General features: G+C 46.6%; 4 protein-coding genes and 1 long non-coding RNA gene across 6 annotated transcripts; 2 read left to right on the top strand and 3 right to left on the bottom strand.

Moving 5' to 3' along the window:
• Positions 1 to 55,879: 55,879 nt before the first annotated feature.
• LOC135394406 (ras-like GTP-binding protein Rho1) lies at positions 55,880 to 73,928 on the bottom strand. Its single transcript, XM_064625135.1, has 3 exons — positions 73,547 to 73,928; positions 64,797 to 65,027; positions 55,880 to 56,941 (listed from the first exon to the last, which is right to left on the bottom strand). Exons 1-3 carry the CDS (start codon positions 73,700 to 73,702, stop codon positions 56,750 to 56,752), a joined length of 579 nt encoding a protein of 192 aa, XP_064481205.1. The 5' UTR covers positions 73,703 to 73,928; the 3' UTR covers positions 55,880 to 56,749.
• Positions 73,929 to 74,127: 199 nt separating this feature from the next.
• Positions 74,128 to 153,893, top strand: LOC135394405 (histone PARylation factor 1-like). 2 transcript variants are annotated; one of them, XM_064625133.1, is made up of 7 exons: positions 74,128 to 74,535; positions 74,622 to 74,673; positions 74,725 to 74,913; positions 74,968 to 75,157; positions 75,213 to 75,311; positions 83,600 to 83,829; positions 153,522 to 153,893. In XM_064625133.1, the coding sequence occupies exons 1-7, from the start codon at positions 74,404 to 74,406 to the stop codon at positions 153,830 to 153,832; spliced, it is 1,203 nt and encodes a 400-aa protein (XP_064481203.1). In that variant the 5' UTR covers positions 74,128 to 74,403; the 3' UTR covers positions 153,833 to 153,893. The 2 variants fall into 2 exon arrangements, with proteins under 2 accessions (XP_064481203.1, XP_064481202.1); XM_064625132.1 differs by having other exon boundaries at positions 74,132 to 74,535; positions 74,722 to 74,913.
• Positions 153,894 to 167,688: 13,795 nt separating this feature from the next.
• On the bottom strand, positions 167,689 to 190,616 carry LOC135394404 (signal peptidase complex subunit 3-like). The gene is made up of 5 exons (XM_064625131.1): positions 190,382 to 190,616; positions 185,477 to 185,550; positions 181,411 to 181,487; positions 179,556 to 179,671; positions 167,689 to 167,887 (listed from the first exon to the last, which is right to left on the bottom strand). The coding sequence occupies exons 1-5, from the start codon at positions 190,522 to 190,524 to the stop codon at positions 167,758 to 167,760; spliced, it is 540 nt and encodes a 179-aa protein (XP_064481201.1). The 5' UTR covers positions 190,525 to 190,616; the 3' UTR covers positions 167,689 to 167,757.
• A 22,355-nt stretch (positions 190,617 to 212,971) lies between these two features.
• Positions 212,972 to 219,453, top strand: LOC135395776 (uncharacterized). The gene is made up of 3 exons (XM_064626867.1): positions 212,972 to 214,621; positions 214,735 to 214,882; positions 219,125 to 219,453. The coding sequence occupies exons 1-3, from the start codon at positions 212,972 to 212,974 to the stop codon at positions 219,451 to 219,453; spliced, it is 2,127 nt and encodes a 708-aa protein (XP_064482937.1).
• A 4,247-nt stretch (positions 219,454 to 223,700) lies between these two features.
• On the bottom strand, positions 223,701 to 224,478 carry LOC135395591 (uncharacterized). The gene is made up of 2 exons (XR_010423198.1): positions 224,402 to 224,478; positions 223,701 to 223,787 (listed from the first exon to the last, which is right to left on the bottom strand). It is a non-coding gene; the product is annotated as an uncharacterized LOC135395591 (long non-coding RNA).
• Between the last annotated feature and the right edge of the window lie 31,385 nt (positions 224,479 to 255,863).

Here is a 255,863-nt window from a genome sequence, read left to right as displayed (position 1 = left end):
TTCTCGACGTCGCCAATCGCTCTAAAAACGCTATTTAGCACTGTTTTCCCGATCTAAGACGTTTTAAACTTGATTTCTCCATTTCCGGCCCATGTTTGAATGTTCGAATTCTCGACGTCGCCAATCGCTCTAAAAACGCTATTTAGCACTGTTTTCCCGATCTAAGACGTTTTAAACTTGATTTCTCCATTTCCGGCCCATGTTTGAATGTTCGAATTCTCGACGTCGCCAATCGCTCTAAAAACGCTATTTAGCACTGTTTTCCCGATCTAAGACGTTTTAAACTTGATTTCTCCATTTCCGGCCCATGTTTGAATGTTCGAATTCTCGACGTCGCCAATCGCTCTAAAAACGCTATTTAGCACTGTTTTCCCGATCTAAGACGTTTTAAACTTGATTTCTCCATTTCCGGCCCATGTTTGAATGTTCGAATTCTCGACGTCGCCAATCGCTCTAAAAACGCTATTTAGCACTGTTTTCCCGATCTAAGACGTTTTAAACTTGATTTCTCCATTTCCGGCCCATGTTTGAATGTTCGAATTCTCGACGTCGCCAATCGCTCTAAAAACGCTATTTAGCACTGTTTTCCCGATCTAAGACGTTTTAAACTTGATTTCTCCATTTCCGGCCCATGTTTGAATGTTCGAATTCTCGACGTCGCCAATCGCTCTAAAAACGCTATTTAGCACTGTTTTCCCGATCTAAGACGTTTTAAACTTGATTTCTCCATTTCCGGCCCATGTTTGAATGTTCGAATTCTCGACGTCGCCAATCGCTCTAAAAACGCTATTTAGCACTGTTTTCCCGATCTAAGACGTTTTAAACTTGATTTCTCCATTTCCGGCCCATGTTTGAATGTTCGAATTCTCGACGTCGCCAATCGCTCTAAAAACGCTATTTAGCACTGTTTTCCCGATCTAAGACGTTTTAAACTTGATTTCTCCATTTCCGGCCCATGTTTGAATGTTCGAATTCTCGACGTCGCCAATCGCTCTAAAAACGCTATTTAGCACTGTTTTCCCGATCTAAGACGTTTTAAACTTGATTTCTCCATTTCCGGCCCATGTTTGAATGTTCGAATTCTCGACGTCGCCAATCGCTCTAAAAACGCTATTTAGCACTGTTTTCCCGATCTAAGACGTTTTAAACTTGATTTCTCCATTTCCGGCCCATGTTTGAATGTTCGAATTCTCGACGTCGCCAATCGCTCTAAAAACGCTATTTAGCACTGTTTTCCCGATCTAAGACGTTTTAAACTTGATTTCTCCATTTCCGGCCCATGTTTGAATGTTCGAATTCTCGACGTCGCCAATCGCTCTAAAAACGCTATTTAGCACTGTTTTCCCGATCTAAGACGTTTTAAACTTGATTTCTCCATTTCCGGCCCATGTTTGAATGTTCGAATTCTCGACGTCGCCAATCGCTCTAAAAACGCTATTTAGCACTGTTTTCCCGATCTAAGACGTTTTAAACTTGATTTCTCCATTTCCGGCCCATGTTTGAATGTTCGAATTCTCGACGTCGCCAATCGCTCTAAAAACGCTATTTAGCACTGTTTTCCCGATCTAAGACGTTTTAAACTTGATTTCTCCATTTCCGGCCCATGTTTGAATGTTCGAATTCTCGACGTCGCCAATCGCTCTAAAAACGCTATTTAGCACTGTTTTCCCGATCTAAGACGTTTTAAACTTGATTTCTCCATTTCCGGCCCATGTTTGAATGTTCGAATTCTCGACGTCGCCAATCGCTCTAAAAACGCTATTTAGCACTGTTTTCCCGATCTAAGACGTTTTAAACTTGATTTCTCCATTTCCGGCCCATGTTTGAATGTTCGAATTCTCGACGTCGCCAATCGCTCTAAAAACGCTATTTAGCACTGTTTTCCCGATCTAAGACGTTTTAAACTTGATTTCTCCATTTCCGGCGCATGTTTGAATGTTCGAATTTTCGACGTCGCCAATCGCTCTAAAAACGCTATTTAGCACTGTTTTCACGATCTAAGACGTTTAAGACGACAGACAGATATAGCCGCAAAATGTTAAAACGAGGCTTACGGAACCATTATCCAACATGCGTTTGTGGTTTTGGAACAGCCATGCAATCCGATCAGTCATGCAAATTGCGTTAAAAAAATGCAGTCATGCAAAATTGCGATCTGCTTTGCGGGCTTTGTTTAGTGCGTCGTCAACTAAATTAGGTGGAAATTGACGACTGACGAATGATCGCTTAAGTTAGGCTAGATTTCTGCCCAGGTCGTCGTCGCTGGAACAGATGCGCCTGTATCGAAGTGCCTGACTGTAAGGGATGGCAAGTTTTGTAGGACGCGGGTGACAACTGTTAAATGCTAGATACTATTGAGAGTCCCCAGGTTTACAGAACAGGTTCGTGGATAAGACCCCGTTGGTTAACTTTACTTGGACATCTAAGAAGTTAACAGTTAAAGCGGAATAAGAATGGGTGAACTTGATGGCCGGGTGTGCTTGGTTAAAGTCGTTGATAAATGTAATTATGTCGTCTTCTGAGTGTGGCCACACCATGAAGATCATCGAGGAACCGCCTGTAAAGCGTGGGCTTCTTTACGCGCATGGACAAAAATTCCTCCTCTAGAGCTCCCATAAAAATATTTGCATAGTTAGGTGCCATTTTGGTGCCCATAGCCATGCCATTGACTTGCAAGTAGTGCTTATCGTCAAGTAGTGCTATCGTGTTATTTTTGAGAATAAAATTGAGAAATGTGGATAGAACACACAGATCGTAGGAGGTATCAGAATATTTTGAAAACGCCCTTTCAGCTGCAGCAATACCATCTTCGTGGGGACGTTAGTATACAGAGAGGGAAACGTCTAGCGTGGCTAGCAAACTGGAAGAAGGAGGTTGGCATTTATTTAATACTTGAAGAAAGTGATTAGTATTTTTATTGTAGAATGGTAGTTGTGGAGGTATGTCTTTAAGCAGGTGGTCTAAAAGCTTGAAATGTTCTCGGTAGCTGTACCGTTGCATGAAACTATGGGGTGCCCTGGATTCCCAGGTTTCTGGATTTTAGGGAGCATGTAGAACCTGCCGCGCTTGTACCGATTATGACGTCTTTCGTCCTGACGAAGACAGTGTCACTGTCGAAACGTCGACCCTTTCCATTTAACTTTTAATATCTCCCTATTAAATAAACTAGTGTTCGTAACTTCCCTAAAATCTGTTGTCCACGTCTTTTTCCTTCCACAACTATATACACATATATCATATGTATATGCAGAAGAATAAAAGTTCAGAAGGCCACGAAATAAATACAGTTATGAAGGAATGAAAGGCAAACAACGAAGGTAGGGGAAGTAAAAAAGGGGTGATGTATTACAATTTAAACTAATAGAAAGGTATCTAGGGGTATGGTCAACGTTGCGGCGGAAGCTCCGCTTTCGTCAGGACTAAGAGATTAGAAGGCCACCAACTGGCTGTCATTCATGCAACGGCCGTAGATTTCAGATTTGAAAACTAATGCAAACGGCTCAATCAGTTAAGAGCACACACTCCAACTTTTCCGTCAAAATCAACGCAGATCTAGATTGGTACTGCTCTAACGTTGTCCACTTAATTCAGTGTAACGCCTGCCAAGCACAGTACGTAGGCCAGACGAAAACGTCTTTTAGAATTAGGTTCAATAACCACCGATCAGACGTGACAAAAAAAAATCTTCCAGTTTCGCGCCATTTCAGTCAACCGGGCCATTCAATTAGCGAAAGTTTAAATTTTTCTTCTTCAATCAAACTTTGCTTCCGATCGATCACGAGAACAACGGGAATCTTACCTTATCTACAAATTCCAGTCCGCCATTAACGAAGACCCTGGTATATTGTCAACAATAAGAACTTTAACTGCTTAGATAAGGTACTGCTTCCTTTTCTTTTTCTTTTCAGCCGGACTCATGACGCCCTTCCGACCCCAAGGACGATGACATCACGCCTGGACTTGACGCAACAACATTCCCGAGCTTGACCCTAACGACCGCCAGGTGGCGCGAACCCCGACTGTGACGTCATGCTACACACGTACAAAAGCTTCAAGACATCCTTCAAATCTCTTAGCCCTGACGAAGGTGCAGCTTCCGCCGCAACGTTGACCATACCCCTAGATACCTTTCTATTAGTTTAAATTGTAATAAATCACCCCCTTTTTTACTTCCCTTACCCCCTTCGTTGTTTGCCTTTCATTCCTTCATAACCATATATATGTATATATACTCATGGGACGATGCGACAGCACCAGAGGACACGTGTTTCGCCGTGTTTGCGGCTCGTCAGCTCTGGGTAGCTGCGCATCGTTCGGAATTGGCAAACCAGGGGTCGCTCAGCGAGCGATATACACCTGGGAGGGTGACTGAGCACTCCTCAATGCCACAGTGCAAACCAGTGAATTATAATAAAGGGGAAAAAGTCATTAAGGAAACAGGTAAATTACACTAGACGTATTTGAAATTAAAAATTACAGATTAAGATGGCTTCTATGGCTGCACGCAGAGAAACAGATACTCATGGAACGATTTGACAGCACCAGAGGACACGTGTTTCGCCGTGTTTGCGGCTCGTCAGCTCTGGGTAGCTGCGCATCGTTCGGAATTGGCAAACCAGGGGTCGCTCAGCGAGTGATATACACCTGGGAGGGTGACTGAGCACTCCTCACTGCCACAGTGCAAGCCAGTGAATTATAATGAAGGGAAAAAAAGCCATTAAGGAAACAGGTAAATTACACTAGACGTATTTGAAATTAAAAATTGCAGATTAAGATGGCTTCTATGCCCAGGTAGCACAAAAAGTTGCAGCAACGTTGTCTAAATGTCAGCTTGGAACATTGCTCAGATGTTGCTAATGTCCGCGACTTCAACGTTATCTGCAACGTTCACAACATTAGCGCAACATCCATTGTAACCATCACATCAACGTATGCATATGTGATGTCCTCTCAACGTAAATTTTGCAACGTTTCAGTAATGTATGTTACCACAATGTAAATTTTGCAACGTTTCAGTAATGTACGTTACCACAATGTATGAATTTATAGCATTTCCTCAATACGGTATTTGTCCAAGATCGTCGATTGGGAATGGGAAACTTTGATTACTTTCAATGAGAATTGTGAATGCGATATCCACTTTAACCGAATGAGATTTAATGAAATAATCCAATTCAAAATAGCCCAGATCTCTCTTTCGGTTAAAGTGGACATCGCATTCACAATTCTTATTGAAAGTAATCAAAACTTGCCATTCCCAATGAACGATCTTGGACAAATACCTATTGAGAGAAACAAGAATTTAGTGGGTTTCGATAATAAATCACTGAAATGTCAATGGGAACGAAATGGAGCAGAAAGTATGTTTTAGCTGTAAAAAGAAATTACACTTGATGCCGTTTCTGTGTGAACATTTATTATTCTTGCACATATAACAATACAGTAGACGTGAAAATACTACAAGTGGTAGATATAAAGGTGAAAGCTATTTCAGATGATGATATATGTTTCAAATTTTATACGTGGGAATATCGCAGTTGAAAATCGCTAGCAAGACATAGAACAACAAGAGTAGAAACCTGGTTCACCACTTACATGTGCTGAAAGCATACTGTCCATCACCAACACACACAACGTCGATCAACAGATTCATAGGGATATGTGTCCCCAATGTCTGAACAGTCTTGACGAAAAAACAAAAGAACTTGAAGACTTGAAGCACTGAGTTCTGTCGTGCTCTTGTGTTTCGTGGGTGATTCGTGATATCCCATCCGGCTTCCGTTTCTTGCGTGAAAATTAACGCCATCAAACTTCAGCGAGATTCCGTTTTGACAAACTGCTGACAAATGCCGAGGCACCTATGCCAGCCGCGTCGCACGAGCATAACCTTCAAGAAATAGAATTTCAAAAGATGTTAGCACGACACCATGTCAGTGTGAGTGGGCGTCAAAATACATTACATACCGTTTCTCACAGCGCGGGCGGTAACACTCTGATAGAACATCTCGCGCTCTCCTCCCATCAGCGGTCGTATTGCCTACGAGCAGCGGTAAAAACATGAGAAACGACGTAGAAACAACGGGAATACCTGAGACATCAACTACATACCTTAGAAACGGGTAAAATCCTCAAAATAAAGCCCGAATGACGCAAACTGCTTGTCAGACACAGCGCATTACCGTACACTTCGACATTTCGTAGCAGACTGACTGCCCCAAGAACACACGCGGCCCTCAGGATGTCCCCACAGTGTCATCGTGTCCTCGTCCTTCGAGGTTATCCCCAGAACGTCCTGAGGATAACACTCTCGGACTGTCCGTGAAGAGTCATTCAGGTACGTCCTGTGCCCGTCCCTGTGGGTAGCCTGCGGTACGAGAAATATTACTTTGTTTAGTTTGCCTGCTCAGACTCTCTAAACACATTTGTTTTGTTTTTTGGGCCGATCCTGGGACCTGATTGACTTTTTTCTGCAATAAACGGTGGTCCACCGTAAAATGATGATGACTGTCTATGATACCTGGAGCATTTCTCGTGGAAAGGAGAGAAACGCGCGATTCTGTCACACTGCTTTTGACTTTCAAAGGTCCTACCTGAATGTCTCAAACCAAAAGGAGTAAGAAACAGACTTTGCAGTGATGCAGACCTAGTACTTCAATCAATTCCTCACTTTGAGTATAGACTTTGCAGTGATGCAGACCTAGTACTTCAATCAATTCCTCACTTTGAGTATTTTTCTTTGCGTAATCGAAAGAAACACAGACAGCCCACCCTTCGTTTTGTGTCGCAGGCGAGCAGGACTCTCGAACTTACTGAGGGTCGCGTTATATAAGCAATAAATATTATCTGTTGTGGCTTCCGAAGAGAATTCTAGTACCTTTCGGAATGGGGTTCTCAAACATAGTGCCAGTGAGAAGATTTTTTCTGAGTCTTTCAAATTTCTCTGCTTTCTTTTTAAACCACTGTCCTCGTTGTCCGTTATGGATTGTACTAGAAACGAACAGCGAGATTTTATTGCGGAAGTTAATCAAGATATATTGGAAAACAGAAGTTATCAGGACTGCGTGTAGTTTCGTATGATTTATATAAAAGAAAACCGAAGGCTGTCTTCATGGTACTTGTGTTCACAGGTACCACAAAGACAGCTTCGGGTTTCCTTTTATTACTCTCTCTGTGAAACGCTTTGTATTCAATAAAAAAGAAACACTATTCAGGGTTATAAGTAGTACAAATAACGACAGGTGGGTGCAGGTGAGGTCGTCCCCACAAGGTCCTGCGAGTGTTCCAGGTTGACACCCTGAGGATGTGCAGGTGATGTGACCGGGAGTCCCACTTTAACACTGAGGTAACACTGAGAGGACCAGTTGATGACTTCATGAGGATGTCACCGTCGTCCGGGGTTGACATCCTGAGGACGATCGCAGGACGTTTCTGTGTTGTTGGGGCGTTGACGACTGTCGAACGCTCCACTTACGTGCACAGGAATGTTGTACGAAATGCAGAAACGATAGCTTAAAGTAAGAGGCGTAATACGAAGTAAGCACGGTACATGTACCTTTGTAGATATGTTCACAAACATTTGAAATAACACGAACTATTTTCAATGCGGACGAGCCACTATCCCCAACAACACAGAAACGTCCTACGATAGTCCCCAGGATGTCAACCCCGGACGACGATGACATCCTCAGGAAGTTATCAACTGGTCCTCCCAGTGTTACCTCCGTGTTAAAGTGGGACTCCCGGTCATATCACCTGCACATCCTCAGGGTGTCAACCTGGAACACTCGCAGGACCTTGTGAGGACGACTTTACCTGCACCCACCTGTACCTCATTTTTCTGTGAACAATTTATACGAAACCAGGCGCAGTCCTGATAGCTTCTCGTTTTCCATACATTTTAATTCCGCAATACAATCTCGCTGTTTGTTTCTAAAACAATTCATAACGGACAACAAGCACAGCGGTTTAAAGAGAAAGCAAAGAGCAAAAAAAAAAGAAAATTTTCTCAGGGGCACGAAGTCCGAGAAGCCCACTCCGAAAGGTATTAGATTTTAGGAAAAATTTTCCCGGAAACAACACCGCAAGCGATGCTGCCCCGACGAACATTTTACGGGCCGCGCATTCCAAGACACGGCCCACCCGGTGGCGGATCGCGTTATCAAGGGGTCCCTCTCCAGTATATGAGGGACCGGCTCCCATTTGCCTCCCTCCACCGCTTACGCGGACTTCAAGGGAGACCAGAATTCTCTTCCGAAGCCAAAACAGACATTGTTTATTGCTTGTAACACGATCCTCCGTACATTCGAGAGTACTGCTCGCTTGTGACACAAAAGGGTGAGCTATCCATGTTTGTTTCGATTATGCAAAGGAAGAATATTCAAAGTGAAAAATTGATTGAAGTGTTAGGTCCACATCAATGCAATGTCTATGTTGTCTATGTTTCTTACTCCTTTTGGTTTGAGACGTTCATTTAGGAGCTCTGAAAGTCAAAAGCAGTGCAACAGAATCGCGCGTTTCTCTCCATTCCAGGAGTGATGCGCTCCATTTATCATAGACAGTCAACCTTTTTAGATGCAGAGAATTTTACCCTGGACCAGTCTTGGGTAAGTTACTTCTAAAAAGCAACTGAGTTGCAGTTACAGTTTATCCGCCAAAAAGAGTAACTAAGTTACACTTATAGTTACTTTCTTGGTCGAGTAACTAGTTACAGTTACTAAGAGAAAGTAACTTAGTTACATTACAGTTACTTTTTATTAAAATGACCATGAGAGGGTGACACAATTGTTAAAACACACATTTATTTTCATTTACTGAAGTGCAATTTGTGCAAGTTGTCAAGAACTTAGCCAGAATCAGTATAAGTTAATACACGGTTATCCCACACATAAAAATACGACATATGTCCATGCGACCTGGCGCATCGCGGTGAAAAAGAAGAGCACTGTGACAGGGACGCGTTTCGTAGCGTGTAGAGAGAGAGACATACACAAGAACAAGGAACTCGCCTCAGATGCTTTTTTCAGGTTTGAAGTTGACGTCCTGTTTGCCGAGTACGTCTTATTCCATAGCTTGGACTTTACAGTTAAATTATTCTCATCCTTCCATGATAAAAACTCGAAGGTTGCTTCATAGAACGGCCACGGAAGCTCATGTGCGGAGCAGGATTAGCTATTACACTGGTCGGAGCGCAATGAGCTGAACAGAAAGTTTCTCTTTGTGCATAATCATTCCCTTGTACATATCCAAAGGAGGCAGGATCCCGTGCTAGGGCAGTGACATTATTACTCACGTATGACTCACTCCGACCGTTGAGGCCTGGCCACTAACTGCAACTAATTTCTGTTCGCAAAGCTGGAATTCCCGGCTTGGTGAAGAGCCCAAGACACGGGGCACATACCGATTACGGATAAAAGGAAGGAAGACACTGTCAGGGGAAGTAGGGGAAGGTAGAGTAAAGAAAAAAAAAAAGGAACGACATTTATTTGAGTAACTAGTTACATTTTGCATTTACTTTCACAGAAATAGTAACTAGTCACAGTTAAAAGCTACTTCTCTGGAAATGTAACTAATTACCCCAAAAGTAACTAGTTACAGTTACAAGTTAAAAGTAACTTAGTTACTCCCCAAGACTTCCCTGGACCACCCTTTATTTCAGAAAAATGTCAATCAGGTCCTAGGATCGGCCCAAAAGAAAACAAATATGTCTAGAAAGTCTGAACAGGTAACCTAAAACAAAGTAATATTTCTCGTCCCGCTAGTTACCCATAGTGACGGCCACAGGACGTACCCGAATGACTACTCACGGACAGCCCGAGAGATAACACTCTCGGGCTGTGAGGACTCATGACGTCCTGAGGATAACATCGAAGGACGAGGACACGATGACACTGTGGGGACGTCCTGAGGACCGCGTGTGTTCTTTGGGATGTGGTGCGGCACACGTACGTGTTGTGTTACAACGCGCCCGATTCGGAGTTCGGACTTGGCGAGCGTCCGCGGCCAGCCTTTGACGACATCGGCCAACGGCCGCCTGCTCAACTCAGAATAAATTTTAATATCAGATTTACATTCAGTTTTCACTTGCAATACTTGCCATACCATGCGTATTATGGAATTTCATTAGAATTGAATGAGTTCCTCAAAGTAGTTAATTTGCTACACAGACATACGGCATTCTTCTTAATCATATTATTATTTAATTTGAGAATATGATGTACCATTGGCTCGCCATTACACTCGTTGCTTCAGCATTGGGCGTCTCACTTATTGTATTGGTGGCTCTGCAACATGTTGGATCCCATTAAATCAATTGGAAATACCATTCTCTTTGAAACACATAGGCCAATTCCTCCATTTTAAAATGATGCAGTGTGAGCTCTGGGAAACGTAACAGTAATGTTCTGAGGGAATATCTAGACAACGTTTTTGATGCAACGTAGCGGTGTTGTTTCGCTATGTTGAAAACGTAACGTTTCTAAAGCAACGTAACAGCAATGTCTCTTTTTTGTTGAACATGTAACGTTTCCAGGAGAACGTTGCAATAACGTCATTTTTTTGTTGGAAACGCTGCGCTCACATCGGACACATTCAGGCAACGTTGATGCAACTTTTTGTGCTACCTGGGTGGCTGCACGCAGAGAAACAGATACTCATGGAACGTCAGCGCGAGAAAGAGTGTTTCTTATCAAATGTGTTTTTTGCGCTAAGCTATGGTACCTGGCACGGGTAGCTCACCCGCCAGTACAGTTCATTGTGCGGATTGACTCCAAGTGCTTTTCATATTTTTGGGAGGGCAGCACTGAGCTTGTGTCACGAGATGTGCTACGATTGTCACGGTTTCAGGGTGGTTGGGGCTTGCCTTGTCTTTCCATTTCTAGTTAGTTGCTCTCTTTGCACTATATTTTAGATGTCTTGGATGATGTTGGGTGTCCTGCCAGACCCCTCGTCCTTTACTTTCTGGGTTCATTTCGTCGAGAGCTTGTACCGCGAGGCCTGGGAAATAATAGCCCCAGCTGTGAAGTCCCGCCAAGGTTTTACGCCGAGGTTGTCCGAATCCATAGATGCTTTGCACGGGAGTGCAGTTGCCTGTCCTCTAGAATAAGCGAAATACTTCTTGCTTCTCGAACAAGTGCGTTGCCGCATGTTCACCATCTCCCGATTACATGGGCCCAGATAACATCTCGACAATTCCCCGATGATGTGCAGGATTTTCTCTGGCGAGCTGCGCATTGTGTGTTAAACACTCTTGATAGGTTGTCAAGGTGGGGTATCACTAGGCGTAAGGACTGTCCAAATTGCGGTGCTGTTGAAACCAACTGTCACGCTGTTGAGCATTGTGCACACCGGAAGAGCTTCCTGACTCTTGTCAGCAGGACTTTTACCTGCAGGGTGCAGGCGCGCCGGAGTAGTCGCTTCCAGACGTTGGTGTGGGCCACAGCGTTGTTCGTCGCGTGGAAGAGCCGTTGCATAGCACTTTCCCAGCACAGACCATACCGCATGATGTATCCCAAAATCATTCGCCTGGGGAAGATCCTGTGCAATTATTTAAAGCTGCTCGAGTTGCTCGAGTTGTTCGACTTGGGCTTAAAGGAGTTCCTCAAGAAATGGAGCGCTCGGTATTTCGCCGTTAGCCAGCATTTAGTTTTCCAATTGCCCTTCCGAATGCCCTGATTGTTATGGTGCCCTTACTGGCTTTGTTTTGAATGTTTGTGAAAGCGGTTACCTGGCACGCGGACTGACGTATCTGTCGCGTAGCTATGGCTGTATGTGTGTTTGTGTTTACTTCTACTACTTGTATGCGTCTATTGGGTATGCTCGGCCCAGGTGTACGCTGGGTAATAAAACCCTGTTAGAACACGTGTCCTCTGGTTCTGTCGCATCGTTTCATGAGTATCTGTTTCTCTGCGTGCAAACATAGAAGCCATCTTAATCTGTAATTTTTAATTTCAAATACGTCTAATGTAATTTACCTGTTTCCTTAATGGCTTTTTTCCCTTCATTATAATTCACTGGCTTGCACTGTGGCATTGAGGAGTGCTCTCCCAGGTGTATATCGCTCGCTGAGCGACCCCTGGTTTGCCAATTCCGAACGATGCGCAGCTACTCTAAGCTGACGAGCCGCAAACACGGCGAAACACGTGTCCTCTGGTGCTGTCGCATCGTTCCATGAGTATCTGTTTCTCTGCGTGCAAACATAGAAGCCATCTTAATCTGTAATTTTTAATTTCAAATACGTCTAGTGTAATTTACCTGTTTCCCGTCGCCATGCCAGCACTGGGACAGCTGTTTCGGCCTTATTGGGCCATCGTCAGCAGTACGCAGGCAGGCAACGTTTGAGCGGATGGCGCCAGAAGGTCACGTAGCACGTGATTCCTCCCGCCAGGGTGTGCTGACACACCACTGAAAGCCCAGTGCGAAGCCAGTGAAGTATATAAGGGAAAAAATTAGCCGGAGCTCTTTGGCTGCACATATAGCAGTAGTATAGATAGGTTGATAGTTAGCCCATAGCAACGGCCCCCAGGCCCCTAGCAACGGCCACTTTACGGAATAAATACCCAAGACAGCTACCCATAATGGTTCACTGGCATAGCCAGAGGGGGGGGGGGGTTAAGCGGTTCAAACCCCTCCCGAAACCGTACCTTTGGTCGTGCATCTGGGAAAGGGAAACAAAAGGAAATCCTCCTCTCCCACGTAAAGTCCCCATAGAACCCCTCCCAAACCTTTTTTTTTTTGCTACGCCGCTGTAATGATTTCGTGGGCAATTGTCCGCAGTTACTAGCAGACGCTATATTGTAATATCGTCAACGACGTCGAACATATTGTATGGCTGTACCAGTTACGTATCATTTATATATCGACTGTGTTGTCACACTAAGCAAAGAAAGCTGCACGCCTACTCTTAATCGAAATTCAATAAGTCCAGGGAATGAAGCACTCTTTGGAATAAAACTTTAATATACAGAAGCTTTCGTGCAGAACCTGCACTGTCGCAGGGGGGACAGATTGCATGTGGACAGATTGGTGCGACAGCTATTTCCCACAACCCGCATACACAGGAAGTGAAAACGGGACCGCTTCTACTTGAGCGTCGAAAAACGACCATCAGATCACCTTATTTCCAGGCTCTTTCCTCGCGCTATAACTGCCTCAATTTTTGTTCTGAAAACGTTAACGTTACCAGTGACCCCAAGGGATCCGATGTTCTCATTGGGTCAATCTTCTATCGTTGATAATTAAAAAGTTAATTAAGGAAAGGTAATTATTGCATCGTCACAGAAGCTTGCCTGAGCCATATTAAGGTGGGCGTTTAGGCGTAGAGTACACTGCCATTGGTTAAAAACGAGGAAAAGCGATTTTTCTATTTTTTAAAATTACTTCTATAGTTACGGTGGACACCCTGTATATGGCTGTGCCACACCATATTTACTGCAGTACAGTACACGAGGCAATAACGCCACAGTCACCGCCCGATCTTTCGCATATTATCTATTTTCATCGAGATAACCCAGCGCGCGCGCCCGAGATCCACGCACTGGCCTTGACAGACAGACATTTCTAGACAGGTAGTTCGTTTGTTGCTCTGAGTGACGATCTTGGTGCACCCGCAAGTGTCGGCACAGCTCCCTTAGAAGTCGGCCCAGGACGCACATTATCCCAGGGCGTCAGTCGTGACGTTACCCACCTCTGTGAGGCCGACAACGGCAAACCCTTTCACCACCACCACCGAGAAGAAGATAACGTGTGCAACGTGGTTACCAGCGGTTACCAAGACAGCGCACTTCACATGTAGAGGTGTGCGCCCACAGGGGTGGCATCCACTGTTGCCACACGTAAAAAAATATCTGTAGATCCGAGTCTGAAAATTCTGTAGTTCGAACTAAAAATCTGTAGCCACTCAATCCTCATTTTGTTGAACGTGTTGCCTTCAAATCTGGAATGGCCGCCTGCGTCTCTAAATTAGTGGAAGAGCAAGGGCTTATTTCGTTCCACTGTTGAAGACCACAGCCTGAATTTATTGCTGCGGCACACTGCCATTACCCGATGGAACTTTTAGTTTCGGTTTGCGATGTCGCGTACTTAACAATCACAAAAAAAGTGTCACTGCACGTAGATTTTAATAATTTGACATGTGTATTCACATCAGCTGTGGCGCTCCAATACAAGAATACCGCATTGCGTGTAGTACGCGTAGGAACATTTTTCTCACTCGTTCCATCATCACAGTGGTGAGCGAGGATCACAATGAACTACAAAAATAATAAAGCTCGATATATTATTTCCACAGACACAATGAAAGTGTATATGCATGACTTGAATTATAAAGGTTGTGGTTTCACTTCAAAGCCAGTCACGTCAAGTCTGTGACGCAAACTGGTAACGCGCATAAAAATACTCAAGAAAACGATTTAGTGTTGAGACTCGCCAATGGTTCAGTCGCTGTAGATGTCCTTAGTAGTATGGAATGGACAGAGACTGCCGCAAACGCACAACTAGCCTTAAACACGATTAATTAATCAATTAGAGCTAATTGGGACCCCGACATTAATCAGCATCATCCAATGAGTCATCACACTAATTGGGGAGCATCTAACTCGTGTTCAGGCCAGCTGTGCGTTGGCGGTAACCCGTGTCCATAAAAAAGAAAAAAAAATAGATAGAGTGGAGAGAAGGAGTTTAGTTGAAGATCAACGATGCCATCTTGAAGAAAGCGGACCGGAACGGCCGCTGACCATCGCCGGCGCCGGAGCACAGAGGCAGGTTGCAAAGCATTCAGCTGTGACCACAAGTTCTGGACATCCTGTGACGTCAGCTGTGACATCATCATGACATGTCTGGGCAGGTTAGGACAGCAGCTCTGGACATGCGAGGAGAAAAACACTCGTAACACAGAGGCTGGGAAAGCAAGAGTAAATATGCTAACCATCAATAGCTAACAACAATATTAGGCACAGAAGCAAAACAGCCCACCACAACAGCAGTCACGGGGAGCGTAGAACGATGCGACTGCTCCATCCGACAGCCAGGCAGAGAACTGACTAGTAATGGTTTTTTCTCCTGTATAAAGTCCCGCAGCTGCACCCCCAGCGATTACTTTCTCAACTAATCTCACGACAAAATTATTAAGGATCACGCCAGCGCTACTCTCATTCCCAAGGCAGAAGAAGATAGAAAATGGCGGGGATTCCCGGACAACAGCAACCAGCGCCCGACGTGCACGGGCATGAAAATCATAAAAAAAGAGGGACAAAGTTATCACGAGTGAAAGTATTAGTTACACAACAAATCAGCCCACCACAACAGGAGCACAGACCGATGCGACTGCACCATCCTGCGTATTCCTGTGCCCTCTTCTTGCGTTGCTCATTGGTCGTGACGTCATCCCATTGTCCCAAGGCTACGCCGCTTTTTTTTTTTCACACAGTCCACACAACAGGACAAGGTCAATCTGCAATAAAGCCATGGCATGACATCATCACCTAAGCATGCAGCTGGATGATTCAAGGGCGCATACGCTGTAGACAGGGGACCTATTATTTATTGAATCACTATCCCAAGATTATTTCCTTTATTCTTCTATAACGATTGCATAGGGAGCAGAAAAACTATTGCAGAAAAGCACCATGCATGAAAGCTGATCGTAGGAATTCCAAAGTCTTACTAAATGAGGCTTGCAAAAGAACAAAATATCCTAACACGTAACTCCATCAATGGCTACTAAGAGGACTCGGTACTCAACAAATCAACACAGAGTACGGGAAACAAGGAGCGCAGAACGATGCGTCTACTACATCCGACAGCCAGGCACAGAACTGAATCGTAATGCTTTTTTCTCCTCTATAAAGTCATGCATCTGTCCCTCTTGTGGTTACTTTCTGAACTAATTTAATCGCAAAATTATTAAGAATCGTTCTGGCAGCATTCCATTGAAATCAAGGGTGCAGCTGCACTACCGTCATTGTCAAGACAAGAACGATCAACATGAACCTTTCGTATCCATAAAAGAAAAAAAATACAAAGCTAGATGTGTCAACAAAGGAAAGCATGCATGTCGGGGCATGTCAGGAGCGATATTACACGAGGACAAATCGCACGACTGCAGGGCAACAGAGGAAAGCAAACACAGAAAAACACTTGCACAGGGTGAAAAAGACACTCAACATCATTTTTCACATACACTACATTCCCTCATTGTCAATCCGTTTGTCACAAAATCCACCACAATCGTCACACACCATTCACAAGTGACGAACCACACATCCGCACCCATCAGAGGCAAACAGAATCCTACTGAAGCTACGCTGTTCCACTAACGGCCAACGCAATTGCCAGGAACAGAATTAATGCGTCCACACCTGTCAGTGTCCAAGAGAGAAGTGAATCTTTGCGCCCCCTGCAGGCCTTGCTCATTGGTGGTGACGTCAGCCTATTGCCTCAGGGCTACACTGTTTTTTTTTTTCACTAATGTCCAACCCAGCTCCTCTGGACAAGGTCCACCGGAAACAATAGAGTCGCGGTATGACGTCATCATGCGCCTGCGTGGCTCAAGGACGCGTACGCTCTAGACAGGGGACCTGCAATTTATTGAATCACTATCCCAAGATTATTTCCTTTATTCTACTATAACGACTGCATAGGAAACTATTGCAGAAAAACACCATGCATGAAAGCTGATTGTAGGAATTAAGCATTTCATTCCCAAAGTCTTACTAAATTAGACTTACGAATACAGAAAAAAACAAAATATCCTACCATCTAACTTCATCAATGGCTACATACAACGAGCTAATCGAGACATGTCCGTCCCATCCGAGAGCCAGGGAGATAACTGAATAATGACGCTTTGTTCCTCGACTGGATAAAGCCATGCGCCTGTCCCCCCTTGCGGTTACTCTCTGAACTAAATGAACTGCAAAATTATTAAGAATCGTTCTAGCACTACTCCCATTCAGGGCAGCACTATTGTCAAGACAAGAATGTTCCTTGTCAAAAAGAAATAAACTACATGTAGAAGGAAAACATAACAGAACAGGTCAGGGCATGTCAGCGCATGTTTGTCAGGCAACAAGGGGAAAAAAAGCAAGGAGAAACACTTGAACAAAGAAGAAAACCAGCATCAAACTATTTCTCCACACACGCACTCCTCTTATTCAAAAACAGTGCTCATCATAAATCTGTCCAGGACAATACACACCATTTTTCTATTGCTACACTTTTTTCCAGTAACGGTCAATGCATTGCTACAGACTGCGTGACGTCATCGCATCCTGTCTGAAGAAGACAGCGGCAAAGACAAACACTCCTATTATTTATTGAATCGCAAGGTTATTTCCTTTGTCCGACTCTTGACGTTCACTTTCACAATAAAATTCAACAAAAAGAAACACCGTGCATAATAGCGATTTTCACCCCAAAGGCTCATCATGGTCATTAGAATCACAACACCAGTAAACTACCACTGCTCTTTGAAAATAATAAGTGAGACCACTCAACATCATCACAAGGCTTATGTAATACAGAGACTACACCTACGAGAAAAAAGGCGCGAAAGCCGGGGGGCAAAGTTCCATTCGCGCACGACAAAGCACAAGACAGAACGCCTTTACGGGGACAGATATATGATGTGATTGCAATCCCACCATATTAATGATTTTCTCTCTTGCATTGCAGTTTAGAAAAACTACTACAAAACTATAATTTTAGGAGCCTATTAAAATTCTACTCTCTATGGAAACTATAGTTGCCCTGTTACTTGGATCGCTATTAATGAAGCGCTCCAATTTTTTCTCTCTTCCCATTTCAGCCTTGTCATGCAGTGAAGCAGACTCACATCCAAAATAATTAATTTACACTGAGGGTGGCGTGCTTCAGGTATTCCTATCCTGCGCTCAGATGCAAGCATTTCTGTACGAATACCTATAGCAGCTTACTTCTTCAACATACCGAGCTCCTAACAACATCTAACAAACAAGCAGAGAAACCCACTTCTCATGAATTCAGCTTTACCATGCGACTTTCCTCTGCACAAAAGCAGTGATTTGAGGAAAGAGCAGCAAAAATTGCGCGCACTTGTGCTGGAATTGCTATGGTTTCAAAAACTGAAGCATATGCTAATAAACTAAGAAAAAGACACTCATGTCTGGTATCAGATAATTCTCGCCCGAGTCCCGACCCATTCGTGCGTGTTCGCGTCAACTGTCTGCGTGGTTTTGCTCGTGTATCGTCCCCGTAAACCAGAAATATCCTAGGTACGTCCCACAAAGGTCGCACACGTCGCATATGTCCGCCACGTCTATGCGACATTACCTGTACGTCCAGAATGTGACTTTCAAAAATATCTCACTTTCTATATCCCTGGGACACCTCATAGATGTAAAAAGAAAGGAGCAAGCGCTCGTTATTTTTCGGAGACATCTAGGGCACGTGACCCCTAGTGGCATGACGTAAGCAAGAGGGAAAAGTTTGGGGTTTACTACCTTATTTGCCAGGATGGGGTGTCAGGAACGTTCACAGGTATATGCTGATGTCGTTCGCAGACTCACAAGCTAACTGCAAAGACGTTGTCACCGTTGCAAGCGTCATACGGCACGCTACACTTGATGAACGTACTCCAACAATTTGCATTTCAGTATATGCTCGTTCTGGTATCTCGAGAAATCCGCGTACGCGGTGGAGGGGCCAAAAAGGGAGCCTGTGTCTTATATGGTGAAAGGCGAAAGCACATTTCCCAGTAAACCACGAATATCCTGGAGATGTCCAAAATGTGTCGCATACGTCCCAGACGTCGAGATATCCTCTGTACATCCCATGGATATCCATGATGTGATCCAAACTATACGTCGCAGATGTCACAACTGCAGCTATGTTCCATGGACGTCACATGGATGTCCAGTCTGTCTTCTCAAAATATCTCAGTTGTTGGGGATATCCAATTCTGTATCTCTGTATGTCCCAAAGAGAATAGCCTGGGTACGTCAAGATTTGGATATTCTGAGGAGGTCGCATCACAAACAAAAGAGTACGTGCATAACAGGGCCTGAATGGCGTTTCTCAAAAACAATGGGCGGTCCTGTGCAAGATTGCAAGAATCCGCACCTTCGAAAACTGACCGTCTATGTTACATTGAGCATTTATTGCGAAAGAGGCAGAGATGTGGAATTCTGTGGCACTCTCAATTTTGACTTTCGATGAGCCTACTGAGTGTCTCATACCAAGAGCAGTAAGAAACACAGGCGTTACCTTGTTGCAGAGTTAATACACCACGACACTGCTTACTTGGCTGTTGTTTTTGTGCATAATCGAATTATACCTAGACAGCTCACCCTCCGTTTCATTTCGGAGGCGAGTAGCACCATCGAATTCGCGGGAGTTTGCGCGACAAGCAATATAGTATTTGTTTTCTCTTAGAAAGGGAATGCTAGTACCTTTCGAAGCTTTTTGGACTGCAAGCTTTTCTATTTCTCCGTTTGCTTTATTTAAAACGCCGCGCTCAGTGTCCGTTATGGGAAATAACAAACTGGCACAGAGGGGAAACAGCGAACGAAATAGTTATGTGGTGGCTGCTCTCTTATAGTTATGGGTCCGTTAATGGTGCCGACACCAGCACCCCCCACACACAACTCTCGCAAAATGTTTCAAACTATGCTTTGAAGATGATAAAAGCAACTTCAAGCTCCCAATAAACATCCATGTGGCGTCTCCATCACAAAGCTGTCAATATCCCACGGACGTCTACTGGACGTTTGTGAGACGTTCGTGGAATGTGCAACAGGGGAAGATTTTTTTTGTTCCATGGACGTACAGGTGATGTCTATGGGATTTGTGGCGTGTTCCTGGGACGTTCCAACCTTCGAGTCAGGATATGACATGGATGTTCAGGGGACGTCTCTGGTTTGCTGGGCTGTGGCAAGACATGTGTATGTAGTGTCAATTTTTTATACAATTTATGAAGGAAAATAAATTTGAGTCATACACCTTCATCGCTTTTCGTTCCTCAACTTTGATCAACACATTACGACGTTACTATAGCAATCACACAAAGAAAACACGTGAAGTTGGCGAAGTGAGAGGCAGACGACAAACCCCAGGAAAGAATGGGGAGGAGGTTAGGAGACGAGGGCGGTCTGCGCATGCGCACTTCACTCCCGCGCTTGGACCCGAGGAGTGCTGTGAATGGCTCCTAGAGATTACATGGTTCGGAGGCCCTCCATTTTTTGCGGCTACGGGAGCTTCCCGGGGCTGGACAAAAGCGTGCTGGGCAAACGCAATGCATTCTGGACAGGTCCTGGTCGTACGTCACAACAAACGTCAAGGCACACGTGACCTTAAAGATGGCGCTACCCGTGATCGGCGGCCAAACCGTTCGTAAACAATGCGGTTGTTGTTTCTGCGCGACGTTTTGGATGTCTTTCGGTTACGGTAATTATTTTTATCCGATAATCTCGCTGTAAAACGCGCAGTTTTGCTCATAAGGCCTCGTACTGTTGACGACTTCCAAAGATGTGATGACGACCACGCGTTAAGACTCACTGAGCCGATACGATGTACTAAACTAAGGAGAAATGGGCTAACATATGTTGCTGAAGAAGCATCGAATAGTTTACGCTGGTAAAATAGGTTCATCTCTTGGCGTTATGACGACGGAAATATGTCGGCAAACGGCAAAACGACATGTAAACAAAGTCACATGGCCTCAAAATGACGTTTTCTATGACGTGCGACCAGGACAAGATGGCAGTTTTGCCAAAAGCACCCGCTTGAGGATAGTTACAACAATGGCGGGTTTGTGTCACCCCTGTGTGTGTACCGATGCTGTTTTTGTCGGCGGCAGCGTTGGGCCGTTGGGCCTATTTTTGGCCGGCGGCGGCGGCGGCGTGCTCATTACTGCCGCGCTTCTCCAAAATGACATTTTTTGCGAAATACCCGTTGATTCGAAGAGGTTTTAGAACGGTTTCACATAACGCAAAATGTCGTCGTGGTACGTGACATTATACATTGATTCACACACAAAAACACAATACCCCAAAGCAAAGAACAGCCATCTATTAGCATTACACCCCTATGAAACACAATACTCCTGAGGCAATAAGTTCGTGCGAATCAGCTCTCAAGTAATTATCAGCCATTATTTTATCCATACTAAAACGTATTCTTTGGTGACAGAAGAGCTGTAGTGAACAAACATATTACTGTCTTAACCGTGAGTGGATGTATCCGTTACCTTTACTCGTGACTCGCAACAGAAATATTCATTCTCATTGTGAGTACTGGAAGAATTACAAATGAATCTCGTAGCAAGCACGGACAACGACAGGTACCACCAACACTTTCTCAAAGCACTAGCAAGATTCCTCGTGGCACTGAACTCGAAGAAAGTCGCAGAAAGTAAAGTCAACACCATTCTCTGAAAGAATCAGGCAAACAAGGACGACACTGTAGTCGTAACTAAGGTTTATTTCTGGAAAACAAATATTTTTATGCTACGTGTGGACAACGTGCCGTTTATCACCTCTATGATAATCGGCTCAACCTGATGAAGGCGTATTGATGGGGTGCTGATGCACTTATTTACTGGTGCTACTTATCGTCGCGTCATGCTCCCTTAGCCGTAGAAATTATAAGGAGAGGTTAGAAGCAAGGGACTGAGGAGGAACAAGGGAGAGAGCAAAGGAGTTGAACGGAGGGGCTTTCCTCCTCAACGGCAAAGCGCGGGCTTCGCCATCAGGACCTACTACTATACTAGAGACCTGGACATCGGCAAAGCTCCCAGCACCGAGGTAGTAGTTCTGGCAATCGCCGCTTCACTATGGGATTTGGCGCTAGCTAGCACTATTTGTTCCCACGTGATTTGCCGAAACCGCGGCAATGTATGGTGGGCTGTGTTGACAACGACGAAGAGGTACGGAAGAGAGTAGCGCGTGCTTAGCAACAGCCTGTAGCCGCGTTTACATGAATACGACACAAGCGTATCGAATCGAGTCGAAACCGGAGAGAAGACGATACGCCACCATTTACATAGATGTGCATCGAGTCCAGAACGAAGATGGCGCTCCGATCATATCGGAAAGTTAGAGGCGCACTTCCGCAAATACTGACGTTTCCGGTGTCCCGCTATCTTCGCACCGAACCTCAAGACGTCAAAAAAACAACAAAAAAAACGTAGCATCTACGTTCCATTTTCAAGCGTACTTCAGAATGACCTCTGCTCTACGGCTGCAAGCCCTGCTGCTTGTGTCAGTGTAGATATCCAAAACGGAACGTGGCTGGGACCTCCTTAATATCACCATTTTGTCATCCCGACTTGGAGTAGCAGACGACGCATCTACAGACAACAAAATATCATCCCGCAAATGTCCCAGGGATATTCCTCTATGGATATTCAATATCCCACCTGCGTTCCAGAAATGTCCCTGGGTAGGCACATGCTTGTCCCCGTGGTACCCTCTTGGACATTCCCAGGAATATCCCAAGAATGTATCACTTGGATATTAATGACTCTTAATGCACCTACGATTATTTGATGTGTCCACCCCACCAGACGGTGCTCCAAAACTTTATATATATCTAGTGTACTGTACGCAAGTTCCAGACATTTCGCACATCCGTGTGAAATTACACTGCATTTCTTCGATCGCCACGCAGACGTGCACACAGGACAAATGATGAGTCTGTGGAAGCCTGAGTAAACTAGTCCACACTAGACTCCGACAGAAGGGGAAAAACAGTGTTTACTGCGCGATGCCACTTCAGCACTGCCCGAAAGGAACAGAGAGCTCGAGAGAGAAGAAGCAGTCCTCGAGGACCGTGACCATCGTTAGATGGCGGTGGCGCTACAGGCTCCCCCCTCTAGAAGCACAGAGAGCGAGCACACAAAAAGAGTCTAAAGCCGAAGGCAGGTAGGCGGTTTCGAGTCCCAGTGCACCCGGCGAGACAAGGACGAAACCGGAGTCACGGGGGAAGGGACCGAAGAGACGGGGGCTGAAAACGCTGCACAAGATGGGATGTCCATGTACGCGAGCTTAACGCGATGCGTTGAAACCACCTCGGAGCTCCCGTTGATGAGGAGGGTAAAGGATTTCGGACGACGACTTTGGACGAGGTAGGGGCCGTCGTATGGGTTCTGCAGGGGCTGCCGATGGCCGTCGTGGAGTACGAAGACATGTGTCGTCGTTGCCAGGTCGGGGTGCCCAAAGACGCGACGATCGGATGAGAGTCGGTAAGACGGCGCCCGCAGGGTGGCACAGAATGAGGAGAGCCGGGTGGCAAAATCTTGCGGGTCGGGCAGGAGCTGAGTTGCGCCGGGAGCGAAGAATTCATTAGGAAGGCGAAGGGGGCCGCCGTACAGCAAATCTGCTGCGGAAACACCGCAGTCTTTGATGGCGCTGCGGATACCGAGCAGAACCAGGGGCAAGTGCTCGGACCAACGTTTCCGGAAACTCAGAGGTCTCCAGGGCTGCCTTGAGCTGTCTATGGAGCCTCTCCACGAGCCCGTTAGAGCAGGGATGATATGCAGTGGTGAGACGGTGCTGGGCTCCCAGGAATCTGCATACCGTGGCAAAAAGGCGGGAAGTAAATTGGCGACCGCGGTCAGTGGTGATAGTAGCTGGCGCACCGAACCGGAATACCTATGTGGTGAGAAATGCACCACAGACAGTAGCGGCGGTAATGTCGGGAATGGGGTAAGCTTCGTGCCATCGGGAAAACCGGTCAACACATGTTAGAAGGTAGGTGTTACCCGAAGAAGGTGGAAGGGGACCAACGAGGTCGATGTAGATGTGCCGGAAACGGGCTTCGGGTACGGGGAAGGCAGCGGAGGGCGACGACGTGTGACGGTGCACTTTGGTTCGTTGGCATGACAGACATGTGCGGGTCCAGTGACGTACGTCCTTCTGCATGCTGGGCCACAGGAAACGGGTGGAGATAAGACGCTGCGTGGCGCGTATACCGGAGTGGGCGAGGCAGTGGAACGCGTCGAAGACTTGGCGTCGAAAGGCCTGAGGGACATACGGTCTGGGCGTTCCCGTTGAAGTGTCACAGAGAAGGGGTTGAGCGCCGACAGGCAATGGGACCATTTTGATGGTTAGGTTGGTCGGCGTCGCGCAGAGTTGCTTGAGTTCCGGATCGTCAGCCTGTGCCAGAGCAAGGGCAGCATAGTCAATGGCTGGAGGTGGAGATGATGTGACCGCCGATACATCGAGACGCGACAGCGCATCGGCTACTTGGTTGGATTGGCCAGAAATGTGGCGAACGTCGGTGGTAAACTCGCTGATGAAAGCAAGATGCCGGATCGCACGAGGTGAAAGCGAGGCGCTGGGGGATTTGATGACGAAAGTCAGCGGCTTATGGTCCGTGAAAACGGTGAAGGGTCGTCCCTCGAGGAAATGACGGAAGTGCTTTATGGTTAGGTAGACGGCAAGCAGCTCGCGGCCGAAAGTGCTGTACCGTTTCTCCGCAGCCGTGAGCTTGCGAGAGAGAAAACTCAATGGGGGGGGGGGGGGGGGTATATGTTTATTAAGAAAAAGAAAGGAAAGGTCAGCCAGACGAGGGTCGGCTTGCTATTCCAAACAAAAGGGAAGGGGAAGGAAAGAAAAATAAGAAAAGAAAAGGGGAGGTAGGAGGAAAAAAGGGGAAGAAAAGAAAAATAAGAAAAGAAACGGGAAGAAAAGGAGAAGAACAAAGCAAAGGAAAAGGAAAGGAGAAGAAATGAAAAGAGAAGGAAAAGAAGAAAGAGAAAGAAGAGAAGAAAAGGAAAAGAAGAAAGAAAAAGAAGAGAAGAAAAGGAAAAGAAGAAAGAAAAAGGAGAAAAGAAAAGGAAAGGAAAAACTGAACTAAAATACAAAACTAAAACTGAAAAGTCACACACACAGTCACACAATCACAAGGCGTTGACAAGGTTCGAAGGAGGAGCGCTGTGGTGACTGCCCACTGGGCCGAGAGAGAAACACAGGGCTCACAGGGAGCCCAGGAGACCCGTGTTACGCAGAAAGCGGAGCACCGCTTTTGTGACTCTCCACTGATTAGCTCGCTGCACAGGGCCAAGGAGTGTTGCGAGAGAAACGGCTGTCCGTCCGTCCGTGCACCCAAGCTCTGAGAGATGTTGCCAGAGCACGGCCCGATGATGGTGGTGACGCTGACAGTGGAGGAGCTGATGAGAAATATCGTCTTCTACACCGCAGCAGGGGCAAGTGGGAGATGAGACGCGGCCCATTTTGAACAGGAGTGAATGGGTGAGGGCAACGTTCAGTCGGAGACGATGTAGAAGGGTCTCCTCCTCGCGGGTACAGCGGCAGCCGATGACAAACTCCAGTGAGGGGTCGATGGACTGCAGGAACGCATTAGGTCGGATAGCGTCTACAAGAAACTGGCGGGTGCCGTCGCCGCAGAGACGCCGTATATGCAGGCGGCACGCAGACAACGGGAGCGGTAGTAGGGGCACCGGCGTGGCCGCATCAAGCGCGGCGCGTCTCGCAGCCGCGTCAGCACATGTGTTTCCGTGTAGCCCTGTATGCCCGGGTACCCACTGAAGGCAGATACGGTGGCCGACCGAGGAAAGTTGGGCGTACTCCTGAAGTACCATGGTACGCAGATCGCTCACGACACTCGGATGGTATGTGGACAGGAGCGCCAAAGACGCTTTGCTGTCTGTGAGGACGACCCACGCATCAGGCACAGATTCAGCGATATACCGCAGAGCGGCAGCAGTCCGAGCAGCTCCGCATCCGTGGAGGACACTGTGTAGGGAAGTCGGAGGGCGAGGTCACAGTTTTCCTGCGAGACGTAGTAGGCCGCTGCAGATGACTCATTCGCTACCGATCCATCAGTATAGATGGCGCGGCTCAGAGGATAGGCCGAACTGAGATGCTCGAGCGCGAGCTGGCGGGCTACTGTCACAGGCACATCGTTCTTCCTCTGGAGGCCGGGAATAGTGGAACAGGTCTCGGGTCTTGCAAGCGTCCACATCGCAGGGGCGTGCAAGGGCAGGGAGAACTGTGCAGGAACGGACCCTTTGAGGCGACCGAGAGCACGACCGAAGTCAGAGGCTGGGCAGTCTTCGTCGACGTGGCGAAGGTAGTGGAGAGGGTGCCGAGTAAGGTACCGTGGGAGAACACTGAGGGTTGCTCCGTCCCGCAGGACTCAATGGGACGGGCTGGCCTTGATCGTCGAGTTGATGTAGGGCTGCGCCTACTGCCACACTTGAGGCGTCCATCACGAGGTACGTCGGGGCGTTCGGGATAGGATGGGCGAGCAGCGTAGCCTCGGACAACATCTTTTTAACCTGCTGAAACGCTTGCTCAGCCTCAGCTGTCCACACGAGTGTTGTACTGGAACGTTTGGTGCCAGAAAGGAGGTCGAAAAGTGGGGCAAGTAGACGTGCACATCCGGGAAGGAATCTTCGATAAAAATTGACCAACCCAAGGATTTGGCGGAGCTTGCTATGAGTTTGTGGCTGGGGGAAATCGTCAATAGCTTGGACCTTTGTGCGGAGTGGCATGATGCCCTCCGAGTTGATGTGATGACCGAGAAAATCTATGCTGTGTACGCCGAACTCGCATTTGGCAGCATTTATGACGACCCCGAATTCCTGGAGACGCTGGAACAGTTGACGCAGGTGTGATTCGTGCTCCTCGGGCGATGAACTCGCGAGCAGGATGTTGTCGATGTATGCGAAACAGAATGGTAAATCTCTAACAACCTAGTCGATGAAGCGCTGGAAGCTCTGGGCCGCGTTCCGGAGTCCAAATGGCATGCGGACATACTCGAACAGGCCGAAAGGTGTTGTGATGGCAGTCTTCGGGATGTCCGCAGGCTCTACCGGAATCTGATGATAGGCCCTTACGAGGTCGACCTTTGAGAACGTAGTGGCACCATGAAGATGGCTGGTGAACTCCTGGATATGCGGCACAGGGTAACGATCGGGGATGGTTATGGCGTTAAGAGCTCTATAATCGCCGCAAGGCCGCCAGTCCCCCGGATGCTCCTTCGGGACCATATGCAAGGCCGATGCCCATGGACTGCTGGAAGGTCGGACGATACCGAGGGCAAGCATGTGGTCAAACTCCCGCCGTGCGATCGCCAGACGCTCGGGAGGGAGACGCCGGGGACGGGCGTGAACTGGCGGACCTTTGGCGAGTATGTGGTGAGTAATCGAATGGCGCGCTGGAGCATCCGGAGGCGGAGGACGTGTGATCTCCGGGAACTCGTCCAGAATGGCGAGGAAATTGGGAGAAGTAGAGGGGCGGAGGAAGGTCGGACTGACGGTTTTCAAGGTGGTTGAGACGCCTTGGACCTTCAAACCGGTGACGGCGTCGACGAGCCGCTGGCGCTTCACGTCGACAAGCAAGTCAAAGTGCCACAGAAAATCCGCGCCAAGAATAGGGTGGGGAACGTCGGCAACCATGAAGAGCCACTGAAAGGTTCTGCGAAGACCGAGGTTCAAGGTGAGCGATCGTCGGCCGTAGCATGTAATTGGTGAGGAATTGACCACCTGCAAGCTGAAATTGGGGTCGGGACGTAGTCGGTGAGGAGACTCTGGAGGCACGATACTGACGTCCGCTCCCGTGTCGACGAGAAATCTTGCGTTGTTAAAGGTCAGCTCCGGAGGAAACTCACTGCCACGGATTACAACAAAAACTCGCAGGCACAAAGGTTGATGCCTACTGAATGTACTTCCAAAATAGTTTCGGCGAATACCCTGTATTTACTGCGAAATCTGTTTTTTGGTTTGCCGTCCGATCGTCCGCTTGAACAGCTGACGTCACGCTCAGCTTTCGCTTTGGCTCCTCTTGGCTTGTTTGCTGGCTCACAGTTTCGCAATCGCCAGCAATCACAACTCGTCAGGCTGAAAGCGAAATCGAGAGTCGTGTACGTGTGGGCACCTTTCTCCGCGTCTTAATTTGATCATCTTTTTACTCCGGCTAGTCAGTACACACAACCTCATCTAAGTTGTCACTTTGTGAGAGATGCAGCGTGAGTGAATTGTGAGAATGCCGTGCTTCTTGCAGTACGAGCAGGTACGCTACTAAGAAAGATGTTTCGTGCCAGGTTCCCAGTTGATATTGTGCGTGATTGAGTGGTACGAAACCAGTAGTTGAGTGCTCTGAACTTATCAAGGCAACTGTCGTGTGTGCACGAAGCATTTTGCATCAGAATGTTACGAGGTCGTTCACTTGACGGCCGATTTGGACTGTAACAGTCGCTGGAAAGGGATGCGGCACCTGCCTCGTTCGACGACAACAAAGAGGAGAGGATAGCAACAAAGGACCAAAGTTGCGGGTAAGTGTCCGCACGAACTTGCACTATGGCTTGCACACAACGTAAACATGTAAACGACAAATATGGGACTGCTAAACCCTATAATCCGCGGTTGTATGTAAAACTACGCAGTTTCTCAGAGAAGCTGGTTGAGAAATTACATGAGTTTGGAGAAGTCTGAGCTTGGGCACAGGGAAGACAAAACAGTCACAGCAGCTGAAATCAGCAACAACTTAGGAGTTCCTGTTTTGAGACACTCTGTGTCTGTCTGGACTTCTGTGTGATCACATTCAGCCTTTTCCCAACCATGGAACCACACCATATCCTGCATACATGGTAGCATATTGTTGTTCCTCTTTAAAAGCCGGGCTGTGTCTGTGAGTGCCGTGTATTCAAGTTGTAATGTAAAGTTATTACGTGCCAGAAATTCCATTCTGTCCTTCTATACTAATGAAGTTGACTCCAGCAACTGAGTACCTTGACCAGTAAGGGATGACGATCAGCATGCTCGTCACAGATTAGCAGAAATAGGTGAAGTCATGAGAAAGGCTCATCTACCTGTGAATCATCGTTTTGACACATGGCACATTGCAAGAGGGCCACATTTGCTTTGTAGCACACAGTCATAACACATATGTATGCTGTCCATTGGTTGACAACATATTTCCTATTAGAAGGGGTATAGCTGGGGGCAAGCTATGCTGTCAACATTGTTGATCACATTTTGTAGCTCTTAAATATGTAGATGCTTTTTTGCACTTTTCCTAACAATATTAGCCTTAACAGGCATCATTATAATTTCTGCTTCTCCTTTCTCAGGCCCCAGGAAAGAGGTACATACAGCAGCACTGGTGAAGCAACGTCTGGTGCTACAAAAATGGTGCCACAGTATCGTGAACATGTACATGTGTGCACACATGGACAAGCAATGATAATGGCAACCTGTTTCCGGTAAAATGGCTCATGATACTCTGGCATGTCATGGATATTTGGATCATAACGTTGCTTCACATATTCATGAGCATCAAAGTCACCATGCAAGATGTGCACATCAAGACGTTGGGAAGCTGCTTTGGCCCCACGAAGGTGATTTACAGTATTTCAAGCTAGCAGCGATTACTAAGCAACTGTCCTGCATTCCTCACTTACAGGAACTGGAACATTCGAAGTGTTGTAGGGGATAGTGGGTGTACTTCCCCTTGTGAAGGACATCCCGCCATTGTGTGCACTAAAAGTTTCCTTGTCTCAGTGCTGTTACTCGGTCATGTATCAAAGTATGTCATGGTAAGTAGGTCATGTATCACTTCCACCTTATCTGTGTGCCACATATTGTATCTACACAAAAGAGAGTGTGTGAGAAAACTACTGAAACAGAGAATTGCATTGCTTCTTTACTGCACAAGCCTGTTCTGTCTGTTTTAGGAATTCTAATAATGCTAATTTTCATGTCAGGTTATGTCCAGGGGCTTTCTGGTGCTCTGCTCGATCTCTGTGGACGATGGCTGTTCATGAGCCCCCGAACAGAAGGAAGAGACTACACAAGGGGGGCTCACCGCAAGAGTTACAGTGAATGAGTAAACGCTAACAACTCTGCAAGGCATTAAATGCAAGTCGACAGCAGAAGGGCTTCGGCGAACATGTACAAACAGTCGCATACCTAGGATTTTTAGTTTTTGGCATTTCATTCGCCATTAATCGGTGGCTTCTGTAGAAGCGTAGGGGATGGGGAAACAAACACAAGATTTTGGAGCACACAGTAAATGGTACTCCATGTTCCTTAGCCATTTTTACTACATGAAGTGCCAGGGAAAAATCAAAGGGGTTGGGACGCTTTCATAGACGTGGTTTGTTACATCATGGGTGCATCATGCATTGCGCTCCATAATGCTGATCAATCTGTTTTTTTTTTTTTTTTTCATGTGTCATACTTCGTGAGATAAAAGCTCTCGAACAGATGCCTGACTAACGCACGAATGTCAAGGACCTCAGAAATACAGCCAATTCCACTGATAGCCCTGAGGTCTGTGACGTCAGAGCTGCTTGAGTTTTGCTATTCAAGGTGCCCATTTTCTACGCTCTATTCCAACCTTGGTTTGTAAAACACACATTGGTACGAAGAAGCTTTTATGTTCATGTGGGATGGTGGTGTTGCAACCCCTTTCACTGGTTTGTGGGGAATGACCTGATTCTGCACCTAAGACTTACCACAGAACACCTGAACTGACACCTGTGTTCTGTCCATCTTGCAGTTTGCTTGTTTACCTGTTGCGAGGGATTATGGGGGGAGTCAGATAGTTTTATGATCTCTGTGTATTCAATAAAATTATGGTCTATTCAGTGTTACGTGTAAAATTACAGTATCTGTGGAATGTGTGGAGATGTGCATTGATTCAAGAAGTAAATCGGCTCCTGAAACCAGCATGCAGATCCAGATGTAATACTGGTGTCTTTCACATATGGAAGCAACTCATCTTCATTTCTTTTCTCTTTTTTTTTTCTTTCTTTTTTTGTGGTTGATTAATGTGATGGCTCATGGCTGCACTGAACTAGTAAACCAGCCGAAATAAGGTGCAAGATATCCCTGATAATTACACTTGCATGGTGTCCTTGTACTGTGCAGTGTATTTTTGTATTCGTTTATTTTTTCCTTCCTTTCTTTTTCTGTTCAGCTCTCATAAGCCACGTATGCCCTCATGTAAGTATCTTGTTCTTGTATCTGGTGCTTGCTCTCTCGACAGTGTAAAATTTCGGCAAATACGTTCATCGCGAATCTACACTAAGGTTGTCATTCAAGCCTAATTCTTACGTACGTAGTACCTGCAGTGTGTATACGATAACATGGCGTTGCCAAACACAACTCGTTCACCCGGTTATAATGCCAAGAAATGCGATTACTGCTCCTGTAACGTCAAACGCCAGGTATTCGAGAGTGAGAAAGATATGCGCAAGTGATGCAGCAGTGGCGAGCCGTAACTATAAGAGAGTGAAGTCTTCAATTAAGCGATGAATTGACTTACTTTATCAAAGACACCTACAATGCGAATAAAAATATCTTTCGTATGTAGGCGTAGCACAGTTCCGTTGACAATATACGTGACGTTCATTGCGTTCTTAGCCAGTCTGCCGCTGGCCGGAACGCGACAGCATAGTTGCACGAATCCTAACTGCACAAGTGGTATCAGCAGCGTGTTTTAGCATTGGCAGATCATCCCAAATATTAAAAAAACGATGCGATCAAGAAGCCTACGTCGATCGAGCAGACGCTCCCTGCCACCATCGCCTGTTTACATTCCCGTATGCTCCGTAGAGAGGGAGGGAAGTCTTGAAGAACACTGATATCACTTACGTCGGCGATATAGACCGCGTGAACAGCTGCCGTCATAAAAATGGCGGCCCCCATGTCTGTTTCGAAATGGTTAATTTACGATTATTTAAAATATGGGGCTGTTTTGTGGAAATGAAGGGTGCTTTCAGACACAGTTCGATATGGGCTTCCAGAATATTGTTACAGTTTCAAGAAGTCAAGGTATCTCCGGAGCTGACCTTTAATCTTGTCCCGAATAAAGAATAGGCGGGTTCAAGAAACACCAGCTGCTGCCGCCTTCAGTTACTGGTTGGACTGTTTCCCGGCCAGCTGCACGGGGGCTTGCATTTCTGAGCTCTGCCGCCGAAGTCAAAGTGGTACCAGCAAAACGGGCTGTCCTCCGAATGTACGGGTGAGGGAAAACGGCGACGGCCGGAGTAACGGCGCCGTCGGGTATCTTGGCGACGGACGGGAGAGGGGGACCTGCTGCGGGTGGCTTGGACCTTGTCGCTTTTTCCAACTCAGCTAATGAGAATTCTGCATCCGCTGTAAGTGCAACATTTGCAAGGTTGCTGTACAAAAGTATAAAAGAAAACATACGCAAATGCGGTGCTCACGAAGAAAAGCTAAAAGAATTGTAATAACGCTCACATGCCTGCTTCTGCATATAGTCTTATGCCTTATAGTCTTATGACCGCTGAGGACCGAAAGTAGTCGTTCGGAGTTCAAGCGATTGAAATCCACAAAGTTACACAACCGATACACACAATTTCGATGTTCATGACGCCCGCCACATACACTTTTAACTGGTTTCGATATCGGACGACTCACACAAAAAGTTCGCTTTCCCACCGCTACGTGGCCGCGCAAAGTGCCACCTTTAGTCTGTGCACGAGGCGTATATAGAGCTCATACATTTGCAGTTTAGTTGTCAAATGTAGTTGCGCTGTCATCAGCTGCGCGCTTCTCTCACCACAATGGCGCAGTCAATCTTTGATCGCTTTCTCAACGTGTGCAATGCAGTGTGCCCCGCCAGCGTTCAGCCACACTCTGACGCACGGTCCATCAAGGCTGACCATGTTACCACATGTGCTTTCACCCTAAAAAGAAGAGCAGGCTCCCTTTTTTGTCCACCGCGTACGCAGATTTGAAGGGAGACCAGAGCATTCACAATGGTCTCTGTTGACAAAATGGGCAGAACATATACTGAAATACATGCTGTTGGGGTTCGTTACGTATATTTTTGTCGTGATACACCTGTAACGGTGAGGGGGTGCTTCTTTGCAATTAACCAGTGTATCTGCAGAGCCATGGTATAACCAACAACGTTTCTCACATTCCTTCCTGCCAAATACTGTGTTTTTAATTCAAGCTATTGTCTATAATGTGATTTGCTGCTGAGTGGAACTATAAAGGTGGTCGAATTCCACTGTTGCTTGACGAACGTTACGCATATAGATAAATACTTTCGCGGCTAGCAGCACGCGAACGATAGAAATGTATAACGATTTTACTTGTTCCCCCACATCCAGTTAACGTTTCCATAAGTTTTTGCTTGCTCTCAACACAACAAAAATGTGTCTGCCGGAACAAGATGTCATAAACTTCACATTTATTCACATATCTCCAGGCGACGTCCTGGCGACGTTCCTGTGACGTTTAACCAGTGCCCAAACTGCCGTGTACTGGATCTTTGATGGGTATCCCAGGGATCGCCAGGCCTTCCTCCATTCAAATATCTAAAGCGCGATATCGTGCAGACGTACCTAGGACATCTGTTATTTACTGGATAAAATCGAACCGCGAATGTCGTTCTGGGACATCCCATTGATATCGCATAGTTGACCAGATATTCAGGACGTTCGTGACCTTGTACGGATGTCCTATGGATATGAATGGTTTACTGAGTATATGTTTGATCGAGATTCTCCATTTGTACCCGCACGAGTATGAGGACACAGTAAATACAACACATTCTAGTCAAATTAATTATGTGCGCTCTTGGTAGTACGAAGATTGCAAAATGTATTAACTAGTAATCTCCACGACCCAAACGAATTACAAGAGACAGAATACAATGTGGACAACAACCTGTGTAGAGGACGGTGGACTGCCTCTACATGGGCCCCGACCGGCGATGATGGTATGCCACGGAGAGGCGATGACTGTGGCCTGTCTCCATGGCCGCGCCGGTGGAACTGAAGCCGGTGCTCCACGCGCGTGGCCATCGTTGTCGTCGTCGTCCGCTACAGGGGTCCCCCGGCCGTCAGATGCGTTGCGGACGCATCGCAAGAGCAGGGAACAGCGGGAACAGCGGGAACAGGGGCACGGCACACGTTGGCGGCACTTCAGTGAGGATGAAGACGGGGAGAGCATCCGTGTGTAGGTCATCCTTGTGGTAGGTGTGGACGGGAACAGCGATCCGTCGCAGAGAGAGTGAGGCGCTCGGTGTCGTGGTCCTGGGGTGCCGCGACCGGCACGGGAGCCGAAGCTCGATAGTCCCAGGTGGAGTGAGTGAGGTGCCGAGACGGGCTTAAGCGTGCCGAGGCGTCGGCTGCCGCGACTGCCGCAACCGGCAGGTGAGCGCAAGGCTCGAGTGTCGCGGCCGGCAGTGAGAAGCGTGAGAAGACTTGAGCGAAGAGAGAAGCGTAGGTGAGAGAGAGCGAAGAGTGCGGTAGGAGTGAAGGTGGGCCGTGTGTGCCGGAGGTAGTGCTGCTCGATGGCGTGGTCAGAAATTTGGGATGGTGAAGGGCCGAATTGCTCCGGACGTGATGTTCTTGTCCGGGTCACCAAATGTAGAGGACGGTGGACTGCCTCTACATGAGCCCCGACCGGCGATGATGGTATGCCACGGAGAGGCGATGACTGTGGCCTGTCTCCATGGCCGCGCCGGTGGAACTGAAGCCGGTGCTCCACGCGCGTGGCCATCGTTGTCGTCGTCGTCGTCGTCCGCTACAACCTGTGCGCGAGAGGAATATGGAATAAAAGTAGAAAGAAAAAAGACAACACCAAACACCAACGTCGGGGCGAAAGACCAAAGGTGTTTCGCGCGGGATGCTCAAGGCATCCGAGTCCATTTCTTAAAGGTTACGCTCGACCCCTTGCAGTAACACATAGTTTTGTATTAATTACGTCACTTTCGGTCACTGGGTTATAGTCACCGTGGAGTGTGTGTGTGTGTGTGGGGGGGGGGGGGGAAGGCCCCACACCACTGTGTGAAATCGGGCCCCGCAGATGCTAAGACTCGCCCGAAAAAAACACGTCGCGAAGACGGTGCCACCTTCCCCCTCTCCATCTGTGGACTGGTTGATCGTAGGAACATCCGGGTACCTTCTTTCGTCGTTGGTCGTTTCCAACATATATTTTTTTCACTGAGATAAAAAAAATGACATCGGCTGACCTTGGTCGATTTAAAATGGAATTACCCAATATATGCACTCTTTAGATCTTGCCCTTCGTTGACTCTTAAAACAGAACCTCGCCCCATGACATTCTGAAAGCAGAGAATGATGCTGTTATGGAAGTGTGGGGTATATGGAGGTCCCTGTTTTTGTTTTGTTTTAATTGGGGGGGGGGGGTAAAAATTGGGTATTATTTCAGGTGCCGTAAAGCGGTAGAATCTGGCCAGTCTTGGGTAGTAACTAAGTTACTTTTAACTTGTAACTGTAACTAGCTCCTTTTGGGGGTAACTAGTTAATTTCCAGAGAAGTAGCTTTTAACTGTAACTAGTTGCTATTCCTGTGAATGTAACTGCAAAATGTAACTAGTTACTCGAATAAATGTCGTTCCTTCTTTTTTCTTTACCCTAACTTCCCCTACTTCCCACTAACAATGTCTCCGTCCTTTTATCCGTAATCGGTATGTGCCTCGTGCCTTGGGCTCTTGACCAAGCAAGGAATTCCAGCTTTGCGAACAGAAATTAGTGACCCTCAATGGTCGGAGTGAGTCATATGTGAGTAATAGTGTCACTGCCCTAGCACGGGACCCTGCCTCCTGTGGATATGGACAAGGGAATGATTATGCACAAAGAGAAACTTTTCTGTCAGCTCTCTTTCGATCCGACCAGTGCAATGGCTAATCCTTCTCCGGTTGCTGCTATCATAAGCTTCCGCGGCCGCTCTATGAAGCAACCTTCGAGTTTTTATCATGGAAGGACGAGAATAATTTAATTGTAAAGTGCAAGCTATGGAATAAGACGTACTCGGCAAACAGGACGCCAACTTCAAACCTGGAAAAGCATCTTGAGGCGAGTTCCTTGTTCTTGTGTATGTCTCTCTCTCTCTACACGCTACGAAACGGGCGTGCGTGTCACCCTGCTCTTCTTTCTCACCGCGATGCGCCAGGTCGCATGCACATGTCGTATTTTTCCGTGTGGGATAACCGCGTATTAACCCATATTGCTTCTCGGTAAGTGCAAGACAATTTTTATCGCACTTCAGTAAATGTAAATAAATGTATGTTTTTAACAATTGTATCACCCTCTCATGGTCATTTTTATAAAAAGTAACTGTAATGTAACTAAGTTACTTTCTCTCAGTAACTGTAACTAGTTACTCGATCAAGAAAGTAACTATAACTGTAACTTAGTTACTATTTTTGGCAGATAAACTGTAACTGTACTTTTTAAAAGTAACTTACCCAAGACTGAATCTGGCAATATCGGGTGGCAAAGGAAATTTTCGAATGGAAAGTTAAAAAAAACTAATGTCGCTTATTTCATGAATATGAGATGCAGAACATAGCGTCCTCTAGTGCCAGTATTGGTGGCTGAATCTGCACTTTGCCAAGTTAGGTTTCAATTATGCAAATCGGCGGGGGGGGGGGGGTACCCTAAAACACAGGGCACTAGGTATATGCCTTTTTGTGACAATTTACGTAACTGCATAAGTGTCACAAACAGGTGTATACCTCCAATTTTTAACAAATCATTGGAGAGGACAGTGTCATTTGGGATTATTGGCTAGATGTGTGTTATGCAATGAAGTTCTGCTTCAAGAGCATTGGGCATTTCAGCTCTTGATGTCACAATGGGTGGTGCCACACGTTTTGTAATGGTTTTAATAAACCAAGAGTATACTAATCTTCAATCTAATGCAACAAGCTGTACCTTTATGTGCTTCCTTATGTTGGCTTTTATGGTTTTGGTGCTCTAGTAAATTTCTTCAGTGGAGCACAAAGGACGCATCACAATTTTCTAGTTCAATGAGTCGCTATATTCTCTGTGCATATTTCATAGAACCACACCAAGTGTTATGAAGGGAATTGCCTCAGGACGAGAGCTGCCGATATTTCGAACAGGGACCGTTCTCCTTCTGGGCACCGTCCTCATCATTGACATGGCATTTAAAGGGAGTCCCGGACAAAAGCTCACCGGACAAAAGCTCACCGGACAAACGCTCACCGTCACAGCGTTGAAGCCGGACAAAAGCTCACCACATTTGCAACGGCGTTTTCTCATCGTACGATATATTTGTTGATTGTATTATGGATTATTAACAGTGCCGGAATGAGAATAAAATTTTACTGCACATCCGCAGAAATATAGTATTACAGCGAATGATGATACGGCATGGGTCGGCGCGTATTCCAAACGCGAATTACATATTATGGGCTAGTCGCTTGCGTGTTAGACTAGTGTGCGGGCACGAACTGAAAGACAAAATGTGCATGTTTCAATGACGAGGAATTTTTGAGCCAGCTAAAATTGGAACCAAACAATTAGCCTTTATAACGACAGCTTTTAAGTTGTAAAATTTAAATGCAGCTCGTAAGTTTGCCTTTTTTTCCTTGTTTTATTATGCCCTGTAACTGCCCATTTAACACAAATGACAACTATCTTGTGTTATTCTTTGCGCTGGCCCGCCGCGTGGAGACTGGGAGGTGATCCCGCTCGCAGGCTGTGCCGTCTTGGGTTTTTCCTGGGTTTTCCTCAGACGCTTTCAGACCAATGTCGGCGATACCGTTCCCTCTGAAGTCGGCCCAGGACGCACTTGTCCGCCACAGGAGCAGAAGTATCACACTGGCTGACCTTTCCTCGTATTTATCATCACTATATGTCCCCCTCCCCCCTTGACACGTGCATCATATGTACTTTTTGCTATGTCGTCTCTATTTGTGCCTCGCATCATGAGCAGTCCGAAGTGACAACTTGCTTGTTCGGTGACTGATCCCCGGAAAAACCCTCCCTAGGTTGGTGTCCCAGAAGGATCGTGGGCACTCCGTAAAAATAGGGATGTGCTCTGATAAAGGTCATGGAACGCTGCATAATTCTTCGTTCCTTCTTTTGTCCTTAGTCACCTTTGTTTCCCCGGTTTCTGAAACTCAGTAACCTTCCGCCAGGCGTCCAGATTTTCCACCTTCTGTGTGGAACGTGTTGGATGCAACACTTCAAGACGGAGACCGAACAAACAACGCCTGCGAAGCTTGGAACAACGGCTTCGCAAAGCTAGTCGGACAATCTCACCCAAGCATTTGGAAGTTAATTGAATGCCTACAAGACGATCAGCTATTTAAACCATGGAGATCTCCTGAGGCACCTGGAAGCGGTGGGAAGCTGCATCCGCCTCTGAAGCGTAAAAAAGGATAAAAAATAAAATAATAAACGTAATACACAGTTCTGCTGTTTCAGTTTTTCCAGGAAAACCTCAATTGAAGAGTAGTTTATCAATTTATATTATTAATCATTCATAATACAATCGCAAAATATATATCGCACGGGGAGAAAACGCCGTTGCAAATGTCGTGAGCTTTTGTCCGGTGAGCTTTTGTCCGCGCCCCATTTAGAGGGTTAGGTATGACGTGTTAAAGGTTCATGCGAATTGTGGGTCAACAGCCCGGTGGGGAAGAAAGGGTCCGTTCTCCGTTCAAGCCTTTACGGCCGAAGTGAATGCCCACTTTGTTAGAGTGTGGAGGGGATTATGTGAATGAAGTCATCTTTGCTCCAGACCGGTTACAGAAATGCGAGGTTCACGAACAACGGGACGAAACGGACCAGCTCCGGTGGCGCAGCGGTAACGCGTGCGCTTGGAGACTGGGAGGTCCGCGGTTCGAATCCGCGGGCCGGCTGTGCCGGTTTTTCCTGGGTTTCCCTCAGATGTGTAATAGGCGTATGCCGGCACAGTTCCCCTGAAGTCGGCCCATGGACGCAGCTATCCTCCCCCCGAGCGGACTCCGCTCGGTCTTCCACTTCACCCTTTCCTCTCCTCCTCTCCACCACCTTTCCCTTCCCGAGAAACATGCCGCCTAATCAGGCAGGCAGACCAACGACACTCCTCCTCCTCCTCCTCCTCGGGACGAAACGGGACAACAGGCAGGAATGGGCGAGCATTCCGAAAAAAAAGATACTACGGTGGTTAGTGGTTACCTGGGCGAATTTTCACAGCAAGCAAACTTTTTTTTGTAACATATACATTTGTAATACACAGCTGTGGCATGCAATAAAGAAAGTAAAAAGTAGTGGCCATGCAGAGCATAACAGTGTCCTCGAAGAAAGCTGCGTCGACAGTTGTTCTACGGCAGCTCACCTTGGCCGTACTTGACAGCGATAGAGGGAAGATTCAGGTTTTCACCGACGCATCAACGACGCGTTCCGACTCTGCTTGCGCCTATGTGATCCCGCAGTTGTCAGCTGAAGGATGTGCAAGACTCTCACACCGCACGTCGGCGGCGGCGGCGGAACTGCTCGCGATTTGTATGGCGCTTGTCTTCATTGCATCCTCTCCATCCCCAGCTCAGTGGTCCATCTACACCGACTCCAAAGCCACCTTACAAGTCCTTCTCTAGTCTACAGGATCGGGATGTCTGTCTCCAATGGTGCATGACGTCCTTGAAGTGTACGCTTCTGCCGTATCACGGGGACATGACATCCAGTTGCAGTGGGTCCCTGGCCATTGCGGTGTCCCCGGAAATGAGGCTGCGGATGCAGCTGCCAGGCGTGCCCATCTAGCGCGTGGCGTTCGCACGCACCCCGTCTACTTCACAAGAGGGGATGCAAAGAGCACGATAAACGCAGTAGTGAAACGTCTGAGCGGGGAATACTGGCGTCGATGCGTCCCAGTTACCTCACTGCTGCACAAAGTGGATCCAGACCTGCAGTTTTTAATGCCCCCAGCGCTCCCCCGGGCCGTTACCTCCATCATTCACCGGCTACGTCTCAATGTGCCATATACCGGCCGCCTCCTCTTTAAACTTAAGAAGGTTTCCACACCGAATTGTTCTGAGTGCGGGGTATTGGAGGATACAGAGCATGTTATAGAAGCCTGCCCTCGATACAGAGAGCCTCGACTTTCCCTGGAGGCGGCACTAGCCCGCCTCGACAATCGCCCTTTCTCCGTTGGGAAGGTACTAGGCTGCTGGCCTGCCCAACACCAGGTGCCGGCATTGCGCGCTCTTGTGGACTTCCTTACCGCTTCGGACTTGCTTGACAGTCTGTGAAAACTTCGGTGACATTGTGTTCGCACTATATCGGACATTGTGCAGTGAGTGTTTCTCGGCGTCGAACGTCTCCCCCTTTCCTTTCCCCCGTTTTCCTTTATGCTTTATCCTGCTGCACCCACTCTACCCCTTTCTTGTTTCCTGTTTTTGGTTGTTTGTTTGTTTGTTTGTTCTTCTATTTTTCATAGCAAACCTTTTTCTTTCTTTCTTTTTTCACCCACAAACGCGTTTTGGAGTAGCCAGTTCTGACTGGGTCGGGACTAACCGCTCCATATTTTTCTTTCTTTTTCCAATCCAATCCAATCCAACAGTGTTGATAGATGCTAAAGGGGATAGAATAGGAGGAAAAAGTATGGGCGTATTTTAGTGTTCAAGTTTAGTATTCAAGTGTTGTTTTGCTTCACAGTGCTGTTTCCCATTGGAAATGTAGTACTCGCCTCTCTGATAAATGCCACCTGAGTCACCGAATGCACCGAAGGCACAACTTAATTTGTAGTGTTCACTGTTTAACAACAAGGGCGCCTAGTCCCATAAGGAGGCATCGTGCATGTGCAACTGGCATGCACGTTGTACTATTGTCTAATTAGAGAGTGAAGACGGAGCTAATGTTGTTTGCACACCACAATTGAACAAGAGGAACTTGGAACTTACCCCAAGTTACAAAGTTACCTAAAAGGGTTCCTCGAGAAGTTGCTAGAACTCAACAGTAACGAGTTAAGGAAAAGTTGCCCAAGAAAGGAGCTTGTTACAGTACTGAGTTACACCCAATAGTGGTTAAGACACGGGGTATTGATCAGAGCCAGACTGGCCAGAAGTTAGGTCGGCTGCATCCATAAAAAGAGTTGTACAGGTTGGTAACTGCAAGATAAAAGGTGATAGATGCACTACAAAAGGCAATTTCTTTTTATCTTTTTTCCCTCCTTGGTAATAGTATGAGAGGAATGTAGAGATTGCACTGAGACTGCTTAACCATAGTGGACCTTCGCCTCTGTCGCGACTTTTGTGGGGATGGGCACAACTCAACTGGCAAACACATCATGGTCTCGCTGCATGCGACGTGCCACCACACAGGACAAATGGAAGAATTGGGTGGACTGATCTACGTCAACACATTCGTTTTGAAGCTCCCCACAAAGAAACAAGACCAGCCACTTTGTAACAGTAAGATATTTAATTAATGAAGGAATTGTAAGAAGGTTAACATTAATACTACAACCAAAAATTTTCAAAAATGTGGTATGCAGCGGTGAAGAGCTCTGGAATATTGGGAAGAAAAATGTGGAAATATGAAAGTTTTAGCTGTCTGGAAAATGGTGGTGGCAATCTTCAGGTGGCCTTGGAGGTGTGGCTCGCTGGGAGAGTCGCAATCAACACTGCACGCACTTCACATACAATGTATGAAAACAAATCGCTGGTGGAGGTGATTAACCATAACTTGAGTTGGTGCTAATAGGTAGCCCTGTCCCCACAGTAGCAGACAGGCTTCTACTTGCAGGTCAGAAGAATTCAAGCTGCTGGGTGTCCTAAGGAGGACATTGTTGTAACTGCACAGAAGGTGCTCGAGGAGGTCCAAAGGTTCAACATTAAAACTAAGGCTGTGTGTACAGTGAGACCAGTGGTGATTCCAATACATCCACAGGCTCACTCACAATTTAAAGAAAGTAGGAGGCGGTATGAAGTGGCGGTTGTTGCCTCCGCTCCATGGAAGTTTGCCAGATTATGTCCCAAAACCTGCTGTCCTTCCCAGGGCAAAATAAGATGCAAGATCGCTCATAGGAAGCACTATGTGGATTGCAGAGAGGAGGTTGTATACAACACTCCCCTAAGTTGTGGTAGACTTTACATACAGGACAAACAGAAAGATGTGTCAACGTTAGGCTAAGGGCATAGAAATCATAAGGAGAGGCTAGAAGCAAAGGTGGCGCTGGCTCTGCGTCACAACGAGGGATGCGCCATATTATGGCGGCCAGTGTTGCCATGTGCCAGTGCTGTCTGCGCGCTGTCCTTGGCAGCTCGGTTTCAATTGTGAATATTGTTATTGTGATCAATTTATGAGGAAAAAATGTGAAGTAAACATACAATAAACATGAAGTTACTAATACTGGGCCCTTCCGGTGCTGTAATCACCTGTTCTAGAAAGAAAATGAGGCCTTGAGTGCAAGGGGAAGCTAGCAGAGTTTCGGTTCCGGAGTTGCCGACAGCCGGCTAAAGCTAATTACGCGGCGTGCGACTTTGACGCTCGCTGCATCACAAGAAACAATGCGGCTGAAACAACTGACCAGAAATCCTTGACTAACGTTAGAACATGTGGAATTAGGGGGAAAGGACCCGGGAATGGTCTGCGTGGGTAGGTCAACTCCGACGGAGTAATGAAACATTTGAAAGACTGGTTTGACCTTGGGGATGGTAATCCTTGCGGTCCCTCCTTTGTGGGACTGCCTAGAGTCTAGGACTGCCGCCACAGCCGAAAAATATTCGTCTCTCCCGGAAGAGCCTCGTAAGCGCACAAACAAACATACCGCCTCAGGTGCATTCTGTCGTCGCTAAAGACATGGGGCCCTGACACCATAGAAATCATAAGGATGATTTCTCCTTATGATTTCTATGTCTGGCACTCTTACGTTCAACTTTCGGGTGCGACGACTTGTTTTCTTTTCTTTTTACACAATTAATACACATTGAAAAGACAACATATGAAAAGGGGAGTGTCACTGGATCAGCGAAGACAGCAGAATTTATATTAATTAATTATATTTTAATAATAATAATAATAATATTAATTAATAATTAATTATATAATGCGAATTGGAATGATTTACAAGCTCGGCGCCCCCGGGGAAGAGGTGGTACCTCACAGCACAAGCTCGCCGAGAATTCTTTGGGGCTCTGACTTTCTTTCTTTTTAATGTAATGGCCTGCTTCCTGGAGATGTGGATTACAGTTTTGAAGCCAGTGCAAGGAAGCTTCCCAGGCCGCAGGATCGTGGTGAATATTGTTCTTCACTGTACAACGGCAATAGATCGGCAACACGCGGGAGCAGGAAGACTAGAGTTCGGGAGGCGATGACCAGATAGGCTGGCACGTCAGCGAAGGCGCTAGACAACATTTCCGTCGGAATACCTGCTTATGGTTACAAGCTCATCCAGACAGAATATTTCTTGCCGCACTTCCCACGACGGAGGGAAAAAAAGGTTGCGAGGTCCAAGCGCTTACAACATCATGAAGGCCAAAGGCAATGTTCGCTCTCGCAACTCCCTCCGGACTTGGCCTTCCTGGACCACACACCCTGTTAAACCCTTTCCCCACTATTCCCACTGTTGTTGTCATGTCAGCATTTCTTCATTCGTAATGAAGTGTTCGGTGTTGGCTGGTGGTCTTGCGAATCTTGCTGCACTGTATCTGGAGTTTTGTTTCCCGAATTGTGTTTGTGCTTCGGGCACAAGTCATGCCCATGTCATGCGCGCTTCCAAGGTGTCAGACAAGACATTCTGCTATATCTGGAGTATCTTTCCACAAGTGAGTGTCATTGTTCACTAACACCTTTATTGGAGACATAGAAATAATCAAATCCTTATTTCTATTCATAGGCGATGGGAATTGTTGAAGTGCCATAGGTCTTACTTCTGTCAATATTGCAGGTTTCCCCACCATGACCCCCTACTTTTGAGACAGTGGCTTCAAAGCATATATGAGCAGTCTTCCTTCTCAGACTCAAAGGATATGTTCCAAACACTTCGAGCCCTTATGCTTTTACTTTGCTTTTACTTTAGCCACAACAAGAAATGGCTGAAGCCAAGTGCTATCCCCACTATTTTCTCCTGGAAACAGGACAGCAGCACTGTAGTATATTAATTTCATTTTGTGATGCAGAGAGTTCAATACACACTTTCGAGGTATTGACAGCGTTTGCAACTGGTCGGGGGTCCATGATGTTTATTCTACGCTTGTCCACGAAATATGCAGGAATGACACTTGAACAAGATGTGGTACATTACAATTTATTTCATATGCAAAAAGTGGTATGGCCTTTGAATAACAAGACAGATGAAAGAAATCTTGGAGCAAGAATGAGGTCGTGTACACACTCGATGCCTGTCAAGCAAATAATTACTTACATTTGTTTTCTTACTTATTAACATAATTACATCTTGTCACCTCTGGCAGGAGTAGGCAGTAATAATCAAGATTTGTATTATAGTACAAGTAAATAACAGTTCCAGAAAAGTACTAATGTCAGAGATATGCAATAGATATGACTGAGGTGTAACTAACATGTAAGTTCAAAATCAATACCTCAATTTCGAGCATTATACAGTGAATGCTCTTTCAGTCATACGTCACATTAGCTGAAACCACGGTCCCTCAATACTCTTTCTGGTCAGGAAACTCCCGCGAAAAGTTCGCTTAGGGCGTCCCGACGACACGTGGCGGCGCATCGTCGCTCGGGAGGAGACTTTCGTGTCCGCCGTAGAGGTGTGCGCCGCCGCGCCGGAGCGCCGCCGCCGGAGGTCGGGACCTCGCCGTCGCCGCCGTACCAAAACTGTTGGCGCGCCGCCGCCGCCGCCGCCGATGTTGAAAAATCGGCGCGGCTGTGTAATGTGCCCATTTTGATCCACTTTTTATAAACGAATATCTCCCATACCTAATATTTTGTTTGTTTTTCTTTCATCTTAGGTTCCAGGCTTCATTTGTGGTGTTTTTAGCAGTGACAATTTCATCTCCTGATATGCTGTTTATGCTGTTTCGTTTCATTGTCGACCCTGGAGGCACACAACTCCAGGAAAACTTGTCATTCAATTCTTGCAGGTTGTTTGCCGGTCATCCACCAACACCATAGCACTGGTCATTATCCATATACAGGGTGTTTTGTTTTTTATTCGTCACAGAATTTTTGTTTAAAAAATAGCGGGATGAAATACATGCCGCTTTTGAGTTGGTCACGCGAATATTATCTCGAAGAAAGTATGCAACTATAAGATCATTAATTACCTCAAATTTATTAATTCTTTAATTAAGGAATTTCGCGTGAAAACGGGATAGCAGAACGGAAGATACTCATCGTTGAAAGCCATTCCATGTTTAAGAAACTCTTAAACGCGCACGTGTGTTGAAATATCCGACGCTGAATGTCGCTATGCAAATGAGCCGAAACAAGAAGTACGCCATTTCCGAGCGCAGAAATGGCGCGACTTTCGCCCTATCTGGGTTGGAAAGCGGTCTATCTGACCAACAGATTAGCGCCTACACCAATCAGCTCGATCGCTCCAAAGCACTTGGTCCTCTCACGTGGATTGCCCGTCGCTCTTTCTGCGCTCAAAAAGTGCGTAGCAAATAGTGCAATTTCTTTGTGCCGGCGAAAAGCACATAGTCAGAGAGGGTGTTTTCAATCGCGGAATTGCGGAGCTTATAATGCGCGCGAAGCATGGCAGACTCAGCCCACTCGTTCTGGACAAGTTTATACTGTAAAACCCTTTAATTTCGCGAGACCTTAATTTTCGCGAATTTTGCGAATCGAGAAAATTCGAGGAACTCGTGGAGTGCGCGAAATTTAGTTGTTGCGAATATATCCCTACTCGATTCGCGAAAATTTAGGGCTGCGAAATTAAATGATTTTACAGTATTTATTCATGATAACTACAGCCTCTGCAAAAACAATGACGTGGTGGGTGCGCCTTATGTCATATCGTTTGCTAACGTTCGCATATTTATATGGTTTCCCAAAAAGAGCCACTGGATCAGTGGACAGAGCTTTCACGCGTCGCCGTCCTGTGAACATTCGATCAGCACTAGCTATAACTGTTACGCGTAGTTGCCATTAAAGGGATGGCTGGTCGTTCTGATTATCTAGCTATCTTGTTTTCTCCAGCGCTTAACGCGCGCGACGAAGTTCTTGGGCGACGACCTTCTTGCGAAGTGCTTTACTTCTCCTAATGTTCCTTTGTGTGTACGGTTTTCTTTCATAATACTATCCAGTGCTCACGCACTTGTTTGGTGCAAGGTACAGTAAATACTGCCACCGTCGCGTTGACTATGATGGAGAGAATACCCCCACTGTGAGTTGTTCGTGCGTCCCCGTTGGAGAAGAGAACACGGGGCGCACGCCAATATGACAGCATCGGCGTGACGCCGCTGATGCCGCCGCCGCCGGGCCTTCAACGTGCTCTACGCCGCCGCCGAAAAAAATGCCCACGGCGCACACCTCTAGTCCGCCGCTGCCTGCGCGTATCGATTGCATGTGTTTCTGCGGGTGTTTGGAAGTGAGAACTTTTTCTTTTTTGGTGCTTGCGTTTTGCGTGCGTAAACAGAGGTTCATTTTTTTAAATATCCTTGAAATTTACTGCAATCTTTGCACTCTGTTCGTGTGTAAGAATGATCTACACAGATGAAGGAGACTGATACGAGCACGCAGCATTTTGGAATGTCAATATTCCTCGGAGCCTTAACTTTACGAGAAGTGAACGAAAGTATTTTTTTCTTTGTCTACAAAACAGCGATGACTTGGTATACGGGAATAAATACAAACCATTCGCTACTAGCCTTATTGGAGGTGTACTGCGATGACCGTGATTTGTGGAGCATCAAACACTATAAAACCGTAAAATTTTCAAATGATAGGTCTTTCAACATGATGTCAATACAATAACATTTCTTATGGTACAACTTGCGAGGAAAGATGCAGCAGTAAACGAAGTAAGCTAATACCCGTTTACGCACCCGTTTACATACCGGCTTATATATTCGTTTTTGCTGAATCGTAAGCGGGGAGAGGGAGGGATGATGTTTTCACTTTTTATCTTTTCATTTTTCTTTTTCCTTTCTGATCTGCAATACGTGAAATTTTTTTGCGGCCTATACACTACAGACTCTAGAGCTACAAAATATCGTTTCTTTGGCTTCATCATTACTTTCAAGCGAAAGACTGACTCATTAAATTTTCTGCATTTCTTCTTACTTATCTCCTTCCGGTTATTATATTTATTTGTCACCAGATACTGCAACGTTTTTCTTGTAAATGTAGTTCTTCGCCAGTCCTAAAATGTATTTCCGAGCTATGAGAACAGTGGCCGCTCACACATAAAAATTCATTCTGTAGCAGCACACGCCGCTACAATTTTATCATTTTAAATAGTTTGTTCCAACGCGATGAATTTGACACCTGAATCTCGTCAGCCAATTTCTAAAGCTGAAAAGTGCTATTAGAGCCACACTTCAGTAAGCGGAAATTCTATCCTGTTAATTTAGTAACCAGGCTTTAAATCATGTTGGAATCTCCTTATTACAACTGGTTGGTCAGTCAGTTCAAGCCGCAAAAATAGTAGGAATACTTGAAGGGTTCTTCAAAAATATTATCATGGGATGATCATGTGCATTATGTTTAAAAGGAACGCATGAGAGCCATTGCTATCTTAAGTCGATAAGTCTTCCCAAAGTGTGTAAAGATATCTACAATACGTTAATAGTGTAATATAGATCAGTTATTGTCAACCACATCGAAAAACAACATAAGTTTATTTCTTCACCGAAAACGATCGAGTCATGTGATTTATAGCATGTGTATCCCCCGTCTCTCATACCGCCAGAGACGACTTTCAGATGATCATGATTATAACGCAGGATTTCTATAAGTACTTCTTCTGAAGTCTTATCTGTCTTCTCTGAAATAGAATCACCTCGTAATTTTATCTCTGCTCAGATTGCAACAAACTGCATGCTACAAGGAAACCACGTGTTTGGAAAGTTTCGCCCTCACGAAATAACTACCGAAAGCGGCATTACTTTATAACACATCACTAGTTTGTGTGATTGTGTAACAGGATGAATTAATATGTTTCTCAGCCTTCATTGAGAGATATGAGTGAGAGTAAAATCAATATTTTCCGTGTCAGAAAAAGACAACAACGAAAGTTGCAATCTACGCGGAAAATCTGCAAATTTACGCTAACTGAACTAAAATGTGCGGGCTGAACTCATGAACCTATTCGAGAATTATTTCTGCTCTAAACACGAAATGAACTTTAAAAAGTAGCTGATCAAATCTTCCCTAAAAACACGCAGCGCTATGGAAACGTCGTCTGCTCCACGAGGGTGTCTCCTCCCGAACGACGCGATCGCCCCATGCGGGAGGAATTGTCCCTAAGTGACCTTGTCTATTGTATTCGAGCGGAGTTTCCAGACCAGAAAGAGTATTGAGGGACCGTGCTGAAACTTATGCTCAACTCAAACACACCATGCTGCACAGGAATATTCACTCTGTTGTAAAGTGCAGTCCACTAGTCGAATTACTGCTTAGCTCAAACAAGAAGTGCTAGAGACTGGCTGTTGCAGTTACTAAGTGTTTACTGTAGCACACAGTAAAGTACACCTAAAAAATAGGTATTACAATGAATAAGCAAATACTGAAAACTGTTTAGCGGTACTGTGGTACAAAGCTTTACTATTAATGCCTGGCTCCACACTCTGGCGATACCTTCTTCTGAAGGTGATGAAGCGCTTTCACTTGTCTGCGAGGCACGGTGCCACCATTCATGTCATTCCGGAGCAATAAATTCAAGCACCATCAAATAAAGAAGAAATATTATAATTCGTAGTTACGAGAATTACAGCGGTTGTTGTTTTTATGAAAGGGGCACCTTTCTTGATTTTTTATCAGCGAAGTCTTTTACTATGTTTTCACAATGTAAGGTTCTGCACAGACTCTATGGACATGATGGCCAGGTTGTTCAAACGCTCCTGGTGCATAGATGATCGTAGGTACGTCTTGATCAGCTTGAGTTTCGAGAAACTCCTTTCCCCTGATGCCACGGTCACTGGGATTGTCAAATAAATACGAAGTGCAACAAATAAATTGGGAAACGCTCTACATCTGTTGTTGACAGCAAGGAACCCTAACAATTTCGTCGGATGCTGTATCTCTGGTGGCATAATGTCCTTTAGGGCTTCCATTTCCTCAGAAAGCATGTACCCATCAATGTCCTGTCCGTTGCCCTTGGCATTTGTCAACGCGGCTTCCAACTGACTTGCAGATTTTCGTATGAGGTCCTTAGACAGTGCTTGAAAATTGCTCAAAAAGCCGAACAAATCCTGGTGCTTCTGTAGTTGTTCAAATCGTGGTCTAAGTCAGTGTTTCCCAAAGTGTGGTCCGCGGACCCCTGGGGTTCCGCGAGAGTGTCCGTGGGTGACCGTCTCTCACATTTCAGTGAGGATTTTCGTCCCCACAAACACGCGCTCGTACATGCTGCCCGATTCCCAAACACCCAGAACTTCCAAAATTGCTACAAGCATGCTTCAACGGGTAGCTTCTAGTTTCTGATAGAAAAGTCCTGCAATGCACGTTTGTCCGCGTCATACACATACAAACAAGAAGAAGAAACCAGTCCGGAATCGTTTCTGAAGCTGTATCGAAAGCACGCAGCAGCTGACGAGGTTGCTGGTTATGCACTGGCTGTGACGGTGTGTGTGTGTGTGTGTGTGTGTGTGGGAGGGGGGGTCTGTGAATTGGTTCTCATCGCTTCCGGGGGTCCGTCACCGCCAAAAGTCTGGGAAACACTGGTCTAAGTGTCTGTAGTGCCTTATTCATAACTTGATTGAAACACTACACTCTGAAGGCTGTCTTAGGGTCAGGCACGGGTGCAAATCCAGCCTCGTAGTCAAACAATCTTCTTTTGCGGCTTATCCGTCTACCACGACTCTTGAATACAGGCTCTATATCCAAGCTTTCAGCAACAGCTTCATCAAAGCCTTCGTCCCTGTACTTCCTTAACCAGTCGCAAAGCTTTTGGAATGACGACAACGCCGCAGAAACGTCCGTGGTCCTGCTCTGCATTTCCTTGCTTACAAAATTCACTTGGAAGAGTAAGGAGTGCCAGAAAACCAATGAAACTAAAAATTTGTATTCTCTCATCTGGTTACTAATGCTCCAGAATCACTTCTGGCTTGGACATCACTGCAGCTTTCAGCTATTTCTTCTAGTGCATCACAAACGGCTGCAAATTGGTAACGCACGGCCTTCACGCTTTCGATTCTGCACTCGCACCTCGTTTCGGATAGAAGTTTCACCGACGAGCTTGTGACATGCATTCGAAACACAGACCATCTTTTAGTGGATGAAGCAAAAAGAGTGTAGATACGTTGCAGTGTACCGAAAAACGTCAGTGCTTCTGGGTAAGTTTTTGCCATGTCTCCCAAAACAAGATTGTAGTTGTGACACGCATGCACATGGTGTGAAGAAAGCCCTAGAATTTATTCCCAAGATTCGTGCCTGCACACCTGAGGTATGTCCCTTCATATTGGGTCCATTATCATATCATTGGCCTCGCATGTCTTCAATGTCGAGTCCTAATGCTTTGAACTCATGTAGAATGGTGTTGCACAAGTTTTCACCTGGGCTACTTTCCACTGGTAGGAACTTTACGAATTGTTCGTGCACACCCACTGCAACATCAGACCTTGCACCATCTGCCACATATCTTATTACGAGAGACATTTGCTCTTGATGACTGATGTCAGTCGTGCAGTCAAAAATTATCCCAAAGTACTTAGCACTCTTGATTCGGAAGATGATTTCCTGCCGAACAGCTTCACAAATCACATTCGTAATCTCGTTCTGGATTGTCTTGCCCAAGTAGTGATCATGTATTTCTTTATTCTTGACTCTTCGCAGGTGGTCCTGCATTACTGGATCATATTTCCCTAGCAACTCAATAATACCGAGAAAATTCCCGTTTCTCGGTGAACCCAACTGCTCGTCTGAACCACGGAAAGGCATATTCCTTTCTCCTGTGCAGTGCTCACTGCAGTGGTGGAACTGTGCAGTGGTCACCAATCGTTCAAAAACTTGCCTCCAGTGTTTTCCTTCTGCGGTGATCAGCTTCTGATTAGCATCGTCAATACTTTTTTGGGTAGTTATTCTGTCCTGCAGTTCGCGGAATGCGAGCATAGCTTGCAAATGACTTTTAGACTTCTCATGTTCAGTCAATCTGTTATGAGTGTTCGGCCAGTTGTTGAAACCGCAAGTTGCTAGCGCAATCGATGAGTTACAGTCAAAAAGTTTACAGTAGAAGCAAAAGGTTCTATCCGCTGTCTCAGAATATACTAGCCGTGGACGATTTACAATTTCACCATTGGGGAGCTTTCTTGTACAATGGAATTTCGAAAACCGAGATCCACCTTCGTTTTGAGGGAATTCTTGCACTGTAATTGGAGGTGGTCCCTTTATCACTAGGTAGTCCCTGACCTGGCGCTCTGATTCATCCTTTCTGGCCATGTTGTCAAGTAATCTGTGAGTTGTATATGGACAAGACTTGTACACGTGGAAGGCACTCTCAAATCCTGCAGATCTTGCGTGCCTTCTCCGAATTCACTTCCTTCGCCGCCGTCGTGTCCAGTATACGATTGTTCCTCTTCTCTTTCTGCTAGTAGCTCTTTTGTACTTTGAGAGCTTCCTCTTCTGCCGATTCTGCGGCTTGTTTCCTGAGGTACATTTCTAATGCACCACCACATTGTTTCTCTTCTGCCTTCCTTGCCTTAGCTATGGCCCGCTTCTTGCTGCTGCTCAGATACTTTCTTCCGATGTCCCTGGACCTTTCACCCATGGCCGCAGGATCGTCCAAACACTTTAAATAAACAACAATAATTGTTGTGTCAGTGCTAACTATATGCCATATCAGGATTCTGCTTGCAGGTATCAGTAAAAGTATACAATAATGTGCATAATGCAAAAGTAAAGCTGCGCTACATAATACTCGAAACCAGACACGCTGAAATGTGACGACCGGCTCCTTTATATACAGGGTGTTTGCTCTAACGTGTCCAGAAATTTTATTTAAAGCGAGCGATAAAAGAGAAACGAGCGCTACTTTTCAGCTACTTGACTAAGAAACAGGTGCTACTAGTGAAGCAGAACCTGTTCCTTACTCAAGTAGCAGAAAAGTACCACTTGCTTTTCTTTTATCGCTCGCTTTAAATATAATTTTTGGACACGTTAGTGCAAAACAGTTAAATCCACGGGCTAAATAATTCGCGAACCGGTGCCCCAATCGATCAACTTTGTTTTTTACAAGTATCTGTCCGATAGCGCCTACAACCTGCGCACCGTGTGAATGAGTGGGGGCTGCTCATTATTTAAATAAAAATTGAAATGAGTTTCGTGAAAAAACGTAACTTCTAAAGCAGGGCGCCGTCGGCATTAGAATGGGTACTACCCCTTTTGGGACCTCCAGTGGACACCTTTTAGAGAAAAATCTGCCACCAAAGCGGGTCATTTGTTGCAGTAATTAGTTGGTTTCGGTTTACATATTTTTGTCGCGGCTGGTCGCGGCGGAGTGCAAACGGGCGCAATTCAGTTGTGCAATTCATTGGTGTAAGGACGTAATTCATTGGTGGACATGGGAGTGGAAGAGCGTCGATTTGCTCTTCACCGCGACCAACCGCGACAAAAATATGTAAATCGAAACCAATTAATTACTGCAACAAATTACCCACTTTGGTGGCAGATTTTTTTCTAAAGGTGTCCACTGGAGGTCCCAAAAGGGGTAGTGCCCATTTTAATGCCGAAGGCGCCCTGCTTTAGAAGTTACGTTTTTCCACGAAACTCATTGGAATTTTTATTTAAATAATACGCGCTTCCCCCTCATTCACACAGTGTGCAGCTTGTAGGTGGCATCGGTCAGATACTTGTAAAACAGAAAGTTCGTCGATTGGTGCACCGGTTCGCGAAATATTTAGCCGGTGGATTAAGATATCTATACCCGCGTTAAGATATATCCATCCCCGAATTTTGATATGCAAATGAGTCGAAACCAAAACCGCGGCGACCTGGAACGCAGGAGCTACAGCCCTCAATCACGTCAGAGAGCCACGTGATTTGGAGCGATGGAGATGATTGGAGTAGGTGCCGACCTGCGGGCCAGATAAACCGCTTCCCGCCTTTCCCCAGGGCGTCAGTCGTGACGTTGCCCACATCTGTGAGGCCGACAACGGCGAGCCCTTTCACCACCACCACGACCGTGCTTCCAGATAAGCCTCCGTCGTCTCATTTCGCTCTCCCTGATGTAGCACCGATTTCCGCCGCTGGCACTTATTTGTGGACATGTGCACGTCGGCATTCTTATTTACGTGCAACCCTTTTATATGACGTTGCGAGACCAACAGATGGCGTCTGTCTATTATGCCGCACTGATGCCGCAGCGACTGGGAGTGGAATACTGACCCACGATATGTAGCTGCAATAACCTTTGCAACAGTTTTGTCAATACTGCATAAGGTGTGCGTTTAAAAAAAAAATGATGTAGTGGGAAGTGCTACCAAGTGGCTCATTGCTGGAGGTGCCGTCTTTATTACAGCCGTAAAAAGAAGTAACAAAAAACTGCCCGGCTACATTGCATAACATATGCATCCCCTGAGCCCCAACATTATTTGGTCAATTAGACAAGATTTGATGAATAGGATTGAAAGCGGAAGGTTGCACCATGCCAGACCAGGCAAATGTTGTTAGGATGCGTCCCTCTTTTTTATTTTTATTAGTATTAATATTTTTATTAATATGTGTCACAAATAGATGTCACGATAATTTCCATCGCAGAAAGGCATGCTACCTATGCAATGTAGGTGGACAGTTTTGTGTTACTTCTTTTTGCGGCTATAATAAAGACGGCATGTCCAGCAATGAGCCACTCGTAGTGCTTCCCAGTACAGAATTTAATTTAAAAAATTCACACCTTCTGCAGAATTGACAAAACTGTTGCAAAAGTTGTTGCTATACTCAGCTACATATCGCCAGTCAATACTCCACTCTCAGTCATTGCGGCACAATAGACAGACGCCATATGTTGGTCTAGCAACGGCATATAAAAAGGTTGCAAGTAAATAAGAATGCCGACGTGGACATGTCCACAATAAGTACCAGCGGCGGGAATCAGTGCTACATGAGGGAGACCGAAGGCCTTGTTAAATGGGGAAACGTGTGATGGCGTGCCACTCGAAAGTGGAGTCGGAGTGCAAGGCCGCAACGGCGAGACCTCGGCACAGAGAAAAATTCGCTGCGTTCACCCTACTAAAATAGCGCAACGTATTTTTGCAGATGCATTTAGGGGATATGTTGGCCTTTCAGTAACCGCAAAATTATTGGAATAAGTATTGCAGCGGCTGGGGTACACCAGAGCTGGGGTACACCATACCAAACATTGGCAATTTTCTGCTCTCGCCTAACTTTACTGACATCTCTTTCGGCAACGAAACGGGGTATCTACGAGGGCGAATCAGAAAGTTTTTGCCCCTATTTTTTATCAGCCAAAATAAGGTACATACACGTAATTACAAATATACGTACTATTCTACGTACCTGACACTATTTTTCCATATAGTCCCCACACCGCTCCAGACATTTGTCCCATCGCAGCGCTAAATCTGAGATGCCCCTGATGTAGAATGTGTCCGGCTGACTGCGGAACCACCGTCGGACTGCTGTCTTGGCTTCATGGTTGCACGTGAATCGCTGTCCTGCCAGGAACTTCTTCAGCGTACCGAAAACGTGGAAATCACTAGGGGCGAGGTCCGGACTGTATGGTGGGTGGTCCAGAATCTCCCAGTGAAATGACGAGAGCTTGTCGGCGGTTCGTGTCTTCACGGCCTTTTGCGAACTCACAACAGGTTCTCGTACTCTTCATTCCTTCCTCTTTGGTACATGTGAGGTATCTGGCTGTAAGCATTCTGGTTCTCCTCCTCCACCGAGTGTCAATATTTTGAAGGTATATGTAAGACAGTGTCTTCCTTGCCCATCTGTTTTCCCCCAATGTTCTAATCCGATTTTCATATCGTATTTTACTTAGTGCACCCTGCTTTCAAACGTCGGCCAGCCCATATCACCCGCCACCCTCTCATTGGGTGTTGTCCCATGCGCCCCAAGCGCTAGTCGCCCTACACCCCTTTGTTGAGTCTTCATGAAATGTAATATGCCCATATTTATGCTTAGGACCGCGTTCCCAAAAGTCATACCCGGTACCATTACCCCTTTCCATACCATTCGCATTATACTTCATATCGACTGTATACCCAGAGCGCTCTGATTTTCATCACATTTTCATTACATTTCAACAACTGACAGCAGCGCCGTGCCGCGGAGCTACCGGCAGATAAGGCCGGGCCGGTCCAAGAAACATCCACCGCTGGGAATGGATATATTGACTTTGCATTTACAGCTGTAATTAGGCTAAAAAAATAGGGGCAAAGACCTTCTGATTCGCCCTCGTATATATTGAACGATAGAGGAAAGATTGCACACTAAAAAGATACTTCATTAACTGATATCTGACCTTCCGTCGAGGAGCTACGAGCGCTAAAAAATATGCAATTTTTACCACATCTGCCGATTTCAGCATTTTTTTCTTCAGCGTCCCTTTAAAGTGTGACCGTTTCAGCTCCGTACAGGTATACTAGAGTGACCAGACTTTACATGTGCCAGCTATGAGGGTTGTGACGCGAATGAAATGGCGTCAGTAAGACTGCAAAGTTGAAAAAAAAAAATCGCCTCGCGTAGATGGCACCACCTTACCCCCTCTCCATCTGTAGAGTGGTTGGTCGTAGGAAGTGCCAGGCACCTGCTTCCGTCTTCCCCCAAGGTAGTTTCCTAGATATATTTTTTTCGCTGAAATAAAAAAATGTAATCGGCGGATATTGGTCGATTTAAAATGGAATTATCCATTATGGAGCAACTTGAAAGTGACTTGTTACTTTATCAAAGTAACTTGAGAACTTCATTTGGGAAGTTCACAACTTGTAACTTGTAATTGAGTTTCCTTTGTCAACAAACTTCCCCGTCTATGATCAAGTCTTCTTCTTTTGAGAAGCTTCTTTATGTGACCAGCAGCTATGAACAACCAATGGAAAAAGTGGGCATCATTCATTGGCCCCTGGGGAGGGGGGGCAACATTTATTAATCGAGAGATCGTACATAAGAATATAAATGAACAAACAAAAAAGAAAAGACTATACATTCACTATATACTGACTTGTTCAAAGAAGGGATCATGTCTTCAACAATACTTTTCCTCCCAAAGAACTCTCGTGAACCACACGTGACACGCAATGGCAGTGGGGGAAGGTTCAGTGCGGCAACATCTACTGCACGAGAAAAGGTGGTGGTACTCCAAAATGCATGGGAAGGCACGCTTACAGTACAAAAACTTTATCTTCCCTGGTACTGCTAGTCAGTCACCCAAGATCCCTTGCAGTCGATGCAAACGTGGCTCAAAAATGTGCCGCTACGATAAATTGTAAGAAAGTGAGCTTCAGCTGCAGAGAAACGACGTGTTCGTTAATATGACAGAAAGCAAGAAGTGACTGCACTCAGAGAAGGACCCCAGCCAGTTGCAGGGGGGTAGGAAGAAAATAAAATTATAATGACATAAGATTTTTAAGCAGACTCAAGAAAAGAAAAAAAAAAGGTATTGGCACTGTTGTCAATCATACCACACAATAGCCCCTCCTGAGCACATAGTATTAACTTTCCAAGGTCTAGCGGATGTACAGTCCTATGTTCGCGCAGCAACATAAATGCGCGGGCCTTAAGCTCTTGTGCATGATTGAGGGTCTCGAAACCTGTCTGCACATGGGCGCTTGTTGCAATAGAGGTCAGAATGGAAAAGAAGAAATTCCTAACTGAGCAGAAACTGGGGAGGGTAAAGGCAGTTCCAAAGCAGGTGACAAGAGAGGGGACATAAGTATGAGCAGTTTGGAGAAAGAAAGGCAGGGGTGCAGCCATTGGGGCATCTACATGAGGCAGCACTTCTTCTTCCTCTTCTTCTTGACCTGCAGCGCTGCCCTGGTGGCCATCTCGAACACCTCCCTCACGCCCTCCTTAGTCTTAGCCGAGCACTCGAGGTAGCCAAAGGCGCTTATTTTGTCAGCCATGGCTCTTCCCTCGTCAGGCTTAACAGGCTCCTGTTTCATCTTTGCCAGCTCCTAAAACATGAATAGATGTACTTTAGTTCTTTCTTCTCATTTTGCAACCACATACAAAAATTACAGATATCATCAACAACGCAAGAGAAATGCGGTACATATGTTCAATGTCTCATAACATCAAAGGCATCCTGATGCCGCTTGGGGCAGTATGGCCCTCAAGTGCCACTCCCCCTCTAGCAGCACTGTCTAATGGTTGTGCAACAGCCAGAAAAAAAGAAAAGGAAAAGAAAATGTCTGAGCATAAAATTGACATATACACTCTTCATTTCTAGCTACATAATGACATGCAACTTATTCTATTGCAGAAATGTCGTGCACTCGAAAACACAACAGGAAAATTCTATTGAATGATGATGGAATTCCATTGAAAGAAAATTCCAACTTAAAAAAAGTGAAATGCGGAAGGTGAAACGGAAATATTCCAAATCTACAGCGAAAGTTATTTCTGCTCGCACTTTATGCGCACTCAACATTATGGGCTTCCCTTGGAACTGCTCCCCATAAATAGTTCATAGCCATGTCAAAGGGAGAAATACGAGAATAAATGCAGTATGCAAGGAAGAATAACTTTTTCGTATCAGCTACCATGTTAGCAACACATTTCCACACACGGTGAGGTACGTAACAGTGTGTTCACACGGGCCAATTTTCTGCACCCAACTCGAACGAACGTCCTATGACCAACTTCAAGACAGTGCCGTCTGCGCATCTACATGTACCAACTCGATAACTCCACCCACAAACAACCATCCGGCAATCGGAGTGTATGGGTTCAAATCCAACTGCTGGCGTCTTTTTTTCCCACTGTCATTATTCAAAGCGAAGTCATAGTAGTCAAAAAAAAAAATTCTCACGTGCCCCGTAGGATTTGAACCCATGCCAGGTAGTACGGCAGGAACGAAATCGCTTGACCATAGCCTCCTATATCTGAGAATGTCTACTCATTCGCCCCGAAGCGCCGGTTCAACCTCCTCCCCTATCCTCCTCTGCACCGCGCCGCTTGGGGCGCTCGCATCCTAGGGTTCTCCTCAATACAAATGCTATGGAGCGCTCACACAATTAGTAGTAATATGCGCTGACGACTGCCACTACTGGGATGGATGATTGGGAAATCTATTAATATTAACTCGGATATTTTTTAAGACATTCGACTGCTCGAGATATTGATTCTGAGCTGCGCAAAAAGCTAATTGAAAAGTGGAGAACCGAACACTGCCGGCGCTCTTGGTGTCATATGTGTATTTTTCATCACGTTATGTAAAATTGCAGTTGCGTCTTGCGTTGAACTGTATGCGCAAATACGTGGCCTACAGGTTTGACAGCTGCTGTTGCATGCGTACATGTGTACACATTATTGTAACGAACTACTCCAGGAATTACGAAAGGATGTTAACTCCGCTTTGATTTCTTTCTTTCAAGAAATATAATAAAGCTGATCGTTTCAACATGGTTCCCACTAAAGTCTGAAGCCAAAATTCAGGGACTTTTCAAGGACCTTTTAAGGACCGTTGAAGGACGGGTCGACATTCTGCCCTAAACATCAGATATGGACTGAAGCTTTGTAAGCTTGTATTTCACAAAAATATTTATTAGGTGTATGTATTACAGCGAGATGTTAATAGGGGCTGCATAACAACGATTCACACTCGTTCATAACTCAACTCTACCTAAGGAAGTCTCAATGCAAAAAAAGTACAGTGTGGTAAAAATGACTAGATAAAACAAATAGATAGTGGAATGACTATCACAGACACCAACATCAGCTACAAAACCCAGAAAACGTCATACTACCAGTGATCGTAAATGTAATCATTGGAAGGCGGGCTGTGCGAAGTTTTCACCACTCAAAGTCAGATAATCAAGTTTACTTTTGATTTCCTTTTCCAACTGGAAAATTTCATTCGCCTTTGCTTTAGCAGTCTTGCGAAGGCTGTTCGACTTTACAATAAGCGAGAAGTCCTGCGATACCTCAGCTTTTTCCGCATAACTGCTAGCACTCTTGTTGAGGGAGTCTATTACCTTCCCCAACTTCGCTTTCTTCAGCTTGAGAGCATCAAGTTCTTCCACTACCAGCTTGCGTTTCGACAGTGTAGCGAATGTTTGGGCATCCTTCTTCTGTTTTTCGATCATCTGTCTTCTCTTCATGTGCGACTTTAGGGCGGATTCACCCATTGACGTTAAATCAATATCTTTAGCGCAAACCTTGCAATTTGCTCGATTCTCGTTTGCTGTGTCAGGAGCAACCCAGTTGTACTCACTGCACCATAGCCAACGCTGCTGAAAAGTGCACTTGCCAGGCATGCTCGGTTGCCAAATTAAGTACGTCAGCAGCAACGCGGCCAGCAACAAGCGTGAACAAGGGAACATCATTTGCACATCACATTATGGCAATAAATGCCAGCGTTCGTGAACAAAACCACCACACATCCGAACGATGATAGAGCGTCACGAAGAAACGCACGTGGAGCAAGTCAATGCACTTCCGGTTCCAGCTACTGATGTGGTTTCGATGGGTCGAGCTGCCGTCGTTCCGAAACTGTTGCTGCGGGCAGTTCGCAAAGGATGCTCCCATTGGAACAAAATGAAGAAGAAAAGAAAGAAAACACGTTTTCTGCAGTTCATATAATTTAAGAGCTCAACAACAGCATAAATTCAAGTGTTTGCAAGGACCATGGTGAATTTCCAGGGTTTTCCCGACCTTGAAAATGGCATTTACGAATACCAGGGTTTTCAAGAGTTTCAAGGACCGGTGGGAACCATGTTCAAAGAAGCAGCCTGCTTGCTGTCGTGCCCGCTTGTACCAGCACCTTCCACTACATCAAGTGCAGTTATTGTGCGCCGGACAAAAAAGAAAAGAAAGCGGGTGATCAAAATACCGCGGTTGCTCATCCCCCAAGACTATTTGGCTAGATCACTTTAAATCTCCTAAAGCAACTACTTCTTTTCACAAGACTTAATTTCATGGAAACAGCGCCTCTTGCGGTGGGCGCCCGAAACGGATTGGACGGCCGGTGCTCTTTGATCTCGGCGCCGTTCAACAGACATTCTCAAATATAGGAGGCTATGGCTTGACACCTTCGAGGGTCACGTGGCAATGCTCTTCACGTTGATTGGCCAAAACACCACCAACTCTCCCGAGTTTTCGGTCGGCGGCCAATTTGGAGCAACTCGAGTTGGTCATGGTTGGTGATGCCCGCCGTGATGCCTTTACCAATAGGTACCAATAGGTGATGCCTTTACCAATAGGTATGGGGGCTATCTTTCTGACAAAAAGAGGTGGAACACCCTCATATCCCAGAGAATAGCAGATGTGGAAAATACAGAGTACAGTTGTCAAGCTTCAACTTCAGCTGTCAACTTCATGAGCGTAGTACAGAATTAATCTTGACACTTTGCATTGTATCGTGCCTGCATTGTACTTCACGCCAGAATACTAACACAGAGAGAAAGAGAGAGAGACAAAAAGACTTGTATGTGTCACAGTTAGCGACATACAAGGCCTTAAACAAATTAGGCATCAGGCTCTGGTGTCAGAGGTGTGAGAGCCATTACTATAGACTGGGACTTTATGTACAAAAATCTTTCAAAATATGTATGCAAATATGTGGCACAAAACGTCGATCGGCACATTGGTCAACAGGGAGACGACATCGTATGACATCATGATGGCGTCATGAGATACGCAGAAGTCACGGATGAGACCACAAAACTCTGCACAATTTTTTTTTTTTTTACCAAACGGCCGTTCATGCCTGTTAAGGCGGACTCATGCGATCTAGTCAACGTTCGCTTTCAAAGAGAGTTGGCTGCACAGTGGCAAAATTGTTTTCTTCGCTTCGCTTTCCTCGTGCACTTTCAGGAGGTAATGTAACCGGCGCAAGCATGCAGAGCATGCTAGAAAATGACAAAGCCGTTATTGTCATTCGCAGGGACCTGGAAAACTGCAGTAAGTTAGTCGAATTTGTTGATTGCAATCAATTCCCCGGATGTTCCTGTAGGAAATGGAATCATTTTGGCCCAAATATCCCGGGCCGGCATACCGAGAGCAGAGATTTTGTTGCATCTCCCATAGATTCCCATGTATTGAAAATTTGACAAACTTTAATTCACCAAAAATCAGTGGATCGCGTCAGGCCTTCAAAAATATGTCATTCCCTAGGTAAACTAGAGGGGAACATGCCTGTACCTGTTCCGTGTAGAAATTTAGCGAGGTTTACGAGAACCCTGCGAACAAAAATCCCCCATAGACTTTCTTAAGAAGTGAGTCCGCCTTAAAGGCGTCAATAACTCGGATAAGAACTTGGATAGCTTATAAGACGGTGCTCCTACGAAAGACACAATGGGGTGAAGAGGACAACCATCCTTATGGACCTTCGGCAGGCCGTAAGCCTCGACTTGGTGCTATCAATAGTTCGGGTGAATCTGGAAAATGACGACGACTTAGAAGACCACACTGATCTTACAGTGGACGACATTTTAGAGCTTTTAAAGCCGTGCCTCGGACAAACCTTTTTTCCAGTTCAAGGGCATGTTTTTTAAACAAACCGACGGATGCCCTATGGACCTCATGTGGCCTTCTACCGACGTTATGTTGACGACACATTTGTGATTATCAAGAAGGATTTTACTGACACTGACACATCAATGTTCCACGGTGACGGTGCCACCAGTGGAGGCCGCAGTGCAAGCCAGCAAGTACATACAAAGGTGGCGCCTTCCAGCGACTTCATAGGTGGCGCCGTCACTGCGGAACATTGAAGTCTCGGCGAGACACACTGTTAGCGCCGACCCAATATCGTGTCACCGCCGTGCTGACGAGCTCCAAGTACAGCGAAACAACTGTCCTCGGCTGGGAGTGCACGATCAAATTACAAACATATGCTCAACGTCCCTTCTATGTTGTTCCGGCCTCAGAACATCAGTTTCTCTCTTATATGCTCAACGTCCACCCACAGAGATATGGCTATTTTTCCTTTGTGTACATATACATGTATGGAACTTTACTCCGTGTTGTTTACGTTTCCTGGTAAAAAATAGTGATGTCTGCTCAATATTCCATTGTGTGCATGCTCAAAGTTTGATGTTTGAAAAGAATCACTCCAAAGGTTTTCAAGAGGATACCATCTCAAGCTTTCTATTATTATAGTAGAGTGTAACACTGTCACTAGTGACTTTCTTTCTTTTTTTTCAGGCGAAAAAACACTGTTTTGGTTTTTGTTGTATTGATACATAACAAATGACAATCCGACCATGTTTTCAAGTTCTGCAGCGTATTGCCTTGTTAATGCTTCTATTTCTGTTATTGAGTGCCCAGAAAAAAGTGATGTTATATCGTCAGCGTATATAATCAATAGAGCCCGGATTTTTAGACACGAAAAAATATTGTTTAAGGCACCTATAAAAGGCGCTGAAAATGGCACTATAGGCACTATAAATTGTTCTTTTTTTTTTTTTCATCTGTAGCTCTGAAAGTGCAAAACCAAAGTGAATAAATCAGTTCCATCCACAACAATACCGTAAATGGGAGTTGTGACTGCTTCTCTAATCTTTTTGCCGCACGAAATGCAAAACTTATACAACCTACTACGGTCACAAGGCTTCTAGCCATTGCCACTGGTCCCACAACTTCTAGCTGGCAGCATATACTGGCGACATGCGAGACGGCCCTCGAGCATCGGAGGCTTCAGTCTATAGGCTTCGTCTTCTAGATTTCGTTTTCAGTATTACCACAAGGCACGCAGTAACAGGCAAATGGGGGATCAAGTCTGCTCGCACTGGGCGCTGTGTCACTTTCGTTCATGTACCAATGGCCCCGACTGACTTCCTCGCGTTGCCAAACTGTAGGGATAGTACCGGATTTGTACCTACCTTCGTACGTCATGCCCCCTCCTCAGCATTTTACTGTGTGTCAAGTTCATTGTAAAAAACAGAAAAAGCTTCGGGGGACTCTTCTAGATGTAAACAGGCAATAGCGCTGCGAGTTCTATAGATTGCGACAAAACCATTACGAAACGTGCCTATATTTTATAATAACGACCCACGAAAGAACACAATGCTGGAAGAGAGAGAAAGAATGTGTAAACGACTGCACCAAGTAACAGATTTTCAATTATCAGCTTACATTCCAGTACCTTTGAGATACTCGCTTCGCTTCTTTCAGACAATCGATGGTTTCCAAAGGACATGAGATGTGACCCATGTCAATTTTACCTGACAACAGAGTTTTGCCACCGCTTTATAGCCATTATAGGCATTTTTCTACGTTTAATCACAGTTTTTTGCATCTACGCCAAATAGGCATCTATAGGCACTATCAAATCGATACAGGAGGTTCCCCAGCACCCAGTTCGTGCTTCTGTATGAAAAAGGCACCATTAAAACCACACACACACACACAAAAAGAAAGAAAAGCAGGCATGTGCCTAGGAATCCAGGGTCTAATAATCATATATAAACTGGTGGCACCATTAATTGTTGGAAGAATGTTTACATAAATATATACAGTGTGTTCATTTTTACCTGTTACAGATTTTTTAATAGTAAAAAGCTACGAGAGCAACATAGATGTCGTTTTTTCCTTTTGAAGAAGGTATGTAACTACAAGATGGCTAATTACCTAAAATTAATGAATTAACTGTAATTGGGGAATTTGTTACAAAAGCGAGATAGCAGAACGGGAGACAATCCTCGTTGAAAGCCATTCCACGTTTAAAAAATCCTGAAACTCGCATGTGCGTTGAAATATCTTGTATGTGAATGAGCCGAAATCGAAAACGCGGCGACCGGGAGTGCAGGGAGCACTGCACTCATCCCACATCAGAGGGCCACGTGCTTTGGAGCGATGGAGGTGATTGGAGTAGCTACTGATCTGCTGGCTTTCAGGCCCAGATAAGCCTCCGTTGGCTAAGATGATGCACATCTGAGGTGTGCGGCATATTTCACGGCACATGCTCGTTTCGGGACTTTTAAAAGACAGAATGGCTTTCAACGAGGATTGCTTCCTATTCTGCTATGTCACTTTTGCGCACAATTCCCAAATTAAAAAGTTAATTAATGAATATTAGGTAATTAGTCACCCTGTAGTTACATACTTTCTTCGATAGGATGTCCGCCAGGCCGTACAACTCAACTGCAAAAACGACATCTATGCTGCTCTTTTTGCTTTTTTTATCGAAATTCTGTAACGGATAAAAATGAACACCTTGTATATTAAAAAGCAAAGGGCGTAATATACTGCCTTATGGAACCCAAGATTTCACACGTGCAAGGTCAGATTCTGCCTTGTTTGCGCATTGTTTGAGATTTAACTTCAACTTCATTTTAATTTTTTGGTAGATTTGGTGATGCCACCACATTAGTTATTTGCGTTCCTCTTTGTCTACAGTGCTCACGCGCATTACTAAATCTTCGAGCCTACCGTTCAGACGTTCTTTTCTTATTATGGGTGAAATAAGCACCGTCTTTTCACCTCTTTGTGAGGTCACTTTCTTGGGATTCTGATGGAGTCAGATAACAACTACCTGCTTATGCAAGCTTAAAAAGGATTCTATTAGATTTAGTGCAATACCACGAATGCCGTACCATTCTAGCTTATTGGCCAATACCTTATGATTCACACAGTCAAATGCTTTTTGGAAATCCACAAAGACACCTAAAGATTAAGTAATTATTTTCCCCTAGATTTTGCATTATTAGCTAATTAGTTAATAACTAATTCACTAACTAATTATCACCTAGCTGTTATTTAACTAACCAACCAGCTACTCAACCAATGAATAGATGGTGCCCACAATGCAAAATATGACACTCAACTGGATGAAATTTTGCATAAGCACACAAGTGCAAAACTTACTTTGACAGTAGCTGGGTCATTGCGCAGGTCCTTCTTGTTTGCAACCAGGACTATGGGGACGCTTGGGCAGAAGTGCTTCACTTCAGGGTGCCACTTCTCCAGAATGTTCTCCAAGGAATCGGGGGAATCAATGGAAAAGCACATGAGGATCACATCTGTGTCAGGGTAAGACAGGGGACGCAGACGGTCATAGTCTTCCTGTCCAGCTGTATCCCACAGAGCTAATTCCACCTGCACATCACATGGGGGTTCTTTAACAGGCATTATTCGCAGCATGAACATCATGTTGTCACAAATTGAGTTTAAGTATCTTGTAATTTAATGGAATCATCGTTTTTGCTCTCAGTTAAGGTGAAGAGCATTTATTTTAGGCTAGTTTAAAGGGACTGCTTCATACAGATCAGTAGTTCCAAAAATTAACTGGAATTATATTCATGAGTAACTATAGATACACAATTGTCAAAAGTTTCACTCGGAATAACACAGCAGCTGTTGTGAAATTTGCAGAAATACCGGAAGAGCAGATGCCAGGTGTTGAGAGTGGTGGGGACCTCACTCCCAAAAATTCAAAAAACAAACAGGAGAAAAAATTCCACATTCATGTTTACCCAAAGAGGACAGGCATAACTGCTGTTCACAGTCAAGATAGAGCACACCCGGCCAGAATGTTTGTTAGTCCTTTAAGGTTTTCCTCAAGTTCAGGAAAGGTATGTCTTTGTTTAGGTTCAGAAACATTGCCTAGAAACAAAGCTGAATCACTTAAACAATGTGATGTAACAATTACGAGTCTGCCAATCCTGACTTTCCTTTGGTGACCATAGCTATGGAGACAAGCTGCCAAGAGGTGCATGGGAAGCCACTTGTAGCCACAAGAAGCCAGTGTTTGTCTGTGGCAACTGGCTAAATCCTGACTTTACATGCCCTTAACAGTTTGAGGTAAAACACAGGATAAGAACAACACACAAGTGCGTTCTTCTCGTCCTGTGGCTTACCTCAAACTCAAGGCAATGTTAAGAGGAGACAGAGCTCCAGCAGCCCCATGTATTTCCTACGTATTTCATATGTCTTATGTACAACCAATAGCATTTTTGTGGAAGCCTTTCTGGAATACTTTGATACCAATATCATGTCTGTCCATGCCTCCATTTGTTCACAATGTTGAAAAAACTGAAGGTGTGTACAGCTCTGTGAACTGTGCCATTTTGCCATTGTACAGTTCCGCCGAATTGCTGGTCACAAGAGAACTAGGGACCACTCCGCAGAATGCAGTCACTGTTCCTGCACCCTATCCCAGAAGGGGTTTCCCCGGCAGTGGAAACGTGAAACTGAGGTTGTGACACCTGTCTGGGGACATCCGTGTTGGGTTGCTTGCAGCAAAATAATGGGAAGGCCTTGACAATAGGGAGAAATGGGACAATAGGAGGCATTACAATCACTACACAAGCTAACTTTGGCAGCTGCTCACAAGTGCATGCCCAGGAATGTGCTCTATGAAATGAAAGTTGTAACCTTCCCGCAAGTATTAGCGCAGCAGGCCTCCTTATAAGTACTTGTATTTGGGTGTCATTATTAGAGACTATCTAAAATTTGATAACCATATTAAATATGTGTGTCCTAAAGGTATTCGATGACTTTCGATGTGATAAAGAAAATTTCACTTTGGAGCAACAAAAGAAATTAACAGCGTATAAATAATTTGATCTTCCTTGAGATATATGCATCAGCAGTCTGGGATCCATAAAATAGCGCGCTGTCCGAAAATATAAAAAAATACAAAGGTCTACTGTATTGTTCATATTGTCCAGTTGCAGAAGGACTCCCTCGGTAACATCTATACAGTAATTATATTCAGATAATAAAAATGAATGACCCAGCTGCGAAATCTTTGTTCATTTGGAGCGTGACTGACCAATGGATTGTCTGTGAAACCTTTCGGTTCAATACTGCTAAAAAAAGCGCCGCCAGACCTATAAACCAGGTCCCCCAAGGTCGCCATTTTCCCATGTATTTGTTCCTATCCTGATGCGTGCAATGCCGGAGGCCGCCCTTAGATACCCCATTGTTACCAGACGTTGGCTTGCGTATGATTGTAGCGCGCTAAAGATCCAGTTGAAGCACAGTCCAAGCCAGGCCAAGTCACCGAAGGAGAAATGGACGACTGCGCCTGTGGCGCCAGTGGCGGCGCCTGGTACGACGGGTACGCTATGTGATGCACGCAGCCGTGCACTTGATCCTTTCGATCGCTCAACACGTTTCAAAACGGGACCAAAACGTGAAACACGACACAGAAAGTTGTTATACGCGTTTTATTTGGACATATAGAGGCTAGATTCATGCGCAGAAACAACAAAAACATTTTGCCGCTAAACTTAGCGCGCTGAAGTGATCCGGAACGGCAACCGTGGGGTATCTAGTGGCGGCCTTCTTCGTTCCACGCTTTTCCGAGGTGAGTTTGGGGGACCTGCTATAAACGGAGAAAGCGTGTGATATCTAGGCTTCCTGAAAACGAAGCTTCCTCTGAATGGTACGAGCACGTCGTAAAGATTACTAAAAATGATTGGATTTGCCACCATACACCAGCAAAAGTCAGACTAACAGTAAAATTTATTTATTAAAAAAAAGTATGTCTCCTACTTTCTACAAATGGTGATAGCAAATGTTAACACTAGGTCGGCTGCGATGTAGTTATCCGCAACCACGCTCCTTTTGGGGGGCACATAAGCCTGTGGGATCTTTTTTTTTTCGGGAACATACGAGGGTGATTCAAATGAAATCTTAATTATTTATTGTGAGGCAAATGAGAAAATAGAGAGAAAAAAAAAAGACATCTTTCAACGTAGTCCCCATGACATGCAATGCACGCATTCCAGCGCTTCGAAGTGCACGGATACTTCGCGAGAAGAATTCTTTTGGTTGTGACTATAGCCACTCGTGCACCGCGGTTTCACCTCTTTATCGCTTCAGAAATGCTCGCCTCCCTTCGCTTCTTTGAACCCTCCGAACACATGAAAGTCACTGGGGGCGAGGTCCGGTCAATAAGGCCAGTGTGGGAGACATTCAAATTTCATATCCTGGATTATTGCAACCGTTGAACGGGCAGTATGGGGTTGGGCATTGTCATTCTGTAACAGTACACCGGAAGTCAGAAGGCATCGTCGTTTACTCCTGATTGCAGGGCGAAGGTGATTTTGGAGCAGATCTACATAAGAAGCACTGGTCACTGTTACTCCCGTTCCCATGTAATGTTCAAAAATTACTACATTTGCAGAGATTGAGCATGACTTGTCCTGCTGATAGTTGAGTGCGGAGTTGTTTGGGTTTTGGCGTCGAGCGAATGGTGCCGTTCGTTGCTGGACCTTTTCGTTTAACGTTAATTATAGTGCACCGAATTGCGTGAATCAACTGCGTGACGTGAATCACCGTACTGCGCTTTCATCCTGCGGTGAATTTCAGTTGGTTTAATACCTTCACTATTTAAAAAAACGCATCACAGATCGCTGCTCTAACGTGGTGCACGTCGACAATGGGGCGGCCACCTTTGCAGTGACGCTGCTTCAGTCTTCTGTGTTGCAGCAACACGCTGCCATTTTTTTGGTAATTCTTAAAACTGCAAGGACAACTCCTGGCAACTATCGAATCAATTGTACCACTTTCTGGAATTTTATCGCACTTTTAAGGTTTTCATTTGAATCACCCTCATATTTTCTGCGGACATTCTTTCCTGCACCCGTATGCCAGGCGTCAAATAAGATAGAGCTGTTACAATCTAGTAGAAATTGTGAACAAAAATGTTGTGCTGCTAAATTGTCCCCCTGCCCGATTGTGACTGTTTCAAATAAAGGACAAATATGAAGAGGAATGAGAAACGTAAACATCAAGCGTGGGCTTGCTTGCACTGGTGTTTTGTAACTTTGCGATATTTTATGTTGTCAGTACACACGTTTAATCCATCAATACACAACAGTTGGCTTTGCAAAAACATTCCATGCACAAAATGTTTTAGTGTGAGAACTCCGAGCCAAAGAAAAATCAGCAGGTGAATATAAATAAGTGCGGGCAAACGAAACGTAACACTTTGAGTTTGCACAGTGTCGAAAAAGTCAGACATGAAAAACTTAAATAACATAACTCTAAGAAGTCAGTAGATGCAGTCCACAAAGGGACAATAAGGAACAATTCGCCTTCATTGAGACGTTTTTTCTTTAGCTCAGTTGACCATGGCAACCCAAACACGACATGAAGTCCCTGCACCTCAATAGTCAAGGAGGTCACACCTGTTTATGGGACTACACAATCCCGTGGAGGAGTGAATTACTTATAACAAGGTTACTTGCACCAGGCTGAGACCTGGATGTTTGTCTGATGCCATCTACACGTGAAAAATCGTGAATCGGAGATACCACTTGGCTCGTATCCCCTCTTAACATAGCGAAGCCAACAAAAGCTAGCCTGCTTAGTCCTGTTATGTTTATGGATCTATATATGCCCCCACACACAGGGAGGAAGACGGGGCATTAAGCGGGCTTCCCTTTGCATTTGAAGTGGGGAAGCTAAAGGATTATAACCATACTGCTCCCTATGTTCTGAAGGTTACCTCCCATACACTCAATTATTCGGAGAGACAGTGGATGTTGTTGTTGTGACTTATTAATTTTTTTTGCTATAGTAGTTCCAGTCTACCAAGTTGCCTTGCACTGGTGTACCATCTGACGTCATTTGTTTGTAAACAGAAAGAGGTCTATACACAGCCATAGCTGAATTCATTGCGCTTACCGTACAACGCCATCTCATGGTACGGGACGCAACCAAGACGAGGACAACAAGTTGAAACCCCTTGAAGATTCCAATCAACAATGCGCAAAATTTTTCTTTTTCCTTTCACCGCACCTCCACATGGTAGTCCGCCCTGTATCAAAAGGCACTCTACTCTACTTTACGTGAAATTGGTGCACACATGGCTGTCTTCTCATTAGAAAGCGAGGAGACAACTCACATCCTTTGTGCAGCAGAATTGAAGAAAAGGAACCTGGAGCTTACCCCAAGTTACCTCAAACAGGAAAGAGTTCCTTAAAGGGACCACGAAATGCTATTTGACAAGCCCACGATCATTTTTAATTTGTTCCCCTGTACTAAAGCATTCACTCTGTGAAATTTGAAGTTGAAAATGGTTCAAATAGCGGAGATATTCTATATTAACCACAGGCGTGAGCGGCAGCTGCTAGGGCCCGCCTCCGAGGCGAACTGACCGTGACATCATACACAGAACATGTTGCCGATTCGTAGACGGGCCTTTGCGAGCAAACAAGCTTGCATAACTTGCCATGAAATGCGTTTTAATTTGACCTGGAGGCAAGATTGTATCTAACTGTTGACACAGAATCCTACGAGAAATGTAACATAGCCGTTGACTGTCAGCATGGTCACCGGAGCACGTTTTCCTCTTTGAGCTTCTTCTTCGTCAGAACATACCCCCGTTCGTGACATTTTACGAGCTGCTGAGTACCGAACGATCCATAGATGCTGTGTGTGTCGCATAATCTCTCCCTCCATTGCTGACAATTTGCCTTTCGCCATATTTCAAGTGACTTCAACGGCAGATATACGACCTCGTTGTTGTCCAAACCGAAACCATGCAGCCACATGGTCCCGTGGGGTGTGTCTGTAGAAGACAGGACAGAAAGGCGGGGTGAAGATGTTTACTGGTGCGCAGGTGATACAAGGAATGATTAAGTGCATGTGGCACGAGCCACGCTCTGGGGGCAGACTGTCGTCGTCTGTAAAAGTTTCAACATCCTGCCCCCCGACAACGTGGAGGTGGATGTTGGTACGTGGCTGACGGGTGGTACGTGGACAATGTGGGTTTGCGCGAAGTTTCCAGGGTCCGAGTACGGAACGCAGGTCGGTCTCCTCATCCATGCAGTCGAGCGCTGCAAACCATTGATGTCGTGGTTCCTCAACTTCTGGGTGTGCCGCAAGGGCGCTACTGCCACACTTTGCGTCTCACCCTCTTTGGAGGGCAGTTGACCACTCCTGTGGCAGTCTCGATGCTTCGGAGCTCGTGTGCGGATTTCAGCGTGTCCACGGCGCGCTGCGTTGTCATCAGCTGAGAAGTCCAGTTGGCACAGGCAGATGGTCTGGTCAGCGGTAGTGGCGGCCACGTTATGTACCGTTGAGAAGTCCGCAGTGATTCGTCCTTGCTTGTTTAGACGTGGCGTGACAACTGCGCTGCATCCAGGTGGTGTAGCTCCCGTTGCAGTGTTGCACTGCGGTCTTTGCTGAGGAGTAAGTTTGCCGCTGTCGATCGAAGGGTCGGAAAGCTCCGGTTGAAACTGCGATTGGTTATTCATCGGAGCGTTTGGGTTGTGTGGTATGTCATGCTGGCGGCTCGGCTCTCCATGACACCTTTCAATCGCTATTTGGGGGAGGAGCAAAGCGTTTTGGTGGATGACTGTCCGTCCTTCGATCATTTGGCATTCATCAGCCAATGAGCATGTCGTTTCACTTGCGGTCTTTGAGGAGGTGGAGATCATTGCGTGTTCTGATGAGTAGTTTTGTACGCTCTGACTCACTTCTACAACAAGCGATTCTGCCGTCACAGCCTTGCACAGCACTTCCTCCGTATCTCCCTCTTTACCGTTCCCACCGAGAGTATCCTCAACAGTCAGGCTCTTGCTGTCAGGCCCGTTTTGGCCCTGATTATTGGTTGGAGGCTTGGCATATACCCGTTGCGATGTGTAGTCTTTCTGGGAACCTGCTTGTGACGCTGCATGTCTGGCCTTTATCGCGCTGATGATAGACATTCGTCTTGCGGTTAGGTAAGCCTTCGCCCTGGAGATCGCAAATGCGATGTCGCCCTGGTAATTCAGTTGCGTTAGATATTCGTCTTCGAATTCTTCCTCATCGTAGTGAGCTTCGATTTCGTTATCCGTATTCCTCAATGCATCGTTGAGGTTCAGTAGCCGTTCCACGTCCTCTTGTAGTTTCGATCCTGTAGTCGGTTGCTGTCGATGAGACGCCATTTGTCGTTCCATTTCGTTCATGATGGCCCTCACCTGCGCACGTAGCAAGTTCCTTTTTGCGTTCAGATGCTGTCGTTCCATGGCTGTGGACAGGTCTGTCGGCCGCATCCTTCTGTCGTCCTCACGTTCTGTCAAGCGATCCTGGTCACGGCACCATGTAGAAGACAGGACAGAAAGGCGGGGTGAAGATGTTTACTGGTGCGCAGGTGATACAAGGAATGATTAAGTGCATGTGGCACGAGCCACGCTCTGGGGGCAGACTGTCGTCGTCTGTAAAAGTTTCAACAGTGTCCTCCTCGTCGTTCACAGTTGGCTGAGAGAATTGGATGGCGATGACGCAAGCCCGCTTCGAAGGCATATATCAAGCGGTCACACCCTGCTATTTCTTTTCTGATAACTGTGCCCCCGTTGTACTGAGTACGGTTAAAAGTCGATGTGTTTACGATTGTGAGGGATCATGAGAACGTTTTCCTGCAGAGTACCCGGAATTCGCGAATATCATTTCATGGTCCCTTTAAGTAGTTACTGGAACTCAAAAGTAACAAGTTGCATTAAAAGATGTAAAAAAAATACCTTAGTTACAGTAAGGAGTTATACTCAATATTTGGAAGGATACCAGACCTTGCCTGATCTACACATGAAAGGGGTGGGGGTCTGCACCCCCCTGCCCCTGATGCAAAAGCCATTTTAGACCAGGTAGAGCTACACAATGTGGCAACATATGGATGCGAGGCACACAAGTGAGGGCAATTGATTTGATCATAAAATCCTTAAAATGATGTTTATAATACACAAGCTCACAAAGTTTAGAATCTGCTGCATTAGAGAATTATACAGTGCACCATGGATACTACTTCCCATTTACCCCAACATACTAGGAAAGGCTGAGGCCACTTTAGTACCGTGCGTTTGGCGAAACGAAATCTAGCGAGTTCGCGACGTCTCTTCCGCGGAAAAGCCGCGGGCAAAAAACCGATACTTAACCTTGAAAGATTTCCTTTCTCTTCTTCCTGTCCGCTCAAGAAAACACACGCAAAAGAATAGGTGGATGGCTTATTTTTGGCCATGATGCCGCTGTGCCTGATGTAGAATTCACATCATGATCGGCTACGAGCAATATGATCTGTGTAGTTTAGAGACGTAGCATTCCTTATAAGCGAGTGAAGGCACAGTAAGACACTTTTCTACAAGGTTAATACTCTGGTGTGGTATTAGCACTGGTGTTTGAGACGGAAGGGGTGTGATCGGATGGCGCGGCATTCCCTATCCGCTTTCATTAAATGGGCGTTCACTTGTTCTGTTCTAAACTGCAACACAATATCACTTCAGATGACAACATAGATCACTATTATCTCAAATTGGGTAAACCATTCCGTTCACGAGGGAAACACACGAGCAATGGTGGTGAGGCGAAGAGGTCGCATACTACGAGCGATTTTTCAATGTGTCATGAAGGGAACGAATGAATAAACACATAAATGCTGAGAGAGAATGCCCGTAACCAAAGGATCCTCCAAGCACGCCCTCAAATTTTTGTGATATGAATAAACGCGACAGTAGCCAGGCGAAGTCCGTGTCACACCCAATAAACATCCCCTCAAATGAAAATCCCGAGCAGTGCATGTAGCTACTGCCTGTAGAAAAAAACAGCACGAAAATGAAAAAAAAAAAAAAAAAGTTAGGCCTAACACATTCTCGGCGCTTGAACTGTGAACAGACTGGGTACCACACCTGTTTCCCATCCACTTCGATGTCGGCGACGTAATTTTCAAACACAGTAGGCACATAGACCTCCGGGAACTGGTCCTTGCTAAATACGATGAGAAGGCAGGTTTTACCACAGGCACCGTCGCCGACTATCACAAGCTTTTTTCGGATAGCAGCCATTTTCCGGTGTGGGTGACTCCCGTAAACAGTGCCAGGGAAGCCGTACTTTCGGTGGACAAGATGATCGGCACAAAATAAACGTCAACAAAAGAGTTTGAGAGATCTCCCCGTTGGTAACAGGGAGCAAGGCGCAAAGTAGAACTCCGTTTCGAAAAGTTTCTTTCACGCTTCCCCACTACTTCGCTTGGGAGGACACCACCACCATGTTTTCAAGTTTATTGATCTTTTTTTTTTTTAGCGATCACGGGCCACCTGGCGTCAAAAATTTCTACACTATAAAACATAAAACAATGTAATTGTTTCCATTGACATCTGCTTCTTCGGAAAAATGAGCAGTATTTTACAACGCGAAAAACACGTCCTTTGCAGGTCCTGTAACGCCTGCCACCCCCTTAAAATAATAACATTTGATAAAATAATAAAACATAATAAAATTAATGAAACATAACATAACGTTTGGTTGGTTTGGTTGAGGATTAGTCGAGGAAGTGCATTGAATCTACCACAGCTCCGTCCGTGGATCCACGATCCACCGTATGCACACTGCAGTTATTCGTTGTTCCATACGTATTCACAGAAGTGGCGCTGTGAAGTGAAGAACCGCGGGAAACTGCTTCACGTACCGTGTCGTGCCTATCCTGACATAAAATAGCGCGCAAATACGAAAACGATTCAAGGATAACCTGGGTAACCTTGATTCAATGGAGCCACCTGCAAAGAAACAACGCAATGCATCTGGTAGTGACAAAATTCCTTGTAAATATGGAAAAAAATGCTACCGAAAGAACCCTGAACACAGAAAACAGTACAGGCATGATGATGACTCTTCGAAGGTACAAGGCGTTCCTTTCTCATCTTGTTTTGTGGTATCATTAGAGAGAGAAAAATATGCCAGTAATCTCACGTGGCTTTGTTGCAGAAAGCATCATCAGAGAATGTGATTGTAGATGCGATCAACGACCCTGAAGAAGGTAGTCATACATTTAGTTAGGTGCCTTTTAAAGCGTTTCTTATTTCAGAAGCAGGTAAAATTACTCAGACCAAAAAGTCTACGCAGCCCAGCAGTACGAAGTGCAAGACGGAAAATAAAGTACCGACGTCAAAAGGAGACATTAGAGAGTGGATCGAAGAACTCTTCCTGGTCAGAATGCCCCAGGACTTCTTCGACTTTTGGCAGTTTTGTAAACAGATCAACGAAAGCAGGCCCACAGGTAGCAGTCTTGATTCTGTAAGAGGTACATAAAACAGACACACATCTTGCGCAGATGCATTGTGTGATGCACTGGGACTCAAGCTAGTGGGGCCATTTGATGCATTATCAGGAAAGCTTACAGACCAAAATGTCAAAAGTGTGGATGACCTGCTGTGTCACTGGCGATACTACTATGATCCACCAGAGATGCAGACTGTCTTACAAGGAGATGATGACAAGTTGTACCACGTGGGTTACTTTAGGTAAGCTGAAGAAGTGTCCCGAATGATGCTAATTGTGCACATTTACATCATTCAGAGATGACCCAAAAGAAATGCCTGTCTTTGTTGCTTCCAACTCTGCGCAAGAGTCTTGCAAAATCAGCAAGGTTGGTGGAAACCTATTCACAGCAGTCAGGTACGCTTGATATTGGGTGATTCCACATAAGATCATGCAGACCGGTCCGGACGTGGTCTCATATTTTGATTCAAGAATTATTTGTTGTTGGCCGATATCTCTTCAGGGTGCGGCACTCAAGTGTGTACATTTCTGTCACTTCATAAGAAAAGAAGATAAAGTCCAACTCGCCTGAAATTTTGCACAATGAGAGCCATTTTCCTGAAGTTTTTTTAGCATTCCTTGCGGACGTCGTCTGTTCGCGCACACAGGAGATAAAAATTGTTCGAACTTTTGACCCCATGCATTTTCTATGGCCTATTCCCGGATGTTTTGGGGACACTTCGTTGGCGAACCGCGTTTCACAAAGAGTTTCGCCACATCACACACAGGTGGTGCAAGGCGCCAAGCGAAACCGAAACTCCTTGAGCAAGCCTTGCGCGACCTGTGTGTGATGTGGCGAAACTCGTTGTGAAACGCGGTTCGCCAACGAAGTGTCCCCAAAACATCCGGGAATAGGCCATAGAAAATGCATAGGGCCAAAAGTTCGAATTTTTATCTCCTGTGTGCGCGAACAGACGACGTCCGCAAGGAATGCTAAAAAAACTTCGGGAAAATGGCTCTCACTGTGCAAAATTTCAGGCGAGTTGGACTTTATCTTCTTTTCTTATGAAGTGACAGAAATGTGGCACACCTGAGTGCCGCATCCTGTAGGTGACGAAGCCGTTTGTTTCGAGTCTCTATGTTCATTCGTTGCCGAGTAAAAAGATGAGGCTTGAAGTCAGGTGGAATTCGCGTTTATCACACTTTTCATATTTCCGAAGTTTGGCCACTCCTGGCGGAGACGTGACGCCTAAAAGAAACCTTTGTGTGTGTTTTTCATTTTTCTGTTGTTGTTGTTGTCGTTGTCCACATAGAGTACATTGAACAAAGTGTGCAAAAAGGTCGGTCGTTGACTTTGCTGTTGAATTCAGGTCAGTTCTGCGTACTGTCTCTTGAAAAGTTTCTGATGAGCGATATATCATTTTGTTCGTAATGAAATGTGCTTTCTGGTGATGTAAGTTTGATATTTGTCGGTGCAGTGTGTCACACACCACAGCCACGCAAAAATGGGAAAAATCGGAAAGTAGGCCTACATTCGAGCCAATTTCTAAGAAGCCACATCATTTATCGCCTCGATATTTTTTCGTGACTGTCTAGGCTTGTGGTTGCAGAGTATACAAAAACGTGTTGCATTATTTGGGTGGCATTGGCGTTACGAGGCTCCAAAGCGAGCCTTCGGGTCACATTACGCAAGTCGCAGGTATAACCCTCCTTACGTTTCACCACGTAACAGAGACTCATCCACGTTTCAAAAGAGGTGATGCTGCCTGGTTCCATGCAGGTTCCTAATCCAGTATAGTAAGCGGATGTAGGCGAGGGTGTTACTGCTGATAGCAACCATCATAAACGCCATGGGAACTCATTACCCCTTCCCAGGTGCTGAGTGTCACGCTGTTGTGATATTGGTGTGGCAAGACTCGGGATCTTGTAAATGGTCTACGGTTACCAGGTTTCATGATATTGTTGCAAGCTAGGATGCTATTTGTAAGCATTGTGCTCTCTGGGGGCGCCACGCGTAGTCTATATACTGGTGAGGAATGTTCTTCTCTTGCACCGCACACATTAAAGAGATATTACAGGATGAAAGAACATTGAATGAGCACATGCCTCTCTATTCATCAAGTGTCCTATATCTTTACGGCAGGGCGCGGACAATTGCTCACCTCATTATAAAATACGCTAGAGCCCGTGATATTTTCACTTCGTGAGGGCTTCCTTGCAGGTTCTGCTCCTTTGTAACTTACACTGCCAGTGAATCCAGTCATTTTTAGCAACCTCTCGACATATTCATAACCGTCCAAAAGAAGCTTTGGTTTTCCCGTGGTAGAGGTAATGACTTTCATAATTAACATTGTCTGAATCTCAGATGCTTTTTGTTACTTTCGCCTTTTATAGGTATGATCATGACTCGCTTTTCTTTTCTTTTCGTGGTATTGAACCCAAAATTTTCCGAGGCCATCTACTGGCACTCGCCTTTCGTGAGAAACGGGGCAGAAACCTTGCACTGTTCCTAGTCCGTAGGAAAGAACTCAACCTCGCATACACAAACCAGGTGGTCCCCTGGAAAGATGAATTTCAAAACAATGAATTTCCCTTTCTCAGATTCAACCACCAGGGAATTTGCACTACCCGCACGAACAAGATATGAAATCACAACATAAGGTTACACAAATCAGCTTCTCACTGTACATTACTGCTAAAGTATACATAATACATATAGAAAAAAAATCTTGTCAGGGGTCGGGGACCTGCGGGCTGCTTGTGGCCCAGTTGCGCTGCTGTTGCGGCCCAGCGCAGACCAAATGCGCGAAGTTGTTGTTGTTGGTTATGGGCTTGAGGAGAGCTTATCCAGGACTGGGCTGACTTTGCAGAGGGCACTGCACGGCAAGCGAATTCCTCAGGCAAGATCGCGCTCTCTGTGTTGCCTTTCCCACTCTTAATGAATAAAGTTAACGAAAGGTGTTTGTTGTACTCTCTTACCATAACTTTTTGAATGCAAACAAGCCATCAAAAATGCGAGCTTTCAGTACATTACGCTTAAAAAGTAACTAGTTAAACGAATTTTCAGATCTTACTTTGAAATGGTTTCAAATAGAAATAGCAAAGGTTCCCGACCCCTGCATATGTGAATCAATAAAAGATGACAATCGTTATTTGTACTAAGTGCGTAAAACTGTATTTGTATGAGAGCTATACAGGAACAAATTGAAACGAGCTTCAAGGAGAAAGCTCCTCATCAGATGCACTTAGATGCAAGCTGGGGCATTCATTCATTTCCAATAACGGAATATATTTAGGGAAATAATTGTGTTGCTATACATGTCACGAAACATGACAAATAAAGTGACAATATAACAGCTGGATGGTACGGTTGGTGGGCATTTGTCTGCCTTGAGCCTTTGGGGATGAGCAAATGTCCTGTGAGCAATTGTCTGAGATCCCCTTATGGCAGAGGTTTCCTGTGACGCCTTATAGTCAAGCCTTCGTCACCTTCCTAAACCATTCGCCACTTAATTACTTTTAACCCTTCCTCTTATAATACGCACACTCATGCTTCCAGACATTTCTCCTGCCATGTTCTTTTTTTTTTTCTTTATTCTGCATTAGCACCACGAAGCAACTGTGTCTATGAGTGGCATACAGATGTGGACAGATGGAGAGAGGACAGCAGGAAGGAGTGTGGGACAAGGGGGGCTAGTATGCGTCCTGGGCTGACGTAAGGGGGAACTGTGCCGACATTCGTCTGGAAAGTCTTTGGAAAACCCAGGGAAAACCTCAGACAGCACAGCCGGTGGTAGGATTCGAACCCACGACTTTGGCTACCGCCAACGAGCGGGATATAGACAAGTTATCAAGAACATAATTAAATTGTGCTATTTGGGTCTTCTTCCATGTAAACGATACAATTTTAGTCTTGGACACGTTCAGACACAATGCGTTAACTTTACACCAGTTCTTAATCTCTACTGCATCCTCTTGCAGCAATAAACAATCCTTCATAGTTGAGACGGAACGAAATATTTTTACATTGTCCGCAAATAAGAGTACACGAGACCGCTTAACAACATTTACAAGGTCATTAATAAACACTAAAAACAAGAGCGGTCCTAAGATATTACCCTGAAGTACGCCATAGACAGAAAGGAATGGATCAGATGACGCAGTGCCAACTCGTACAATGTTACCTCGGTCCGAAACATAGCTCTTCAACAACGTGCAGTACATTTCACACAAACCATACAGTTGTAATTTCGAAAGAAGTAACTCATGATGAACTTTGTCAAACGCCTTAGTAAGGTCGAAATAAATTGTGTCCACTTGCTCACAGTTACAAATGAACGGGACCATATAGCTCATGAATGTACACAGATTCGATTCCACAGATCGATTTCTCATACATCCACATTGCTCAAGGCAAATTTTTCTACAAAAGTAGTTATAGAAACGTTCATACAGAGTAATCTCAAATACTTTCGAGAACGCACAAAGTAAAGAAACAGGACGATAATTGTTAAAAATACGAGGATTGCCAGACTTGAAAGCAGGTACAACAATTGCTGATTTCCAGGTGATGGGATAGTTACCAGAACACAATGAAATATTGAAAATATGTGTAAGACTTGGTACCAGTAAATCCGTGCAACCCTTGACGATGAAGCTGGGAATACTGTCAATTCCTGACGTAGTTTTCAGTTTAAGTTTCGCGCGTCGAACTTCATCCTCATCAACTTCCTTCAAAGGAAGGCAGTCATTACACTGTATAACTGAGGGCTGCACGCATACACCCAGTAAACCACAAATGTCTGATGGACATCCAGAGGATGGTACACCGTGGATATTTTGGATGTCTAGTAGACATCCGGATATGTCCATCTAACGTGGAATGAATATACTATGGATCGCCGGAAGCTCATCCATAACTGTATAAATGGATGTCCTCTGGATGTAACAGCTGGACATTTGTCACATCCAGTGGACGTGCTTGTGAGGCATTGCGACGTCTAATATGCGTCCTATCGATGTGCCTACCGGATTAACATACGACAACATATAGATCAGATTGCAAATAAACTTTTTCAGCTATTTTGTGTGCATGAACAGCGCAAATGCCGTAACCGTGGCCGTACCCCACCCGACACAGCTTGGGCATTTCTCAGTAGCCTCCATTGGCATACTGGATGGAACATATACTAAAATACCAATAGTTGCAGGATGTTTGTTAAGTGTAGTGGGGGCCGAAAATGTTTGTAACGGTGACGAGGATGTGTTTCTGCAATTAATATGTACGTCTGCAATGAGTCAAACTGCCCACTAACATTTCTGATATTCATTCCTGACAAATATTGTGTTTGTAATTCAGGCTATTGTCTATGATGAGGTTACCTACTGAGTGGAGCTGTCAAACTGACAGGTTTCCTGTGTTGGTGGAAGAGTGCTACGTAGATACTTTGCAGAGAGCAGGACGCGAACAAATGGAAAAACTTGCTTTTACTTGTTCTCCAATTTCTCACGTTCTCGCAAGAAAGATTCGCTTTCTTCTAGCGCTATACGTAAAAATTACTATTGAATTGATAGTTGAAACAACGTTTCGTAAACGTACGTCTATATTATCGTATGTTAATCCGGTAGGAACATCGATTAGACGTATATTAGACTTCGCAATGCCTCACAAACACGTCCACTGGATGTGACAAATGTCCAGCTGTTACATCCAGAGGACATCCATTTATACAGTGGATGAGCTTCCGACGATCCACGTTAGCTGGACATATCCGGATGTCTACTAGACATCCCAAATGTCTTAGATGTTTGGATCTTTCTGGTATGTCTAATAGACGTTTGTGGTTTAATGGGACCAGAGTCAGTGCTCGTATGGGTCATACAGTTCCAGCTAACACCAGGTAAGTTAAAATCGCCGTATATCTGAACCCGGTATTTTGGGAAGTCAACCTTCTGTGACAAGGCATCAAAGTGAGCAACAAACCGGTCACAACAAAAACCAGGAGGGAAGTAATAGTTCCCTAACAAAATATTGAAACTACCGAAGACAGGAATTTCAATCCAAACACATTCTAAACCATATTCAAGGTTACTTCTTCTAAATGCACAAAGACGGCAATCCGTGGCAATCAATGCCCCACCTCCGTATATTTGTCCAGTTGAAGCGTAATTTCTGTCCCCCCTAAGAACCTTATATCCAGGTGTAACGTAGAGAGAACTTGGGATACTGTCGTTCAGCCATGTCTCCGTGAGACAGATAACACTGTAGTTACCAGAAGAAATTTCATAGAGAAACTTGGACGACTTCGTACGCAAGCCCCGCACATTTTGATAATAGACCGTAGCATCCATGGTCGCATCAGGTGGGAGCAATAAAGATCTGTGATTCATTTAACCTTATGAGTTCATTCATAACCTTATGATTCATTTAACCTTATGAGTGATATATTTAACCTTGCTGAGTACATGAACAGATTGCTCAGATGGAGTTGTTGTGAGAACAAAAATGTTCAAAGTGTTACTCAGATTTTGTAGTACACTCAGTAGCACTATGTACCAAGTAATTGTAGGTCTGTGATTTCTCCTTGAGTTGTATAATTACGAGGAACAAAACTCGAGAGACGCGGGACAAACACGACAAAGTTCTCAGACGCAGAAACTGTTCATGAACTGGAGAGAATCCATACTGGGGAAGAAACACAAACCCTGCATTTGGTAAGATGATCGACAGAAGGAACAAGGTGCCGATTAACTGGTGCAGAATTAGGCAGGGAATTGCTGCTGCTGTCTTAAACATGGCTAGAACATCTACCGGGTGTTTCACGAAGGTCCCTCGGCTGAATAATTAGTAAACAGATGGTGCCATTGAGGAACTTGTTGGTAAAGATCCCTGGGACATCGGTCATGAACTGAGTAGTGAGTGGCTCATTTGCATATGCTCACTAATTAAATAAACATCTAAACTTTTAAATTTTACTTCGCACGCTTACGGAATCTCTGTTTTATGTATCAGGACCTTCAGCAATAAATATTTAAAAAAAAAACGCGTCGACACTTAGCGATTTTTTTCGAGTAATTAATCAGTTTCGGTTTACATATTTCTTGCGTGGAGCTGTGCACCAATGCGCTCTTTGGATCAGCTGTTCGGCTGTCAATTTTGTGTTCATCCGCCTGGTTCACGCACGGGGGCGACGGAAGGTTAGGAACAGCCGCAAGAGACACCTCTGGTGTTGCTTCTCAACGCGACTGGTACACAGCGCTGGCAATTCTGTCATTTCGTAGGTGAGATAGCGTGCTCTTTCCATGGATGATGATGAATGCACTGCGAGCGCTGCGTACTAGTTGGGTAGAGAAGGAGAAGGAACACAAAAGCGTCACTTGCGACTGTTCCTTATCTTCCGTCACCCCCGTGTGCCAACTAGACGGATGAACACGAAATTGACAGCCGGACCGCTGATCCAAAGAGCGCATTGGTGCACAGCTCCACGCAAGAAATATGTAAACCGAAACTGATTAATTACTAAAAAAAATCACTAAGTGTCGACATGTTTTTTTTTTTCTTGGGATATTTTTTGCTGAAGGTCCCGATAAAACAGTGGTTCCGAAAGCGTGTGAAATAATATTTAAAAGTTAGGATGTTTATTTAATTAGTGAACGTATGCAAATGAGCCACTCACTACTCAGTTCATGGCCAATGTCCCAGGGATCTTTATCAAAAAGAAAGTTCTTCGATGGCGCCATCTGTTTACAAATGGTTCAGCCGGGGGACCTTCGTGAAACACCCGGTATAGGAGCTCAAGGACAGAGGTGGCCAAATATTCTCGTGATCTTTGCCCTCACCTCAATTTTTTAGGGTGAGGATGTCCTCACTCTCATCCGTCCCGATGGGGAAATCCACCTCTGCTTAAGGGTATTGGAATCCTACTGCAACAACCTATTGTTGTAGTTACGGGCCTCTTCATCTCTCTCGCCGAGATAGATTATCTCGGCGACAACAATGAATGTCATACCACCGGCAGAACACATTACAAAGAGAACAGAAGAACAGGTTCCAGTTCCTGGATGTGTAAATTGTTTGTATAGGTTTGTTTTCTAAGTAGTTGAAAGTAAAGCAGTAGTCCTGTTTCATTTTTCCGTGTCTGTGCTGTTGCTGCTTAACATGAGTTATATAAGTTATCATTACCAACTACCCTACCGCACCAGCCGACTAGGTTACTTCTCTCTCACATGACAGAGCTCATTAAGTTATCAGGAAATCATCGAAGAACATCCAAGCTCGGTAAAACCTCAGTAGGAGTGTCCCGGAGGGGACTTATTCTGTGCAAATATGTTCCAAAAGCTCGGAATAGACATAATAAACAAACAAACAAAAAGAACCCAACTTAACACAACGAAAGTAACAAATTTAATTGAGCTAGCCTTAGTGGCAGAATGAGGATACAGCAAATAGAGAAACAGGTTGCTGTATCCTCATTCTGCCACTAAGGCTAGTTCTGATGATGTCTCTCGTATGAAAGACGAAACATCAATTAAATTTGTTACTTTCGTTGCATTAAGTCGGTGTGTGTGTTTTTTTTTGTTTATTATTACTTATTCTGTGCCCATACTTCCAGAAAGTTGGATCTTTGAGAGTTTCAGCTTTGGGAATATGTACAAGAAAAACTGTTTGCTGCTTTGCCATCAAGTTAGTTTTCCCATTTTTTCAGTAGGGAGATCTCGATGGCTCTCAGGAGAGCAAAAGATGACGCCACAAAGTCCAAGTTAAAGAAGCTGAATGGAGCTCTGATAGAGTTTGCCGAAACAAAGAAGAATGCACTGGACGAAGGGAGTAAGAAACGTCCAAAGGCTATGGCTGCTACATTCCATGGTGCAGGAATGGTTGTGCCATACAATTCCAAGACAGACGTGGGCTACAGGCCTTTGCCTGTTTCATATGGTAAGAATTCAACATCATGACACTTGTGGCCTTATTTTCAATTATCTGTAGGTTCGAGCATTGTAGCTGTGCAGTAGTGTGGGTAAATGAAAAAGATGCAAATAAGGAACACACGCATCTTTTTACTTCCCAATATGATAGGCTTCAGTTATTTCTCGTGTTTGTTGCCTGCCAGCTCTCACTATTATCGCTGCTGAATGGGACAAAGTATGGTACCCGCATCTACTACAATGAACGCTAAAACGTGGAGATGACATGCCCACCAGGGATGCTCGGTGCTGTCTAAGTCTGGTGTCCACACACCGCCCGGTTTGTCCTACATACACCTTCCCACAGGACGAGGGTTTCGTTTCGTTTCGTTTCGTTTCATTTCATTACCTTAAGGGCCGTAAGGCATTAAATAAGGCGGGAGGGTTACACCAAAAGAGGGCAATTGCACAGTAACAAAGGTCACTAAGAGAACAAAAAACGAACATTCTTTCATACTTACAACCTATTTCGAGAAACAACACAGCATACTTATTTGTACGCACATGCGTAAATACATTAAAAGAGATACAGCTCCTCGCACATGTTAACGAATCGTGCTTGTCCGCCGCCTTGGAAAACGTCTGACGGAAGCATGTTCCAATCCCATACACCTGACAACAGTGGCGAGTTTGTATGATATTCCGTCCGTGATAGGGGAACAAACAATGTATGGGGATGGCGTGTACGTTCAGAATAGGGCGGTGCCGCAGAAAGATAATCAGAATTTGTATCGTAAAGATTGTAAATTATTTGTAGACGATGAATCTTTCTCCTATTTGCTAGCAAGGTAATTTCTTTTTGTCGTTTAAACTCTGTTATACTGGATTCGCGATCGTATTTATTAAATATAAAGCGGACCGCCTTCGATTGTACAGATTCCAACTTTTGAACAAGATAATTTTGCCATGGGCTCCAAATCGACGAGGCATACTCTAATTTTGATCGTACAAATGAGGTATATGCCAAAAATTTGACTTCGGAAGATGCAAGATATAGTGTGGAACGCAAAAAACCAAGCGTCCTCAAGGCGGCACAACAAGTCTGTTCAATATGATATTTCCAAGAAAGATCATTACATATATGCACACCTAAGTATTTATACATAGTAACCCGATCTAGCTGTATACCGTCAACGGTATAATCACTTGCTATGATTCTTTTCGACCTTGTAAGGCTCATACATTTAGTTTTAGATACATTTATCTCCATTTGCCATCTGTTGCACCAATCGCACAAAGAAAGCAAGTCATTTTGTAGAATAACAGAATCGTCTAAACAAGTGATTTGCCGATACAATACCATGTCATCAGCATAAAGCCGCACAGTACTATGAATGTTTAAATGAATGTCATTGACATAAATGAGAAACAAAAGAGGGCCCACGACAGATCCCTGTGGGACACCTGACAAAACCTTCGAGACGGGGGATAGTGTGCCATTCCATTTAACACATTGTGTTCTATCAGTTAGAAAACATGAAAACCACTCTGTGATATTTTCGTCGATACCCTGATGTCTTATCTTACTTAAAAGTCGTTTATGCGGGACTCTGTCGAACGCTTTTTTAAAATCGATAAAAACTGCGTCAACTTGTTTCCCATTATTCATACATTCAAAGACGTCAGTGACGAACTCGAACAACTGTGATTCACATGAACGATATTTTCTAAACCCGTGTTGATTTCTAAACAGAATTTCATTTATGTCTAAGAACTTTCTGACATGTGAGCATATAATATGCTCCATAACTTTGCAACAAATACACGTTAACGAAATGGGCCTATATTGAGAGATGTCAGTGGGTTTCTCAGTTTTCGGAATAGGAGTAACAATTGCATGCTTCCAGTCTGAGGGCAATTCTGCATAGTCCAGTGATTGTTGAAATATTATCTGGAGTATCTTTGACGACGAGTTTTTAGTAATTTTTAATAGTTTAGAAGAAATGTGGTCACAACCAGGAGAACTAGATAGAGGCAAGAAATCTATTACTTTAGAGATGCCCTCAGCTGTAAAGACAATTGGTCCGTAGTCATTCACATGTGTAACATTTTCATCATTCAACATCAGTACACGTGGGAGAATGTCCGATTCTTGAACAAACACAGAGGAAAAATAATTATTCAAGGCAACAGAGCACTCCTCGTCGGACATAACTTCCCCATTATCGTGAAACAAGGGTCTATTTTCATTTTGCCCAGCTTGACACCTAACTGTGTTCCAAAATCTTTTAGGGTTGTTTCGTAGCATTTCCGACAGGTCATCCCTGTAGAATTTCTTTTTTGAAATTTTGAATTTCTGTTTATACTCTGAAGCAAGAAAATGATAACGTTCCCACGCATCATGTGCGTTACTATTTCGGGCCTGCCGGTAAAGTCTTTTCTTTTTTCTTGACAAGCGTCTCAGCTCGCAACTGTACCAAGGACAATTATAACGATCATTGATTGTAATACAAGGGACATACATATCCCCGCAGCATAAGATCGTATTTTTAAATGACAACCAATTTGAATTTACAGATCGGTCACGCCATGAAGATGCAAACTCTGAAGCATAGTTTTGCATAAACGACTGAATGCCAGACAAGTCCGCATTTTTATAATCAAAAATACGTTTAGCCTTTTTACTCTGTGACACATAATTAATGTCCATTGAAATCGAAACCGCCTTATGATCACTGATCTCGTCAAGATAATCAACTTGCAGGACACGTTCAGGTCTATTAGTTAACAACAGATCTAAGACAGCACTTCCACGCGTGGGACAAATGACTACCTGCTGTAACAGAAATTCGCTGCAAATATCAAGAAATCCGACTAACTCTGCTCTATTCCGACTGTCATGGGCTACCTCAACTAAACTCCAGTTTATACCAGGGTAATTGAAGTCACCGCCTAACATCAACATTTTATTTGGATATTTTGCACAGATTGTAGAAATACAGGCATGAAGCTTGTCATTAAAATCTGATGCAGCATCTGGTGGCCGATAACATACTCCGGCAATAACACTGAACGAACCACCGTCAATCTTTACAAACAGTACTATAGGGTATGACTTTTAGGGTACTACTTTTCACTGAATGAACTGCTCATTGTGCTTTACCTGGCAGGTGTTCTTTTCTTTTGGATTGGCCCATGTACACAGCCTCTGTAATTTCTGAGGGGCAGACAACACCATCGGTAACTTTATATTGAGACACCGCTCTCTCGATATTGCGTGATGTCCGATGCAAATAGGGAACAACCACCGGTCTGCCCGCCTCCTTCGTTTTTTTTTCTGTGCCAGCTCTCCTCGTAGCCTTTATCAAATTTTCTTCCTCACCTGTAATCAACCAGTCCCCAATACCCTGCAGCAGAAAGTCCACACAGAAATTCTAACAAGGTTACCGCATTGCAACGCATACGCTTAATTAAAATAGTCGGACCAAGCAACGAACATGATAGTGCCCAAGGCGGGGCTCCTCAGTCTACTTTAAAAACGCAAGACCCATGCCCCTCAACGGACGTTTACTTACTGGTATACAACAGTAACGTTTCAGGGTTCCTAGAATGACACGCCTCGCTCCGAAAAGTATGTGCTCGAGGAAGGTGGTCAATATGAATGAGCGTCGAAAGGCGGGGTAGTTGGTAACAGTACATAATCAAAAAAGGAATAACAGCCAGGGACAAGGTCAGGAACCACACGGACGAACTGTTGACCCTCAACTAACAGAAATTTACTTGGCGTACAGGCTTAAATACAAAACACGACAATTTGTACACCAAGTAAATTTCACTTCAAAACAACCCCACAACAAACTTCAAACCCAGAGCATCCCCACCCCACCTGCAAAAAAAAAGTGGAAATTGTAGTGCGCAGCTCCTGTTATGATTGCACATTTTCCATGATACTCCGCTATCAGATGTTCCTTCGAGTCTTATCTTGTTGACATGTTTTTATCTACCTGTTTCCTGTAGCCGTAAGGCGGTTTCCGTCGACGGATTCCTTAAAAGGAAGTTTTCAGAAAGAAAGGGTTGTTGTTGGTTTGGAACGAGGTAGAATGGTCCCTCCTTTGATCGGCGGCTCGCGACATAACAAGTTGGCGACGAGGATGGGATGCCGTAAAGTTACTTAACATCTGCATCCACGGAGAGTCTCTTCAGGGTCTCCATGTCAGCAGTTGTGACGTCTTCCCACCGGACCTGAGAAGGGAATTTGGACATCTGTTCGACAGCCGTATCGGGTTGGCCAGAGGGTTCACGCACAAGGTGCAACAAAAGGAGGGTGTGAACCCAGTAGCATCAAAGTTGCGTCGCCTAACCCTGACATTTAGAGAACAAGTATCTCAAGAGTTAAAGAGACTAGAGCACGAGGGCATCATAGAACCGGTAGATGCATCACAGTGGGTGGCGCCAATAGTGGTGATCCAGAAGAAGGATGGCAGCATCCGGTTGTGTGTTGACCTGCGCGAAGCCAACAAAGCAGTTGTGGCCGACTCCTATCCTCTACCCAGCGTCGAAGAACTTCTCAATTCCTTGTCCGGAGCAAAGCATTTTGCCAAGATAGATCCTGAATCTGCGTATACCAGGTCGAACTGCACAAAGATAGCAGACATTTGACTGCTTTTATTACACACGAAGGACTCTACAGGTTCCATCGAGTATGCTTCGGACTTGCGTCGGCACCCTCTGTGTTCGAGAAGCTTATGGCTCATCTTCTGCGGGACTGTCCGGGAGCCGTCGTCTACCTTGATAATATCGTAGTTTTTGGCAGCACCAGGAAGGAGTACCGGCTGTCCTCAAAAGAATAGCATCAGCAGGGTTAACCCTGAATAAGAAATACGTATTTGATACGGAAGAAATTCAGTTTCTTGGACATCGACTGTGCGCCGGAGGAATTTTGCCTCTTCAATCAAAGATTGATGCCATTACTGAAGCCCCGGTGCCCGAGAATGTGGAAGCGCTCCGATCATTTCTTGGACTCGTTGGTTATTATGCGCGCTTTATATCGCGCTATGCCCACGTTGTGGAACCCCTACGTAAGCTCTTGAGGAAGGGAATGGCCTTCGAGTGGAGCAAGGAAGCCGGAGATGCCTTCAGTAATGTCAAGCAATTGCTCACAGCAGCTGGCCTGTTGTCCCCATTCGACCCACGGTTACCCGTCATTGTGACCACAGATGCTTCAAGCTATGGTATTGGAGCCGTACTAGAGCAGAAAGCCAAGAATGAGCTGCGCACTATCGCCTTTGCGTCAAGGACTCTATCTGACGCAGAACGGAACTATTCAACAGGGGAACGTGAAGCACTCGCATGTGTCTGGGCATGTGAAAAGTGGCATGTGTATCTCTGGGGCAGACACTTCTCATTGCGGACGGACCATCGAGCGCTCGTCACTCTTCTCGCAACTCGGGGGCAGGGTCGGCGACCACTGCGCATTGTGCGGTGGACGGCACGGCTTCTCAATTACCAGTTCACCGCGGAACATGAAAAGGGTTCAGAGAACTTCATTGCAGATGCCCTATCAAGACTGCCACAGCCAGGTAACGAAGAAATGAAATTTGAAGAAATCATGATATCATGCGTTTCGACTGGCTTAACCAAGGCTGAAGTTCAGCGTGCTACGGAGGAAGATCGTCTACTACAAGTGGTCATGGACTACGTGAAAACGTCATGGCCTTCCAAAAAGGATCTGCAAGAAGATGAAGCATCGTTTTACAGGTTGCAGGATGAACTCTCTTTATTTGACGGACTGCTCTTTAGGGGGGAGAGACTGGTCATCCCCAAGTCGTTGACGTCAAGAGTGATCGTACGAGCGCACGAGTCTCACCCAGGTATCGTCAGGACGAAACAGGGGATACGTGAGGCTTACTGGTGGAAGGGCCTGGATCGCGAAGTCGAGGAGTACGTCAAGGACTGTGGGGTTTGCCAGGCAGCAGGCAGCGGTCCACCAAGACCGCTCCTGCGCCATTGCAGCCTGTTCCTCTACCCCATGGACCCTGGCAGAAGCTGGCCATCTACATCATCGCCCCATTTGAAAACGCACCACACGGATGCAGATTTGCAATTTCACTCATGGACTACTATAGGCGGTGACCGGAGGTCGCTTCCTTCCGGTCATCAGATTCCTTCTACGGGTGTTCAGTCGTGAGGGGTTGCCGGATGAACTTGTTTTGGCCCACGGCCCACAATTCATTTCTTTAATGTTCAAGCAGTTTTTGGACGAACGAGGCATCAAGCGTGCATTTTCTTCAGTTTATTACCCCCAGGCCAATGGCTTAATTGAAAGGTTCAACCGCGTCAACAAAGATCAAGTACAGCTAGCACACTTGCAGAGGAAACTGGTGGCTGAAGTAGTTGAACAAGCACTTCTAGTGTTTCGGTGCACTCCACATGCGACGACGGGCTGCGCTCCAGCCGTATTGCTCGACTGTCGACTGCCACGGGCCCTGTTGAACGTTGTCGGACTACCAGTACCTTCGCCAGAGGTGAGGGATGTTCGCGCTCATGTGACTGTTCGTCAAGAGAAGATGAAGCGGTATACTGATAATCGACGACGTGCGAAGCGTCCGGATTTCATCCCAGGTGATATGGTGCGCATCAAACTTAAAGCAAAGGGCAAGGCTATGCCTCGATTTTCTAAGCCAGTGAAAGTGCGAAAACAATGTGGAAGTGGGTCTTTTTTGCTTCAAGATCGACGCGTGTGGAACGCTTTTAAATTAGTGCGGTACCCCTGTTCTCTTTCTGATGGTTCCCTGAACTGTCCGTTGTGGCGGCCATCGACAGGTGATGCTGGAAATGGTTCCCTGGATGCCAGTACGGAGCACTGTGCTGAAGTGCCTGCAGCACAGCTGGGCCTAGCAGAAGAATCATCCGCAGAGACCAACACGGAGCTCGCAACCGATGCATCGTCATCCCAGCCAGAACAACCAGAAGAGCTGGCTGGTGATCACCAGGCAGCGGAGAACATATTGAGTAATGTGGGTACAGCACCGTTCCAGACTGAAGCACAACCCACTGAGGAGCAACGTCCAGAGGATGCTGAGCCTCAACCAGTGCAGCTAAGACCTCAACGAACACATCGTACGACGGCATATCTCCAGGACTATATTCTACAGTAGTTTTTTTTCCTCTTGTTAGTTATGTTCATTTCAGATTCACGGTATGAGTCTTGCTTCGAACGTTAAGTGATGACTTGGGTTGAAATTTGAATGTTTCTGTTGGCGACTAACTGTACTAACCTCTAACAAACAAACTAATTAAGGGGAAAGAAATGTTATGATTGCGCATTTTTCATGATAGTCCGCTATCAGATGTTCCTTCGAGTCTTATCTTGTTGACATGTTTTTATCTACCTGTTTCCTGTAGCCGCGAGGCGGTTTCCATCGACGGAATCCTTAAAAGGAAGTTTTCAGGAAGAAAGGATTGTTGTTGGTTTGGAACGAGGTAGAATGGTCCCTCCTTTGATCGGCGGCTCGCGACATAACAGCTCCACTGGTGGAAGAGCACCTGGGAAATTCGGGTGATGACTGCCCCTGAGCGACCCCCTTGTAGAGCGTGCACTGACTAGGGAGCCTCCATGGGTTGCTGCAGCTTCTCCGCTTTTCACGGAGGAGACACCCTTTAACCGTGCCAACGCCGCCTTTCCTCCTCGCCCTTACGCGAGGCGCGCATTTTGACTCCCAACTTGCTACGCGCTGCCCATTGCCGGCTGTGCATTTTGCGCGTTCGAGCGGCCATCCGGCACATATACACGCAAGTGATTGCATTTCTTCGGTGTCTTAGCGTAATTGTACATTTTGGGAACAAATATCGCAACTCATCCCTCCGGAATTTTAAATCCAGCGTGCAACAAGCGTGTCAGAACTTCCTCTATGACAGCTCAAATCGGTCGTTCCACGAGTCATTTTTTTTCTGCGTGTACCACGTTCGGGTCACAGTTCTTTTGCATCGAAATTTACGCATGAAAGAGCTCCTTTTTTCTTTTCTCTATTTCTATGAACCAATGCTAGGGCTCAGTTCATCTCCGTATGGTTGGCATGGGGTCATTGATCTGTCGCCTAAAGAGCTTGGTCGCGAACCAGCGTTCGCTCTTGTTTGAGTAGTTCCTACACTCTAAGAAAAAAAGGAGTACTTTTACTCCTTTTGGGGACTAAATGCATTGCCACAAAAAGTCCCTTTCGGGAGTAAATGAATGTCACAGAGGCTGCATTTCACGCGCTATTGTAAGAGTCCCAGGTACATAATTTGTGTGCATGCATGAAAATACTTTGAAGCAAACCGTCAACCGTGATACGAGGGTGGTTCCATAAGTTTCCAGCCCGAGGTAGAAAATGCGCGCGAATTTGAAAATGCGATTAAGGACGCGTGGCGCCATCTGTTGGAGGCCCGGAGCACCACCCTCAACCCTCTCCATGCTTTTGTCGGTTGGAGAGCGGCATTTCAAACAGCCAGGTTGCACTCTTCAGTTAAAATGGAAAAAATCGAGTACTGCGCTGTGATAAAATTCTTGACAAAAAGAACTTTCGCCTAAAGAAATTAAAGCGCGACTGGACAAAGTGTACAGCAAAGCCTCTCCGTCGTACACAACGGTAAAAGACTGGGCTAAGCAGTTTCGACTGGGGCGAGTCCATTGAAGATGATCCGCGCGATGGTCGTCCAGTGGAAGTGGTGACACAAGAAAATTTGTCTCTTGTCGAAGAGGAAGTGCCGAGCGACAGGCGTCTGAAGGTGAAGGAAATCTCAGAGAGGCTGGGGCTTTCCAAAACAACCGTTTTTCGCATCATCAGCGAGGGCCTTCACATGAAAAAGGTCAGTGCGAAATGGGTGCCAAGACTTCTCTCGTCAATTCAAAAGCAATGCGCATCATCTGTGCCAAAGAGTTTTTGGAGCTCTGTCAAGAGAACGAAGAAGAAATATTGAAGTCAATTGTCACAGGGGATGGTACTATGGTGCTCTGCTATGATCCCCTTTCGAAAAAGGAGTTGATGGAATGGCGCAAACCAGGAGAAGCACCCCCAAGAAAAGCCAAGGTCACACAATCCACAAAGAAGATCATGGCAACAATATTTTGGGATTGTCACGGGATCCTCCTCATCGACTTCAAAGAGAGGAACACCACAGTGAATGCGACTTTTTATGCTTCACTCCTGCACTGACTGCGAGACGCCATCAAGGAAAAGAGGCGCGGCAGGTTGAGTCGAGGTGTCCGGTTGCTCCAGGACAATGCCCATGTCCACACGGCTTCTGTTGCCAAGGCTGCACTGAAGGAGTGCGGCTTCGAAGAAATCCACCACCCACCCTACAGTCCAGACTTGACACCGAGTGACTACTTCCTGTTCTCAAACTTGAAGAGGGATCTCAGAGGACAGAGATTTCAAAACGATAGTGAGGTGCAGGAGGCAGTTTTCCAGCATTTTGCGGAGAAAACTTCGGACTATTTTTTCAAGGGTATAAGAATGCTGGTTGAAAGGTGTCAAACGTGCATCGAAGTTAACGGTGACTATGTCGAAAAGTGATACACTTGTTTCGTCTCTATGACTATCAAAAATTGATCGGGCCGGAAACTTATGGAACCACCCTCGTATATTGAGTGATATAAAATCTTGCGCCATATACATAGGGCACAATTTGCGAAGAAAGATGCACTAACTGTTTCTCACAATGTGTGGCTGGAAAATTGCTACGTTGTCTGCGTTATACACCCTTATGTCGTTCAAATTGACCAAGGGCACATATTTACGTAGACTGTTGCATTCAGGAGACCATTCGCGAAGTTTAGTGACAATTTGCAGTCCTGGGGAGTAAATGTCGAGACTAAATGTCGGGTTAGGGGACTAAAATGGGGAGTAATTGCAGACTAGGGGAGTAGAAGCTGCAATTACTCCCCGTTTTACTCCTTTTTTCTTAGAGTGTACTTGATTGAGCAAATACATTCGTTGGTGGACGAAGACAAGCGTGCGTGGAGATCTGCGGAGCGCGTTACTCGCATGATACATTGTGCAGCGAAATGCCAGGGTGCTGTGTGCCAATCACTCTCGGAAAGGTGCGCGTTTGTATCGCTTCCCAGCATCTAAAAAAGCGGAAAGATGTTTCGCTCGCACAAGTAAAGAGAGCAGAATGGGAACCAACAAGGAGCTGGTGCGTGTGCGAGGTAAGCACCTTTGCAGCGTGCAGTGTGTACCGTGTATTCTGGTAGCTCAGTGGTCATTTACATTAAAGTAAATTAAATTGCGTTAAATCTCCGCAAAGCCACAACAAGCTCATTGAGCTTCATGAACACGTACGTGGTGCAATGAATCTTTGGTATACTTCGGGCAGCGTGAGAAATGTCCTACACGTTTCTTCGTACAAATGTGAAGAGGCATTCGTCTTTTATTCATAATAAAGTGGACAATAATCTTCCGACTTGTAACCAACACAGCTCTTTTGTGGTCTTTTGTCTGTCCAAGTCCAAGAGTCCAAGTTTGTTTACTTGAGTACTTGATGGGAAAGTACTCGGGAAAAGTACTTTAAGTACGGTACAAAGTACACGATTTAAAATGTACCTAAAGTACTACTTGAGTACTTGGTACTTCAAGTACTCGTCGCGAGACAACTGTGATCATGAGCACAGTCGGTCTGTGGATTGTTTTTTGCCCACCTGAGGGTTCCTTAACGTCCGCCGAAAGACACATGGTAGTGATCGGAGGAATGGAACGGCATCGACATTTATCAGAAGGGACGTTTCCGCAAAAAGGGCAGATGTTTTTGAAGAAAGCAACATGCTCCTATATGGACCTCGATCAGTATTATTCTGTTTGTCGTACCTGGTCCCCCGGAGATACACAATCACAAATGTGTATTTGGTTTCAAGATCTTGCTCAGACGATGTCCTCTCAATAGCAGTCGGTACCCAGCAAACCTGATACATCCAGCAAATGTCTGTAAGATATCTCGCCCGGGACGTTTGGATATCCACTGGAGTTTGCCACATATCCTCTTTACATCCATGCGATATCCCAGCGACTAGCATTTCTGCCCTGTTTGTAGATCCAGTGGAAGTCCCTGTGACGTCTGTCACGGATTTTTGGATATATACGGGAGATGACGAATATCGTACATATTTTGCTTTTAAAAATGTCGTGCACGAGATATTTAGTGCTTGTAGAGGGTGTAGAGACCACTGTAACTGTGTACCGACAAATAATATTTATTTTGTTTTTTAACCTCCTTACAATGTTAACTTTTTGGTACCTTGTACTTCATGGGCTATTGTACAGCCCACGTACAGAAACTCAGGAATCCTCCAAGGTAGCATGTATATGTATATGTAAGGTCCACCCCGACTATATATTAATACAAACACATGTGCATGTGCAGTATTCTATACGCAATGCTATATATGCACGAACTCAATGTTGTGGTGACTACATCGGGTGGTCTGCAGTACGTATTACAATCGATGGACAAAAACACAGACAACTCACATAGATGACTAGCAATGCAATGAGTCAAATGCAAAATGATGTGCTGTTGAAGGGTGTTGTTCGCATACATTACATATTTTTTACCAAAAGACCAGGAACTGCTTGGCTACCGCTTATACGCCTAGGCTGAACTTTCTGCATGATACCATGCATCTGTGAGACGACCAATTAAGTATACCTGCAAAATTTAATTAACCTTTCAATTAGGGCTCCTCAAACCAAATTGAGACAGCAGCACCAAAGGTACACGTGTTTAAGGTCACCGCACTTTTCTAAAATCTCGAAACACAATACTTTGAATCGCCTAGATTTTGCTTACAGTAAAACTCGAGCGGAACAGGACATAAAAGCCACCGTTGGTGGACCACTTGTGATGACACAGTACGTGGTAACAGTAGCTGATTGCGGCCAGCACTGTGCTCTCAACAGCTCCAGAAGTATGATTCCAGGTCCTACCACATTGGCGTTTGGAGTGATGCTGTGTAGTGAGTCGCAGCGCATTACCCCTGGACAGTGGCTCTTTGTACTCCAGGATTTAGCATACTGGAAGTTTTTCCACCTGAATTTGCATTAATTGAGAGTACGTTTCTTACTCGATTTTTACCCTGCCAATTTAGGAGAAATTATTTCTTCAAAACTTCACGCTCTACTCATGACGCTGTGTACTACGTCGACACACATTACTATGTGCAGTGTGAAATTTACCTCACAATTTATGCTAATATACACTAGAGTAGTCGAGCCCAGATATAGGACATTAGCGTGGAAGGAGCGTGGATTAGGAAGCAATGCCCGTGTCCGTCTTCTTGTTCTTCTCCATCAGAGCTCACAAGTCGTTTCTTTCACACGTGCACACGTTGAAGGAATGCGCTTGAAAAACGTAGGCAACAGAACGGAAGCACACAAGTATTCACACCGACCAGGCGCCCTCGGTATTTTCCACTCCAGCGGCTCGGGTTGTCAACAGCAGCGCCACACGCGGACGTCCGCTTTTTTTTGGCTCAGCTGCCGTTGGGGAGTGGGCCGTCGCTCTTCCCACTATGTTACCCTTCTTGAACACTGTAGTTAGACACTCCTTGGTTTTCGCAGGGTACTTCATATTACACCAGACCTTTCGTTCAGCTGGTTCAGCATAGAGTCACTAGTTCAGTGGAGAATCCCCAGTGACCCGGAGCTTTTCCTTATCTTCCTCAGAAGGCCTCCCTTTGTGCGCCGTGCAAAGACAGACGGGTACAGGTTTTGGGTCATCCAACGCGCAACCAGCAAAAAGTGTGGAAAGATGGAAAATCCAGGGAACCGGTATCGAAAAATTGGCCGTATCTCAAAATAACGTGATCGAAGTCCCCGTTGCAAAATAAACAACATGGACATGAAAATGCAAACACTGAACTTTTACTAACCTAATAATCAACTACCTAACGTGCTGTTACGTCGCGTCCGGCCCGCTAAGCCTAAGCAGCCAAAAATGTGGCTCTCGTTCGCTAAAATGACTTGGACAGACATCGAAATTTGATGCATGATGTAAAACCCCGAGGCTAGGGAATATGAAGGGACAGACACAAACACGAAGTCTCAAAAACAGCTGTTTGTGTCTGTCCCTTCGTGTTCCCTAGTCTCGGTGGTTTTACATGCATCATCTTCACCAGCTCGCTTGCTTCCTAGCCATTTTTTCATCGAAATTTGTTGAGTTTGTGTGGTAAATAGTGATGTCGGACTTTTAAACACGGCATATCATCGTACGAAGCAATCGAGCATTGTCGTTGGTTTTCCTTGTTTCGCGAACGTGAATTTGGGTTCTGGAAAAGACGGTTGCCCATTGCGGGGGCGGAAATAATTGTGCAGCGGTCGCTTGATCGATTTTTCTTATAGGTTCACGTGAAGCGTTGACGAAAACAAGAAGAAAATAATAAGATAAAAATAAATCGATCAATAAAAGAAAGAAAGAGAAGAACAAAGAAAGCTGCAGTTCTAAATGCAGTTATCCTGAGGAACATTTATCTGTATGTAATCCACTTGATCACTTTTAGTGGATGTTTTTGCATACTCACATTTCATGCTTTTTTATAAAAACGAAACGTGGTAGACATATAAATGTATAAATCGGTGTCTACCGATTCCTGAAACATTTCGGGAGAAAGTAAATGGAATCTTTTTTTCGAAATTGCTATAGAAGTTTTAAAAACCTGTTCAAAGAGGCAGGAGAAAAATTGTGTTTTTTTCACGTTCGTGACGTCGCCGTAAAATACATACGACATGATGAGAAATCTAATAACATTATTCTGTTCATCCCGTCTTCCTCTTTATGGTGAAACCACCCGCGTCAAAATCTGCGCGGTGGTTACCGAGAAAAAGCATGAAATATGTTCCATAGGAAATACATTGGGATGGAGAGCTGGTATGTCCTCTTAATTCGTGAAACATTAATCTCACTGCACTTTTGTCTGTTTATTAAGCTGTTCCAAAACTACTTTTTGCTGCTCCGAACAGGCATTTTGCTTCTCCGATTGCTACTACAAAAGTGCGAAGTCCAATCACACCCCTGCAATATCGAGAGAGTGGCGTCTCGATTTGAGAGGCCCTGTACATTGGCTAATCCAAAAGAAAAAAAGAACACCGGCCAAGTAAAGCACTAAGAGGGGTTCATTCAGTGAAAAGGTAACGTAGTCTACAGGGTGTCCCAGAAAACGTGTCATTGAATTATAATAAAAAAACTACACCACCTAGAGTCATGCGGTCAACGGCAGTTGTTCTTACTGGGTTTTTGCCACCTCCTGATGTGAATCTCGTGTAACGTAAGTTTAATTACCTAATTATGTAAATTTTTGCGAGCTTAAGTCGGAAACTTGCCAAGTAAAGGTCACTTTTTTGCCCCACCAATGTGAAGAGCGTGTCTAATTTACTCAAATTAATGATAATTGACACAGATATGTATTCAGGAGCTGTACCATCGGAAAAAATAGCCGAACATCATGCTCTACGGAGTTCCCACAGGATAGCGCACCATGAATTTTTCAGCGCAATCTTTGTCAGTCCGACGAAAGGAGGTTGGTAACCCAGCCCACCCCGGCATCACAGAAAGAGATAACACAGGCACGGCTTACCACGTCCGACTTTCGCTTGGATAATGCTTTCCCTCTCCCAATTTTAGTAACTGCTACTTTTTCTACTATCACTCTGTGGGTTGACTTTGGAACCCCCTTTCGTCGAACCGAGAGCGATTGCGCTCAAAAAGTTATCGCACGTTATGGTCCGGTGCGCCGAAAAGCATGATGGTCGGCTATTTTTTTACGATTGGATAGCTCATGAATATCACTGTCAATTATCATGAATTTGAGTGAATTCGGCACGCTCTTCATATTGGTGGGTTAAAAAGTGACCTTCACTTGGCAAATTTTTGAGTTCAGTTCGCAAATATTTACATAATTAAACTTACGATACATGACATTCGCATCAGGAGGTGGCAAAATCCTAATAAGAACAAATGCCGTTAACCGCATGATTCTAGGTGGCGTAGTTTTTTTTTATTATAATTCAATGACACGTTTTCTGGGACACCATGTATAGAATCCCATTGTTCTGCAGGCGTACGTATGTGGGACAAATGGGGCCGTGTGTGAAAACCAGACTTAGAGAGCACCTGGAGCTATCTGGAAACCTCATAGCTTTTTTGTAGTATGCAGTTGCCATCTTTGTTCCATTCAACGGCAATAATAGACAGAGCTGGCAGACAACAAACATGAGAAATAATTTATGCCTATCATATCGGGAAGCAAAAAGATGTGTGTGTGACCAGGCATCTGTCAACCTGAGCGATAAAGAAGTTGAATTTCCTGAAAGGCATATGACATGATCTGGATTTATCCAGTGGACTATCCTTGCATTTGCTGACCAAGAGCGAGGGAGGCTCCGCCTCCTGGATGTGGGCAAATAGAAGGACGTGGAGGGCAGGCAATTCATAAGCATCTGCTCTCGCCTAAGAGATGGCGCAGCATTACCATTGTTTCGCGTGTCGCAAGGCTTCTGCCATGCTGCACCAATCTAACCAACTGCTTCACCGTCCTTTAACTAGCAGCTGCCGCTATTTTGCCTGCCGCAAGGCTTCCGCCATGGCGCACCAATCTAACCGACGGCTTCGCCATCCGTTAACCAGCAGCTGCCGCTATTTTGCCTGCCGCAAGGCTTCCGCAATGGCCCACCAATCTAACCCACGGCTTCGCTGTATACGCGACTCCCGCTTGGCCTCGTTTTCATGTTGCCGTTCGCCGTTGGTTAGATTGGTGCGCCATGGCAGAACCTTGCGACAGGCAAAAAAACGGTAGCAACACCCCTGTCTAAGCCTCGTTCAGCAGTTGGTTAGATTGCTGAGCCATGGCAGAACCTTGCGACAGGCAAAAAACGGTAGCTACACTCCTGTCTAAGCCCCGTTCAGCAGTTGGTTAGATTGGTGCGCCATGGCAGAACCTTGCGGGAGGCAAAAAAACTGTAGCGACACTCCTGTCTAAGCCTCGTTCAGCAGTTGGTTAGATTGGTGCGCCATGGCAGAACCTTGCGACAGGCAAAAAAACAGTAGCTACACTCCTGTCTAAAGGCTGGTTCACACTGTCACGTTTACGCTTGCAGCTACAGGTTACGGGCGCTTACGGTGGGGGTTGCCATGACGACGAAGAGACGGCGCCCGCAAGATCGTTTCCGCAAGTAGTTGAGGCAACTTAAACCTTTCTCCCGCATGCTCCGTAACCGTAAGCGCACTGGCCAATAGGATAGCACAAAAGTTCGGATGCCGCGCAAGCGTTTTGTCTCGCGCGTCTCCTTGCAAAGATGGCGGAACCATTGGATGTCTTAGAAGCTCTTATTCTCCAAGTTGAGGAGTTTCCACGAAAAAAGAAAACTTATGGATGACAATTAGCATAACAGTGAGTCTGTCAGGTGATATCTTCACTCAATGAATCTGTCCGAAGTAGCAAGTTGTACGTTGCACTGTCGACGATGGCGTTAAGTTAAGAACATTAACAGTTAACAGATAAGAACATCGTCAAGGAATGTCTGATTGTCTTCCAAAGCAGCCGGCACCGGGGTGCTGGACGCTGGACGCCATGCTACTCTGTGGCTCTATTTCACTTTTCTTCGGAAGGATGGCGCTCTACGAGGCCGCTCCTCATTGGAGGAACGGAGCGCCGAAACGTAGTAATGTGAATGATGGCGGAACGCAACCGGCAACGAGATGGGTACTACGTAAGCGCAACCCGTAGCCCGTAAGCGCGAACGTGGCAGTGTGAACCAGCCTTATGCCTCGTTCAGCAGTTGGTTAGATTGGTGCGCAATGGCACAACCTTGCGGCAGGCAAAAAACAGTAGCTACACTCCTGTCTAAGCCTCGTTCAGCAGTTAGTTAGATTGGTGCGCCATGGCAGAACCTTGCTGCAGGCAAAAAAACGGTAGCTACACTCCTATCTAAGCCTCGTTCAGCAGTTGGTTAGATTGGTGCGCCATGGCAGAACCTTGCGACAGGCAAAAAAACAGTAGCTACACTGCTGTCTAAGCCTCGTTCAGCAGTTGGTTAGATTGGTGCGCCATGGCAGAACCTTGCGACAGGCAAAAAAACGGTAGCTACACTGCTGTCTAAGCCTCGTTCAGCAGTTGGTTAGATTGGTGCGCCATGGCAGAACCTTGCGACAGGCAAAAAAAAAAAACGGTAGCTACACTCCTGTCTAAGCCTCGTTCAGCAGTTGGTTAGATTGGTGCGTCATGGCAGAACCTTGCGACAGGCAAAAAAATGGTAGCTACACTCCTGTCTAAACCTCGTTCAGCAGTTGGTTAGATTGGTGCGCCATGGCAGAACCTTGCGACAGGCAAAAAAACGGTAGCTACACTGCTGTCTAAGCCTCGTTCAGCAGTTGGTTAGATTGGTGCGCCATGGCAGAACCTTGCGACAGGCAGAAAAACGGTAGCTACACTGCTGTCTAAGCCTCGTTCAGCAGTTGGTTAGATTGGTGCGCCATGGCAGAACCTTGCGACAGGCAAAAAAAAAACGGTAGCTACACTCCTGTCTAAGCCTCGTTCAGCAGTTAGTTAGATTGGTGCGCCATGGCAGAACCTTGCGACAAGCAAAAAAACGGTAGCTACACTCCTATCTAAGCCTCGTTCAGCAGTTGGTTAGATTGGTGCGCCATGGCAGAACCTTGCGACAGGCAAAAAAATGGTAGCTACACTCCTGTCTAAGCCTCGTTCAGCAGTTGGTTAGATTGGTGCGCCATGGCAGAACCTTGCGACAGGCAAAAAAACGGTAGCTACACTGCTGTCTAAGCCTCGTTCAGCAGTTGGTTAGATTGGTGCGCCATGGCAGAACCTTGCGACAGGCAAAAAAACGGTAGCTACACTGCTGTCTAAGCCTCGTTCAGCAGTTGGTTAGATTGGTGCGCCATGGCAGAACCTTGCGACAGGCAAAAAAAAAAAACGGTAGCTACACTCCTGTCTAAGCCTCGTTCAGCAGTTAGTTAGATTGGTGCGCCATGGCAGAACCTTGCGACAAGCAAAAAAACGGTAGCTACACTCCTATCTAAGCCTCGTTCAGCAGTTGGGTAGATTGGTGCGCCATGGCAGAACCTTGCGACAGGCAAAAAAACGGTAGCTACACTGCTGTCTAAGCCTCGTTCAGCAGTTGGTTAGATTGGTGCGCCATGGCAGAACCTTGCGACAGGCAAAAAAAAACGGTAGCTACACTCCTGTCTAAGCCTCGTTCAGCAGTTGGTTAGATTGGTGCGTCATGGCAGAACCTTGCGACAGGCAAAAAAATGGTAGCTACACTCCTGTCTAAGCCTCGTTCAGCAGTTGGTTAGACTGGTGCGCCATGGCAGAACCTCGCGACAGGCAAAAAAACGGTAGCTACACTCCTGTCTAAGCCTCGTTCAGCAGTTGGTTAGATTGGTGCGCCATGGCAGAACCTTGCGGCAGGCAAAAACAGTAGCTACACTCTTGTCTAAGCCTCGTTCAGCAGTTAGTTAGATTGGTGCGCCATGGCAGAACCTTGCGGCAGGCAAAAAACAGTAGCTACACTCCTGTCTAAGCCTCGTTCAGCAGTTAGTTAGATTGGTGCGCCATGGCAGAACCTTGCTGCAGGCAAAAAAGAAAACGGCAGCTACACTCCTGTCTAAGCCTCGTTCAGCAGTTGGTTAGATTGGTGCGCCATGGCAGAACCTTGCGGCAGGCAAAAAACAATAGCTACACTCCTGTCTAAGCCTCGTTCAGCAGTTAGTTAGATTGGTGCGCCATGGCAGAACCTTGCGGCAGGCAAAAAAAACAGTAGCTACACTCCTGTCTAAGCCTCGTTCAGCAGTTAGTTAGATTGGTGCGCCATGGCAGAACCTTGCTGCAGGCAAAAAAACGGTAGCTACACTCCTGTCTAAGCCTCGTTCAGCAGTTGGTTAGATTGGTGCGCCATGGCAGAACCTTGCGACAGGCAAAAAAAAACGGTAGCTACACTCCTGTCTAAGCCTCGTTCAGCAGTTGGTTAGATTGGTGCGCCATGGCAGAACCTTGCGACAGGCAAAAAAACGGTAGCTACACTCCTGTCTAAGCCTCGTTCAGCAGTTGGTTAGATTGGTGCGCCATGGCAGAACCTTGCGGCAGGCAAAAAAACGGTAGCTACACTCCTGTCTAAGCCTCGTTCATCAGTTGGTTAGATTGGTGCGCCATGGCAGAACCTTGCGACAGGCAAAAAAACGGTAGCTACACTGCTGTCTCAGCCTCGTTCAGCAGTTGGTTAGATTGGTGCGCCATGGCAGAACCTTGCGGCAGGCAAAAAAAAACTGTAGCTACACTCCTGTCTAAGCCTCGTTCAACAGTTGGTTAGATTGGTGCGCCATGGCAGAACCTTGCGGCAGGCAAAAAACAGTAGCTACACTCCTGTCTAAGCCTCGTTCAGCAGTTGGTTAGATTGGTGCGCCATGGCAGAACCTTGCGGCAGGCAAAAAACAGTAGCTACACTCCTGTCTAAGCCTCGTTCAGCAGTTAGTTAGATTGGTGCGCCATGGCAGAACCTTGCTGCAGGCAAAAATACGGTAGCTACACTCCTGTCTAAGCCTCGTTCAGCAGTTGGTTAGATTGGTGCGTCATGGCAGAACCTTGCGACCGGCAAAAAACGGTAGCTACACTGCTGTCTAAGCCTCGTTCAGCAGTTGGTTAGATTGGTGCGCCATGGCAGAACCTTGCGACAGGCAAAAAAAAAACGGTAGCTACACTCCTGTCTAAGCCTCGTTCAGCAGTTGGTTAGATTGGTGCGCCATGGCAGAACCTTGCGACAGGCAAAAAAACAGTAGCTACACTCCTGTCTAAGCCTCGTTCAGCAGTTGGTTAGATTGGTGCGCCATGGCAGAACCTTGCGGCAGGCAAAAAACAGTAGCTACACTCCTGTCTAAGCCTCGTTCAGCAGTTAGTTAGATTGGTTGCTCCATGGCAGAACCTTGCGGCAGGCAAAAAAACAGTAGCTACACTCCTGTCTAAGCCTCGTTCAGCAGTTAGTTAGATTGGTGCGCCATGGCAGAACCTTGCTGCAGGCAAAAAAACGGTAGCTACACTCCTGTCTAAGCCTCGTTCAGCAGTTGGTTAGATTGGTGCGCCATGGCAGAACCTTGCGACAGGCAAAAAAACGGTAGCTACACTCCTGTCTAAGCCTCGTTCATCAGTTGGTTAGATTGGTGCGCCATGGCAGAACCTTGCGACAGGCAAAAAAACGGTAGCTACACTCCTGTCTAAGCCTCGTTCAGCAGTTGGTTAGATTGGTGCGCCATGGCAGAACCTTGAGCAGGCAAAAAAACTGTAGCTACACTCCTGTCTAAGCCTCGTTCAGCAGTTGGTTAGATTGGTGCGCCATGGCAGAACCTTGCGGCAGGCAGAAAACAGTAGCTACACTCCTGTCTAAGCCTCGTTCAGCAGTTGGTTAGATTGGTGCGCCATGGCAGAACGTTGCGACAGGCAAAAAAACGGTAGCTACACTGCTGTCTAAGCCTCGTTCAGCAGTTGGTTAGATTGGTGCGCCATGGCAGAACCTCGCGGCAGGCAAAAAACAGTAGCTACACTCCTGTCTAAGCCTCGTTCAGCAGTTGGTTAGATTGGTGCGTCATGGCAGAACCTTGCGACAGGCAAAAAAATGGTAGCTACACTCCTGTCTAAGCCTCGTTCAGCAGTGGGTTAGATTGGTGCGCCATGGCAGAACCTTGCGACAGGCAAAAAAACGGTAGCTACACTGCTGTCTAAGCCTCGTTCAGCAGTTGGTTAGATTGGTGCGCCATGGCAGAACCTTGCGACAGGCAAAAAAACGGTAGCTACACTGCTGTCTAAGCCTCGTTCAGCAGTTGGTTAGATTGGTGCGCCATGGCAGAACCTTGCGACAGGCAAAAAAAAAACGGTAGCTACACTCCTGTCTAAGCCTCGTTCAGCAGTTAGTTAGATTGGTGCGCCATGGCAGAACCTTGCGACAAGCAAAAAAACGGTAGCTACACTCCTATCTAAGCCTCGTTCAGCAGTTGGTTAGATTGGTGCGCCATGGCAGAACCTTGCGACAGGCAAAAAAATGGTAGCTACACTCCTGTCTAAGCCTCGTTCAGCAGTTGGTTAGATTGGTGCGCCATGGCAGAACCTTGCGACAAGCAAAAAAACGGTAGCTACACTCCTATCTAAGCCTCGTTCAGCAGTTGGTTAGATTGGTGCGCCATGGCAGAACCTTGCGACAGGCAAAAAAATGGTAGCTACACTCCTGTCTAAGCCTCGTTCAGCAGTTGGTTAGATTGGTGCGCCATGGCAGAACCTTGCGACAGGCAAAAAAACGGTAGCTACACTGCTGTCTAAGCCTCGTTCAGCAGTTGGTTAGATTGGTGCGCCATGGCAGAACCTTGCGACAGGCAAAAAAACGGTAGCTACACTGCTGTCTAAGCCTCGTTCAGCAGTTGGTTAGATTGGTGCGCCATGGCAGAACCTTGCGACAGGCAAAAAAAAAAACGGTAGCTACACTCCTGTCTAAGCCTCGTTCAGCAGTTAGTTAGATTGGTGCGCCATGGCAGAACCTTGCGACAAGCAAAAAAACGGTAGCTACACTCCTATCTAAGCCTCGTTCAGCAGTTGGTTAGATTGGTGCGCCATGGCAGAACCTTGCGACAGGCAAAAAAACGGTAGCTACACTGCTGTCTAAGCCTCGTTCAGCAGTTGGTTAGATTGGTGCGCCATGGCAGAACCTTGCGACAGGCAAAAAAAAAACGGTAGCTACACTCCTGTCTAAGCCTCGTTCAGCAGTTGGTTAGATTGGTGCGTCATGGCAGAACCTTGCGACAGGCAAAAAAATGGTAGCTACACTCCTGTCTAAGCCTCGTTCAGCAGTTGGTTAGATTGGTGCGCCATGGCAGAACCTCGCGACAGGCAAAAAAACGGTAGCTACACTCCTGTCTAAGCCTCGTTCAGCAGTTGGTTAGATTGGTGCGCCATGGCAGAACCTTGCGGCAGGCAAAAAACAGTAGCTACACTCTTGTCTAAGCCTCGTTCAGCAGTTAGTTAGATTGGTGCGCCATGGCAGAACCTTGCGGCAGGCAAAAAACAGTAGCTACACTCCTGTCTAAGCCTCGTTCAGCAGTTAGTTAGATTGGTGCGCCATGGCAGAACCTTGCTGCAGGCAAAAAAGAAAACGGCAGCTACACTCCTGTCTAAGCCTCGTTCAGCAGTTGGTTAGATTGGTGCGCCATGGCAGAACCTTGCGGCAGGCAAAAAACAATAGCTACACTCCTGTCTAAGCCTCGTTCAGCAGTTAGTTAGATTGGTGCGCCATGGCAGAACCTTGCGGCAGGCAAAAAAAACAGTAGCTACACTCCTGTCTAAGCCTCGTTCAGCAGTTGGTTAGATTGGTGCGCCATGGCAGAACCTTGCGACAGGCAAAAAAACGGTAGCTACACTCCTGTCTAAGCCTCGTTCAGCAGTTGGTTAGATTGGTGCGCCATGGCAGAACCTTGCGGCAGGCAAAAAAACGGTAGCTACACTCCTGTCTAAGCCTCGTTCATCAGTTGGTTAGATTGGTGCGCCATGGCAGAACCTTGCGACAGGCAAAAAAACGGTAGCTACACTGCTGTCTCAGCCTCGTTCAGCAGTTGGTTAGATTGGTGCGCCATGGCAGAACCTTGCGGCAGGCAAAAAAAAACTGTAGCTACACTCCTGTCTAAGCCTCGTTCAACAGTTGGTTAGATTGGTGCGCCATGGCAGAACCTTGCGGCAGGCAAAAAACAGTAGCTACACTCCTGTCTAAGCCTCGTTCAGCAGTTGGTTAGATTGGTGCGCCATGGCAGAACCTTGCGGCAGGCAAAAAACAGTAGCTACACTCCTGTCTAAGCCTCGTTCAGCAGTTAGTTAGATTGGTGCGCCATGGCAGAACCTTGCTGCAGGCAAAAATACGGTAGCTACACTCCTGTCTAAGCCTCGTTCAGCAGTTGGTTAGATTGGTGCGTCATGGCAGAACCTTGCGACCGGCAAAAAACGGTAGCTACACTGCTGTCTAAGCCTCGTTCAGCAGTTGGTTAGATTGGTGCGCCATGGCAGAACCTTGCGACAGGCAAAAAAAAACGGTAGCTACACTCCTGTCTAAGCCTCGTTCAGCAGTTGGTTAGATTGGTGCGCCATGGCAGAACCTTGCGACAGGCAAAAAAACAGTAGCTACACTCCTGTCTAAGCCTCGTTCAGCAGTTGGTTAGATTGGTGCGCCATGGCAGAACCTTGCGGCAGGCAAAAAACAGTAGCTACACTCCTGTCTAAGCCTCGTTCAGCAGTTAGTTAGATTGGTTGCTCCATGGCAGAACCTTGCGGCAGGCAAAAAAACAGTAGCTACACTCCTGTCTAAGCCTCGTTCAGCAGTTAGTTAGATTGGTGCGCCATGGCAGAACCTTGCTGCAGGCAAAAAAACGGTAGCTACACTCCTGTCTAAGCCTCGTTCAGCAGTTGGTTAGATTGGTGCGCCATGGCAGAACCTTGCGACAGGCAAAAAAACGGTAGCTACACTCCTGTCTAAGCCTCGTTCATCAGTTGGTTAGATTGGTGCGCCATGGCAGAACCTTGCGACAGGCAAAAAAACGGTAGCTACACTCCTGTCTAAGCCTCGTTCAGCAGTTGGTTAGATTGGTGCGCCATGGCAGAACCTTGAGCAGGCAAAAAAACTGTAGCTACACTCCTGTCTAAGCCTCGTTCAGCAGTTGGTTAGATTGGTGCGCCATGGCAGAACCTTGCGGCAGGCAGAAAACAGTAGCTACACTCCTGTCTAAGCCTCGTTCAGCAGTTGGTTAGATTGGTGCGCCATGGCAGAACGTTGCGACAGGCAAAAAAACGGTAGCTACACTGCTGTCTAAGCCTCGTTCAGCAGTTGGTTAGATTGGTGCGCCATGGCAGAACCTCGCGGCAGGCAAAAAACAGTAGCTACACTCCTGTCTAAGCCTCGTTCAGCAGTTGGTTAGATTGGTGCGTCATGGCAGAACCTTGCGACAGGCAAAAAAATGGTAGCTACACTCCTGTCTAAGCCTCGTTCAGCAGTGGGTTAGATTGGTGCGCCATGGCAGAACCTTGCGACAGGCAAAAAAACGGTAGCTACACTGCTGTCTAAGCCTCGTTCAGCAGTTGGTTAGATTGGTGCGCCATGGCAGAACCTTGCGACAGGCAAAAAAACGGTAGCTACACTGCTGTCTAAGCCTCGTTCAGCAGTTGGTTAGATTGGTGCGCCATGGCAGAACCTTGCGACAGGCAAAAAAAAAACGGTAGCTACACTCCTGTCTAAGCCTCGTTCAGCAGTTAGTTAGATTGGTGCGCCATGGCAGAACCTTGCGACAAGCAAAAAAACGGTAGCTACACTCCTATCTAAGCCTCGTTCAGCAGTTGGTTAGATTGGTGCGCCATGGCAGAACCTTGCGACAGGCAAAAAAATGGTAGCTACACTCCTGTCTAAGCCTCGTTCAGCAGTTGGTTAGATTGGTGCGCCATGGCAGAACCTTGCGACAAGCAAAAAAACGGTAGCTACACTCCTATCTAAGCCTCGTTCAGCAGTTGGTTAGATTGGTGCGCCATGGCAGAACCTTGCGACAGGCAAAAAAATGGTAGCTACACTCCTGTCTAAGCCTCGTTCAGCAGTTGGTTAGATTGGTGCGCCATGGCAGAACCTTGCGACAGGCAAAAAAACGGTAGCTACACTGCTGTCTAAGCCTCGTTCAGCAGTTGGTTAGATTGGTGCGCCATGGCAGAACCTTGCGACAGGCAAAAAAACGGTAGCTACACTGCTGTCTAAGCCTCGTTCAGCAGTTGGTTAGATTGGTGCGCCATGGCAGAACCTTGCGACAGGCAAAAAAAAAAACGGTAGCTACACTCCTGTCTAAGCCTCGTTCAGCAGTTAGTTAGATTGGTGCGCCATGGCAGAACCTTGCGACAAGCAAAAAAACGGTAGCTACACTCCTATCTAAGCCTCGTTCAGCAGTTGGTTAGATTGGTGCGCCATGGCAGAACCTTGCGACAGGCAAAAAAACGGTAGCTACACTGCTGTCTAAGCCTCGTTCAGCAGTTGGTTAGATTGGTGCGCCATGGCAGAACCTTGCGACAGGCAAAAAAAAAACGGTAGCTACACTCCTGTCTAAGCCTCGTTCAGCAGTTGGTTAGATTGGTGCGTCATGGCAGAACCTTGCGACAGGCAAAAAAATGGTAGCTACACTCCTGTCTAAGCCTCGTTCAGCAGTTGGTTAGATTGGTGCGCCATGGCAGAACCTCGCGACAGGCAAAAAAACGGTAGCTACACTCCTGTCTAAGCCTCGTTCAGCAGTTGGTTAGATTGGTGCGCCATGGCAGAACCTTGCGGCAGGCAAAAAACAGTAGCTACACTCTTGTCTAAGCCTCGTTCAGCAGTTAGTTAGATTGGTGCGCCATGGCAGAACCTTGCGGCAGGCAAAAAACAGTAGCTACACTCCTGTCTAAGCCTCGTTCAGCAGTTAGTTAGATTGGTGCGCCATGGCAGAACCTTGCTGCAGGCAAAAAAAAAACGGTAGCTACGCTCCTGTCTAAGCCTCGTTCAGCAGTTGGTTAGATTGGTGCGCCATGGCAGAACCTTGCGGCAGGCAAAAAACAATAGCTACACTCCTGTCTAAGCCTCGTTCAGCAGTTGGTTAGATTGGTGCGCCATGGCAGAACCTTGCGACAGGCAAAAAAACAGTAGCTACACTCCTGTCTAAAGGCTGGTTCACACTGTCACGTTTACGCTTGCAGCTACAGGTTACGGGCGCTTACGGTGGGGGTTGCCATGACGACGAAGAGACGGCGCCCGCAAGATCGTTTCCGCAAGTAGTTGAGGCAACTTAAACCTTTCTCCCGCATGCTCCGTAACCGTAAGCGCACTGGCCAATAGGATAGCACAAAAGTTCGGATGCCGCGCAAGCGTTTTGTCTCGCGCGTCTCCTTGCAAAGATGGCGGAACCATTGGATGTCTTAGAAGCTCTTATTCTCCAAGTTGAGGAGTTTCCACGAAAAAAGAAAACTTATGGATGACAATTAGCATAACAGTGAGTCTGTCAGGTGATATCTTCACTCAATGAATCTGTCCGAAGTAGCAAGTTGTACGTTGCACTGTCGACGATGGCGTTAAGTTAAGAACATTAACAGTTAACAGATAAGAACATCGTCAAGGAATGTCTGATTGTCTTCCAAAGCAGCCGGCACCGGGGTGCTGGACGCTGGACGCCATGCTACTCTGTGGCTCTATTTCACTTTTCTTCGGAAGGATGGCGCTCTACGAGGCCGCTCCTCATTGGAGGAACGGAGCGCCGAAACGTAGTAATGTGAATGATGGCGGAACGCAACCGGCAACGAGATGGGTACTACGTAAGCGCAACCCGTAGCCCGTAAGCGCGAACGTGGCAGTGTGAACCAGCCTTATGCCTCGTTCAGCAGTTGGTTAGATTGGTGCGCAATGGCACAACCTTGCGGCAGGCAAAAAACAGTAGCTACACTCCTGTCTAAGCCTCGTTCAGCAGTTAGTTAGATTGGTGCGCCATGGCAGAACCTTGCTGCAGGCAAAAAAACGGTAGCTACACTCCTATCTAAGCCTCGTTCAGCAGTTGGTTAGATTGGTGCGCCATGGCAGAACCTTGCGACAGGCAAAAAAACAGTAGCTACACTGCTGTCTAAGCCTCGTTCAGCAGTTGGTTAGATTGGTGCGCCATGGCAGAACCTTGCGACAGGCAAAAAAACGGTAGCTACACTGCTGTCTAAGCCTCGTTCAGCAGTTGGTTAGATTGGTGCGCCATGGCAGAACCTTGCGACAGGCAAAAAAAAAAACGGTAGCTACACTCCTGTCTAAGCCTCGTTCAGCAGTTGGTTAGATTGGTGCGTCATGGCAGAACCTTGCGACAGGCAAAAAAATGGTAGCTACACTCCTGTCTAAACCTCGTTCAGCAGTTGGTTAGATTGGTGCGCCATGGCAGAACCTTGCGACAGGCAAAAAAACGGTAGCTACACTGCTGTCTAAGCCTCGTTCAGCAGTTGGTTAGATTGGTGCGCCATGGCAGAACCTTGCGACAGGCAGAAAAACGGTAGCTACACTGCTGTCTAAGCCTCGTTCAGCAGTTGGTTAGATTGGTGCGCCATGGCAGAACCTTGCGACAGGCAAAAAAAAAACGGTAGCTACACTCCTGTCTAAGCCTCGTTCAGCAGTTAGTTAGATTGGTGCGCCATGGCAGAACCTTGCGACAAGCAAAAAAACGGTAGCTACACTCCTATCTAAGCCTCGTTCAGCAGTTGGTTAGATTGGTGCGCCATGGCAGAACCTTGCGACAGGCAAAAAAATGGTAGCTACACTCCTGTCTAAGCCTCGTTCAGCAGTTGGTTAGATTGGTGCGCCATGGCAGAACCTTGCGACAGGCAAAAAAACGGTAGCTACACTGCTGTCTAAGCCTCGTTCAGCAGTTGGTTAGATTGGTGCGCCATGGCAGAACCTTGCGACAGGCAAAAAAACGGTAGCTACACTGCTGTCTAAGCCTCGTTCAGCAGTTGGTTAGATTGGTGCGCCATGGCAGAACCTTGCGACAGGCAAAAAAAAAAACGGTAGCTACACTCCTGTCTAAGCCTCGTTCAGCAGTTAGTTAGATTGGTGCGCCATGGCAGAACCTTGCGACAAGCAAAAAAACGGTAGCTACACTCCTATCTAAGCCTCGTTCAGCAGTTGGGTAGATTGGTGCGCCATGGCAGAACCTTGCGACAGGCAAAAAAACGGTAGCTACACTGCTGTCTAAGCCTCGTTCAGCAGTTGGTTAGATTGGTGCGCCATGGCAGAACCTTGCGACAGGCAAAAAAAAACGGTAGCTACACTCCTGTCTAAGCCTCGTTCAGCAGTTGGTTAGATTGGTGCGTCATGGCAGAACCTTGCGACAGGCAAAAAAATGGTAGCTACACTCCTGTCTAAGCCTCGTTCAGCAGTTGGTTAGACTGGTGCGCCATGGCAGAACCTCGCGACAGGCAAAAAAACGGTAGCTACACTCCTGTCTAAGCCTCGTTCAGCAGTTGGTTAGATTGGTGCGCCATGGCAGAACCTTGCGGCAGGCAAAAACAGTAGCTACACTCTTGTCTAAGCCTCGTTCAGCAGTTAGTTAGATTGGTGCGCCATGGCAGAACCTTGCGGCAGGCAAAAAACAGTAGCTACACTCCTGTCTAAGCCTCGTTCAGCAGTTAGTTAGATTGGTGCGCCATGGCAGAACCTTGCTGCAGGCAAAAAAGAAAACGGCAGCTACACTCCTGTCTAAGCCTCGTTCAGCAGTTGGTTAGATTGGTGCGCCATGGCAGAACCTTGCGGCAGGCAAAAAACAATAGCTACACTCCTGTCTAAGCCTCGTTCAGCAGTTAGTTAGATTGGTGCGCCATGGCAGAACCTTGCGGCAGGCAAAAAAAACAGTAGCTACACTCCTGTCTAAGCCTCGTTCAGCAGTTAGTTAGATTGGTGCGCCATGGCAGAACCTTGCTGCAGGCAAAAAAACGGTAGCTACACTCCTGTCTAAGCCTCGTTCAGCAGTTGGTTAGATTGGTGCGCCATGGCAGAACCTTGCGACAGGCAAAAAAAAACGGTAGCTACACTCCTGTCTAAGCCTCGTTCAGCAGTTGGTTAGATTGGTGCGCCATGGCAGAACCTTGCGACAGGCAAAAAAACGGTAGCTACACTCCTGTCTAAGCCTCGTTCAGCAGTTGGTTAGATTGGTGCGCCATGGCAGAACCTTGCGGCAGGCAAAAAAACGGTAGCTACACTCCTGTCTAAGCCTCGTTCATCAGTTGGTTAGATTGGTGCGCCATGGCAGAACCTTGCGACAGGCAAAAAAACGGTAGCTACACTGCTGTCTCAGCCTCGTTCAGCAGTTGGTTAGATTGGTGCGCCATGGCAGAACCTTGCGGCAGGCAAAAAAAACTGTAGCTACACTCCTGTCTAAGCCTCGTTCAACAGTTGGTTAGATTGGTGCGCCATGGCAGAACCTTGCGGCAGGCAAAAAACAGTAGCTACACTCCTGTCTAAGCCTCGTTCAGCAGTTGGTTAGATTGGTGCGCCATGGCAGAACCTTGCGGCAGGCAAAAAACAGTAGCTACACTCCTGTCTAAGCCTCGTTCAGCAGTTAGTTAGATTGGTGCGCCATGGCAGAACCTTGCTGCAGGCAAAAATACGGTAGCTACACTCCTGTCTAAGCCTCGTTCAGCAGTTGGTTAGATTGGTGCGTCATGGCAGAACCTTGCGACCGGCAAAAAACGGTAGCTACACTGCTGTCTAAGCCTCGTTCAGCAGTTGGTTAGATTGGTGCGCCATGGCAGAACCTTGCGACAGGCAAAAAAAAAACGGTAGCTACACTCCTGTCTAAGCCTCGTTCAGCAGTTGGTTAGATTGGTGCGCCATGGCAGAACCTTGCGACAGGCAAAAAAACAGTAGCTACACTCCTGTCTAAGCCTCGTTCAGCAGTTGGTTAGATTGGTGCGCCATGGCAGAACCTTGCGGCAGGCAAAAAACAGTAGCTACACTCCTGTCTAAGCCTCGTTCAGCAGTTAGTTAGATTGGTTGCTCCATGGCAGAACCTTGCGGCAGGCAAAAAAACAGTAGCTACACTCCTGTCTAAGCCTCGTTCAGCAGTTAGTTAGATTGGTGCGCCATGGCAGAACCTTGCTGCAGGCAAAAAAACGGTAGCTACACTCCTGTCTAAGCCTCGTTCAGCAGTTGGTTAGATTGGTGCGCCATGGCAGAACCTTGCGACAGGCAAAAAAACGGTAGCTACACTCCTGTCTAAGCCTCGTTCATCAGTTGGTTAGATTGGTGCGCCATGGCAGAACCTTGCGACAGGCAAAAAAAACGGTAGCTACACTCCTGTCTAAGCCTCGTTCAGCAGTTGGTTAGATTGGTGCGCCATGGCAGAACCTTGAGCAGGCAAAAAAACTGTAGCTACACTCCTGTCTAAGCCTCGTTCAGCAGTTGGTTAGATTGGTGCGCCATGGCAGAACCTTGCGGCAGGCAGAAAACAGTAGCTACACTCCTGTCTAAGCCTCGTTCAGCAGTTGGTTAGATTGGTGCGCCATGGCAGAACGTTGCGACAGGCAAAAAAACGGTAGCTACACTGCTGTCTAAGCCTCGTTCAGCAGTTGGTTAGATTGGTGCGCCATGGCAGAACCTCGCGGCAGGCAAAAAACAGTAGCTACACTCCTGTCTAAGCCTCGTTCAGCAGTTGGTTAGATTGGTGCGTCATGGCAGAACCTTGCGACAGGCAAAAAAATGGTAGCTACACTCCTGTCTAAGCCTCGTTCAGCAGTGGGTTAGATTGGTGCGCCATGGCAGAACCTTGCGACAGGCAAAAAAACGGTAGCTACACTGCTGTCTAAGCCTCGTTCAGCAGTTGGTTAGATTGGTGCGCCATGGCAGAACCTTGCGACAGGCAAAAAAACGGTAGCTACACTGCTGTCTAAGCCTCGTTCAGCAGTTGGTTAGATTGGTGCGCCATGGCAGAACCTTGCGACAGGCAAAAAAAAAAACGGTAGCTACACTCCTGTCTAAGCCTCGTTCAGCAGTTAGTTAGATTGGTGCGCCATGGCAGAACCTTGCGACAAGCAAAAAAACGGTAGCTACACTCCTATCTAAGCCTCGTTCAGCAGTTGGTTAGATTGGTGCGCCATGGCAGAACCTTGCGACAGGCAAAAAAATGGTAGCTACACTCCTGTCTAAGCCTCGTTCAGCAGTTGGTTAGATTGGTGCGCCATGGCAGAACCTTGCGACAAGCAAAAAAACGGTAGCTACACTCCTATCTAAGCCTCGTTCAGCAGTTGGTTAGATTGGTGCGCCATGGCAGAACCTTGCGACAGGCAAAAAAATGGTAGCTACACTCCTGTCTAAGCCTCGTTCAGCAGTTGGTTAGATTGGTGCGCCATGGCAGAACCTTGCGACAGGCAAAAAAACGGTAGCTACACTGCTGTCTAAGCCTCGTTCAGCAGTTGGTTAGATTGGTGCGCCATGGCAGAACCTTGCGACAGGCAAAAAAACGGTAGCTACACTGCTGTCTAAGCCTCGTTCAGCAGTTGGTTAGATTGGTGCGCCATGGCAGAACCTTGCGACAGGCAAAAAAAAAAACGGTAGCTACACTCCTGTCTAAGCCTCGTTCAGCAGTTAGTTAGATTGGTGCGCCATGGCAGAACCTTGCGACAAGCAAAAAAACGGTAGCTACACTCCTATCTAAGCCTCGTTCAGCAGTTGGTTAGATTGGTGCGCCATGGCAGAACCTTGCGACAGGCAAAAAAACGGTAGCTACACTGCTGTCTAAGCCTCGTTCAGCAGTTGGTTAGATTGGTGCGCCATGGCAGAACCTTGCGACAGGCAAAAAAAAAACGGTAGCTACACTCCTGTCTAAGCCTCGTTCAGCAGTTGGTTAGATTGGTGCGTCATGGCAGAACCTTGCGACAGGCAAAAAAATGGTAGCTACACTCCTGTCTAAGCCTCGTTCAGCAGTTGGTTAGATTGGTGCGCCATGGCAGAACCTCGCGACAGGCAAAAAAACGGTAGCTACACTCCTGTCTAAGCCTCGTTCAGCAGTTGGTTAGATTGGTGCGCCATGGCAGAACCTTGCGGCAGGCAAAAAACAGTAGCTACACTCTTGTCTAAGCCTCGTTCAGCAGTTAGTTAGATTGGTGCGCCATGGCAGAACCTTGCGGCAGGCAAAAAACAGTAGCTACACTCCTGTCTAAGCCTCGTTCAGCAGTTAGTTAGATTGGTGCGCCATGGCAGAACCTTGCTGCAGGCAAAAAAAAAACGGTAGCTACGCTCCTGTCTAAGCCTCGTTCAGCAGTTGGTTAGATTGGTGCGCCATGGCAGAACCTTGCGGCAGGCAAAAAACAATAGCTACACTCCTGTCTAAGCCTCGTTCAGCAGTTGGTTAGATTGGTGCGCCATGGCAGAACCTTGCGACAGGCAAAAAAACAGTAGCTACACTCCTGTCTAAAGGCTGGTTCACACTGTCACGTTTACGCTTGCAGCTACAGGTTACGGGCGCTTACGGTGGGGGTTGCCATGACGACGAAGAGACGGCGCCCGCAAGATCGTTTCCGCAAGTAGTTGAGGCAACTTAAACCTTTCTCCCGCATGCTCCGTAACCGTAAGCGCACTGGCCAATAGGATAGCACAAAAGTTCGGATGCCGCGCAAGCGTTTTGTCTCGCGCGTCTCCTTGCAAAGATGGCGGAACCATTGGATGTCTTAGAAGCTCTTATTCTCCAAGTTGAGGAGTTTCCACGAAAAAAGAAAACTTATGGATGACAATTAGCATAACAGTGAGTCTGTCAGGTGATATCTTCACTCAATGAATCTGTCCGAAGTAGCAAGTTGTACGTTGCACTGTCGACGATGGCGTTAAGTTAAGAACATTAACAGTTAACAGATAAGAACATCGTCAAGGAATGTCTGATTGTCTTCCAAAGCAGCCTGCACCGGGGTGCTGGACGCTGGACGCCATGCTACTCTGTGGCTCTATTTCACTTTTCTTCGGAAGGATGGCGCTCTACGAGGCCGCTCCTCATTGGAGGAACGGAGCGCCGAAACGTAGTAATGTGAATGATGGCGGAACGCAACCGGCAACGAGATGGGTACTACGTAAGCGCAACCCGTAGCCCGTAAGCGCGAACGTGGCAGTGTGAACCAGCCTTATGCCTCGTTCAGCAGTTGGTTAGATTGGTGCGCAATGGCACAACCTTGCGGCAGGCAAAAAACAGTAGCTACACTCCTGTCTAAGCCTCGTTCAGCAGTTAGTTAGATTGGTGCGCCATGGCAGAACCTTGCTGCAGGCAAAAAAACGGTAGCTACACTCCTATCTAAGCCTCGTTCAGCAGTTGGTTAGATTGGTGCGCCATGGCAGAACCTTGCGACAGGCAAAAAAACGGTAGCTACACTGCTGTCTAAGCCTCGTTCAGCAGTTGGTTAGATTGGTGCGCCATGGCAGAACCTTGCGACAGGCAAAAAAAACGGTAGCTACACTGCTGTCTAAGCCTCGTTCAGCAGTTGGTTAGATTGGTGCGCCATGGCAGAACCTTGCGACAGGCAAAAAAAAACGGTAGCTACACTCCTGTCTAAGCCTCGTTCAGCAGTTGGTTAGATTGGTGCGTCATGGCAGAACCTTGCGACAGGCAAAAAAATGGTAGCTACACTCCTGTCTAAGCCTCGTTCAGCAGTTGGTTAGATTGGTGCGCCATGGCAGAACCTTGCGACAGGCAAAAAAAAACGGTAGCTACACTGCTGTCTAAGCCTCGTTCAGCAGTTGGTTAGATTGGTGCGCCATGGCAGAACCTTGCGACAGGCAAAAAAAACGGTAGCTACACTGCTGTCTAAGCCTCGTTCAGCAGTTGGTTAGATTGGTGCGCCATGGCAGAACCTTGCGACAGGCAAAAAAAAAAAAAAAAACGGTAGCTACACTCCTGTCTAAGCCTCGTTCAGCAGTTAGTTAGATTGGTGCGCCATGGCAGAACCTTGCGACAAGCAAAAAAACGGTAGCTACACTCCTATCTAAGCCTCGTTCAGCAGTTGGTTAGATTGGTGCGCCATGGCAGAACCTTGCGACAGGCAAAAAAATGGTAGCTACACTCCTGTCTAAGCCTCGTTCAGCAGTTGGTTAGATTGGTGCGCCATGGCAGAACCTTGCGACAGGCAAAAAAACGGTAGCTACACTGCTGTCTAAGCCTCGTTCAGCAGTTGGTTAGATTGGTGCGCCATGGCAGAACCTTGCGACAGGCAAAAAAACGGTAGCTACACTGCTGTCTAAGCCTCGTTCAGCAGTTGGTTAGATTGGTGCGCCATGGCAGAACCTTGCGACATGCAAAAAAAAAAACGGTAGCTACACTCCTGTCTAAGCCTCGTTCAGCAGTTAGTTAGATTGGTGCGCCATGGCAGAACCTTGCGACAAGCAAAAAAACGGTAGCTACACTCCTATCTAAGCCTCGTTCAGCAGTTGGTTAGATTGGTGCGCCATGGCAGAACCTTGCGACAGGCAAAAAAAAACGGTAGCTACACTGCTGTCTAAGCCTCGTTCAGCAGTTGGTTAGATTGGTGCGCCATGGCAGAACCTCGCGACAGGCAAAAGAACGGTAGCTACACTCCTGTCTAAGCCTCGTTCAGCAGTTGGTTAGATTGGTGCGCCATGGCAGAACCTTGCGGCAGGCAAAAAACAGTAGCTACACTCTTGTCTAAGCCTCGTTCAGCAGTTAGTTAGATTGGTGCGCCATGGCAGAACCTTGCGGCAGGCAAAAAACAGTAGCTACACTCCTGTCTAAGCCTCGTTCAGCAGTTAGTTAGATTGGTGCGCCATGGCAGAACCTTGCTGCAGGCAAAAAAAAAAAAAACGGCAGCTACACTCCTGTCTAAGCCTCGTTCAGCAGTTGGTTAGATTGGTGCGCCATGGCAGAACCTTGCGGCAGGCAAAAAACAATAGCTACACTCCTGTCTAAGCCTCGTTCAGCAGTTAGTTAGATTGGTGCGCCATGGCAGAACCTTGCGGCAGGCAAAAAAACAGTAGCTACACTCCTGTCTAAGCCTCGTTCAGCAGTTAGTTAGATTGGTGCGCCATGGCAGAACCTTGCTGCAGGCAAAAAAACGGTAGCTACACTCCTGTCTAAGCCTCGTTCAGCAGTTGGTTAGATTGGTGCGCCATGGCAGAACCTTGCGACAGGCAAAAAAACGGTAGCTACACTCCTGTCTAAGCCTCGTTCAGCAGTTGGTTAGATTGGTGCGCCATGGCAGAACCTTGCGACAGGCAAAAAAACGGTAGCTACACTCCTGTCTAAGCCTCGTTCAGCAGTTGGTTAGATTGGTGCGCCATGGCAGAACCTTGCGGCAGGCAAAAAAACGGTAGCTACACTCCTGTCTAAGCCTCGTTCATCAGTTGGTTAGATTGGTGCGCCATGGCAGAACCTTGCGACAGGCAAAAAAACGGTAGCTACACTCCTGTCTAAGCCTCGTTCATCAGTTGGTTAGATTGGTGCGCCATGGCAGAACCTTGCGACAGGCAAAAAAACGGTAGCTACACTCCTGTCTCAGCCTCGTTCAGCAGTTGGTTAGATTGGTGCGCCATGGCAGAACCTTGCGGCAGGCAAAAAAAAACTGTAGCTACACTCCTGTCTAAGCCTCGTTCAACAGTTGGTTAGATTGGTGCGCCATGGCAGAACCTTGCGGCAGGCAAAAAACAGTAGCTACACTCCTGTCTAAGCCTCGTTCAGCAGTTGGTTAGATTGGTGCGCCATGGCAGAACCTTGCGGCAGGCAAAAAACAGTAGCTACACTCCTGTCTAAGCCTCGTTCAGCAGTTAGTTAGATTGGTGCGCCATGGCAGAACCTTGCTGCACGCAAAAATACGGTAGCTACACTCCTGTCTAAGCCTCGTTCAGCAGTTGGTTAGATTGGTGCGTCATGGCAGAACCTTGCGACCGGCAAAAAACGGTAGCTACACTGCTGTCTAAGCCTCGTTCAGCAGTTGGTTAGATTGGTGCGCCATGGCAGAACCTTGCGACAGGCAAAAAAAACGGTAGCTACACTCCTGTCTAAGCCTCGTTCAGCAGTTGGTTAGATTGGTGCGCCATGGCAGAACCTTGCGACAGGCAAAAAAACAGTAGCTACACTCCTGTCTAAGCCTCGTTCAGCAGTTGGTTAGATTGGTGCGCCATGGCAGAACCTTGCGGCAGGCAAAAAACAGTAGCTACACTCCTGTCTAAGCCTCGTTCAGCAGTTAGTTAGATTGGTTGCTCCATGGCAGAACCTTGCGGCAGGCAAAAAAACAGTAGCTACACTCCTGTCTAAGCCTCGTTCAGCAGTTAGTTAGATTGGTGCGCCATGGCAGAACCTTGCTGCAGGCAAAAAAACGGTAGCTACACTCCTGTCTAAGCCTCGTTCAGCAGTTGGTTAGATTGGTGCGCCGTGGCAGAACCTTGCGACAGGCAAAAAAACGGTAGCTACACTCCTGTCTAAGCCTCGTTCATCAGTTGGTTAGATTGGTGCGCCATGGCAGAACCTTGCGACAGGCAAAAAAGCGGTAGCTACACTCCTGTCTAAGCCTCGTTCAGCAGTTGGTTAGATTGGTGCGCCATGGCAGAACCTTGAGCAGGCAAAAAAACTGTAGCTACACTCCTGTCTAAGCCTCGTTCAGCAGTTGGTTAGATTGGTGCGCCATGGCAGAACCTTGCGGCAGGCAAAAAACAGTAGCTACACTCCTGTCTAAGCCTCGTTCAGCAGTTGGTTAGATTGGTGCGCCATGGTAGAACGTTGCGACAGGCAAAAAAAACGGTAGCTACACTGCTGTCTAAGCCTCGTTCAGCAGTTGGTTAGATTGGTGCGCCATGGCAGAACCTTGCGGCAGGCAAAAAACAGTAGCTACACTCCTGTCTAAGCCTCGTTCAGCAGTTGGTTAGATTGGTGCGTCATGGCAGAACCTTGCGACAGGCAAAAAAATGGTAGCTACACTCCTGTCTAAGCCTCGTTCAGCAGTGGGTTAGATTGGTGCGCCATGGCAGAACCTTGCGACAGGCAAAAAAACGGTAGCTACACTGCTGTCTAAGCCTCGTTCAGCAGTTGGTTAGATTGGTGCGCCATGGCAGAACCTTGCGACAGGCAAAAAAACGGTAGCTACACTGCTGTCTAAGCCTCGTTCAGCAGTTGGTTAGATTGGTGCGCCATGGCAGAACCTTGCGACAGGCAAAAAAAACGGTAGCTACACTCCTGTCTAAGCCTCGTTCAGCAGTTAGTTAGATTGGTGCGCCATGGCAGAACCTTGCGACAAGCAAAAAGCGGTAGCTACACTCCTATCTAAGCCTCGTTCAGCAGTTGGTTAGATTGGTGCGCCATGGCAGAACCTTGCGACAGGCAAAAAAATGGTAGCTACACTCCTGTCTAAGCCTCGTTCAGCAGTTGGTTAGATTGGTGCGCCATGGCAGAACCTTGCGACAGGCAAAAAAACGGTAGCTACACTGCTGTCTAAGCCTCGTTCAGCAGTTGGTTAGATTGGTGCGCCATGGCAGAACCTTGCGACAGGCAAAAAAAAACGGTAGCTACACTCCTGTCTAAGCCTTGTTCAGCAGTTAGTTAGATTGGTGCGCCATGGCAGAACCTTGCGACAAGCAAAAAAACGGTAGCTACACTCCTATCTAAGCCTCGTTCAGCAGTTGGTTAGATTGGTGCGCCATGGCAGAACCTTGCGACAGGCAAAAAAACGGTAGCTACACTGCTGTCTAAGCCTCGTTCAGCAGTTGGTTAGATTGGTGCGCCATGGCAGAACCTTGCGACAGGCAAAAAAAAAACGGTAGCTACACTCCTGTCTAAGCCTCGTTCAGCAGTTGGTTAGATTGGTGCGTCATGGCAGAACCTTGCGACAGGCAAAAAAATGGTAGCTACACTCCTGTCTAAGCCTCGTTCAGCAGTTGGTTAGATTGGTGCGCCATGGCAGAACCTCGCGACAGGCAAAAAAACGGTAGCTACACTCCTGTCTAAGCCTCGTTCAGCAGTTGGTTAGATTGGTGCGCCATGGCAGAACCTTGCGGCAGGCAAAAAACAGTAGCTACACTCTTGTCTAAGCCTCGTTCAGCAGTTAGTTAGATTGGTGCGCCATGGCAGAACCTTGCGGCAGGCAAAAAACAGTAGCTACACTCCTGTCTAAGCCTCGTTCAGCAGTTAGTTAGATTGGTGCGCCATGGCAGAACCTTGCTGCAGGCAAAAAAAACGGTAGCTACGCTCCTGTCTAAGCCTCGTTCAGCAGTTGGTTAGATTGGTGCGCCATGGCAGAACCTTGCGGCAGGCAAAAAACAATAGCTACACTCCTGTCTAAGCCTCGTTCAGCAGTTAGTTAGATTGGTGCGCCATGGCAGAACCTTGCGGCAGGCAAAAAAACAGTAGCTACACTCCTGTCTAAGCCTCGTTCAGCAGTTGGTTAGATTGGTGCGCCATGGCAGAACCTTGCGGCAGGCAAAAAAACGGTAGCTACACTCCTGTCTAAGCCTCGTTCATCAGTTGGTTAGATTGGTGCGCCATGGCAGAACCTTGCGACAGGCAAAAAAACGGTAGCTACACTCCTGTCTCAGCCTCGTTCAGCAGTTGGTTAGATTGGTGCGCCATGGCAGAACCTTGCGGCAGGCAAAAAAACTGTAGCTACACTCCTGTCTAAGCCTCGTTCAGCAGTTGGTTAGATTGGTGCGCCATGGCAGAACCTTGCGGCAGGCAAAAAACAGTAGCTACACTCCTGTCTAAGCCTCATTCAGCAGTTGGTTAGATTGGTGCGCCATGGCAGAACCTTGCGGCAGGCAAAAAACAGTAGCTACACTCCTGTCTAAGCCTCGTTCAGCAGTTAGTTAGATTGGTGCGCCATGGCAGAACCTTGCTGCAGGCAAAAATACGGTAGCTACACTCCTGTCTAAGCCTCGTTCAGCAGTTGGTTAGATTGGTGCGTCATGGCAGAACCTTGCGACAGGCAAAAAACGGTAGCTACACTGCTGTCTAAGCCTCGTTCAGCAGTTGGTTAGATTGGTGCGCCATGGCAGAACCTTGCGACAGGCAAAAAAAAACGGTAGCTACACTCCTGTCTAAGCCTCGTTCAGCAGTTGGTTAGATTGGTGCGCCATGGCAGAACCTTGCGACAGGCAAAAAAACAGTAGCTACACTCCTGTCTAAGCCTCGTTCAGCAGTTGGTTAGATTGGTGCGCCATGGCAGAACCTTGCGGCAGGCAAAAAAACGGTAGCTACACTGCTGTCTAAGCCTCGTTCAGCAGTTGGTTAGATTGGTGCGCCATGGCAGAACCTTGCGACAGGCAAAAAAACAGTAGCTGCACTCCTGTCTAAGCCTCGTTCAGCAGTTGGTTAGATTGGTGCGTCATGGCAGAACCTTGCGACAGGCAAAAAACGGTAGCTACACTGCTGTCTAAGCCTCGTTCAGCAGTTGGTTAGATTGGTGCGCCATGGCAGAACCTTGCGACAGGCAAAAAAAAACGGTAGCTACACTCCTGTCTAAGCCTCGTTCAGCAGTTGGTTAGATTGGTGCGCCATGGCAGAACCTTGCGACAGGCAAAAAAACAGTAGCTACACTCCTGTCTAAGCCTCGTTCAGCAGTTGGTTAGATTGGTGCGCCATGGCAGAACCTTGCGGCAGGCAAAAAACAGTAGCTACACTCCTGTCTAAGCCTCGTTCAGCAGTTAGTTAGATTGGTGCGCCATGGCAGAACCTTGCGGCAGGCAAAAAAACAGTAGCTACACTCCTGTCTAAGCCTCGTTCAGCAGTTAGTTAGATTGGTGCGCCATGGCAGAACCTTGCTGCAGGCAAAAAAACGGTAGCTACACTCCTGTCTAAGCCTCGTTCAGCAGTTGGTTAGATTGGTGCGCCATGGCAGAACCTTGCGACAGGCAAAAAAAACGGTAGCTACACTCCTGTCTAAGCCTCGTTCATCAGTTGGTTAGATTGGTGCGCCATGGCAGAACCTTGCGACAGGCAAAAAAACGGTAGCTACACTCCTGTCTAAGCCTCGTTCAGCAGTTGGTTAGATTGGTGCGCCATGGCAGAACCTTGAGCAGGCAAAAAAACTGTAGCTACACTCCTGTCTAAGCCTCGTTCAGCAGTTGGTTAGATTGGTGCGCCATGGCAGAACCTTGCGGCAGGCAAAAAACAGTAGCTACACTCCTGTCTAAGCCTCGTTCAGCAGTTGGTTAGATTGGTGCGCCATGGCAGAACCTTGCGACAGGCAAAAAAACGGTAGCTACACTCCTGTCTAAGCCTCGTTCAGCAGTTGGTTAGATTGGTGCGCCATGGCAGAACCTTGCGGCAGGCAAAAAACAGTAGCTACACTCCTGTCTAAGCCTCGTTCAGCAGTTAGTTAGATTGGTGCGCCATGGCAGAACCTTGCTGCAGGCAAAAAAACGGTAGCTACACTCCTGTCTAAGCCTCGTTCAGCAGTTGGTTAGATTGGTGCGCCATGGCAGAACCTTGCGACAGGCAAAAAAACGGTAGCTACACTGCTGTCTAAGCCTCGTTCAGCAGTTGGTTAGATTTTTGCGCCATGGCAGAACCTTGCGACAGGCAAAAAAAACGGTAGCTACACTCCTGTCTAAGCCTCGTTCAGCAGTTGGTTAGATTGGTGCGCCATGGCAGAACCTTGCGACAGGCAAAAAAACGGTAGCTACACTGCTGTCTAAGCCTCGTTCAGCAGTTGGTTAGATTTTTGCGCCATGGCAGAACCTTGCGACAGGCAAAAAAAACGGTAGCTACACTCCTGTCTAAGCCTCGTTCAGCAGTTGGTTAGATTGGTGCGCCATGGCAGAACCTTGCGGCAGGCAGAAAACAGTAGCTACACTCCTGTCTAAGCCTCGTTCAGCAGTTGGTTAGATTGGTGCGTCATGGCAGAACCTTGCGACAGGCAAAAAAATGGTAGCTACACTCCTGTCTAAACCTCGTTCAGCAGTTGGTTAGATTGGTGCGCCATGGCAGAACCTTGCGACAGGCAAAAAAACGGTAGCTACACTGCTGTCTAAGCCTCGTTCAGCAGTTGGTTAGATTGGTGCGCCATGGCAGAACCTTGCGACAGGCAGAAAAACGGTAGCTACACTGCTGTCTAAGCCTCGTTCAGCAGTTGGTTAGATTGGTGCGCCATGGCAGAACCTTGCGACAGGCAAAAAAAAAACGGTAGCTACACTCCTGTCTAAGCCTCGTTCAGCAGTTAGTTAGATTGGTGCGCCATGGCAGAACCTTGCGACAAGCAAAAAAACGGTAGCTACACTCCTATCTAAGCCTCGTTCAGCAGTTGGTTAGATTGGTGCGCCATGGCAGAACCTTGCGACAGGCAAAAAAATGGTAGCTACACTCCTGTCTAAGCCTCGTTCAGCAGTTGGTTAGATTGGTGCGCCATGGCAGAACCTTGCGACAGGCAAAAAAACGGTAGCTACACTGCTGTCTAAGCCTCGTTCAGCAGTTGGTTAGATTGGTGCGCCATGGCAGAACCTTGCGACAGGCAAAAAAACGGTAGCTACACTGCTGTCTAAGCCTCGTTCAGCAGTTGGTTAGATTGGTGCGCCATGGCAGAACCTTGCGACAGGCAAAAAAAAAAACGGTAGCTACACTCCTGTCTAAGCCTCGTTCAGCAGTTAGTTAGATTGGTGCGCCATGGCAGAACCTTGCGACAAGCAAAAAAACGGTAGCTACACTCCTATCTAAGCCTCGTTCAGCAGTTGGGTAGATTGGTGCGCCATGGCAGAACCTTGCGACAGGCAAAAAAACGGTAGCTACACTGCTGTCTAAGCCTCGTTCAGCAGTTGGTTAGATTGGTGCGCCATGGCAGAACCTTGCGACAGGCAAAAAAAAACGGTAGCTACACTCCTGTCTAAGCCTCGTTCAGCAGTTGGTTAGATTGGTGCGTCATGGCAGAACCTTGCGACAGGCAAAAAAATGGTAGCTACACTCCTGTCTAAGCCTCGTTCAGCAGTTGGTTAGACTGGTGCGCCATGGCAGAACCTCGCGACAGGCAAAAAAACGGTAGCTACACTCCTGTCTAAGCCTCGTTCAGCAGTTGGTTAGATTGGTGCGCCATGGCAGAACCTTGCGGCAGGCAAAAACAGTAGCTACACTCTTGTCTAAGCCTCGTTCAGCAGTTAGTTAGATTGGTGCGCCATGGCAGAACCTTGCGGCAGGCAAAAAACAGTAGCTACACTCCTGTCTAAGCCTCGTTCAGCAGTTAGTTAGATTGGTGCGCCATGGCAGAACCTTGCTGCAGGCAAAAAAGAAAACGGCAGCTACACTCCTGTCTAAGCCTCGTTCAGCAGTTGGTTAGATTGGTGCGCCATGGCAGAACCTTGCGGCAGGCAAAAAACAATAGCTACACTCCTGTCTAAGCCTCGTTCAGCAGTTAGTTAGATTGGTGCGCCATGGCAGAACCTTGCGGCAGGCAAAAAAAACAGTAGCTACACTCCTGTCTAAGCCTCGTTCAGCAGTTAGTTAGATTGGTGCGCCATGGCAGAACCTTGCTGCAGGCAAAAAAACGGTAGCTACACTCCTGTCTAAGCCTCGTTCAGCAGTTGGTTAGATTGGTGCGCCATGGCAGAACCTTGCGACAGGCAAAAAAAAACGGTAGCTACACTCCTGTCTAAGCCTCGTTCAGCAGTTGGTTAGATTGGTGCGCCATGGCAGAACCTTGCGACAGGCAAAAAAACGGTAGCTACACTCCTGTCTAAGCCTCGTTCAGCAGTTGGTTAGATTGGTGCGCCATGGCAGAACCTTGCGGCAGGCAAAAAAACGGTAGCTACACTCCTGTCTAAGCCTCGTTCATCAGTTGGTTAGATTGGTGCGCCATGGCAGAACCTTGCGACAGGCAAAAAAACGGTAGCTACACTGCTGTCTCAGCCTCGTTCAGCAGTTGGTTAGATTGGTGCGCCATGGCAGAACCTTGCGGCAGGCAAAAAAAAACTGTAGCTACACTCCTGTCTAAGCCTCGTTCAACAGTTGGTTAGATTGGTGCGCCATGGCAGAACCTTGCGGCAGGCAAAAAACAGTAGCTACACTCCTGTCTAAGCCTCGTTCAGCAGTTGGTTAGATTGGTGCGCCATGGCAGAACCTTGCGGCAGGCAAAAAACAGTAGCTACACTCCTGTCTAAGCCTCGTTCAGCAGTTAGTTAGATTGGTGCGCCATGGCAGAACCTTGCTGCAGGCAAAAATACGGTAGCTACACTCCTGTCTAAGCCTCGTTCAGCAGTTGGTTAGATTGGTGCGTCATGGCAGAACCTTGCGACCGGCAAAAAACGGTAGCTACACTGCTGTCTAAGCCTCGTTCAGCAGTTGGTTAGATTGGTGCGCCATGGCAGAACCTTGCGACAGGCAAAAAAAAACGGTAGCTACACTCCTGTCTAAGCCTCGTTCAGCAGTTGGTTAGATTGGTGCGCCATGGCAGAACCTTGCGACAGGCAAAAAAACAGTAGCTACACTCCTGTCTAGGCCTCGTTCAGCAGTTGGTTAGATTGGTGCGCCATGGCAGAACCTTGCGGCAGGCAAAAAACAGTAGCTACACTCCTGTCTAAGCCTCGTTCAGCAGTTAGTTAGATTGGTTGCTCCATGGCAGAACCTTGCGGCAGGCAAAAAAACAGTAGCTACACTCCTGTCTAAGCCTCGTTCAGCAGTTAGTTAGATTGGTGCGCCATGGCAGAACCTTGCTGCAGGCAAAAAAACGGTAGCTACACTCCTGTCTAAGCCTCGTTCAGCAGTTGGTTAGATTGGTGCGCCATGGCAGAACCTTGCGACAGGCAAAAAAACGGTAGCTACACTCCTGTCTAAGCCTCGTTCATCAGTTGGTTAGATTGGTGCGCCATGGCAGAACCTTGCGACAGGCAAAAAAACGGTAGCTACACTCCTGTCTAAGCCTCGTTCAGCAGTTGGTTAGATTGGTGCGCCATGGCAGAACCTTGAGCAGGCAAAAAAACTGTAGCTACACTCCTGTCTAAGCCTCGTTCAGCAGTTGGTTAGATTGGTGCGCCATGGCAGAACCTTGCGGCAGGCAGAAAACAGTAGCTACACTCCTGTCTAAGCCTCGTTCAGCAGTTGGTTAGATTGGTGCGCCATGGCAGAACGTTGCGACAGGCAAAAAAACGGTAGCTACACTGCTGTCTAAGCCTCGTTCAGCAGTTGGTTAGATTGGTGCGCCATGGCAGAACCTCGCGGCAGGCAAAAAACAGTAGCTACACTCCTGTCTAAGCCTCGTTCAGCAGTTGGTTAGATTGGTGCGTCATGGCAGAACCTTGCGACAGGCAAAAAAATGGTAGCTACACTCCTGTCTAAGCCTCGTTCAGCAGTGGGTTAGATTGGTGCGCCATGGCAGAACCTTGCGACAGGCAAAAAAACGGTAGCTACACTGCTGTCTAAGCCTCGTTCAGCAGTTGGTTAGATTGGTGCGCCATGGCAGAACCTTGCGACAGGCAAAAAAACGGTAGCTACACTGCTGTCTAAGCCTCGTTCAGCAGTTGGTTAGATTGGTGCGCCATGGCAGAACCTTGCGACAGGCAAAAAAAAAACGGTAGCTACACTCCTGTCTAAGCCTCGTTCAGCAGTTAGTTAGATTGGTGCGCCATGGCAGAACCTTGCGACAAGCAAAAAAACGGTAGCTACACTCCTATCTAAGCCTCGTTCAGCAGTTGGTTAGATTGGTGCGCCATGGCAGAACCTTGCGACAGGCAAAAAAATGGTAGCTACACTCCTGTCTAAGCCTCGTTCAGCAGTTGGTTAGATTGGTGCGCCATGGCAGAACCTTGCGACAAGCAAAAAAACGGTAGCTACACTCCTATCTAAGCCTCGTTCAGCAGTTGGTTAGATTGGTGCGCCATGGCAGAACCTTGCGACAGGCAAAAAAATGGTAGCTACACTCCTGTCTAAGCCTCGTTCAGCAGTTGGTTAGATTGGTGCGCCATGGCAGAACCTTGCGACAGGCAAAAAAACGGTAGCTACACTGCTGTCTAAGCCTCGTTCAGCAGTTGGTTAGATTGGTGCGCCATGGCAGAACCTTGCGACAGGCAAAAAAACGGTAGCTACACTGCTGTCTAAGCCTCGTTCAGCAGTTGGTTAGATTGGTGCGCCATGGCAGAACCTTGCGACAGGCAAAAAAAAAAACGGTAGCTACACTCCTGTCTAAGCCTCGTTCAGCAGTTAGTTAGATTGGTGCGCCATGGCAGAACCTTGCGACAAGCAAAAAAACGGTAGCTACACTCCTATCTAAGCCTCGTTCAGCAGTTGGTTAGATTGGTGCGCCATGGCAGAACCTTGCGACAGGCAAAAAAACGGTAGCTACACTGCTGTCTAAGCCTCGTTCAGCAGTTGGTTAGATTGGTGCGCCATGGCAGAACCTTGCGACAGGCAAAAAAAAAACGGTAGCTACACTCCTGTCTAAGCCTCGTTCAGCAGTTGGTTAGATTGGTGCGTCATGGCAGAACCTTGCGACAGGCAAAAAAATGGTAGCTACACTCCTGTCTAAGCCTCGTTCAGCAGTTGGTTAGATTGGTGCGCCATGGCAGAACCTCGCGACAGGCAAAAAAACGGTAGCTACACTCCTGTCTAAGCCTCGTTCAGCAGTTGGTTAGATTGGTGCGCCATGGCAGAACCTTGCGGCAGGCAAAAAACAGTAGCTACACTCTTGTCTAAGCCTCGTTCAGCAGTTAGTTAGATTGGTGCGCCATGGCAGAACCTTGCGGCAGGCAAAAAACAGTAGCTACACTCCTGTCTAAGCCTCGTTCAGCAGTTAGTTAGATTGGTGCGCCATGGCAGAACCTTGCTGCAGGCAAAAAAGAAAACGGCAGCTACACTCCTGTCTAAGCCTCGTTCAGCAGTTGGTTAGATTGGTGCGCCATGGCAGAACCTTGCGGCAGGCAAAAAACAATAGCTACACTCCTGTCTAAGCCTCGTTCAGCAGTTAGTTAGATTGGTGCGCCATGGCAGAACCTTGCGGCAGGCAAAAAAAACAGTAGCTACACTCCTGTCTAAGCCTCGTTCAGCAGTTAGTTAGATTGGTGCGCCATGGCAGAACCTTGCTGCAGGCAAAAAAACGGTAGCTACACTCCTGTCTAAGCCTCGTTCAGCAGTTGGTTAGATTGGTGCGCCATGGCAGAACCTTGCGACAGGCAAAAAAAAACGGTAGCTACACTCCTGTCTAAGCCTCGTTCAGCAGTTGGTTAGATTGGTGCGCCATGGCAGAACCTTGCGACAGGCAAAAAAACGGTAGCTACACTCCTGTCTAAGCCTCGTTCAGCAGTTGGTTAGATTGGTGCGCCATGGCAGAACCTTGCGGCAGGCAAAAAAACGGTAGCTACACTCCTGTCTAAGCCTCGTTCATCAGTTGGTTAGATTGGTGCGCCATGGCAGAACCTTGCGACAGGCAAAAAAACGGTAGCTACACTGCTGTCTCAGCCTCGTTCAGCAGTTGGTTAGATTGGTGCGCCATGGCAGAACCTTGCGGCAGGCAAAAAAAAACTGTAGCTACACTCCTGTCTAAGCCTCGTTCAACAGTTGGTTAGATTGGTGCGCCATGGCAGAACCTTGCGGCAGGCAAAAAACAGTAGCTACACTCCTGTCTAAGCCTCGTTCAGCAGTTGGTTAGATTGGTGCGCCATGGCAGAACCTTGCGGCAGGCAAAAAACAGTAGCTACACTCCTGTCTAAGCCTCGTTCAGCAGTTAGTTAGATTGGTGCGCCATGGCAGAACCTTGCTGCAGGCAAAAATACGGTAGCTACACTCCTGTCTAAGCCTCGTTCAGCAGTTGGTTAGATTGGTGCGTCATGGCAGAACCTTGCGACCGGCAAAAAACGGTAGCTACACTGCTGTCTAAGCCTCGTTCAGCAGTTGGTTAGATTGGTGCGCCATGGCAGAACCTTGCGACAGGCAAAAAAAAACGGTAGCTACACTCCTGTCTAAGCCTCGTTCAGCAGTTGGTTAGATTGGTGCGCCATGGCAGAACCTTGCGACAGGCAAAAAAACAGTAGCTACACTCCTGTCTAAGCCTCGTTCAGCAGTTGGTTAGATTGGTGCGCCATGGCAGAACCTTGCGGCAGGCAAAAAACAGTAGCTACACTCCTGTCTAAGCCTCGTTCAGCAGTTAGTTAGATTGGTTGCTCCATGGCAGAACCTTGCGGCAGGCAAAAAAACAGTAGCTACACTCCTGTCTAAGCCTCGTTCAGCAGTTAGTTAGATTGGTGCGCCATGGCAGAACCTTGCTGCAGGCAAAAAAACGGTAGCTACACTCCTGTCTAAGCCTCGTTCAGCAGTTGGTTAGATTGGTGCGCCATGGCAGAACCTTGCGACAGGCAAAAAAACGGTAGCTACACTCCTGTCTAAGCCTCGTTCATCAGTTGGTTAGATTGGTGCGCCATGGCAGAACCTTGCGACAGGCAAAAAAACGGTAGCTACACTCCTGTCTAAGCCTCGTTCAGCAGTTGGTTAGATTGGTGCGCCATGGCAGAACCTTGAGCAGGCAAAAAAACTGTAGCTACACTCCTGTCTAAGCCTCGTTCAGCAGTTGGTTAGATTGGTGCGCCATGGCAGAACCTTGCGGCAGGCAGAAAACAGTAGCTACACTCCTGTCTAAGCCTCGTTCAGCAGTTGGTTAGATTGGTGCGCCATGGCAGAACGTTGCGACAGGCAAAAAAACGGTAGCTACACTGCTGTCTAAGCCTCGTTCAGCAGTTGGTTAGATTGGTGCGCCATGGCAGAACCTCGCGGCAGGCAAAAAACAGTAGCTACACTCCTGTCTAAGCCTCGTTCAGCAGTTGGTTAGATTGGTGCGTCATGGCAGAACCTTGCGACAGGCAAAAAAATGGTAGCTACACTCCTGTCTAAGCCTCGTTCAGCAGTGGGTTAGATTGGTGCGCCATGGCAGAACCTTGCGACAGGCAAAAAAACGGTAGCTACACTGCTGTCTAAGCCTCGTTCAGCAGTTGGTTAGATTGGTGCGCCATGGCAGAACCTTGCGACAGGCAAAAAAACGGTAGCTACACTGCTGTCTAAGCCTCGTTCAGCAGTTGGTTAGATTGGTGCGCCATGGCAGAACCTTGCGACAGGCAAAAAAAAAACGGTAGCTACACTCCTGTCTAAGCCTCGTTCAGCAGTTAGTTAGATTGGTGCGCCATGGCAGAACCTTGCGACAAGCAAAAAAACGGTAGCTACACTCCTATCTAAGCCTCGTTCAGCAGTTGGTTAGATTGGTGCGCCATGGCAGAACCTTGCGACAGGCAAAAAAATGGTAGCTACACTCCTGTCTAAGCCTCGTTCAGCAGTTGGTTAGATTGGTGCGCCATGGCAGAACCTTGCGACAAGCAAAAAAACGGTAGCTACACTCCTATCTAAGCCTCGTTCAGCAGTTGGTTAGATTGGTGCGCCATGGCAGAACCTTGCGACAGGCAAAAAAATGGTAGCTACACTCCTGTCTAAGCCTCGTTCAGCAGTTGGTTAGATTGGTGCGCCATGGCAGAACCTTGCGACAGGCAAAAAAACGGTAGCTACACTGCTGTCTAAGCCTCGTTCAGCAGTTGGTTAGATTGGTGCGCCATGGCAGAACCTTGCGACAGGCAAAAAAACGGTAGCTACACTGCTGTCTAAGCCTCGTTCAGCAGTTGGTTAGATTGGTGCGCCATGGCAGAACCTTGCGACAGGCAAAAAAAAAAACGGTAGCTACACTCCTGTCTAAGCCTCGTTCAGCAGTTAGTTAGATTGGTGCGCCATGGCAGAACCTTGCGACAAGCAAAAAAACGGTAGCTACACTCCTATCTAAGCCTCGTTCAGCAGTTGGTTAGATTGGTGCGCCATGGCAGAACCTTGCGACAGGCAAAAAAACGGTAGCTACACTGCTGTCTAAGCCTCGTTCAGCAGTTGGTTAGATTGGTGCGCCATGGCAGAACCTTGCGACAGGCAAAAAAAAAACGGTAGCTACACTCCTGTCTAAGCCTCGTTCAGCAGTTGGTTAGATTGGTGCGTCATGGCAGAACCTTGCGACAGGCAAAAAAATGGTAGCTACACTCCTGTCTAAGCCTCGTTCAGCAGTTGGTTAGATTGGTGCGCCATGGCAGAACCTCGCGACAGGCAAAAAAACGGTAGCTACACTCCTGTCTAAGCCTCGTTCAGCAGTTGGTTAGATTGGTGCGCCATGGCAGAACCTTGCGGCAGGCAAAAAACAGTAGCTACACTCTTGTCTAAGCCTCGTTCAGCAGTTAGTTAGATTGGTGCGCCATGGCAGAACCTTGCGGCAGGCAAAAAACAGTAGCTACACTCCTGTCTAAGCCTCGTTCAGCAGTTAGTTAGATTGGTGCGCCATGGCAGAACCTTGCTGCAGGCAAAAAAAAACGGTAGCTACGCTCCTGTCTAAGCCTCGTTCAGCAGTTGGTTAGATTGGTGCGCCATGGCAGAACCTTGCGGCAGGCAAAAAACAATAGCTACACTCCTGTCTAAGCCTCGTTCAGCAGTTGGTTAGATTGGTGCGCCATGGCAGAACCTTGCGACAGGCAAAAAAACAGTAGCTACACTCCTGTCTAAAGGCTGGTTCACACTGTCACGTTTACGCTTGCAGCTACAGGTTACGGGCGCTTACGGTGGGGGTTGCCATGACGACGAAGAGACGGCGCCCGCAAGATCGTTTCCGCAAGTAGTTGAGGCAACTTAAACCTTTCTCCCGCATGCTCCGTAACCGTAAGCGCACTGGCCAATAGGATAGCACAAAAGTTCGGATGCCGCGCAAGCGTTTTGTCTCGCGCGTCTCCTTGCAAAGATGGCGGAACCATTGGATGTCTTAGAAGCTCTTATTCTCCAAGTTGAGGAGTTTCCACGAAAAAAGAAAACTTATGGATGACAATTAGCATAACAGTGAGTCTGTCAGGTGATATTGTAGAGGACGATGGTCTTCCTCTACATGAGTCCCGACCGGCGATGATGGTATGCAACAGAGAGGCGATGACGGTGGCCGATCTCCATGGCCGCGCCGGTGGAACTGAGGCATGTGCTCCAGGCGCTTGTCGTTGTCCACCGGCCGCTACAACCCCCCCCCAGACGCGGAGCGGCGATAAAGCAGATGATGTACGTGACTTCACTGGAGGAGGGCAGCGAGGGCGACCGTGGTTACCATGCACGGTTGAACAGGATGACGGCACGGCAGACGGTGGCGAAGCATCACAGCTGATGAGTAATCAGATCCGATAGCCCCAGAAGAGCGAGGAAAAGAGTGAGGCGCTGGGGAAGTGGAGGTCCTGGGGTGCCGCTACCGGCACGGGAGCCGAAGCTCTGAGAGTCCCAGAGGAGGAGAGGGTGAGGCTGTGGGAGCCGTTGAGAGACGCCGGCTGAAGCGTGCCGTGGCGTCGGCTGCCGCGACTGCCGCGACCGGCAGGTGAACGCGAAGCTCGGGTGTCGCGGCCGGCAGTGAAGGAGCGCCGGGGTGCGGTGAACATCGGGCTGGAGTGAAGGGTAATGAAGCTGTAATGCGCGTGTGTACCGGTTGGTAGTGCTTTGTAGGAGAGAGGTCGCTATGCAGCAGTCCGCTTGTCGAGCTCAGGAAGTCATTCGGGAATGAGCAGATGATGCTGAATGCAAGGCACGAATGAGAGTCGTGGCAGCGGGTCTGGACAGTGGGGATTGAGGGTACCGCCGTGCCACGGAGCTACCGTACCGGTCGGATAGGTAGTAGTAGAGCGGCTTCCAAGCTGCGCGGCAGCGTGCCGTCAGCTGAAAATGCGGGAAGGTTGCCAAATTTGGCGTCGAAAATTACGTCGAACTTAAGGTTCATAGTTCGGGTCACCAAATGTGGCAACCTTCCCGCATTTTCAGCTGACGGCACGCTGCCGCGCAGCTTGGAAGCCGCTCTACTACTACCTATCCGACCGGTACGGTAGCTCCGTGGCACGGCGGTACCCTCAATCCCCACTGTCCAGACCCGCTGCCACGACTCTCATTCGTGCCTTGCATTCAGCATCATCTGCTCATTCCCGAATGACTTCCTGAGCTCGACAAGCGGACTGCTGCATAGCGACCTCTCTCCTACAAAGCACTACCAACCGGTACACACGCGCATTACAGCTTCCGCCACTTCCGGTATTTCGTCGAAGGAAGAACGTTCTACATCCTGTCAGATCACAAGCCTTTGACTTACGCGTTCCTCTCCAAGGCTGCCGACAGTTACACTCCCCGTGAAGCCCGGCAGCTGGCCTTCATAAGTGAGTTCACCGTCGACATTCGCCACGTCAACGGAACCGACAACCCTGTAGCGGATGCTCTGTCCAGGATGCACGTCGATGCTGTCACCTTTCCGAAGTTGACGATGGACTATTCCAAGATCGCCGAGGCGCAGCAGTCAGACGAAGAGCTTCGGAAACTGCGAGATTCTGCCACCACTCTTTCTTTCGAAGAGGTGCCTCTGCCCGGATCGCTCCTCAAGTTAACTTGCGACATCTCCACGGGCAGACCCAGACCGTTCATTCCGCAGGTTTTCCGTCGCCTTGTCTTTGATAGCGTGCATGCCCTAGCCCACCCTGGTATCCGCGCCACGCAGAAGCTGCTCACCACCCGCTTTCTATGGCCATCGATGAACGCCGACGTTCGGGCATGGACCCGCGCTTGCCTCGTCTGCCAACGTGTGAAAGTCAACCAGCACAACAAGGCACCTTTAGCAGCATTCCCGCTCCCTGACGCCCGATTTTCCCACGTGCACATCGATCTGGTGGGCCCGCTTCCCCCGTCGCATGGTCATTCATACCTCTTAACATGCGTTGACAGATTTACGAGGTGGCCAGAAGCAATTCCCATCGCCGATTCCACCGCCGAGACCGTTGCCGAAGCCTTTTTGCACGGCTGGATAGCCCGTTTTGGTGTGCCTGCTACCCTTACCACAGATCGCGGCCGCCAGTTTGAAGCCAGGCTGTTCACCCAGCTCTTGGAGACCCTCGGCACACATCGTATAAGAACCACCTCATACCACCCCCAAGCAAACGGGCTCGTTGAGCGTTTTCACCGTCACCTTAAGGCCTCCCTCTCCTGCGCGCGTGAGCGTACCCAGTGGTTCGCCGCTCTTCCTACAGTGCTGCTCGGTATTCGGACAGCCCTCAAGCAAGACATCGGCGCTTCCAGCGCAGAACTCGTCTACGGGACGTCACTACGTTTGCCGTCAGAATTCTTCCATCCTGTGCGCCCCGAAGCAGCCGAGCCATCGTCATTCCTTCACCAACTCCGTTTGACAATGTCCCAGCTCTGCCCTTCCCCAACCCGACGAAGCCTTCGTAGCCATCCCTTCATCAGCCCAGAGCTTGAAAGCTGTACACATGTTTTTATTCGCCGGGATGCCGTTCGTAAGCCTCTTCAGCCTCATTTCGACGGCCCCTTTCAAGTTCTGCACCGATACGCCAAGTTCTACCGTGTACAGCTTAATGGCCGCGAGGACAACATTTCCATCGATAGGCTGCAGCCCGCTCACCTAGACCCCTCATCTCTGGCGCATTTCACCCAGCTGGAAGTTTCTTCAGACTCTTCGAACGAGCCTGACGCACAGAATGACAATCGAGCCGCCCCCTCAGCCGCATCTCGATCTTTCCCACTGCGCCCAGTTTCAAGCAAGCACGTATCGTGGGATCTGCACCGCACTGTACAGCCTGCAGCTTCAGCATCATCTTTCTCCAGGGGAGGGAGGATGATGTAGCAGCACTAGCTGCACCAACATCGCCTTTGGCCACATGACCCTGTTTGTGCCCTGCCATCTCGCGCTCACGAGACGCGAGCTAGTTACTTCTTCTTCTACTCGAGCGACCGGCCAGAACGGTCAATAAAATAGTCTGGTCCGACTTGACGCTTTTTGTCTCCTGGCCTCACTCAACACGCGACAATATCTTCACTCAATGAATCTGTCCGAAGTAGCAAGTTGTACGTTGCACTGTCGACGATGGCGTTAAGTTAAGAACATTAACAGTTAACAGATAAGAACATCGTCAAGGAATGTCTGATTGTCTTCCAAAGCAGCCGGCACCGGGGTGCTGGACGCTGGACGCCATGCTACTCTGTGGCTCTATTTCACTTTTCTTCGGAAGGATGGCGCTCTACGAGGCCGCTCCTCATTGGAGGAACGGAGCGCCGAAACGTAGTAATGTGAATGATGGCGGAACGCAACCGGCAACGAGATGGGTACTACGTAAGCGCAACCCGTAGCCCGTAAGCGCGAACGTGGCAGTGTGAACCAGCCTTATGCCTCGTTCAGCAGTTGGTTAGATTGGTGCGCAATGGCACAACCTTGCGGCAGGCAAAAAACAGTAGCTACACTCCTGTCTAAGCCTCGTTCAGCAGTTAGTTAGATTGGTGCGCCATGGCAGAACCTTGCTGCAGGCAAAAAAACGGTAGCTACACTCCTATCTAAGCCTCGTTCAGCAGTTGGTTAGATTGGTGCGCCATGGCAGAACCTTGCGACAGGCAAAAAAACAGTAGCTACACTGCTGTCTAAGCCTCGTTCAGCAGTTGGTTAGATTGGTGCGCCATGGCAGAACCTTGCGACAGGCAAAAAAACGGTAGCTACACTGCTGTCTAAGCCTCGTTCAGCAGTTGGTTAGATTGGTGCGCCATGGCAGAACCTTGCGACAGGCAAAAAAAAAAACGGTAGCTACACTCCTGTCTAAGCCTCGTTCAGCAGTTGGTTAGATTGGTGCGTCATGGCAGAACCTTGCGACAGGCAAAAAAATGGTAGCTACACTCCTGTCTAAACCTCGTTCAGCAGTTGGTTAGATTGGTGCGCCATGGCAGAACCTTGCGACAGGCAAAAAAACGGTAGCTACACTGCTGTCTAAGCCTCGTTCAGCAGTTGGTTAGATTGGTGCGCCATGGCAGAACCTTGCGACAGGCAGAAAAACGGTAGCTACACTGCTGTCTAAGCCTCGTTCAGCAGTTGGTTAGATTGGTGCGCCATGGCAGAACCTTGCGACAGGCAAAAAAAAACGGTAGCTACACTCCTGTCTAAGCCTCGTTCAGCAGTTAGTTAGATTGGTGCGCCATGGCAGAACCTTGCGACAAGCAAAAAAACGGTAGCTACACTCCTATCTAAGCCTCGTTCAGCAGTTGGTTAGATTGGTGCGCCATGGCAGAACCTTGCGACAGGCAAAAAAATGGTAGCTACACTCCTGTCTAAGCCTCGTTCAGCAGTTGGTTAGATTGGTGCGCCATGGCAGAACCTTGCGACAGGCAAAAAAACGGTAGCTACACTGCTGTCTAAGCCTCGTTCAGCAGTTGGTTAGATTGGTGCGCCATGGCAGAACCTTGCGACAGGCAAAAAAACGGTAGCTACACTGCTGTCTAAGCCTCGTTCAGCAGTTGGTTAGATTGGTGCGCCATGGCAGAACCTTGCGACAGGCAAAAAAAAAAACGGTAGCTACACTCCTGTCTAAGCCTCGTTCAGCAGTTAGTTAGATTGGTGCGCCATGGCAGAACCTTGCGACAAGCAAAAAAACGGTAGCTACACTCCTATCTAAGCCTCGTTCAGCAGTTGGGTAGATTGGTGCGCCATGGCAGAACCTTGCGACAGGCAAAAAAACGGTAGCTACACTGCTGTCTAAGCCTCGTTCAGCAGTTGGTTAGATTGGTGCGCCATGGCAGAACCTTGCGACAGGCAAAAAAAAACGGTAGCTACACTCCTGTCTAAGCCTCGTTCAGCAGTTGGTTAGATTGGTGCGTCATGGCAGAACCTTGCGACAGGCAAAAAAATGGTAGCTACACTCCTGTCTAAGCCTCGTTCAGCAGTTGGTTAGACTGGTGCGCCATGGCAGAACCTCGCGACAGGCAAAAAAAACGGTAGCTACACTCCTGTCTAAGCCTCGTTCAGCAGTTGGTTAGATTGGTGCGCCATGGCAGAACCTTGCGGCAGGCAAAAACAGTAGCTACACTCTTGTCTAAGCCTCGTTCAGCAGTTAGTTAGATTGGTGCGCCATGGCAGAACCTTGCGGCAGGCAAAAAACAGTAGCTACACTCCTGTCTAAGCCTCGTTCAGCAGTTAGTTAGATTGGTGCGCCATGGCAGAACCTTGCTGCAGGCAAAAAAGAAAACGGCAGCTACACTCCTGTCTAAGCCTCGTTCAGCAGTTGGTTAGATTGGTGCGCCATGGCAGAACCTTGCGGCAGGCAAAAAACAATAGCTACACTCCTGTCTAAGCCTCGTTCAGCAGTTAGTTAGATTGGTGCGCCATGGCAGAACCTTGCGGCAGGCAAAAAAAACAGTAGCTACACTCCTGTCTAAGCCTCGTTCAGCAGTTAGTTAGATTGGTGCGCCATGGCAGAACCTTGCTGCAGGCAAAAAAACGGTAGCTACACTCCTGTCTAAGCCTCGTTCAGCAGTTGGTTAGATTGGTGCGCCATGGCAGAACCTTGCGACAGGCAAAAAAAAACGGTAGCTACACTCCTGTCTAAGCCTCGTTCAGCAGTTGGTTAGATTGGTGCGCCATGGCAGAACCTTGCGACAGGCAAAAAAACGGTAGCTACACTCCTGTCTAAGCCTCGTTCAGCAGTTGGTTAGATTGGTGCGCCATGGCAGAACCTTGCGGCAGGCAAAAAAACGGTAGCTACACTCCTGTCTAAGCCTCGTTCATCAGTTGGTTAGATTGGTGCGCCATGGCAGAACCTTGCGACAGGCAAAAAAACGGTAGCTACACTGCTGTCTCAGCCTCGTTCAGCAGTTGGTTAGATTGGTGCGCCATGGCAGAACCTTGCGGCAGGCAAAAAAAAACTGTAGCTACACTCCTGTCTAAGCCTCGTTCAACAGTTGGTTAGATTGGTGCGCCATGGCAGAACCTTGCGGCAGGCAAAAAACAGTAGCTACACTCCTGTCTAAGCCTCGTTCAGCAGTTGGTTAGATTGGTGCGCCATGGCAGAACCTTGCGGCAGGCAAAAAACAGTAGCTACACTCCTGTCTAAGCCTCGTTCAGCAGTTAGTTAGATTGGTGCGCCATGGCAGAACCTTGCTGCAGGCAAAAATACGGTAGCTACACTCCTGTCTAAGCCTCGTTCAGCAGTTGGTTAGATTGGTGCGTCATGGCAGAACCTTGCGACCGGCAAAAAACGGTAGCTACACTGCTGTCTAAGCCTCGTTCAGCAGTTGGTTAGATTGGTGCGCCATGGCAGAACCTTGCGACAGGCAAAAAAAAACGGTAGCTACACTCCTGTCTAAGCCTCGTTCAGCAGTTGGTTAGATTGGTGCGCCATGGCAGAACCTTGCGACAGGCAAAAAAACAGTAGCTACACTCCTGTCTAAGCCTCGTTCAGCAGTTGGTTAGATTGGTGCGCCATGGCAGAACCTTGCGGCAGGCAAAAAACAGTAGCTACACTCCTGTCTAAGCCTCGTTCAGCAGTTAGTTAGATTGGTTGCTCCATGGCAGAACCTTGCGGCAGGCAAAAAAACAGTAGCTACACTCCTGTCTAAGCCTCGTTCAGCAGTTAGTTAGATTGGTGCGCCATGGCAGAACCTTGCTGCAGGCAAAAAAACGGTAGCTACACTCCTGTCTAAGCCTCGTTCAGCAGTTGGTTAGATTGGTGCGCCATGGCAGAACCTTGCGACAGGCAAAAAAACGGTAGCTACACTCCTGTCTAAGCCTCGTTCATCAGTTGGTTAGATTGGTGCGCCATGGCAGAACCTTGCGACAGGCAAAAAAACGGTAGCTACACTCCTGTCTAAGCCTCGTTCAGCAGTTGGTTAGATTGGTGCGCCATGGCAGAACCTTGAGCAGGCAAAAAAACTGTAGCTACACTCCTGTCTAAGCCTCGTTCAGCAGTTGGTTAGATTGGTGCGCCATGGCAGAACCTTGCGGCAGGCAGAAAACAGTAGCTACACTCCTGTCTAAGCCTCGTTCAGCAGTTGGTTAGATTGGTGCGCCATGGCAGAACGTTGCGACAGGCAAAAAAACGGTAGCTACACTGCTGTCTAAGCCTCGTTCAGCAGTTGGTTAGATTGGTGCGCCATGGCAGAACCTCGCGGCAGGCAAAAAACAGTAGCTACACTCCTGTCTAAGCCTCGTTCAGCAGTTGGTTAGATTGGTGCGTCATGGCAGAACCTTGCGACAGGCAAAAAAATGGTAGCTACACTCCTGTCTAAGCCTCGTTCAGCAGTGGGTTAGATTGGTGCGCCATGGCAGAACCTTGCGACAGGCAAAAAAACGGTAGCTACACTGCTGTCTAAGCCTCGTTCAGCAGTTGGTTAGATTGGTGCGCCATGGCAGAACCTTGCGACAGGCAAAAAAACGGTAGCTACACTGCTGTCTAAGCCTCGTTCAGCAGTTGGTTAGATTGGTGCGCCATGGCAGAACCTTGCGACAGGCAAAAAAAAAACGGTAGCTACACTCCTGTCTAAGCCTCGTTCAGCAGTTAGTTAGATTGGTGCGCCATGGCAGAACCTTGCGACAAGCAAAAAAACGGTAGCTACACTCCTATCTAAGCCTCGTTCAGCAGTTGGTTAGATTGGTGCGCCATGGCAGAACCTTGCGACAGGCAAAAAAATGGTAGCTACACTCCTGTCTAAGCCTCGTTCAGCAGTTGGTTAGATTGGTGCGCCATGGCAGAACCTTGCGACAAGCAAAAAAACGGTAGCTACACTCCTATCTAAGCCTCGTTCAGCAGTTGGTTAGATTGGTGCGCCATGGCAGAACCTTGCGACAGGCAAAAAAATGGTAGCTACACTCCTGTCTAAGCCTCGTTCAGCAGTTGGTTAGATTGGTGCGCCATGGCAGAACCTTGCGACAGGCAAAAAAACGGTAGCTACACTGCTGTCTAAGCCTCGTTCAGCAGTTGGTTAGATTGGTGCGCCATGGCAGAACCTTGCGACAGGCAAAAAAACGGTAGCTACACTGCTGTCTAAGCCTCGTTCAGCAGTTGGTTAGATTGGTGCGCCATGGCAGAACCTTGCGACAGGCAAAAAAAAAAACGGTAGCTACACTCCTGTCTAAGCCTCGTTCAGCAGTTAGTTAGATTGGTGCGCCATGGCAGAACCTTGCGACAAGCAAAAAAACGGTAGCTACACTCCTATCTAAGCCTCGTTCAGCAGTTGGTTAGATTGGTGCGCCATGGCAGAACCTTGCGACAGGCAAAAAAACGGTAGCTACACTGCTGTCTAAGCCTCGTTCAGCAGTTGGTTAGATTGGTGCGCCATGGCAGAACCTTGCGACAGGCAAAAAAAAACGGTAGCTACACTCCTGTCTAAGCCTCGTTCAGCAGTTGGTTAGATTGGTGCGTCATGGCAGAACCTTGCGACAGGCAAAAAAATGGTAGCTACACTCCTGTCTAAGCCTCGTTCAGCAGTTGGTTAGATTGGTGCGCCATGGCAGAACCTCGCGACAGGCAAAAAAACGGTAGCTACACTCCTGTCTAAGCCTCGTTCAGCAGTTGGTTAGATTGGTGCGCCATGGCAGAACCTTGCGGCAGGCAAAAAACAGTAGCTACACTCTTGTCTAAGCCTCGTTCAGCAGTTAGTTAGATTGGTGCGCCATGGCAGAACCTTGCGGCAGGCAAAAAACAGTAGCTACACTCCTGTCTAAGCCTCGTTCAGCAGTTAGTTAGATTGGTGCGCCATGGCAGAACCTTGCTGCAGGCAAAAAAAAAACGGTAGCTACGCTCCTGTCTAAGCCTCGTTCAGCAGTTGGTTAGATTGGTGCGCCATGGCAGAACCTTGCGGCAGGCAAAAAACAATAGCTACACTCCTGTCTAAGCCTCGTTCAGCAGTTGGTTAGATTGGTGCGCCATGGCAGAACCTTGCGACAGGCAAAAAAACAGTAGCTACACTCCTGTCTAAAGGCTGGTTCACACTGTCACGTTTACGCTTGCAGCTACAGGTTACGGGCGCTTACGGTGGGGGTTGCCATGACGACGAAGAGACGGCGCCCGCAAGATCGTTTCCGCAAGTAGTTGAGGCAACTTAAACCTTTCTCCCGCATGCTCCGTAACCGTAAGCGCACTGGCCAATAGGATAGCACAAAAGTTCGGATGCCGCGCAAGCGTTTTGTCTCGCGCGTCTCCTTGCAAAGATGGCGGAACCATTGGATGTCTTAGAAGCTCTTATTCTCCAAGTTGAGGAGTTTCCACGAAAAAAGAAAACTTATGGATGACAATTAGCATAACAGTGAGTCTGTCAGGTGATATCTTCACTCAATGAATCTGTCCGAAGTAGCAAGTTGTACGTTGCACTGTCGACGATGGCGTTAAGTTAAGAACATTAACAGTTAACAGATAAGAACATCGTCAAGGAATGTCTGATTGTCTTCCAAAGCAGCCGGCACCGGGGTGCTGGACGCTGGACGCCATGCTACTCTGTGGCTCTATTTCACTTTTCTTCGGAAGGATGGCGCTCTACGAGGCCGCTCCTCATTGGAGGAACGGAGCGCCGAAACGTAGTAATGTGAATGATGGCGGAACGCAACCGGCAACGAGATGGGTACTACGTAAGCGCAACCCGTAGCCCGTAAGCGCGAACGTGGCAGTGTGAACCAGCCTTATGCCTCGTTCAGCAGTTGGTTAGATTGGTGCGCAATGGCACAACCTTGCGGCAGGCAAAAAACAGTAGCTACACTCCTGTCTAAGCCTCGTTCAGCAGTTAGTTAGATTGGTGCGCCATGGCAGAACCTTGCTGCAGGCAAAAAAACGGTAGCTACACTCCTATCTAAGCCTCGTTCAGCAGTTGGTTAGATTGGTGCGCCATGGCAGAACCTTGCGACAGGCAAAAAAACGGTAGCTACACTGCTGTCTAAGCCTCGTTCAGCAGTTGGTTAGATTGGTGCGCCATGGCAGAACCTTGCGACAGGCAAAAAAAACGGTAGCTACACTGCTGTCTAAGCCTCGTTCAGCAGTTGGTTAGATTGGTGCGCCATGGCAGAACCTTGCGACAGGCAAAAAAAAACGGTAGCTACACTCCTGTCTAAGCCTCGTTCAGCAGTTGGTTAGATTGGTGCGTCATGGCAGAACCTTGCGACAGGCAAAAAAATGGTAGCTACACTCCTGTCTAAGCCTCGTTCAGCAGTTGGTTAGATTGGTGCGCCATGGCAGAACCTTGCGACAGGCAAAAAAAAACGGTAGCTACACTGCTGTCTAAGCCTCGTTCAGCAGTTGGTTAGATTGGTGCGCCATGGCAGAACCTTGCGACAGGCAAAAAAACGGTAGCTACACTGCTGTCTAAGCCTCGTTCAGCAGTTGGTTAGATTGGTGCGCCATGGCAGAACCTTGCGACAGGCAAAAAAAAAAAAAAAACGGTAGCTACACTCCTGTCTAAGCCTCGTTCAGCAGTTAGTTAGATTGGTGCGCCATGGCAGAACCTTGCGACAAGCAAAAAAAACGGTAGCTACACTCCTATCTAAGCCTCGTTCAGCAGTTGGTTAGATTGGTGCGCCATGGCAGAACCTTGCGACAGGCAAAAAAATGGTAGCTACACTCCTGTCTAAGCCTCGTTCAGCAGTTGGTTAGATTGGTGCGCCATGGCAGAACCTTGCGACAGGCAAAAAAACGGTAGCTACACTGCTGTCTAAGCCTCGTTCAGCAGTTGGTTAGATTGGTGCGCCATGGCAGAACCTTGCGACAGGCAAAAAAACGGTAGCTACACTGCTGTCTAAGCCTCGTTCAGCAGTTGGTTAGATTGGTGCGCCATGGCAGAACCTTGCGACATGCAAAAAAAAAAACGGTAGCTACACTCCTGTCTAAGCCTCGTTCAGCAGTTAGTTAGATTGGTGCGCCATGGCAGAACCTTGCGACAAGCAAAAAAACGGTAGCTACACTCCTATCTAAGCCTCGTTCAGCAGTTGGTTAGATTGGTGCGCCATGGCAGAACCTTGCGACAGGCAAAAAAAACGGTAGCTACACTGCTGTCTAAGCCTCGTTCAGCAGTTGGTTAGATTGGTGCGCCATGGCAGAACCTCGCGACAGGCAAAAGAACGGTAGCTACACTCCTGTCTAAGCCTCGTTCAGCAGTTGGTTAGATTGGTGCGCCATGGCAGAACCTTGCGGCAGGCAAAAAACAGTAGCTACACTCTTGTCTAAGCCTCGTTCAGCAGTTAGTTAGATTGGTGCGCCATGGCAGAACCTTGCGGCAGGCAAAAAACAGTAGCTACACTCCTGTCTAAGCCTCGTTCAGCAGTTAGTTAGATTGGTGCGCCATGGCAGAACCTTGCTGCAGGCAAAAAAAAAAAAACGGCAGCTACACTCCTGTCTAAGCCTCGTTCAGCAGTTGGTTAGATTGGTGCGCCATGGCAGAACCTTGCGGCAGGCAAAAAACAATAGCTACACTCCTGTCTAAGCCTCGTTCAGCAGTTAGTTAGATTGGTGCGCCATGGCAGAACCTTGCGGCAGGCAAAAAAACAGTAGCTACACTCCTGTCTAAGCCTCGTTCAGCAGTTAGTTAGATTGGTGCGCCATGGCAGAACCTTGCTGCAGGCAAAAAAACGGTAGCTACACTCCTGTCTAAGCCTCGTTCAGCAGTTGGTTAGATTGGTGCGCCATGGCAGAACCTTGCGACAGGCAAAAAAACGGTAGCTACACTCCTGTCTAAGCCTCGTTCAGCAGTTGGTTAGATTGGTGCGCCATGGCAGAACCTTGCGACAGGCAAAAAAACGGTAGCTACACTCCTGTCTAAGCCTCGTTCAGCAGTTGGTTAGATTGGTGCGCCATGGCAGAACCTTGCGGCAGGCAAAAAAACGGTAGCTACACTCCTGTCTAAGCCTCGTTCATCAGTTGGTTAGATTGGTGCGCCATGGCAGAACCTTGCGACAGGCAAAAAAACGGTAGCTACACTCCTGTCTAAGCCTCGTTCATCAGTTGGTTAGATTGGTGCGCCATGGCAGAACCTTGCGACAGGCAAAAAAACGGTAGCTACACTCCTGTCTCAGCCTCGTTCAGCAGTTGGTTAGATTGGTGCGCCATGGCAGAACCTTGCGGCAGGCAAAAAAAAACTGTAGCTACACTCCTGTCTAAGCCTCGTTCAACAGTTGGTTAGATTGGTGCGCCATGGCAGAACCTTGCGGCAGGCAAAAAACAGTAGCTACACTCCTGTCTAAGCCTCGTTCAGCAGTTGGTTAGATTGGTGCGCCATGGCAGAACCTTGCGGCAGGCAAAAAACAGTAGCTACACTCCTGTCTAAGCCTCGTTCAGCAGTTAGTTAGATTGGTGCGCCATGGCAGAACCTTGCTGCACGCAAAAATACGGTAGCTACACTCCTGTCTAAGCCTCGTTCAGCAGTTGGTTAGATTGGTGCGTCATGGCAGAACCTTGCGACCGGCAAAAAACGGTAGCTACACTGCTGTCTAAGCCTCGTTCAGCAGTTGGTTAGATTGGTGCGCCATGGCAGAACCTTGCGACAGGCAAAAAAAAACGGTAGCTACACTCCTGTCTAAGCCTCGTTCAGCAGTTGGTTAGATTGGTGCGCCATGGCAGAACCTTGCGACAGGCAAAAAAACAGTAGCTACACTCCTGTCTAAGCCTCGTTCAGCAGTTGGTTAGATTGGTGCGCCATGGCAGAACCTTGCGGCAGGCAAAAAACAGTAGCTACACTCCTGTCTAAGCCTCGTTCAGCAGTTAGTTAGATTGGTTGCTCCATGGCAGAACCTTGCGGCAGGCAAAAAAACAGTAGCTACACTCCTGTCTAAGCCTCGTTCAGCAGTTAGTTAGATTGGTGCGCCATGGCAGAACCTTGCTGCAGGCAAAAAAACGGTAGCTACACTCCTGTCTAAGCCTCGTTCAGCAGTTGGTTAGATTGGTGCGCCGTGGCAGAACCTTGCGACAGGCAAAAAAACGGTAGCTACACTCCTGTCTAAGCCTCGTTCATCAGTTGGTTAGATTGGTGCGCCATGGCAGAACCTTGCGACAGGCAAAAAAGCGGTAGCTACACTCCTGTCTAAGCCTCGTTCAGCAGTTGGTTAGATTGGTGCGCCATGGCAGAACCTTGAGCAGGCAAAAAAACTGTAGCTACACTCCTGTCTAAGCCTCGTTCAGCAGTTGGTTAGATTGGTGCGCCATGGCAGAACCTTGCGGCAGGCAAAAAACAGTAGCTACACTCCTGTCTAAGCCTCGTTCAGCAGTTGGTTAGATTGGTGCGCCATGGTAGAACGTTGCGACAGGCAAAAAAAACGGTAGCTACACTGCTGTCTAAGCCTCGTTCAGCAGTTGGTTAGATTGGTGCGCCATGGCAGAACCTTGCGGCAGGCAAAAAACAGTAGCTACACTCCTGTCTAAGCCTCGTTCAGCAGTTGGTTAGATTGGTGCGTCATGGCAGAACCTTGCGACAGGCAAAAAAATGGTAGCTACACTCCTGTCTAAGCCTCGTTCAGCAGTGGGTTAGATTGGTGCGCCATGGCAGAACCTTGCGACAGGCAAAAAAAACGGTAGCTACACTGCTGTCTAAGCCTCGTTCAGCAGTTGGTTAGATTGGTGCGCCATGGCAGAACCTTGCGACAGGCAAAAAAACGGTAGCTACACTGCTGTCTAAGCCTCGTTCAGCAGTTGGTTAGATTGGTGCGCCATGGCAGAACCTTGCGACAGGCAAAAAAAACGGTAGCTACACTCCTGTCTAAGCCTCGTTCAGCAGTTAGTTAGATTGGTGCGCCATGGCAGAACCTTGCGACAAGCAAAAAGCGGTAGCTACACTCCTATCTAAGCCTCGTTCAGCAGTTGGTTAGATTGGTGCGCCATGGCAGAACCTTGCGACAGGCAAAAAAATGGTAGCTACACTCCTGTCTAAGCCTCGTTCAGCAGTTGGTTAGATTGGTGCGCCATGGCAGAACCTTGCGACAGGCAAAAAAACGGTAGCTACACTGCTGTCTAAGCCTCGTTCAGCAGTTGGTTAGATTGGTGCGCCATGGCAGAACCTTGCGACAGGCAAAAAAAAACGGTAGCTACACTCCTGTCTAAGCCTTGTTCAGCAGTTAGTTAGATTGGTGCGCCATGGCAGAACCTTGCGACAAGCAAAAAAACGGTAGCTACACTCCTATCTAAGCCTCGTTCAGCAGTTGGTTAGATTGGTGCGCCATGGCAGAACCTTGCGACAGGCAAAAAAACGGTAGCTACACTGCTGTCTAAGCCTCGTTCAGCAGTTGGTTAGATTGGTGCGCCATGGCAGAACCTTGCGACAGGCAAAAAAAAAACGGTAGCTACACTCCTGTCTAAGCCTCGTTCAGCAGTTGGTTAGATTGGTGCGTCATGGCAGAACCTTGCGACAGGCAAAAAAATGGTAGCTACACTCCTGTCTAAGCCTCGTTCAGCAGTTGGTTAGATTGGTGCGCCATGGCAGAACCTCGCGACAGGCAAAAAAACGGTAGCTACACTCCTGTCTAAGCCTCGTTCAGCAGTTGGTTAGATTGGTGCGCCATGGCAGAACCTTGCGGCAGGCAAAAAACAGTAGCTACACTCTTGTCTAAGCCTCGTTCAGCAGTTAGTTAGATTGGTGCGCCATGGCAGAACCTTGCGGCAGGCAAAAAACAGTAGCTACACTCCTGTCTAAGCCTCGTTCAGCAGTTAGTTAGATTGGTGCGCCATGGCAGAACCTTGCTGCAGGCAAAAAAAACGGTAGCTACGCTCCTGTCTAAGCCTCGTTCAGCAGTTGGTTAGATTGGTGCGCCATGGCAGAACCTTGCGGCAGGCAAAAAACAATAGCTACACTCCTGTCTAAGCCTCGTTCAGCAGTTAGTTAGATTGGTGCGCCATGGCAGAACCTTGCGGCAGGCAAAAAAACAGTAGCTACACTCCTGTCTAAGCCTCGTTCAGCAGTTGGTTAGATTGGTGCGCCATGGCAGAACCTTGCGGCAGGCAAAAAAACGGTAGCTACACTCCTGTCTAAGCCTCGTTCATCAGTTGGTTAGATTGGTGCGCCATGGCAGAACCTTGCGACAGGCAAAAAAACGGTAGCTACACTCCTGTCTCAGCCTCGTTCAGCAGTTGGTTAGATTGGTGCGCCATGGCAGAACCTTGCGGCAGGCAAAAAAACTGTAGCTACACTCCTGTCTAAGCCTCGTTCAGCAGTTGGTTAGATTGGTGCGCCATGGCAGAACCTTGCGGCAGGCAAAAAACAGTAGCTACACTCCTGTCTAAGCCTCGTTCAGCAGTTGGTTAGATTGGTGCGCCATGGCAGAACCTTGCGGCAGGCAAAAAACAGTAGCTACACTCCTGTCTAAGCCTCGTTCAGCAGTTAGTTAGATTGGTGCGCCATGGCAGAACCTTGCTGCAGGCAAAAATACGGTAGCTACACTCCTGTCTAAGCCTCGTTCAGCAGTTGGTTAGATTGGTGCGTCATGGCAGAACCTTGCGACAGGCAAAAAACGGTAGCTACACTGCTGTCTAAGCCTCGTTCAGCAGTTGGTTAGATTGGTGCGCCATGGCAGAACCTTGCGACAGGCAAAAAAAACGGTAGCTACACTCCTGTCTAAGCCTCGTTCAGCAGTTGGTTAGATTGGTGCGCCATGGCAGAACCTTGCGACAGGCAAAAAAACAGTAGCTACACTCCTGTCTAAGCCTCGTTCAGCAGTTGGTTAGATTGGTGCGCCATGGCAGAACCTTGCGGCAGGCAAAAAAAACGGTAGCTACACTGCTGTCTAAGCCTCGTTCAGCAGTTGGTTAGATTGGTGCGCCATGGCAGAACCTTGCGACAGGCAAAAAAACAGTAGCTGCACTCCTGTCTAAGCCTCGTTCAGCAGTTGGTTAGATTGGTGCGTCATGGCAGAACCTTGCGACAGGCAAAAAACGGTAGCTACACTGCTGTCTAAGCCTCGTTCAGCAGTTGGTTAGATTGGTGCGCCATGGCAGAACCTTGCGACAGGCAAAAAAAAAACGGTAGCTACACTCCTGTCTAAGCCTCGTTCAGCAGTTGGTTAGATTGGTGCGCCATGGCAGAACCTTGCGACAGGCAAAAAAACAGTAGCTACACTCCTGTCTAAGCCTCGTTCAGCAGTTGGTTAGATTGGTGCGCCATGGCAGAACCTTGCGGCAGGCAAAAAACAGTAGCTACACTCCTGTCTAAGCCTCGTTCAGCAGTTAGTTAGATTGGTGCGCCATGGCAGAACCTTGCGGCAGGCAAAAAAACAGTAGCTACACTCCTGTCTAAGCCTCGTTCAGCAGTTAGTTAGATTGGTGCGCCATGGCAGAACCTTGCTGCAGGCAAAAAAACGGTAGCTACACTCCTGTCTAAGCCTCGTTCAGCAGTTGGTTAGATTGGTGCGCCATGGCAGAACCTTGCGACAGGCAAAAAAAACGGTAGCTACACTCCTGTCTAAGCCTCGTTCATCAGTTGGTTAGATTGGTGCGCCATGGCAGAACCTTGCGACAGGCAAAAAAACGGTAGCTACACTCCTGTCTAAGCCTCGTTCAGCAGTTGGTTAGATTGGTGCGCCATGGCAGAACCTTGAGCAGGCAAAAAAACTGTAGCTACACTCCTGTCTAAGCCTCGTTCAGCAGTTGGTTAGATTGGTGCGCCATGGCAGAACCTTGCGGCAGGCAAAAAACAGTAGCTACACTCCTGTCTAAGCCTCGTTCAGCAGTTGGTTAGATTGGTGCGCCATGGCAGAACCTTGCGACAGGCAAAAAAACGGTAGCTACACTCCTGTCTAAGCCTCGTTCAGCAGTTGGTTAGATTGGTGCGCCATGGCAGAACCTTGCGGCAGGCAAAAAACAGTAGCTACACTCCTGTCTAAGCCTCGTTCAGCAGTTAGTTAGATTGGTGCGCCATGGCAGAACCTTGCTGCAGGCAAAAAAACGGTAGCTACACTCCTGTCTAAGCCTCGTTCAGCAGTTGGTTAGATTGGTGCGCCATGGCAGAACCTTGCGACAGGCAAAAAAACGGTAGCTACACTGCTGTCTAAGCCTCGTTCAGCAGTTGGTTAGATTTTTGCGCCATGGCAGAACCTTGCGACAGGCAAAAAAAACGGTAGCTACACTCCTGTCTAAGCCTCGTTCAGCAGTTGGTTAGATTGGTGCGCCATGGCAGAACCTTGCGACAGGCAAAAAAACGGTAGCTACACTGCTGTCTAAGCCTCGTTCAGCAGTTGGTTAGATTTTTGCGCCATGGCAGAACCTTGCGACAGGCAAAAAAAACGGTAGCTACACTCCTGTCTAAGCCTCGTTCAGCAGTTGGTTAGATTGGTGCGCCATGGCAGAACCTTGCGACAGGCAAAAAAACGGTAGCTACACTGCTGTCTAAGCCTCGTTCAGCAGTTGGTTAGATTGGTGCGCCATGGCAGAACCTTGCGACAGGCAAAAAAAAAAACGGTAGCTACACTCCTGTCTAAGCCTCGTTCATCAGTTGGTTAGATTGGTGCGCCATGGCAGAACCTTGCGGCAGGCAAAAAAACGGTAGCTACACTCCTGTCTAAGCCTCGTTCAGCAGTTGGTTAGATTGGTGCGCCATGGCAGAACCTTGCGGCAGGCAAAAAAACGGTAGCTACACTCCTGTCTAAGCATCGTTCAGCAGTTGGTTAGATTGGTGCGCCATGGCAGAACCTTGCGACAGGCAATAAAACGGTAGCTACACTCCTGTCTAAGCCTCGTTCAGCAGTTGGTTAGATTGGTGCGCCATGGCAGAACCTTGCGACAGGCAAAAAAACGGTAGCTACACTCCTGTCTAAGCCTCGTTCAGCAGTTGGTTAGATTGGTGTGCCATGGCAGAACCTTGCGACAGGCAAAAAAACGGTAGCTACACTCCTGTCTAAGCCTCGTTCAGCAGTTGGTTAGATTGGTGCGCCATGGCAGAACCTTGCGACAGGCAAAAAAACGGTAGCTACACTCCTGTCTAAGCCTCGTTCAGCAGTTGGTTAGATTGGTGCGCAATGGCAGAAGCTTTGCGACACTGCGCCATCTCTTAGGCGAGAGCAGAGGCTTGGGAAGTGCCTGCACTCTGCGTCCTCCTATTGGCCGGCATTCAGAAGACGGAGCATCATTCGCTCTTGGTCAGCAAACGCAAGGATAGTCATCCTGTGTGTTTAAGTGTATGTATATTCAATAAACCTGTAGTTGCTAGTCAGCGCTTGTATCGCGTCCCTCTGTCCCCGTCTGCTTTGCGCTGTTTTCTTCCAGTTGTGTCGTACCTACTAGCCCAGCACTACGCCATTGTCAACATCCCAACAATGTCCGCTTTGTGCAGCGTAGCGTGGCATGGACTGAAGCCTCGAAGCAAAAGTCTCTAAACTTGTTCACTAGGACAAAAATAGAACAAATTGCAGCACACTTCGCACCAATTGAGCTAATTTTCCAGGAAATGATACAGATAACGTTATGTGTGGTTGCAAGAAGATGCCACAAAAACAAGCAACCTGGAGAATAGTAACGAGGGTTGGTAACTTGATCAGATAGCAGTTGTCTGCAATAGGGAGTTCACAGGGCAAATAACCTTCGCAACCACACAAGGACCTGAGCAGCTTGGGTGGGAGAGCCACAGACAGCAATGTGAAAAAGGTGAAGCCTGTTCCGAGGAAATTTTATTTCTGAAATATTGTTGCATCTGCTTGGCTATTACTAGAAGCTAAGTAGCGGCTCCAGAGAGCGCTCTTTTTTTACTAAATGGTGGCACACCTTTTCCGGAGCTTGACGCACTTGATGAACTCTCATGCTCCAGCTTGCAGGTCGGAGCGTGTAAGTGCTGCTCCTGCTCTGTGACGTATGGAGGAAGGGGAGGCCTGAAAACCAATGAGCCACCTTGGAAACCTTCGCTGGGGTGTGCATCGCGCTCGTGGCTCTGAAAAACTATTTAGTAGTAGAGGCACGAGAGTACGAAGGACAGAGTACCCCGAGTGTGTTGGATAGAACTGCTACTTAATGCGCCCTATGGTTCTAAAAGGAGCAGGAAAGGGCTAACAAAAATTTCAGGTGGAGTAGAAATTGAGATTATATTCCCTGGGTACACACACAAAAAGTATGAGTGCAGCGCACATGCCCTGTGCGCAAGAGAGCAGAGGGTCAGAAAACCTGCTACCCTCGGCAGCGGGTCTGCAAACCGGTCAGCCGCCCAATAGTGATGAGAGTACCTCATTTGCTTCTTCTTTTCGTGCTTGTATTTGGCACTGTCCGTCCCGTGTCTGAAGCAGAGCAGTCTGCAGATGATTCTTGGGAGCCAATAAAAGTCTTTGACTGCTGATCTGATGTTGCAACATGCCAGAAGGAGCTGGGAAAGATTGCCGCTGTTGTGCGCACTCTTGTAAACTAATTTTCACAGTAAATGTGCACTTCCCGAATGAAGTATTTTACGTGGTAATACAGCGAAGGAATACAAAAATTACGAATTGTGGTAGCTTAAGTTTATAAAGGAACAGATAAACAGTATAGGAACATGAGTAATTTGACTGAATTTTGTGTTCCAGTCAGAGAACCCAAACCCTATGAAAAAGAACTGGAGACTGGACTGAAAAACATCAAACTGAGGATGCTGTGGGTGCAATTGTTTGTAATATGTGCACAAAGATATTGCAGTAGGTGTATCGATGTGATGTGACAGGCAACTGCACTGTGGACAGACTTGAGCTTTGTCTCAAAATTTGCAAAGAACTGCAACAAGTTGAGTGTGTAAATTGTGTGTTATGGACTGAAACCTTTTGTATGTCACCTTGTGCACTTACAGGAGGATACATGCAGAATACAAAGGAACATGTCTATCCAGTACAAATATGTGATGGACAGCTTGAGGTTAAAGAAACAAGACGTTGCAACTTTCACTTTAACACATCAGTGTGGAGACAAATGTGTGGGTTATACTGATGGAAAGTTGCAGTTGAGCACAAATTTCAATCCCCGTCAATATTTTTGTCCATGGTGCCTCAATCTTTGCTGTTCAAATATCAGTATAAAACATTAGGAATATGCCCTTACAAAATATACAAGGGGCTGTTGTGCAAGTTCATTTTAGTAGTACATTGGTCTCATAAAAATGCACTTCCTACCTTGTGCCAGAGTGGTGTATCCTAGTAAGTTTCATGTCGTACAAACATTGTGAAGCAGCTGGAATATGAATGTACCGGACATTTTTGGATCTATTTAGTGGAGATGTCTTTACCCATCTGACAGCTTTTTGTAGAAAGCATATTTTGTATTGCATGTGATGGAATGGCGTTCGGTAGCCTCTTGAGGTGTTCAGCTAAGCAAGGTATTGCAATGGCATAGCAGAAAGTACACATATTACGTTCTGTGGCATTCTTTGCACTGCACTAGAATGCAGCATTTATAGCCAGATCCTTACAAGGAATTTCACTTGTTTTCTTTACAGATCAGCTGAAGTCAATTCTGAAGAAAATTTCCACAAGTTCGACAGATGAATTACGTGCCAAGAACATGATTGAGTTGCAGAACATCATCATGAACGTGCACCTTGCAAATGACGAGTGTGACTATGGCATGGGTCTTGAGCTGGGGCTCAACTTGTTTTGCTTTGGCTGTCCGACATTACACTCTATGCTGCTTCGCATAATTACTGTGGCATACCAACTCCTTGACCGTGAAGTCTTTGGACAGATTGCAACTGCACACTTGAAAAGACGAAAGAAGGGTGCAGACCTCAGTGCGATTGAAGCCTCGTGAAATATAGTTTCTACACATTTTCCTACAGGGCTATATTCAGAATAAACGGCATTTTCGCTCACTTTCTACCAAAAACTCAGTCGGGGAGCAACTCCGATTCACGATTTTCCCGATTCTAGATGGCGCCACGCTCGTCCTTATCACGCCGTTCGCCACCGACTCACGAAATAATCCCCATTGTGCATGGTTGACCTCGCGAGTTTAAGGCGGCCCGCGCCCTCTGCGCTGTTTGTCGAGTGGTAAAGTGTCGGACTTTGCCACGAAAGGTCCGTAGTTCGATTCGAGACATTCACGTCTTTTTGCTTGTCTCCTATTGCTACATGAGTACTTTATTTTTATTTTTTTGTTCTTATATATTCATGCTACAATTATTGTTTTCACAAGTCACTACCGCCTGTACTGACTGATTATGGAATTTTTAGTTGCTCTTCGTATTGTTTTACTAGTGCATACTTACTGTATGCCGACGTACAAGTGTGATCGGATAGTACGGATGCCGGTATCTCGGAGGCTCTCAATTGGCTCAATCTACCAGCGGCTGTAAATTAGGCTATAAACATTGCCTACACACTGCGCTTACAATGCCAGTCTGGAAAATCTGCTCGAAACGGTATTCCTTTTTTCCCGTCTAAGCGGAAAAGCTTGTGGCACTGGGCCTGAAGCAGTTAGCGGCATACAGTTTGACAGTACATTAACATATAACGGTACTACATCCCATGATAAAGTTGCCGTAGCGCTTTTTTTAGTTTGTACTTCGATTCCAAAGAAAAACTGTCGAAGGGGAGCTCATTAAAGATACGAGGTACATAGCATTGCCTGCGACAAAGTCCATATTTTGTGTGTGAGAAATGCACAACAGGGCAGCATTCGCTAACCGGGGTCCTATATGAGGGGTCCCAAAAATGTTTTTACAACATGCAATTTACCTTGATAATAACTCTAACCTAGGTTCCCACCGGGGACGATTTTTCCGTATCCCGGAAATTACAGGAGCGCCGTTGTGAACAGCTGAGGAAACGGATCATAGCCGATCAAGTGCTATCACATTATTTGTTTAAATTGGGAGACGGGATTTTTTAAATTAATATGCATGCTAATGCACAGTAAAACCATTGAACAAGGAACATAAATGCGGTTACACCCACTGCGCTGCTTGCGTTGCGCCGATTACATCTGTTCTTTCTGTTCCTCTCTCGCAAAGTTTGCTGAGTGCAGACAATGCGGTAAGATTAGGAAGGGATTCTCCGACAACAAATAAATATTGACTATGATACGAGGTGATTCATCACTGGTGATTTTCCAAGGTCCTGCTACCTTCTACCTATTTCTGGCAGATATGTTAGCCGCGTTCTTTTATAAAGGGGAGTACTACAGAATACCGAGCGCAATGACACATAACCTTCTGTATTCGTATCAATGAAATGAAACGCAAATGCCCACAATCCTGAGGCTCTGACTTCACGCTCGTTGAACGTGGATATCGTCGGACGTAGTTCCCAACTCACCTGGAATACTGGTATTTTCATATATAGTTCTGTTTTGTTGTTGGTGGCAACAACTACAACATCAGACAATGATGTTGTAGTTGTTGTCTCATACTTTCTATGTTGATGAACCTATTTTCAATGCAATCAAACCGCAATGAAACACCTGAATAAGTGGGTGTAGAGCTTTTATAACCCATAAACATCGGCCCAGAAAAAGATGTAAGGACAACTGTAACACCTGTGTCTGACTGACAGTAAAGAAATACTATAGAATCCAGCGAACGATATCGCTAGCGAACTAATGCAGCAAACTATGTATATCCATTTTATGTTGCTTATTGAATGGAATGTAGATTTAACTACTCATTATTAACACATAAAAAAAAGAAAAAAAAAGCACCCTATGTCTCCCAATTTCAACAAATCCGCAAAGCGAACGATAACATTCGGTCGGCTGTGATGTATTTCATCGGCTGTCTAGGTTTCAGTTCTTACTTGCATCTACAGTCAACCCTCGTTTTATGAACCCTCGATTTACGAATTCCCTCGGTTTATGAACGGCGTCACAAGTAGGGTTGCCACCTTTCGGAGTGCAAAATACCGGCTGAGGGAGAGGAGGTGGAATAGAGGGAAAGAAGGAAATGTTCGCGGGAAAGGGAAAGTGGGTGAGGGATGGAGAATATACAGAGAGAGAGAAAGAAAGAACTAGGTACTCGCTCAAGACAACAATGATAATAATAATGAATAACTAAGAAAACGACTGGTGACTACGGAGTTGGTTCTGTGCTCCAGATTTATTCAAGCTGTAGTGGAATGTGGAAAGGAAAACCCCGTAAAAACCCATATGAAAGGTGTTGAGCCACAAATACCGGCAAAAGGCTGCCGGTATCACCTTCCTACCGGCAACCGGCAGAGCGAGCAAATAACCGGCCCTGCCGGTATAATACCGGCCTGGTGGCAACCCTAGTCACAAGGGACCAAATTTTTGCCATGTATTTCTCCCTCGGTTTATGAACCCTTGATATCCGAATTGTGAACGGATTTTCAGGGAACGAACCGCAAAACCATGTGTGTTCTGACCTCGATTTATGAACGGGGTTGCGAACGCACGGGGAAGTACTGGGATCGCGTCAATAAAGATGAATAAAGGATGAAGGTCAAGCACCCGTGCAGTGTCCCACAGCCACAAGAATTAGAGATTGAGAACAGAGGGTTGCATTTCCTGTGCTGACGGTGAACACATATGTGAGCCGCTCGATGACGGTGCTTTAGTGAAGTTGTCAAATGATGGTACCCAGGGTGATCATAGTGACAGTGAAGATAACTAGCAGGATTGTTCTGAAGCTGTGACAGCTCGCTTAGCGTGGAATCACATCTACAGTTCGAGGACCAGGCGTACGAGTCAAGTTCCAAACTTCGATCGTCTCTTCCGTAGAGGATAAATACAGCCGAATGTATGGTGCAGAGCACAACGAACTGTTTTCACAAATAAACGTAATCTAGTGCATTTCCTGTCGCGATTCAGCCCATTTCTCTTCCGCGCACCTTGCACCTCGATTTATGAACGATTTTTCGACAAACGAAGGCTGTTCATAAATCGAGGGTTGACTGTATATTCCAGGGGCTTTTAATGCACAATTATCCTCACTTTACCCACCACACACTTTCTTTTCGTAGTAAACATATTGTAGATTATTGTTTTTCATATTCGCTGGCTAGTCTATTTGCGAGCACCAAATGCTATGCATTCCAGGTATTTGATTTCTAATACAATAGCCACAAAACTTTTTCATAATCTACACCATCCCATCCAGTGGTCATTCACTGGAGTGCTCACCCGGTGTCTCTTTGGCCTTTCCATTTTCAGCCTTCTTACAGTTCGGCGTTATGATTTTTTTATCTTTTGGCTGTCGGCCTTCTGATAGTTCGGCGTCATGATTTTCGGCCTTTTGATAGGCTCAATCAGCCTAAATAAATGCATTGCATTTAGCAACAGCTATTCAAAAAAATGAAAAAAAAAAGGAGAAGGAGGAAGCTCCTAAAACCCCTTGGACTCCATCTTTATGTATAAACGAACAAGATAAAATCAAAGGAACTTGACGCGCGACGAGGTCTCGGAGCACGATTTCCGTCTCATAATTGCGCTGATTATTACACGGAAACTTCAGTACTATATTTTTAGACACTGCTTGGTTTTCACAGGGTACTTCACATTACATTTACACCAGACCTTTCGTTCAGCGTAGACACTAGTTCAGCGGAGAATCCCCAGTGACCCGGAGCTTTTCCTTATCTTCCTCAGAAGGCCTCCCTTTGTGCGCCGTGCAAAGACAGACGGGTACAGGTTTTGGGTCATCCAACGTGCAACTAGCAAGGATTGTCGAAAGATGGAAAATCCAGGGAACCGGTCTCGAAAAATTGGCCGTATCTCAAAATAAAGTGATCGAAGTCCCCGTTGCAAAATAAACTACTGTAAATAAATGTTATCTGGCTGTTTCTGCGCGGAAACTGCCAAAGCCTACTTAGACTAACCAGAACATGAAAATGCAAACACCGAACTTTTACTAACCTAATAATCAACTAACTAACATGCTGTTCCGTCGCGTCCGTTTCATTTATCTCCTATTTGTTAATTTTATTTATTTATTTATTTATGTATTTTTGGAATAGCAAGCCGACGTCCCGTTTGGCTGACCTTTAGCCCGTTTTTTTTTTTTTTCGTCTAATAAATATATCCCCCGTCGCTGTCGTTGGTTGTCGTTCGTTTTCCTTGCTACGCGAACGTGAATTTCGGTTCCGGAAAAGACTGTTGCTCATTGCGTGGGCGGAAATAATTGTGCAGCGGCCGCTTGATCGATTTTTCTTATTGGTTCACGTGGAGCGTTCATGAAAGAAAAAGAAAATAAAGATAAAAATAAAAACAAATTGATCAATAAAAGAAAGAAAGAGAAACAACAAATAAAGCTGCAGTTCTAAGTACCGTTATCCTAAGAAACATTTATCTGTGTGTAATCCGCTGGCTGGCTGTTTCAACATTACGAACATTACAGGGCAGTCCTGTTGAACGTTACTGGAATGTTTGTGAAGTCGGGCTTCCACTAACCGTAAATACGAGAGATTCTCGTTAGCCTTATGAGACAGTTGACTGAGTAAGCACAAACCCGAAACGGCAAAATCGATCAAATTGACGTTTCATGTCAAGCTAACAAACTCATCTCACTTCTCTATAAGCGCACCGAAAAAAGAAGTTTATTGGTCTCGGTGGTCTCTTACACGGGCCGCGACAACGCTGACTCGTCTACCCCCCCCCCCCCCCCCGACAATGCTGGCTGACGATAATCCCTTTACGAGCAGCTAAGTAAGCTTTTGCTCTGGTCTCCAAGGCCATGCTCTAAGTCCGCTGTCCATGAAAGTAAAGAGGAGAGAAAGAGCACTACAGTGCGCGTGCGCATGGTCCATCCGCATGGTCGGCGGATGGATATGGTAAAAATGTTCCGCGCAGTTTTTCCTGTGCTACGGCTAGAGGGCGACACAGAATGACGCGGTTTACGGGGCTTTGAGACAGTATTTATCCGTACTCACTTTTCATGCTTTTTTATAAAAACGGAAAGTGGTAGACATATAAATTCGATGTCTATCGATTCCTGAAATAATTCCAGAGAAAGTAAATGGAAAGTTTTTTTCGAAATGGCTATAGAAGTTTAATAAAACCTGTTCAAAGAGGGAGGAGAAAAATTGTGTATTTTTTTCGCATTCATGACGTCGCCGTAAAATACATACGACATATATGAGAAATCCTGTAGCGTAAATAGTTTCATCTCGTCTTCCTCTTTATGATGAAAGCACCCGCGTCAAAATCTGCGCGACGGTTACCGAGAGAAAGCATAAAAACTGTTCCATAGGAAATACATTGGGACGGAGAGCTGGTATGCCCTCTTAATTAACATTCATAAGCCTACTTTTGTAATGCTTGCACGTTCTGATGATTATGAGTTTGACTTTTTTTGGTGCAAAAGCGTCTATGCATGGCTATGATGAGCCAAACAAGGTAATGATGAGAGAGGGAAGTCACTGAAAAGGTTAGCCAGCTGTAGCACTCGAACCCACATCTTCTGGATTGCCAGTCCAGGGCTCTTACCAACTGAGCTAAGCTAACACCTCCCCAGCGACTTCCAAGGGTGCGTCATCTGGAAGGACAAACCAACCACTCTCTCACTCATCCGAATTTTCACTCTCACATGTTTTCTTCTATGTGTTCCAGCCTCAGAACATCAATTGCCATCATGTTCAAACAAGGTAGTTGTCAAGTTAAAATACGAAAGTAGTAAAAATTAAGTATACAGGTAAGTAGTACACAGTGGTATGTATATAGATTTTTTATGGACAGGATGGATTGGTATGGATTTTTTTAGCAGGGATCGGAACTGTCATTTTGGGGGGATTCGGTTCAGGTTTAGAGCACAGAAATTAAAGGCTCAAACGAGCTTGGACCAGTGTTACGCAAGAAGAAATTTGGCTAACAAGTGTAGTACAGCGGCAAAGTGATCAATGCGTTGTAGATAGCTTCGGGCATGTGAGTTACAGGACAAAAGTGAACGTTTTAATATGTAGCTGGCAAAACTGAATGTGAGCTCGGAAGCAAACTTTACAATCGTCTGTAGCACTAAGACAATGTATAATGAACAATGAGTACTACTAATTAGAATGAAAGCTTTCGCTCAAGGCATCTCAAAAAACCAAAACGCGACAAACTGCCACCTCTAACCTGCCGCTTCAAGCTGGCCCCCTGCGGCATGTGCAGCTTCTTGTTGTTAGGACGCCGCTCACAGCAGCAGTGGCACGCTGCACTATCCACTCTCGTCCTCCAGATGGTATGTGCACTTCGCGTGGCAACCACATTGTGAGGAGTCTGGCACAATGGCGACAAGTGTACAGCTATATCTTTTATTTCCCTCCGTGTGCTGTGATTGCCTACAATGCCTGCCAATGGCAGTGCTGCAGACTAGAGCTCTGCACCTGCGGCCTACCCGGCCCAGTGCAAAATATGCCACGACCTCGAGCTGACAAACACGTCTCCGTCAGCCCGGCTGGGCCACGCTGCTAATTCCATACAACGCAGGACTATTAGTTCATATAATCACGTGCTTTCATCATTCCTGTGCATATATTTGCAAGAAAGTGTTGAACGGTAAACTTTGAACCGGCAATGGAGCAACTGCAGGACCTACGCCAGCCCAACAGGAGGAGAAAAGCTAACAGCGATGAACTCCCAGAAAGCTTTTACTAAACTCATACGTACGTCCGTACATGAGCAAAGCTAGGTACAAGTGAAAGAAGAAAACCCAAGTTGTCCCACGCGCATCACCATGTCGATTACCACCTCGTCGTCTTCATGTACATTTTCAACATCCTCCCCCGCCGAATGACTGCAGTCATTCCTCCAAAGTCTCCAGGGGATACAGTAGCTGCACTGGCCGCCTTGTGATGTTTCCAGTTGGCAACTTGATGGTACAAGCTCGCACCTTGTCGTCTCGACCTTTGTGGAGGGTCACTATTCGCACAGTCTTCCACAGGTTACGTGGTGTCCTTTCCTCGTGAAGAAGACCCAGGTCTCCCTGCTTCAATGTGTGGTACCCCACCGGCTTGGAGATGTGGGCGGACCTCAGGTGAAGAAGATATTCCGTGCGCCATCGTTTCCAGAAATGCATGGTCTGATACTCTCTGCCGATATCGCCATCGGCGGGAAAGATCTGTCACTGTCGACCGCGGCGGTGGTGGTGGTGAAAGGGCTTGCCGTTGTCGGCCTCACGTATGTGGGCAACGTCACGACTGACGCCCTGGGGAAATGTGCGTCCTGGGCCGACTTCTAGGGGAACTGTGCCGACATATGTCTGAAAGCGTCTGAGGAAAACCCAGGAAAAACCCCAGACAGCACAGCCGGCACCGGGATTCGAACCCGGGTACCTCCCCAGCACGCAAACCACTGAGCCATGGGAGCTGGTCGACCGCGGCGGTGCTTTTTCTTGACCATTTGGAAGTGCGACCAATCATCGGCCAATCAACAGATGAGCAGGAGTCAACGCAGCTGGTTCATCCGGCGATGCATGTAAATATGTGAGAGGTCTTGTATTTATCGAAGCCTCGGCGTCTTGTAAGACGGTCATCATTTCCTCGAACGTTAAGGACTGTCGCCCAAGGACTTTTCGGAGAGATTGCTTCATGGTGCGGACCAATCTCTCCCACCATCCGCCCCACCACGCTGCCTTCTCGGCTATGAACCTCCACTTTATGCTATGATTGGCGAAATAGTCCTGCACTTCACTCTTCCGGACATTGCTTTGGAGCTTTTGAATCTCACAGGACGTTTTTTTTTTTTTAAGGAGAGTGCGTTGTCCGAGTACACAGTAGTGGGAAGTCCTCGACAGGCGATAAAACGACGGAACGCCAAAAGAAACAAGTTCCAGATGCACTGCCCGCGTGGTAGCGCACGTAAAAAGGGCAATATACGACTTCGAAGTTCCACTTCCGGAGCGCACCATTACTGGGCCCGCGAAATCCACTCCCACTACCTCGAACGGTTGGTTTTGAACAATCCTCTCAGGTGGCAATGGGGCGGTCGGAGCTGAAGCCGCCTGCAGGCGATGACGTGAGCAGGTGGCACATAGAAATATAATTTTCTTTGTTCTTTGTCTGCCCTCGGAGGTACAATACAGCACCGCAACCCTTCGGGCTGGCGTCGCAAAAGATATGGGGTTGAGGGTATCTGCAACCACTCGGGAACACACAGCGATCCACGATGACCTCAGCCAGTTCCGTTAGCTCCCTGCACCATTGACTCCACTGGTCCTGCTTGTCTCTCGGCATCTCCGCATCCCAGCCAACCTCCTCAACCCACAAGGCCTGAAAAATCATTCTTGCTCGAGCCGTGAAAGGGTGTAGAAAGCCAAGAGGGTCGTAAATCCTAGCCGATGCTTGGAGTAAGTTTCGCTTGGTGCCTGCAGCATGATGCACCGATTTAACAATCGAGTCCAAGCTGCACGCAAGTGTGTCGATCCTTTTGTCCCAAACAACCCCAAGCACTTTTGTAACTGAATTGTTGTTCGTACTGCTCTCCTCTTCATGTCTGAAAACGCCTTCAAGCGCTGAACAGTTGGACGTCCATTTCCGCAGACGCATGTGGGCCGTTTTCATGACCTCGTTGGCGTCGTTGTAAAGCTTCGCTGCTGACTCTTGTCTTGTGCTCCAGTCAGCAAGTCGTCCACGTAGAATGAAGACGCCAAGACGTCTGCAGTGTCCTTTAAGTCGCCGGTGACTTTACGAAAATGATGCTCCAGAGTCGCTGCTAGGAACGGACTGGCCGATGTCCCAAAAGGCACCCGCCGCATGCGCAATTCCACCATTTTGGCGCTATATGTAATGGTTTGTCGAAGTGGCACCTGATCAAACCACAAAAACGTAACGCATCTCTGTCGCGTTCGTCCACACTGATTTGCAGAAACGCTTTTTCGATGTCTGCAGTGATTCCAATCGGATGCGTTCTGAAACGGAGTAGCCTATCTAACAAGTCAGGTTGAACCTTCGGTCCTTTTTCCAAGTGATCGTTGAGCGATGTACAGTTGCCAGAATGCGATGAAGCATCGAACACGACCCGCATTTTCGTAGTCGTAGACCCGGGACGGATGACCTCACGATGAGGCATGTAGTAGATGCGTTCCGGTGTCTTTGCCTCTGAGATAGGTAGTGGTTCCGCGTGGTCGTTCAACAAATACGCGCGAATGTTCTTGTCGTATTCTCTTACCAAGGCGTCGTTCACGGCGAGCCGTTTCACCAATCGATTCAGTCTCCTTTCGGCGACAGCACGGTTATCGTGCAGTGGGACGTCGACGTTCTTCCATGGGAGGCGCACCTCATAGTCATAACTGTCGTTTACCATCTTTACAGTGCGCTGGAACTCTGCTAGCACGTTACTCGTCAATGCCGTCGGTGGGGCGCCTTCGTTGATGTCTGTTTTCGATTTTCCACATCTGCCTTATTTCTTCATCTTGCAGGAGCACGCAGTTCACGTTTGTTCTCAGCACGCATATGAGGCTGTCTGCTTGTTGCGCAACGAGAGCTTTCACTTGGCTTGGGCCTTGGAACGTCCATCCCAATATCGTTTCGATGGCAACGAGCTCTTCCTGCTTCCCGTAGCGGCGAATTTCGCCGGAGATTAGCTTCCAAACATGATCGAATCCAATAAGCAGACTGATGCCATTTACTTGCCGCATACCAGGAAAAGCCACAACATCGGCGATTAGTTCACCACAGTCCTGAAGTGCAAGTACGTGTTCGTTGTCCACTGGAGATTCCTGGATATCTCTGCATATCACTGGTATGACGATGGCTGCTAGCTTGACGTCTTTGTGGATGTACTGGCTTCGCACAGTCACTTCCACAACGCTTCGTTTTGCGGGCCGACACTCCGAGTCTGAGGCGAACGTGTTAATTCCGATCCAAACTTGGGCTACCTCCTTCAAACCGAGCTCCCTTGCTAGATCTTCCCGGATGAACGTTCGTGAACTACCACTGTCCCCACCATCCCTCTGATATACTGGCACCTGGTACCCGACACAGTCCAGGCACGAAACGTTTGGAGGAGCACAGTGCTCATACTGGTCGCGGAAGACATCAGGACTGAAGTTTGTCGTTTCGATGGCGTTTTTGTCTTGAGTTTCCTTCGCGTGCGCGGCCGTCTAGCTGGGTTGCACATTGTGGCAACATGTCTTCCTCTGCATTTTGAGCACTTTCCCTTGTAACGGCATTCCTTTGAATTGTGGAACGCTTTCGTGCACCGAAAACGGCGCCTGTACTTGGCCAACGTCTTCTTTTTGTCTTCCTGCGACATGTCCGCGTTGCAGTTCTCAGTGGCGTGAGACTTCGCCTTGCAAAAGAGGCAGTTCGTCGGGACAGTTTGGTTGTGCAACGCGAAAGCCGAGGGTGCACTGGCATGACCTTTTGCTCCCGTCTTCCGTTGGCCGGACGGTTTCTGATCCCTGCGGTCGCAAAGTCCACTCCTTTCTCTGCTTTCAACTTCCGCCTTCAGGAAAGCCAACACCTTGTTCAGTTCTGCGGAAGCTGTGGAGGCAGCGTCTTCATCTTGTAACGTGGCGACTTCGTGTTCTGCTGGTGTTGCGGAGTCTCTCTGTATGCTCCGGAGGTTCAAACGATGGTACTCGAGCACTATGTCGGACGGTATTGCGGCCAGTAGGATTTGCGTCATCATCGAAGAGTAAGTCACTGTTGGTATTCCTAAAAAGCATATGTTCGTCTGCACGTAGTCGTGGAGTTTTCGCAAACCGCACGTGTCCGTTGAAGACTTAACATGTGGAAGCGTTCTAAGCTTCCCAAGGTACTGTTCCTCAAGCCTTCCGCGGTCTCCGAACCGTTGAGTGAGCAAAGCGATAGCGTCGTTGTACGCCGCTTCGGTCGTCTGCAGTCCTGATATGGCTGCCTCCGCTGTTCCGAGCAACAACGATCGAAGGTAATGGAATTTATCCGACTATTCCTGTTGTCGTGCACGTTGGCCTTGAACTGATCTCAGAACGGCTGCCATTCTGTAAAATCTCCGCGGAACTTCCTCAGTTGAAGGCGTTGCAGCCTGACTACGGTACTACGGTCAGGGATCTATGGCGTCGGAGAACTTGTAGTTGTGACTGCTGGCGTAGGCGTCGATGTAGTCGGTGGCAGTCGTTCGAAGGTGAGTCGTAGCCTTGCGATGCACTCTTATCCTTTCTTCATACTGCAGAACAGAGTCGTATTCACTTCTGAACGCTTCAGGAGCGATGCTGTCCTCCACTTCCCGATCAAAAACGTAAAGCTGCTTGCCGCATGTCGTGAGCTTCTCCAGTAGGGCTGTGATATTCTCTGCTGTGGCACTCTGGTCCTGAAGCGCAGCGGTAGCTTCGTTAATAATCTTCGTTGCTTGCGTTCTTCTCGCTGTCCGCTTGGCGTGAAGCTTCTCTGGAATGTTGCTGTTAGGCATGGCGAAGGGTTCGAACGTCGTTGCAGCTGCCTTCTTGCTCCCGGTTTCGGCACCAAATGTTGAACGGTAAACTTTGAACCGGCAATGGAGCAACTGCCAGACCTAGGCCAGCCCAACAGGAGGAGAAAAGCTAACAGCGATGAACTCTCAGAAAGCTTTTACTAAACTCATACGTACGTCCGTACATGAGCAAAGCTAGGTACAAGTGAAAGAAGAAAACCCAAGTTGTCCCACGCGCATCACCATATCGATTACCACCTCGTCGTCTTCATGTACATTTTCAACAAAAGGATGCTGCACTATGCATATGACCATCTAGAACCTTCTCAAGGCCACTTTGTGCTGCTCATGACTCCTCAAATCTTTCACAATCAGGCTCGCAAAGCTTGGTGAGAGGGGTAGCGATTGGAAGCAGGAGTCCTCGAACATCCTCTACCTCCACAAAGGCTTGTAGTGTAACAATAACGCGCTTGCGCCCGTCTGTTCTGGGCTTTGGTCTCGCGCTGTTGGGATGTTAAACCACCCGTTCTAGTATGTTCTCTTCTTGTTGTTGCGTGCTTGGTTAGCACTAGAAAGGCGTAAGTCACAGCTGGAGATGGCAGGCCGGGCACTCTTCCCTGAGTCGCCGGGCCGCATAAAAACAGGAAGGCCCGGGCTGGACCAGACCATTTTTCAATGCACCCGGACCAGGTCGGGTCCGGAAAAGTCTGCCCGTGCAGAGCCAGCAGAGCTCTACTGCAGGCGGTGTGATGTGATTGGTGGAATCCACTCGGCGTCGCCAGAGAACCACACTAGTCGTAAGCGACACCACAGTGATGGATTCAAGAAAAATTTTGTCCACATGAGGGCACTTTAACATCTTAAAGATGTGTCTCCTCTACTGGGCTAGCATCAAACCCATGACACAAAGTCGGGAAAAATGCCCGTGGTCTGCGTCATAATAGGTTCTTAGTTTAGAGCAAGTAATTTTGGCTTGAACAGGTTCTGATAGTCTGTACAAAATTAATGCAACAAAAAGATACGTAATTAGACTGAACTGGCAGGCAACAATTTTTCCCGGGAATGCTAAATAAGTTATCTGTTGTCAAAATGCTAATTTGTTGGGAAAATACTGTGAAAAGCAAAAATGGAAAGAAAACAAGGACATATTCAGATCAATTTCACCTAAAGCAGAGTTTGCTATTGTACACACGTTTGGGATAATGGTGGTGCAAAAGAATGAACTTGGGCTTCCCAAAGCCAACTGTACCCCTCATGCTTTCCTCGACCTTTATGCCTTGACACTGCTCCTTAACTCTCGCGCAAAGTTAGTACGACTGCTGCACAGCATATTGTGTCAGAACACAATTACAATTTTGGAATAAATATACTTGTGCTACAGCCACTTCTAACCCCATTTGGGAGATAACTATACTGTCATGTCATAATGCCTTATACTGTCACATGCATGCAGTCATACGAAGGCATAATGTATCAAGGCAACGGGGCCACAAAAAAGAGCCACTGCAAAAATGAGATATGAGAAATTTCCAGAACCACACTTAAACACACATAAACATGGTGATCCACAGCAGATGCAGAACATCATGTTCTGTGAAACTGCAAGTTTTACAACTGGTTATAGCTGGAATGTCTGCAGCTACACTGGCGGATATATGCAATCTGGTTACTTTCCTCCTATGCAATGTCCTTGTAAACACAGGTTGTCTTGTGTTCCTTACAGTATTGTGATCATCATATTCTTTGCCATAAGGTGGCACATCGCTTCACATCAAAGTAAATTTTAGCAAAGTGTGTCACACGTTGCAGGCTAGGGCTTAGCTGAATACTGAGGCTAGGAAATAAATTTCTTTTCTTTTCTTTTTTTTTTTGCTGGGCCTCAGCAGGACTCTGGCTCGACACTGCAGGTCCAGGCCTGTACAGTGGCTAGATTGTTACATTTATTGTGACTGTTGAAACCAAAGTGTCTGTGGTTGAACCTCCCGAGGAAGAAGAAGAAAAAGTAAGAAAGATAAAAATTAATGAGAACTGGAGGGTGAGAGCAGAGAAAGAAGAAGCATTCCCCATCATTCGCCACAATGGGCTGACAACTTGTTTCCATCAATGAAATGCCACCAATTAGTCGGTCAAAATACTTAATTGGTGCACAGTCCTAATGAGCATTGTTGAGTCATCAGTTGCATGCTTTCATCATAAACCACATGTAATGGTGTGTATGGAGGCACTGTGAACACAGAATAAAAATATTGAACAGAACCAGTGAAGGTTGTGAAGAACAAAAAGTTTTGGAAGCTTTTCTGTAATGGTGGACTGAAGGAAAAAGAAACAAACAAATGAGAAGCCAGAGCTACAGTTTAGAAAAAAAAAAGTTTATTCGCTGGTGAATATATCACCAATATAAAGTCCATGACAATACTTTACATCCTCGATGTGACATACTCTGTTGGGAAGGAGAAGCTATGTCGGCCAGTGCCTATGACATTGGGTAGACTGCCAGCATTGGGAATCACATTCCATGAGAGTGACAGTGTAATATTCTTGTTACCTCTGCAAAGAAAGCAAAAAAGGTCAATATCTTTGGCCTCTGCTGGTGCTTTCTCAATCCATATTCTACTTTTAGGACCTCCATTTGCATAAACTTGTACAATCTCCGTATACTTTCTACCTTAAGGAAAGTTACTTAAGGTAAAGGTACTTTTCATGCCAAATATGTTGATGTAGGCATGACATGCCTGTAACACTCATAGAATTACAGAAATCTCAAATAGTGGTATGGTGTGGTGCCAAGCCTTGCAGATGCAAAGTGCTTTTGAGCTGCATTCCAGATCCAAAGGCAGAATAAGAAGGAAAGTGATCGAGGCTCTATTTGTTAACCAGGGTTGTTAAGGTTACATTTAAAAAGTAGCAGAGTTACAGCTACAGATACACCATTTAAAAAAATACACTGATACAGTTACAGATACCTACAAAAATATTACTCAGTACTTTTACAGTTACTTTCTACATTTTACCAACTGAATGAATTTGCCCAGATGCTATCACTTTTCCTTCCACTACGCTGCCTATTTCTATGAATAACAGACTGGGCATACACTGACTACATAGCACTGACAAGCAGTGACTGATAGCACATGACTGATAGTATGTCGTACTGGACTGGCAAGCAATGCCGCTTTGGAAAGCTATGACAAGTCGATAGCTCATTGTAAAATGAATTATCAACTTATCATAGGTCTTCATGGGTGTTTACTCGCATTTTTGTACCTTTTGTTTGCTCGAAGGAGCACAGCCATTTCAAAATTTTTATCATTCATGCAGGGTCTGAGATTCATAATCACAAGACGCTCCACTAAACAGCCTCTCAACTGCGGCACTTCTTGGCAGTCCAGTGTTGTACTTCAAAACTACAGACTTCAGTACTGGGAAGGGCTGCAAGGCACTAATGTCTTTGAATGTCGTTAAGGCTGTGTACTTTATAAACTCCCACTCAGGAACCGGTGTTCTTGTTGACTGAATGAAAAAATGGGTCACAACCTTCAGCGTCACTATATACAGTACTGCACAGCGTGTAGCTCATTTTCTACATTTCTCGCTTGAACAACTGTCGTGGTGGTGGTGGTGGCGGTGAAAACCGGTTTGCCATTGGAGGCAAGACATCGTTTACTCTCCTCTAACCAATGCGTTTTGAATTGTGGATGTGACATGGCAGCCACAATTAATCTTTCATCTGACATCATTAAGTGAAACCGCTCTGTTGTCTTCTATACCCGAGGTGCACAATATTTCGTGCATTCACATTATACAGTTGCCGTCCGATTTTTCGGACTCAACGGGGATCGCGCAAAAGTCCGAATAATCGAGCAATCCGAAAAAAACGAATTTTGCTTCAAAATAAACTTTACTAAGCACTAGCAGGCTGGGAAAACTTGTCGATGCTTTCCTAACGTGCTTTGAGCTCTGCCTGATAACATCAGCTTCTATTTCCAGAGGCGGCACTTCACCACTGTACACTGACAGAGGCACCGCCGTCATCAAGTCTGCTTCACCTAACGCATGCGTGCTTTAGGTGAAGCTCGCTTTACAGCGCTCACGGGCGGATGGCACGTGCTGGGCCTTTTGAATCAAGCCATTGGCCAAAAACGAAGACGCAAAAGTATTATGACAAACCTCTTCTACTCAGAGGAATGGAAAATGAACAATCATTCCTTATTTTTTGCCTCAATATTTTAGTTGATTTCTTTTGATATGAATTTCGGATGATACCAATATTTTCCGCCACCCCACGAAAGAAATTTGCTGGTTGGGCAAAAGGAGTCCGAAATATCGAGCGACGGGGCTGCATGGTGTCTGAAATTTTGGACGTTCTTATACATCAACTCTATGGGACCCGCGGCCGTTCCGTGAACGAGTCCGAATAATCGAGCATGTCCGAAAAATCAGGGTCCCAAAATTGGTTGGCAACTGTAGTCTTGTGAGACTTGTTTGAAGCATCGTTATGGTCGGAAGAAGGTATCCGTTAGACACATGGGACACCCTTTGCAACAAATTAAGGGCTTGTGCTAGTTGTATCATGACGTGTACATACTCCCCAATAAAATCATATCTTGCCTTTGTAAAACAAGGAATGTTAAACTTATCACAAGTCTGTTTTGTTTCTGCATCCTTCTATGTGGGTACTGCATGAAGAGTCTTCAAGGCATCGAGTACACAGAGCACACACTTCAATTCAAGGGTATCGTTGCCCTTTTTGGAACAAATTCCAAGTGCTACAGGGGAGCGAATGAGAAAGCAGCAACCACGCTGATTGGGTGGGTTCGATGAACTGGATTGTCTACAGGTTATTGAGCTTTAGGGTCGATTCACACGATCTCATCACTTGTGTCCCCACTTAACTCGCGCTGTTAATTTTGCTGCCCATTGTCAGTCATTTCCTAATTCAAAAGTACTCAAAATGTACTCAAAAAAGGGTAAAAGTTACCTGTAAAAAGTAACTCAGTTACAGTTACAAGTACCTTCATAAAAATGTGTCCGATATTTTATTCAAGATACACAAAAAGTATCTAATTACTTAGCAACCCTGTTGTTAACAATGGGTCTAAGTCCGTGTTGTGAATAGTGATGTGTGTTACAAAATAGTCTATAGGCCTCTTTCCGTTTACAAACAAAAGACGCCATTGTTGTGTGGGCAACCACACGAACGCGACTCCCGATTGCCGTGTGTAATTGCAGATTGATTCAGTCTGCTTGATTCAGTCAGTCTGATTGATTCAGTCTGCTTGATTCAGTCGGTCTGATTGATTCAGTCTGAGATGTCATCATTGATTGATTCTGTCACATTATTCTCATTGTCCCGGACTCTCTGTTAATTTGTTTTGCCCACACCGGCCTTGTGACGTCACCCGCGGAAACTGGTCTATTCTTATATTCAATTCTTCACATTATGCAATACAGAGTTTGATATGTGAGCCCAGTTGTCATACCAATAAGTATGTTGAAAACCACACACCACTCAACTGAAGACAGCTGGCGAGCCTTTAAGAGCTTGCTGAATGATCTGGTGGTTGTAAGTTGCCTGTGTACAATCACTAACAATCATTCACGACATTTCCACATTGTGGTCTGATTAAAATGTACTGTTGTTGATCCATAAGAAACAAAATGTATTTTTTCACATATCTATTTCAAATTCAGCTCTGTTACTCGAGAAAAAATTTCTCTGACATTGGTTGTTTGTAACTTTATAAGGAACAATTTCAAAAATACAGCCGTCAAATGGTTGGCCAATTACAGCTACGCTTTTCGGTGGAATGGGGCACCTACTCTAGTTACTGCTACGATTATTTCTAACCCCTTGGCAACATCAGGCACGAATACTCCTCTAGCAATTTGCACCAAATTAAGTGAAGTGTGTCAGTGTAAGTTGTTCTTTGTGGCAATGGAATTAAGAAGTCATAACCAGAATCATGGTTGGTTACAATTATTATTACATTTTGGTTCTGATATTAATTGCTCTTCACAATTTTTCGAAAGGATCCACCTGCATAGATGTTTTTTTTTGTTTTTTTTATTCCATGTTAACGTCTCGAAGCAACGATCACCTGCATAGAATATAACTTTCCTTAAGGTAGAAAGGCTACCATAATTTTCATTCGCCTACCATGCACAAACCGTGTGAATGAAGTATCTTTGTGGGGCTGCTGCTGGAGTGCAGCTCGAGGGAATGGCAATTTTTGAAGCACTGGAACGAGCAGTGAGGTTTTCAACAAATTAAAGTTTGCGAGATCCTGAATATACAGGGTGTCCCAGAAAACGTGTCATTGAATTATAATAGAAAAACTACACCACCTAGAGTCATGCGGTCAATGGCATTTGTTCTTACTGGGTTTTTGCCACCTCCTCATGTGAATGTCGTGTAACGTAAGTTTAATTATGTAAATTTTTACGAGCTTAAGTCGGAAATTTGCCTAGTAAAGGTCATTTTTTTACCCCAACAATGTGAAGAGCGTGTGTAATTTAGTCAAATTAATGATAATTGACAGGGATATTCAGGAGCTATCCCATAGGAAAAAATAGCCGAACGTCATGCTCTACGGAGGTCGCACAGAATAGCGCACAATGAATTTTTCAGCGCAATCTTTGTCAGTTCGACGAAAGGAGGTTGAAAACCCAGCCCTCCCGGACATCGCAGAAAGAGATAAAACAGGCACGGCTTATCACGTCAGACTTTCGCTGGGATAATGCTTTCCCTTTCCTAATTTTAGGAACTCTTACTTTTTCTACTATCATTCTGTGGGCTGGCTTCGGAACCTCCTTTCGTCGCACTGAGAGCGATTGCGCTCAAAAAGTCTCGCGCTCTATGGTCCGGTACTCCGAAAAGCATGATATTCGGCTATTTTTTCCGATGGGATAGCTCGTGAATATCACTGTGAATTATCATGAATTTGAGTGAATTCGGCACGCTCTTCATATTGGTGGGGTAAAAAAGTGACCTTGGCAAATTTCAGAGTTCAGTTCGCAAATATTTACATAATTAAACTTGGAGTACATGACATTCACAGTATGAGGTGGCAAAAACCTAATAAGAACAAATGCTGTTGACCGCATGATTCTAGGTGGCGTAGTTTTTTTATTATAATTCAATGACACGTTTTCTGGGACACCCTGTATGGTGGTGTATAGGCGTGATAGCAACACTGCTTCTCTTGACACACACAGCTTCACCCAAACTGCTTCATTCGTAACAGTTTAACCACGGAATCTAATCAAGTAAAAAAATCGAGTCAGCTCGTTGTAGTTTGTAAGTCTTGTGCGAATGCTACCAGATGAAAAAAACAACTTTTTTTTATCCACTCACAAAGACTTGTAAACTGCAACAGGTTGAGCAGTGTCTGACTCATTTAGATTCCATGGCTTTTTAACTTTTAACGGATGAGACATGGCACTTTTAACGGATGAGGCAATTTTGCTCCAGATATAGAAGCCAAGCTCACCCAAAGAAGCAGTACTGCTATTGTGCCCATAGACTGCCATGTATTCCAGATCTGACATGTATTTCGTTACAAATCAGTAGCTCATTCCAGTCCTTCAAAAATTGTGTCATTCCCTAGAGAGAAGAGTTAAAACTTGGGCGGGTTGGCGTGTCATGCTAAAAGCGCTATAAACTCGCCTGCTTTCAGGCGGATGAAATTTTAATGAAATGAAGTTTTGGTTGGAAGTTCAGTGCAGTGTGGTTATCTCTCCTTGTTCGACTGTTGTGTTTTTATCTCGGCACTGAGTTTTTTTAGTGCTGTTGGCCATCCCTAGAGAAAAGCAGAAGGAACACACCAGTAACAGCCCTGCAAAGATAAGACATGTTGTTTGTGTGGGGTGCGTGAATGAAAATTTCCCCTAGGCTTATGAAACAATGAGTTTTAAGATGTGTAGTGGCAGCAACACAGCATACATAGTCCAATTAAAGAGGCAGTGAAAGATCCCCTATGTATATATACGAGGGGTGTTCAAGTCAAACCGGGACTTTCTGTCTCCTGAGTGTACAAATGTCTCGCACTACTTCTTTTTCGTCATTTTCACACACGACAGGCCTTTGCGTTCACCACGCGGTGGTCCAAAGTTTGTGCAAAACAGAAGACACGTGCTGGACAAGATGGCCGACAACCAGGTGAGCGCGCACATCGAACAGCGAATTGTCATGAAGTTTCTCGTGAATGAAGGCATAAAGTCATCTGAAATTCACAGAAGACTTCAGGCTCAGTATGGCCACGATACACTTAGCCGCAGCAAAGCGTTTGAGTGGTGCAAACGGTTCCGAGACGGCCGTACATCAGTGCAGGATGATCCCGTCCGGGGCAGCTCAGAGCCCAGTGTCAGAGTTCCTGAGAACATTCTACTTGAGGAGCACCTGATCCTCAAGCACCGACGGATAACATGTCTCGAGCTGGCTCGAAAGACGGACCTTTCTGTGGGAACGTTGAACACTATCATTCATGAACACCTCCAGTTTCGGAAAGTTAGTGCCCGTTGGGTCCCGAGGCAGCTCTCCGTGTTTGACCGGCAGAGAAGACTGGAAATCTCCCAAGAGCTAAGGTACTGTTTCGTCACTAAAGGACAGCCGTTCCTTGATCAGATCATCACGTGCGATGAAACGTGGGTGCACCGTTTCACTCCTGAGTCTAAAAGCGCATCAAAACAGTGGAAGCATTTGGACTCGCCAGCTCCCAAGAAGTTTCGAAGCACCCCATCTGCGGGTAAAGTCAGGGCCACAGTTTTCTGGGACAAGGCTGGCGTTGTTCATGTTGATTTTCTGGCCAGTGGTACCACCATCAATAGTGCATATTACTGCCAGGTTCTCAGGGATGTGCATAAGGCGCTGAAGCAAAAGCGGCCGGGCCTCATCACCAAAGGAATCCTCCTCCTACAGGGCAATGTACGCCCGCATACCACACATCTCACGACACGCACCTTACAGGAACTTGGCTGGGAGTTGCTGCCACATCCCCCTTACAGTCCTGACCTCGCCCCCAGCGATTTCCATCTCATCGGGCCACTGAAGGCGTTCCTTGGGGGTCGTCACTTCAGCTGTGACAACGAGGTCAAGAATGCAGTCCGATCATGGCTGCTACGCGCCGGTAAGGATTTATACGCTGCTGGCATCCAAGCCCTCGTGAAACGCTGGGACAAGTGCGTTAGTGCAGCTGGAGATTACGTTAAAAAATAAAACCAATTTCTCGCCTGTAAGTTTATTTTACTTTTGCGAAAAATGAGAAGTCCCGGTTTGACTTGAACACCCCTCATATATATAAGGGAAAAAATTAGCCGGAGCTCTTTGGCTGCACGTATAGCATATGTTTGTAAGTGCTCCAATGTCGCCATGCCAGTACTGGACAGCTGTTTCGGCCTTATTGGGCCATCATCAGCAGTACGCAGGCAGGCAACGTTTGAGCAGAATGCGTCAGAAGGTCACGCAGCACGTGATTCCTCCCGTCAGGGTGTGCGAACACACCACTGAAAGCCCAGTGCAAAGCCAGTGAAGTATATAAGGGAAAAAATTAGCCGGAGCTCTTTGGCTGCACGTATAGCATATGCGTGTAAGTGACGGGAGGAATCACGTGCTACATGACCTTCTGACGCATCCCGCTCAAACGTTGCCTGCCTGCGTACTGCTGATGATTGCCCAATAAGGCCGAAACAGCTGTCCAGTACTGGCATGGTGACGTTTGAGCACTTACAAACATATGCAATATGTGCAGCCTAAGAGCTCCGGCTAATTTTTTCCCTTATATACTTCACTGGCTTTGAACTGGGCTTTCAGTGGTGTGTTCGCACACCCTGACGGGAGGAATGACGTGCTACGTGACCTTCTGACACATTCCGTTCAAACGTTGCCTGCCTGCGTACTGCTGACGTTGGCCTAACAAGGCCGACACAGCTGTCCAGTACAGGCATGGCGACGTTTTGAGCGCTTACAAACATCTATTATATATATATACAGGGTGTCCCAACTAAGTGTATACAGATTTTTTAAAAATATATATAACACTTTTTCCAAGATGAAATCAATTGCAATATAGCATATGCTGAAGGGCACTCTCTAGGAAGGCATTAGCAAAGTCCAAAGGCAATGTCTTAATTAACTTTCATTAATTAACTTGTTAATTATAAAAGCTACAAAGTTGTCCCAATGAGAGCATCTGTTCCTTTCGCTCACCTGATATCGTAGCCGTTTTCAGAACAAAAATCTGTTCCATAGATCGCCCGCAAAAAATTAGTGAAGGAACGCCATTTTTTTCTTTTGTTCATTGCGCTTCTTAGAAGACGCGTCTTTCCTTCATCCCCAATGTGTGAGAGAGAAAGAGCACACTATCGCCTCTCGCGTCATGTAAAAAGATTAAAAGGAAACAGAACCTGCAACTCAAGATAAGGCCAGTTCCGATAGAGTCACCCGATACATTTGTTTTTGTTTTGTTTCCGCAAGTTAAAGCTCAACTTCGACGCATGAGGCGACACTGTGCTCCTTCCCCCTCTCACGTTGGGGATGAAGGAAATACGCTTCTGCGAAGATGTGCAATGAACAAAATAAAGAAAAAAATGGCGTTCCGTCACTAATTTTTTGCGGGCGATCTATGGAACGGATTTTTGTTCTGAAAACGGCTGCTATATCAGGTGACCGAAAGGAACAGATGTTCTCATTGGGACAACTTTGTAGCTTTTATAATTAACAAGGTAATTAATGAAAGTTAATTAAGACATTGCCTCTGGACTTTGCTAATGCCCTCCTAGGGAGTGCCCTTCAGCATATGCTATATTGCAATTGATTTCATCTTGGAAAAAGTGTTATATATATATTTTAAAAAAATCTGTATACACTTAGCTGGGACACCCTGTATATATATATATATATATATCTTGAAAAGTTGGAGTTGGATCGGACGGCTACGTAATTATAGTTGAAATAAATGGGAGACAGAAGACGAAAGTAGGGGAAGTAACAAAAAAGGGGTTTATTAAAACTTAAAAATCATAAAAGTTAGGGAGGATGTCTACGTTACGGCGGAAGCTCCGCCTTCATCGGGACAAAAGAGCTAAATGTGGCCACGAGGCTGATAAGGGGCTTGAGAATGACGTGGTCGGTTGGGGGAAATTCCCGCCACCTGGCGGTTGTCAATTGGGGAAATTCCAGAGCGTTTTTGTGTCAGGTCCAGGAGTGGGGTCATCGTCCTTGTGGGTCAGTGGGGATTTTGATCTGGCTGAAACGAGAAAAGGCAACAGGGTCTTATCTAGGTTGTTAGACTTCTTATTGTTGACAGCATGCCAGGGTCCTCGTTAATGGCCGATCGGAATTTGTAAATTAGGTAAGATTCCCGTTGTTCCCGGGAGCGGTCGGAGGTAAAGTTCGACTGGAGAATAAAAACTGAGGCTACGTTGATTGAATGTTCTGGTTGTTTGAAATGGCGTGAGACTGGAAGATTAGGTTTCTTGGTAACATCCAATCGGTGATTGTTGAATCTAATTCGGAAAGAAGTTTTTGTCTGACCCTCGACTGACCCATCTGACTGACTGACTTTTGACTGACCCATCTATCTAATCCAATGCAACACATGCCGGGCCCAATACGTGGGTCAGACAAAAACTTCTTTCCGAATTAGATTCAACAATCACCGATCGGATGTTACCAAGAAACCTAATCTTCCAGTCTCACGCCATTTCAAACAACCAGAACATTCAATCAACGAAGCCTCAGTTTTTATTCTCCAGTCGAACTTTACCTCCGACCGCTCCCGGGAACAACGGGAATCTTACCTAATTTACAAATTCCGATCGGCCATTAACGAGGACCCTGGCATGCTGTCAACAATAAGAAGTCTAACAACCTAGATAAGACCCTGTTGCCTTTTCTCGTTTCAGCCAGATCAAAATCCCCACTGACCTACAAGGACGATGACCCCACTCCTGGACCTGACACAAAAACGCTCTGGAATTTCCCCAATTGACAACCGCCAGGTGGCGGGAATTTCCCCCAACCGACCACGTCATTCTCAAGCCCCTTATCAGCCTCGTGGCCACATTTAGCTCTTTTGTCCCGATGAAGGCGGAGCTTCCGCCGTAACGTAGACATCCTCCCTAACTTTTATGACTTTTAAGTTTTAATAAACCCCTTTTTTGTTACTTCCCCTACTTTCGTCTTCTGTCTCCCATTTATTTCAACTATATATATATATATATTATGTAGATATTACAATATACATATATACAATATACATATATACAATATACATATACATATTACAATTTATTATATATATATTGTATATATTTTGCTACAGCAAGTTTTCACATGAAAATGGTGATCGTAGCTGGCCTAGTGTGTGCAAGAGAGCTCTTTGATCCCAATGCACTGCATAGAGCCTATCGCATCTATCTTGGTCCATTCCAAAACTATATGCCGTTTTACCGTGTTTATCACTGATAACACCAAAATCCGACACGAATTGGTGGCGTTGTTGCCATGCAGTTTGATGTAACACATGGCAGGAGCAGACGATGTATATTGAGAGTATTTCGGGATTCCCTCTCTGGAAATGTCACCCGGACAAGGCCAATCAGGGAGCGGCTGGAGGGACCTTGGCAGCCTTGGCGACCAACCAACTGACCAGCGGGCGGGCGAACAGGAATACTAGGGGATGGTGTCTACTCTTCTACTCTGTGATCAGTTTGCGGAATGTTGTTTCTGGTTAGCGTCGGACATGTTCGTACAGCCATAAGTGTAACACTGTGCTCCACGTAACGTGGTCACTGGTAAAGTCTACGTATTCACCGAACAACTTTTCACTTAGTATACTGAGATGCAAACACCAAACAGACGTCGTAAGAGATAATCGCCGCGCAGCGCTCCCATTCGTGTGCCTGGGTTACGTCATCATGGTTTTAGCTGCAGAAAGAGTGTGAGTCTTTAAAACTCGTTTATTTAATATGTAAGCTGTTTTTGGAAAAGAAACTTGGCCAAGTTGAGTGTGAAGGGGCGACGATAATGTTTGGCACCGATTCACAGTCTACTTGGCCAAGTTTCTCTTCCCAAAACAGCTTACACATTGAATAAACGAGTTTTAAAGATTCGCACTCTTTCTGCAGCTAAGGATGCCCCAGCGGTAGTAACATGACGACGACGTAAGCTAGGCACACGAATGGAAGCGCAGCGCAGACAATTGTCTCTGATCTCATCTGTTTTGCATTCGCACCGCAATAGTATAAATGACATACTAAGTGACAAGTCCTCAGTAAATACACCGGTTTTCGCATACCAGTGCTAGTTTTGACGCGACCCTGTCATGTGGAACACGGTGTTACACACCTCGCTGTAGGAACACGTCGGATGCTAACCAGAAACATTTCACAAGCCCATGACAGACTCTCCACGACATGCAGATGCCATCCCTCCTGCCTGCCGGTCGGACACCAAAGGCTCCCCGACCGCTCCCTCATTGAACTTGTCTGACAGACGTTTTCTCAGATTTCCAGAGAGGGAATTCCACTACTCTCATCACCAGTCGTCTGCTCTTGCCATACATTACACCAAATTGCACAGAAACTACTCCACTAATTCTCGTCGTGTTTTTGGCATTATCATTGGTGATGAACGAGGAGTAAAACCACACTGTAGTTTCGGAATCGACAGCGACGAATGCAAGAGTCCCTTTTAATCCTTCAGAACCCTGTTAAGAATGAGAAAGATTGAGGTCACTCTGTGACATGAAAGGATCCAATGAGAGTGCTACTCAGGTGGCTCACTCATAGTTACTCCTACGAAAAGTGCTCCCTGCATCACAGCAGGAGACCAGGCTGTGTAACGCTGCTCAGCACAAGGCCGATTTTTCGGGGCACTTTGATAAGGTGATGTTGAGCAAATATATTTTGCACGGTCACCACTGATAAACTGCTCGATTAAATAAGCAGGGTTTGAAGCAATCTTGAATGTCATGTCACTGCTCTTTTATATATATGGAAGCACAGTCGAATAGAAGACACTCTTCCAAGGTTATGAAACTTGCTTGCAAAATGATGATGACAGCTGGACTGAGCAGGCAAGGCGAAGTTCCTGTGTGTCATTTTGTAACACACAAACTGTCTCCAGAACTGCCCTCTATTACTCACCTACACATTTTATTTGCGAGATCCTTAAACATGCAACCTGGTCTGATGGTTTGTAAGAAGCTATACTCACTTGAGCCCATTCCCATCATCCCAAAAGTAATACTTTGTGTTGGTGTCCCTCAGGTACAGAAGAGCATCTTCTCCTCTCCTGATGATCTTGTCCCAAAGAACAACCTGGTTCAAGACCTGCAGGAACGCCACAAATAACATATATGTACAAGGTATTAGCGCAATCAGTATACATATATGTACCTTTTTACAAAAGTAACAGCTCAATAGAAATCACATGGCTGACAAAATCACCCAGAAATCACAATATTTCTTGGAAAAGATATGAAAGCGAAGCTAGTGTAAACCTAGTACTTTGGACAATGCAGTATGTTTTGTCAATAAATGAAAGTGTTGAAAGTATGGCAGCCCTTGAAAAAGCTTGACAGCAGCAGGATTTCAACTTTGAGGCTTGTGTTTGTTTGTCCCTTTGTATGTTCCAACCTCAGAACAATTACCGTAATTTCACGCGTATTAGCCGCGGCTTATGCGCGATTTTTTCTTTTCTCACGGGCGCTCTGCGGCTTATCCACCGGTGCAGCTTATCTGATTACTATTTTGCCCTGGTATTTTCCCCATACGCCAGTTTTAACGAAAGGGCCGGTTTTTAACGAAAGTGTCTCTGGAACAGCACTGCTTTGCCAATGCACGAACAATGCGTAACAGGGTCGCGTCTATCCCAGGGCCGCGTAGACTGACCTTCCTGGTGCCTTCCCCCAAGCAACTTTAACGAAAGTGGTGACAGTGATTCATGTCTTCTGGAAGGCCACTGACCCGTCGATCCATAAAAACACGCAACAAGGGCACAATCCGATCATGGTAGAACACTGGAACTGACCTCCTTTGTTGTACACCACGCCGACCCCAGAGTATGGACCACAGGGTTTATGTCCTTCTCTATTGTCTCCTTTGTCGCACAAATCAGTCGCGTCGTATTGCCGCGACTTATCTGTCGGAAAATTTTCAAAACGTTCCTAAAAACGGGTCCTGCGGCTTCTCTGCGGTGCGGCTTATACGCGTGAAATTATGGTACTTGAAAAAGAAAGTGTTTTTCATTTCATTGTACTGTCTGTACCATTTTTCTGTGCCCTCCTATTGTCAGTGGCAGAGGGGAAGTTTATCGAGAGGATTTGGAGAAATGCATTACAGAAATACGCTAATACAGCTGTAGCAGGGAGGTCTTACAGTCCTGCTACCCATCTCAGGTGCAGCCGAACTACAAGGAGCATGTTAACCTAATTACTGCTGCTGGTCCGAGAGAGGAACAACAGAAGATTTCCGTGGGTTCCCTTAGCAGCTTAACCCTGGCACCAGACCAACCACCATGAGCGAATACTTAAAGGAGCAGTAAGGTGACATTTAATGTGGCTCCAAGCTCAGTTTCATTCATCAAGCTGTCCACCATGTAAAATATTTTTGCTGTGTGGTGTATTGTAACCGCACAATCCAATTTAGAAAAACTGTCCGAAAAAGCACCAATGGCCTGCTGGCACGATCAGCTCGCACAAAGTCGGCAAGTCCCGGTGCCTTTCTTCTTTATTTGCTTCTTAGCTCATGCTCTGCTTATACTCACATGAGCTGTGCCAGTCTACGTTGCGAGTCACATGATAGGCCTTGCCAGGGGAATTCGTTATCTCATAATGTACCCTTCTCTAATACCCACTTCATAAGTGTGGAACATTTTTTGAAGGTGTGGGAAACAGGGGTCTCTTGCATTGCAGGTCACCTGCACACATCATTCTTTCGCAGGAGCTTATTTTATTCGTTGCAGAACAAACAGTAGCCAAAAACAAAAGAATGAAAGGGGGTCACCTCAGTGCTCCTTTAAAAGGTATACATGCACATACTGAACAGCAAATAACTGATTATAAACTCACATTATTCTCAGTTTTATATTCTGCAGTCAGGTACAGGAACAGTTGTTTCACATTCCAGTTGAAGAGGTGTGTCAAATCTAGTGTCCCGTCAAGGTTCACAAAACATGGCACCAGAGTTTTTGTCTGCAAGACTGGTGGCCCCTCACCTGGAACTCCCCTCCCTTTACTGCGCAAGTCCTTTTTGTGTGCCCTCAAAAAGTCATAGTTGTAAGTTCCCCAAAATATGTCCATTCACGTGGCACTTAACACATTTGAGGTTACGTATGAAAGATGAGTGCTGTTTTCATCTACGAGGGTGGTTCAATAATGGTTCAATAAATAAGCTTAAAACTTAAACTTAAAACTAATGAAAACTCCAAACTCGATTTCATACTTGATAGTCTACGTAGGTAAGTTATACATTATTTACCAGAATATTCATTTCCATTGTATGTCAAACTGTTTAAGGATACCTACTGAACCAACCTCGTATAATATGCCAGTGGTCTTACAGCAGAAATAACAGCATGCAAGCGTCAAATAAATGAACAGCACAGAACAGCTCAGAACCGCACTTACATACACTGTCAGCTCAAGCATACACATATACAAACTTGTTCAGGGCGCCACGTGGATTTGAATTTCTGCCTTATATTATTCAGACTAAACGACACCTGTCATTAGAGTCAGGTTAGGTTATGAAAGTTATTGCTCGAGGCTTTCTTCTAGCGTGCTTGTGGAGGGAGTAGCCCGTAACCAACTGCAATCTTGTCAACTAAACCCCCCAGCGACCAAACTGCAGAAAGCACAGGTGACAGAAGTGGATAGCAACAACTGTATCAGTACTGTTACCTCAACAAACCGAAATGGGCACGGATGTGCCTTTCTTGGAATGCCACCTGACTCAATGTCAACCTCTTAAGCGATGAGCGCATAAAACCAAACAGCTCATCAATCCTTTCTTTTGAGTTTACGCTCCTGCAGATCAACTTTCGAGGCAATACTGCCCTAAAAGCAAGGAATACAGAGGGTCTCAAACTCATCTATCAACTGCCAGTGATGGGAAGTTACCCCATCACTGGCAGTACCTGCATCTCTTTTTGAATATAGCTATTGTCATGCATGCTGTACGTGACCACGACTTGGAAAACAAATAAAATAATAAATAAATAAACATACAGCTCAGTGCACTAAAATAGTGAAAGGTGGCATCGCTAGGTCCTGTATAAAGGCAGACTTGACTAAGTCCCTCAATCACAGAGGAGCGACCAAACTTCCTCCACTGTTTCAAGGTGGTGGGATAGAGAAGTTATGAAAGGCACAGTTTCCTGAACACGTTCAGGTAACTGGGTACGAGCGACTTTTCAGGGTGAGATCTCGGTGGAGACGCAAGGTGACAGGAGCATCGCCACAGTTTGTTGGCTGCACGTGATCAACATCACATCTTCTCGTGTACTCCTGTGCCGCCGGGAGATTCTGTGTGCGCGTGATTGTCTTTAGTCTATTAATTATCTATAATATTAATCTTTAAAATTACTATCAGTGCTACAGACATTGTCTAGCATTGCAGGGCTGAGGGCTAAAACACTGCCAGAGTAATATGTATCTCCATCAAAATATTTATCGCCCATGAACGTTCGTTGCACTTCCTCCACTGTGTCTTCTCGCATAATTCGCACCTTAAATTTTAGGTTACAATGTCAAAACATGCCCTTAAAAGCACAATTAACCTTTCTGGACGATGGAGGACTTCCAACCTTACTATTAAGCTCATCATTATATTTTCGCCAAATTATCATGGCTAACGGGGTAGAGTACCGCCTGTGGTGATGAAACACCCCAGTCACCATCATCACAATAAAGTTATCGTCTTTGTTTTGTCCTTAACTCCCCAAAAGGAAGGTCCAAACTCAGGAAGTCAACTGCCCAAGTGGGTGCACACACTCAGATTGCCACAAGAGAGGTGAAAATAGACAGGAATCGAGAACACAAGGAATACAGAGGGCCATCCAAAATTTTCAGATTAAAGGGATCATGAAAGGATATTTGACAAGCCTACGATCATTTTCAATTTGTTCCTCTGTACTAAAGCATTCACCCTGTGAAATATGAAGTTGAAAATCGTTCAAACAGCGCAAGTATTCTATATTAACCACAGCCGTGAATGGCGGCTGCTACGACCTGCCTGCGAGGCGAACTGGCCGAGACATCATACACAGAGGATGTTGCCGATTCGCGGACGGTCTGTTGCGAGCAAATTGCAAACTTCGTCACGAAATATGTTTTAATTTGACCTGGAGCTAAGATTGTATCTAATCGTTGACACAGAATCCTACCAGAAGCGCAATGCAGCCGTTGATTGTCAGCATAGTTACCGGAGCACGTTTTCCTCTCTGAGCTGCTGCTTCGTCAGAAAATGTCTCTCTCAGTGGCCTTTTAGGAGCTGCTGCGTACAGAACGATGTCTAGACGCTTTGTGCGTCGCATAATCTCTTCCTCCATCGCTGACAATGTGAGTGGCGCCATATTTCTACTGATTTCAACGGCAGATATGCGACGTCGTTGCTGTCCAAACCGAAACCATGCACCCACGTGGTCCCGCGGGGTGTGTGCTCTAGGTCGTCCACAATTGGCCGAGAGGACTGGACGTCGATGACGTAAGCCCCCTTGGAAGGGATGTATCCGGCGGTCACGCCCCGCTACTTTTGTGTGGTAAAAGTCGATGTGTGTATGATAGTGAGGGATCATGGAACCGCTTCCGGCAGAGTACTCAGAATTTGCGTAAATCATTTCATGGTCCCTTTAAGACGTCTGATGAAAGTGTGTGTGCTGATTTACGGGCTTGCACAAAAGGTTTCGATGTGTGAAATTTGTTTCCCAGAAAAAAACTCACATAAACATAGCTCTGCGCGTTCACCCTTAACCTCGCCACTCCGGGTATAACGAGAAACATGATGCCACGGCACAGATGATGTTACACAGTCCGCGTATTCTGGTTCGCTGGTCAATGGAGGTCAGCGCCCTGACTCTTTGCCAGTAAACCAGTTTTGCAAGTTCCCCCGGAGAAATGGGGATAGAAGGAGCGGCCGAATCATGACCGAGCAAGGAGCAATGCTTTTTCAGAGACCCGAATAGACGAGTAGCAGACGACAAATGAGTAGCGGACAACATTTCTCTGAACCAATCAGCAAGCGTGGACTCTATAGTCTCAGCGCGAGGTCATAGACAGATCACAGGCTGGCACTGCTCTCCACCACCATTGCGCACGGTTACTTTTCAAAATACTTTGAGTACTTTTTTAAGTACTTTAAATTCAATTTCTGCGGTAATTATGACTCTGTGGAGTGAATTACTTCTCACGGTGCATCTTATTGGCCTGCTTAACAGTTTTATAGAAAGAAAACAGGTGTTGAAAATGACTTTTGAGCTACTTTAAGCACATATTTCAGATTAACAAGCACCTATTTCAAAACTGAAATGCAAATCACATTCTGCAAGACAACATAGTCTCCGAGACAATAGGAGAGAACAAACATCTTTTCACAAACAACACTAGACTAGATCCTCACAAGCTGTGAAGAGCATCTATGCAATGCAGGTTAAACCTAGTATACTGTTATTTCTTGTAGTGCAGTGTTGCTCTCCTATTTGGTATTGTGTGTTCTGAAGTTGAACTATTCATAATACGTAGTATAATAGTTTATGGCCTGATCACCATTTATAATACACCATCCAAGTGTTATTTTTCATGAGACGACTTTCCCGTAACAAATAAACAGAGCCGTCCTGTGGCCAGCCACCACCTGGGGCACATTTACGTGGAGCCCACACACACATAGACGCTCTGTAAAGGGAAAAGCAAAACCTCACATGCAATTCTGAGTTCCAAATTCTCGATATCCTCCTTTCATTGTCTAAACTAACTCCCGGAACCTGCCGTCCGGCACCCCTTCTGGTGAATGTGTCTGGAGCGGCCGCCCCTCCCGCCCCCCAATCAACAATTCCAAGATTTCCACCCACAACAATAAAAAAAAAAAAAAAGCCTGCACTAGCGGATCTCAAAGAAAAGAAAACCCTCTAAAGGATACTGGCCTGCAGATTAAACACTACAAAGCCAAGATCGTTCATCTCCCGAGATGTGCTGAAGTCTTGGACATTTTTTCTGCAAAACAAAAAGCGAGACTTACATGAGAAAATGCAAGAAGCCTAGAAATATGAGCAATGTGAAACTATTCTGTATCAAAACTAAAGTCTATGAAAACACTATCGCATAACATATAACTAGCTGAAGCTAACTGTGGCATCAGTACAAAGCAGCTAGTGGCCTATCTAGGGAGAACAGTGCCAATTGCAAGCAGTGAAATTGTGCCCCTATCGAAGCATCAAACTTGTCTCTCGTCATTATATGAAATAAAGAAAATAACGCATCAAGGTTGTTGAACTTCCAATTAACAATTTAAAATTACGTAAAACACAAGTCTGAAACATAATTAACAATAAATGGTGGCACTACAAGAAAGCTATGACTTAACGTTCCTCACATTCACTACCACAAATTGGTCTGTGGCAGATTTTCTTTCTTCCTTTTTATTTCTTCATTCTGAACTCACCATTCTCAAATACGAAAGTAATAACGCAATAGCTTTTCTGGGCCCACTGTCATGGCTGTGGACCAAGAAGGAGTAGTTACAATGGCAATCAGGATGGAATGAATGGATGGATGGAATATCAGGATGCAAAAATGGCCCTATAAAGTTATTGATGACATGATGGATCTTTCTGGCACAAAAGCATCTATGGCGCCAACGTAGAGCTATTGCATTTGAACGAGTTCGGCAGAATGCCCAAAGACTATGCCTTTTTTTTTTGTTTCAGCTTGCCCGGCCCACTCACTCTGTGGAGGAATGAAATGTAAAGATCACTGCTGCTACCCCACTTCTTCCCATATTTAAGCGTGGGAATATCCCCCTCAAGTGGACCCACTTGCTGCACCCTACATACACCCCTGATGGCATCACATACCTTGCCAAAAGAGCAGTGTACAACACTAGTGCAAACACAAAGTTTCAAGATGAGTGGACAAAACATCTAAAGAAGCAATCAAAACTGTTACCTTAGGAAACATTTTAACACAATTTGCAAGTATTACGAGATTTTCTAAGGGTCACAGCAAGGCATACCTAATGCCTTGCAAAACATTGCAGGTGATTATAACCAATTTTTTCTGCGTTGTACCATCCTATCCAGATAAAGCTCTCAGGGAACACCACATTCTTGTCATACACTGGGTGAGGAGCAAGTGACGGTGAGGAAACAATTTGATTTAGCTTCTAAAAAAAACAAAATACAGCTGTGCCTTGTTAATATGGACCCTGTTACGAAGAACGACTTGAAACGAACCATACTTGTGGGAACCAAACTTTCTTAATGTATTTTAGTTATGCAAAACAATCTATAGTACTATTGATACTATTGATAGTCGTATGAAAAGCGAACTGTCGATAGTAAGAAAACTATCGATAGCACTATTGGTATCAGCTACTGATGGACTATTGATAGTCGACTGCCGATAGTAAGAAAACTATCAATAGTATACTGTCGATAGTCGGCTATCGGAAAACTATTGGGGAGCAAATAAAAACAGAAAAAGAAAATGCCTCACTCCTACAAGTTTTACTCAGGGCAGCTTTCCCTTCCACGCTGATACTGAGCTTCTCATGCCGCTCAAACAAACTGAAATGCCACGTGATATTCTCTCCACTGGATTGAATGGCACTATAGTCTCGTGAGTGTGTACCATATTATGATGCGCATCTTCTTTCGCCGCTTGCAGAGTATCATTCACACATTACAGCTAAATGAAAAGAACTTGTGTCGCACGTGATTCTCTTTTCGTTGTCACTGTGCCAGTGCAAAAACGAAGACGGGAACGAAAGCATTGATAGTGAGAACCTAATCTAGCTGTCGATAGTAAAGAAAAACAAAAGAACACTACTACCGATAGTCAATTATCATAGAACTATCAATAGTTTTCAACATTATCGATAGTCAACAATAGATATTTTTACACTATCGATAGTCGGTTATCGATAGTTTTTGACACTATCGATAGTTCATTTATCGATAGTTTTGGGTTACTGGTGTATTTACGTCCCATTAATACACAAACTCGCTTTGCAAACCATGGACAGAGCAATAAGGTACCGAAGCTATGGAGTCCCATGTATTTCTGCCTCGTTATAGCCTATATATATATATACCTATATATATATATACCTCGTTTCGGCATCGGTATTCAGGGAACTTCGCCCTCACATGAACAACTTCTTTGGAGGACTAGACAAGAAGGACAGAGGCTTCTGAACAGGATCCTAGGATGTTCCAACCAGTGCAGAGGTGGCCATTTTACTTGCTTAAAGAATGGGCAATTTACATTGAGTGCATAGGTTCTGTCGTGGCCACTGTTAGCCAATCTTCCGTTTACATGGCCTCGCTCCGATAAGCACTTGACTATCAAGGATCAGTGAAAACAGCATCAGACAGGTCGATTGTTATTTTGGGGATGGGCGGGTGCTGGCATGGTATAACTTGTTGGCAACACGTATGAACAAAAAACGGCTGAAGCGCAATGAAAGAAGCCTTCTTATCCGAGATTTGCGTGGATGATTTCCTGGGATATCTTTCACTGCGCTTGGGCCCTTGTTCTTAGAGGTGTTGTCGGTAAACAATACCATACCTGCAACCGAAAACCCCCAAAGTGATAGTCGATCGGTCCATTGCTATTTCCACTGTTCTCCGGTAGTCGAGCGCTTATCAGAGCGAGGCCACAGAAACGGGAGATTGGTCAACAGTGACCACGACAGTACCTCAAGATGAATAGTGTTCTTCTACTCTACATGGGTGCATTTCCGGCATTATTCGAGCTACCAAAGCGGACTAGTGAGCTGCTTTAGTTTGGCATTACCTTCTATGTGCATAAATGAATGACCCCAAACTGTCTGTCTTTAGGGCACTGAGAACGGCATGGTATGCAGCAAGTACAGCAACCGTTGTGAAATGCTGGCCTCATGTTGGGATTCTACCGCCTGACACCTTGGCGACAATGACCCCTGGAAAGATCCCCCTCCCCTTGCTATAAAACCAAGAGTGCTTATGTGAAGCTAGAGCAACAGAGCTTGAAACTGTTGCTGAGGAGTTCCTGGATGTTGACAAGGAAGCCGAGGTGGAGGAACAAGCCATTGTGGCAGCGATGGGTTAACAGGAGCCAGGAGCATTCAAATTGTTCAAGCTGCCTCGCTGACGATCTCAATATGCTGAGCTGATAATCACAACTCTCAGGCACTGTTAACACTCAGGAACGTTTAATTGTTTTAAGAACAATGGTGACAAACAATACACACTGCATACTGCCAATATTTTATGAGTCGGACAAAACTATGCATGAGAACAAGCCCTGACTACTGCTCTCCTTCCTCGGTAGATTTCTTTTCCTGTAATATTCCACAGTATGGTCGATTCACTTTAAGGACAGTTTTTATCAGGGGCAGGGGTGTCCATAATAACTAGATGCAACTGTATCGTGAAGTTTGATTTTTGGATGCAGCACCTACAATTGCAATTATATGTAGCTCATGGAAGAATGGGACAAGGGCAGGTGTTTAATGTGGACCACATCAACAGCTACATCATGAAGAATGAAACCCACAAACAAGTTACTTCAGCTAATAAACGAAGAGGCCTGCAACTTCGTGCTAAACATTTTTGTTTGAAGGCAAGCAAACTTGGCAGGAGGCAAAGATACCTTACACATACGGCTGCCACCAGGATTTTTTTCCATGGGGGGGCACGTACATCTTGGCTGAGAAGCCCTACGTTTCTGGAAGCCAGGGAGGGAACGCCCCCCCCCCCCCCCCTCCCTGACAGCGTCCATGCTTGCACGTTGATGCTACTGGGAAAATTTGAATTTCCCGATATTTTTTACAGTGCTGTCGGGATAGTCGTCTGTTTCACCGTCTTCGCGATGCACAAAGCTGGAAATGAAAGGGTGCAAAAGTGCAACGTAAAGAGGCAGTAAGGGAACTACCAGCACAGAGTTAGACCGAAGCACATTAGAGCCCTGCACGGGCCAAGTTTTCCAGTACCGACCCGGCCCAACCCTTCATATTTTTATGCGACCCGGCCTGTTGGCCCAGTGAGTAGAGCCCGGCCCCGTGACTCGACGATTAGATCCTGGCCTAGTATTTCCAGCCGTGACGTACGTGTTTCTGGCGCTTATCAAACAAATTTATAAGTAAATTCATAAGAAGAGAAGACAAAGCCACACACATACAAGTGCTGGCGGTTTAACACCGGAACGGCAATAGACCAAATTAAATCCAGAACGCACGCGGGCATGGGCGTTATCGTTACACTACCAAATTTTTGCGGACATAGAGGATGCTGTCGACAAACTCCTTCTCCCAGTCCCTGCCCCTCTCACCAAGCTTTGCGAACGTGATTGTGAAATACATGAGCAATGTGAAGTCGATTTGAGAATGTTCTAGAGGGTCGAATCATACATATAGTGCAGTGTCATTTGTTTGTCTTTGCAAATATATGCACAGGAATGGCGCAAGCGCGTGACGATATGAACTAATAGTCTTCCATCGTGTGGAATTAGCTGCGTGATCCGGCCGAGCCTGACTCTCGGAAACATGTTTGTCGGCTCGGGCCCGGCCCGCGGTGCCGGCGTATTTTGTCGGCCCAGACCGCGGGCCGGGTCGGGGGACCGGGCCGGTGCAGGGCTCTAAAGCACACTGTGAGCACGCCGGACAACGAACACAAGGCGCTTGCATTCGAAAGGGAACAAATATTTCACAGCGTCGAACCAAACTTGTGCACTACCTGTTATAAATCTTACGAACCCAACTACGGTCTAAAACTAGCACAACAGGACAAGAAGCCCACGCTTTGCAGGTATTCAGGGACCGCTTTTGACGGCTCTGCTTACTTACACAACAGCCTTGACGGTTTGCACACTGACATCGGACTTGTATTGGAAAAATGCTGTTGATAGGAAGCAAATGAATGTCAGCGCCGTAAGAACGCTTAAGGTGAATGCAAATATCGCATTTGCTCGTGAAATAACTGTATTCATCTTTTAAAAACACACACGTAGGAGAACGATGCTACGTAAGCTAACCACGGAAGCGTTGGCGTTCCACGGAGAGGCGACAAATCGCGCAATGTTGCCAGTCGACCTCTCACAAAATCACCAAGCGCGAAAACTTTGATCGGAACACGAAGTCAAGAACATGATTCCTTGCATGATTGTTCGAGCAGACAGATTAAAAGCAGACTTTTAAATAATTTGAAAGAATCACATGCTGTAAATATCACACCGAATGTGGAAACAGACCACAGACCACCAACCGCTACCCTGGCAGGCAGATCGCTCGGCAAGAGGTTCCCTCTTGCCGAGCGATCTGCCTGCCAGGGTAGCGGTTGTTCCGGCTTCCGAACGGCGTGGACCGACTTCACAGGGAACAGACCTCTACTTGTTTGTAAACAAATGACGTCATAACGTTCGACAGCGCCACGAGTTTGGTAGAGTTGAACTACGTTCAATGCTAGTGGCGAACAAGGTAGCCCCCGAAAGTCACGGTCTCGAGGGGATTACGATGGTCTCTGAAAAGGACGCGACCTTCGGTCCTACTTTTCTTTCAGTGGGAGGCAGCGAACAATTGCCCATTCGTGGAACCCAGCTCCCCCCTTCCGATCTGTTTTGGTTTCGGTGTGTCTACCAACGTCATGATGACGTTTCTCGGGTAGAGGTTTACTGCCAGTGTTTGCCTTGCACCATCCGTGAAAAATCCAGGAAAAACACCCAGACAGCACAGCCAGTGCCGGGTTCAACCTCGGTTCCCGGTTCTTCCCCAGTTTCGTTGTTGCTAAAGAAATATCTAGGGACAACGATTGTCGCCGAAAATGGACGCACCTGTACCAGAGCAAGGGCTGCCCCATTGGATCTAGGGTATCTTCAGCCACATGCCGCATTGTAATGGATAATTCGATACAGAACTAAGAAAACCACTGGAAAACATGGGAGTGGACGTTACCTTCCGGAATGTTGATGATATCGTAATTTTTTTCCCACACGGAAGACCCACCTAATGAAAAAATGAAACAGATACTAGAGCTGTTTCATACAAAGGGCAGAGGGCTTAGGTTCACGTATGAAAAGGCGGAAGAAGACAATTGCTACAGTTCTTGGACCAGCAGAGAGAACCCAATATCACATATTCTGGAAATACAGTCCGATATCAAGAAAACAAGTGCTTCCCCCCATTCCGCCCACTCCAAGTTAGTAAAAAGAGGTATAGCGACCAGTGCTATATCGTGCGCCATAAAAAAAAGTCCTGTGATCCACATGGTAAAAGCTTGCTTGCGCAACTTCAAAAATTGTGGAGAGGAGGTTACCCTGAAACTATGCTGATGTCCGTCGTCGAAGGTATACTGAAAACCGGGGAAAAAGGAAAGAATGAAGAACAAAGGGAGAAGCCTACCTTCGGCCAGTCAGCATGCCATACGTACATAGAATTGGCCATAATTTAAAGAAGACAGCAGAGCAGTATCAAGCTCCAATGATTTTCAGCGCTCCTCAGAAATTGTCAGCTAGCTTTATGCAACAAAGTGAATAACCCAGAGAAGGGCACACTTCAGTGTCACATTAACCACAAAAACAAATATGGAGAATGCTCACAACAAGTGGTTTATTCAATTCCACTAACGCGTGGGAAAATATACTTGGGCCAGACAGGCAGATGCCTAAAAACTAGACTAAGGGAACGCGAATGCGCGATAAATATTTATTGTGCGAAAAAAATTGCCAAGTGCGAAAGTGCGAAAAACTCGCACGAAAACACAAACAAAGATCGTCACAGAGTGACAAACAGCATCAACCCGAATTTTTTTCCCGTTCTGTTCAGGTTCAGGTCCAGGCATGGTTCGGTTCCGATTGAGCTCCAGGAGGACTCACATATTGGTTCCAAACCGGTTCAAGATGCTCTAAACCGGTTCCGAACCGGTTCACTGCACAATGTATATGCCCAGGCAGGAAAGTTCCGAAAGCTTTATTTCTATTCGCATGTCCTAGCTGGCCGCAAAGCTGTGACAAAAACGCGTGTCCACAGGAAAACCAAACTATACACCGTTTTCCAGCCAGCCTCACACCCAGCGCTTTCGTACGCAGCACACTCCAGCAAGGAGGAAAGCGATACAAGGGAGGAAGCATACGGCAGGTGTGCTTTCCTTCTCTCTGGCTTGTGCGGTAAACAGTTTTCGACGTGCTCCCCCAGCTAGACGGCACCGCGTTTCAATATGGCGGCGTGCACGGGAAAACGGTGTATACGTTGTCTCCATCGATGCGGACGTACCGCTAAAGGCAGGGCCCACAAGCGACACGCTACAGATTTTGCCGCTGTCGCGGATGCTGGGGCTGCTATTCCCCCGACAAATTTGAGAGGCGACAGGGACGTGCGTCGAAAGATTGTTTCGGAATACAAATATATATACTCAAGTATAAAATATACAAAAGTCGAGCAGTTTTTGTTTATGAACATCACAAAAGTAAATGGGAAGGAATTACGACTCCCATACTCATATATACTCATTTGTATAATTTCAGGCTTCACCGATTTCTCACAGATGGTGGCGCTGCAGTTTGCGCGGTTGTCTTGACGTCTGCTCCGAAATGGCGAAAGCGCGCGCGTTGTCCGTGAAACGGTTCCGCGACAGGCAGATAATGCTTTTTAGAAGAAAGAACTTCAATTTCAGTCCTCCCGCGTAAACAGCTCCTCCTCGCGGTCCTCCTCCCCTCCACCCACGCCCTTTCCCACTCACCGCCCTTTTCATCCCAGTAAACCAGAAATATCCCAGGGACGTCCCAGAAAAGTTGCCACGTCACCTATGTTTAGGAGGTCCACCAGACGTTATCGGGACGTCCACAATGTGACGTTGAAAATCGTCGGACATTATATCTCCCAGGGACATCCGCAGGATGTAAAAGGAATTGCCCCACCGCGTGGCATTTTAGGACATATCTGGGACACGTGATGCTTACTGGAGTGACGTAAGCAAAGCGAGAAACGTTTTGGTTTTAGACCTTTATTTGCAGAGTAATCACATCATAGAAGATAGTTAGAATTAAAAACACATTATTTGTGAGAAAGGGACGCCAACAGTATCAACGGTTATGCTCCGGCGTTGTTGGCACACGAATTAATTGCGAAGACGTCTTCACCGTTACAAACGTAGTTCACCCCTCTGTATACTTACTGAACGTACTCCTACAACTCTCTCTTTTTTTTAAAAATAAATACTGTTGGCCCTTGACGAGCCGTAACAGGAGAGATACGATTCACACAGCAAATATTAAGTATAGTAACTACTCAAAGTCAAAACTATACCTGCAGTTCCTGCATGCGCCCAAAAACACTCACCCATGCAATATTGAAAAGGAGAAACAACAACGGAAGAACAAACAAAAAGCGAGAAAAAATAAAATAAAAACGAAACATGAAGCTCATGAATGGACGTTTACATAAAGTCATCTAATGCCCTAATAAAAGCTGGTACATTGTGTAGATGTGCTACTACATTTCCTGGAAGCCTATTCCAATCTTCTAGAGTACGAACAAAATATGAGTGCTTAAAAATATTTATTCGGCTTTGGAAAGGTTTTAAAGAATAGTGGTGACGTGATCGCAGTGCCATTCCCTGTTCCTCAGGGACAATGTAGTGATTTGCCTCAATCCGTAATTGACTATTCATTATCCTACAAAATGGTTTTAGTCTTTCAATTTTCCTACGTTTTTCTAATGTTTCAATTTTTGCCTGATGTCTTAGGTCCGTTACTGAAACGTGTCTGCCATAAGCAGAGTATATAAATCTCAAGGCACGGTTTTGAATCCTTTCGACTTTTTCAATGTGGATCTTCTTATATGGGTTCCAGACATTACTCGCGTACTCAAGAGTTGACCTGATGATTGATTTGTAAGCTAGTAGTTTTACGCTGACAGGGGTTTTGTTGAGTTTTCTCCTTAACATAGTTTCTTCATCGCCGAAGAGCATACTTTTTCTATGTGCACTCCCCAGTCCATCTTTGATGTTATGGTTATGCCCAAGTACCTAAAACTTGTCACATTATTTAGAACAATATCGGAAGTGCCGTAACAAAACGGGAAGGAATTCTTTCTATTTAGAGTGACCTGGCAAACCGAGCTGTTATCGAAATTAATTTGCATACCCCACTTGTTGCACCACCGGACTAGTAAACTGAATGCATTATTTAGTAATTCCTGATCTTCTCGACTTTTAACTGAACAGTACAACAGTACAACTTCAGTATATTCTCCATCTAGTACGCCAAAAGAGGCCACCACAGGCCTCCGTAGGTAGTGCTCGTACTCGCTATCACATATGTGTGTATATGCGAGTGCAAGCGGTCTCCCATACCCACAATGGGATACGCAGGTCACGTGGCGTTGCCGTTAAGTGCTGTATACGGCGGTTGCATACCGTTCTCAAATAAAAGATGTCGATTATTTATCCAAAACTATTTCTAAAACGTGGACAGATAACAAAAACTGAATAATAACGGATATTCAGTATCCTGAACTGAACCATCAGTTTCCACCACCATATTGAACCATATTCGGTATCCAACAGTATCCTGAAAAATAATGGCTAATTTGATATGAAGCGGTAAACGTCCCATTCACATCCAGATATCAAACAGAGACGTTCATAGGACGTCCCTCAGACTGCAAAATGAGGAAGAAAGTCTGTTCCCAGGGACGACGCACGGACGTAAACCGGACATTCACGAAGATCCCTGGGATATCCAAATGTCAAATTCAGTTCTTCCCCAGCATATCCTTGGGACATATTTGGTTTACTGGGTATCTGCCGTCAGATCTGGCGGATTTCAGCAAACGACGGGCAACAGTTTCTGGCGACACGCGACAAATATCTACTGGAAGTAGATGCAAAGTTTTGAAGCAGCGACAGAGCTTTTTTGCCCCTGGACAGGGGGCGCACACGTCGATTTTGTCGCTTGTAGCGTGTCGCCGCCGCTTGTCGCTTGTTATGGGGTCCCGCCTTGAGCATTTCCGCTTGCATTGGAGACACGCCGGGTTGCAAAAAATGTCGCATGAACCTGTAACTTCTGGAACATGTTGGGGTAGGTAAGTTGAAAAACGGTCAGTCTCGAACTCTCGATGCTTTGAAGCCGATTGTGAAACGGTAATTTTCTAAATCGTTCGGTTCCCGTTCAGCTCCAAGATGGCGGCAGCCTTTCCGGTTCGGATCCGGCAAAAAATAACGGTTCTTTCCGGTTTTCGGTTCCGGTTCGGTTTAATGTTCTGGTGTCGAAGTGGTCCGTGGAGACGAGGAATTGCACAAGGGCGTACATGGCAGGTATGAGCTGATTTCCAGGCTAGCACCCAAGAACCTTTTCGTTGGAGTGTGAATAACACACAATGAAGAATTCCACACCATCAGGATTGTTGGCATGCAAGAATTGCAAGTGCGCGCCTCAATTCAGAGACACGGTTACAAAAGCACGTTTTAAAGACCAGGGGTCGGATTCACAAACAGTTTGTACGACAAAAATTGTCGCAAGTCCGTCGTAACACAAAGTTGCGATAAAGTGCGGATTAACGAAGCGCGCGCGTCGTAAGATCGTCAGCAAACATGGCTGCCTACTTGGCTGCTGTGGATTTCGAACAATCGGAATCACAACGAACTTTGTGACGTGAGAGGGCCGTGTGACCTTGTGTGATGTTTCCGAGAGCCACTTGCTACGCTACCACAAACTGTCGAGTATTGGGATTCGTATAGCCTGTGCGACGTGTTGGCTCCCGCTTTGAGGCGACGAACTGCTCGGTGCCACGCTATTCGCGGGGACGTGCAGGTGATGGTTTCGTGATGGTGGATCGTTTCGCTGTTATGCAAGTGGAAGCTTCCAATCGGTGATTTGAGATTATGGCGGCCGTGAGACAAAGCAGTTCTTCCCGCATCGTCGTTGGTGTAACAAGTGCAGTCGTGGAGCTGGCGATCGCTCAAGTGAAGTTCACCCGCACACCGAGTGAACTTCTAATGACCACCCCGCGTAAATTATGTTTGGTCATGTCCAGGCAGATATCATGCAATGTAGTGTAAGCAAGGTTCTGCTCTGTGAAGATTCCGTCTACCTGTGCATATTCTGAAACTGTACGTGCAGGTGGAGTGCCCGGGGGATGGAGAGTGTGGTTGTTCCGTTTTTATGAAACACATTTATGTCTGAGTACTTTCCTAAATAATTTCGTAACTGAAGTCAACAAAATAAATGAAGATTCCAAGTACTTATGTACGCAGTCTATTCACTGTTGTCTTGGTTTAAGCTTCCGCCTGGCAATGTGTTCGCCCCATACTTTCTTTTTCTTAAATAAACATATCCCCCCCCCCCACACACACTTATACTGCTTTATGGCAAGCATTCGCCTTTGCACAACAAACATGCTTGCTAAATGCTTCTCAATTTTCTTGTGAGTCTCCAAAACTTCCTCTGCCCCACTGCGGCAGTCATCTCGACGCCTTCATGAAATGCCATAGGCAGAGAATTATTGACTGTACGCTGCGAATGCACGTGAGGAAGCATAAGGAGGTACAGTATGCTTGCGTACCTTTGCCTCCTGGTTCTACTCCGGATGCCCCTGCTCCAACATGAGTCCTCACTTGACCATGACGTGGATGCCTGAGGCTGCTGAGCAGGCTCTACATAGATATCATTCACAGTTGCTTCCTCTGGAGGTAAGTACACATGGGATAAAGCGAACCCCCTGAAAGGGGCGTCGTTGGACCTGGTCGATGGGATGGGCCTGGGTTGTTGAGTTCTTTTGCTGAGTCAGAGCTGAGCACAACATTCTCAGTGAATCACAACCACAAATGTCCAGAGGACGTCCTGAAATGGTCAGAATATCTTTGTCGGAAAGCGACATAAATAGGATGTCTTCTAGATGTCTATTTGCGATGTCCGTTGGGACAATAAAACCATACATCCTGTAGATATCCTGCAGTCATCCTGTGGCTCATCTCTCATGTCAAATCAGAAGTTGCGATTGAAATCATGTGGTATGAATTTCCTAAGTATGCGGTGGGTGTAATTCTCTCCCGACTTACATGCTACATTAAGAATACAATGTACGTACTGTATTGCAAAAAGGCAAAATAGCTTGAATAAATGAAATCGATGCACAAGATAAATTGTATGTGCCACATAATGGCTAAGCTCTATTGACATGCTACACAAATATTTTAATAATCAACCCAAGACTCATTTTATTTCTGATTACTTGATTTAATGTTTTTACGTAGTTATACATGTGGATGTCTTGGATGATTCATTCTTACTGGCATGAAGCACGGAGTCTTGCCTCAATCGGATCTCACTAATGAATGATTTCACACTAATTGTGTGTCGTTCCAAACAGCACAGAACACAAAAGCATATGTACAACAGCATATTAAAATGGTTAATGTCAAGTGCCACTGTGGTTGTACAGTCCTTTGGCAAATTTCACTGCAAGATTTGTGCAGAAACGCCTGAGCAGACAAGTCGAAGCTACACAGGGATTGAAGCATTGCCCGTCACTCACTCTTGGCGTAGTGTGTAAGGTGAAACAAAACAGTAGATGTCAAAGACTCTTCAGTACAGTTAGAGACGTCGGATATCAAGTGACTTCAATTTGCCACTTCCTTAGGGGGAATTCAAATACTGCAGTTATAGCCCTTTGTTTGGTTTCTGTGTCTTCAACACACTGTTTTGGAAATTGTCGAAATTGCGCAAACGTGTGCAAATAATTCATGCTCAAACATAAAAATAAATAAATAAATAAATAAATAAATAAATAAAATAATAAAACAAATAAATATATACAAGAAGTTTACAAAGTTGTGCACACAACTCCAAATACCTGAGTATTGCAAAAGTGATTGTGCAATGCGATAGTTCCTGGCTATGCGAGACGTGAGCTTTCCCGGGCTTTCAAACCGAAACTTAACTATAGCCACAATGCTCTCATCGTTACATGCAACCAAGCAGCATCGGCATCAACTCGGAGTCTGCTTTCAACTTGGAAACGTCTGTTGGCGTGTTAGCGTCTACGCAGCCTGGTGAATTGTGTTTCCTCCTGTCCTTCAACTCTTCCGACCGTATAAAAATATGAACGTCTTTCATCTGTGTTAGTAAGGTGCTCCGTTATGCATTTCGTTCCTGAAGCTTTGCAGAAGCTTTATTACGACAAAGGGGAAGCGGCGTGTGTAGGACACCTTCAAGTCGCAAGTCTGAACCAGGAGGTGTAGTAATGACCAGATCAGGTGTAGTGATCTATAGTTATCTGAACTGCATTCATGATGTGTAGTCGAGCTCCACTCGAAGCTCTTAAAGGGACCGAAAAGTGAATATAAACCTATCGAAACTTTATGTTCAGCGAAAAGCTTGAACCTTCAAAAGTTCAAATATAAAAGAACTTCGCTGAAATCGCTGTAGTTTTTCTGAAATCGAATTTTCCATGATTGCATGTCCAGGGACCTAGTAGGAAACCGAGCAGTCTGTCAACAATTGCATCACCTCGCGCCATCTGTACGCGCGCTTCCGGTCGCCAATCCGGCGGAAACGAAAATGGCCTTTGCATTTGTGACCACTTTCTACGTCGAGAATGTCGAACTTCTTGAACATGAGTGCGCTGGAATTCCGCATTCGAGAACTATCGCTCACACAACTTCTGTTCGTGCGATAGCGTGCTGGAAAGTGTGTTCGCAGCAGCAGAAGATTCCTCGTCCAGAGATTTGCCGGAGTCACATTCGGCCTCACCAGTAGCTCACCGCGCCGTGAAGACGGACTGGTTTGTGAAATTTACATGTATCAGGGAGAAACACTTGTGTACGCCGAAACAAGCGCTGTTTTTTCGTCGTGCAGGTGTTCACGTGGGAAATGCAAACCGATGGATACCACGGACCAGTGTTTTTGCTGCCGAGAGGTAGATAATGCGTGTGAAAAGCAGATACAATTGCATCACAACTAACGAATATTTCGAAATACTCCGCGTGGACACCGAAGTACTGTAAGTGTCTTTTACATACATCCGAGAAACTGAAGAACACGGCAACATACGCGGAAACGCCGGTGCGGTCTTTACGCGCTACTTGAACGGCAAACTGGACGGAAAACCCTTATTTCTGTAGGAAATTCCGTCATATCACCTGTTGGCTATTCACAAGGAGGATATGGGGTGCTCTGAGAAAGTACAATAGCAAGTATTCTTCCTGCGTGCGTCGTGCATTTAGGGACGCTTTCCCCATCACTGTGCGGACTTGTAGAAATGTATATATTGAACATGAGACATATTCAACATCTTTCATCTGTATATATTGATGTCAGCAAATTTTCATTTCTTGCTTGCTGCAAGTTTTTCTCATTGCTTTTTCTTTGCAGTCACAGCATATTATAATTATTAGTTTGTTCCTAGAGGGTTAAGTAACCTGGGGGCATATCTGTATTTGTAAATTATACTCATGTCTTGTATATATGAGGAGTAAATAAGATAATTTTCATCAGTGTCACTCAGCTGAACTGTGTTCATAACCTTTTAATATACTTCTCATTGACCAGATTTCCAAATGCCAATTAATATTTGAACCGAGATTGGGATTTAACAGTTAATTAAGTCCGTTTTGCTAAAAGGAGTACTTGTAACTGATTCATTATCATATCACAAACTAACATTCGTAAAGAAGGACTTAAGGGCTGACTTCAAGTATTGCAACCCTTAATCTGACCCTCAGGTGGGCAAAAGCAATCCACAGACCGACCGCTGTGGCGTCGCTCATGATCTCAGTTGTCTCGCGACGTAAACACCCAATTATTAATTATCCTTAATCTGAGTTCAAAGTTAACCATGCAGCATTGGTGTGGGCAATAATACTCCAAATGGCTAAATAATTTATTGTGTAAGTTCTCTGTTACTGTAATTGAGATGTACTTTTGTAAAGTACTTTTGACAGTCCTGCAAACTGAAAGTGGCTTCAGTGTACACGACAAACGCATCGTAACATTTAATTTAAATATAATGTAAGAGCAGAAGCAACATTTTGTCACAACTCAAACTATAACCTTCTTTTTTTATTGTCCAGGGATTTAGGAAACGGAGCTGAACTTCGTGCCCTCTGATGTTTTGACATGCTTGATAGAGTTGTAAAACCTGGAACAAAATAAACAAGAGAAGTATAAACAGTTTTGTCTTTCCCTTTTAACAAGAAAGTTATATTTTACCATTTGTGCACTTTTGTATTCTGTGTTGATGAAAAGATTACAATAGGAAGAGAAGAAAGAGATACAAAAGGAACAATAATGCTCCACATAGATCCAACAATGACCTGTCATCTTGATGAAGATGATAACTTCTCTTGACGTGTGCTAATTGAGACAAAAGAAATGTACAATAAAGATTGTACAAAAACAGCAAATCTACGTTGACTAAAATTTTATATATGTGGATGTCACCACATGTAGTTTCCATCCAAAAGTAGGACTAGGCAAGGTTGTTTGGTTGTTGTTGGTAGGTTGTTGGCATGTTGATGTGCTATACCGTTATAGCACATCAATATAGATGAGGGGCAAACACAGTAGACAAGAGTGATGGCTGCAAACTCTCAATTGAAGATTTATTCAACACAACAAGAAATTGAAAGCATGAGTAGAAAAACGCAGTGCCAATGCAATGCATGGAGAACCACATTAATCTCTGAGAAGGTAGAATCGGGAGAGCAATAACGAGAAATGACAGTTGTGTCCGACATAGAGGAACTCTACAAATTTAGGACCAATATGATGTGGTAACCTTGCATATGGCTCACTGCAGCTGTGAAAGTCCAAAGTTGGAAAGTCCAGTCGTGGGGCTTCAAAGACAATGAACTTCCCCTGTTCCACTGGGAATTCAAGTGTAGAGGATGCATCTCTAGAAAATTAATTAGCGTTCCTTAGTCTACCTCAACAGGAAGTATTCCTCTACACTTCAAATAATGTAGTAGTTCTCATCGGTTTCTTCTCCTACTGTTGACGTCATACTAATATTCTGCACGTGTCCAAAGACCCCCAAAATGTCACAAAGTCTGCAACACGTAAAAGATCTAATGCTTTCATCTGTGCACTTTGCATACCTGTTTTCAGCTATTTCTGCCATGTCAACTTGAGTGCCTGGATCACACACACACGAAGCAGTCTTGCGCCACTTCAACACTGGACACCCCTAAAATTAAATTTGTTGATGTTGACAATGTTCAGCACGGGACAAGTAGGATAACATAAGTTAAATGGAATACGTCATCGCTATATTATAATTTATACATGTGTGACACCTGTACATACCTAAGACGGTGTGTTGAACTCGTCACCTCGGTGAAGCAAAATCACTGGTTACTGAACGGCAGTTTGCTTCGGACGTCTTTGCAATTCGCCTTCTACGGCATCTTCGTAGTCGTCAGCAGCGAAATGAGCTCAGCACACAGGACACGACTGCTGTATCTAATAGCCGAGTGCTTCGAACCACATTCGTTTTCGCGCACTGTCCTGAGGAATCTTGTGCTAGAACACGCCCGTCGTCGAAGATGAACGAAGATGATTTTCGCATCCCCGAACACCAAAACTACACCAGGCATATGTAGGTCTCTCTAATACGTGATACAGCAGCCACAGACATGTCATTCACTTCCATTTTCTGCTTCGCGCGACCAGCACGACCACCCACGAAGTAGACATCGCTATAACACACAGACGGCCTTGCAGATGGCGCGGCGGATCGTAGCTCGTAGCGGCGAAGTAGCTGAATGCTTTAATAATGCTTTATCAATGTAGAAACTATGGAAGTGAGCGTCATTTTTAAAATGGCGTTTAGCTGTAAGATAATGTGCGTCAGCTTTGTTCTCCACAAAATTAACTCTCACGTGGTAAGGGTTGACCAATCCCTGGGAGCCCTAGACCCGAAACCCAAGTTGCTCTTTTTCGCCGTTTGTTGGCAGCACCGTCCATGTTCCGGCAATCTTGAAAATATTTATACGTAAAAAATATGCCGAATTGAGAAGTAATGCTTTCTGTGTGTTATGAAACAACGACGTTGTGCACGACAGTGGGCAAAAATATGGGTGTTATTTTTCACTTTTCGGTCCCTTTAAAATCTCTAGTATTACCAACACTATCTTGCCATGTTTATCTGATGCAATAATGCATGAAATGCCTATGTTCTGTGTAAACACTTAGAAAATACTGATTTGCATCGCATAGTTTCAGTCCGACTCTAGTAATCCCTGGAACAGAAGCATTGCGGTACTAGTCAACTATTTCTATCAGTCATTTTAGCTACGTATGCAGAAACTGCTCAAACTAGGCGTCATATAATTACATGAGCTTATGTCTAGAGCCTGAAGTTTTCTTGAAATATTTTTTCCAAATTCGGGGGTAAAACTATGGGTGGTATTCAATTAGATAAGCTCATGACTAGAGCCTGAAGGTTTCGGGAAATATTTTTTTCCAAATTCGGGGGTGAAAAATCGGAGAAATAAGCATATGCTCTAAATTCATGCGAATTCTGGGTATAAATCTTCCTTTATTCTAAAGTTTAGGAGAAATCTTGCTCTATTACTCAAACAAACTGTGCAGGTTTGATGGAAATGGTGATATAATTGCGTTTGCTGCCAAACAAGCTAGTGTGTATCTTTTCAGTTTGTTTTTTCAGTTCAGTTTCAGTAAGTTTCCGTGAGGGCAATTTTCTTTGTAAAAAACAAATTTCACCCTAAACAGACAACCTTCAATTTGGGGTGCAAATTCGGGGAATAATCAGGTTAAACCCTAAAACATCAGGCTCTACTCATGTTGATACAATATATGCAGGAAACATCATCAGACCGCAGGGACACCATCAGTCCTCCACATAAGACAGGAAAAGTCTCAATTTTGTGTTGTGTTAAGTCAGTGGTAATCTTTTTCTGTTAGTGTGATGAGCTTTTGGAACATTTCCTACTTTCAGGTTCAAGAGCTTGATCAGCTTGGCGGTAGTGAAGTAAAGCAATCAACACGAAAGATACTCGAGTGCCTTCTGACGGACTGCGTTGCTGCAGAGTTCAGCTGGGTTGTTCAAAAGGACAAGCGGAAATTTGTGTGGCAAATCTGTTTCAGTACAATTGCCTACTTAAACTATGCGTCCAATATTCCTTGGTGGCAGTTACTGTTTATACATGTCAGCTCTACCCTGTGATATCTTCATGTTAGGACGGGAGCAATTTTCATATTTTTGGTGTACCAAAGTGTCCGGGCTAGCTTGCATCTATATGCCCTTTATGGTGCTGGTAACTTAATTAACCACCTTCGTTTCTCAGGATACTCACCCACTTAGATGAAACACCCATTCCTAGATCTAGCTGCTCATTCAAAGAACTGATGTTAACATGATACATTGTTAGCTAGCTCGTTGCCAGGTGATATACAGATGAGGTTTTTTGAGTGGGAGTACAGAATATTCAATAAACTATCTTGTCACAGTGAACAGGCTTGTGTGATGGAACAGCTTGCGTTATAAGATGTATACATAGCATACGGGGGGAGGGGGCATACTGCGTTAACGTTCTGGAATGCCCAGAAAAACATGCTGAAATGCCTAGAAAAAACATCCTGAAAATGTCATAAAGGAAGCCCCCAGGATTGCCCACCCCGGCTGTTGCAATGGCAGTACGAATGATATCCAACAATCCGGGATATCTTATGGACATCTGATTGTCCAGTTGGTGACATCATATAGACATTCTCAGGATGTGCCTTGGTGTGCCAGGTGCTTTTTCTGTCGTACTTGTGCTTGAAGACCTTTGTACGTTATACTCATGGACGCAGCATTGTCGTAGAACTACCCTGCCTGTTTATGCATGTGCGTCGAATACAGCTTCGAACATGTCCTCAGCATTATGTCCCTGGTTATGCATGAACCGTACATGATGGAAAGCAACTGCTCTCAGGCTGAAATACACAACATTGTGTGCTTCACCTTGAGGCTTGTGTTAACACAAGCCTTAAGGTCCCTAAGAACATGAACAACTGAATCATGGCAGTGAACTATACGCATATCTTTCAACTGGGGTGGTATTGCGCACGAAAATTCTTGCTCCATATGTGGTTTGGGCGAGAGTCCAAAACCGTATCGTTTGTAGAAGAAGCAATGACAATTTCAGTGGTGGGGGCCCCGGGGCATGCGCCCCGTTTGCCCCCCCCCCTTAAATCCGGCACTGACTGTAATTAATTAACGCAAGTTTGCGGTGAGAGTGTTCGATGCACTCACCCCCCTCACACACACCGATATCGAAACTGCAAGGAATATCATGGACAGCAGTTCGGTCAATGGCCCCTTCCTCCAGTGCCTGCACTGGTGGCACACTCGGGGCACCATCACCGGTCCTTTCTGCGCTGCGGCCTACACTTGCTCCTGACGTTTGAAATCAATATATGTGTGAATGTTATGAAATTTCATAATCGGCCTTGCCTTTCCTCTCTGTAATATCCACCCTAACAACTATGGTAATTCCCAAGAAACTTTGCCATTGTGTTGTTCTTGCGTACGTCCACACCTTACCTCTCTTTTGCTCATAGAAATCATAAGGAGAGACTAGAAGCAAAGGCCTGAGGAGGAAAATGGGAGAGAGCAAAGGAGTTGAACGGAGGGACATTCCTCCTCAACGGCAAAGCGCGGGCTTCGCCATATTGCAGTAGCCGAAGCCGACCGGAAGTGCATGAGCGCCAGATAACCAAGCCAATCCACAAAAAAACAAAAATGGCAGCTGGTGCAGGTACGTATTCGTATTTTTTTCTGCCTCCCGAATGTGCCTCTCCAAATATTGTACGCTGCAACGTCATGCTAGCCTTTTATGTCAGGTCTCGTATACCTGTTTCAACCGCAGGTTGTGCTAGCATGACAAATAATGTCTGTAAACGTGTACGCTGCGTAATTTCTTAGGGGGATGGAACGTCAATACTCAATTTTCAGTGCGTGTTACCAATATAACTTGGTCTGTGCAAGAAGTTTAGATATTGTAAGCTACTCTGTCATATTGAAAAATGCATGACCGGTGATCTGGGTTGATATGTGACCTCCATTGAGCTCGGCGTTCTTCACTAAGACACAGGACACACAGACACAGGAAAATGGGAGGTCTTAATAGGTGCTGTTGTAGCATAAATTTTGAGTAAACGTAGAACGCGTGGCGCCTAAATATTAAAGGAGAATTTGCACATGTAACGAACATGACTGGTTGAACTCGTTTATTGGTCTTGTCGTGACCTCCGCCTCACTGGTTCATGAAGAGCACTTGTTTTGTCAGCTTGCTCATGATGTAGGCCTTCTGGGATTTCTCTGTTATCTTGCGGGACAGCTCGTGCAGCCTCAACAGCTGGAACCGCTTCATGATCACTTTCACCAGTGAGATGATATGTTCGGGCTCAGAGCTGTAGTGATCCAATAGATGTTCTTGATCTATGTAGTGGACTTTGGTAGAGTTATGCTGCATTGTTCATGACAATGTGATTAACCAAAACAGACTTCTGCTCAATTCATTTTGACTTGAAGGAATTTCACCGCACGTATAGAGACTGTGTTTTCAAATCTGTTGCTTGCGCTCTCTCATTTTCACAATTTTTTAACACACACACGCTGTGGACATTGCAGTCATCTGCTCTGGAATGACATGAATGTGGCACCATGCCTCGCAAACAGGTGAAAGCGCTTTATCGCCTTCAGAAGAAGGTACCACCAGTGTGTGGAGCCAAGCATTAATAGTAAAGCTTTGTTCCACAGTACAACTAAACAGTTTTCAGTATTTGCTTATTCATTGTAATACCTATTTCTTAGGTGCACTTTACTGTGTGCTACAGTAAACATTTAGTAACTGCAACAGCCAGACCCCAGCACTTCTTGTTTGAGCAAAGCAGTAATTCGACTAGTGGACTGCATTCTACAACAGAGTGAATACCCCTGTGCACCATGGTGTGTTTGAGTTGACCATAAGTTTCAGCTAATGTGACGTTTGACTTAAAGAGCATTCACTGTATAATGCTTGAAACTGAGGTATTGATTTTGAACTTACACGTTTGTTACACCTCAGTCATAGCTATTGCATATCTCTGACATTAGTACTTTTCTGGAACTGTTACTTACTTGTACTATAATAAAAATCTTGATTATTACTGCCTATACTCCTGCCAGAGGTGACAAGATGTAATTATGTAAGTAAGTTAGAAAACAAATGTAAGTAATTATTTTCTTGACAGGCATCGTGTGTGTACACGACCTCATTCTTGCTCCATTATTTGCTTTCATCTGCCCTGTTATTCAAAGGCAATACCACTTTTTGCATATGAAATAAATTGTAATGTACCACATCTTGTTCGAGTGTCATTCCTGCATAATACATGGACAAGTGTAGAGTGAACAATCATGGACCCCCAACCAGTTGCAAACGCTGCCAATACCCCGAAAGTGTGTATTGAACTCTCTGCATCACAAAATGAAATTAGTATACTACCGTGCTGCTGTCCTGTTTCCAGGAGAAAATAGTGGGGATAGCACCTGGCTTCAGCCATTTCTTGGTGTGGCTAAAGTAAAATATGAGGGCTCGAAGTGTTTGGAACATATCCTTTGAGTCTGAGAAGGTTGAAAAGATTGCTCAGATACACTTTGAAACCACTGTCTCAAAAGTATGGGGTCATGGTAGGGAAACCTGTAATATTGACAGAAGTACGACCTATGGCACCTCAACAATTCCCATCGCCTATGAATAGAAATAATGATTTGATTATTTCTATGGCTCCAATAAAGGTGTTAGGGAATGTTAGTGAATAATGACACTCACTCGTGGAAAGATACTCCAGATATGGCAGAATGTCTTGTGTGACACCTTGGAAGCGCGCATGACATGGACATGATTTGTGCTCGAAGCACAAACACAATTCGGGAAGCAAAACTCCAGATACAGTGCAGCAAGATTCTCAAGTCCACCAGCCAACACCAAACACCTTATTACAAATGAAGAAATGCTGACATGACAACAACAGTGGGAATAGTTGGTATTGCCGGGGTACATTGAAGAACAATATTCACCACGATCCTGCGGCCTGGGAAGCTTCCCTGCACTGGCTTCAAAACTGTAATCCACATCTCCAGGAAGCAGGCCATTACATTAAAAAGAAAGAAAGTCAGAGCCCAAAGAATTCTCGGCGAGCTTGTGCTGTGAGGTACCACCTCTTCCCCGGAGGCGCCGAGCCCGTAAATCATTCCAATTCACATTATGTAATCTTTCTGCTGTCTTTGATATTCCAGTGACACTCCCCTTTTTATATGTTGTCTTTTCAATGTGTATTAATTGTGTAAAAAGAGAAGAAAACAAGTCGTCGCACCCAAAAGTTTAACGTAAGAGTGACGGGCATAGAAATCATACGGAATCATCCTTATGATTTCTGTGGTGTCAGGGCCCCATGTCTTCAGCGACGACAGAATGCACCTGAGGCGGTATGTTTGTTTGTGCGCTTACGAGGCTCTTCCGGGAGAGACAAATATTTTTCAGCTGTGGCGGCAGTCCCACAAAGGAGGGACCACCAGAATTACCATCCCCAGTGTCAAACCAGTCTTTCAATCGTTTCATTACTCCATCGGAGTTTCCCCTAATTCCACATGTTGTAACGTTCTAGTCAAGGATGTCCGGTCAGTTATTTCAGCCGTATTGTTTCTTGGGATGCAGCGAGCGTCAAAGTCGCACTCCGCGTAATTAGCTTTAGCCGATAACCGCGGCCGGCTGTCGGCAATCCCGGAACCGAAACTCTGCTAGCTTCCCCTTGCACTAAAGGCCGTCTTTTCTTTCTAGAACAGGTGATTACAGCACGGGAAGGCCGCAGTATTACTTACTTCGTGTTTATTTTATGCTTACTGCACATTTATTTCCTCGTAAATTGATTACAGTAACAATATTCACCATTGAAACGGAGCTGCCAATGACAGCGCGCAGACACCACTGGCACATGGCAACACTGGCCGCCACAATATGGCGCATCCCTCGTTTTGACGCAGAGCCAGCGCCACCTTTGCTTCTAGCCTCTCCTTATGATTTCTATGCCTTTGCTCGAACTTAGAAGGGAGCTTAAATGAGCATGGAAGTGACCCCAAAATATTTTTAGTTTTTCGCTGCAACGTCTTCTACAACAAATAAAATGAGCTGCTGCGAATGAACGCAGGTAACCCAGATAGCACGCACAAGGCTCTGTTCCGCACACGTTTAAAGTGACAGTCCGGCCGAAAACATAGGTCTGGGAAACACCGCCTTATGATTTGTAATACTCCTCACAACGACTGTGCAAAATATTTCAGAAGAAATCGTATCGCACGATTTATAATCGACTTTTTTCTATGCCGCAGTTGGTCCCGAGTAAAGGCCGCAGCGAGCTCTCGCGTGACGTGCATAAGAGCAATGCCGCACATGACTTGCGCATGCCTGTTTGCGCGATAGTTGATTGTTGCGTGCTAGCATTTGTCCATTATGATGTTTTTGAGTAGCAATCACGCGTTATGTAGACTAAAATGCAGAGTAGCGTCAATGTAAACACAGGTATCACGACGTAGCCTTCTGTTCAGTACACTCATAGACAAAAACACCTCTCTGCATTCCCCGCAACGGCGCAGTCCTCCGCTCCACTTTGTCCATTGGGGACGTCATGCTCACGTGACGACTGACGTACATAGAGGATCCTTGGGGCAAGGAGTATGCGAGGGAGAAAAACGAAACCGAATGTCTTCAGAGGAGTATTTTTTATTCGATATCTCGAAAACCACGCCATTTTGTGAGCTGAAACTTTCCACCCAGCATGTAAGCTTCCGTGGCAGTTGGAAAAAATCAACTTCCGGTTTTCCCGGACTGTCCACGCTGTCAGAACGCTCTCCACATCCGAAGAGCGCCGAAGGGAAGCCGAAGACGGTCTGACGTATCACGGGCTACGGCACGTGACCAGTGACGTGCAAGCGGCGTATAAGCGGCGCGCGAGCCGAGATGAAAAAACAAAGAAAAAAGGCACCGAGTACAGCTTCTACGTCACGCGGGGCTCGTGTATCTCGCCTGCGACTGCCGTTCTTCGACTGTCTTTCGTAAATTTTATTGCGCAGTGACAATACGCCGCAGATCTGAAATATTTTGCATGGTGACTCCTTGTGGACAGCTTCACAAATGAAGCAGAATTTTGAGTTATGTTAAAGGTCACTTCTATGCTCCTTTAAAGTCTCATAACTGAAAAACCCGAGACTGGGGACAAAAACGACAACACAGACAAGGTCACAACCTTGAGACCTCAACCTTTTTGAGACCTTGTCTGTGTTGTCGTTTTTGTCCCCCAGTCTCGGGGTTTTAAGTTATGGATCTATACCACCAGCTCGCTTGCTACCTCTCTATCCTGTTTTTGAAGTCTGTCCACTTCTTCTTCTGCAAAGTTCCGTGTAATTCCCGAAACCGCGAAGAGGGACGCAGTGATGTGCTCCGAAGCCCCTTGCTTGTTTTGAGCTCCTTCTGTCCCATCGCCAGTGGCGTCGATAGTGTTGGTATGTTTCGTACCCTTCCACGAGGGTCTCTATCTCCCCCTACGTAAAATTCGGCCGGTGGACACGCTTTGAGACCTGATGAGTGTCTTCCATATAAACTTCAGAACACACTTCTGAAAATACCACGCGGTTTTGCTGGCAAACACCGTGGCACGTGGCGTGGGATACAACGGGTCCCATTGGTTGAGCTGACGTCGTTGCTATAACAATGACATACCCTCAGGACCTCTCGCTCATGAATCCCACGGTCACATTTCAGGAAGCACGTCAGCTGCTCTTTCTTGCTCGTTCTGCCCATCATGAACCTCCCTCTCCCTTACCATACTTTCGTGAATTCTGAACCCCGCGATCTGCGACGATGTCCTACGACGGTTGTAGACTACGACATCGTAGCGAATCTTACGAACTTGGTTGTGAATCCGACCCCAGCTTTCAAGGGAGATACAAGAAACATATATTTAATAGAAAAGGCGGGCAAAGAAGTGTGTGTGAGCTCACCTACCGTTCATTTGTAATCTTCAGAGATATCTACCAAGATTCCAAGATTCCAAGAGTCCAAGATTAGCAGCACCAAATTATTAGGAATGTATAAAAATGAGAGTTGAGTTGTCTATCCTTTAGAAAAGATCCTTGGTTTGTCAGTCGGCGCTCTCTAATCGATTTCTTGATTCAAGGACTGAATTTTGAGGGCTACACACCTTTCTCGTCAGGATAAGTTTTTGTTGTCAAGAGTTCCTCGCATAACGGACCTGGTTAGGTGTATTACAGTGAGCTAGAAGCTGTACACTCTAAGAAAAAAAGGAGTAAAATGGGGGTAATTGCAACTTCTACTCCCCTAGTCTGCAATTACTTCCTATTTTAGTCCCCTAACCCGACATTTACAACCCAGGACTGCAAATTGTCACGAAACTTCGCGAATGGTCTCCTGAATGCAACAGTCTACGTAAATATGTGCCTTTGGTCAATTTGAACGACATAAGGCTGTATAACTCAGACAACGTAGCAATTTTTCAGCCACACAGAGTAAGAAACAGTTAGCGCATCTTTCTTCGCAAATTGTGCCCTATGTATGGCGCAAGTTTTTATATCACTCGATATATCACGGTTGACGGTTTGCTTCAAAGTATTTTCATGCATGCACACGAATTATGTACCTGGGAATCTTACAACAGCGCGTGAAATGCAGTCTCCACTCTGTGACATTCATTTACACCCGTGCATTTACTCCCCAAAAGGACTATTTTTCGTGGCAGTGCATTTAGACCCCAAAAGGAATAAAACTACTCATTTTTTTCTTAGAGTGTAGTTGCATCGTCGCGAAGCCTCCTGCGAGCAGCAAAAAGCGTCCAATCGACTCCTTCGTGGTATTCCGTCTCAAGGCGGAGGCCCCGGAGAACGCTTCGGTACCCCTCGATTGCTATACCGACGTACATTGACGTGTCCCAGATAGGCACGCCAGGACAGCACAGTACGGCCGTTATGGCAGCATCTGCATGATAAAGCAGAATCACCTTCAATGGATATTTCACACACAAAATCAACAGCGAATGAGAACACAGCTGCAGTACAAGTAAGAGGGAGCGACGTCGACATGCAGATAAGTGACGAAGACATGAGTCAGGCATATTGTTGGATGCAGCAAGAAACAACACAAGCAAGAACGAAGTTGACACCACGGCTGCACGGAGTCAGGCAGCTGAGCCAAGACACCGATTCATCATCCCCGCACGACATCGCAAGCGAAAACGTCTCCTTGAACGACGCCGTAACAGCTCAAGTGAAGCCACGGTGAAGAGTGTGGCGTCCTACCAACAAGGCGCCATCAGTGCTCGCACGGTCCTCTTCCGGCCGACAGCGAAAGACGACAACGTGAGCTCCCTTAAGCTCAGGAAGCTCGAAGAATTCCTGAACTTGTTTTTTTTTTTCAAATGAAAGTCTGTCAAATGAAGTCTGTCAAATGAAACTCCGGAGCGCCTAACGAGGTATTCGAAGTGCGGGAAAACAGTGCAAAAAGTATCCTGGGGGGCGGGGGTGGACACCAAGACAGACGGCGGGCTGATCCAGCTCCTAGCCGTCACGCGCCTACACTCTTAGAAAAAAGGGTGGAGTAGTTACACCTTTTAGTAGCAATTTGGATATATGATAATTGCTTTTGCCACCCATTTGCGCCCTTTATCATACGCTATATTGACCTAGGTGGTAACTACAGAAGTTACCACCTTTTACACCCTTTTTTCTTAGAATGCATGCAGTATTTGTGTTCGCGCATATGTGCCGTCCCCGCCAAATGCAGTCACAGGTCTCATTCGTGTCAAGTATACTTCCCTCACCGATCAGCAACTCATGGAAGGGATACACATGTTTGCACCCGTGACAAACGTGCATAGACTAGGAAAGGAAGGGGTACTCGTCGAAGTGTGCTTCGTTCGAGGCCCGCTTTTGGAGTACGTACATGTCGGGCGCAGGTTCCCAGTGCGGTCTTTCCAAAGCAGGCCAATTCAATGCAGGAAGTGCGAGCGTTTCGGCCACGTCAGCGTCAGTTGCGCTCGCGTTGCAGTATGCATGAAGAGTGCGGGAAGCCACAACACACACGAGTGCCAAAAGCCAAACGAACCCAAGTTGTTGTGAAACCATATGTAAGGCAGAGAGCTGCACTGCAGCAACATCGTCGTTTTTTACCTCTTTGGTTTGGTGTAGCCGTGTGGCTCGTGTAGAAAAGGAAGATGTTGTTGGCATGTTCTTTGGCAACGACAATGTTGTTGGCAACGTATTTAGAGAGTATTTGACGCATCATCTAGTGCCTCCGGTGAGCTTTCCCTTAATGATGTCGTCCACGTGGGACCAAACTTGAACCCAGAGATTCTGCACCTTTTGATAAAGTTCCGTAGCGAAGCTATGGCTCTGGTCGCCAACATTGAAAATGCTTTCTTGCAAATCAGCTTAGCTGAACGGGATCGTGACGCGTTGCGGTTTCTGTGGTACGTGACAACACCGAAGATAGGACAACCTCTTTCCGCGACCGAAGTTCTAAGGATGACTCGGGAGCCATTCGGGGCGGCTTGTAGCCCATTTCTTCTCGCCGCAACCATACGCTATCACTTCCGGATGATATCTGATAAGTACCCGGACACCTGCAGGCTCCTGTCCGAGAGTTTTTACGTCGACGATTTGGCAACCAGTGTCAGCACAGTTCAAGAGGCGAAACGTCTTTGGAAAGAATCGGTTGACATTCTTGAAGACTGCGGCATGCGACTTCGGAAATGGAGAACAAATGATGAACTGTTACGTGGAATGTTTCGGGACCTATATAACGGTGACGACTCTATCCGACAGACCGAGACAAAGGTACTGGGTCCTATTTGGGACACTGACTCAGACGCTCTACGGATATCTTTAAAATCCGTGCTGGAATTCTTACACACCGCGCATGATACCAAACGAACAGTACTTGAGGCCACAGTGCGGGTCTTCGATCCACTCGGATTTCTAGCACCGTTTGCTATCACAGCGAAGGTCATGTTCCAGAGACTTTGGCAGAAGGGAATACTTTGGGGCGAAGTTCTCCAACCTGACATACTCGAAGACTGGCACACTTGGTGTCGCGAGCTTCCCAAAGCCAACGATTTGTGCATTCCCAGAGGAATAAAGTACACGGGGCCACCCCGACATCAAACGCTTCATGTATTCTGCGACGCTAGCCCGCAAGCTTACGGAGCCGTCATCTACGTCAGATCAATACAGGAAAGCAGCCTGTGCACAGTTCGTTTAGTCGGTGCAAAGTCTAGAGTTGCTTCTTTGAAGACGGTTTCGCTCCCACGCCCGGAACTGCTGGGGGCATTATTGGAAGCACGACTCCTGTACTACATTACCAAATGCTTTGGTACAAACCTGTCGACTACATTGTGGACGGATTCAACGATTCTCATCAACTGGATCAAAGGTGACACGAATCGGTACAAGCCATTTGTTGCCACCAGGACCACAGAGATACAGAACCGCACGAACCCATCGGACTGGCGACACTGCCCTGGTAAAGAAAATCCGGCCGATCTCCTGACACGGGGAATTTCGATTGACTCGCTCCAAAATCGAGCCGATTGGTGGGAAGGGCCGCTGTGGCTGCATGAGGACGAGGCTTACTGGCCTCGACACATGGAATTGATAGGATTCCAAGACGAGGAAGTTAACGCAACTGTCGTGCTGTCAGCTCCATCAGTATCAACCTGTCCCGTTCTGGAACTGGCAATCTTCTCTTCCCTGAACAAGGTTATCCGGACTACAGCATTGATTTATAGATTTTTCTCCAACTCGAGTCAAGGGGAAAACAAAATAGCGGGCCCTCTCACAGCATCGGAAATTGAGCAAGCAGAAAAGTACTGGATACGACAAGTACAAGCGGAATCGTTCCACGATGAACTTCGAGCAATTTCTTCATCACAACCAGTCAAACCAACTTCAAAGCTGAGAGATTTTCACTTGTTTTTGGATGAAGCTGGGCTTCTGCGTCTTAAAGGACAACTGCAACGCAGCGAAGAAAATGAAGAAGTAACGCACCCGGTTATTCTACCCAAGCATCATACTTATACAAGACTGTTAATTACACGAACTCATCAGCGCTTGCTACACTCAGGAGTTCGTGACACTTTGGTTGACCTAAGGGAGTCAAAATGGATCCTCCAAGGCCGACAAGCAGTGAAGAGGGCGTTGCACAACTATCAGTGGTGCAAACGACAGCGTGCACGACCAGTAGTCCAAGCGACAGCTCCACTCCCACCGGAGAGAATAACCAGATCGCATCCATTCGAGGTAACTGGAATTGATTTCACTGGACCACTTTTATACAAAACGCCTGACAAGAGGTCTCGAAAGTGTTACATTGCGTTATTCACGTGCGCTGTGACATGAGCCGTGCAGATAGAAGTTATGCAAGACCTCACGGCAAACCAATTTCTCCTGGCTTTCCGAAGATTTGTATCCAGAAGAGGGGTATGCAAAGTTGTCTACTCCGACAATGCGCTTACCATTAAACGGGCTTCCAAAGATCTAACGAGTCTCTGGAAAGCATTACGCGGATCTGACGCTCTCGACTATTTTTCTCAGAGGGGCATCCAGTGGAAATTCATCGTCGAACGAGCTGCGTGATGGGGCGGCTTCTGGGAGCGAATTCAGGAGCGAAGTTCAGTCAAAACCATTCTCCGCAGACTGTTAGGAAAGGCTCTCTTGACACACGATGAACTGACTACGGTGTTAACCGAGATCGAAGCCGTCCTAAATTCACGCCCCCTCACTTTTGTTTACGCTGCGCCAGAAGAACCCAAGGTGCTAACTCCATCGCGTTTCCTCGTGGGAAAAAGATTGACCGCGCCAGGGAAGGTCGCTACATCATCTACCTCGGACAGGGACACCTTGACTAGCCGTTATCGTCAGCGGGAGCAACTTCTAGATTCTTTTTGGAGCCGATGGCGAAAGGACTATGTGCTACAGTTACGCTCCAATCACACCATGAGACATGGGACACTGGTGACCCTAGACATTGGTGATCTAGTGCTACTTGTTGAGGACAAGTTACCTAGGCATAGATGGCGTATCTGCCGTGTACATTCTTTGATAACGGGCAGCGACGGGGTAGTGAGAGCGTGTGTAGTACGACTATCTGATCGGACGTTCTTACGGCTACCTATACAGCTCCTTTGTCCCCTAGAGATTATTTAAACTTGTGAGCATAGCACTCACCGCGGGGTAGGATGTTGTGAAACAATGTATGGCAGAGAGCTGCACTGCAGAACTACGTCGTTTTTTGAATTAAAAACAATTAAAAACCCCCAGTGCTGGGTAGGACAAGGACAGAGGATAAAAGGACAAGGACCGGCACTGAACTGCAACCAAGTTTATTTTTTTCGAGCAAACCAGTGACGCCCCTCTCACCCCGCAAAAACCGACCAAAAGAGAGCGCTATACACTAGAAACAAGTTCTTCCAAATCTGCTTGCCTATCTGTTGTTTCGTGCGTTGATAAATTCTTCTATTTTCTTGGTGAAATCAATGGATGCCATACTGCCATACTGTCGTTTTTTACCTCTTTGGTTTTGTAGTGGCTTACAAGCCGTGTGGCTCGTGTAGAAAAGGAAGATGTTGTTGGCATGTTGTTCTTTTTTGGAATAAACGGGACACGTTAGTCCTTTTTTGTTGGAGCGGTCTTACGCCTTAAAGTCAATTCACCCCCTTTTGACTTTCCGGGCCAGCAAGGTGTTCAACACAAGTGTTAAAACTGTGGTAAGATCCACCAGCGTAAGCTCCAGGGGTCGGACTCACAAACGCGATTGTAAGTTGCGCTCAGATGCGCTAAGACGTCGTAGCCTGCGGCGCGCGTACGACGGCGTCCTAAGCGCGATTCACAAAGCTATCGTAGTGGAGAGGGTATCCCCTTTGACGAGGAAGAGGAAGTTGCTCGCTTCCTGTCACGTGCACCTCGAAGAGAAACAGCCAAAGGGTGCGAGACTGTTTTCGCTATGGTAACGATGACGAAAATTTGTAATCGCACCAATAAGAGTCGTCCCATTAGAAGAAGACGAAGTTGTTCGCCCTCAAATGTACGGGTGCGTCCGAATAGTGATGCGTCGCACATGCCGTCATAGTGTGCGTCACATGTGCGCCTTCTAGAGTCACTAAATAAGCTACGCTTTAGAGTATCGACACTGAGTTCCAAGAGCGAGCATGCGCCATCTTGTTTCCGCGCCACGCTTCCCACGCGCACGTGCACTTTAGCCCACGATGCCATCTATCGTGCGCGGGTGAAATGTGCCTTTCGTTTACAAGCAGCAGTTGACGGCCTTGAGCTCACCTTGACATCTTCGGGACGCTCTGGTGGACAATACGTGGATTATCGCACAACAATCATACACGCTTCTCTATGCCACAGCGAGCATTATGGTAGACGTCTTTGATCCTCAACTGAGGATGGTACCGGTGTGGTGCGGAAACAAGATGGCGCTCCTGCTCTCCCTTGGACCTCAGTGTCGATACTCTGAAGCGAAGCTTATTTAGTGACTCTAGCGCCTTCGAGCCAAAGTATTCGGATGAGCACTCCGAGCACCGATACGCGCGCCATCTGGTGCTGATCGTCTGCAACGTCTATTTAATAAAATAGACTCCAGAGGGCGAATAGCATGAGGTGCTGGAAATTCGGCCGCAGTAGCGGACAATAATTTCTCGGAATTCAGCATGGACACCGAGGCAGTTTCCATTTGTCTTGCAGTTTATCTACATGCGCAGAGAGAGTAAGGTAGTCATTCCAGAAATAGTGTGTAGAAGTCGTGCACGACAACTGACGGAAGGACGAAAATTAAGCAGAGCGTAGTACAAAACGTGCCCAAAAGGAGCACTCCAGAAGAGAAGAGACCAGAAGAGACGACGAGAACTCTAATTCTGACAACAGTAGCGTGATGTACTACTGGGATCGGCTTGCTGCGCATTTATCCTGCCCAAGACACCCTGCAATCGTGCATGACAACCATCATGCAACCTCGTGAGCAACGGTTGTGTTCCGACAACTTATCCAAGGCTAAAAGCGACAATCCCGCACGGGGAGCATTTGTGTGTAGTTTTATTAATCTATTCGCAATTCATAAAACCGTTGGAGAAGTTCAGTCTGCTTTCGTGTTTCGTTTAACGTTTCTACTTCGATATTTGTTGGGGACTGGCAGGGGGGCGCCTCCCGGGTTCCTTATCACTGATCACCTCATCTTCTGGGCATTCTTCCCGATTTTCCAGACCTTCCAGCCGATCTTCAGGCGTTTCTCATTCCCGTGGAGAGGTACGAAAACTCGTGTTACTTTAAAATTAACTGAAGAACGAAGGATAAAATGTTCAGTGCTATTATGAGAGACTAAATTCGCAAGAGTAATTGTTCCGCCCTGTTTCGCCTTCGCGGTATGCCCATTTATCTTGGTATGCCGCCATTTTTGCAAACAAAAGAGCCGCCGGCCGCCGAAAACTGTCGTCTGCTAAACTAACTGTTCGACGAACGCGCCCTCCCCCGAAACACGGCAGAAGCGGGAAACGCGAAACGCACTCCGCGAAGTCTGCATCGGAGGAGACTTCCCAAAGTGCGCCTTCTGTGGCGCACATGTGCGCCTGTGGAGAATTCGGATGACGCACCATTATGGCGGCACTTCCGGTGTGCGGTATGCGGTGACGCATCTCAGACTATTCGGACGCACCGGTTTTGTTACAGCACGTGCACTCAGCCTTTCGGTAGCCATAATGAATGCCATGCAATCACAGGCGAAACGCGTTCGATGATACAGCAAATATATTCCCAGTATGTTCGTCTCGGGGAGGGGGTGGGTGAGGGTGTTTTGTAAGCGGTGTGTGGCACTCAGTTTTGCAGCTTTTATGGCTTCTTCTGCCTTTCTTGCAGAAAATTTGGAGGGGTATTGGGGGTGTCTTAGCGGGGTGTAGGGGATACTTGAAAAATCCCAGCGACATGATTTTACGGAGCACAAAGTTCAAGCATTTGTTGAAGGTTACCAAGCAAAAAAGCGCCTCAATGTCACTTCGGGGATGGTCTCCAAGGTTCTGTGGCAAAGTGCAGTGCGTGGGCGCGTATTACAGAGTCTTTGTTTGCCGTCTCCAAATCCACCGCTGCCAAATAACGCCGCCATCTTTCTTCGTAAGACTGGTACGGGAGCTCTCGCAGGATTCCGCCGTAAGCTGCGAAGATTTTGCGACACGCGCCCTTCGTGAATCTACACTTCGCCGTAACTTTCCCGTACGACGGAGTTACAACAGATTCCGTCGCACGAGCTCTTTGTGAATCCGACCCCAGATGCGTGGGACCACTCCTGCCCATAAATCAGGTCGAGACCGCGGTACACTGCTACAGCCTAAAACACCATGAGGACACCAGGGAGGCCCGAAGGATTATCCGGGTCAAGAAAACTCGAGAACATGGGAAAGACAAGCCGGCGTCTCACAAAGCCGCTAACCACATCCAGGAGATGACATACGGAGAGCCTCCAACCGTGGCAAACAATTGGGAAACTTTCAGCAATGTCGTACATATCGGACGACAAGCACCGGAGCCAAAGTCAGTACCAACCCACGAAGCAGCTCAACCCACACCTCGTTCCTCAAAGGGCGTCGAATCATCGCCAAGCCCAAAGCAAGACTCCCCCCCTCAGAAAACAGAGGCCCGCCAACGCCCGGGTATCATCTCGAAGCTCTGGCCAGCTTCGCAACTTTCGTCAAGCTGGCGTTCATGATCATGACTGTGAGGGAGCTCGTGGGATGTACATGGATTCCAGCAGGCATACGATTGTTCCTGACCACGCTCCTCCTCTTGGAACAGCCACTGACAGCCATATCTACGACGTATAAGCTACATCCTCTGCAGCATAAACAGGGCCATTCCTCTTTGGCAGTGATGGGCAGTACTTGAAGTACCAAGTACTCAAGTAGTACTTCAAGTACATTTCTGTCTACTTGTACTTTACTTTAAGTACATTTTAAATCGTGTACTTTTTACCGTACTCCAAGTACTTTTTCTGAGTACTTTCCCATCAAGTACTCAAGTACCCAAACTTGGACTCCAAACAAAAAATCACAAAAAGTATCAAAAATGCACCCTACTAAAAGCGATAAAATGACAACAAGACGACGAAAACACACAGATAGGGCTATCTCTGAGTTTTCGTCTTCTTGCCGTCATTTTAGCGCTTTTAGTGGGATGCAGTACCAAGAGTCCCAGGCTGACATTTTACCAAAACGGGACATTTGTGCTTTTAAAGAGCATATTTGTTGAAGAAAATCTAGTGTTGAGAGACTTGAAATGTCGAAAAAAGTATCGACGCTTTTATGATTATGTAAAACGAATGGAATGCAAAGAAACGCACACATTATGACACTGCAACCGGCAGCACAATGGCTTGGTCCATTGTCATTTCAGTTCTCCCAATGCAGGGTTCTATGCTTTTTTATATTTTTCCTTCATTGGCAATTCATAATCACTTTATATCACATTATATGTGCGATTGCATTACATGATGAACACTCTGAAAGACACACATGCTTTCATTTTTACATTTTACGTTTTTTTAATTGGTCACATGGATTACATTGCTGCAGATAACGGTCGTATAAAAATGAAGGCTTACATTGTGCTTCATTCTTTTTTACTTTCTTCATATTCTTTTTCTAAACATGTTGTATTTCAAAAAGCAGCAAGGAATGCCCAGAAATGTATAATCTCTGTTGGCTTGTACTTTTTTTCCTTTGAAATTTCCTAGCCTACTATAGAAGAAGATTAGTACTGGAACACCACACTAGGCGGGTGATCTTGGATCAGTCCTGGTATAATACTATTTTGCATAATCACAGCACAGCTCACTGGTTACCTTTCTAGATGTAGCTGCAAATTATGACATCTGATTAAGCTCATATTCACGGGTTAGCACTTAACCTAGGACTATATGGCTTCTGTCAAGAATACTCGCTAAAGTTTTGCCAAAAAAGCAAGACACAGATATTAAACAGTGAAATGTAAAGTCATATACAGATTAAATTGACAATGTACTTGATGAGCACTTGAAGTACTTTGCCTACAGTCAGAGTTCGAGGTAACTCGTTACAAGTAACTCGTTACTGTAACTAAGTTCGTTTTTTTTGGTAACTTGTAACTTAACTCGGTACTTTTGCGCCGTGGTAACTTTCAGGGGAACTCGTTCCTTTTTCAGGTAACTTTGCCAAAGTAACTTAAGTTCGAAGTTACTTTTAACTCGCTTTTCACTGACGTCGACATATTTTCTTGCTTTCTCTCCGGTTCCTTCATGGCATTTTTTGCCATAAAACGTGATATTCAATCAATGACAGTATTTTATTCAGGAAGTAAGAACCACTGCCATTGAAATGAAGCTGAACCATTGTGCGCCCACAGGGAGTAAGATGCAAAGCGTTCAAATAGACTTCTACCAGAGAAACGTCATCATGACATTGGTAGACAGACTGAAACCGAAACAAACCGGAAGAAGAGGGTTGGGTTCCACGAACGGGCATTTGTTCGCTGCCTCCCATTGAAAGAAAAGCAGGACCGAGGGTCGAGTCCCTTTAAGGGACCATATCGTAACCCCCTCAAGACCGTGGCTTTCGGGCGCGACCTTGTGCACCTCTAGCTTCGAGCGTAGTTCAATCCTACCAAATTTGTGGCGCTGTCGAATATGACGTCATTTATTTACAAACAGGGAGAGGTCTATTGTTGGACATAAACGAAAACGATCTAAGCGTGTTGCACTTCTCCGCAGGCAACTCAAGGCCTAACTCAACTGCTCACGCGCGCTGCACCTGCGTAATGCTATTTTGTGTCCGAAGTAACTTGGAAGTAACTCGTTCTTTTTTTTAAGTAACTCAGTAACTGCGAGTTACATTTCAGGCTGAAGAACTTCGTTATTAACTTAGTTACATTTTTCACACGGGAACTTAACTTGTAACGAGTTCTTTTTGTCGGGTAACTTCTCAATCTATCCCTATAGTACTTTGTACTTTACTTGATGTACATTTGGAATTGGGTACTTTGTACTGTACTTGAAGTACTAATGATGCCAGGTACTTGGTACTTTACTTTAAGTATAATTTTGAGGTACTTTGCCCATCACTGCTCTTTGGTATGAACAGCACGCCCCCTCCGAATTCGACATTCAACATTGCCCTTTTTTGTGGCACTGTAACTGTAACGGTGGACGGGGGAAGTTGGCCGAACTGCAACTGCGCCTCAAAAGGCACCCAGTGCCCATGATTGCGGTTTGTGAGAGTGGTCTCCCGACAACAGCGAGGTCACAGGATACAAGAAACTCAATTCTCCGTCCATCGCTACGTTCCCCACGGGAAGTGCACTCCTCCTTATCAGGAAATATATTGTCAAACACCAGATAGACCTCAGCGCGGCTGGTGACACCAACGCTGAATTCGTAAGAGCACGAATTACCTTCCGCAAGATGACCGTCGACGTTGTCTCTGCGTACATACACCCAAACGTGACCCTGGACGTCGCGGGATGCATTCGTCATCGGACTACGGAAGCAGTGCCCTGGCCGGCTGATCGTATGTGGGAACCTGAACGCCCACAATGTTGCATGGGGCAATAAGCACACAGATAAGAGGGGAAGAGAGATTATGCACGTGGCAGACGACTTGGCTCTCATTCTAGCAAACGACGCTTCGCCAACCTTCTTTCGCCCTCCGTGCACCTACAGTGCAATACACCTGTGTCTATACTCAGCAGACCTGAAGCTATCCTGTCGAACGAAGACCGATAAAAGTCATCACGATAAGGAAGTCGAACCCCCCCCCCCCCCCACCACCACCACCACCAGACCTCAAGATGCTCAACCGCCGGTCCGGATCTCGCACACACCTCGTCAAGTACCGTCGCATCAACGCCGTCATCAGAAGGTACATAACCTTCATCCCTCGGCGCCAGTGGGCACTGTTCTGCGCAACATTGAACCCCCGCACCCCAATGTCACTCGTCTATCAGACGGTCGATACTCTGACTGGAAGGGCAAGGGAAAACCAATACCCTTTCAGTCACACGCCGGTTAGCTGAAGCTCACTTTGGGAGAGGCAGCGGAAGCGTTTGCCGATGGTCCAGTCAAGCCACAACCTCCAGCTATGAATGGCACTCATCTCGTACACGGCGACGACATCCTCGACAAGCCCTTCACGTGGACGGAGTTGAAATCTGCCTTTCAAAGGTGCCCCCGTTGCTGCGCCAGGACTGAACAAGATAACGTACCAAGCCCTGAGAAACCTGGGGAACATAGCCCCCCCCCCCCGAAAGACGTCTTCTAAAATACCTGAACAAGATATGGGAAGCAGGTAGAGTCTCGTCATCATGGAAGCACGCCGTTGTACCGGTACTGAAACATGGGAGATCTAGGCAGAATCTGTCGTCCTACAGACCGGTCTCCCTCACTTCATGTGCGGCTAAGCTGATGAAGCGTTTGATACAGGCCCGCCTCCATTGGTTTCTAGAGTTCAGAAGAATCCTCCCGGATTGCATGACAGGCTTTAGAAGGGCACTGTTGATACTGTTGATAGTTGGGGTAGTTTGTAACGTGACATTGTAGATATACAGGGTGTCCTACACTGTAAAAAAATTCACCGTAAAAAAATGCAATAAATGCATAATGCATAATAAAAATAAATAAATGCATAAATGGCAAATGCAAGGAAGGTTGGCTGCCAAACATTGGCAGTTTTTTTTACGGCGGCCCAGTATAAGTTGTGCCCGTGAAAAATACTGCATTGGCCAGCAGTTTTAACAGGCACACGCCGTGTAGCATTACTGTGCTGTGGTCGTTAAAAAAACTGTCTTGGCCAGTAATTTTAACTGGCATATGCCGTGTACCCTTATCATGCTGCGCCCATCCCTGGAGCCCCCGTTTTTTTTTTCTACATATAGTCGTAGCAATGAGAGCAGTTTAATTAATGACCGTGCGTAACACATTGTGATGTTTGTCACATTGGGAATTATTTTCTATGTACATAGTGATGAAAATGCGCCAATCACCTCTGGCATCAAAACCCAGCAAAGAGAAAGGAAACTGTTACAGGGAGCAGGGCAATTGACATGCAGTTATACTCGACGTTTATTTTTTCAAAGGAAGAACATTCGAAGGAACCATGTGCACCCATCAGTCAGCTCTGGCATCAAAACACTGCAAAGAGAAATACTCACCGTTTTATTTTTTCGAAGGAAGAACATACGAAGGTGCACTCAAAACGCGGAGACGGCACGGAACTACTTTTGCAGCGTTCGTAAGGACATCTGATCATGACCCTCTCGTATGTGCTGCTTCATATGTGACGCTATCTCTAAATTCGTAGTGAACTGACGCGAGCACGAATGGACGTGACATACTTTCGTGGTTTCGGAGAGCAAATCGAATCGGAGACGCGACCGTCCTGATATTCTTGTAACGTTCCAAAATGTGACATCTGAGTGTTGCATAGTTCGCCGCCGTGTACACACATAATGCATGACAGCACGGTATTCTGCTCGCTTCATGTACATGTCTATAGTGGTCAACGCAGCCCATCAGAGTGTTAAAAACACGAGGGCACCTTCCGCAACGATACATTACAATAAGAGCGCCTTGATCACCCTACGAGCCAGGACGCATGACACACGGAGATCTGAAACTAGGAAGACGCTTCACAGCAAACGCGAGCCACGATTTACTGGCGTCCCATAAGTTCAACAAAAACAAGGCATACGGTGCACCGCGTTCAAATCGCAAAGACCAGGATGTGCGAACAGAAATGTGCTTACCTGGCTACGTGCATTCACGAGATTCACAACGACCATTTCGTCCTCCTTCCTCAACAATCGTCCGCGCACGATGTTCGGCGTCCGGCGGTTGTGAATGACGGCAATGACCCGTACTTGGCTTGGCCTTGCCTCGGCATTGAAGTTTTTGGCCGGCGCATGATGACGGCGCCACCGTTTTACGTAGTTTTCGCAGTATTTGTGATTACGGTAACACGCCGTCGTGAGATACTATAGGGACCGTGCGGCAGCTAAAGGGGGCGCGCTGCTCCGTCGCGACAGCGCCGCCAGTGGCGGTCTTGGAAGTATCCGACGTGATACCACGCCGCCCGTTCTATGCATTCTCAAATGGAACCGTAGCTTGCGTGGCGACCGCCGTAATTAGAAGGGCTAATTTTCGAAGTGCAAATAATGTGGAACCTTTCTGGGGCGCGAACGAAGAGAATGGAGACAAACTGCACAGAAGCAACCACCGTATTTATAATGTATCTAACAGTGCGTAAGCAGAACAGACACTCACTTCTGTCTGGAACACCTGCAAGTGATACGTCGAGAGGATGGTTATTTGACGACTCACAAAATCCTGGCTTGCTAGTGAAGGCTATATACGTGTATTTCTCTGATTCCAGCCACTTGTAATATGTTTTTGACTGAGCCTTGTATTCATTTCGTCCTCTTTGCACACACATAGCTTCGTCACTGAAATCTACATCGTGCGTCCGTTTTATTTATACAAGTAAACACATGAGGTGACGACTTATTGTCTAAACTAGTACTGCAGTTTTTCCAGTATCTTCAGATACAATAACGCTAAAGAGATCCTTAAAAAAGAAATTATATGAGTTTTTGCTTCGCCTACCGCCGTACGCTTGCGGTACGAGAGCTGTGAAATGGTTAGTGCGTAAATACTAAAACTAAACCTTTTGGACAACATAGAACTTCCGTTCTCACTGTGAGACTCGTCAACCAGATTACCGGGAGCAATATCGGCTCTGGGCACTGGCGATGAAACACCTCAATCAGTATCACGATCCAGCGGCGTTTCACCGTCACGAAAGTGGCAACTGTAAATCATTGATCATTTTGCCGGTCCTCATTCAGTTTCATTGAAACTAGAACAAAAGAAATAGAATATGTTGTGCACACCTCATGCAATGGCCGAACGCGCGTCACAAACGCTATTCGCTGCCAGTCTAGTGCTCTCGGTGGTATTGGAAGCATAGGAAAACGACGACGAAGTATCGCGAAGAGAAGACGTATACAGGGTGTGTGCAGAAAAACATGACCCGCATTTTTACATGTAACTCGTTGTCTGCTTAGCCGAGGAACTTCCGGTGGCGCACGACGGCGTATTTATGCGTGCGAAAGCTACAAAAAAATCCTGGAAGCCATACTCAATGTAAAAAAATAAACAAAGCGCGAAAACATGGGCTTCCATGCATTAGAATAGGGCGGTCATGACACTGCATGGTAGTGTATTTCGGTCTCATAAGAGTTATGTGCAGGCACCGCTAGGGGCACTGCCGATTCGCATCCATGTGGGACATCGTTTCGATTTATGCACCGATAGCTCCCCTAGCGGTACTTGAACACAACTCTCCTACGTGCACCATGTTGCCCTTTCACATACACCCTGTTGCCCACCATGTTGTCCTATTCTGATGCACGGAAGCCAACGTTTTCGTTGTTCCGTTTATTTTTTAAGCTGGGTATGGCTTCCACAATTTTTCTACAGATTTCGCACGCATAAATGCGCCATCGTGCGCCACCGGAAGTTCGTTAGTTAGGTAGGCAACAAGCTATGTGCCTAAATGCGGGTCATGTTTTTCTGCACACACCCTGTACTTTGCATCCTGCTTCTCTTTGGTATCTTACTAGATCTATCCGTTGTAATCGGGGCCTCTTAAGGCCTTAGCACTGTATTTTTCAGTGCTACGTGCTGCATTTATGCGACAGGAAGCCTTGAATATGGACATTTCCATGACCCAACCAATTACACCAGGACGTGTGTCACAGCCCGCTATGGAAGACCACCGAGTTCAAACCAGCGAGTTGAGAAGAATAGTATTAGATTTGGCAACGGACGGACAACCCACAGCGAATGGAAGTAAGTGCCTCCATGCTAAACGACCGCGCACGGACTCTGATAACGACAATCTCATAAACGACAATGATAGTCGATGCAGCAACACTGAAAACGTCGAACACAACGACGAGAACAGTAACATGGAAGATGACGAAGGTTTCATTACCGTCGTTCACAAAAAGAACCGGAAATCAGGAATCCCTGTCATACTCCGTCCCGTGAAACCTGAAGAGTCTATCCTGCGCGCCAACCCTAACACGGTTGCCAGAGAAGTAATGACGGCAACTCAAGAACGGATCAAGAACCACAGAATTGCATCTGACGGCAGTATAGTAATTACCGTGGCCACCCTGCCCGCAGCGAAAGCCCTACTAGCTTTAACAAGCCTAGCAAACATTGCAGTGACTACGCGAGTGCCGGATTCTTACGCAAGAAATGTGGGCAGGATAACTGGCCTCAGAACACGGTATACTGATGCACAGCTGTTGGAATTCCTCCGTCCAGCAGGTGCCGTTGAAGTCCGCAGACAGCAGTTTTTCCGCACCAATGAAGATGGCACCACAAAAGCGACAGATTCAGACAGTGTGATAATCACTTTTAAGTCAGATATCAAGATGCCAGAGCATATCGAACTCGGCTTCAACACATACCGCGTACAGGAGTACTTTACCCCAACACAGTGTTTCAATTGCCTACGTTTCGGTCATCTCGCCAAAAACTGCAGGGGAAACACGCGATGCAAGTTTTGTGCTGGCCCTCACAGCCACAAGGAGTGTACAACAAAGCGCGAGAAGCAATGTGCAAACTGCCGTGACCCGCACACTGCAACCTACGGTGGCTGCATAAAACGACAGGCAGCTTTAAAAGCAGTCCAGTACGACGCATACGAGGGAAACATAACCAAAAAGCAATCAAAAGTGCTTAATCCCGACCTAGTACAGCCGGTGACTCATGCCCCATCAAAGACGGAAATAACCTTTCCTAAGCTCCCACCTGCAAGCCAACAGCCCAAACCGCAAAGACAACAGAAGAGTCATGCGCGGAAAGCGTCTAACCCGCCAGACAGTGTTTGGGACACGAACAACAGATCAATCAAACCAAATGCACCACTCCCCGCACCAAGAAACTCTAAGAACACATCGAAACCGAAGCAACAAGAGCCGTTAGCACAAACGTCCATAGTATTACACATCATCCCTTTCTTGCTAGCAGCCCTTAAAGCCGTAGTCGCAGCACTGCGAAACACAGCGGACCTCCCGGAAGTTAAGCAAGTTCTGGCCTTCGAGCCGGAACTACTCAAGATCCTCTCCTCAACCAAACATGAATAGTTTCTACAGCACAGCGTTTATAATGCAGTGGAACTGCAACGGCCTGCATAGCAAAATCAGCGACCTGAGAAATTTCCTTCACCGAAACCCTGTTCCCATACTTGCTCTAAGCGAAGCCCAAACAGTAACTAATCTGCGACTTGCTAACTATGTGCCGTATGTTCTCCAAGTCACTAGAAGTCGAGTGCTTCTGGCAGTCCGCAAGGAGCTACCATCTGTCATGTTGCATTCATCTAACGGCCCAATAGCATACATTGCCGTCAAAATCAAGCTTCCCAGTGGCCCTGTTACAGTTATCAGCGCATACATTACACCCCATGCCTCCATCAACGAAGCAATGCTCGAAGAGATTACGGTCAACATAACCCAGCCTGCTGTGATATGTGGAGACTTGAACGCTCACTCCCCTCTGTGGGGAAGCCATCGGACGTGTCCCAGAGGAAGAAAAATAGAAAAAATGCTCACTCGACATGACTTATGCGTCCTCAACGACGGCTCCCCTACTTACCTCAGAGGAGCATCATACACTTCATGCCTTGATGTTGCCATATGTACTCGGGACATCGCGTGTGATCTAATCTGGACTGTGGACGCAGACACAAGAGGAAGCGACCATTTGCCAATATTAATATCTTACCAAAGACATTCCAGGTCGCACTGGAAAAGAACGCTCACAGTCCGCAATTGGCAAGACTTCCGTCATCGGAACACTGCAACACTTGACGACGACACCACCCCAGACAAACTCGCCCGGACAATAAGACAGAATTTGAAGCTATCCAGCAAGCATATTAAGGTGCCAATGACCTACACAAAAACAGACGTGATGTTCGAACACCTCAGGTCAATACGACGACGCGCTGAGCGCCTCTACCGACGGACCGGAAACATAGACGACTGGATTCAAGCGAAAGCCACAAAAGAAAAGATAAAACGACACCTAAAAAAGTTGGCTGCACATGCATGGGAGGATACATGCAAATCCCTGTCGCCATCAACGAACCCTGCGAAGCTCTGGACCATTGTAAAGAGCCTCAAGACCATCCCATCCCAAGCCACTCCTTTTCGTACCATTGCCCTGCAGACGAACGTCCCTGAAACCGCAGTAGCGGACGCGTTTTTGGCCACTCTTAACAAATCTTCAGCAGCATCCACCGGTTTCCTCCACCACCGGTCCCTTCTATCCGCAACAGTGGACAACCAGCTAGCAACTCACTCAGCACCCGTAGAAATGGAACACGATTTTACTATCCAAGAACTTGAACGTGCCGTCAAAGCCGCATCTGGCAAGCGAACGTCTCCAGGACCAGATGTGATAACCTACAAGTGTTTGGCAAATCTTGAACCTAGCGCTAAAGAAATATTACTGAAGATATACAACAAAAGCTGGCAAACAGGAAAGCTCCCCCCGCACTGGAAGACAGCAAGAGTAATACCCATAAGGAAGCCCGGCAAGCCTAAGAACGAAATCGAATCGTACAGACCTATCAGTCTCACAAGCTGTGTAGCGAAAGTAATGGAAAGAATGATCCTTGCGCGCATCCAGTGGTGGTTAGAACACAACGGAAAACTCCCAGAGGAGATAGCGGGCTTCAGAAAAGCGCGATGCACAACAGACTGCATCACTGACCTTACAACTGATGTGCAACACATCAAAGCCATGTCTGCAATAACTATAGCCGTATTCCTTGACATAAAGAGCGCTTTCGACTCTGTCAGCCACGCCCACGTGATTCAGGCAGCTAAGAAATCAGGCCTTGAAGGAAGAACAACAGCACGGATCCGAAGCTTCCTAACTGACAGAAAGGTCTACATGGAGACGGCAGATGGCGAAACCAACGTAGTCACCCTTCAAAGAGGCGTACCACAAGGCGCAGTACTAAGCCCGACTTTATTTAACCTCGTCATGGCACAGATGGCAGAGATTATCCCCCCACGAGTCAAGTTCACCATATACGCTGACGATGTCGGCATTTGGATGTCCGGGACAAATATCAAGTACATTCAGCAAACACTAGAACTCACTCTCCTACCGATTGCCATCTTCCTAGAAGAACGTGCCATGGACTTGTCACTAGAAAAAACAGTGTACCTACCCTTCACCCGCAAGCGCCTAAAGAACTTTCACCTTTCAATCAACGGGAATCCGATACAACGTGTTAAGAAATACAAGTTTCTCGGCGTCACAATCAACAGAAACCTAACGTGGACAGATCAAGTCAAGGTACTCACGGACGCTACAAAGAAATACATCAACATAATGAAGTTGCTCGGTGGACCCCGCAGGGGCAACGGGAAAGCACTTCACTCCCTCCACACGGAGCTCATCCGACAATCCATAGCTCACAGCATCCCTCATCTTCATCGTCTCTCCCCAACCCAAGAAGGACACCTGCAGCGCATACTTAGTCGAAGCCTCCGGATATGCCTAGGAGTTCCCAGGACCGTAAGGACAGCACTTGTGCTGGCAGAAGCAAGAGAGCCCCCATCCAAGTGCTAAGGAAACAAGAGACGGAGCGGCACCTGATACGTCTCCTCACCAGGCACACGGCTCACCCGCTGATCCAGAAGATCCATAGAAGACATAAATCTCCAATATATGGAGCACTTGCGTACATCGAAAGATGCTTGCCGAAGCGCATGGTTCACAGTAATCACCAGGTTATTGCCCCTTGGCTGTTGTCACCCCCACCAACCCACACAGAAATCCCTCGTATTTGGAAAAAAGGACAAACGCCATGTCTGGCTCTCAAGACACTTTCTATGGCCCACCTTGAACAACAGTTTCCAGACTCAACACACATCTACACGGACGGCTCCTCCGCTAACGGAAGATCATCAAGTGCTTTCACTGTGAAAGGCTTCACCAAGGGATACCGCCTGTCGCACGCAACAACTTCTACTGCTGCAGAACTACACGCCATACTAAAAGCCCTCCGCCACATCGACGGCTCCCCAGCACAAAAGTGGGTACTCTGCACAGACTCGAAAGCCGCCCTGGCCACTATCATCAAGTAGGATACGGACGATCAAATGGTGTACCACATCTACAAAGCATACACATCTGCAGTGGGAAGAGGGCACACCATCTCCCTCCAGTGGATACCTTCCCACTGCGGAATACCAGGAAATGAAGTAGCTGACCAGACAGCAAAGGATGCACTGGGTAAAACCAAGTTATCGGCAATACATTTCACAAAATCGGATGCCAAGACATTCCTCCACAAATCGACAATCAGACGGTCCAAGGAAAGCTGGAAGCAAGCACTCCGGGACACAGATTTCCTGTCTCACATAGACCCCGATCTCACGGCAATCATTCCTCATGACATCGGCTATTCACCGGATTCGACTCAGCGCGCTATATACTGCCACCACCCAATTCCAACTCGGTATTGTGGCCTCAAGACTGTGCGACATCTGCAAAGTGCCCCAGGACACGTTACACGTACTTATACAGTGCCCAGAACAAGCAGACGCAAGGGAAAGACTGTCCCATGCACTTCAAACACTGGACAAAAGACCATTCTCTTACTGCAAAGTAATGGGAAGATGGCCTACAAGGGAACAAGACATGAAGGCACTCAAGGCATTGTGTGTCTACATAAAAGAAAGCGGTATACACTGCCGCTACTAACAGGAACACATATCATAACCCTCAAAACTACCTAAATGAGATGGAGCTGCAGGCGCCCTTAGGGCAGCCACCCTGCTCCAAGTCTTTCCCCCGATTTTTTTTTCAGTTAATTACTACTACTATTGGAAGCATAGAAATCACGAGAAATGAAACATCAGGTCCCTAATATGAAGAGTTCTTTTAGGTGCTGGCACAGTTAGCGATGCAACAGTTCACGTGTAAACAAAGCTGGCTACCCGGCGACTATCACGCAAGGTACTTTCTCCGGAGGCCGCATCGCGGCGCCACCAGTTTGTCGCACACTCCCTGTTAACGCCCACTGAAATCACAGTATTTTTGTACAGTGTAGTTAAATGCGAACATATCTTATAAAAATATATAGTATCACTTTTTCCGAGATGAAATCAATTGCATAATAGCATAGGCTGAGGGGCACTCCTTAGGAGGGCATTAGCAAACTCCTTTAACTTTCAATAATTAACTTTTTAATTATAAAAGCTACGAAGTTGTCCCAATGAGAACATCTGGTCCCTTTGATAGGAACACCTGATACCGGAGCCGTTTTCAGAACAAAAATCCGTTCCAAAAATCGTCCGCAAAAAATTCGTGAATGAACACCATTTTTTTTTATTTTGTTCATTGCGTATCTTCGGAAACGCGTCTTTCCTTCACCCCCAATGTGAGAGGGTGAGGGAGCACAGTGCAGCCTCATATGTCGAAGATGAGCTTTAACTTGCGGAAACAAAACAAAAATAAATGTATCGGGTGACTCTATTGGACCTGCCCTTATCTTGGGTTGCATTTTCTGTTTTCTTTTAATCTTTTTCCAGGACGCAAGAGGCGATAGTGTGAAAAGCGAAAAAAAAACCGGGCTGTTTGGTGGTACATCCTAAGAGCGATAAAACCCCGGTGCAGGGGACACAAAGAGACAACGCAGACGAAGCACCGACTTTGTGTCCCCTGCACCGGGGTTTTATCGCTTTTAGGCGATAGTGTGCTCTTTCACCCTCTCACATTGGGGTGAAGGAAATACGGTTCTCCGAAGATGCGAAATAAAGTAAGAAAATGGTGTTCCTTCACGAATTTTGTGCGGACGACCTATCGAACGGATTTTCCAGTCCGGTGTCAGGTGACCAAAGGTACCAGATGTTCTCATTGCGACAACTCCGTAGCTTTTATAATTAAAAAGTTAATTATTGAAAGTTAATCAAGACACTGCCTTAGGAGTTTGCTAATGCCCTCCTAAGGAGTGCCCTTCAGCCATGCCATAATGCAATTGATTTCATCTCGGAAAAAGTGATATAGCTCTATATTTTTAAAAAATATGTCTGCATTTAGCTGGGACACCCTGTATAGCGTGCAGCAAAAGGACAGGGACACACATAGAGGAAGACACAACACGATGACTGCAAGGGCTCTGAGCGCCGTCGACAGCGTCCTAGAATTCTGTTCAGCAGCAGATAGCGCAAAGAAAAATGGGATGGCGATGCTCGCCGTCTTCCTGGATATAAAGCAGGCCTTCGACAGCTTTCAACCACACGTGGCAGTAGAGTGCCTCCGTGCGGCCGACATAACAGGACGGACACCGTGACTGGTGGGAGACCTCCTGACAGACCTCAAATTGCAAGTACGCATTGGCACTGTGATGAGCTCGGCTCGCCCTATTGGAGGCCTCCCGCAGGGCAGCGTTTTAAGCCCTATATTATTTAACCTGGTCATGTCGTCCCTGCCGAAATGTCTCACCGCATTGAAACCGGTGATCTCTATGTCGATCTATGCGGATGATGCAGCGGTGTGGTGCATAGCGTGCAAAATGGCACGGAAAGGCACTGACGGAAGCGGCTCTGCAGATCATCTCCGCAGACTTGGAAAGTGAAGGACTACGCGTCTCGACGGAAAAGTCGTGCTCCATGATCGTCAATCGCAAACGTCGACGAGAAGTCAGAGTTGAGCACCGAGGCTGCCCTTTGCCGATTGTGAAGCGCCAAAGGTTCCTGGGGGTCGCAATTGATGACAGGTTGAATTGGAGCTCACAGGTTGCAGCCATTAAAGGAACTGTAAAGTGAATTTCAACCCAGGGTTACCTTATGATTTTATGAAAGCCTAGGAAGAGTACATCTCAGATACGAAACATTTCTTTTTGAATCCTTTCTTTCTTTGAGTAATCGAATTTCAAAGATTACATTCGAGCGCAAAGCTCAGTACTCCCTAAGACACAACACTGGGTTGGCTCGTGTCGGCTACGGCTAGTCTCGCCTTTCTAATTCGCCTCCCGGTCTGTGGCGAAGGCGGAATGTTGTTTTGAGGTCCACGTCGTGTGATGTTGATTTTCCAAACTTGAATGCCCTAGAGTTTGCGATAGTCCAGCAGTCACGCCCGCAAAACGTTTGTTCGTACGAGTGCACGCGGTAGACGCAGTATGACACGACATCATCCGCAGAATCGTCGACGGAGGATGAATTACCGTCATTACAGTCACCCAGCCGCCGTGGGAAACACTCTTCATGTGTAATGAAAATGTTGAGAACCTCGCAGCGGAAATATGGCATTGCTCTTTCGGTTCAGGTGTCCTTGTGGCACATGCGTGCCGATGCCGGCGGCAGAAGAATGCCTTTGTTGCCGCGAAATAAGACATTACTGAAGCAGCGCAGTGGTTGCATTTCAGGAAATATGTACTTTAAAATACCGTGGCTGAAGACTGAGTTGCTCCAGGTATCCTACTGCTACGTGAGAGAAAGCGACGAGTACGCTATTAAGACGAACAGCTAAGTGAACAAGTGAGTTCCTCCATGTGTGGCTTCGGTTTGTTATTAGTAAAGTTGTATATCATAATTTTACGCTGTCCATGGTACATGCAGGAAGCTTCGGTACGTTGACAGTTTACCAGGTGGCTCTGGGGACCATTAGGAAAGCTGAAAGCACTGCAGAAAAGTCTTCGCAGCATGTGCTGTACATGCCATAAGGGAAAACTTTCCTTCTGAAGCACACAAAGGTTTTTGCCTTTTTGACGTGTGATGCAGTAGATGCTGTCCGACCATGTGCATGTTTATTCGCTTTCACTGAGATGAAGCTCTCACTTTTCTTTCAGGTGCTTGTACGCTGCATTGAATGCCTCCCATCTTGGCAGCAGTACACTGGATGGTTTGAACACTGCTTGATCACAACAGTATCCCTTTCATGAACAATACAGGTCTGCCATATACCCTTCTGGAATAACCAGACAGCCATTACACAGTAAAATACATTCTACAGACATCAAAGCTTGTAATGTTGCTTTATTGATCACTGTGTTTATGAATGAGCATACAAGTGATAGCAGTAAACAAGCAAACAATGAAGGAGAACACCCCCATACCGTGTCCATATCAATTTGCAAGTGCTACTTTGCACCAACCAGTAACGCAATGTATGTATGCTTTTTTTTATTCTGTTCAGTGCACAGGTGTTTGCCACAAACACGTTCCAGTCCATAAGCTCTAAGAGAACATAGGCTATCACCTTGCCTATAATCAATTTATATATCGATATAGACATATATCGATACAGCTGCGATCGTATCAAGGCTCAATTTCTATGTTCCACATTGCAGCACTAGAACCCACAAAACATTTTATGCATGTGGTAATAGTTACGAGAAATCACCTTCTTTGAGGCTTCAGATTGTATATAACTCCCATTCCGCGGTTTTTGATCTGTTCAGTGGTGACCTATTTGGCGTCGTACGCCAACTTTGATGCCTCCTTCATGATGGGTCCAAAGCAAGGCCAGTTGTTGCCTTGCCATCTACATGGTTTTGTCTTTGTCGTAGTATTTGTTTTATTTTATGTAATTATGGTGTTTTAATTCATTTCTTTGTATTGACTGTTTGTATGGTGCACCATTAGGGAGGCCCTCTGGCCGTTCACGGGCACCAGAAAAATAGAAATCAATACATAAATAAAACATCTCGCGTTCATGACTTTATCAGTATAAGAAGGCCTTAGGTGGGGTCATGCCAATGGCATCAACAGAGGTTTCTCTTCAGAGGCATCCCTGTCGTTGACAAAAATTTTAGACCTTCTCTGTGTCTGTGCACATCCATCTTTGCAACACTTTCTCAAATTCTTATTATTAATTTCCCATGTTTGCCCTCATACCAGTCCAATTGCAGCCATTGGTGTGGGCTCAGGCCATTTACAGACCGCTACTATTTCACTGTAGCTCACATCTTTGCAACTTGTTGGTGTTTCACTCAGGAGGTGATCTACATCCTCTGCGAAGATAAGGTATAGTCATGGCTAAGTGTCTTGACTATGCTCTTTCTATCGAAACATGTTCCCTCATGGCTGTCATGGCTGTTGAAAGCGTGCCAGGTCAAACCTAGACACATTCTCTCGAAGCTTGTATACATTGTTTCCTGAATGACAGCTGATTTGTATACGTAAGGTCATACTTCTCCACATGCTAAGTAGAAGCTCTGCATTTCCTTCAGAATTGAAACTACGCCTGTAAAGGTGGTTACAAGTACGCTGCATCCATGGGTTTAGCTCAGCAAGTGCACGGAACTTGATCATGCCCTTGCCCTTGCCCTCAATACTTTCTAACAAGAATTTGGATTTCCTCCTCACTACCTTCTTTGTTCCCTTTCTCTAATGTACATCAGTATAAATATATTTCCCATGTATGTCTGTATCATGCATAATGAAGGACAGACTCTAATCGAAAGCTTGTGTTTCAGTAAGATCATTTGGATGTTTCAGTCTCTCATGACCGTGAGTTCTGATAATCCTACCTGTGTCGGTAAAGGGAGCCAGCAACCTTTCTAGTAGGTGTTGTAGGTGAGGTCTGTTGAGGTGACTTTAATATTAATCAGCTCGAGTAATCACGGAACCTGGTCAGCAGCAAATACTACAAGGTGTCATTTGAATCTGTGAAAACATAAGGCGCTATGAATTCACACCATGGCTGCACTGGTCCCATTGAAAAGGATTGTGCAGGACAGCAGGATGTTCCCTGCAGCCATCTTGTTCACTTCTGGCCGAAGTTTCCAAGATAAATTGTGTTCACTTGGGCACTCAGCTTTTGTGGTGAGGAGCGTGATGCGAACATCTGTGGCCACTTTGTGAGATGCACCGGAAGTTCTGAATATGATGCACATTTGATGTACTTCTTCTGGTCTGGTGAAGCAGAGGGCACAACACTGCAAAGTAGAAGAGCTTATGGTATGTGCAATCTTGTATCAGAACGCCATTCAAAACTGTTGTCTTCAGATTTCCAGAATTACTCAGCAGCTGGTTCCACCAGTGGCGCAGATATTGTCATATCATGCACCTGCAAGGCATGCAGAAGTTAAAATGTTAAGCAAAACAAGAGCTTGACCCACCTGTGGGCATGAGTCTATATGGACAATAGGCGCTGAATTGATCACTGGATAAAGGTTGAGAGGTGTTGACGGTAAATCATCCATTGACACGCTTTTACTTCTGAGTTTCACATTCTTGTCAGTCACGATAGGAGCCTGTGTCGCTGATATGAATGAAGAATGCGGTCAGTATCTATAGTACATTTTGACATTTATATTCTCCTGCAAGAGCTCAGGGCTCCCCAGGGGAAGGGGGATATTTTGTTTGGTAGGCATCACAAAAATCGATTTGAATTTCAAGTGAACCACATATATGTATCATTCCTGTGTATCGGTAAATACTTACCTCGTCAGCACTGGTGTTCGCATCGTCAGACGTCACACGTTGAAACACTGGTGTCGGGACTGCCGTCCGTGTGAGAAGTTTTCGACCGTCCGCTGCTACCATTTCGTACAACTCGTCAGAGAAATGGGTTGAGCAAATACGGCGTGGCTCACGGATGTCTTGACCAAGCGCTTGCAACAACTTTCGTTTCCGTGCATTTTCCGTTGGAATCTTGTGGTACACAACGTCCCTTGTCGAAAGAGCACACTTGGTGTATCCCTGAACATTACAGTAGATACCTGGCATAGCTGTCAGGTGAAGCTTTGTTCAATTTCGGCAGGAAATGAACTTTTTTGCGTACACAAACCTCGTAAGGCCGCAATAAACGCCGTCGCCGTGCAATATGGTTAGTGATAGTGATAGTGGCACCTAATCCCTTTTGATACAGGCCAGCTTTCCAGGATGGAGTCACAGAGGGACAACAGGGTGGTGAACAAAGAGAGGGCGCTGACCGCGCTGACAGTATTTTGGTATACTGTTTCTTCGATATTTTGAAGAATTGTCTCAGTAATTCTTGTGATTCTAAAAGTAGTGTTTATTGGAGATTAGTAGCCGGTCGTAAGTTCATTGTGTATTACTTAGGTATCACGTGACAGGAGTACTCCCATCATGACTTTTTTAGATGTTACGGGGCGCAACCTACCGTCCGATTTAATTTTTCTAATTTATGTTGTGCAATAATTATCCCGCTTTGAGTGCTTAGGCTCTATGTGAGGCATCACACAGGCAAACACTACCAGGTCGCACACAGAAACAGGGGGGGGGGGGTCAAATTTCACTTTACAGTTCCTTTTTCATCCGGTCGTCCCAGAATGTCTTCCGACGTCTTCAAGGCACAGACTGGGGCTGTTCTCCAGGGACGCTCCTTTCCCTAAATAGCGCGCTCGTCCTCCAGAGAATACTTTGCTCCCTGCTCTATGCTCTCCCATCAGCTATCAGACTGTCTGAGTGGAAGCAGCTCACCGCGTGGGACTCCGACCCGCGTTATGACTACCCCAACGATCGTCTTGTGGGCTGGTCTACGAGAATCCCAGTCGATGTCCCTTCGTCTACAGGCCGGAAGAAACATCCTACGGCGAATCAACTAACATCGAGGATCCCGTTTCTAGGCTATGGAAGAAGTTGTATACAGGCTGCTTGCGCTACCGGGACCTGAAATGCGCCCACCACCTGCACCATTTGATGTCAAAGAGCCTGAAGCAGCACTATCGATACAAGGCCTCCAGAAAAAGAGGAAAGTCCCGGACACTGTCATCCGGTCGATCACGTCGGAACTGATCCACAAACAATATGGAGCAGCTCTCCACTGTACACTGATGGCTCAAGTAACCAAAAGCTGCAGAGTAGTAGAGCGGCGTTCTGGATACCTGCGCCTCAGCACCCCTGGGGCGGGGGGGGGGGGTGCGCATAGATTCCTTCGTCTCATCATCCCTGGCCGAACAAGTAGCAATAAAGAGAGAGCGCTGGATTTCGTATAATCCATCCCTGCCCAAGACGTCCTTATTCTATCACACACTAAATGTGCGCTTCAACGAATCACCAGATGCCGTCAGGAGGACACCAGCACGCTGAAGATTGTAGACAGCCTCAGGCTCTTAAAAAAAGGGGTCCAGTTTGAAATTTCAATGGATCCCTTCACACGTCCGAATAGATGGGAATGAAAAGGCTGATTCCGTCGCCGCTGCTGCCCACACAACCACCGAACACGCCTGCGCAACAGGAGGCGATTTTCAAAGCACCTTCAGAGTGTCCGGCTTGCTGCCATCCAGCACTCCTGCCATCAAGATGGGTTTCGCTCCCTTTCCACACTGCGGCGCCTGTTTCGTTCTTGGAGACCTCGAGCATGTCATTATGCGTTGTCCCGACCACAAGACCGCCAGAGAAGCGCTGCTGCACAAATACAAAGGCCTGAACCTTCCCAGTGACACCTTTGAAGACATCCTCTACCCACAAGGGTCAGCGCTTTGCCGAAGAGCAGCCCGGGACGAGCTGCTGGGAAAAGCCAGCGTGGGACTGTCTTGATGCTTCCACCACTCTACCACCTTGCCTTTCTTTTCCTATCCCTTCCCCACCCCTTTCTATAACAAAGTGAAACTTGCCGCATTAGACGTGCAGGCAGACCTCACTCTGTTCCTCATCTACGACTTACCACAACCACCACTATCATTTAGTTGTAAGTAAAGCAGCACTCCTGTTCAGTTGTCTCTCTGTGTCCTCGTTGCTACTTCAAGATGAGTGTACGTTACCACTGCCCCACTTCACCAGTTTACTGCGTATAAAAATTCCGTTAACGCCGTGCGTGTTTCAAGATCCGTTAAACGTAAAATGGCTTGCAACTATAGGATTGTCTCTCAATCCGCTATCTCGCTTTTTCCCGAAATCCCCTAATTAAAAAGTTAATTAATGAATTTTGGGTAATTCATCATCTTGTAGTTGCACACTTTCCTCAAGATCCTTTGCACTTTCCTCAATAGGATGTCCGCCTGGCCGTAGAACTCAACCGCAAAAACGACACTGTGCTGCTCTCATAGCTTTTTTTTAAATGTTACGTGTGTAAATAAAAATTCTGTAAACGTTAAAAAGGAAACGCTCTGTATATAAGTCTCAAGCACGGCCGGCGTCTACTCTTCGCGTCCGGGGGGGGGGGCAAGTGGGAAATTTGCCCCCCCCACACACACACACATTCTTGGTGCCTGAGCTGTGTCTTTTTAGCGCCCCACGTGGCGGGCCCCCGCGCCCCGTAGTATCCGGCCGCCTCAACTAACCATAGACTACATCAGGGGCGGATTTATAACTGAGATCAGGGGGGCGGACAAAAAAGGATACAGAAGAAGAAACAATGCGAAAAAGAACGAGCATGGCTTCAGACAAACATTTCAGAAAACAGCATGGCTGCTTTCTGAAGATTTTTTAAATAAGTCTTGAAAAATTTTGCGCTGCCGTCAGCTAAAGATATACTTATACTGCTTGCGACACGGTTGTCTGGAATCGCCTGTCTTTGGTTCTGCAGCCCATATTTCCTTGGTTGCCCTCAGAAATGTCATACCGATATTTTATTGAAAGAAAGAATGCTGCACGTGTTTTTTACTCAAAATAAATTATCTTGCAAAACCTGGAGACTTGAGATGGACTAAACCACAGGGTGCTGATTTCAGACGAGCGTGTCGCAAACAGTACGTGAATCAATTATCAAAAACTGGTTCCTTCAAGGTGTTGCTTCCGGAGACATACGAGAGCCCCGACTCTCGCCTCCCCTCCCAATACTTGTACTTCGTTCCGCAATTACTTAAGAAATGACCGAAGTTAGGGCGGCGAACCAGTGTACCTCATAGTGAAAACGATGATAACACCTGAGACACGGAAGAGAAAAAGGCAACACGAGCTACAACTACCTATAGCTTCAATGTTTTCACGAGTCACGCAGAATGATCTCTAAATTAATTATGTCGAATCATTCAACAAAAGATGTGAGTAATCTCTTAGCTGAGAGGGACAGTAGAGTCCAGAGCTTGGCAAAGATGGTGCACGATGTCTGCGCTCTCATGCCCAACAGTGGCCACACACATAACGCGTTCCATGACCACTGTTTTAGATACTCGTTGGACACTTCACAGAGAAATGGTCACAGTCTTGCATGCCTTTTAGATTCCAAGAACCTTCTTTCAGTAACATTAAGAAAACGAAAGGCAGTTTCCCCAGTAGCACAGCCCTAGGCGACACATATGTGTCACGTCTGGTGACACAAATAATAGAAAAATGTTTTGTCACAGTGAACATACTCTGTTGTGGCTGTGGGGATGACTGGTGGGAAACATGAAATTTCTGCGTCATGCTTCCAACTACGCGCGTGACTAAAGCTCCTTAATAGTAAAATAATTCATACATGTGCCCATGAATAGAAACTTGGTAGGACCCACGTGGTAGTTGGTTATGCGGGCGAAGGCGGAGCATGAGTGTAATAATCGAGGACATTTATTGCTCATTCATTTACTTCGAAAAATATATTTAATAGTTGCTGACTGATTTAACTAGTGAAACTTTCGAGTGCCTGACGAGTGCAAAGGCGTATAAAAATAATCAGCATACGAAATGCTGTGAGGGTAACATCGGGCTTTGTGATAAATAGACTAATCCACCCACAGATTTTAACCCTGACTTCGCGAAATACAGTGAGCGCGTATATAAGCCCTGTGCCTGTGGTCGTTTCGTGAAAATTTTGGTCCGCGATTTTTTTTTTCAATAGTATGTACCAGAGTTGTGGAGTTGCCACTCCGGAGTTGGAATGATTCCGGAATCATTCTAGATTTATCAGAGCCCGAAGTGGAACTGGAATGGAATGACGGAGGCTGTCCTAGGAATGGAATGGGAATGGAATTAGGCATTTCTTCGCAGGAATGGAATTGGAATGGAATGGTCTGGGCGCCCCAGTGGTAGTTTTGGTTTTAACCCAATCTTCCCTCTGGGTCCTCCCTCTTGTATAATTTGTGTTATGTATTTATTCTTATAATTTCCCATAAGCAATTTAATCAAAGTAAAACAACCCCGCTGGTTCCTGCCCTCGCGCCCTTTGCAAGCACGCACCGCACCTGCACACGGTCAAGATCGAATGGTATTTCTATTTTTTTTTTCGTGCTGGGTGATGTAAATCTCATCAAGCACTTCTGTGCTAGCCAAGTAAGGTTACTGGTCCGTTCTCTTTTATTGGTGGAATTCAGACTTGTACAAAATACTGCGCAAAAGTATTTAAAATAAGATACTAAATACTCTACGGAAAAAGTATTTAAAATAGAGTACAAAATACTCAAAACTGAAAGTAATTTGAGTAGAGTACTAAATACTCTAAGAAGTATTTAAGATACTATTTAAAGCACTTTAGTATTAGCAGTAAGTGAAACGCGTATTCTGAACGTGGCCTTACAAATGAAAGGAATAAACTTCACCAGCCATGGATATCTTTCATTTGCAACGTCTTGGTGTCAAGTAATGTTTGGTGAACTTTGGTGAACCCAAGTAAACTTTGTTGATATGTTCTGACCCAAAACTTCGTAATCCCTCCTGTATGTCGGTTCGGGTCTTTCAACCTCTGGCACGTGTTTATTGCTTTGATGACCAATGAAATAAATGCCGGGATTATCTTGTACCTAATCCCCTGGTGATTCACCTGGCAATATGAATAGGAACGGTTTTCTGACGAAGCTGGTTATTGAGAAGCAAGGCCAGGCTTGGGACCAGCCTATTGTACAAGAGGATAAATGACAGATTCGCGAATTCCCGAAAAAAAGAAAACGAAGAAAAAGGGGGTTAAATTCCAGTGAGCTGAAAATCTCGGCACGGCGGGAAGCGTGCTGGATATGGCTTGACGAGGAAGGAAAGTATTTTGAGTACTGAGTAGCAAATACCGAAAAAAGTATTTTAAATACATTAAAAATACTTGTCGAAAAAAAAGTATTGAGTAGAGTACCAAAATACCGGAAAAAGTATTTAAAATACTGTATTTTGAGTACGTACTCAAGATACGTACAAGTCTGGTGGAATTAAAGGAATGGAATGGGGTTGCCAAGCCGTTCCAAGCCATTCCAGGAGTGGGAATTGACCGTAACTTTCCATTCCGAGGAATTAAACGGAACGGAGTGATCACGAATCTCCATTCTTCGGAATGGAATTGGAATGGAATGGAGGACCCCATTCCACAACCCTGGTATGTAGTATATGATGGGACATTAGGAAGGGGGTTATGAGTATATTCTGTAGGAGGACCATTTTGCATATGGGGGTCATCGCTCGACTTTGCGCGACTACACCTGCTTCAAGCAGCGGCAAGCGATGATTTATGACTACTGCTTGTCAGTATGACATTTCATGACTGTTATGGACATTTTATTTGTATCTTTCAGGTGCCCATGAACGGCCAAAGGGCCTTCCTAATGGTGCACCATTCCTAAATGGCGGATCCCATAACACGCGACACGCTACAGATTCTGTCGCTGTCGCTGCTGTTGCAGGTGCAACTATCCGGTTCATTTGCGAGGCGACAGCAGCTAGCGACAAAACTACATTTGTGAGAGAAAAATTCGTACTTTTCAATTGATTATGCGGCATACCTGTCTCAAATATAATGAAATTTCGATTGAACCGCCGCAGGATTTAATAAACACCGACAGAAATTTACCAGGGGGTCGGACTCGCTCAAAAAAGCGTGACCACAAGGGAGCTGCCATCCGTTGGTCATGCAAGGCGTTGCCTTCCGTTGGCTGCTTCATTCAGCTAAACTTGACGTGCTCGTTTTTCTAAATTCATCACTTGCTATCTAAATTCGGCGTACTACGTCTGTGTGTCATATGTACGAGGGGCGTTCAAGTCAAACAGGGACTTTTCATTTTTCGCAAAAGTAAAATGAACTTACAGGCGAGAAATTAGTTTTATTTTTCAACGTAATCTCCAGCTGCACTAATGCACTTGTCCCAGCGTTTCACGAGGGTTTGGGTGCCAGCAGAGTAGAAACCCTTACCGACGCGTAGCAGCCATGATCGGACCGCATTCTTGACCTCGTCGTCACAGCTGAAGTGGCGGCCCCCAAGGAACGCCTTCAGTGGCCCGAAGAGATGGAAATCGCTCGGGGCGAGGTCTGGACTGTAAGGGGGATGTGGCAGCAACTCTCTGCCAAGTTCCTGTAAGGTCCGTGTCGTGAGATGCGCGGTATGCGGGCGTGCATTGTTCTGCAGGAGGAGGACTCCTTTGGTGATGAGGCCCGGCTTTCCGAAACTGGATGTGTTCATGAATGATAGTGTTCAACGTTCCCACAGAAAGGTCCGTCTTTCGAGCCAGTTCGAGACATGTTATCCGTCGGTTCTTCAGGATCAGGCGCTCCACAAGTTGGATGTTCTCAGGAACTCTGACACTGGGCTCTGAGCCGCCACGGCCGGGATCGTCCTGCACTGATGTACGGCCGTCTCGGAACCGTTTGCACCACTCAAACGCTTTGCTGCGGCTAAGTGTATCGTGGCCATACTGAGCCTGAAGTCTTCTGTGAATTTCAGGTGACATTACGCCTTCATTCACGAGAAACTTCACGACAATTCGCTGTTCGATGTGCGCGCTCACCTCGTTGTCGGCCATCTTGTCCAGCACGTGTCTTCTGTTTTGCACAAACTTTGGACCACTACGTGGTAAACGCGGAGGCCTGTCGCGTGTGAAAATGACGAAAAAGAAGTTGCGGGAGCCATTTGTACACTCAGGAGACAGAAAGTCCCGGTTTGACTTGAACGCCCCTCGTATTTGTTAAACAAATATGCAGTGAATATTTTCCCACTAAACACGTGCAGAGAGTTGGGCTAGTTGGTGGGATAGCATACTGCAATATTTGGGGACACGAAAGACGAGGACATAAGTTACACACAGAACAGGCGTCACTCACAACTCAAGTGTATTGCGGAAAAAAGGGAGTCATAAATACACAAAACGGTAACAAGTGACACGTGTCGACATTCAAGACTTCACACATGCAGAACGACGCATTGCTCCCAGTAGATAACAGGTGTGTAATTAGCTGTTTAGGAAGGCAGCTTCTTTATCAGACAGTGCAACAGATGGTTGACTAACACACTTGCGGTCCCCAGTTAGAAGTATGTGATGGGCTTCGATTATCTCCCGAGTGATTTATGTATGTTGTTTGTGTATTTATGCCTCCTTTTTTTTCGCAATATAATTCAGTTGTGAGTGACGCCTGTTCTGTGTGTGCCTTATGTTATGCCCTCGTCTTTCGCGTCCCCAAATATTGCGGTATATTTTCCCAATATATCACTTGCTTGTGTGCTGTCGTTCGTTCGTCACCTTATTATCACGAAACTTGACAGACCAGAGCATGGAATGGCGGGTGGTTTCGTTTTTGCCATTTCCGGTTCCCGTTGGTTCGAGTAGCATGAAGATGACGGTTTACTGTCTGTATTCAACTTTGGATTACTGATATCGTCGGAAATACATGCCTACGTTCGTTACGATGGGTAACGATTTATTGATTTCGCTCGCAAAACATACAAACGCCACTTCAACACGTCATAGGCGGTAAACATCTTCATCTGTGTCGGTGTCTGTGTCGATTCATCGGCCGGTCACAACTTCTCTTTGTGAGCCCTCGAAACACGTACCTGTTGCAGCAGGACATACGGGCTCTAGTCCCCAGGTGGAGCTGCTACGTGCTTGCCGTAGAAGACCTGAGCGAAAAGCTCGACGCACTGGTTTACTTTCCGGTATTGTAGCAGCGCGTCATTCACTTAGAGCTGTGCAGCACAAGTTGAGAGCCCTTGATCGACAGCGTTGGCGCCGCTTTTGTGAGACGCTTTCGCCCTTCAGCAGACCGGCAAGAATTTGGCAAGTAGTCGCCTGCCCGATGGTCTTCCACGCACCAATCCATTGGGGTAACTTGCTGTGACCCTCAACAAGTCTGAGGTAGACTTAGGTCTGGCCTTCTGCGGAACTGTGGCGGCTGCGGCGGAAGCTGCGGGAACTGCAACGTTTCATGCCTACATCATTGAACTTCGCAAGGATCTTGAGCGTATAACGCTCCCGTCGAACGCACAGCTGGATGCGGATTTTTCACTGCCTGCCCTTCGTTTGTCTTTGTCCCGACCCAAATCGTCCCCTGGTGCAGACGGGATCACTTATTGAGCCTTCGAAATCTTGGCGCTGAAGGCCTTGGAACCTTGCTGTTTATATACAACAGCTCATGGAGATCTGGTCAGGTACCCGCCAGCTGGAAGGAAGCAGGAAGCATTGGTGGTCCCATTGCTGAAGCCTGGCAAGCATCCGTCGCACCTGTCCTCTTTCCGTCCGGTTAGCCTTACCAGTTGTGTTGGTAAGGTGGTGGAGTGGATGGTTTTACACAGACTGGAATGATGGCTCGAGAGGAATCACGTTTTCCCTGATGAGATGGCGTGCTTCCGTCGGCACCGTAGCTCAGTTGACTCCCTTATGGACCTTGTGACTGCTGTTGAAGTTGCCAAGAGCCGCAAGAGGATTGTCGTGTGTTTTTCTTGATGTCAAACGTGCGTATGACACGGTCAGTCACACTTACGTTTCGCACACCCTCCTCCGTACTAGAGTATCTCGCAGACTTTTTGTTTGGGTGGCTGACTCCTTGTCCAACAGAGCCATTTTCGTCCGCACTCGGGACGGTGTCACGCAAAAAACAGTTTTGACCCAAGACGTTCGTCAAGGAAGCGTAATAAGTCCCATAGTCTTCAATTTGGTTATGGCGGACCGCAAGCGTTGTTCAGCTCTCTGTATATGCAGACGATGTGTGCGTTTGGACCACTGGTAAATCAAGACCAGCGATTCAACGCCATCTTTAAAACTCGTTGGATGCGGTTCAGCATTACTTCTCCAAAGCCGGCATGGATATCTCGGCTGAGAAGACAGTCGTGCTCCCATTCACGCGGAACCGCATAAGCGCCTTTCGCTAGGCAATAATACACTCAGCCAAGTGAAGTGCCATAAATTCCTGGGTATTATCTTGGATGCCAATCTCTCGTGGAGCACCCATATCAGGTACCTGGAAGCGAAAGTTCAACGCTGGACCAATGTCATTTCCCACTTCGCTGGCGCTGCGTGGGGGATTGATCAGGAATCGCTCCTATCGATTCATGGGGCATTGGTTCGGGAACCATTCTCTACAGCCTACCGGTCTTACATGGCATCTCAAGAATTTCTGAACAGAGACTTCGATGTATGTTGGCCAGAAGCTTGATTATCTGCCTCGGTGTACCACGCGCCGCTGAAACGCGCATGGTGGTGGCAGAGGCCCGAGAGTTGCCAGTAGAGGTCTTACGTCTCAGGGAAACTGTGCGCCATTATCTACGTCTCGTCGCGGAACACCGCCGTCACCCGTTGGTTTCGAAGCTCAAAAGGCGGAGGCAGAGCAACATTTCTCGCTGCATCGCCGCTGTAAAGCCGTTGCTACCGGTCTTTGCTGGCACATCAATCGTCCCCAGGTCCCGTCCGTGGGTCTTTTCGATACCTTCAATCACTACTACCATTCCTGAACTCAAGAACAAGAAGGATCACGTTGCAGCACCCGTGTTGAAACAACTTACGCTGGACATGATGCAGTGCCGTTACCCTTCGCACACTGCGGTATTCACGGATGGGTCGACCAACTCACACTGCTCCACTGCTGCCTTTACGATAGACCCTTTTCAAAAGTCAGTCTGGCAACTAAGTGCTGCATCCCCGTCGGCCATATTTTCGTGCGTCTCACTGATCGTCTGTGGTTGCGCTTTTTGCTTTTTTTTCACTTCGAACTCTTCATCGATGGCGAACGAGAACATTGAATGGTTTCGGGATCTAACGAAAGTCCCAGGTGGTTTTTTTCAGAGATGTGTGGACGTATTTTGTGACGAAATTAGTGCATCTGGCACCGCCGGCCGTGCTTGTCAGCGGAGTCACAAGCTTCTATGCGAGTCGTATACAGATCCGTCTTCGATCCGCATTGCCTCGTCTTCTTCAAGGTGAAGAAGACGAGGTCGAAGAAGATGAGCCCTCAAGAAATACGCCATATTTCTCACTTTTTGAATTAGACCGCAAGGCCCTAATCACGAGATATGATCAGAGTGCTGTCGTGTGTTCAGGCTTGTGACAACAGACGAGATACTAGTTTTCGCGACTTCTACGAAGAGCTCCCACATGCCGCACTAGGTGGCTGTCCAGTAACAGATCGCTTTTAAGTGCAAAACTTAATGTGGTAGGACTGGGAAGAACTGTTTCCAATCATATACCCCTATACTGCGTGTCCCAAGATAAGCTCCCCAGATCATTGTACGAATAGAGCTATAAACGGAAACATGAGGCGATCTTTGTGGTACTTGAGTTAGAAAGAGGTTCTGCACCAGGAGTAGAACCTGTTTCTAAGTCAAGTGCCGCAAAGATCGCCTCAGGTTTCCGTCTATCGATCTTGGGACACGCGCTATATCCTTCAATGCCACAGATATATATGATTTGATATGTCTCTCTCATTTGCATACGATTACGTTTTTTTTGGCCGTACGTTGTGAAGCGTACCATCACTGATCTTGGGCATTGCATTGTTTCTTTCGTGACTGTGCCTGCCAACTGCCAAAACTGAAAAATTTGTTCTGAAAATAAAATTTATTCACCTGTTTTTATTTTTCAGCCCCGGCGACATACTTGTAAAGTGTATCTGTTACCGGAGCCAGAAGAAGACGTCGAAGCCCTACCAAGTGACTGTTGTGCTGCAACCTGCGGGTCTGTGAGATGTGCAAGATGTCAGTGTGCAGCTGGTGCACGTGGCCTCTGCAGCCATGGCATTGCTGCGCTTAAGTTGCTGTTGATTCTGAAGGAGAACTCCTACGAGGAACCGCCACCTGAAATGAGCTGCACCGAGCTTCTCGAGCAGTGGCGCCGCCCGAGGAGCAGACCGCTGGCACCACTACCTCTGGAGTTTGTCGACTGGAGAAGTGTACGCCAAGATGGACTTTGCGAGCCTCTCAAGACACGCTTTTACGAAGCGCGGAAGGAAATCTCACCGTTCCTTGGTGCTGAAGTTGGTGCTACTGCACCCTCCGCTTTCACGAGGCAACTTGAGAGTGCGGAGCTGGTTGAAAGCATGTCAATCCTTGGATCAACTCCCCTTGGCAGCCCCCTTCTGTACCTGCGGCCACAGGTACAACATGGTTTTGAGGCCTTGTTAGCACCAGAGATCCTGTGCATCACTGGGAAGACACTTACTCCACCAAGTCGGCCACAGCTATTCCGGTCCAGTGAACAGTAGCAGTGTAGCTCCGTGGACACTCCTACTGACCACACTAGCATCCTTCAGGTATGTGCTACTTTTTAATGTTCCTCTTGTAAAGTCCTCATGTCATGACATGGCTACTGTAAAATATTCTGAGGTGTGTGTGTGTGTAATCTAGTAATTTACTTTGAAGGGCTTGGAAATATCTGTCGATGAAGCTACTGCGCTTGAACAAAACAAAAGGCTTCAGGCTGACAGTCTTGCTTGGAGGGAAGCACGTCGTCACCGCGTGACAGCATCCTCGTTTGGAGTTGTTATGAAGCGAGGTGCCTGGACAGAAAAGGGTCTACAAAACATGACAACACACAAAGATCTCTCCCGTGTAAGGGCAATCCAGTAAGTACGGCTTCTTAGTGCTTTGCCGCACAAATCACTTTAATTTATATTATGATTTGCATATTATGGTGCATAGCAACACAAGAAATCACGGTTGATATCCCTGTCAACGGTTTATTTTGCAGGTATGGTATTGCAAATGAACGTGTCGCGGTCGACAAGTACGTGTCCCTGATGAAGACGAGAGGCCATGACGTCGAGGCCTTTAGATGCGGACTGTTTGTTGACCCGTCATGCCCTTGGCTGGGTGCGTCACCTGACCGCCTAATCTTCGTCCCATCCGAGACCCCAGTGCATGGCCTTTTGGAAGTGAAGTGCCCGTACAGCCTGAAGGGAAAACCATCGCAAGACTTGGAGCAGTGTGGATACATGAAAAGTACAGTGACGGAGCCTTCAGACTTGACCGCAGCCACGCTTAGTATTTTCAAGTTCTTGGACAGACTTTGTGGTTTTTTCTGACAAGTTCATAGTGGTCGAACGCATAAGGTTCAGCGAAAGTGACTGGGCTGCTGCAAGACCTATCTTTGACAGATTTTTCTTCTCTGTCTTGCTGCCATTCCTGGCTTCAACTTTGTTGTGAATGGTACTTAGCGAGACTACCATCCTTCACTACATAAAAACGGCCCTTTTCAGGGCCACCCAAAATGGCTTCCGCAGGAACTGACCCTGCTCGGCGTTCATCTGGGGATTGAACTGGACGCTTGCAAGCACTACGTTTCCGTGGTACGCCAGCTACATTTCCGGTTGGCGGGGACACTTCATCACCACAGCTGCAGTGGAAGCTGTGTTGAACGTGTTGAAGCCCTTGAACCAGAAAATAAACAAAAATGAGACATATTTATTCACTGAACAGCATATGCTTTCCTCACAGTGTCAGTTAGTGCTAATTGAAAATTAGTTAGTATAGCACACACAACCCACATTTCATTTATGACAGGGCCAAGGGAAAGGGGGATGGGCCTGTCAAGTATGTGAAAACTTTTAATGCGTTGAATGCGGCGCTCAACATGTATACGAACGGATGCGATTTCCTCAGTTTCCCTAACTTCAGCCTCACTGAAATGATCTCGTGTAAGAAATTGTGGTATATTTAAGCCAACCCCAATGTCAAATAGCATTTTTTGGATCCTGAAGCCTTTGTCGGGTTTGACAACATCATCGTCGGCAAACGGGAGGGTGAGAAAGCCGCTTTGCCTTACACATTCTTTATCAGAAATTGATCCAGGGAACAAGTTTGACACAAATGTCACAGTACCATCAGGTGAGATGCCGACTAAGCTCTTGAACGTGTTGGTGGACTTGTAGCTTGAGTATGTGGCTGACTGTAGGGCAAGTGAACTCGCAGCCTGGAACTTAATTTCTGTGGCGTCCAAGATGACTCTTGTTGATGGGTATTTCTCTTTAAACTCTGGAGGCATTTCTTCTTGTATTCGTTCTTTGGACATCCACAAAGGTAGCTGTGTCAAGTGAAGGAAAGTGTAGCTTGTCCAAGTGATGCAAATCCTTGATACAGTGGCAGTCGATATGCAAAACCTGTCTGCAAGATCGCTTCCAAAAAGTCCAAGTCTGAGCCTCACGAGGTACAGGAAGAATTCATTCTCAACAGTCAAGCTTCGTGGTCTGCCCACCTTTGGACAGTCAGATTGTGGTGTAGACCATGCCTGTTTTCTCCGTGGTCTCCGGGGTTCAGAAAATTCAGCACAGATTTAAAAACAGCTTACGATGGAAGGCCTGTATAGAAACGCATGTCGTTGTCATTGTCCTTGAACCGTTCAACTGAAAATTGCCTTCCAATTTTTTTTCAAGCTTCTTTATCACTGCCTTCGCTGTTTCCAACTCGCTGCTGACACGAAAAAGCTCTTGTGTTGTAGCCTTTAGCTCATCTGCTTGCTGCTTTGCCCTTAGAAGCTCTGTTGTGGCTTTCTTAAGCTTTTCCTTGGTTATGTCCGACTCTTCACTTATAGCGAATTCCACTGGTCGTTCTAGTGAACCTAGTTCTAGTTCTAGTTCTAGTTCTAGAAAAACCTGCACTGGCCAGCGTGCGCGTGTTCCACTGGTCGTTTCAATGCAAAGCGCATCGCATTCCGCTGGTCGTTACGGGGCGACTACACCGGGCGAGTACAACACCAGTGCAACTCTGCCTGCACGGAGAAAATCGGCGGTGGAGACCGGAACACGGGAGTGCGCCCGCTTCCGGACGGTCCCTCCTCCTCTTTCGAATGAACATGGCGGACGAAATGGAAGTGGTTTTCGGTCTCGTTGAGGATTCCGAAAGCAGTGACAGCAGCAGAGATAGCTGTAGTAGTAGCGAAGGAGGATCGGCGTATTTGAACAACATATACAACGAACTCTATGTATGACGTATCATCGTGTTCCTAGTGCTCGAATGAGACAGGGCGCAAAACTTATAAAACGAAGACGAATACAGATAACGCTACATAACATACGCTACATAACGCTACAGATATCGAAAAGTAGAGAATGCAGCTATTTCAACTTACCATTTGTGCTGCACATTGAAAAAAGCAAACGCTGCGCTTCGTCATTATCCAAGCACAGTTGATACACACCGTCCATGCTGTTCTCGGTTTCGGTTTTCGCGGTTTACCAATGTTGCCTGCCTGGTCAACGGCACAGCTGCCAACATAGGTGGCGTTGAAGATTGTTTGGGGCAGCGCCGCTGCACTGAAACCCTCTCGGATGTTCCGCTGGGCGGATTAGTGTAGTTGCACTGGCGGAGAGCGCCCCTCATTGTGGCGAGGGTGTTACACTGCTCTACGGTGCACCAGAACGACCAGTGGAATTCGCTATTAGTGCCAGTAGCTGAACTTGTAAATCACTTCCGATGTTACTCCGAGTTGCTCCAGCAGGCACGCCCTGGGTTCTGGTTGCAGACTGGTGTCGCTCGCAGTAGGTTCCGGTTGTAGGCTGGAGTCGCTCACACTGGGTTCAGTTTCCATTGTGGGTTGGTCTCCGGCATCAGGTCTAGAATGCATCATACGGTTCTCCGGTATACGGGAAACTTGTCGCTCTATTGTGTGTTCAGGATGTGCAGCAGCTTTCTGCACAGTGCAATCCATAGATTGCTTCTGGTTTGACGTTTGGGGCTTCGTTGAAGAGTTGAATACACTCGGTACAGCACCTTCTTTCAAACGTCTGTTTCCAGAAACGTATTTGGCACAAAAATCTGAGTCAGTAAAGTGCTTTGAGCAAACCTTTGCGTGCATGCTGACGCAGAGGTGTCTGTCTTCATCTCTCTGTATCGCCAGGATCCACTCCCTTTTCAAGTCTGGGTTCTTGGGGAATCCCAGGAAAGAGACCTGAAACATGAGGTCATGGTTGTAATTCTTCAGCACAGAAGAACACGACAGAAAACAAGGAACTTCCTGAACTTGATTGCTTTCGCTGTTCACCTATGAAATTTACAGACAACAGTGTATAATACACACGGTGCGTTCTTTTATTTCTTTGGAGCACAGCGCTTCACACAGAGGGCGGCAAAAAGGCAACCAAACGTACGAAGTTGTTACGAACAGGCGCTGTTCGTTTGATGTAGCACCTGTTTGTAACTCAAAAGAAGAAAACTAACGTCCGTATTCCTTTTAGCGCTCGTTTTACGCCTTTCCCACAGGTAAACATGGTGTCTGTGGTGCTTATTATTGGAAACGAAGCGCTTCACGGAAAGAGCGTTAAAGGGGCCGTAAACAGGTACAGAAGGTGCTCATTTCTTTGTGTTATATTATTGGAACTTAGTCAGTGAAAACTCCTTGCAATTACTAACGCTTAAAAACAAAAGGCACTTGCATACGGATGAAATATTCACTGCACTCTTTCGCATTTTAGCTCCGCCCCGCGCTCTAACTTTACGTCATTTTGACGTAGCGCTTTCCCCACCAATTACGATTGAGTGTTCCACTATGATTTTATTTCAAATGCGAAATTGGACTAGATGAACGTGAATCCTCTTCTATTCAAAATCTAAACAGTTGCAGCCTCAAACTGAGAAAGAAATGCGTTAAATTTAGGTATCATGCGCGCACTACGTTTTCTGGGTAGTAGCACGCAGCACACCACCTGCGCGAATGAATATCCGGGACTACAGTTCCGGAATCTTAGGTAGCTCACCATAGTAGGTGCGCGATGGAACATCTTCGTCATCTTCGAATGGTTCCGACAACTGGGCTGCCGTACTTTGGTTTGATCCACGCGGCATCGCGTCACCAGCTCACGTGGTACAGTGGATAGCGTGCTGGCCATGTCACGTCGTGACTGGGAGGAACCTGGGTTCAAATCGTCATGTGATAGCAGCCCAGCTGTTGACGTTTGCGCCAGCCGGAGATGTTGAAGATGTCATGACGTTGAATTTCGGAACCACGGAGCGCAAAACGTCGTTTCACACAAACAAACTGAGCGCTCCGACTCACAGCTGATAACGAAGTATGTTTATTGGCTGGTAATTTGAAACGTCAAACGTCTATTTCTAGCACAGGTACCACAAATATGATCTACAATATACCACAGCGACGTGGACGATATTGTCTTCCGACGCAGCTTTAACCCTGAAGAAAAGACGTCGCCGTCTATACTTCCACACACGGTGAACGAAGTGAATATTTTTGTCATGCGGTGTGAGTCTTACTTGCCTCTACAACAGCTAAATTCACTTCGACTGACAAGTACAGATTTGAACAAGTTCTTCAAAGTTCGTACGCACATACGTACCTTGTTTCCTCGTTCACCCTTTACACCGCACTGGTTGCAGAGAGGCACGCAGCAACGCACTGGCATCACCAATGTACGTTTGTAGTGATTAAATAGACGACGGCTCTGTTCAAAAAGTCAAGTATAACGCCAGGAAAGAGAAGTAACGACGAAGAAGTGTGGACTGCTCGACGTACTCCGCGCGCTTCCCGCGTAGCTGGTGAAATGCACAGGCCCAAAATATGGCGGACGCGCGCAGCTTGGAGGCGGTTTGCGCGTTGCACACCAGATGGAGTTCACTTATGAAAAGGGTCTATTCCGACTGTGTCGTCGTGCCACGCATACCGTCTCTCGCACCGCACCTCATTCATGTCAACACAGTTGCATGCCATTTGGTTACCCCTCAAACACATTCCATCCGCCGATATCAGCAGCTGGGTGATATACTGCGACTCCAAGGCAGCTCTTCAGTGTATAGGGACCGTGCGACACCTACAGAGGGCGCGCTGCTCTGTCGCGACAGCGCCGCCAGTGGCGGTCTTGGACGTATCCGACGTGATACCACGCCGCCCGTTCTATGCATTCTCAAGTGGAACCGTAGCTTGCGTGGCGACCTCCGTAATTAGAAGGGCTAATTTTCGAAGTGCAAATAATGTGGAACCTTTCTGGGGCGCGAACGAAGAGAATGGACACAAACTGCACAGAAGCAACCACCGTATTTATAATGCATCTAACAGTACGGAAGGAGAACAGCCACTCGCGTCTGCCCGGTCAAAACACCTGTAAGTGATACGTCGAGAGGATGGTTATTTGACTCCTCACAAAATGGCTTGCTAGCGAAGGCTATATACGTGTATTCCTCTGACTCCAGCCACTTGTAATATGTTTTTGACTGAGCCTTGTATTCATTTCGTCCTCTTTGCACACACATAGCTTCGTCACTGAAATTTACATCGTGCGTCCGTTTTATCCATACAAATAAACACGTGGGGTCACAACTTATTGCCTGAACTTGTACTGCAGTTTTTCCAGTATCTTCAGATACAATAACTCTAAAGAGATCCTCAAAGAAGAAAGTATATGAGTTTTTACCTCGGCTACCGCCGTAAGCTTGCGGGACGACAGGTGAAATGGTCGGTGAGTAAATACTAAACCTTTTGGACAACGTAGAACTTCTGTTCTCACTGTGAGACTCGTCATACCGAGAGCAATATCGGCTCTGGGCACTGGCGATGAAACACCTCAATCATTATCTCGATATAGGTTACCGTTTGGTCGGTGCATTTGACGTGATACAGTATCCAGCGGCGTTTCACCGTCACGAAAGTGGCAACTGTAAATCATTGATCATTTTGCAGGTCCTCATTCAGATTCCTTGAAACTAGAACAAGAGAAATAGAATATATTCGCTCGTGTTGTGCACACCTCATGCAATGGCCGAACGCGCGTCACAAACGCTATTCGCTGCGAGTCAAAAAACAACAAAAAGCAGTCATAAAACACGGCACGACACTGCAAAAACCAGGGGCTGTGGGATCAGTAGTGATTAACTTGTGATTTTTCTCCTTTACAAACAAACAAACAAACTCGTGATACATTGGCGTAATCATGAAAGTCTTAGTCATGACAATTTCTATGACGGAATACATACGGAATACATTTACACGTGTTGCTTGGAATAAATTGGTTGGTGTTTGGATTAATTTGGTTGGCCACTGAGTTAAATTGGGTATGAGAGGACTGATGTTCTGAGGCTGGAACAACATAGAAGGGACAATCACATACAAGGCCTCAAGTTGCATAAGAAATTAACGATGAAAGATGAAAGTCACTGAAAAGGTTAGC

Source organism: Ornithodoros turicata, chromosome 5 (genome assembly GCF_037126465.1).
Source record: "Ornithodoros turicata isolate Travis chromosome 5, ASM3712646v1, whole genome shotgun sequence".
In the NCBI taxonomy this organism is placed as follows: Eukaryota; Metazoa; Arthropoda; class Arachnida; order Ixodida; family Argasidae; genus Ornithodoros; species Ornithodoros turicata.
This window is presented reverse-complemented; position numbering and strand designations above follow the sequence as displayed.

Excerpts from the sequence above, each read along its gene's own strand:
- LOC135394406 (XM_064625135.1), bottom strand. The coding sequence starts at position 73,702 with ATGGCTGCTATCCGAAAAAAGCTTGTGATAGTCGGCGACGGTGCCTGT. Across the intron at positions 65,028-73,546 it reads TCGAAGTGGATGGGAAACAG|GTGGAATTAGCTCTGTGGGA; the intron begins GTGTGGTACCCA and ends TGTGATGTGCAG. Across the intron at positions 56,942-64,796 it reads ATGACCCAGCTACTGTCAAA|GAGCTGGCAAAGATGAAACA; the intron begins GTAAGTTTTGCA and ends TTCATGTTTTAG.
- LOC135394405 (XM_064625132.1), top strand. The coding sequence starts at position 74,404 with ATGGAGCCACCTGCAAAGAAACAACGCAATGCATCTGGTAGTGACAAA. Across the intron at positions 74,914-74,967 it reads CAACGAAAGCAGGCCCACAG|ATGCATTGTGTGATGCACTG; the intron begins GTAGCAGTCTTG and ends CATCTTGCGCAG. Across the intron at positions 83,830-153,521 it reads GCCTTTGCCTGTTTCATATG|ATCAGCTGAAGTCAATTCTG; the intron begins GTAAGAATTCAA and ends TTTTCTTTACAG.
- LOC135394404 (XM_064625131.1), bottom strand. The coding sequence starts at position 190,524 with ATGAATACAGTTATTTCACGAGCAAATGCGATATTTGCATTCACCTTA. Across the intron at positions 181,488-185,476 it reads AGTGTTTAATCTGCAGGCCA|ATTTGACACACCTCTTCAAC; the intron begins GTATCCTTTAGA and ends ACGGGACACTAG. Across the intron at positions 179,672-181,410 it reads AATATAAAACTGAGAATAAT|GTCTTGAACCAGGTTGTTCT; the intron begins GTGAGTTTATAA and ends GCGTTCCTGCAG.
- LOC135395776 (XM_064626867.1), top strand. The coding sequence starts at position 212,972 with ATGGCTCTGGTCGCCAACATTGAAAATGCTTTCTTGCAAATCAGCTTA. Across the intron at positions 214,622-214,734 it reads GCAGCGAAGAAAATGAAGAA|GGAGTCAAAATGGATCCTCC; the intron begins GTAACGCACCCG and ends GGTTGACCTAAG. Across the intron at positions 214,883-219,124 it reads CCAGATCGCATCCATTCGAG|CAATGTCGTACATATCGGAC; the intron begins GTAACTGGAATT and ends GGAAACTTTCAG.